This window comes from Cricetulus griseus, chromosome 2 (assembly GCF_003668045.3).
Source record: "Cricetulus griseus strain 17A/GY chromosome 2, alternate assembly CriGri-PICRH-1.0, whole genome shotgun sequence".
Classification (NCBI taxonomy): Eukaryota; Metazoa; Chordata; class Mammalia; order Rodentia; family Cricetidae; genus Cricetulus; species Cricetulus griseus.
This window is the reverse complement of record NC_048595.1, coordinates 66,230,675-66,519,032: the sequence shown is the minus strand read 5'-3', so window position 1 is coordinate 66,519,032 and position 288,358 is coordinate 66,230,675. Positions and strand designations below refer to the sequence as shown.

Genomic DNA, 288,358 nt, shown 5'->3' with positions numbered 1-288,358 from the left:
GATCACAAACTTGGTGTGTTATAAATAGAGTTCCTTTTCTTTCTCTCAAATAATAGTGTGAGCAGCCGGATGGTTGTCATTAAACCAGGAAGAGCTTAAGGCAGGTGATGCTCAATGATTGAGGAAGTAGCTCCAACCATGTGGAATTTGCCACTACATTTTACAAGCAATAGCATGTCAACTCTATTTGACTTCAGTTTTATTTCATTTCCCCTGCAAAGTCGGATTTGAGATGAAAAGACTCTTCCAGGGAAGATGATCTGAAGTCTGACATTGTCACAAGTATAGGGTGCTGTACTGTGGGTTGATCCACCAGAGAAGGTGGCCAGTCTGAAAGAGCACTATGGGCCTAGTAGATCCCTCCTACTTAACCTTGACACCCATGATGTGGTACAGCTGGATGGAAAAATGTATGTTCAAGTTACTTCTCTTATCTCCATGACCAAAATCCTAACAGCACAGTGTAAGGACAGGAACTTGCATTCCAGCTCAGGGTTTCAGGGTGTTGGGTCAGTAACAGGAGGGAAGCACTCAGCTTAGCAGGTAAGGGAGTTGAGAACAGGGGATGCTGGTCCAAAAACTGGCTTTCTCTTCTCTTGCTTTATATTCTGTCTGGGGTCCCAGCCCATGGAAAGGATGCTGCTGTCCACACCATTGTAGGTTTTCACCCTTAGTTAGTTCTGTAAACAAAAAGCCCCCACAGACAAACCCAATCTTCTAAGGGATTCTAAATCCAGTCAAGTTGACAATGAAGCTTAATGACCATCAAGTCTAAATGGACTTGGCAGTGAGAGATGACCTCAGCCTAGAAGCCAACCTGTAGGCTGAGCACACATGTAAACAAGAAGTGAATACACTAACAGGATAAGGCATAAATGATTAGTGAAGAGTCTCAGCCCCTTAAGGGCATAGCCATAAATTATGGTGACAGTTTGGTTTCCAGTAATTGTTAACAAATCTGTTGTGTTCATTAAGATCACATCTTCCAGCTTGTTACATGGCTCATCTAATTACCTGCATTTTCCCTGTTTGGGGTTGTTAGAGCAGTTGTCTCCTGCTCCAGCTCCAAAGTGCTGGGTGCAGGCACAGACAGTGACTTCCTGTGTGCATTTGGGAGCCGCCTTGTCATTTGTCCTCCTCCCCTGGCTGTGCTGCCAGGGGGAGCTGGGTGTGAGTGGGTGTCCTTTCAGCTTCCTGTTGTCGGCTATTTTGATTCTAAACTCCTCAGGGGTTGTCCCTATGATGGCCACAATCCTGCAGTGGCAGAGACACTGAGAGGGACAGTTAATCCCACAAATGAAAAGATGGTGGAGCCCCGTTAGGGTCTACTCAAGTATGACCCTCATGGCTTAATGGAACACAAGTGCCCCAGTGCACAGCAGGACATCGGGAACATTCCCAAATTCCTTGAAGAAGTCTTGTTTATGCCGTTTTCGAACAGTTGTTTAGACAGTAATAACTAGAGAATACATTAAGATGTGTGGATACGGGGAACGGAAAGCAACAACAGCAGGCAAGGTGCAGAGACTCAACTATGAATAACAGCGAACTCTAACACTTGTTTTTCCTTGACAGTTCTCTTTGGCACACAGAAGATACACTTAACAACAGAAAGGTTTTCCAGGCTGGGTTTGTGAACGCCTGCAGCAGCAGCAGAGAACAGACTTAGCCCGTTCCTGAGGTTCAATCCCTGTGAAAATCACGACGGGAGGGACGCAGTGGCATCTCTGTAAATGCTGACTGCTCCCTAAAGTCCCCTGACGTGCTTCCCCTGCTGCACTGGAGGCCTTGTCTTACTTTGATCATCTACTCCTTTCACCTGCCCCACCGGACCCCCGTGTGTGCGGCTCATCTGCTCACCACGTGTATGGAATAATATTTGGTGAATGAAGAAACAAATACCAAGTGCCTAGACAGGGAACATTCCAGATGGCTTACTAATTTAGCTGTCAGGAGTCTCTGACACATTTAGATGGAAAGGAGCTGGGGGATGCTCTTTCTCAAGGATTTCCCAGGCCTTTGGACAGTTTGTCTTCCTCAAATGTGTTGAGAATGTTTCTCCCGCTGACAAGCCACGAACAGCCACATGGTGGCGCTAGCGCTGCACCGTAGACGCCGAGCACAGGCTGAAGCTGAGGTTCCAGCCTCCCTCGCTGCTCTTCCGGCCCCCACCCTGTGCTTCCCCTCAGGACTTCCTTCCCATGCAGTCGGGCTTGATACCATGGCTCTTGCCAAGAAGCTGTCAGGCCTGAACTGGGAGCTGGGGTACTGCCCACCTGAAGCTGGAATTTTCTTTGTTCTCCAACAGACTCAATTCTCTGCTCCTAGCTTGGAAAAAAAGAGAAAAAAAAATCTCAACAATACTTTGAATGCTTTTAAAAACATGCTTTCCTAGTTTGAGATGCAGGTATTTTTTATTCTGCACTTGATTAGCCTCTGCAAGTGACCCCCTGCTGCCAAAATAAAATCGCCTACAAAGCAAATGTCCTGGTAAGTTCTTATGATCCTCACAGCTAGGGACGAGAAGGGACTAGTGCCCCAGTTTGAGGAATGAACTCTTACATGCTCTGGAGAATGGGAGAACAGAAATAAATCACTTGAAAATCAGGTCAACTCAGAAACTAACAGCAGCTTTCAGAAGTGAAAATGTGTTTAATAAATTAAATCTGCTGTTCTTTTCTCTGTGTGTGTGTGGTGTACACATCTGTGTGCACACGTGTGTGCAGGGTGTGTTGGTCTGTGTATAAGGGACTACCTTATTATCTTCACTCCCCAACTTAATTTTGAAAACATGGTCTCTTGTTTAATCTAGAGCGCACCGACTGACTAGACAAGCTGGCCAGGTCGCTGTCACAGCCCTCTACTGTGAAGTTAAGTGCCCCCCACCACGCCCAGCTTTACACAGATGCACAAGCTCGGGCCCTCTTACTTACACAGCACACACTTTCTCCACATGGCCAACTTCCCATCCCTCCTTTTCTGTCACTTGTTACTTAAGATGAAATAGCCCGAAGTTATGCTTCTGTGTGGTAATGTTATTAATAATTTACATGTAATAAATAAAACAAATGTCTCTCAATAAGCAGTCCATTGAATCATGACAGGTATACATGCACTGATGCAAGGTCCTTCACAACTAAGACAAAAGTTCCTGTTTGGGAACAGAAATAGTCTAGAGTTCTGTTTTCGTCACAGTTTCTAATAGTTTCCTATATGGAATGAGATAGCTTAGAGATGGAACCCAAGTTTAAACACAGAATTTTGCAACCTCAGCCAGTATGTATGAGTTTTTGAGTTGCTGCACGTCCTTACTAACGCTGGGGACAGTTACTGACCATTATTTATTCATTTTAACTTATCCACTATGCAGTATGTGTGTGCATGGGCGTGATGTTTGGGCATTAATTTTCAGTTCTCTGCTGTTGTCTGCTGTAAGAATTCTTTCATACACTCGCTTGGCTCTGGATCTTCCTCTTTAAACCACAGATGTGCACTGTCCTTTTAGAAACAGAACTTTCTACAAATTCATTTATAGCAAACTATTCATGTAACATGTGTATAAATTTTCTGTCATTTATGTGGGTTGCAGCAATTTTTTTCCCTCAGACTGGCTTCAGTTGGTGTTTCCTACAGTGTCTTTTGATAAGCAAAATTAAAATTAGAAGACAGCACCCTTTCTGGCTACCTTCATGTAAGAGTCAAACTACTTTCCCTGCACATGTCTAGTTGCTTTGGTCTGACTTGTTGAAGAGTCCCTTTCCCCAATAAGCAACCTCAACTCAACTTTTGTACAAGTCAATTGATGTGAGCATTTTGTCACCTCCTAGTCAACTCCTGGTCTATGTTGTTTTCATAACTGCATGTCTTCAGCCTTGCAGTAGATGTCGTGGGTGCTCCCATTCCGTTCTTTGTACAGATTGCTGTGACAATTTTCAGGAGTTGTGTTTTCCATACAAGTTTCAAAACTAGCTTCTCAGTTTGAGAGAGAGAGAGAGAGAGAGAGAGAGAGAGAGAGAGAGAGAGCAGAGAGAGCAGAGAGACAGAAACAGAAATACATGGTTGTATTTTTTGTAATTGAATGGACTCTGGTAGGCTTTTAAACAGTTAATGTGTAAGATCTATTTCTTGCTAAAAAAAGCTTCATTTTCTAACTTTTGAAAAATTTCTCAAAATGTTCTTGTCTTTGAAAAATATTTAAAACTGTCTTAAACCAGATCAAAACTCATTTTGAAAATCTTGGAAATCATCCAGTCTATTTTCAGCTACTCTGCCTGGAAAAAAGAAACTTCTTCCCAATGATACAAGTCTGGGAAAGGATTTTTCTGACATTAAAAAATGACTATATAATTATGATAAGCAAATCCATAACTTCAGAAATATTTTAGGTGCCATTAAATAAATACTAATATCAATGTTATTTAACTATTAACTCAAAAAATAACTTCTGTGTAAATTCGATCTGATAGAAAAATGCTCCCTAGTTTCATTAGTTATATTCAAATTATTAAAATTTAAAAACAAAATTAGAGGGCTGGAGAGATGGTGCAGCAGTTAGGAGCACTGGTTGCTTTTCCAGAGGACCTGGGTTCAATTCCCAGCACCTGCATGGCAGCTCACAACTGTCTGCAACTCCAGTTCCAGGGGACACTACACACATGGCAAAACACCAATGCACATAAAATAAAAAATGACTTTCATGCTTTTCACTGTCATATCAGTTACATATTCACAACATGTAAATACAGAATCCTGAAAAACTAGCCACACAGGAGCAAACAAGTAGTGCACATTGCTGTTTAAATTATTTTAGTTGAAGGCTTTCATTCTCCTTCGGTTTTCTTTCTGCATGGGCGACTTCAATGTTCAGAAGGCGAAATATGAAAAGTCTCAATATTTGTCTCATATTTTGCTTGTAGCTGCCAGCCTTTTCTGCTGTCACTACCTATGTGATCTACGTTCTCCCCTTGACAGTGATAGCAGCATGTGGAATGTACTTTACGATGCTTATCTTTCCAAACCCAAGCACTGGAGCTTCAGACTAAGGCACAGCTGCATACAGCATCACAGTGACTCAAAAGTACACACAGCATTCACTATGCTTCAGACTCCGTCATCTTTGAAGATGCTTGCTGTCAGGGTTGGCAAAGCCAACAACAACAACAACAAAACAAACAACATAAAATAAATCTTCATGTTCTGCAGCACAATTACCATATTCCTTCAATCATAATGTTTTTTTCCACCTTGCTACAATATTTCTGAAATTAGGATACATAAACAAATCTATACTACATTATAACATAAGTGGCTTTTCCTCAGATCAGAACAATTGATAACAGAAATGACCATAGTGAAACCAATAAAAGAAGGCTTGCTAGGCTAGATTTGTTTGGGGCATCAGGGACAGACTGAAAGAAAACAATTTACATTACTTACAAAAAATTCCACAAAAAGATAATTGAAGGTTATTAAATGTGTTTGTGAAAATGGTCAATGGCAAGTGGGGAGCAGGTCCACCAGCCCCTATTTGCAGATGAGGCTCCCAGTGTTGACACTGGCCAAGGCCTTTGCAAACACGCTAGGCCAGAAGGATTCAACACTGAAACCAGCTGCTTTGATGAGGGCATTGATCTTATCCTCCTTGACCATCACCTTGTGCTCCTGAAGGATGAGGGCAGAGTAGATGCAAACAAGCTCAGAGACAGAGGCCATGTTTCAGACTTCCCCGCATGGTGCTAGTAGCTGGATGATGTGAGGGCCTCACCCCAAGGCGGCCTTAGCTTCCTCAGAAGAACCAAGCAAGAACAGCTTGTGCAGATCCTCAGATGAGGCCGCCATCCTGCTTCTTCAGTAAGTGACTTCTCCCCGAAATAAATTATATTTCCCCTGTATTTGAGCCTGCTCCCTTAAATCATTATCAGTGTCTCTACAACTGGCTCCCATCCGAACAGGCTGTTAGCACATCTAACCCCAGTCAAGAGTAAAGACTTCTAAGGGGGAGCCTGACAGCTTGAGCTGGTAGGTTGTGTCGTAGAGACTACACAGGTTCTGGTCAGGGAAAATCTGGCAGTTACAAAGCTACAAATGCACAGATACCCCAGTCACCTTTCCTTCAACAAAATTCCTGGGGTGGATAAACTTCTACCCCCTTGGAACCTCAGAATCTGCAAGCCATCTCACACTCAGACCCTTCCACATCTAGAATGAGCTAGTTTGGGATTTTCTAGTTCTTTTTTTTAAGTTAAATTAGAAACAAGCTTGTTTTACATGCCAATCCCAGTTCCCTCTATCTCCCAGGGCCTCCCCTGCCCCTTACCAACCCTCTATCTCATTCCCTTTCTGCTCCCCAGGGAGTGTGAGGCCTTCCATGGGGATCTTCAAAGTCTGTCATAGCATTTGGAGCAGGGCCTAGGCCCTCTCCAGTGTGTCTAGGCTGAGAGAGTATCCCTCTATGTGGAGAGCACTCCCAAAGTCCATTCACGTACTAAGGATAAATACTGATCCACTTCCAGAGACCCCATAGATTGCCCAGGCCCCCTAACTGACACCCACATTCAGGGGGTCTGGGTCAGTTCTATGCTGGTTTCCCAGCTATCAGTCTGGGGTCCAGGAGCAACCCCTTGTTCAGGTCAGCTGTTTCTATGGGTTTCTCTAGCCTGGTCTTGACCCCTTTGCTCATCACTCCTCCCTCTCTGCAACTAGATTCCAGGAGTTCAGTTCAGTCTTTAGCTGTGGGTGTCTGCTTTTCCTTCCATAAGCTACTGGATGAAGGTTCTAGGATGGCATATAAGGTAGTCATCAATCTCATTATCAGGGAAGGGCATTTAAAGGTAGCCTCTCGATTATTGGTTACATTGTTAGTTGGTGTCATCCTTGTAGATCCCTGGACATTTCCTTAATGCCAGATTTCTCTTTAAACCTATAATGGCTCCCTCTATTATGGTATCTCATTTTTTGCTCTCCATTATTATTTCCTTGACTCAATCTCCCTGCTCCTCATGTCCTCCTCTCCCCTCCTGTTCTCCCCTTCTCTTTTCCTAACTTCCTCTCCCCTCCCCCATGTTCCCATTTTGCTCAGGAGATCTTGTTCCTTTCCCCTTCTCCAGGAGACCATGTATGTCTCTCTTAGGGTCCTCCTTGTTTCCTAGTTTCTCTGGCAATGTGGATTGTAGGCTCTATGTCTAAAATCCATATATGAATGAGTACATACCATGTTTGTCTTTTTGTGAGTGGTTACCTCACTCAGGATGGTTTCTTCTACTTCCATCCATTTGCCTTAGAATTTCAAAATCCCATTGTTTTTTTTTTCCCACTGAATAGTACTCCATTGTGTAAATGTATCACATTTTCTGTATCCATTCTTCAGTTCAGGGGCATCTAGATTGCTTCCAGGTTATGGATATTACAAATAATGCTGCTATAAAAATAGTTGAACTTATGTCCTTGTTGTATGAATGTGCATTCTTTGGGTATATGCCTAAGAGGGAATTGCTGGATCTTGTGGTAGACTGATTCCCATTTTCCTGAGGAACCGCCATCCTGATTTCCAAAGTAGCTGTACAAGCTCCCACCACCAGTGGAGGTGTGCTCCCCTTTCTCCACATCCTCTCCAGCATAGACTGTCATTGGAGTTTTTGATTTTAGCCATTCTGACATGATTAAGAAGGTACCTCATAGATGTTTTGATTTGCATTCCCCTGATGGCTAAGGATGTTGAGCACTTTAAGTATCTATCAGCCATTTTATTCCTCCATTGAGAATTCTCTATTTAGTTCTGTACCCCACTTTTTAAATGGATTGTTTGGTGTTTTGGTGACTAGCTTCTTGAGTTTTTGTATATTTTGGAAATCAGCCCTCTGTCAGATGTGGGGTTGGTGAATAACTTTTCCCAATTCTCTAGTTCTTTTATGTGATTTTGCCTTTATTTGGGGCCATCAAACACATTTTTTTGCTTTAGCTAGGGAAAGATAAACAAGATAAACAAAAATAATTCTTTCATATTTCTATAAATCTTGGCTTCCCACTGCCTGAATGTCATCTCACGTTTATATTGAAGAACAGACACAAAAATGTCTACTTTTTAGTTTTAAGTTATTTTAGTAAAATCAGTCCCCCCTCACTCAGAGACCACTCCACCCATCTCAGGCATCTAGAATAGTCTTGGGGACTTACAGAAAAGCAAAGCAGGGCAGAACATGGATCTTCCTATGTGTCACACTGTGTGTTTCATAATTATTTTTCTCTGACCTGTGCAAGGACAAAGTAATTCACACAGCAAAGCACACAATCAAAATTTGGGACCCAAAACTAAAGATTGCTTAAATCAAAAGGTTTTGCTTTTTTGTTTGTTTTCTTTTAGTTAAAATGATGCCATATCTTATTATTACTTATTATTACTGTTTTATTTTTGTGTGTGGGGGTGTGTGTGTGTGTGAGTGCAAGATGGGGGTGAGGTGCACCGCAGAGCACATTTGGGCATAGCGACTTTGTGGAGTCATTTCTTCCCCTCTACCTTTATGTAGGTTCTGGGGATTGAACTCAAGTCCCCAGGCTTGCACAGCAAGTGTCTTTATTCTGCTGGGCCATCTTGTTGACCCGTGACCCCATATCTACCCATGAATTGGAAAGGAAATATGGAGAAATTAATTCAACTCTACTTGTATGAAAATTCTAATCCTTCTATTTCCTTGTGGCATTAATAAAGAGAAGTGTTTAAGTAAATAAATGCAAATATTTGACAAAAATATTTTTTCAATAATTATGGGATCCTATTTTCAGTAATTTGTAAGAGCTTCAGAACCACAGTAACCACGAAGCATTAAATTGAGAGGAGTCTCTCTAAGTATTGGGCTCTGTGCAATGGCCAAGGCCACACTCTCTTGGAGCTGGCTGTGACACCTGCCTTGTTTCTCAGGTCCTTGTCACCTTGATTATTATCCAATAGCTTCATAAGTAAGTCATTTTTCTTAGATTTCTGTCCCTTCAGATTTATTTGGTCTCCCAACAGTTAAACTCCTTAAGGGTCATGTCCAAGTAAAAACATGAATATCAAGGTCATTCTTGATGTAACTTCTCCTTTTTCTTTTCCATCCCCTTCTCTTTCTATTGCCTGCCTCATATGCTTTGCTACCACTGAGTGATAAAATGTCATGCCATTTGTGTACTATAGATTCAATCCCCAAATAACTAGATGAAGACAGGAAGATGTGGCTGGATGGTGCTGTCCACATGTCCACCATGTTTTTTTATATGTTGATGATACTCTATCTTTTAGGAAGGACACAACATTAACCTATTAGAATAGCAACATTAAAATGTCAACTGTGGAAGGATGGATTAGTGTGGTTAAAGATTTTGGTCACTTTTAATGCCAGTATTTCTAACCCTAATGATTACAAATGTCCTGAAGCAGAGGGATTAGACATCCACGTGCATTCTCTGAACAGATCTTGATTGTACATGAGCACATGCCTGAAACTTTGACAGGTGCTGTAGCCAGAAAAATCAATGGGCCTTACATTCAAGCTAAAGTTTGTTTTGACATACACTCAGAAGACATATATGTTCACAAGGAAGTTTCAGTGTAATAGTCCATCATAAACATTGACTGAGTCAAGTACAATACTGGGTATATCATATATTCTAATGCTTATTTTTATTCAATGTGGACACTGGGTTCCCATTTGATGAGTGGAAAAACTGGGACTCCATGAGTATAAGGAACCCAGACAGGACTTAAGGTAAACTTTCTTTGTTTATAAAGCTCTGTTCCTCCACCACACTGTGGGACTCTGCCCTGAATATACTGATGGTATCAATGAGGTGTGCAGAGAGGCATCCACACAAATTTACCTGGGACTGACTACTAGACTGGAAGAAATTAAGAATGGGTTGCTTGGCGGGCTAGTAGTGTGAGACGAATTGTGGCCCCTGCCAGTGAATATCAGATAGTAGAAATTTCCAGTGTTATATAAGAACCGAATATGTAAGGCACTGTAATGTGTGGGACCAGAAATACAGACAAAAGACCATATCATGAGCCCTGTTGACCATTTGAAGACCTTGCACTTTGTTCAGTGAATCAATCATGTGGGGATCACTGATGAGAGTTAAAGGGGGAAATCAGAGATCAGGTCTGAATTGCAGAAAGATTTCTTTAGAGCCAGTGCGGAGAATCCATCACAGAAAAAAGAGACCAGAAGCAAGAAAGACATTGTAGGATAGGTTTAACAAATGAAAGCAGCACAGAAAAAAAAAAGTGTCATTCTACAAGTACAGAGTGCAAACAGGACTGTGGTCACTTAACTGACTGTGATTCTGTAGTAGATATTACACAATAAATCGCCTTGGGCACCTAAGAGATCCTGACTGCTCAGGCAGTGTGGTCAAAGCTACAAATCACTACAGCTACACAGAGGGAATCTTGCGAATTTTCTTCTGGTGTGACTTTCCATTTGTAAACCACCCTTATGCTTTTTTGTGCATTTTTCTTCATGAATGACATAAGCTTTGATTCCTCACTACTGAATGACTTTTTCAGTAGACTGCCTGGATGAGTTCAGTGATTTCTTGTGGATACGGATCCTTTCTTCTCTATTAAGAAGTTGGGTGCTGTCCCAGGTAACACAACCCAGGACCTACACACATGGGAAGCCTTTGTCTGGTTTAGCTCTCCTCAGATCATAAGCATTTCCATGAGTAGTTGATCCCCTTTGAAGCATGGAGACAGGAAAGAATAAAGTCCTGTTTTCAAGAGTATGATCATTATCTCAGAGAGTTTGTACTCCTGACACTCAACAGCTAGAGATAGAACCAAGACAGTAGGTTCCTGAAAGTGTGCTCACTGGGCTCCTACAACCTCCTCCTCTACCAGCCGTCTCATTTCACTCACCAGTCACAAAAAAACTGAGGTGTCTATAACACAGCACAAACAGTCACCTCTTTAAGAATTAAGGAATCAGCTGGGTAGTGGTGGCGCACACCTTTAACCCCAGCTCTTGTGAAGCAGCAGCAGGCAGATCTCTGTGTGTTCGAGGCTAACATGATCTACTGAGTGAGTTCTAGGACAGCTGGGTCTACACAAAGAAACCCTGTCTCAGAAAACAAATGAACAAAAATAAATGAATCAACAGTTTTTAGAAAAATGGTCCAAGCCAGTTTCTATTAGATGAAGATCCGTGTGGTCCTAGGACACCTCCTTTCTCTCTTATTCTTTTCATTATGTGTGATTGCACTCAGGCACCTTGCACAATGCAGTGGATCTGCTAATTGCTCCTTTGCCTACTATCAACACAATTGGCTACATTGGTTAGAAAACCAACCAAGGGAATAGGCTACAAAATTGGTACTGAAGCTTTGGCAGCAAACTCACTGATCAGACTACTGAAGGCAAAACTAAAACACAAAGCACAGCTTGTTTTATTTGGTTTTTTTCCACACAGTAATTTCTAATGGCAGAGACAGATGTTTCTTAAAGTGGCAAGAGATTTGCAAAGCAGGATATCTTACCACTTACAGTAATTGCTTTATTAATATTGCATGCGTTTATGGCTTCTATCTTCTGGCTGTGGCACATCGTACTTGAAATGACTTCAGGTTTCCTTGTGGCTAGCTCATCAGCTCAACTTCAGAGCCCCTTTGAGTCACAGATCCAGCTTTATGCCTACACAGAGAATTATTTCATAGGAAGCTGCACTTTACTCTCTTTTATTACATGTAGAAGCCCTTGGGGGCACTGGAACACTATTAGAGATAACATGTCGATACCTGCAAAGGAACTTCTAGCTTAGAAATAAGCACTGAATTACACAGACCTCCCTGCAGCACTAAAGACTCATCCTAGTATAAGCTCATAGGCATTGTAACCTGGTGTCTTGAAAAGACCGGGTCTATTTGCTGCCGTCATTTGCAATAGGCCTGCTCTAAAAATAATAATAGTAACCTTCTTCTTGGTGCTTGGCTGATTTTACTCTCAAAACTGTGAACCATCTTTTAATTATCTTCTAATATGTTAATAAAAATGTAAAACTAATAAGGAAATAATCCAAAAGAGAAAGCTGTCTTGAGGTTTTCAAAAGGCTTGTTAGTATCCTAAACGTGGGTCCTGGATTCTTGCCTCCCTTCCCAAGATTATCAAGGTAGTTTGCATTTTGCCAGATATTCTGCCTACAGGTTGTTCCTGTTATGTGCCTACTCACAGTCCACTCCAGGCTGAGAAATAGAAAGTTATTGCGTGACCACAATAGATGATCCGTAGTCTGTAAGGTCAAGATATCTTTATTGAGATAAATACCCACCAAATGCAAGCCAGAGCATGCCAGGGGCAGCCGAGACCAGAGAGAGAAGGGACTTCCCATGTGCTCGCCATTCTTTAAGAACCTATCCTGCATCATTCTGACCTCACCTTGACCACGACTTGACAGGCGTAGTCAGGCATACCTGTAGCCAGACTCTAACAGGTGTAGCATACTGTCCCCTACAATTCCCCTTTTAGTCTAAAAGAGGATTAAAATTTAACAGTGTAAAGTATCCAAAATTAACAATCATAAAGGTGAAATACAAGAAGATACAATAATCTGCTATTGCACTTCCTAACTATGTCTATTTCAGCTAAACCCTAAAGTCATATGAAAGAGGTGTCCAAACCTGAACACCTCCTTACAATCCCAACCCTAAAAAATAGGAAGGTCATTCCTTACTAGGCTTACACTACCCTAATAGACTATAATGGGGAATGGGGGCGCAGCATCCTCCAAGTTACTTCCTGCTGAAATGGGATGATGGTAGCTTTGTGGGGTCCTGTGGGAAGAAAATGTTAGTATAGTGAAAGTCTCTAATGGATTATATCCAGTCCATCTTAGATGGGATTTGCTTGATTGAAGATCTAGGTTGAAATCCTCAACTCGATTGAAGTCAGTACTCGAAGCTGTGGTCAGAGTTTCAGGTGAAATAGAGTAAGTTGGATCCAGTGCAGTCAAGGAGGTATGGCCCAATTTCTTTCTGGAACCTTCAAGGATTGCTGTTAGGCAGATCTTCATTGGCTGTGTGGGACTCAAACATAAGTATTAGTAGAGAAATGTTTGCTTGTATGTGTATGTATGGTGGAAAAGGCAATCATAGACAATAATGATTATGAGACGGTGTACACCTTGAAGGAAAGAGCCAAGAAAGACCAAGACAGTCCCCAAATTCTTCTCTTGTTCTATATTACATCAATTGGCTTCTTGATACAATACAGAAACTCTAAAGTTTAGTTAAACAACATCCTTGGATTTTGGGGGAGGAAAGCCAAGTCCAACTCCAAATCCAGCATTGATTTACTTGAATAGGGATTAGGAAATAAAGAGAAATAGAGTTATTTGAGGGACAGCTGTAAAGTTTATTGTATGACACATTCCTTTTGTTTGATGGTTATAGCTACCTTCTCTTCTTACACATATACCCATGTAGTGTTCTTGGACTTCTGGAGATGAGTTTTCCTGTGAAGATAGAAGCAAAACACTTCTCTTTCTTTTGGGGTCAAAGCAAAGCAGAGACCTTGGAATGCAGCGGTATCCTAGATCCTTGTGTCACACAGCTTCTGGGCTGTGCCCAGCAGGCTTGTTGGGAGCCATGGGAAGCCAAAGTGGGCATGGATTTCTGGACGCCACTTATTGCGTGACCACAATAGACGATCTGTAGTCCATAAGGTCAAGATATCTTTATTGAGATAAATACCCACCAAACGCAAGCCAGAGCATGCCAGCAGCAGCCGAGCAGCAAGGCCAGAGAGAGAAGGGACTTCCCACGTGCTCGAAGTTCCTTAAGAACCTATGCAGCATCATTCTGACCTTACCTTGACCACGCCTTGACAGGTGTGGTCAGGAACACCTGAAGCCAGCCTCTAACAGGCGTAGCTTACTGTCCCCTACAGAAAGTAGCTTTTCTGACAGTTTGTGGTCAGTATCATTATTGTCATTTGCTTCAAGAATGTCTCTGGAGTTAAGCGCAGGCCTTGCCCAGTCACAGGCCCTAAGTGGTATGTGGGAAATCCTGGAAACCTTGCACAATGTTGACTCATGTCTCGTCTGAACACCTGTGGGACTTCCTACTGAAGCCAGTGAGCAGCTGAGGGGTGAGCTGGGCATTATGTATTCAGTGTCCTGTGTCATGTTTGGACAGTCAAATTCCTTCATGCAAGCGTACTTCAGGTGGAAGCTCCCATACTTCACTGATATAAAAAGAAGCATCTTTCTTTAATCTGTGTTGCTAGGAGACAGCCTACTCAATATTTAATTTTAATCTGACATATCACATTTTTTCCACGCCAAGAAATAGCCTGGCAGTTATGCATAATTCAACATAGTGGACAAACTGATCTCAGTTCTGGAAGCCATGCTCTTAGGATCTGTGGGGCTACAGCTGTGCACTTGCCTTCCCAGAGTAGTTTTAGGTCAGTCAGTGAAAAAGGTTAGTGCATTTTAAAAGTTAGTTAGTGGGGAAGGGGAAAGCAGAAAGCAATGGAGTAAATATGTATAGATTTGGAAGGAATTCATTCACAAGGAGAGGACTAAGGGTCAGGGAGTCTTCCTGACTATCAGACTCTTCAACTGTGCCCTCCACTGGCCTTTCTGCATATGTGTGCAGTGATGCCTAGAGCAACCAAAGAGAAAGGATCGGGGGTCATAAATACATTTCCTAAACTCTATGTTCTTTCTCCATTTGGTTCACAAATGTGAAATTAATCCAATATTTATTTTCATTTCTTATGATATAAAAATATAAGATCATAAAAACACCCACTAGAATCCATGTAAATTATGATAAATCTACAGGTACCTTTTTTATATCCAGAATCAATATTCCATATTCCCACCCCTCCCTAAAATTGAATCTAATTCCTCTCCCTAAAAAAGACTTCAATTATATATATATATATATATATATATATATATATATATATATAGAGAGAGAGAGAGAGAGAGAGAGAGAGAGAGAGTTGTTTTCAAGACAGTGTTTCTCTGTGTTACAGCTCTGGCTGTCCTTTTAGGTTGGTAACATCTTTCAGGTAAGCAGGGACTGTTCACAAAGGCCAGGTTAGCACATAATATACTTGTAAGACTGCCATCCCCCTGAGCTGTTGAGCTGCACAGCCATGCTAACACAGGAACCTGCTGCATGGCTGAAAGACAGCACTGACTGTGTTTCTCCAGATTTTGTTTCATCTGAAATATTGTGTACAGAGGGAAGTTATGGTGGAGATTTTGCGTATTCACAACACCCTGAAGTGCTGTGACAGCTCTGGGACTCTTTAGTAACAGAGCCATGTCTACATTCATTTGTTCTCCCTACTGTTATTGTTGTTGTTTCAAACCAGCCTCAACATTTTATTTTACTTTTCCTTATGGTTCCTTGTGTGTCTTTTTCTTTGGGGTGAGCAATTTTCCAGGAACACACAGCTGAAGAAAAGCTTCCTTATCTTACCTCTGACACCTTCTTGGCCCACAGTGAAATCTGTTTCCTTTATGAGAACACAGAAATAAATGGAAAGGAACAGAAAAAGGGTAACATGGATATTTTCAATGTAATTTTTCATTTTCTTCAGTGCCATGATGTGCAATTCTCGAGAATATTATGTTTTTTGGCTGATCAGTATTCTCTTTCAATAAAACCCCAGGACATAGCAGCTGGGCACAGAAGCTAAATGTCACGAGTTCTGTGCCCTGCTACTTGGCAGAGAATTCTGGCTGCATGCTTTTTATGGAATTTTTTTCTACCTTCCCTCTTTTATTGTGCATTTCCAACAAAGTTAGGCAGTAATAACTACTACATTTACACACCACAGTTAATGATTGTAATAGTGTAAGGTAAGAGGATAAATGCTCACTAACACAAAAAAGTACAGTGTAACTCCTTATTGAAAAGAAAAAAATTATTTCAGCAGTTAATGAAAACATGGATACATTTGACAGAATTACATAGGGAAGAAAATGGCTTGCACGACTCCTGGGGACAAAATTAAATGGTTGTGTACATGTTTAATCCTTTCAAAACTTAGCCTAATAGTTAGAGACTGCCTCCTTCCTTGTCTCCTGCCCAAGTCTGAGGAGGCACCCCCCAGTTCTATCCTACCTTCCCATAGCTAATTTGAGTTTCTCTTCCCAAGATGCACCGCCATGTCTGCAGGAAAGATGGTTAATAATGCCTTCCCGGGAAATTCTAGATTCTGTCCCCCGGGGTTAATTGTTGACAGAATAATGGATAATCACAAGAGTAGCCATTTGGATGAATCGGAAGGAAGGCTTGTAGTTAAGGATAGAACACGGAAAATAGAACATGGGCCAATACTTCATATTTCATTACTAACACTTTAATTTTATGTCATATTAACTTGCTGACACAGCCTAAGTAAGTAAGCATCAGCATATGTACTATATATGCTATTTATATGCATATACATGCTCATATGTATTACATATGCTCATGTTTATTTATATCCTGTATGTATTCGGCTTTCTGTGATCACTTGTTTATTAAACTAGTCATTGACAAAAATTTTCCCAGAAATAGGTAGAGTATATTCCCTCAAGAGAATGGCTATCATCATATATACAGAATTAATCTATCCAACCTTAGATGAGTTAAATAATCTTAGTTAAATACATTAGGAAGCAATTTAGTAAGATTAGTAGAGGAGGAGTACACCTAGGCCCTGAGGCTTTCTGATGAAAAATGCCACTAAATAAAGAACCACCTTGAGACAATTAACATATGAAGGAAGTTAATTTTACAGCCCTCACAATTTGAAATGAGTCACTTAACCACTCTGGCCCTGAGCATCTATAAAGAACAGGGCTGGGTATGGTAGTTACAAATTGAATTATTTTATTTGGGTTGATACAGAAAGACAATGATCATCAGAATAGCTCAGCCCAAGCTAATGGTACAGAAAGACAGTAATCAGATAAGCTCATCCCAAGCTAGTGGTACAGAAAGACAATGAGGAGCATCAGATAAGCTCAGCCCAAGCCAGAGGTACAGTAAGACAGTGGGGAGCATCAGATAAATTCAGCCTACCTCCAGGAACTGCAGGCAGAAGACTGCTAATTGGACCGGCCCTGAAAACATGGGCAAGTCCTAGAGTTCCACCATACTCAGGTACTGGGTCACTAGGGTCTTCTCAGAGAGAAGGCAGCTTTGGCTCCGGAGCTAATGAGGAAGAACCCTGAATAGGCTAGGTAACCATCCTCCTTATAACTGAATGGCAATGGGTAGTGGTGTCATACCCCTTTAATCCCAGCACTTGGGAGGCCGAGGCAGGCTGTTCTCTGTGAGTTCGAGACCAGCCTGGTCTACAAGAGCTAGTTCCAAGATAGCCTCCAAAGCCACAGAGAAACCCTGTCTCAAAAAACCAAAAACAACAAACAATCAAACAAAAAACCCAAAACTGAATAGCTGGTACTTCATTTTCCTTCCTGCCAGACACTTCCTTGCATGCTCTTTGCATAGTCTACAAAAAACAGCTATGAATGCTCAGCTGTGAATGACTCATCTTTATCAATCTCCCACCATCCAAGGCTTGGAGAAGTTCATAGAAGATGGGTAGGAAAGAATGTGAAAACTGGTAGACTGGAAGGAAACTCAATTCTGGTTTCTGGATATGGCATGGATGTTACATGCAACAGCTTACAACAGCTAAGGTTACCTATATAAGATCTGCACAAAACCAGCCAGTCAAAAGTCCACCATGGGTGAGAGAGGAACTTCCAAGGTCCCACGCCTATTGTAGGAGTTAATTGTTGGTGGTAGCTACTGAGAGGGTAAATCACTCTCCTATGGGGAAGTGACTGACAGCAGGTTGCTCCTGGGGTGCAAGTAGGCAGAACTAATTATACTCATCTAGAGGTACTAATAACAATAGTTGGGAGGGGGATAGAGTGGAGACACTAGGGGGAGTTGGAGGGAGCTAGATATGATGGGATAATGTATAAATACATGGGACTTACAAAGAATAAAGATAGTACTTAAAAATGAATATAAAGTCATAAGGTAAACAAAGTAAGAATGTGCCAGTAGATGGGAAGGAACAGTTAGCAAAGGGCCATAGTGACTGGGCTAGAGACACAAGAGTGGAATCAAGAAAACTCAAACAAGGCTTGTAGAAAGTTCTCAATAGCAAGTAAAGGAAATGGTTACCGATGTTTTGTTCAAGAAAGCAAGCAAGCAAGCAGATGAGAAGCTTGGGTACTTCTAACACCAATGGTTTGTGAGTGAAGTCATTGGATGTTGTGATTTACAAATGTGTAAAGAGCCAAATGCATAAGAGTAGAAACTGGGTAGGGCAGAAGGAAGGGAAGCAGAAAGCACAGCAAAGGCCTGTAAGAGACTCAGTCCGCTGCTCCAAGTAGCTAGCACACCCGCAGCATCTGCCTGCCAGCTGCTGCTGTGCACATCCTTTCCAAAGAGTGGCCGACACAGGTAAAGGAGTATTTTAAAAGGAAAGGAAAGAAAGAAAGAATACCATTGTGCTCCGCCCAGAAAGAGAAGGGTAATGTATTTGACATGTCAGCACCATTTATGTAAATGGAAGACAGACACTAAATGATTAAAAACTTAAAGAGTACATTAGTAGAATTAGTTTTAATAATATATTTTAATCAATTCAGTATATGGAAAATACAACATGTAGTCAATATAAATAAATAATGCATTTCTTAAATGTCCCAAGTCTTCAAATTTTGATTTATATCTTATTACCAAATAACTCAATTTTGGACATTACATTTTCATTCTAAATATTTAATCTCCAGTTCTGATTCCTAAAATCTACACTAGCAAAAGAGGATTCATATACTCAAATTGTTCTTGATATAAACGTTTTTTAGGTGATTAAATATTTTTTAAAAATCTCTTATTTAGCATCCATCTTTATGCTGACAACACTAATTCGTCCTGTCTCTGTCTGTCTGTCTGTGTGGAGGGTATGAGTGTGTTTACATGTATGTACAGGTGAACTTGACAGCATATGACTAAGTGAAGCCAGAATTTGATATTGGGTGTCTTCCTCTGTCATTTCCCACCTTATTTTTTGAAAGGGGGGTCCCTCAATGAAACCTGGAAACACCAGTTTAGCTACACTGGCCAGCAAATCCCAGGATCTATCTGTTTCTACCTTCTCTGATTCAGCAGTGGGATGATAGATCTGTGCCACCACACCTAGCCTAGGGATCTGAATTCAGGTCTTCATGCTTACACAGCAATCACTTGAATATGCAGCAAAGCATATTCATTTCAGAGCCCTATCTGCTCAAGTTAAGACACACCTACTAATTGTTCCATCTAGATTATATGCCTCCAAATATTCATTCTGTCTGGCTGGGTCAAGATGCAGGTATCTTTTCGAATATTATTGGGACTGTTATCAGATTTCAAGGTACCAGGTATAATGCTGTCTTTTCTTTGATATGTGTTGTTAGGCTCTCTGTCAAAAATTAAGTGGCTATAGGAGTGTGGGCTAATATGTGGGCCTTGGTTGAAAGAAGGAATACAGGTAGGGATAAATGACACTAAAGACCTTTGATATTATGTGGAAACTCACTACTTTACATGCTTACACACACACACACACACACACACACACACACACACACACACACACACACACATATATGTGTATGTGTGTATTTAGGGTGTAGAATATATATATATCTGAATGCAATGTGGAGTCAGAACTAGATAGATAACAGATAGTTTATCAAGAAAGCACTCACACAACAGAGCCAGTGACCAGGTTTAGTCTTAAGTGGGAAAGGTACATCACACTATTCTTATTGAGGAGGGGGTTGGCAGAATGATTGGAAGAGCTGGGAGCTGTGGATGAGTTTGAAAAAACAGTGTTTTCTGGACACAGCAGGGAAGTTGCACATATGAACTCACAATACTTGGGAAGTGATGTAGATGACCTGTGTAAGTTCAAGTCAGACAAAAATGTCACCATGGAAAGGGGAACTTGGCTGGATAACTATTGTTAATTGATAGATTCCAAAGGAGAAATAATTTTCTTCAATTGTGGAGCCACTAGTAGGTCAACTGTGCTCTGCTAGAAGGCCACATGTCTAAGAGTACATGAGCAGTACAGGTTGGACCTGATATGTTTTTTAAAAAGAGGATGAAGGTTGGGTAGGTAGGAAAGGTAAGATGGATCAGGGAAAAGTGGAAAATGCAGTGAATATGATCAAAACACATTGTATGAAATTCTCAAAGAACCAATAGTAATTTTAAAAGTGGAGGACTTTGAATAAAGTAGTTTGACCTCCATCACAGAAGTGGTCACTATTTGACAGGTTGAAGGTCAGAATTAAACAAAAGATGGGTTTCTCCAAATAAAGAGGCAATTTTCCAGCCAGCATTCAGATACAAGCCAAAAATGTCAGCTCTTCCCTGGGCCAGCCTGGCCTCTCATCCTACAGGTGCTAGACTTGCAAACTCCCAGGGAAAGTTTTCTACCCATTGGCTTTATTTCTCTGGAGCATATAGCTACATGCTGCATCTCACAGTATCCCTTGGTGAACAAACCCATTGAACTGTTCATTATTCTGACATCCTATGTGATTAAAGTAAGGACTGTAACAACTTCCAGGCTTTGTAGTCCTTCCTGTGGATCCCTAATCACTCTAGAAACTGACATCCTCATCATCCACAGAAGACTGTGCATTCAGATCTCCGTGCAAAAGAGAGTTCAGATATACAAAGCACACAATACAATAGGTGTCTATGCCAAATTTCCAAAGATGCAATCACCACAACAGCAAAAGCACTCTGGAAAAATGAGACAAGTTGCAAAGATATAGCAATCATAAGAACAATATTGATAAAAGTAGATAAAATATTAAATGTATAAATGTAAACCTTGGGGTATTCAATTGTGAGGACCTATTCTTACAACTGTAGTCACCTGAAAAACTGGAATGGGTAGTGAAGCTGATACAAATCAAAAGCTATGATGGGCATCACCATGTCTCCAAAAATACCTAAATCCTCAGAAACTGCACCTTTCATGAATGCAAATGCACAAAGGACATCTCTTCACTTACTGAGGAAGTTTTAATATTTTCATATACACTGAATACTTAGAAATCTGTGATAGTAAACTTGCAAAATCAAAATTGAGTAAAAGGTGTTAGAACACTAGGTTGCTACTTTGTTTTGTTTTGAGATAAGGTCTCCTATAGGTCAGGATGGCTTCTAATTTGTTGTGTAGCTGAGGAACCTTAAAGTGGATGCTGATCTTCCTGCATCCACTTCAGAGAGCAAGGTTTTCAGGCATGCATCACTGGACCTGATTACTTTCTATGTCTTCATACAACTGAATGTCGGCAGCATTTTAAATAATTTTTTATTGCTGACATGGACAATTTATGGAAGAAAGGATTTATTTTGGGTCATGGTTCCAAAGGTTCTAGTTCATTTTTGGTTTGCATATATTAATTATATAAAATAATAAGATTTAGTATGAAACTCCTGTAAATGAATATAATGAATTTTGATCATACTCACCTTCTATTTTTATTTTTTATTATTTCCCTTACACTGTCCCGTTTCCATTCCATATCTTAATATGGCATCCAACTCAATGAATCTGGTTTTCTTTACATAGTACACTGTCTAGGACCTTCCATTTGCCTGATGTTGGTAAGATTTTGTTCTACTTTATGGTTGGAAAATTCTCTATTATGCTCACCTACTACATTTTCTTTACATGCTCCTAATACACCACATTTTCTTTATCTACCCATAGATTGATGGATGCCTGGGCTGGTTCTATAACTTGGCTATTTTGAGTAGTGCAGCAATGCTCATGGATGTATTGGCTACTCTTCTACTGCTGTGATAAAACCCTGTGACCAATGCAGCTTCTAGAATGAAAGGTTGATTTGGGATAACAGTTCCAGAGGGTTAAGAGTTTATCAAGCCAGGGAAGCATGAAGGATGCAGTAGATACGTGCTGAGCAAGAAGTTGATGGCTCACATATTTAATCACAAGCACAATGCAAAGAGAATGAAGTAGAAGTGACACAAGACTCAAAGCCAGCCTCCATGACACACTTCTTCCACTAAGTCCACATGTCCCAAGTTTTCCTAAATAGTGCTACCCAATGGGAAACAAGTACTCAATGCCCAGAACCAAGTGTTCAGATAACTGCAATAATAATGAATCATTTTACTCAAGCCACTATAATAGATATGTAGGTGTTGTAATAGTAATGTATTTAGATTCTTTAGACTAAATATGCAGGTATAATGTAGCTGTATCATATGGAGGCTCTATTTTAATTTTGAGAAATGTCCAAACTGATTTCCATAAGAACAACTCTAATTTATATCCCCATACACATCCTCATTAATATTTTCTGGGTTTTGTTTGTTTATCTGTTGATTATTTTTTGATGACTGCTGTTCTGTCTCAGGCAGAATAGACACTGAATTTTGCTTTGATTTGCATTTCTCAGTCTGATAAGGATACTGAAAGTTTTTCATGTGTTTATTGGCCGTTTGATTTCTTCATTTGATCTGTTCAGTTAATATGCCAATTTGCTGATTGGAGTTTTTACTGTTTGGACATTTGCTATTATTTATAATCTATTGGTGTTCTTTTCAGAAAGTTACACATATTGATTCTTTGTTTGGTCACTTCACATCCAATAAGGATGGGAGATCTATGAGGTAAAGACAAGAAAACACAGAGGTGTCTGCTCTCATAGATGAAAGATTCAATTGTAAATTACCTCCCTTTTTAAAAAAAACTATTTATTTAATTTTAAATTATAGATATACTACTCATACACAAGAATACACACGTATGTATATGGGGAGAGGAATATGTATGTATAAGTATACAGTGCCCACAAAAGATAAATGTAGAGAGCAAGTATAGACCCTAGTGAATGTGTGTTGTTTAACATGGGCAAACCATGTCAAAGACCAAGGCTTCAGTCCTATAGGAGTAACAAAGCCTTCTTGAGGTTACGCTTAGGGAAACAGTGAAGCCTTTCTTCATTGGCTATGTGAGGATATTGGTAGTATTTGCAGAAAATTTCCACCATAGCTTTCACACTCAGGGTGTCTGGGGACTGAAGACTGCTACCCTATGGAAAGTGGTCCCATGGAAATTAGCTAATACTGCCTCCTTGGTTCAAATACATGTTAACCCCATCTTGTTTATCTGTTTGAAACAATCAGATTTCCTGTTCAACTGTATATAATTAACATACTGACAATATGGGGGGGCACACTTTGGTTCTTCATCAGAGAGCCCAGACCACCTGATCTCAGCATTTCTGTGTGTCTGTCGTTTCTTTATCCCTTCACTGCCTTAATCATGTCAATCCCTGAGCCTTTCTATGGCACATATGAAAGAGAAGTTGGATTCATCTGGACTTCAGTTGTAAGTGGTTTTGAGCCACTTGACTTGGATTCTGGTCTTTAAGAACATCCTACACTCTTAATGTCAGAGCCATCTCTTAAGATGATCCTTACCACACTACCATGGGTAAGCTGGGATGTACTGGGGCCCTTTCCTGAGTCTGTTTGATGAACAGATACCAGATCACTCATCTTGATTCATATCTTTTTTTAGAGTACAATATTGTGAACCTGTGGAGCTCATCCCCAACACGCACCTTCTCCTTTACCTTGAATCCACTGTTGAGGCTGCTTTCTTTTACAGGGTCCAGTATTTCTGAATTTCACCCAGTGTCTGGTGTTTACTGCTCTCCTCCTCCACCTTTCCAAGCCACTCAGCTTTCCCCTTAGCTTTGGTTTAGAATGGAGAGATCTAAGAATGTGGTAGGGATATCTATTTTTCTTCTTCCCTCTATCAAATGCTGTATTTTGAAAGTGAAGTTTGCCCCTTTAGCTTATCTTTCGTCTAATACACTTACTGAACTTTCAGCTGGATGCATTAGGAGAAGTGGAAGAAGGAAACAAAATAAAACAAAACAACCCACAACCTTTGTTTGGTAAGATTTCACCAGTTTTAGATGACTGAACCAAAATACAAACTTGCTCTTGTTGTTTGGGTATTTGATTGAGATTCATTTTCAATTTTCAATTCCACTGAGTTTCATTCTTTGCAATTTTCAATCCATAAATGAAATATTTTAGGACTTTGAGATGCAACAGGTGCGTGAATTGTATATACAGACATAAACACCAGTGGAATCTGGACATGGTGTTGAGTAGCCCTACAATCCCAGCACTATGGAGGCTGAGGCAGGAGGGTTACTGCAAGTTTGAGGCCACCTGTAGCTGCATAGTGAATTCTAAGCCAGCCTGGGATACAAAATAAGATCTTGTTTCCAAACAAACAAAACAAAAATTTTACAATAAAAAATTTAAAAATCAGTGGAGAGAGCATGAAGGCACCATCCTCAAGCTGAAGTGAAGCCCATGCAATGAGATCTATTTCAGATCTACTGACAAATGGAAGTTCTTCTTCTCAATCAAATCTCAACATTAAGAGCTAGTTCCCCCATTAGTGTGTCTCCTAACACTGAAGGAACCCTGTATTAGCATATGTCTTTGATTTAGAAGTTGCTGGGGTACAGAATTCACTTCATTCTCTGACAAAGGGCACGTTTCAGAAGTCAAGTGTGCTTCTGTGTGAAGGGATGGAGGTAGAATGCAATGACATTTTGAGCATCTGCCCCATAACCACTCAAACTGCAATAATGGCTTCCTCAGAATTCAGCTCTGCATCCCTCTTGTGCAGCCATTCACTTATTTTCAATGGGGTTGCGGTTTTCAGGACTTCATCTTTCCAAATTTCAACATTTGGGGTCTTATTATATTGGAATTGGGATCATCATGATTTTGATCTTTAGAGATTTTATACTTTTAGGGATTTTGGTCTTTTAGGATTTCGACGTTTGAGATATGGCAAGGCTGTGTATCTTTCAGGGTTCTGATTGGCACTGGGTGAAATGGCACAGTGTGCTTGTTGATAGCCCGCCTTTGATCCTCTTCTTGGGTTCTCTGCATTGGTGCTGAAAGATGGGGAAAGGAGAAAAGCCTTAGGCTTGTATTCCCTTTTCTAGGTAAACTCAGAACCTTTGTTATTCATGAATAATATGCATCTCTAGGTTGCCCTAAAACAATTTTTATTTTCCAATCATTCTTATAAAGTGGATAAAACAATTTTTCAACATTTCCTCTTTTGTAAAACCCTGTTAGTATTCCCTTCATGGGGCCCTCACTGGTAGTCCCTCCTAAGGAAGGGAAAACTCTCAGATTTGTGGAGACATCTCTGTGTCATCCAATAAAGTACAAATGGAGCAGCATCTGAGCAAAGGGTGAACATTGCTCTTCATGTCAGCCTTAACATCTGCTGGACAATTGTCTAAGGACATCTAAGATTACTAAAAGCTGCCAGTGAACAGTGTGTAGGAAAGATTCTGTACACTGGGCTGGAAGCTCTTCATAAGCCAGTGTAGCACTCCCAATTAGCAAGAGCTGAGATCTACCTGGGAACCTCTCACACCCTAGGCCAGTGGTCTCTAGGGCCTAAATAGAAGCCCTATGCCCACCACAGCCTCTGTTCTGCCCAAGTTATTCTCTTGGAACAGTATTATTCCACTAGTTCTTGGCAGTTTTTATCTCAAATGTGTTTTTGAAAACCAGGATAAGAGAAAACTCAAAACTCCCCTTTTCTAGGAGCTGCACCCAAGGAGCTCTTACCTGGTCTGGATTAATTTTCCCCACAAAGCTGATAGAACAAGAGGAATTGTGACCTTAAGAGGATGTAGAACATAATGCCAGTATTCCAGGAAGATGATTTGAGCTTTTCCAAGGAACAAATGTAACCCAGAAGGAAATTGTCCATCACCTGAGACACACTGCACCAACAGACACTTGGGCACAGAGGTCATGCCCCAGTGAATTCCTGTAGGGCTGCAGAAAACATCTCTGAGCCTCCCAGAGGGCCAGGAGACAAGGCCAGAGATGTGAACCCATTGATGTGCAACTTTCCCTGGACTTGGCTGTTGTTCAGTGCATCCTTTAGCATATCTCATGTCTCATTTGTTGCAGATCTTGGCTTTGAATGTATTTACTCTTCAGGCATTACAATCTAAAGTTTACATTACAGCTTGTACCAATGGTCCAAGTTTTTAGTCTTGAACCCTTTGCCTCTCCTCTGGTCTAGCTTCTCCATTTAACAATTTCATCCTTTCATAAACCCAGCTCAGTCTCCTCTCCAAACATCCCCAAATACAACACTTTCATTAAAAGCATTAGCATAGCTTTTGCTAACTATCCTACACAAATGGTAAAGGGAGACAGGACACATACTCCATCTTCCTACAGCCTTCATCCTCCTCCATGTGGCTGTTCTCCATCCAAGTTCTTTCAGGCTCCTAGCTTTGTCCACTCTGCTCACACAGTGCACTGCCCTGTGGGTCCTCTTCTCACCACCACCAGATCACAGGTCCCCTTCACACCATCACAACACTGTTCCAAATTCTTGTTTCTCACAGAGCATGCCAGCTCTCCCAGCTTCCCATCCCACTTGGAAACCAAGGCACATCCTGATTTGGAGGCCCAGATTTTTAAAAGAACCATTGAAGCCATATAGAGCAGTATTTTGTATACATGGTTTGAAGCACATGTGTATGTTACCAAAAAAGGTATTTTCTCCTTTTTTCTGTACACTTGATAACATTTTAGCTATGGACTTCCCATAGGTATTAAGACAATTGATGGGGTAATTTACATAAAAATATATGTATCATATAAGTATATGCATAATATCTGTATGGATACCTTTTCTCAAAGACTGTGCCTTCTCACTGGGTTCTCACATAGAGAAAGGAATAGGACATCACTCTGCATTCTCAAGAGAACTCTAATCCAGACTGTGAGTGCCTTGCCTTCAAGGCAAAATGATTTTTTTAAAGACCCCCACTTCCTCTTAAAAATCACCACAGACATAAGGATTTCTGCATGTAGATTTGGGCAGAATACGAGCATTTAGACCACAGCAAGTATATACTCATGTCTTCCAATCAGCTACACTTGATTTAACATGAGACGTTTCTGCTCAGTAAAGCCTTTGTGAATCACTTACCTGACCAGAACACTACAATACAAGAAAATATCCTTCACATTGAGGTCTAGCCACTGCTTCCAGACAGGAAAACAGGACCATAAAATGGCTCATTGGCTGTTTTCTTCAAAAATGTCAGTCATCAAAGAAAAAGAAATCTATGGCTGAATTAGATAATAGACTTATGGAGGATTGTGAGCAAGTACAAACTGTGGCCACTGCTGGGTCCTGTGTGGCAGTAAATGCTCTCAGCACTTGGCATCCCAGAGTAAGTTCATTGTTCAAGGGATTTCACAGACTTCCCCAACCAACATCTCCAAAGGAGCTTTCTCATGCCTGGTACTGGGGTCTTTGTTAGTCTTTGTCTCTTGAGGAAACTATTATCATCCCAAGTGGTAAAGCTTCATTCAAACTATATATTTATATATATATACATACACATATAATATGTAATTTTAGGTAAACATAAAATAATATGATTCTCTGTGGACTTTTCAACTATCATGTGTTATTTATATCCCTCCCCTCAGCTAAAGCCTTCCTCCTTTTTCCTTTCATAGCACCTGCTTCCTGCCATTTTGCTCTCTAGAGATCCACCCTCGTCTCATGGTCCATTTTTACTTGGCTGTTTGTTACTTCAGGTTATATACTCCATCTAAAGATTTGGATCTAGGAACCACAAATAAGAAAGAGCATCTGGCTTTTGTCTTTGAATAGAATTCTATTTCAAATAGGTACCAATTTTCACTATCCATTCAACAGCTGAAGGACATTTAGGTTCTTTTTTTTCCTAGCTGTTGTGAATACAGTAATAACAAACACAGAGTTGTTCTGTGTTCATGCTAACCTTACATGGATTGAGAACTATACTATGATTTGTTGATACTAAAGTATCCAGAAAGAATACCTACAAAGTGTTCTGGTCAGTTTTATGTAAACTCAACACAAACTTAAGTCCCTTGAGAAGAGGGAAGCTCAATTGAGAAAATGCCGCTACCAAATTGGCCTGTGGGCAAGCCCATGGTGCATTCCATTGATAGATAGTTAATCACATGAGGAGTGGTGAAATGTCTGGGTGAATAGTCCTGGATGGTATAAGAAATCAGGCTGAGCAGCCATGAGGAGCAAGCCAGTAAGCAGCACTCCTCCACAGCTTCTGCATCAGTTCCTGCCTCCAGGTTCATGTTCTTGAGTTCCTGCCTTTGGTCATGGTGTTTAATTATAGCAATAGAAACCTCAAGACAGTATGCAACTGAATTCCAGAAGTTCAAGGAAGAATAGTGTTTATATACATAGCAAGTTGGAACACGTTAGAAACAGAGTGAATCTGAGTAAAGAATATTGGGTTATTTTGGTTTTTGTTTTGTTTTACAATTACATGTATATGCATGTGTCTCTGTGTGGGGACGTGTGTGTGTGTGTGTGTGTGTGTGTGTGTGTGTGTGTGTGTGTGTGTGTGTGTTAAGGGATATCCACAGAGGTCACAGAGGTTATGGGATCCTCTGGAGATGGAGTTACAAGTGATTGTGAGCTGCCAGATATGGGTGATATGAAATGAACTTGGCAACAAATGACCTTTGACTATTGTGCCATCTTTCCAACAATTGTTCATTTTTTAAAAAGAAATTGTAGGAAGTTTTGGGCTTCAAATCATTTCCTAATAAATGGTCCTGTACAATGACCAGACCCTGATAATCTTAGTGATCTTTGACATGAATAAACTTTGATACAGCTGTCATCCTCACACTAAGGTCCCTAGCTTTCGAACAGCCTGATTAGATTCTATCTCAGGCAAAAACTGGGGTCTTCCTATCCCTCTTATGTTTTTTATTTTATTAATGAAGCTTTTCAAAGTCATTAGATACAGCTTTTAAAAAGTCATATGAAATAGAAAAGTAGGCCATATATGAAAATGGAATCTTATTTTACCCCGTGACTCCAGCTCTTGTCTTTCTGAGTACTTGCTACTTGACTTGGAAGACATCATTTTATCACCTTTTCAAATTCTTTATACAGAAAATGGACTCTAAAGTATTTATTCATGTAATAAATGGTAGTGAAGATTAAGATGGAAGGCCGAGGAGACAGCTCAGTGAGTAAAAGTGATTGCTCCACAGTGAGGGGACCGGAATTCAGAGCCCCAGAACCCACATCCAGCATTCCAATAGGGAGAAAGGAGACAGAGATAGGAGAAATCTTGTAAGTATGCAGCCAGGTAGCATGGTATAGAGCAGTAGAAAAATAACGGAGACCCTGAACAAGTACTTGGAAGACAAGCACCAACAACAGAAGTTGTCCTGACTTCTACATGCATGCCTAAGCATGTCTGCACCTTCATTAGTGCATGCACACACAGGATATATGTTTTTCCATTGACTGGGGCAACATAAATCCCCAATGTGACCCAATGTGAAAACATCTTTCTCATTGCCAATGAAGCCTAAGCTTCTGCCACAGATTCTTGTGCTAGATTTTCCTGCACAATTCATGTTTTCAGTTTTCTTTCTGCTGAATACTTACCACATATTTCAATGAGCATCAGCAGCTGGAAGACATCTAGGGTTATTCCATTTCCTGCCCTCCCTGAATAGAGCAGCAGTGAGCTTCAGTGTGCAAGCAATTCTGTGGTTGGACATAGAATGAGGTCTATATGAAGGACTAGCATGGCTGGGTCTTATGATGGTTCAGGGTTATTTTAATATTATATTTTTAAAGTTTTATTCTGCCTGCCTGCCAGAAGAGGGAATCAGACCTCATTATAGATGGTTGTGAACCGCCATGTGGTTGCTGGGACTTGAACTCAGGACCTCTAGAAGAGCTGACAATGCTCTTAACTTCTGAGCCACCTCAGGTTTTTTGTTTGTTTGTATTTTTTTTGAGAGATGTCCAAACTAGTTCCTATAGTGACTGCATTAACTTGCCACCAACACTGGATGAAGACTCTTCTTTCCCACCTATTTGGCAGCATTGGCTATCTTTTGTTTTGTTTTGTTTTTGATGATAGTCATTCTAGGTGGGGTGAGAGGAAACCTTCACTTAGTTTTGTGAATCCCAGCTATTAAGGATATCGAAAACTTTTTAAAAAGCTTTCATCAGATATCTGGGTTTCTTATGAGAACTCTGTTTCAGTTTATTAATTTATGGGATTTTAATTCATTGGGCTTCTATTTCCTTGTTTTCATGGGTGCTTATTTTTGTATATTCTGGGTGTTAACCTTCTGTCAGATGTTTAGCCAGAGAAGATTCTATTATATTCTGTAACTGTCTCTTTGTTGTACAAAAGACTTTAATTTAATAAGGTCCCCCTTTTTTGTTTTTGTGGGGGTTTGGTACCCTCTCCACTACTGCCAGGAATCTTAGCTAGGGTAATTCTTGTAGATTCCTGGGAGTTTCCCTGGCACAAGGTTTCTCCCTAACTCTGAAATGCCCCCCATCAAGACATCTCTTTGTATTGTTTAGGTTTTGGGGGAGCAGGAGGGGACGGTGTGGCTTTTGAAAATGGGTCTTTTCTATTAGATTTTGTTGTTTTGGCTCATCTTACTCTTGTCTATTTCACAATTGTACTAATATTAGCATGTATTTTCTTCTGGGTATAGCTATCCCATACCCATTTCCCCATTCATCTATTCTTCCTTCTATCCATTTATCCATTCATTCATCTACCCATATTTTCTTCCCAACTTGCCCAATTTATTTGAGATGAGCATACATGTTTAGTTTTATCGCTACTTATAATTAGTTGTCTTTTTATCCACAGGGTAAATAATACTTTTGAGTTATATACGATGAATAGCTGCCAAATACTAGTTGTCATCCTTGTCCCTCCAGGATGATCATTTTGTTAAGCTACTTCCTCTGTCATTTCATAAAACTATAAAATGATATTTTAAAAAGTACCATATAATCAAATCTTCACAAAACACTGGAAAAGAATTAGTAAACCTCTTGAAACTTGAATCTTCATGTTCTCAATGGTTGCCCTCTTAATTAACAGCTTTGAATTCCCACCTGGTGTCAAAAATCATTGCTCCATTTTCTCACTTAATTTTTAGACAACCTCAAACCCTTCCAGGCTTTTCCTCCTTGGAGCTCTGTGTTGCTTTTCACCTTGCTTTTCTTATAATGTGTTTCAATTCAACTGAAAGAGAACTGAGAAGAAAAGCTGTTTTCTTTGTGAAAACACCAGAGTCTTCTTAACAGGGAGAGGCTAGAAAAGAAAAGGAGCAGGCTGTTAAAATGTGAGCTGTGCTTGAACACATCCTAAAACGATTAAATTGTCTGTTCCGGATATAAATTATAAGCTGAGTAATTTAAAGCCAATTCCCACTGACTATTAAAGTGGAAACTGTTGAGTTGGGCCAGATCATAGTTTTCTGTGAACTGCCTCTATGAATTGCAGAGCTAAATGTTCAACCCGAGTGACAGTAAACAAAAGTCAGATTTAAAATCTGCCTGGAGGAACCATGAGTCACAATAAATACATTCTCTAGTTCTGCCTCCAGATAAAGTCTACTAGTAAATTATGAGCATATTCAATGTAGCTTCTTATGCATTACTAAATATTGAAACAGAACAAAACTTGAAATGTCTCCTCCTTAGCCTGACTGCTCCTGCCAAGGCTGGCTAACACTTATCACTCAGCCTCAGCAAGAAGATATATCTATTTTTAGATGTAACAGCAACTACCGGCTCTGCAGTTATTGAATAATAACTCACCAGAGAGTCTCAATAAATTTGTAGAAGGATCAGGTCTTATAAGATGCTAAATTCTCCAAAATGTCAAATATCCTATACTTCTAAAAGAAACTATCAAAAAGGGGAGGGGACTCCTAATGTTTCACATTAATTAAAAAAAAATCAAGAAACATCTTGAAAAGTCTGATTCTGCCCGCCCCTTCCCAGCCAATTCAATGCTCTATCGCTGCTTGCTTTCCAGCATTAAGTACTTTGATTTTGAAAACCATGATGAAGAAACTCTTTGTGTTCTGCTTTGCTCATTGCCACATCTGGAAACCTTCAAAGTAGTATGCATTAAAGGAGTCTCCAGTGTGGAGACTGGACAACCTGTACTGACTTCAGCTCTTGACTCAAATTTTAGCTGTGAGGCCTTGAGAAAGTCACTAAGCATGCTTGTACTTCCTCATTTGTGCATATGAAGTGAGACTACCAAGCCAAGTGGTACACACAGTGCATCAACTAAATGCTTTAAAGATAGCCATAGAGGCACCAGCATGCACTGCTGTCTCTTAAAGGAAAGTGAGCTCAGTGCTGCTCTTTGGATTACTTTGACCAAGCCTGAACCCACCTTTCAATCCTTCACTTCTCTCCCTGTATTTTCCATTTGTCCTTAGTTTGTGTTGCTGGTTTGTCTGCTGCAGTCTGTCTGTTGTGTGTATCTTATCTGTCTCTATTGCCTGCATGTTCCAAACAATGGGCATGTCTCTGTATTTATTGGACAACCCAGAAAACATGGTGTGGGGAAGGAATAGGGGGTTCATTACAGACTCTTTAACAGAGTTTTAGAGAAGTTGTTAACTCCAACTGACCCAACTAATTCAGATAACACACAGCACTGCAAACACACTGTTGTCAAGTGTGTGTGTGTGTGTGTGTGTGTGTGTGTGTGTGTGTGTGTGTGTGTGTGTGTGTGTGAGTGTGTGTTCCTTAAAACATTTTCGGGGGATATTTGCTACATAAGATTGTTTCTGACCTTTTCTCTGGGTATGGTATGTGTCTACTGCAAGTATACACATATATTACTCTGAGTCAGTGCATGGAAGAGTACATGGTGAACTTGGCTGTGAGGTTCAGCAAATGTTTTAGTCTCTTTCGATGTTAAAGATATTTTCATTAAAGTTGTTTAATCACAGTACAGTTTGCAAAGGTACAGCTTCACAGTGGTGATATATGACCCCTTGGCTTGCACCTCTAAAAGCAGAGGAGTGTGGCCTGGAAAGATGGCTGAGTGGTTATGATCATTTTCTGTTTTCGTAGAAGACCTGGATTTGATTCCTAGCAACCAGGAAACAGCACGCAATCAGTTCCAGGATATCTGATGCCCTCATCTGACCTCCAAGAGCTCCTGCATGCATTTGGAACACTAAGCTACACTCAGGCACATGCATATACCCATTTTAAAAAAAATAAAAACTGAGAAGCTAGTTGACCTTTCTCATTTTCCATGTTTAACTTCCTTCTCTGCTTGCCCAGAGAAAACTAGAGTGTGGTGGCATGTGCCTTAGCAGACTAAACCAGGTCTTCATTTGCCCTTTCACACTGTCACCAATACAAAAGAGGGCCATTTACAGTCAGGGTTACAGTCTCCCTTCTCTTGTAAACTTGACTGGTGATAGGCCATTGTTCTTTGACAAAGGTTTTATGTTCTGTGTCCCACATTCACACATCTGCTCTTTCTTATCTCTTCACATCTAAGTCCTTTGCCCACAACTGTTGAAATCTTTCCTTATTCCTTGTTTCACTTGTGTTATTATACACTTCCTCTTCTTCACCCGTCTATCAGGTGTGACACTGACATGATATTTTCATTTACAAAGGCCATGTTTCATAATCCAATTATCAAACAAGTCTCAAAAGTTTTCACTTGTTTGCGTGCACAAATGTGTCTTGGAAGAAAGATTATGTGGAAGTCAGAGGTTGATACTGTCATCTTCAATCATGCTGCAAAGTCTATGTTTCAAAATCAAGTTGCCAAAGTCACATATTGTTTGTTTGTATACATATACACACAACTGGGGGGGGGTATGTGAAGGCCAGAGACTAACACTGAGTCATCCTCAGTCATGCTCCACATTACTTTTTGTTATAGAGTCTTTTACTGACCTTGAAGACTGTCAACTCAGATAAATGGTCTGGCCAGCAAGCTCCAAGAATCTTCCTGTCTCTACTGTCCCATCACTGGAATTACAGGCCCTCGCCATATTTGGGTTTTTATGTGGGTGTTCGGGATCAAGCTCAGGTCCTCATTATTGCATGGCAGATACTTTACTAGTTGATCCATCTTCCTAACCCTCTTGATGTTTTAAGTCATGTTTTCATTCTGTGTTGAACTGCATTCATATCTACCCTGGGGAACTTGCATCCCATGGGCCACGGTTAGGAAATAATTGGAACTACTATCGAAAGACAGTAGGGACTCAAACTCTGTGTAGTCTAATACCTTAATCATTAGTCGTATGTGACTGGTAAGTGCTTAAAATGTGATTGAGCACTTGATTTCAAATTTGATTTCATTATCACTCCTGTGGCCAGTGTGTTATCATCCCTAGGTCCCATCTAGCTCAACTATCACTTTCTACTGAGTAGGGGTTTTTAAATGACCCCAAAAACATGAAAGAGAGAGATTTTGAAAGCCTCATTCTTGGAGTTTCTAATTAATCAATATGGGCTTACATATGAACCTGAGTGTTTTTAAAAGGGTCTCCAACAGATTGTAATGATTGGCCAGGGTAGATAGCCATTTCTGTAGTCTCTGCCTCCACACCCCTATTCTCAATACTTGCTTGATAGCCCAGAAACGCCGTGAAACAGTCAGCGTCATCAAACATAGTGTTTCTCTCTATACCAACCCTCAGGTTTCGCCATTGCATGATGAAATATTTGTTTCATCCACTGAATTAACACTCTGGGTGTGTGTGGGGGGGGACAAGTGGAGTATAGTGTGTATTGCACCATTTTACTTACTACGTTTATATATTCGAGATAATCCATACTTTGTTTTATCAACCTTAAAGGATGCTATGCTTGTGTGAGCTTGTATGCTATGTCAAAACCATCAACTTTAATCAAAGTTGTCTATCAGTAAAAGACTTCCAGGCTAGACTGTTAAGTTCTGAGATGGCAAGGACCGGCACTATTCATTATGCTATCCATAGTGCTTCACACCTCGTATGTCACAGAGACATGGATTAATTATTCTTTAATGAATAATTTACCCCCAAGAAATTAACAGAAGAATAAGTACTTGAAAATGCATTTAACCAAAAATTTAAAACAAGAAAGAAAATTGCATTTAAAACCATATCCATCCATATGCATCTTCATGGAAAACACCTATATTCTCAAAATGGTGTGTCACATATGCATGCCGTGTGTACAAGTACCATAGGCACGGTTCCTCTGAGCATCTGTAAGATAATCCAGGAGTTGCTGCTTACTCTGAAGGATCCCCCAGCAGCTCCTGGCTGTGCACAGCTGGTCGCTTTGCTCTCCATCACTAACGTCCTGGGAAATATGGTATTAAGACGGAGAGAACAGATGGTGCAGGGTGTGTTACTGGAGACGGTTTTGCCAGGAGGTAAATTTATGCTTTATAAATGTACTTCAAAACTGTGCTATTTGATTTAATCACTTAATGCAAAGACAGCTGCATACTATATTTGCCTTAACTGCGGTTATATGGGTTATCTGCCAATCTGTTAATTATAGTATTTTGAAAGACTTTGGGAGAAAAAAAAACAGTAATTATACAGATTGGGGTGGGGGAAAGGAATATTTTTTGAAGCCTAAATTCAGACATTCGTTCCAGCTAACATAAACTTATTGACGCTTTGGAAAATCTGTTAAGAAAGTGGGAATCAATGCAATGCATAGCTTCTCTTTGGATTACCTGTGTGTTGTCACTGTCTGGGTTACCATGGCAACAGCAGTTGTGGGTGTGGAGCGATCCCTTGGCAGGACAGGGCTTCGGCTGCCCTCTAGGTCTTCTGGTGACTGTTCAACCCTTTCAAAGGAAGAGGAGGAGGTCCAAACTCCATTCTGCCCTTGACTCTCTCACACTTTCCCATCTCCTTGATCTCTCAGCCTTCCATATCTGTTTTCTCTGCCCATAGTTGCAGCAATGATTGAGAAGATTTAAAAAATACTGGACTGGAGAAGGGACTTATTTTAAGCTTAGCTGCAAAGCTTAGTCTTACTCCATTTAAGATATATAAAATAAAAGAGCCTTTCTTGCTGAACGCTAAAGGCCACATATTTGCAGAAAAGTCTGGCCCATTTCCCTTACCCACTGGGAAGTCCTGTTCAATGAATTTCATTGTCTTTTGAGATTTCCTGTCTGTAGGCAGCACTGGGATAGAAGGCTGAATCAAACTGTAGATCAAAGAATTGTGAGAAAACATTAACGCCTATCTGGTCAAAGCCTTTTCCTTAACAGGGGAGGAAACTAAGGACCCATTTTATTATTTTTTTGAGACTATAATTTAATTACAATATTTCTGCCTGACATTTTCTCCTCCCAAAACCTCCTGTACACTGCCTCCCTGCTCTCTTTTAAATGCATGGCTTTTTTAAAGCTTGATATATATATATATATATATATATATATATATATATATATATATCTTGATATATATATATATATATATATATATATATATATATATATATATTTGTATATACATATTCCTAAATATAAACTGCTGAGGAGATAAATTCGTATACACTTAGACATTCCTAAATATAACCTGTTGAATAGATAGATAGATAGCTTTGTATATACATAGACATTCCTAAATATAACCTGTTGAGTCCATATAATATTAGCTATATGTATGTTTCTTAGGACTGAACTTTTGGCACTGGACAACCAATTGTCTTCCCTAGGAAGGGTTACCTCTTCTACTCCCAGCTCTCCTCAGTTGCATGTAGTTCTTTGGGTAGGGTCAAGGCCTCATGAGCTTTCCCCTTCAAGTTTGGCATATTCATTAGTGCCATCCTTTTGTTCAGCTCACACTTCGGCAGTCATGTTGGTGAGACTTCATGGATACAGCTTCAGGGATACAGAGGACTCCCTGGTCCTCTGGCTCACTCTGCCCCTCTTCTGCAATGTTCCCTGAACCTTAGATACAGGAGTGAGTGTTTTATGGATGTATCCCTCTGGACTGGGCCTCACAACTCAGCATTTTTATTGGCCATGGTATTCTGCAATGGTTTGAGACTGTTACAAAAAGAAGTTTCCTCAATGAGGGGTAAAGACTGCACTTATCTGTGGTTATAAGGACAAATGTTTAAACACTAGTGTTAGGGATTATGCTGATTTAGCAAATAAGTGGTTTAGACTGGCTTTCTGTATTAGTTGAAGATAAATTAGTTGAAGACACAACTCTCAGTTATCCCCTTTCATGGTCTAATACATAACTGGCTGGAGCCATCTCTTTCCAAATCTTCCAGTATCACCCATACTGAGACTAGGAACCCTGGGACTGTGCATCACAACTGGAAGGACATAGACTGACTACTACGTGCTAGGCTTGGAGATAAATACTTCCCAAACACCATCTCAATGTAAACTTCCAACAGACTATGATGTGTCATTTCATGCATTCTACTAGGTAAGGAGCTCACTCACAAAGCAAAGATAATTTGCTTAAAGTCCCACTCTAAGTTTCTAATGGAGTTCCATTGTCAGATGTGGACTTGCAAATGGACTAAAGGTCTTGCCTCCCACAGAATGTATGATTTTTTTTATTGGAATCTTTCTTCCAAAATGAATCAAAATGCTTTTTGCCAACTCTTCAAGGCCCTGCTTTGAAAATGTTTAGTACTCTGTGACTTGTTACTCCTAGGCAATCCTCTGCCTCAGAATTCATCTAATGAATCTGTCACGGGCCTACTACACCAACATTCAACAAACCCGATCTGGTAAACTAGCCCAGGCTTAAACCAGGTCATCTGAAATTTCATACACTTCCATCTCCTTCCTCATAGAAGGTAGGTGCTACCTACATGTAAATCAAAACCACGGGGCCAATGCGTCCAAAGTGTGACTGACTCCAACTTTTTGCGTGAGCCAGATTAATTGGCAATAGGGTATTGGCAAGTAGAATTAGAGGGGCCCTTTTGGCTTCTGATGCTTCTCAAATCATCTTAATCATATTTAATCTATGTGATTTCTATCTTAATCTATACCTACTAGTCCTATGTCTTGTTAAGACTGTTAAGATCAAAGCAGGCCTGGCATAGAGGTACATGCCTTCAATCCCAACTCAAGAGGCAGAGGCAGAGGCGGATGAATCTTGGAGTTAGAAGCCAGCCTGCTCTACAAAGAGAGTCCCAGGACTACACAGAGAAACTCTTGAAAAAACAAACAAACAGAAAACCAAAACAAACAGAAGAAAAAGAAACATGGAAGCAGGGCTAGTGGCAATCTCCCTAGGCCTTTGCCTCTGCTTGAGACCTTTATTTACATAACAAAGACAAATGTTTTATTAAATTTTTAGCATGTACACATATGTTTAATGACAATTTTCTTGTTTTATGACTGTTTTTTTTATTAATTTTCTTTGGCTTCCATCCATTTGTGTTCCCATTCTGACATGTTTTAATACTGGTAAGTTAACATATTACAAAATGTCATAAAAGGAACAAAAGTAGAAGCCAGAAAACAGTAATAAAAAATTTGTTATATGTTGGAAAAGAGACATACCAAAATTCTTTTCATATTTCATGTCATCAGAGGAATTAAAATTTAAAATAATTAAGAGTTGATACTACATAAATATTAGAATGAAAAAAGTGAAAACTACTAGCAACATAAAAAGTAGAGAAACAGGGACTAGATTCTATTGCTAATGGGAGTATAAAATGGTGTTGCCACTTTGGTTGACAATTTTGTCATTTCTTACATATATATGTGCCAAATTATATATCACTCACTGAGTCCATTTATCTTTCCTCTAATGTACATGTGTCCAGGGATACTCACTTGGGATCAGACCATCTATGTGGGAGCTTACCCCAGGAAGAGATTGATTCTCATTGGATCACCTTAGCTGTTCATCTAGGGATGGGACCATTTGTAATTTCCCCTTTCCATGTTGGCATGTCAATGCGTGTTGTTATTATGTTGATCTTGTGCAGGCAACCTTACTGTAGGGAGTTCAAGGGTGTAGCTTCTCTGTTACTATCTCCAAGCAGACTTCCCAGTCATCTGGTTCTTACAATTTTTTTCCCCTTCTTCTGCAAATTTTCCTGAGCCTTGGTTATAAGGTTGCATTAGAGATGTATCAGTTGGGGTTGGACATGGCACAGTCACTTATCCTCTATATTTGACTAGTTGCAGACCTCTGTAATAGTCTCCATCTGCTAGAGAAAAGTGCTTCTCTGTTAAAGGGTAAGAGCTACACTCATCTCTGGACATAAGGATAAGGATTTAGAACACAGTAAGACTTTGCATTAGGAAAATAGCAGGAGAAGTTCTTCTCAGGTCTATGACATCTCCAGCCGCATGTATTTGGCTAAGTTTACCCAGCATGAATTCTTTCCTGCTGTGTGGGCTTCAAGTCCAATTAGGTGGCTATTAGATACCCCCAAGATAAAAGTGGCACTAATGTAACATGGTGGATATTTTCCCAGTCTATTCATTTTGTGGATTGTAGGCTTCTCATCTGACTAGAAATGTCAATTGCTTCTCTCTGTTGGCAGCTTGTAGAGCAACTTCCTGTACTATGAAAGCCTGTACTATTAAAAGGGAGGAGGCATCCAGGTGAGTTCCAACTTGACTCTTGAAAGTGCTGTATTTGAAGTATGTGGTGCCTTTTACAATAAACCATAGGGCCTTACCTTCTGGGATGCAATCAAGAGCAATGACAATATTGTTTTGGGAGTTTCTTAGATTCTACTGGCCAGCAAATCACAGGGAGTTTTCTTATACTTGGCACCAGCTTTGTTTTTTGTTAGCTAATCAATGACTCTTGCAGGGAGCCATCTTCCACATGGCATCATTTCACTTTATATATGCATATATGTATGTACATATGTACTAAATGTGTACTTAAGTAAACATAATATAATGATTCATGGCTTTTTTCAATCACCTTAAGTGGTCTTTATCCCCTCTATTTTCCCCGAATTTCTTCCTTCATATCACCCATGTCCTATTATCTCCCATCTACCCTTGAAGTGAAAGCAGTCAGCCTAGAAAGAGAACAAAGAGGTTCCAATAATTTGATATTTTGTGTTCAAAAACTCAAAGCTACATAAACAGTAAAAAGATCAATCATTACCAAAAGAGAGAAATAAGTCAATGAAGCATGAAGCAATCTTAGGGTAATGAAGCTATCACTTATAATGCTATAAAGTTGAAAAAATGGCATTATGCAGTCAAAACACATAGGCCTGTCCAACATAGAAATTGAACTTTAATGTAATCTGTGAAATTTGTTAATTGTGTTAGAGTTTTCTTCATTAAGAGTACTATTGAGGGGATAGAATGATTACGCAACAGGTAAGGGAACTTGCCACCAAATTTTATGACCCAGATTTGATACCCAGAACCCACATAGTTGCAGGAGAGAACTGACTTCCACAATTTGTTCTTTCACCTTCATGTGTGCACTGGAACATATGCAAACACAAGCATTAACACACACACTGTGCATACACTTTTTTAAATGTTAAAAAGTAAAATATCGAGGATCAGAGTTATAACTCTATCTTCTTTTTTTCCCCTGGAAATAGATGTTTTTCTTATTATTAGAAACAAGCTTCTTTTACATGTCAATACAAGTTCCCTCTCCCTCCCATTCTCCCCTGCCCCCCCCCACCGCCCATCCCAACTCCTTTCTGCTCCCCAGGGAGGGTGAGGCCTTCCATGGGGGCTCTTCAAAGTCTGTCATTTCATTTGGAGCATGGTCTAGACCCTCCCTAATGTGTCTAGGCTCAGAGAGTATCCCTCTGTGCAGAGGAGGCTCCCAAAGTCCATTTGTATACTAGGGATAAATACTGATCCACTACCAGAGGCCCCATAGATTGCCTAGACCTCCAAAGTGACATGCTCCCTTAGGGGGTCTGGAACAGTCCTATGCTGGTTTCCCAGATATCAGTCTGGGGTCCATGAGCAACCCCTTGTTCAGGCCAGCTGCCCCTGTGGGTTTCTCCAGTCTGGTCCTGACCCCTTTTCTCATGACTCCCTCTCTGCAACTGGATTCCAGAGGTCAGCTCAATGTTTAGCTGTGGGTGTCTGTTTATGCTTCCATCAGCTACTGGATAAAGGCTCTCCAAACTGATTTCCTCCTTCAGGAGGTCTGGAACAATCCTATACTGGTTTCTAAGCTATCAGTCTGGGGTCCATGAGCAACCCCTTGGTCAGGTCAGCTGTTTCTGTGGGTTTCTCCAGCCTGGTCCTAAGTCCTGCTTACACTGGACAAGGATCTACCCCTGTCCATCATCATACAATGAGTTCGTCATTTAAACCACAAGGCTCCATCCATACCTGTAAATAGTACCTTAAATTCAGCACCCTCCACATCCTGAGAAGTTCCACTCTTACCTACAAATCAGTACTGTATATGAGATAACTTCACACAGGTGCCCCCATGGACACTGCCTCAACTCTTGAAAAGACAGAAACATGGAATACAGGCTTTAATAAAGTTATTGATTTCTCCATTTAGTTTTTTATGAGTTGGTTTGTACATGAGTTTGTGTGTACGTGTGTGTGTGTGTGTGTGTGTGTGTGTGTGTGTGTGTGTGTGTGTGTAATAGTTGTTTGTTCAATTTTTGGTGGCATCTGCCTTTGGTTACCCTTTTCACCTAACATGGTAGTGTCTTAATTTCTCTAATATTTTATAACTACTTGCAATTTTGTACCTTGTACTTACTGTGTTTCTTTTTTTTCTCACCAAAATAGACCTCCATTACTGTCCTTTGTTGTTCTACACCTTGAAAAGTCATGACTTATGCATTGAAACTAGGTTAACTACTACACCATATTTCCAACCCATGTATCTTGCTTACCATACTGTACACTCTCTTTCCTCCTTTTCCTATCCCTTCTTCACTTTACTATTAAATATCACTTAAAAATATCTGTCAGCCAACCAACCATTAACCCAATGCTGCAGTGTCTCCAATACAAGGAGACACAAGTGCAGACCAAAGAGTACAATTTATTAGCATCAAATCTACACTTGTAGTCATGAGATCAGATAAGATTGGGGCCATTCCCTATAGTATAGTTCTAAACATTCATGTTTTAAAATTTGGAGTTACCCTATACAAAGAATAATACTTCTAGAAGTCATGGGTAGCTAAATAAAAGAAAGTCCATGGCAGATGTGGAATACCTCCCTCAGAGTTTTTGGTTGAAGATGTTCCCAAATAACTCCTAAACATCACAGGCTATTGCCATTGCTCTTGGCTGCATCCCAGAACATGAAGATATGATCCTATTGCTTAAGGCACCACCCAATTTGGTTACAAGACATGGAGAAATCGAATTGGTACTGACCAGAAGATATTCTCTCTGAACAGAAGGTGCAATTCAGGCTACTGGTGGTGGTGGTAATCAGCTCTTTTACTCAGCTGTACTCTCTTGCAGCTACAATAATGATCACCTTGGCAAGGTATGCCCATTTGTGCAATATTGTATAAATTTTCTCGGGTAACCAACTGCTTTCTGCTTAGATTTCAGGCCCATTCCACAGGAGGAAATTCATGCATTCTGTATAAATCAAACCAAGAACCTCACGCTGAAGAACTGATATGGTCCAGAGGTGAGGCTACTACTATCATTTTGCTAAATGGGTATAATATCTAACCTACCCACTAAATCTGTATCTCTATACTCATAGATTAGTGAGGCTCTCAGATAGTAGCAGAGAAGTTTCTTTGTGCAGAGAATGGTGGTCAATGCCAAAACTCACTACTGGTCAAAGTGCAGAGATTAAGTATCTGTGTTGTGCTCAGCAGTGAATGGGACATCTATACAGCCTTCGTCTCAAAGATCAGAAATCATTGTGGAAGAAGGGATTAGAATATTGTAAAAGCCAGAAATCAGGGAGGGCAGACCAAAAGAGAGCCTTCTGGGAATGAAAGAAGGGCTGCACTCACAGCAGCTTGGCTATATAAGACCTGCACCAGAACAAACCAGTCAGCATTCCAACATGGAGAGGATGGGCTAATGTAGCTCCATCCCCAACTGAGAAATTATTAACAGTTGATGCTGCTAGGGGAGGGTTGTCAATTTTCATTACTACTGTGGACTCTGTTAGTTTTACCATGTATGTACCCCATGAATATATGGACAGTATTGTCCATATATTCTGTATATAATCCATTGTACACAGTGGATTATAAGATATGGGGAACATGAAGTTGGGAGGGGGTTCTGGGAAGGGTGTTCTGGGGGAGTTAGCAAAGCTGTGGGGGATATGATTAAAATACAATGGTATGCTTATATAAACTCAAAAATTAAAAAACAATATTATATTTTAGAAATCACTAACTTCACAGAGGCTATAAACTACTCTGAGATGAAGAGTGGAGGACACCACAGGAAGTTAAGATAGGTGAAGTATATCTTTTATTTATAGGGCATTTTATATTATATTAAATTACAACAGTTCCAGTTTTAAATTACATTACAATGTTCAGACTGACATTATTTGTTATACAATACAAACTACTTTCTGCTAAATACAAAAAAATAACTTATACATATCAAATAACTTTGGAGCGACACTCCCTGATGAGCAGTATGTCCTGGAGGAGAGATTACATATCTTTGTTCAAAAAACATCCCCTTCTCATGCGTTCTGCTCACATAGAGCCACACCTTCTGTACTCTACACTGCCCTGGAATGCCTCTTACACCTTTATACAGAAAAGCTTCAGACAAAATGATTTAGAAACGGATTAAGAGAACAAAAGCTGTGACTGGGCGCATGCCTGTGACTGTGTGGAACGCATGCTAGGGCAGAGGTGAGGAAGTCTGAGTAAGCCTCTCTCTTCCCAGAAGCAGTAGAAAGAGTGTCAGCAGGAACATCATTCCCTTCTAAAGGGAAAATGGTGCCCAGCCTGGAGTTCAGAGAGCACATGTATGTGGCTTCATGTCTCAAGAAAGTACCTACACCCTAAGGAATTCATTGGATACTTGTGATGGAATGATGGCAGAAGTGCTGATCTTGTTACCTGCTCCAGACCAGGGTAAAGCACCAATGTGTACTCAATATCTGTCTCATTTTCCTGCTGTGTTTCCCTAACAAGGTATTTCTTAGCCAAGCTATAAGCATAAACACTTCACAAGCACCACATTGTTTTTGAATACTGTATATGCTGTAGAAATGCTCCATGATTTATATTTTAATTTCAATAGATTATATTTACATATATACCTTCCAAAGCACATGTTGCCTCTTTCCTTCTGGAATACATTACAGTATCTTAAATTCAACTCCAAAATCATGTATCAAATGAAACATCAGGTCCTTTCTCCTACATCTTCCAAAAAGAGTTACACATGTCACATGAATGGTACCTCTGGATACCACACACTTTTGGTACATACTCAAGAATATGTCAACATAGCTACTGAAATACGTGATCACATGGAGTGCTGGAATTTCCATATAGTCTGAGTGACACACAGTCTTTGTATAGTAGTCCTAGTCCATACTTGTCTTGGGTAAATTTGTGCCTCGAAGTAAAGCCTGAAATTTGACAAATAGGAAGACACTCCTCGTATAAAACCACTGGCCTGTTGCTGCTCTACTTCTGATTCATTAAAGCAACTGAACTTGCCTGCATCATGTTTAAGAGAAAGTGAACTTTAGGCTTCAGTGGGTAAGGCTGCAATGTCCATAATCTACTGTATCATAGTCCAACGGGAAAGCAATACTGAGTGGATCCCTACATTCTCCATGGTGACAAGAGTCTTGGGTTTTTGATTTGTTTTATTTTCTGGATAATTTTCAGGATAGCTAAAAACCAGAAGGACCCAAACAAAAACTCATAATTTAGGGAGGTTGAGACAGCCGGAGTTTGCAGGAAGATTTTAGGAGACAGAAACAATACTGAAAATACCTGTAGAATTCCAAGCAGGCATCCGCTGGAGTCTTTTCCTGAATCTGAAATTACACATGCCCAACATAAAAGTCCACTAACAAAGAGACAGTCAAGTTTCATAAGATGAATTTATTCAGCGTTGGTCTTAAACCTGTAGAGGAAAAGCTACTGTTAATCCCATCAATCGAAAATAAGACCACTTCCATGGTTGAAAGCCAAATTTGAAGCAAAATTTAACTAAATACTGGTCAAACTTTGGTTTGCCAGAAAAAAAAAATGGCCTCAAATCAAGTTTTGCAACAGCTTATGTATTTCACATCAGGTCCAATCAGGAGCAAGCATACATCCTGAATTGCCTCCAACCTATATCCAATCAGGGACAAGTATACATTCTGACATATTTCCTGTCTGTGAACTTCCTACATGTGATCAAGCATATCTGGTGCAGATGGGTTAAACAAAATATGTAGCTTGTTATCTCCCATAAACAATAGCATCCAGCATTTCAGGCACTATCTGTCCTTGGGCAAGAGGATTGCAGATTAGAAGCATTTTTGTTTCATGGAGCTCTAAGGCATAGTAGTTAAAACTTAAAATGTAACTTTGGGTGTTATATAAAAAGAAGGTTCAAAAAGGTCTAGATGATATGGAAGTTACTTTACTACTTCCCAGTACTAATTCCAATACTTATTAAGAAGAAATGACCCAATAAAAGCAATCGATATTGGACATGAGAAATTACTCGATAGTTAAGAGCACTGATTGCTCTTGTAGAGGACTTAGGTTTGATTCCAGTGCCCACATGGTAGTACACAACTGTCTGTAACTCCAATCCCAGGAAATCCACCACCCTCTTCTGGCCTTCTCAGGCACTAAGCAAGTGTGTGGTACACAGACATACATGCAGGTAAAACACCAGGACACATAAATAAATAATTTTAAAGCAAAATTGCCTTTGTGTGAAAATTACAGTTATCAAAATAAATATGCAATCAACTAGGAAAGTATGACATCATCTAAAAGGAATGATAAACCAGTTACTAAAATTAATCCAGAAATTAAAGATATGGTGACATTAACAAAGATTTTAAGTGAATTATGGTATTCATGAAAGCTATAAATGTCATTGTAATGTCATAAAGATAATGTTATGAAGTATAAGAATGTTAATCATAGAACTAAAATTTATAAGACTAAAATTTAAAATTCAATGGACATGGTGAGCAACTTTCACTGTCATCGAAAAGACATTAGAATTCAAGATGGCATAATGGAAACTCAGAAACGTGAAACCAATCAACAAGCAAAGCTAGAACAGAGATTAAGCTATCCAAGGCACAATATCAAGTGACAACCTGTGCTTATAATTAGAGTCCCAGGAAAAAAGGATATGTTATAAATGCTTCCTTAATAATGACCTTTTTTTTTCTTTCAAATTTGGTGAAATCTAAAAAAAAAAATAATAATAATAAATAAATCCTGCAGAATGAATTCTATGAAATCATCAAGGTAAACCATAAATCATCTGCAGCAAAATAGAAACAGTAATTCCTAAATGCCAGAAGGGAATACAGTGGACACAAAGCATTTTAGGCACTAAGGTGAGAATCGGGTCAGAGATTTTGGAAACTGCAAGCTGCATGCAGTTACCCGTTTAGCTACTAATTACTTGCTCTACAGAGTGGACTGCTACAATTACAGAAGTGTATTTCTTCATAGTTCTGCATGTTAGAAATATTCTCTGAGTTTTTTTCTGAAAATCTTTTTCTTGTTTGTTCCATGATCATTTTATTATTTAGGGTTTTCAAAGGAACAGAACAAATATTAAATATGTATAACATAGCATACATCATTTGTACCTAGCATGAGTGCACACTGCATGCCATGTTATGCATATATGTATGTATCTATGTCATACATGTCTGTACATGTGTATATGTTGCCACTTTTCCTCATTACCTACTTGGTTTATATGATATGAGGAAGAGGGTCTCATGACTATGGACCCTCCCATGGAGGCTGACACTCTGCTGTCCTCTTCTAGAGACCCAGGAAGCTCAGTTCTAGCACACTGGCCTAGAAAGAAGGGGAACTGATAATGTAAGTCCAAGCCCAAGGGTATAAGAAGCTAAGAAGTGGTGTGCTGATTCAAGACTTAAGGCAAGAAAAAAAGAATTCCTTTCCTTCCACACTTTGAATTAACAAGGTCCATGGCTTGACAGCTGTGCTCGGCATATTGAGGAGCACAATCTTCTTTACCACCTCCAGAGTTCAAATGTTAATTCAGCCCTGAAATAGTCCAAGATACATTGGTACACCTTCAAGTTTCAGCCTAATATACTCTATTTGACTTATAACACAAAAGTAATGAAACAGCATCTTCCAAATGAAGAGTTATGACCTTTAACCTATATTGCACAAAACTAACTAACAAAGGTGTCTTCTTGTAGAACCTTTGAATGTTTTTTTTTCCTCTGCATCCTCTTCTGTGTCTTCATGTTGGAATGAAGTCCATATAGACAACTTTATTTTACCTTAATTACTTTGTAAAAGACTCCATATCCAAACATAGCTGCATTCTTATTGCAGGAGTTAGGACTTCAGAATATGAATGAATATCAGGGGACACAATTCAGTCTATAACTTCAGACAATAAGAAGAGATCTTTGAAATGATGAATGGAAATAAAATACTTAAGTCTATATTTAAGTGAAGTTTTAGAGGTCCAGAGTGCAAGATTGGATGGCCAATTATTTTGGCCTTGTGTGAAAGCATTAAGCAACTATCATCAAGTCATGGAGAAACATAGGGGGAATGGCCACATCTCAAACAGGAATCCAGAGAGCTATGCATGAGATGAAGCTCAAAGCTTATCATAGGCCTGTTCTGAGAGCTGCCAAGAGGTCACATGGAAGTTGCCTTAATGATAAATATATACTATAAAGGTTAAGATTGACTGTTAATCTGGCAGGGTCTTGGGTCACTTAGGAGACAAGTCGCTAAGCAGTCCTGTGGGAGATCATCATGATTAGGTTAATTGAGGTTGGAAGATGTACACTAAGTGGCAAACTAAATAGCATAGAAAAATGAGGCTGAGCACTAGCCTTCATCACTCTGCTTCCTGACAGTGACCAGCTGTCTCAGGTTCCTGCTATCACACTTCCACACTGTGATGGGCTATACCATCAACTATGAGCATGCATAAACCTCCCTCCCTTAACTTTGTGAGAGCAACAAAGAAAATGATTTATACACATAGTTAAGTATATGAGATCTATTTCTAATAATTTAAATTATAACTGGCTGTTTAATAAATGGCTGACAACACCCTATGGGGTATGTAGCATACATAAAAACACAGGATCGTGCTAACACAAACATTAAGATGGGAACAATTGGCACATACCATTACACCGTATTAAAGTAAAAGTAAGGTGATACAGCTTGAAAATATATAGGATCAGTTAAAGAGATACACTATAAACAATCAAAATAGGGAGTTATACTGAGTAAATGCTATGTCTGAATGCTTGTAGCCTTCAAAATTAATGCTTCCAAATTTAATTTTTTAATTTTGTAGAAAATTACTAGGTAATGAGAGAGCTTGTGAATGGGGTTAGTGACCTTATAAAGATGAAGGAACACTTTCTTATGTGTCTTTCTGCCATTTTAGATTCTTCTATTGAGAATTGTCTATTTAGTTCTGTACCCCACATTTTAATTGGATTATTTGGTGTTTTGGAGACTAGCTTCTCGAGTTCTTTGGAAATTTTGGAGATCAGCCCTCTGTAGGATGTGGAATTGGTGAAATCTTTTCTCAATCTGTGGGCTGTCATTTTGTCTTGTTAACTGTTTCCTTTGCCTTTCAGAAGCTTCTCAGTTTCAGGAGGTCCCATCTATTAATTGTTGATCTCAATGTCTGTGCTGCTAGTGTAATGTTCAGGAAGCAGTCTCCTGTACCAATTTGTTCAAAGGTATTTCCTACTTTCTCTTCTAATAAGTTCAGTGTGGCTGGATTTATGTTGAGGTCTTTGATTCATTTGGACTTAAGTTTTATGCATGACAATAGACATGGATCTATCAGCAGTCTTCTACATGCCAGCATCCAGTTATGCCAGCACCATTTGTTGAAGATGCTTTCTTTATTCCATTGTATAGCTTTAGCTTCTTTGTCAAAAATCAGGTGTTCATAGGTGTGCAGGTTAATATCAGGGTTTTCAACATGATTCTATTGGTCTGACTGTCTATTTTTGTGCCAATACCAAGCTGTTTTCAGGACTATAGCTCTATAATACAGCTTGAAGTCAGGGATGGTGATACCTCTGGAAGTTTCTTTATTGTACAGGGTTGTTTTGAATATTCTGGGTCTTTTGTTTTTCCATATAAAGTTGAGAATTGTTTTTTCAAGGTCTGTGAAGAATTGTGCTGGGATTTTGATGGGGAATACATTGAATCTGTAGATTGCTTTTGTCAAGATTGCCATTTTTACTATGTTGATCCTAACTATCCAAGACCATGGGAGATCCTTCCATTTTCTGGTATCTTCTTTAATTTCATTCTTTAAAGACACAAAATTCTTATGATACAGGTCTTTCACTTTTTTGGTTAGCATTACCCCAAAGTATTTTATGTTGTTTGTGGCAATTGTAAAGGGTGTTGTTTCTCTGATTTCTTTCTCCCTTTATTCCCCTTCCACTGCTAATCTCAGTAACTCACTCCCAGAATACACAGTAATATCCTCATTTGTTTATCCTCTAATGTCTATTTATTGGAGGTAAAGAGATCATTATTTATTTTTAACTAGCTAGGAAAACATTTGGCCTGTGAGCCTATCCAGGAACCATGTTTTTTTTTTTTTTGCCATGAAAATTTTACTCTGAGATAAATGCAGGTGTCACAGTAGGCACCATTAGCAAGTGGACCAAGGGCTCACCTTCTGAACTACGCACTTTTACTCTTCTGTAATTTATCCCCACTGCAACATTACAAATACTTCAATTGAAAAATATAGGTGACCACACACACACACACACACACACACACACACACACACACACACACAAACAAGTACCATCAAAATACTAGTCTCAATAAAGTAATATAAAATACATGAAAAATCGAGGCAGCATAACTCATCTCCAATACCAGTTACACAATAATGGTAATTAGTGAGAATTTAATTGCATAAAGTCATATAAAAACAATGTAAAAGAATGGTTATAAGAGTGTTCAAAGAAATCAAAGAATATACAAGTAAATATTTGCATGAAATAAAAAGTCAGTATGGGATATGAATCATGAATTCATTAAAGAGATAAGAATACTGGGAAAAATCAAATAAAAATTTTGGAAGTGAAAAACTCAGTAAGGCAAAGAACATGTGAATTCTAACAACACCACTAAGGGACTAAATTCATATAACGTAAGGGTAGAAGAAGACAAACTTCAGACTACAGAAATAAACAATATATACAACAAAAATACAGCAGAAAATTCTCCACATTTAGATAAAGAGATGACCATTCAGACTCAGGAGGCATTTAGAAATTAAACAAGATGAGAAATAAAATTTTTCAATGCCATATTATAGACCAAGAAGGAACTATAGAAAACATATTCAAAAATACTAAAATATGCAAGAGAAACACATCAAATAACACATAGATACAAACCCATCAGAAATGCATCAGATTTCATGATACAGATCCCAATATCCAGGACAGGATGGAGTGATGGACAGGACAGGATGGAGTGATGGAATCCAAGTATTGAAAGATAATAGCTGACAACCTAGGTTCTTATATCCAGCAAAACTATCTGTCATAAGTGGAAGAGAAGAAGAATTTCCCATGATAAAAACTAAACAAAGGAATTTCTGACTGCAAAATCAACACTGTAGAAGATTATTGACGGGGCCCTTTGGACTGAAGAGCCACTAGGCTCCTGGAAGTAATAACTAACACAAAAAAAGTGGATACAGAATAGGAAGTCACAAAACACTACAAAATTAACAAGATGACAGCAATAAACACACTCCTCTTTGTAATAATGGTGAATATTAATGAAGTTAATTCCTCCATTAGTAGACCCATATTTAAAAATCATGACACATCTATTTATTGTGTCTATGAAGCACACCTTATTATCAAACACAAATGCAACTTTAGGGCGAAAGGATGGAATGATTTTCTAAGCAAATAAAATCAGAGAGAAAGCTGGGATCACTATTTTATATCTGACAAACAGATTTCAAGTCAAAATTAGTCAGATGAGATGAAAAGGGTCACTACATACTGACTAAATGAACAATTCATCAATAGGAAATTACAATTCTAAACATATGTGCAATGAACACTGGTGAATCTAATTAAAACATACTACTAGATATAAAGACAAAGATTAACTACAACACAATATTGCAAGTGATTTCAAATTCCCACTCTCAGTAGTATATAAGTAATTCTTAAAAATAAACAGAGAATCATCTGAACTCAGTGACTTCATAGATCAAAGCATTAAGAGATATCTACTGAACATTTCAAGCAAAGAATATTCATGCTTCTTGGCAGCCCAAAAACTTTCTCTAAAATAGGTGATATAATAGGATACAAAGTAAGTCTTAACAAATATAGGGAATCTAAAATATGTTTCTTATATTATACCTGATCATAATGAAGCACAGCTAAGAATCTATATAAAGAGAAACTACAGAATATACACAAACTCATGAAGACTGAACATCAGTGAATAATGAATAGATAATTAAGAAAACCAGGAAGGAAAATTTAAAATTCCTATAATTGAATGAAATGAAACAAAATATACCAACCTTATGGAATATAATGAAGACTATATTCAAAGGGAAGCTCATTGCTATGAATATTTACATTAGAAAACCAAAGATCTCTGAAACAGGCAACTCAGAGATGCACCTTAAGAACATGGGAAAAAAAGCACAAGAAAAACTCAGAATTGGTAGAACAAACAAATAAGGCAGTTCAGGGCAGAAATTCATGAAATAGAAATGAAAAATAAAATAATGAAATAAAGAAATGATTCTTTTCAAAGATACATAAAGGGCGACAAAACCTAAGCAAAACAAAATAAAAGAAATTTCAAATGCCCCAATTAACAACATTGGTGATTAAAAAGGGCATATTGCAACAGGTACCCATGGAATTTAGAAAGTCATTGGGACATGTTTTAAATCTTACATTCCACTAAACTGAAAAATCTAGAGAAACTAGGTGAATTTCTAGATCCAAGTGTTGTACCCAAATTAAACCAAGTAAAGGCAAAAACTTCCAAAGATCTATAATAAGCAGTAACATTTCAGCAGCAACTTAAAATTTCCACACTAAAATAAGTCCAGGCCCAGATAGATTCACTGCTGAATTCTCCCTGACTGTCAGCAAATGACCCTGATGTGCTTAGTGTCGTCCATGAAATGGGTAGGGAGAGAACATTGCCAGGCTCCTTCTACAAAGTCAGCAGTACCCTGATAGCAAACCATACAGAGACATGACAACTACGACAAAAAAATTATAATTCAATATTCCCAATGAACAGAGATACAAAACTCCTCAAAGAAATGCTTGCAAATTGAACTAAAAATATCACTCCCCATGAACTAGACAGATTCTTTCAATAGATACAATGATATTTCAAAATATACAAATCCATAACTGTAATATTTTATATTAAATAGATGAAGGACAAAATCACATGGTCATCATGATAGGTCCAAAAAGGATTTTAACAAATATCCATCATTTCTTTATGATAAAAGCCAGGAATAGACTTGGAATAAAAGGAGTGTATTTCAACATAATGGAGCTATATACAACAACTGAAATCATTAAAATTAAAGTCTGAAACAAGACACATGCTCACTCTTTACAGTTTTTGTTTTTACTCTTATTCAATATAACGTCTGAAGTCCCAGCTAGAAAAATCAACAATGAAAATGAAAATAAAAGAAAAGGAAGAAGACAAAATATCCTTATGTGAAGACCATATGACTCTCTATGTATAACTCCATAAAGACTCCAACAGAAAACTCTGAGAGTTAATAAATACTTTCTGTGACAGGTAGTACCCCAAATTAACATACAAAAAGGAATAACCTGCCTCTATACCAAGATCAAGAAACTCTAGAAAATATCCCATTAATAATTGCCAAAAGAAAAACAAAATAAAACTACATTAAAAGAAACCTAACCAAAGAAGTAAAACCTATCTATAATGAAAACCTTAAAACACCAAGGATAAAAATTTGAGGAAGACACTAGAAGGGAAGGACTCCCCAAGCCTATAGATCAAAAGAATTAATATTATGAAAATTACTATGGCACCCAAAGCAATTTCCGGAGTCAACATGATCTCCTTCAGTATTCCACTGCCAATCTTCAAGAGAATATACTTTAAAAGTCTCAAGATATACTTATATGCCATCCGATAGCCTTCATCCAGTAGCTGGTGGAAGTAGAAGCAGACACCCACAGCTAATCACTGAACTAGTCTGTATTCTAGTTGCAAAGAAGGAGAACTGATGAGCAAAGGGTTCCAGACCAGGCTGGTGAAACTCACAGAAACAGCTGATCCGAACAAGGGGGAGCTCTTGGTCCCCAGACTGATAGCTGGGAAAACAGCATGGGACTGATCCAGACGCCAGGAATATGGTTGTCAGTGAGGAGGCCTCAGAAATCATTGGTCCTCTTGTAATAGATCAGTACTTATCCCTAGCATAGGTGTGGACTTTGGCAGCCCAGTCCACATAGAGGGATACTCCCTGAGCCAAGACATATAGGGGTGGGCTTAGGCCCTATCACAAAGGAGGCCTATGGAAGGCCTCACCCTCCCTGGGTGAAAGGGTGTGTGATAGGCAGGGTTTTAGTTGGGGCAGGGTAGTAGGGAAGGACGGGAGGGAGAGGAAACTGAGATAGACATGTAAAACAATCTTGTTTCTAATTCAAATTTTAAAAAGTTTCAAAATGTACATGGAAGCACTGCCGAGCAAACACACCTATGTCAAAGGTTTCACTATACCCAATTTCAAGTTATACTACAGAGACACAGTAATAAAGGCACCATGATAGTAACACAAAAATAAATGGATCAGTGAAACAGAATAGATGACACCACCAAACAGCCATCCCAATTTTTATAAAGATGCAAAAATACACATTGGAGAAAAGATAGATTTTTTTTTTATCAGTGGTGCTGAGAAAACTGGACTCCCACGCATAGAAAATTAAAACTAGGTCCCTATCTCTCACCCTGCAGAAAAATCAACTCCAAGGAGATGAAAGTCCTTAGCATAAAACCTGGAACTCTGAAAATGAAAGAGGGGAAAGTAGGTAAAATACTTCAAGATAAGAGATAGATCAAGGGTTTTCTTAACATAACTGATGTTGCTAAAGAAATAGTACCAATAAGTGACAAATGGAACTTCATGACACTGAAAGGTTCACCCTGTTAAGATGTCTCTTTGCTCCAAGCTGATTCCCACATTTAACACAGTTCCATCCAAAATATTAAAAGTCTTATTTTGTAGACTTTCAAAAGCTTTTCCATTTCCAGCTGACTCTAAAACTTAAATGAAAACAAACAGGGCCTAAGGTAGTCAAAACACTTTGAACATTAAGAACAAAGATAGATTTATGTTGCATATTTTAAAGTGTAACAATAAAATAACTGAGATTGTGTATCAGCATATAAAGAGAAAAATGAATCAAAAGAAATGTTTTTGCAGCTATGTGGATAAATGAATGTTCACTAAGGAACAAAACAAAGCAAAAGAGAAAGGACAGCCTTCTTAACAAAGGGCACTAGGATGATTGACATCCACAAACAACCCATGAGCAATGAACACTTAGACACACACTTCACACCATACACAGAGGTTATAGGCCTAAATCGAAAACTTCTAACAATCTAGAAGAAAACATTTGTAACTTGGATGTAGGGAAAGATTTGTTTAGATGTTCTTCATGTTAATGATCCACAAAAGCACAAAGCAATAACCAGTTTTCAAAAGTCAGCCTCCACTCTGTAAGAAAAACTTATCAAGGAGCAGAGCTGTGGTATAGGCCTGTTGCTCTCACACAGGAGCAGAGGCAGAAGGATTAGGAGTTCCCTACTAGGTTGGACTATACAGTAAGACCCTGTCTCAAGAAAACTCTAAATTGTGCTGGAGAGACTGATAAAACCATAAAACACATGGAAATAAGACAAAGACACATGATCCTTCTCTTTTCCTCTCCTCCCTCTCCTCTCTCTCTCTCTCTCTCTCTCTCTCTCTCTCTATCTATCTATCTCTATCTCTATCTCTCTCTCCCTTCCTCCCCCTCTCTCTGTCTCTGACTCTGTCTCTGTCTGCCTATTTGCCCGTGTGTCTTTCTGTCTGTCTGTCTGTCTGTCTGTCTGTCTGTCTGTCTCTTTCTCTCTCTCTCTCTCTCTCTCTCTCTCTCTCTCTCTCTCTCTCTCTCTCTCTCACACACACACACACACACACACACACACACACACACAGCAATCAAGCCATTTTCTTTAAAGGGCGAAAGAGATGGGGAGAGCTTCACAAAGGTAATATACAGAGTGCAACAGGCACAGGGAAGGAGGCCCAAAGACATTGCTCATTATCAGATGTAATAAAAGCCATTATGCAGTTATTAGGACAATTGTACTCAGAAGATGGACCTCACGAAATGCTGATAGGACACTGAGGCCCTCAGACTTCACTGTGGGAATTTAAGACTGTTTAGATCCCATTCAAAGGGCTGAAAATTTCTTACAGAGTCAAAGATACACCTCCATTTCTACCTAGAAATTGAACTAGATTCTTCTGGAGTGAAGCATGGGCTACATCAATAAGGATACTCTCATGCTTTGTTAACATGTATATTCATCGTAACTGGGTACTTGAAACAGAGGGACATTGTAATTAAACTAATGAACAAACTTTGCATATTTTAACAAAGGAATGTTACTCAGGAGCAGATTAATGACATCATGTAGACCATCTCCAAAACGTGCTCAACAAAGGAAACCAATATAGAAAAACATGGTTTTGTGATTTAGTTACTATGAATTTCTATTAAGGAAAAATTACCCTATAGAGATAGAAAGCAACACAGCTTCTAGGTATGAGGGGAGTCTGTATGACTTAAAAAGGACATAGTCGGATGGAGATAGGGGTTTAGCTAATAGAATATAAATGAAGCCTATTCGAGTTGATGTTTAGGAAGTGTAGATTATGATTGGGGAGATGACTCCATGGATAAACCATTTGCCTGTGCTAGCATGAGGTCGAGATTTTTGGATCCCCATGGCCCACATTAAAGCTAAGCAGACTCAGTGTTTACCTGGAATCCCAGTACTCAGGGGGCAGAGACAGGGCATCCCCAGGGTAAGCTGGGTTCAGTGAGAGATTGTGCCTCGATAAAGTAAATGGAGAGGAATGGAGAAAGACATCGAGGCAAATCTCCAGCTTCTGCTCTCCCTATGAACACACATACATCCATAGGCCCCATCCCCACACATGTAGTATGCATACGACATATACACACATACAAAACATGTCTAAACTATAATTGGCTAGTATCACAAAACATCTCAGCAACCCAGGCAGCAAGAATATATACTCAATAATCTCCATCGTTTGATGTACTTACTTAATTTTCTCTATTCCTTGAGAGGGGCAGGGGGAGGACGGGAGGGAGGGCAGGAGGGAAAGAGAGGGATGTGAGAAGTTAGTTACTGGAAATCAAAGGAAGGGGAAAGACTAGAGATGTGCCAGTTTGCTTTCAAAACAAACATTTATATAACCGAGATTAAAATGTAACCAGCCCCTTACAGCAAAGCAGATAAAGATCTAGGTTGCCTGAACTTGTTTCCCTGCTCTGTGAAATAGAGGCAGTGTGCCTGACACTGGGGCGAGACCATGCAGCAGCCCTCCTGTGTACAGACAGGCCTCTGCAGAGCAACTGTCCTGTTGAAAGGAGGTCAGGGCAGTCTACAGGCTGAAGACCCCATTCCGGGGCCCCTCTCCTTGTTCCCACTTGGTAGCAATGACACCCTAATGTGACTTCGACTTCAAACTCCTTTTCCCACCCCACCTTCCCTGAATCTTCAACTGTAGTTTTGTCCAAAACAGAAATGTTTATCAACTTCAAAAGCCTTGATTGTTACCCTGTTCCTAATTACAGTGTGATTTTTGACGGGCTATTTAACTGGGTTATCATTACTTTTCCTCATTCTGTAAGATGGTTGGATGGAGGTGGTCGGAGAGACGATCAGGGCATGGTAAGTGCTGAAGAAATATGTTGGCTGACTTAAGAAACCACATACTGGAGGCTCCACCCAAATAAAGACTAGGAGTCTAAGGAGCAACAGTGCCACATAAAAAGGATTAATTGACTATTATTTTCCAGGTCAGGTTGGTCCTCATGTCCAATAGGGGAAATTTTGGCAGTGCACCCTGGAATGTTACCTGAAGGGATTAGCAATGGGTTAACTAAGGCCACTGCGTCTCAAGTTTAAGATTGCCAACAATCTTTTACATATAATCGTATCCAGTAGAAAAGAAATGGCTCCCTCAGAAGAGGGCTGCTCAGCCAAAGAAAGGGTTTCACAGTAAGGTTGCAGGGTGAAATCACTCTGTTCTTGGGGTGTCAATAGCAGGCTGAAAGCTGGGATGCATTTCCATTTCAGAAGAGCCCTGTTGTAAATGGTAGTTTTCAGTGACTGCTCCAGGGCTCACAAAGTTACCAGTTGGTCCAAGGAAATAAAGATACCCCCCCACCCCCAGGTTAACACAGATGGCCTGCCCAAGCAGATTCCAAGACAGTGGGTACCCGTGGCCGGTGGCGGCCTTCCAAGGACATTCCTTAAAGAACACCAGTTGCACTGCTTTGACCTAGGGACAGTATCTCCTTACTACCATACTGCAGTTCCCTAAAAGATCAGTGTAGACGGAACCTCAGCATGAGTAATAGTTGGATTAAACATTAAGGGGAAAAACTCAGCCCAGCCAGGAAATTTAAAAATGGGGCTTCCACAAAACCTTCCATGAAGTTGCCCTGGGCTACGTCCACACCCAGGGCAAAGGGCAAAGCACCAAGAGTGTGGGGCTACCAAAGGGGGGGGGGATTCGAGTAAATAGGCAAGGATTTTGTGGAAATGCATCTTTTTTTTTTTCTAGAAATTGCCAACACTCTTTTAAACACACTACAGTATTCACCATCATCTCTGTTTAAAAGTCCCAACCAGTTCTTTGTAAAATAAGTGTGAGGAAGCAATTCTGTGAGGAGGGGAGACTTTAACAAAAGCTAGGCAGGGACCAGGAGGATTGGTAATGTCAGATTTTATTAATCTAGTGAGCTTTGCCTCCAGCCAGTCAGGGGTAATATGCCTTAGTTTTCAGAATTAATCATGCTCAATGGATACAAATTTCCATTAAACAAAATGAAATCTACTTTGTGACCCACATTGTTTTGGGAACAGGATATATATCTCAAAAAACAGGCTGGAGTATAATCTTATGGGGTGTGTTTCCTAGAAGAAAAAAACAATGTTTCTCAGATCCTTCTGTTCTGCTGCAAGAAAAGTTGGTGTCCTTGTATGTTTTGAGAAAGGTAACTCTAAGTGTCTCAAACCAAAGATGCCAGATTACTTCCATATGTTCCAAAGATAGAAAATACCAACAAGATGCTGAAGGACACAAGAGAAGACTAGCCTTTGTGGGAGAAATGCTGCGTTAAATCCTTTCCATTGAGGAACCAGAGCAGCACACACAAAACCTACTTCATCTTAAGTCAAAGAGAAAAATCAAACCAATCTTCCATTCTACTGGAAAGAGGGCTTTACTGAGAGGGCAAGGAAAGCATCCTACAAACTGCATTTTAAAGTTCGGTCAAATAGCAGTAACATTAGTAAAAAGCCAGGATCCTGAGCATCAGCACTTAGTATGGATTTTGCTTTAGGTTTTTTTGTTTGTTTGTTTGTTTGTTTTTGTTTTTCGACACAGGGTTTCTCTGTGTAGCTTTGGAGCCTATCCTGGCACTCGTTCTGGAGACCAGGCTGGCCTCGAACTCACTGAGATCCGCCTGCCTCTGCCTCCCTAGTGCTGGGATTAAAGGCATGCACCACCAACGCCCGGCTCAGCTTTAGGTTTCTGATATGGAATATTTTGTTTGGGATACAGTGAGCTGCAATTTTTAAATTGTCCCATCTTAAAATTGGATTTTCATAAAGGAGGTGTTTCTTAAGAATTAGCTGATTTAGTATTTCATGCTATCTTTTTCTTCAACATATAAGCCTGTGGCTCCATCCTTTTTTTTTTTCTTTTTCCTACAAAGCTAAAAGCAATCAAACACCAACAACAACAAAAAAAAAACCAAAAAAAACCAAAAAACCAAAAAACTCCCAGTTTTCGGGAAACAGAAACAACGTGATCTGAGAAGGATGTATTCGCTTTATGCTTTTGTACACGACTCTGGGGGAACTGTAAAGTACTGGTACTTTTTGCAGAGACTATTTTCCAATCAGGGGGAGTAGACGGGGTAGGGGCCAGGGGTTCAGTGTGGAGGGTGCGGTGACAAAGCAGAAGTAGCATGGGCTCTCCTGCCCTCTAGTGGTTGGACGTCAGAAATACAACTTCATTAGTGGATTTGTTTTATTCTCCTGGGTTTACTCTAGATAATTTCAAGTAAATTTAATTAAAGACAATTTTATATCAAGGAGGGCAGAGATCTTGTCCCTCAGTCATTTATCTTAATGAGTAGAGCATGCCAAATAGCGCCATCCCTATAATGATATTGCTAAGGTATCACTCCCTACTTGACACACCCCAAATACCCATATTTTCCTAACTGCTTGCATCTCTTCCTTTTTTCCACCTTGAAAGGTAGAGAAGGAGGAGAAATAAGGTCGACTGGGGTCACTGTTGCACTGCATGTACCCAAACCAGTGCTGGCTGAAGCTGGCTGTCCACAGTGAGCCACATATTTTAATGCGGGTGCAAGACTTCCTCATCTATTGTTTTTATTTACTCTAGATAATTCTAACTTAACAGTTCCTAACTTTTCTTTTTGAAACCTACTTTATAAATGTATAAAAACACCCTGATGGTGTTCAGTACTAATCTTAAAGTCACCCACTTTTTGCTGTCCCTCCACTTAGTAGATTGCTTTTTAGTCCCACGTGCACTGTGTGTTGCCCAGACCTTAAATTTGTACAAAACCTGATATTGCAACCACTATTACATAAATAGAGATGTCGAATTAAGTAAACACAACAGTAATCAAAATGCCTCTTTGGCCTAGTCTTCATTCTAAGTGTCCCAATACTGTCAGGTGGCAGGATACTACGGGCATGTGCCTGACATCACTATGGGCACAGCCACAAGAGCAACTTTGAGTCACTGGCATGATTAAGAATCTCCGAGAAAACTGCTCACCTGAAGGGGCCTCCTCATTGAAGGTAGTAGAAGCTGGACCATCTCAGCTAGCCTCCTGGTGGAAACATATATGCTGATGGCTGGAAGCTGGGAGGGTATAATGTCTGGATCATGGAAAATTCAGCTAAGCAACTAATGACAACAGTCAGCTGCTGTCCACTTGTCCCTTTCACCCCAGCTGACAACGTGCGTGCTTAATGCTTAGCTAATTCCCTCAATGTAGAACATGGTGAGATAATATTCAATTATTTAATCCTCTAAAGAAACCCACTTCCAAATATTTCAGTGAAATTAACAATCACTTGCCAGAAAATCTGGTTTTCAATGGCAGTTTTTATAATAGATTGTTGACTATTTTAAAGATGACATGTACAAAATGAGGGGACTAGATTAAACCATTTGTTTTTTTTTTTTGGAAACAGTGTTTGTTGTGTAGTTCAAGCTGACCTCAAATTCATTATCCTCCTGACTCAGTCTTCTTAGCATTGGGATTTCTGGCACCTGCCACCACATTTAGCCCAAACTGTTTAATCTTATCGACTATAAAAAAAAATGTTCAGGCCTGACAATTATTTATTTTGGAATACTAGTTCATTTACCTTATAGTACATGACTGGGTAAAATTTGACAATAAAGATGGCAGATAATGGGAATACAAAAAAGACACACACACCAAATGTACAATGTTGAGACTAACCAGTTAGACACAGGGACCATCGAAGGACTGGTTTATACCCTCACTCCAAATTTTCAACATCAACTGAATTGCACATGATAACTTAGTGAGTAGCCAAATGCTGACCCATCATTTTCTGCTCAAAACTCGGTAATACCTCAAAAGTATGTCCTTCCTTGTTGTAAACTCTGCCCAGATTCTATAGAAACAAAATTCCCCATTCTTTAACAGAGGAGAAGAAAGCATGGAAGCACATGTTACAGCCTGCTCTCTGATTTAACTGCCCTGATTTACACAAATAGAGAGACACCCAGTTCTTTCTCGAAGAGGCTAAGGAGAGAGACCACAACATATGGGTGAATATCAGATGAAAGTGTGGTGCCACAGAGGTGGGTTTCCCAAAACATGGTGCTCAGAACTTTGATCCCTTCAGACATTTTATCAAAGAGATTTTGGAAATGATACTATTCACTCAATGAAGATTTTTATGATATATTGCTACCTTTGATGTTTTGATATTTTCCAAAAATACACATCTATGTTAAAGCGATGTTCAGGCATTTTAGTTTTGGACCATATAAGATCATATTTTTAATAAGTAAAACTACATAAGCCCGAGTGTTCATTACATTCTGGGCATTTTACATGGGACACACTTCCGTGCATATTATCTTATTAAGCAGGGGTCATATGAAAAGCAGGAAGATTGCAGGCAGAAGATTGAAGGAGAGACTGGTGAGGAAAAGGTCACCCTAGAAAAAGGCAGACTATGCCAATCATGCTTGGAAAATGGTCAAAAAACCTCAAAGATCTAGAGCCCCTTAGACAAAAATTGGGAATTAAACAGAAAAACTCAAAGCTGAGTGATAGTACCCCAATACTAAGGTAATATCATTTGTTTCTCATACAATCAGCAGCCTGAGGCAAGCTGCAATGAGAAGTGGCATGATTGAACAACTGATCCCCAAACACATGTTCGCAGACACAGGGAGATCACCAGAAAAGAAAGCCAAATGGGAAGGAAAGTTAGGGTTCTAAGGATGCCCTGCACTTCAAATCTAGAGTATTGAATGCCCAAGGTCTTTGTTCCAGAGCTGTACGTGCTCTGCCTTTCCTCCTTCTACAAGCCTGGCTTCCCTCACACACATCCAACACACCCCCAATTCTAGCTTCTCTAGGAGACAATTTCACCAGAATATGCAATAGCAGTGTTTGCTATTCAATCAATCATAAAAAATTTAACCCATCTTCTGAGCCAACTTTTGGGATGAGAGTCAATCTTGTAAGCAACCAGAAGGATTCAGTGAAAGAGTAGAAGGGTCCTTCCACTCGGGAAAGATGGGTGTTCCACTGCTGGCATCAGGCAGAGGGGGTCAAAGAATCTATGTTTCCAGCCCATATAAAGAGCAAAGAGGAGGAGGAGCCTGCATAGCTGTGGCCCTTCCAAAGCATGGGTAGATACTAGCAATAAATACAGACCACAATAAAATTGTTAAGTACATTGTTTGGGCACTGGGTGAGGAGTGCTTTGGACATGTGAGGGAGAGGATGTCTTTTCCTGGAGTCTGCACTGAGAGACAAATTAGCAACAGAGAAGCACACACGTGTACTTAGCACATTACATATGACACTGGGGTCTTCATTAGGAATGTCTGCCTTAGATATGATAAGCAGTGGAAAGTTATGGGGAAAGGTAGTAGGACAAAGAGAAGTGTGGTTTTTCAAATAGAAAGGCCACTGGGGAAAGTTACAAAGGTCTGTGCCAGATTTCCTATGATGCCCCTTTATTTGAACTAATAATTTCCAGTCAAGCTCAAGGGAGAAAAGTTAACTCCTTTTCAACTCAGTCTATACTTAGAACCATTAACCATGTCAGTGGCAAACTGAGTTCTAATTTCTGGCTTCAATGACCATGCCCATGTACCAGTCAATTTTCTGTTACTATAATGAAATATCCCTGAGTACATTACAGAGAAAAGTTTATCTAGATCACCATCGTGTAAGTCCAAGAGCATGACGTCATCTTAGCTGTGCATCAGGACAACATGGTGAAGAACACTGAAGACCACAAGACCACAGAGCAAGTGTCATCCCAGAGGCAGGGCCAGTGTATGTGCATAAAGGAGAGGGGAGAGAAGACACACACACACACACACACACACACACACACACACACACACACACACACACGAGAAGGGGTCAGAGTTACTTCTTTATAACAACCCATCATGAGAACCAAATAGAGTCCCATCAGAACTTCTTCAAGTCCTTCTGAAGGAAGAGTTCACAATGGTGTATTTATTTCCCTCTGTTTTATATATGAAGGGCTCCACCATCTTATAACATTGCTCCACTAGGGAGCAGGCTTCCAGCACATGAGTCTCTGTGGATCATATTCAGACCACATCCAAAACAGAGCACCTACCATCCCCAATTATTCTCAAATGAAAAGTTGAAACTTAAGGCCCTTAGGAGCTCAAGTCCTACTTTTCATGGGGACTTGAAATGGAAGGAAAAGCTCTACGGTCCTGGCTGCCAGGCTTAGAGAATATCACAACTGAAATGAAATGCTAGCCCCCTCCCAGCAGGCATTTTTAAGGTTTTTGTTGTTGTTGCTGCTGGTGGTGGTTCATTTGAGGTCCATGTTTCAGTTTCCAAGGCTGGTCTAGAACTGCTGGGCCCTAGTACTCTTCATCTCCAAATTGCCCAGGCAGGAGTTAAGAATTTTTTTCTCATGTAACTAAACTCATTTGATTCATTCACTCCAGAACACACAGTTCATCTGTGGAGTTTGTAGTGACTGCTCTGACGGATGGTGGGTTATACATGGACAATGAGGTAGAGAAAGGGCAGGGTTATAGTGTCTTAGGTCAATTGTGAATAGAATAGCAATTATCATTTATGAACAACTCCGGACAAGTCCCACTCCTCAGTACCTAAGTGCACAATTCCCTCTTTCTTTCTTTCCTTCCTCTCCTTCCCCTAGGAAGAGATCACTTGATTTGAAGACAGAGACAGACAGACAGACAGACAGACAGACAGACAGACAGACAGACACATACACACACACACACACACACACACACACACACACACACAAGAGTGAAAACGAGAGGGGGAAGGAGGGAGGGAGGGAGGGAGGGAGGGAGGACATGATTTTTCCTTGTAGCTACATGAGGCATGCTTACCCCATCCTCCCTAGCCATGGTTTTTCCAGTTTTTCTGTTTGTGATGGAATCTCACTATTCAGCTCAAGTTGGCCATGAACTTATGATCCTCCTGCCTTGGCAGATTTCATGGTGTAAACTGTGCCTTCCATTCATTTATATGCTTAACAAAGACGATCAGAGTAAAAAGTGGTCTGGATTGAAGATGAAGAGCATGTTGTATGTATTATAGGCAAAGAGTAATTGCATGCCTGACAGGCAGCAGTGGCCACTTCTGTGTGAAATGGAGGATGAGAAAGGGACAACAAGAGATGTAAGGGAAAGTACTGTGGGATGACCTGAGGGGGATAGAGTTTCACAACCCTTTTCTGACTGTGGCAGCCTAAGGATATAATAAGTGTGTAAAGGCTAAACAACTTTGATTTGATAAAAGAAATAGATGTTATATTCTTTTTCTTGCTAGTCTGTGTTTCTTTGAATACAAATTATGAATAAACCATTGATTATGCCGCAGTGGAAAGCCTTAGACCTCAGCTCCATGAGATAAAGTGTTTACAGAAGCATGGTTTATAACGAACCCAAAAGAAAGCAAACCTGAAAAAATGGATGAATAATGACAGGCAGCAATACACCATGGCCACTCCTCTGGAAACCATACTTTGTGGCATGGGACATTCTGAAGAAACTTCAGGTTTCACCAAAATCCTTAAGAAGTTATCTGATGGAAAGACTTTCCTTAGGTTCCTAGAACCCAGAGTGTAAATATGTAAGAGGTCTCCTCATTCTTTACTCCTGAGCTTTAGGAACATAAAGTGCATAGAAATGTTCTGATGTTTAACCTGCAGGTAACTTTGTCTACAGAATTACAGGACCCAGCCTTAGGAAGTCAAAGCAAATTACAATGTTCTTGTTAGGGGAAGAAGACACATTCCCCAAATGGTGAAGACAGCACTATGCAAGCCTGTACATACTGAGCTCCCTAAGGTCTTTGGGAGAAGAGGGAGGTAGTTCCACCTATTTTTCTCAGGACAGAGGTGCTTGAAATAAACTTGGCTTTATTCTAACTAACTCTTGTCTCCATGGTGTTCACTTTAGAAGAGTCAGAAATATATTTTACTACAGAAGATGGAAGGTTAAAGGGAAGATAGAAACTACTGTGGTTATGCAATCAGTTGTCGCCGATAGTGCTTGATTTCTCCATTTGTTAAGACGGGGTTACAGGCTTCAGCTGCAGAAGACTGTGGGACAATTCTGAGAATGCTGTGTATCCTTCAGCTTTTGTAGTTAAACAGTGGGCTGTAACTGTGGCCCTGCCCTACTGGCCTCCCATCCTCAGCTCAGCCACAGTCAGTGGGCTTTTCTTGCCTGTCATCTTAACTAACTATATTTCACTTCCAGGAGGAGGTGGTGGTACAAGTTGTTCTCCCCATGATCATAGCAAGAATAAAGACAATCACAGAGACAAAGGCCTGCTGGAATTACAAGGAACCTACAGCAATGCAATATGAAAGACCCTGTCTATGAACCAGCATAGTTTAGTTGATGAAAGAGCAAAGGAGGTAAGATAGTATCAGTGTTGTCTTTATAGTCACTAGTCTGTCATCTGTTTCTAGAAAACATTGTCAAAAATGTTCATGCAGGATACTGGCAAAAATGTTCCTCAACTCAGATATATAATTCATTGCCATACACAGTCATTACTTGTTTAAAGCTTTGATTATTCTTCCCCAAAAATCTACACAATAGAATTTTCAAATGATAAGCCAATGTGGTTGATAGTTCATTTCTGAAAGTATGATCTGGATTATCTAGATGTGGACTTTAATTCACTTCTCTTACACCACTTGCCATGAGCTTCCAAGAGCCTTTAAGTTTATAAACTAAAGGGTAGAGGGCCAATGTGGCCATGAGCCAGTCTTGGGACCACTCTCCTGACTGAATCACATCTGGTTGGCCCAAGGGAGCATGCATACAATATGGTATTTCCTTACTCTTTTGGTCTCGGATGAACTCAAATGATTAAGCACAAGGAATATTACCTGAGTCTCCATGCATTTTCTTCCAAAATCCCCATTTAAAAAGTCATTGGACAAAATCCCCATTAAAAAGTCATTGGACAGAACAATCTAGTTGTTTTCCTCACTGGGAGCCTCTTCCACTCCTGGGAATACCTTCTCATTTCCACTTAATCAGTCTGTTTACCCTAATAACTCAATGTCTGTGTTTTCTTATTCTTCTTGGGTATGGGATAACAACCTCAAAAGTTCAGGGTAGCTTTGGTGACCACTGATGATTTGGTACCCAATTGTCCCAAGGGAATCTCACCAAGAGTCAAGAAAGTCATCTGTTGCTCTCAAAAAAACAGCTAGTGTGGGATCAATGGGTAGGAACATGGTGATTATCACTAATATTGCCCATGGTTTAGATCAAGGAATAAATAACACCCAGATGATAATTTCTACAAAGATACTGTCAGTAGATGCTGCCCTTAGTTTGGAAAGTGGGTTTAAGTAAGGTACGCATCACATACTTCTTCGTTTTGTAATCAGCAGCATCTTAGAAGCAGATTTAATTCAGAACAATTGCTATTTTGAAAGGCTGGAATCATGCTGCCTGCATCTGCTTAGACACCGTGCGTTCACATGGAAACCAGCTGCTGGGCCCCGCTTCTGGAGTCTCTGCAAAAAACGAGCAGCAGTTGCTTTCTGAAACTCATATGCTGGAGACAAAGCACATTTTCCCATTTCTCTACTGTGTGAAAGATACCAATGACATACCATCATTCTCTCAGTTTGTTCATAAATTAAAAAAGTTGTTTAAAATGAATAGAAGAGACAGCAGATGAGAACTATTATTGATCCAATTTGCATTATTCTTGGATTCTTTTTCCTTTTTTCCATTTCCAAGACTGTCCCCAAATGCTTCTATCATATATTTATAACCTTTAATTCACATTCGTTGTTCAGCAACTGTATATAAAGTTAGTAATTGTATCCAAGATGTTAGAAGTTTTGCCTTTAATCCAAAAACATAACTAGAAAATGGGCTCACCCACTGACTGAAGAAAACTTTCACAGCTGGGGCAGAAATCCCACGAGTAGATTTCAAGCACATACCCTTGCCATCTTCTAAACTCCTTCCTCGCTGCTCCTCCTGTTTCCTTTTATCCATTTCTCACCTCCTGCCACCAGTTGTACTTCTGAGCAATACTATATTGTTTCTAATGTAGTAAACCGAGCTCATGATGTAGATTAAAAACAGTGAGACAGGTTCTAATGCACCTGTATCTACAGCAGAGGGTTGTTAAAGATGATGGACAGGTAGGCACAGGAGGACATGGGCTTTCTCTCCAATTGATCACTTGTGCCTTATTTAGAACCGTGTACTCATGATGAAATACTTTGTGATCCTAAATATAATCCTAAAGGCCAGAAGATGGCAAAGAGGCATGAGAGATGACACACCTCAATTAGCTAATGCCCATTAGGCATGAGACAATAATCTTCCTAGATGCAGGCTGAAACTTCAACATAAACTCCAGATGGGAGACTAGCAGGCCTTGGGCCATATCATTCTGCTTAGTCAACTTTCTAGGCTATTATAATCTCAAGGAATCTGGAAGCAGCAAGTGCCATTCCTAACGGACTGTCCTCTTACCCCTCCCTAAGCATTCCCTGATTCACTCCCCGCCACCTCTCTGATCTATAGCCATTTACAGATTCAATGCAAACAATGACATTCCTCCATGCAATTTTGATAAAAAGTATGCTTAGCTCCCATGCTGGTCAGATGTGCTTCCTATGTCTAGCTCTTCTGCTGGTAGCTACAGAAATTGTCCTGGGCCTGCTACTGTCCTGGATGATACCTGGAAAGGGCTCAACAAGCACAATCACAACAGAGACCACTGGTCTCCAGAGTTCTGGCTTAAATACTACAAAATATTATATTTCATTTCACATTTTTTGCAGAATTATGTGGTATGGTATTACTTAACATACCCATAGAAAGATTTCATTTCTAGAGCACATAGCAGGAAAATGGCAGATGTTATACACAGAGAGTACCTTATCAATGTAATGACTTTTAATCACACTAACTAAAAATACATTGTGAAAATACTACATATGTATGACCAATACCTACCTACATTGATTTAATGAGCCACAGAAATGATCCCAATAATAGAGTTTTATGTTGCTTTCAAAGTGCAAATTTGTTGGGGGCTGGAGAAATGGCTTCATGTTAAAAAAATTTGCTGCTCTTCAAGAGGAATTGAGTTCACTTCCTAGCACCCATATCAGGCAGCTCACAACTCTGTAACTACAGCTCCAGGGAATGGCACACCTGTCCTCCTTAGGCTCCTGTATTCAACACACTCACCTACACATAATTTAAACTAATACATCTTTTTAAAAAACACATTTGTTACATAGTTAGGGTTATAAAATCTCATGGGCATATATTATTCCCTGAAAGAAATATATTTAGAGAAGGCAAAATGATTTGTGGAGATAATCTCTTTTTCCTCCATTAAATCAATATGTTCTAAAATCTCATTAAATACCTTAGCAATTGACATTTCTCAAGTATTCTGAATCCTCACATTGAATGTTGTAGAGCTTCTAGTCACCTTTTACCTTTTAACTTGAAGGCTGAAAATAAATAAGCCTCCAAGGTAGCAGAATCATGGTAAGTATATCACACCTCCCCAAAATATAGCCAGAAAGGGAAACATTCCAAAGAATTTCACACTGAAGAAATCTGTGTTACAATTCTGATATGCAAGTACATCTAACCACACAGGGACACACCTATCTGCAGGGGACTGCTCCACATGGGTGGCCATGTGCACATCTTTAAGACAGCAAATTGATGTTTCAATGCCATTCTTTGTCTTTCACTGTCTTTCAGTATTGAACATGCATAGTTTCTTTTGCAAATATTCACAAAACACTTGCCTGCCATGTTAGGGCCAAGACTGATTTGTAATGTAGCTTGTGGACTATTTGTCTGCTTCCAGCTTGCAAAGATGAGGGTGTAACTCTTGCTTCCCTGCCCGGTATGCCATGGCTCTAGTTGTTAGAAGTAGATATTAATTGCACTTTACCTTTCTCTACTTTAATATTAACCTGCAGCATAAACTGCCTATCCCCAAATAACAGCAGCAGCAGCAGCAGCAACAACAAAACACCAAAAGGCAGCAGAATGGTAGTGACACACCCCTTCAATCCCAGCAGAGGAAGTGTATCTCAGTTCCAGGCCAATCTGGTCTATAAAGCAAGTACTAGGACAGCCAGGGATACACAGAGAAACCCTGTCTTGGAACAAATTATTAAAAAAACAAAAACAAAACAACAACAAAACGAAAGCATCTCAGTGCCATTTGAAAAGGTACCTAATGTAGAAGAAAGTAAACATGTGACAGACAGTTGGATCTCATACAGTATCTTCTAGAAGCTATTAAGTCCAGGAATCTGATCTCCCGTTTCCCTGCTTTTGCACTGACGGTATTTAAATAAGGCATGGGAATGGATCTATTTCTTCTAATTAATCTGACATAGAGGACTGGAAAAGTATAAAGCAAAGACAGAAATCACACAATTTCCTGGTTAGTTTGAAAACGAAGTATCTGGCCTATTATATAAGCACTGACACTTCAATTACTGGTAAAAACTCTTGCTGGGTTTAAGAAACTCCCATTGAAAGCAATTCTTGCTTGTAATACTAAGGCACATTCATGCAACCAAGGGAGGAGGCTGCACATCCCAGTCTGGGACTCTTTGTATTCAGCTTCCCCTTCTAAGCAGTAATTATGAAGAGATGGAATGAAAATGAGGCAAATGCTCTGTGAGTTTATTGTGAAGTCTGGGCTATAATGAATAATAGTGTGGCACACTGCCTCTGATGTCTCCTCCAATGCCACTGTACATACGGCAGCCCTTAATGCACATGGACATTTTAATATCAACATCTGCAGACATTTACTCTCATTTGATAGAAAACACAATGTGAGGATGCTGCCCATAGTCCCATTTCACAGACAGGCACAAACAGCCCAGCTAGTTGCCTTCTAGTAAGGAGACAAGCCAATGCTTGCAGTGCCAAAAGACCTGAATCTTCACTCTTCACTCTTGTGAATAATCTCTAGTTCCTTTAGCATAAGGCATTTAGTAGCTTTAGGAAGCATAAAGCGTTATGTTTCACAATAAATACAAACACAGAAGGCAAGGGGTACGGAGGACATTGATGACACATTACAGAAAATGCTGTAATGGATAGACAGGAGAAACTTTAGAAGAAAAATCTATTGACTAGAAAGAACAAAGGACCTGCAAACCTGCAAACAGATGTGGGTGACGGGGTGACTGTTATCCAAATGGCAAGAAGCATTTTGAATTATGTTTAAATGTATAATTTAGTAAAATTAAGACTAAGTAGTACATGCCCCTTGAGTCTCCAAGCAAACCATTTGTTCTTTTTAAAACAAAACAAAACAAAACCCATACTTCTTTTCTATAAATACCAGACACCCAATTTTTTTTTTTATTTTGGTGGAAAATCCTATAGGGTCATAGTTTACTGGTTGCTGTTGCTCTCACAAAAAAGCACTTGACTCACAAGGAAGGAAGCTTTATATTGAGTCAGGATTTCCAGGTCTATCTACAGTTACTTTGTCCATTGCTTCTGGGACTGTCCTGAGGAAGAATAACATGGTGGGAGCCCCAAGGAGAGGATGAGCTCAGATCTCAGTCCATGTTTCAGGGACATTCCTCCAACGCTTTAGTTCCCTTCTGTTAGGCAACCCTTGCCTTCCACAAGTTCTGTCACCTACAATGTCACACACTGGCAAGCAGGACTCCACACATAGCTTCTGAAAGACATCAAAGACACAAACCACGAAGTGTGCCCCCTCTTTACTGCCTTTAGTATATGTACATGCTTGTGGTTTGTGCCGAGTGCTCAGGCAGTTGTGCACGTGTCTTTGTGTGCACACAGGTCACACAGGTGTGGCGGCCAGAGAGCACAGCTGAGTGCCTTCCTCTGTCAGTCCACATGGTTCTTAAATAGGGCTGGATACTGAACCCAGAGCTCACTTGTTAGGTGGGAGGGCTGGCACATGATCAACAAGAATCCATCTATTTCTGCCCCCCACAGAGCTGGGGTTACATATGTGTACCATCACACCTGTCACTTACCTAGGTGCTGGGAATCTAATCTCAGGTCCTTTTGCTTTTGTGGCAGGCACTCTGTTGATGGACTCATCTCCCCAGCTTCTTGTCCTTTACTTGGAAACTATAAGTGACCCATATACCAAATTACAAGAAAAATAAGTATGCATACCAAATATTTTTATAAAAACTATTTAACCCATCATTCTGCAATAAAGGAAGTAGCTGGTGGTATGTGTGGCAAGTGCATATGTAGATTCAATGCTCAGGGGTTTTGCAAATTCTGCAGCAGATCATTGCCTATGCACTTAATCTAATTATTGCTATACATTTTCTAGAGAAGTTACTTGTTAAAGAATTAGGTTAACATGATAGCAATAACTGAGCAGTTTAACTTATAACTAGAAAATTGACTTCTTTAGAATTCTACTAACAAATTATTCCTTTTAGTAAGAACACGCTTGCATGTAAGTACTCCCTTACTGGCTCAAGGGAAATTATTTTCAAACACAACATCCACAGAAAAGATAATGCAATGGTTGTAATGATTTAAACACACACACACACACACACACACACACACACACACACACACACTATCTCACTTGAAGAATTGTGCTTTATCTTCTAATAGGTTCAGTGTAGCTGGATTTATGTTGAGATCTTTGATCCATTTTGACAAGTTTTGTGCAAGGCGATAGGCTTGGGTCTAACTGCAGTCTTCTACATGTCTGCAACCAGTTATGCAAGCACCATTTGTTGAAGATGTTCTCTTTGTTCCATCGTATAACTTTGGTTTGTCAAAAATCAGGTGTTCATAGGTCTGTGGGGTAATATCAGGGTTTTCAATTCTATTCCATTGGTCTACAAGTCTATTTTTGTGCCAATACCAACCTGTTTTCAGGACTATAGCTCTGTAATAGAGCTTAAAGTTAGGGATGGTGATGCCTCCAGAAGTTCCTTTATTGTGTAGGGATGTTTTGGCTATCCTGGGTCTGTTTCTTCATATAAAGTTGAGAATTATTCTTTCAAGGTCTGTGAAGAATTGTGTTGGGATTTTGATGGGGATTGCACTGAATCTGTAGATTGCTTTTGGCAAGATTGCCATTTTTACTATGTTGATCCTACCTATCCAAGAGCATGGGATATCTTTCCATTTTCTGGTATCTTCTTTAATTTATTTCTTTAGAGACTCAAAATTCTTATGGTACACAGGTCTTTCACATTTTTGGTTAGTGTTACCCCAAGGTATTTTCTGTTGTTTGTGGCAATTGTAAAGGATGATGTTTCTCTGATTTCTTTCTCCACCAATGTGTCATCGGTGTATAGCAGGGCTACGGATTTTTTTTTTTTTGAGTTAATCTTGTATCCTGCCACTTTGCTGAAGGTGTTTATCAGCTGTAGGAGTTCCCTGGTAGAGTTTTTCGGGTCACTAATGTAGACTATCATATTGTCTGCAAATAGTGAGAGTTTGACTTCTTCCTTTCTGATTTGTATTCCCTTGATCTCCTTTTGTTGTCTTATTGCTCTAGCTAGGATTTCAAGGACAATATTGAAGAGGTGATGAACTTATGGGACCAGAAAGCAGAATTGTGGCTATTAGGCTTCAATGTGGGTCTTTTAACAATGGGGAAACAATTGGTTTAAGGATATAAAACTGCAGTTGGACAAGGCATGGACTCTGTGAAGTCTTGAGGTCTACTGAGAGCATGATATGGTTGATAACAATATGCTATATTTTAAAAATTGTGAGATAGCATACTTTAAGTGTTCTCAAAACAAAATGATGAATATGTGTGATATAACATGTTAATTGGTTTAATTTAACCATGCCATTGTGAACATACTGTACTGTGTATCATAATTGTGCATGACTTTATTTATGAGCTCAATAAATGAATGGAAAAAAATTAAAAAAAGAAAGAATTGTGCTTTATCCTGAAAATAAGATCTGTACATTGGTTTCCTCCCTCAGCGTTTTCTAGAGCCAGAAAATGCCTACTTTACTCTCAGCTGAGACTCCTTATCAGCACACTTAAAAGCAGCAGGGTGCATCATTAGGAAAGCCAGCCACCTGCAGAGCCCTCCAGGTGCAAGAGACATTTGCTTTGGTTAATATTACCACAGTATTTTTACTTCATTAATTTATGTTATTCACCCTTTATTTCAAATTAGGACTGCCAAAACTAAATCCATAGATACCATGTCCCCGATTCATTTTTGTGAACACCTTATAGCGTGAACAGTGTTAAGTAACTTTTGTAGCTTGAAAATGACTGGTTAGCTTTTACAGCTGAAGAAAAAGAGTCCTATCAACAAAGTTTTCTTTAATTGGAATAATTGTTCAAAGGGGGAAACATGCCACTTTAGGTGGCCCAGGCTCTAGTAAGTACAGTATCAGAGAAATAAAAGTATTTTTAGCTTTTTAAGTACAGAGAAGTCTCCACTGAGTAGCTGTCAATGGCAATCCTCCATTGCTAACAAATAGCAGGTCTCAACTTAAGCTATTAGAACCTAGGTAGGACTTGTGCTTACATTTTTTTGTGTGTGTGTTTATGCTAAGTCATATTGACTTCTCAAACAAAGTAGTGAGATAAGCTTTCTCTCAAGATAATTTAAGTTGAATTACTGTCTTAGTCAAGGTTATTATTGCAGTGATGAAACACCATGACCAAAGCAACATGGGGAAGAAAGGATTCATTTGGTTTATACTTTCATCATGAAAGGAAGCCAGAACATGATCTCAAACAGGGCAGGAACCTGAAGGCAGGCACTGATGCAGAGGCCATAGAGGGTTACACTCAGCCTGCTTTCTAATAGAACAAAGGATCACCAGCCCAGATATAGCACAATTTACAATGGGCTGGGCCCTCCCCCTCCAATCACTAAGAAAGTGCCTCACAGCTAGATTTTATGAAGGCATTTCTTCAACTGAGGTTCCCTCCTTTCAGATAACTCTAACCTATGTCAAGCTGACATAAAACTAACCAGGACAAGAACTAATCTTTAAAAAAAGAAAAATAAATAAGTATATGAAGACATGGACGATATTAGAAAGATTGTAAACGGGAATTTTGAAAATTTTCTGTAAGTTGACTTGTAGCCAACTTTTATAAATAAAATTGAAATTGAATAAAATGAATAAAAAATGAAATTACATACTGAAGAAAACATTAAATGTTTTTGTTTTGTATTTTTCAGGAAAGCACAAACTACTCTAATTTTTTATTGCTTATTCTTGGCATGATGAAAATATTTTATATCATGATATCTCATTTAATCTTCCAAATTAAAGTAAACCTGCACATTTTACTGAATGGAATAAAGAATCTCTAAGTTAGGGACATTTAGGCGAATGGAAGTGTTAATGTGTAGTATTTCCTGCTAGACTTAGGCAAGAATCGTAATATCTAGAAAAGAAGAAAACCCGTATTTCCCAAACACAAGTAAATTTCTAAACATACATGGTAAGGAGAAAGAAAAAAAAAGGATCACAGGCTACTCAGTGACACACAAACAGTTGAATGAACTTACAGAGGATAGGAATAAACACCCATGTGATGTCCAAGGCTACACACACACACACACACACACACACACACACACACACACACACACACACACACACACACACGGGGGGGGGGATGATGATGAAGACAATTAGGGATTGGAAAACTGATCTCAGTAAAAGAATTATTAAAGAGAACTGAAGCTGAAATGACGATGGAATTGAAAAATTCATTAACTCAGAAAACTCAGGGGGAAAACCTTACAAACAGAACCGGACAAGTAGAAGATAGAGTATTGGAAAATACTTGAAGATAAAGTAGAGGAATTGGACCACACAAGCAAAGGATACAAGAAACTTACACCACCACCCCCCCACACATGTGCACAAGGAACATGAACTTGGAACACCAAGGTATAGGTATAGAAGGAGAAGAAGAATGGCATGCAATGGCATGGACTAGCTTTACCACAAGATTACAGACACAGTGTCCTGAGAAGTAATACTCAGTGTTAACACAACAACAACAAATTGCTCCACAAAGGTGCCTAAGGTAGTCTTCTAAGTGTCAGACTTTAAAATACAAATATTTTCAATGGGACAATTCTGACATTATTACCACACATTTACCTCTCTGATAGGATTTCATTTAGGGCCTACTGTTAAAGTTTCAGGCCCTGGCTTTCAGTCAAATGCCTACATAAATATTTTGTCTGTAGTTTACAATGAAATGGACAATTTGGAATGCTTATATGTTGAGGCAAGAGAAGCTGAAACGTAAAGCACACAGAAATCACTTTAAGACTACTTATTTTCTCTGGGTTTTGCACTCTGTTGTACAGACATTTTCTTGGCACCAACAGCTTTATTTTTTATCTCTTGAAGTAATGGAGGCCAATCTAGACTTACAAACAGCTCCCTTTCAAAGGGCAAAGTTTAACATTAATTCCTAGTAGACAAAGTCCAGGGACATCTTTGCACAAATCAAATGCATTCCAGATCTGTCATGAACTGGAAACAACACAGCAGGGCCTCGGGAAGCAAGTGATGAGAGTTCTGACATTCCCACACTGAAAGCACAAAGCCCACTCCTCCTGTCTCTCTGCAGGCAACCTTTCAACTCCCAGCTTCACTCAGAGATCTGAAGAGGGGTGTTGGCATTCAGACAACAAACTACCTGAGCAAATCTAAATGGGCTTAATGCCATCTACCTCAGACAAGCAAGAGCTCCATTCCTTTCTTCATGTCTGTCAACATCTGCTTTCTCAGGATTCTTAAGGTGATAAAAAAGAAAAAGAACTCTTTTTTGTCTTCTCCCTTCATGATTTACTCTTCTGATATAGGAATTCCATGGACTTATTATGCTCCTTAACCAACTCCTGATGCTACAAATGGGTCAGTGTGAAGTTAACACATTATTACTGCTATAATTATCCCTTGGCAGTAATGAGGAACAGCACCAGAAATCTGTGGTGGTCTCCAGTTTAACTGAATAGTAATACTGAATTTATAGGCAATCCATTGTCTTGTATCATACACAATACTAATACCATTAATTTTAAACTGTTTGCCTAAGGGTGTTCTTCTTTCATCACATAAAGCATATATTTATAGAAAAGAATACTCTGAGGAGCATACGCCTTTACTTAGTTACAAAGCTGGTGGAATCTACATTCTTTTCCTTTCCAATTTCATCTCCCATCTCTCTTCCTCATGTTTGTTAATTTGCAGCTCAGAATCTCTTTTGTTAGACAAATACATAGTAGTTCGAGATGTAAAACTACATTATTAATTATCCAGGAATTCCTTTATAAAGTCCTGCCAACTGGTGGCTTAAAGCAATGTTAAGTTTATTTTCTTACACTTCTGCAGGTAAGGAACTTGAAATCAAGATGTCCCCTTAAAGGGCTTCACTTCTATAGGTGGTGGTCCCAACTGTGCCTTGGCCGATGTCCTTGCTTCCTTCTTCATGTGGCCATCTTCTGCCATGTGGTTGAGTTGTCACATCACAGGACAGGACACATTCTAATATAGCTTGGCCTTAACCACAAAACGTTTAAATTTTGAGATTCAGGTAGATATGGATACTTAGGACAACATTAAGTGAGGACACATACCTGCCTGTTTCTTTTCTGGGGGTGGGGCTGGGGGACAGTACTTCTATATATTGTCTCAAACATCAGTTTGATTGACTTTTTCCCAGTACTGACACTACTATCCCCTATTAAAATCCTTTTGACTTCAAAGTTGTAGAAGTGGCTAACTTCAGCATCCAGAGTATACTATGCAAGAATTCAGCCATACCTTCATGACATAGGGTCATTAAAAGATGACCGAAAGCCTATAAGTTATCAGCATAAAAAAGATGGATTTTGCTAACCAACCACCTCAGTTTGACAAGAACTGGCTGAATATTTGTTGCAATCTGCACTTTGTTTCATTCATTTTGAGTTTTGAATGGACAACTAAACTCATAGGATGTTTTATAAAAATACTTTCTTATATTTGAAAAAATAACCCAAATCTTTTCAACAAGTTATCATTTTATATAAAAAACCAATAGGAAAGAATACACTCTCATTAGCCAACTTGAGACAGAATCCACAAACAAAGCTTTCTTGCTCTCTTCTCCATCCAGATTTTGCTTGTTCAGTAAGATAATTTCCATTCGATGCATTATAGCAGTTTACAATCTGTACAATAATTACTGCATACATAGCACCCATGAAAAATAATAGCAGAAAACTTCTCTAAGTCATCTTCCTCAGATCATGAGCAGCCTTTGAATCTCTGGGGTTAGAAAACACAGTGGAAACAAAACATTGAGGATGTTGTTCAGAGTTCTTCCAATTGCATCTACAGTGAGACTCAGTAATTTAAAACAGTAAATCTTGAATAATAAAGCTTTCCCCTAATATAAAGAACAAAGAAAGCATCTACTTTTTGTTGTGCACCACAGAAACTTATTTATTCACTTTACATTTACACAAGAATGCTATAATAAAATATCTGTACACTACTCCTGTTACAAATATAGATAATATTTAAAGTGACTTTATATATTCTAATGTAGGAGTTTCACGCTCTAAAATGGGATTGAACACATGATAATTCCTCACCAGTTGTCTCAGTAAACAGCTCCATCTGTTTCCTTTAGTCTTAAACTATTGTATTATAAGATGTTAATACACAGCAATGAAGTTATGTTAACCCCCTTAATTTTTCTGTCAATTTATTAATGGTGTACAACCAAAATAATTACTAACGCACTGCCTTTTTCTCTGTCATTAAGATTAATACTAATGGAAAAACAATAGCACAGTACACTAACATATTTTCAGTGTTGTGTCAGTATGTTAAATCAGCACTAGAAAGTTCGGGGCTCCTTCCTATGTCTTCCATGGCTGGATGGTTGTTTTCCTGAAGAACTGTAGCCAACACAGGGTAACAGCATTATTTTAGTTATAACAACGTGAAAACATAGCAGGTCAAAAACTGAAAATGAACACCAAGATATGCATTAAACACGATTTCTTTTTAAAGCTTAGTAAGACTGCTAAACCATGCTAGCAGAAAAATATATATTACAGGTAAGAAGATCCAGTATGCTACAGTGTTCACAATTTTAAAATAGACTGTTCAAGATTACTGTGTACATTTTTTGGGGGGTGGGAGACTGCCAGATTGGGACAATTTTCTAAAACTCAGGATTGTCTTCTTTTTGTAAATTTTTACTTTTTTTTTAAATCCTAATTTTCTGAAGCCATTTCTCTTGGCTAGCTTTAAGTTATTTTGTTTCCATATTACCAAGATGAGCCAATAATAATTTTGTCCACACAACTATAAATTGTTAGATGTCTTCAAAATAAAAATGAGGTTTACCTACTACGCCTATATTCCTTCTCTTTGAGTTTAGGACCATGAAATGCAAGGGGGAAGGAAAAATGTTGCTAAGTTGTCAGTAACAAATCACTAAATGTTTTTCTCCTGACCGCAGTTTCCCCCAATGAACACAGCATAGGGAGTCCACAGGGAGAGTTCCACTCTGTTACAGCAGGTGAGCAAGTGGCTGGGCTGGTTCAGCTCTGGCAACCTGTTCAGGAGAGAACCACAAGGGTGACAGTGCCTTTTGTCCGCTTAAGGATGGCAACAGCTTCTTCATGGGTTACTCCTTCTAGACTCTGCCCGTTGACAGCAATGATCTGATCGCCCCTTTTTAGACGCCCGTCTTCTGCGGCTGCTCCCTGCAATTATAAAGCAGGCTTGTTTACTTGTGAAAGAATTCAGCTTCACACAAAGAAAAGAGCTGAACAAGAATGCAAATTGCTCTGCATGTACACACATATTGCTCCAGGCACCCCATACCATTAAGAATGATGAACACACACAAAAGAGGCCTTTCTCCAAAATGGTTTTAACACTGAGATTCCAATCTGGGAGTGAATTTAGCAGTCAACAGAGTAGCTGGATGCTTTTTTGGCTGTTTAGCACAGCAGTTGGTAGCAACTAAAATTAATAAAGAATATTTGGGCATTTGCCTAGCAGGAGCGATTTCATAGAAATGAGGGTTTTCTATCCATAAAGAAGACCTACAGAATGACAAAAGATCAGTGAATAAGAAAAGCAGCTTTCAGAAAACAAAGCTAAAGACTCCAGAATCCGTAGAATTCCAGGAACAGAAAGCTCACATGGAGGCTGACCTGAGCAGGGTAAGGCAAAGTGATGATTTAAAAGTCATTCCAGGGCTGGGGAAGACACTGCTTGTGTAGTACTTGTCCAAGATGAATGAGGCCTCGAATTCCATCCTCAGAACAGACCCCAGACAGGAGCCCCCCAACCACTGCTACTTGTAATTTTTCCTAAGCTTTGGAAAGAAACAGTGCTCTAGCTGTCTTGGTTCTTACTGTTAGGGTAGAGACATCCTCCTATTTCTACAGGCCCTAAATAATTATGATTAAACACAGACATCCTATTTAAAAAAGAACCCCATCTTAAGGCATGCATATAGAAGATAATTATGCAATTAAATATAAGATTAAAAATATGGAAAAGTTAATGAGGAGTGTATAATGATGAAATTCTTAAAATATGTTCTAACTAGCATGCCTTAAATAAATCGTTCCTAGGCCGAGGAAAAGGATTGCATGGTGCTTCTATTCACTGGCAAATGCTGGCTGTATTTTTGGATATACCAATAACTTTTTAGAAATCTCACAAATTAAGCCTACAGCTAGCTTGTCACAAGAACAGCACTTTAAACTGGCTGAAAATAGTAGTATTTTTCTAAAATAATAGAACTAAACTTCCATAAACTAAAGGACCACAACACTTAAAGAGCCCAGATGAGATCTTTACAGGCCTGACATTCATTTTGTTCTTTTACACTGTAAAATGTGAGATTCCTGGTTTCCTTTTGCAGGAAACATTGTTCAATTTTGTAGTCTTTGAAAATGGGTCTTAACAACACAATATCAATCATTATGTGTTTCCATTATTTTAATGACTTCATCAAAATTATAGTCTCTTTATTGTTATTGTAAACAGTCTTAAGATAGTTTAGTAGATGACTACAAATATATACAGAGCTTTCTTTTCAAAAGTAATTGAATCCCTTGATTGCAAATCATGCTTTATCATTGATAACAGGTCTCCTTACCACTCCTTGAATTTAAAATACGTTTTTCTTTTCAATTAAACTTATATACACCCTAGTTATAATGTGGTATGCATTTTCTATATTTTTGTGTACCTAATTTATATTTCACAACTACAAAAGAACACAGAGGAAAACATGCCAGTCCTTGGCAGTAGGTATATTATGAAAGTCCATTTTCAAAAGATCATCATGTACAACTTGCTTTCAAATGAAAAGGATAGGCTTAATTATTTTATGTATATTGTTGAGTTTCCATGGAGTTTCAACTCGAGCTTATTTTTCTCTAAACATAACTAAACTTCAAATCGGACAAAAATATTTAATGACCTGTTTCTGTAGGGAATTTAGAAAGAAAATGTCAATGTTAACCATTTGGCATCACCTCAGGCCATAAACTAATAAGCCAGCTGCTGACCAGTATTAATTAATGTCTAGAAGGGAACAGAATGGTTAAAACTTGAAAGCTTACCTTTGCAAATACTGTTTTCACATAAATTGGTAAGTCTCCATGAGGGCTGCCATATCCTCCTACAATGCTGAAGCCTAAGCCATCTGGTCCTCGGTCTAGTGTTATAGTCTTACACTGTGGAGGTCTACAGAAAAGGGAAGGAGAAATGAGGCTCAAGACCAAACCCACACAGACACACAGACACACAGACACACATACACCCTTACTCTGTGCCTTGTGCATTACCTGACTCAAACTACAGCTAGCATGCTTCTTCTGTAATTGATGTTATTGACAAGAAAGATGGTATTTATTGCCTGTTCTCATGGAACAGAAATTCTCATTCTTTTTTCATTTATTGGGAGAGGAAAGGGTGAAAGTTTAGAGGGCCATATTGTAGAGTTAGAAACACTGGTCTCAACTTGAGAGAGGAAAATCAATTGTGAGCAATGCAAGGGCAGCAGCAAATAGTTTGAAAATTCAAATGTGCTTCTCTTTACTCTTCCTCTTTTCTAGCACTTTTACATTTAGTGTTGTTTTCCAATACATTAAACATTTTCAATCAATAGTTCAATCAATAAGAGTAAGATGTCCTCTCAAAAAAAATCAAAACTGAAAACTCAGGAAGTGTGGTAGGGTGAACTGCTGTCTATAATCTACCCATCTCTGACCAGGTAACTGTGTGTAATCTACCCATCTCTGACTAAATAACTGTTTGTAATCTACCCAGCTCTGACTAAATAACTGTTTGTAATCTACCTAGCTCTGACAAGGTAACTCTCTAATCTACCCATCTCTCACTAGGTAACTGTCTGTCATCTACTCATCTCTGACTAGGTAACTGTCATCTCTCCATCTCAGACCAGGCAGCTGTTTATAGTGTACTCATCTTTGACTAGCTGACAATTAAAGCATTGGCACCTTCTACTTCTCCCATTATGTTATCTCTGTGTGAGTGTTAGAACATGGGAAAGACACTGCATTTGTCTGGAGCATTTGATTTGAAAACAACAAATGATGTACCACTGATAACGTATGTGCTCACCCTAAGTCATCCGGAAATATACTGCTTGATGTTAGCCCAGTGAAAGCAAGACACGGGTTGGCAAGCTCTTGCTGATGACCTGTGACCACACTCACATCTCCCCCAGCAACCACCTGTGTGTTGTGAAAAGTGAAAAGAGAAGAACATATGTTCATGTAGCTTGAGAGACTCCAAAAGACTTCTCTCCAAAAAAACAAATGTGGTTTAAAATGAGTATTTTATTGCCTACTTAATCAAAGAAATGATTAAAATATTATTAAATAGAAAGGAATTTCACATTGCCCAGACACCTCTTTAACTGTCCAGATAGTAAAAATTTCCTAAATTAAATTCTCTAATTTTCTTTGATGTTTATAAATCATGACTTCATGTGCAATTATTTTTCAAAGATCTTTAGAAGACACGTCACTCACAGAGCACACAAAATTCTAACAATTAATCATTGGTTGCTAAGGCCCCTGTATTTTTCCCTTTAGACATAAAATGTAAAATAATGAAGGCACTGGGATGAAATGTTACAGAACATGTTTCATAATGCTTTCTTGGAGCTCTCATTTTAATCACTGACATTCAAGGGATATATTAAATAAAATCATTAGCAGGAGACTGAATCATTTTTACTTAGCACCAGAGCTCCTGTGTCCTCAGGCTACCTATATTCTGAACGGTGCTGGGGATAAAAGCCTTACCTGCATTTCAATGGAGCCAGGGGCATTTTTCATCAAGTTAACTGCTTGGGTATGAGTCATCCCTTCCGTGGATGTGCCACAGATGGTAACAATCCTATCCCCAACCTGCAAGACAAACAGTCACCATGCAGAGCAGGGCTGACAGGCTAGCACAGGCTTTCCTCTCTACCACTCACAGCACACCTAAGTTGCCACCCACCAGTGAAATATAACCAAGGAGAACACTAACTCAAGTCTAAGAATCAACTCTAAAAAGAGATGCAGGACAGATGAATTTGATAGTTCTAGAGGAGGGAGAGTGATGAGAAAAGAGTCACTCTTCCCTGGACCTACTTTTCCTGAGTAAGGTATTACTTCTTATTAAAACCATAAAGAATCAGTGTTATTTGGAAGCCAGATTTTTCTCTGGGCATCATCACCGTGAGTGTTAGATGAGACCGTAAGTCAAAGGCTGGCAAACTAAGGGCAGCAGAGCCAATCTGGCACACTGCCCACCTCAGTTAATAAGATTTGGTTGGAAGACAGCATGCTTACTTGGCTATTTCACAGGGCAGAGCTGGGCACTTACAAGAGTCCTATGGCCCAGTTTAAAGTGTTCACTTGCTGTGTTTATAGGATGTTCATTGACTCTATGGCACTAAGGTATAATTAGTTTCTCAGTGTCCATCATAAATTTAGAAGTGCTGACCTATTCACTCCCAAACTTGAAGTTATTTAACTATGAGAAGATTCTTCTGGAAACCCAGTGTACATCTCAGGCATAAGAGATTTTCCTTTAGAGACCATGCTGTCGAAGGAGGGTGTGCTGGCTCAGGAGAGGCTTCTGCACTGCTCTACACTGGGGCCATCTGTTAACCTTGAAGAAAATTTGTATGTTCTACAGTATTTTAAATCATATTAGCATTAAACTTTTTAATAAAATGAAATAAACAATATTTTCAATTTGGTATGGTCCAGTCAACATTTAAACAAAGAAGACATATAAAGGACGGTTCCCTCTGTACCTGTGCACTGAACACATTTTGTTTTCTTTTTAATGTTTTCCACAGTTGTAATTGCCTGACAGAAATTGCACCTGACAACATCATGTTCCCCTTTTGTTATTTTTTTTTTATCTTCCACTTACAGTAAGCTCAACCAAAGCTCCGCTAACAATTTGAAAGCAGATCTAAACCCTGGCCACAGGTGGCTGGATTGAAAACCTGGAAAAGGCTGCTAGATTTGCCAGGGCCATTATGGTGAGTAGGAAAACGTACTCGGAGTTTCTGGGTTTGAGCTGCAACACCGTTTGGATGCATCATTGCAATAAATATAGGAACATCACCAAGTGGGCTGCCCACTCCTCCAGCAATGCTGATTCCCAGCGAGTCCGAAGGTCCCTGCCATGGAACAGATAGAGTTTGGTCAAAGTAGTACTTTAAACTGACCTTTTGTTTGTTCTCTGGCACATAATATTCTATTGTCAGTTAGGATCTTCCAGGTATGAGTGTGGAAAATACTTCCTTTGACACAAGAGCTTTAGGAATGTGTCTGTCTGGAAAGTAAAGTAATCACCATATACTAAATCAAGTCAAGTTTGGTAAAAGGCAGGAAAACTCAGGAAGCAAGAAGACTACAGTGCGCAGGTCCCGATGTTGAACGTGGGCCTAACACTTTCTACTGCAAGGCCTGGAGCACATGCACTGTCCCCAAAGCTCTGGGTCGTGCACAGGCCTTCAGTGAACATGAAGCATATACTAGGGCGGCATCTGATTTTGAAGAGACTGCAATAAGCATCAGCAAATCATGACCTTAGATTCTCTCTTACATGTGGTTAGTGGGCCATATATCCTAATATATTCTAAATAAAAGCATATTCATCAGCACAAGAAGTGAGAGGCAAAGAATTATTTTGTGTAGGGGCAGAATGATAATATCTTTTGACAGTATAGAAAATATAAATAAGGACTTTTTATTATCATACATAAGAAATTTGGCAATGATTGAATTGTATTATTTCCACTACTTACAACACACACATTTTTCAGATGGGCACTGTAAAACATTCAACAAGAAAATACAAATTAATTGCCTTGGAAGACAGCACATTACCTTTTTTATTTCAACTGTTCTTAATCCCTGAATTTCAGATGCTACTGTAAAGGCAGAAGCAGACAAAAATATGATTGTTAAAACATTTTTCGGCTTCTTACCATTTTAGCCAACGCATGAAGTTGGATGGCACTGCATGGCTATCTTTTTTCAAAAGGGTGCAGTTGGTCATCAGCAGTACACACGATTAAATCCAGTTCATGTGGAACTCTATTTCCCCAGGTGGAAAAGTGTACTTGCCATTCTATCTCACCCCCTCCCCTTGTTTTGGCTTTGATTCTGTAACTGTACAGTCTACTCTGACTGAATCAAGCCCAGACTATACTTTGGATATAAAGTTACTCACACAGCTGAGAGGAAGAGTTATGGATGAGTTAAAAAAATCTATGCACTAAGTGTCTAAATTTCTAGAATATTAGTCACATTGCAAATAGAGACTGCCATATGGCGAGTTTCTTCAATTTGAAAAACTCTCAACCAATGCATCAAGCCAAAAATTCTCTGCGCCATGGTTTTATGTAATTAAAACACAGGAGGATTGTGTCAATTCTTTTCAAAATTTTTGTAATCTTAATGAAAAAAATAAGGCTTTGCTTAGTGGTATTTTCTGATTTACTGGAGTTACATTCAACACAGAAAAGGAACAAAATCAAATACACTACTCTGCATGGTAAGAAAAATTACAGAATCTTGATAATAATGCATCTATAATTTGTAAAGCAAACATAAGTGGGAAAAACTGCCACAGGGCATGCCTTCATTTGCTCAGGATTTTGGCCAGTGCATGTTTTAGATCTACATTAGGATATGAGATGGTTTGGGGAGGAAATGGGCTCAGTGGTAAACAACTAAAAAAAAAAAATCGGTATCAGTAGCCAAAATTCAGAGCAGTAGGCTTCATGCATAAAATGTTAAGCCAGTCTTACGTGCATTCTTCTTCGAGTTACTTTCCAGTGATTCAGATGCATTTATTCCAGAAAGTGGAAGAGTGAAGGATGACAGGCTACTGTCACTCACCTAAAATATACAGCAATTATTACAGACAGTTTTGGGAAATTGTAATTCCCCTAAGTACAAAATATTTCACAATTCCACTTGTTTATCTCATCTAATGAGAAACACTGTTAAACAACAGTTGTATTTGGTAATTTAAGGGCAATTTAAGCGTAGTTATTGGAGTCCTTTTTCTGTGGAAGGAATAATGATACAAATAGTTGAAGATGAAAGGATAGTTGGGAGTTGATTTCAACCTAAATTTCAACTAAAATTTTACTGGTCTTTCATAATCTATTTCAAGACTTAACTCTCTTTGAATTTAAACAACCACACAACAGCTAGGGCTTAAAACTATGTAACAAGGACCAGTGAGCTGGAACCTAATGGCAGTAATTAAGGAAGTTGGTAAATGCTCATCATGAACAGACTCATGAAAATGAGATTCTGTCATCAGAAGATAATACTGCAGAGAAAAGCTTGCCAAGAATCAAATTATTCATTTATTATATTTTTGTGTGTATGCATATTCGTGTGTGTGTGTGTGTGTGTGTGTGTGTGTGTGTGTGTGTGTGTGTGTGTATGTGTATGTGTGTTTGTGCACGCACTCTGGGGACCTACATGTGCATATAAGTGTGCCTGAGTAGAGGGCACAGGTCTGCCTTAGGTACCTTGCTTTCTGAGCCAGAGTTTCTCACTGGGACCTGGAGCTTGCCAGTGTGGTTAAGCTGGCAGGTTAGTAAACAAGCTGCATTTACCAACACAGAACTGGGATCAAAAGCACTACAAAAAACAAGTTCTGCAGATTTAACTTAAGTCCTCTTGCTAACTCAGCACACACTATCTCCCTAGTCCATGAATCAAGTTATATTAATATTATACTTCTATAAAAGATGGTTTACAATCACTTACCTGGAATTTTCCAGATGAATATTGATTGATATTTGTTCAACAGTATCTTCAAAAGTATGTCACCCTTGACTGGATCTGCCTACACTGATTAAGCAGCTAACTCTGAGATGCTGGAAGAGAAATGCTGGAAACAAATCCCTCTATATTGCTAAGAGCCCTCAAGATCCAGTAGCCCTACTGGCCATGTTTCTCTTACTCATCACTGTCAAACTCTACACCCAGTTCCACATTCCTGGAGGGCTGGACCTGTGTCTGTAAGGCTGGGCAGACTGTGGGGACATCTCTGAGTTCCTCTTCACACGTGGACTGGTTTTGTTCATAAACCCCACATCTACCCACCTGGCTACTTTGAGAAGGCCTCCTCTCTGAGTGGAAAGGACCAGCTTTGATTCTTCCAACTTCCAGGGTTACTGTGCCTAGGGAACACTAAGGGAGACAGGTTATGAAAATGTAAAAACAAACTTCTACAATCATCTTTGGAAAAACATGGTCTAAAACTAAAAGCATCTTCCTTTTGTGACTTCCATAGACAGGGTAAGCCAATTCTTTGCGAAAAACACTTTCTAAACATTTAAACTCATAATAATAATAATAATACAGTAGCTGTGTTGTCCATCTCAGTGTTCCACAATTTACATGGAGCTCATTCCTACCAAGACAAACACAAATTGAGAATTAAGTAATTTCTCATGAATACTAAGACCATAAAAAGGGCAAATGAACCAGGGAAACTCAGGATTTGAAATACAAACTAAAGCTCTCAAATCACTACCTGCACAATTTACATTTCCCTTAATAGAGAAGGTACTCAAATAATTGAGCCAAATTTCCCTGATGCATGGGAGTTGAGCAGACCTACTCTATAATACTTAGAAAAACACTTCTACAAATGTAATATTACAAGCTGACACTAGGTAAGAAATGCAATGTAGTCTAAAAATAATGCAAATGGCGCAAGGAGGTGTGCAAGATCTAGGGCTTTTAGAGTCAATTTTTTTAACATTGCAAAAATAGTTCAATAAAATTTATGTACATACATTATTTGTACATTTAAGATTGTCTCTTTTAAAATAAAGAATTAGACAAAACAGCAACAAGCTAGAGCAAGCCAAATATACAACATATAAATGTTTATGGCTCTCATTGTATATATTGCCTGACTGTTTTTAAAATGGCTAGCTTGAATGACTTAACTCATTTAAATGATCTCAATGTGACCTTCTCCTCCTCTCTCTTTCTGTAAGATCTGTCCATCTTATGGAGCTAACAAATGTTCCTAATTTATCTCCAAAAGGAAGCTATACTTCCTTAAATAATTCTGGTTACTAGCTAAGCATGAGTCCCAGACCAGGTTAAGCTACAGAGTAAGACCCTGTTTCAAATACCAATCCCTTGCATCCACAAAAAGAAACAATTCTGACAACTTTGTTTTGATGACTTTAATAAACAATAGGTGTAATGTGTGTTCCATTAATTAATGCAGTGCCAGTTCCTACCCAAACCACAGAGGTTAAAGGTGGAGGAGCTTCACCTGGAAAAGGCCTCTGGGAGTCCAGCCTGAGAGATTCCCATGACAGCACGTGCCCAGTTGCCCTAACAGCTACAGAGCTGACACACATACAGCATACAGGCTCATGTACACTCAGACCCAGATGTGTGGAATAAGCAATAATAGTGTTATCAAGTGAATGCTGAATTCAACTTCAGGAGAAAAATATAGCAGGCAAAGAAAAATGCAGTAAACAACAAGTCACTTAAAATACAATCTCCTCATGAAACTGGACTATTTACTAACAGGGAAATTCTACCTCACACAAGTTGTTTTTGAATGACTGTTCTGCACTTTACAGCTCATTTTCAGGATGACTCCACCTTCCAACAGAGAACCGTTCCCCAGGAAGAGCTTTCTTCTGAGGAAATCTGTTTCACAGTGTAAGATGCATTAAAGCTCTAAGTGCCATTGGGCCTTGTCACTGTCACAGTAATTCCTAGTGTTGGTGCATTGGGTCAGTCTGTATTAAACTCCCTTCAGAGAATGATGACATATTGGAGGAGAGTTTGACAATATCTTTAAAATAGAGCAACAGTATTGAGTCCTATGGGAACTGGGCTACATATTCCCTGTGTGAAACAGACTGAAATTCTTCTAACTGACATCACAAGACTAAATACCAATTCTGCTCTGCCTAGACAGGGTTCACGAAGAGGCTGAAAAAGAAAAGCCAGAAAACATGACCCCCTATGATGCTGTGGGAGGCCCTGGTGGTCTCTTAATACATCCTAAATTGTAAGAATAAATCTAGAAAGAAACATGGAAGAACAGATGTCAAAACTTTTGGCCAGGCATTGGTGGTGCACACCTTTAATCCCAGCACTTGGGAGGCAGAGGCAGGCAGATCTCTGTGAGTTCAAGGCCAGTCTGGTCTACAGAGCGAGTGCCAGGATAGGCTCTAAAGCTATACAGAGAAACCCTGTCTTGAAAAACCAAAAAAAAAAAAAAAAAAAAAAAAAAAACCAAAAAAACAAAAAAACCTTTTTCTGTCTGAATATTCTGTTTTAAATATGCACTTTAAAGTTTGCTATTTTTTTAAGGTATCTGTGTCATGAATTCTAACAAAGTTATTAGGCAAATACACAACAATATATTAAATGATAACAATTTTACTGTTTTATCTGAGATGACTAATAACACAGATAATTACTATACAAAATTATGTTTGTTACTTGATTTATACCTTTAATAGGGCAGCAACTGCTTCCTGGGTGGCATTCCGGACATCTTCTCCATTCACCATTAAAATCTGGTCCCCCTGCATCAATCTCCCATCAGCATCTGCAATGCCTCCTTTGACAATATCTGATACAAACACCCCAGTGTCATTTCTGCAAGCAACAGTGGATTTCAGCATTAAGACTGGTTTTCAGCTGTCATGCTTATTTAATCAAAAGTAGTTATTCTAAGTGAAAATTATGTCTATCTTTAAGATTGGGGTAGCTTTGCCAGCATATGAGCAATTACAGCAATTACAATCTCAAAAGGGTATTTCATAGATTGAAAGTATCTCTCGGGGCATATCTAGTCTTCATCAGTCATGTACTCTGAACAAGTAAGTACAATTCTTATTTTATGGGTCACACACCTAGAAGATGGTAAAACAACATTGAGGAAACAGTGGCTGGGTACTGAGTGCCTGCTTTTTCCACACCACACTGAAGTTTTATAAGAACACTGTTCTGTAGACATGTGAGCATGTTGAGATTATCATCAATGTCATTAACATTACTGAAAATAAAAAACAGATACATACTACAAACTGAAACTGTTTCTCAAAGTTTAACCACATTACTATGATGTATTTAGGTTATTACATATAATAGATTTAACTTTATATATAGATTTGCACAAACCTAACAAACATTAATCTTATTGATGCACACAACTGAAAACAAACCTTAGGGTTTTCCATTAAGATATAAAAGTAAACAGGATTGTACAATAAAAACTGAATTGCACAAGAAGACTTCAAATATACCATCTAATCATAAAATCATTCCATTCTAACCATGGATTTTCTCATTTTTAAATAGGATGTTAGGACTAGATAGTCTAGTTAGGTTTTATTGCCAGAACTTTGTATAGTGTTCTGCTTACCTAACAGACCACAGCAGCCTTGTAGCTGAAATGATTTTTCAAGAATGAGACTACTGGTGCTGTATCCCCCAAACAGCCCACTTTTCCCAGACATACTCCTATTGAGATTCAAGCAACACCATGCACTTTCTCTATGCATTAAAAAAGAAGTTAGGTATTCAATTTTCTCTGCAAAAACAAACTGGTAAACGTATCCTTTTAATTCTAATACAGAAGTGTGGCTGCAGACTAGATAAGCACAATTCATAGGTGGTGCCTCGCTAGAAGGCTGCTCTGATAAGGTGGTTTGTACGGACTAAGGACAGCTGGTGGAAACTCGGGGCTACTGCAGCCTACACAGAAGCTAATCCTGAGTCCTGATTTATCTGCTTAACTATTCAATAGATTCTCACCCTGATGGTCTTCTAATAAACAAGGAAGAAATGTTTATGAAATTCACTAGTGGTTAATATGACTTCTATAAACATTGGTTAATATAAATTACATACCAATAATCTTTTTAGTTATGTATGTATTTTAATAATAAAGAACTGAATTTAAGTGTACTCACTAATCTTTTCTGAAGTCCTGATTTATGCTTTCAGTCCTCTGCTGGTGGCACATGCCTTTCACGATGACCCTTGTCCCTAGACTATCTACCCTCTGTCTCCTTTAACATAACAGCTATCTTCTTTTCTTGAACCTTTTACCCAACCTCTCTCTTAAATCGGGAACTCCATTGGTCCCTTTCACATTTCCATTTCTAGCTCCCCCAATGTGCCTCTGGGACTCTTGATAAATTCACTTGCTACAAGAGTTTCATTCATCAGAGCATGATTTTTTAAGATTTTAATTCTTTAATTTGTATTATTGGTTTTACTGTGTATGTGCGCGCATGTGCACATGTGGATGTGTGCGTGCATGTGTGTGTGTGTGTGTGTGTGTGTGTGTGTGTGTGTGTGTGTGTGTTGTGTGTGTGTGTGTGTGTGTGTGTGTGTGTGTTGTGTGTGTGTGTGTGTGTGTGTGTGTGTGTGTTTGTGTGTGTGTGTGTGTGTGTGTGTGTGTGTGTGTGTGTGTGTGTGTGTGTGTGTGTGTTACTTGTGTGTGAGTACCAGGGGAGATGAGAAGAGGGTCTTATATCGCCTGGAGCTGTTATAGACAGCTGTGAGCCTCCCAGTATGGGTGCTGGGAAATGAACCCAGCAAATGAGTCACCTTTAGTGTTCCCAGGCACAGTAACCCTGGAGGAAGAAATTTTCTGAGGTCAAGAATTGTTTCTTGCTTAACTTCTCCTCAGCATGTAATATACCTTTTGGCACACAGCAGACATTTCATACCAAATGACCTTTGCTGAAGACTATATAACCCTCCAATACACTGACTTACAATGTCTACAGCAACAGAACATAAGTCATTGATAAATTTGTTTAAAGCTATAATCGGTTTCAAAAGGGCCCGGGTTTGTTCTCTTCAACACACCTCTTGCCAACAATACTCAAGCCAAGGCCTTTGCCTGGCCTCTTTTGCAGATCAATGGTGAAGGTATCACACACATCCTCTTCTTTGTATGGGGCCTCATCTCGATAGAGCGTCAGCCGTACTCTTTGTGGCGTCTGCCTCAGGACATTGATTGCTTCATCGTGTGTAGCCTTTCTCAAGTCAATACCATTCACCTGTATGAGGCAGGACAGTGGTGGTGAGGAGCTAGGTGAGGTGAGTGGAGGAAGGGAGGAAAGAGGAAGAAGAAAGAAGAGAGCCAAGAGGAAGAGGGGAGAGAAAGAAGGAAGGACAAGCCCATCACCCATGTCCTTTGCTTTTTACTCTAGGTTAAAAATAGCATTTGTACCTCTAAAATCTGGTCTCCAGCCCACAGTCTTCCATCTTTGCATGCTGCCCCCTCTTCATAAACTTCATGGATAATAATAGCACCCTAGAGGCCAAAACATAGCATACCCACGTGTTATCCATTCTCTCTAGGAATGCTGGAAATACAGGAATCCAAGGACACTGCACTTTGTATATAGCTAAAAGGGCAAGTACATGGGTCCATATGTGAGCCATGCAACATACTGTAAGAAAACATCTAATGACATAATTTTTGTTAAAAGGTTGGAAGAAGTATATACTTTTTTCTGATGATAAGAGAAATTTCAAGATAAAATTCATAAAATTTATAAAGCATATACTCATATAATGAGATATAACATCATTATGATCTACAGATGGAAAGCTTTTAAAGTATTTTGAAATGTACAAATTGTATATAAAATATTTCACATTCTTCTCAATATGGGGCTGAGATAACCTGAGTATAAGTAAAAAGGAAGTTAAACAATGCCAAGGACCAATGAAGTGATACAAACACTCTGAAATTTTATATGGAAGACAGTCTATTTAAGTCAGTGTTGGCTTCAGCAAAGTCATAATCCTAGTTTCTATTACCAGTGATAGATATTTTTTCCACCTGTACATCACATTTAACAGTAGTGACAAATCGCTGCCTTATGGTCTCATGGACCACCTGAGTGCCTCTGAACTGGGTAGAGTACTTACCAGCAGTGTGTCTGACCCGCCAACAATACTCAGGCCCAGTCCTGTTTGCCCTTTGGAAATCTCAATGGTTGTTTCACATCCAGGGATAATGGGACAGGTGGCAGGGTCAGAAGCAAAGACTGCTGGGGTTGATGACCTGCTTGTATCTAAAAATGAGTTTAGAATGGATTAGCCATACATACAAACTACTCAGCAAGAACTAATGTCAAATTCAGCACACGTTACCTATGAGGATGGAGAAAGGAAAGAGATTAGGGAAAAGGCAACTTCAAATCCATCTTGAACATTTTAACCATTTTGTATTTAAAATATCAAAGTAGTGTGACTAATTCATTATCACTAAACTGGGGGGTAGGCATAAAATTACTTGTAATTTTTAATGTTATTTTGTAATTTTTTAAGTTGCTGCAGGTAAAGAGGACAGAATATGAAAGAAAGCAAAGTGAGAGCTGGGTTGAGCCTCTCCTATACTTCACCAGAGACAAACTTCTTCTTGTGGAAGATGCATTCTTCACACTCAGAGCTGAGCTGGCCTGCACAGACTCACAAGCACACTCAGATGAATGAAGCTCACCATTAATTCTGGTCATGGTGCTGCACCATGGTTTGACAATGTTCTCTTTTTCTTGGTATCTAGAAGCATCTCTTCTGATGTAATCAGTTCTGAGCATACTTACACACACACACACACACACACACACACACACACACACACGCAAAATATTCACTTTATTCATTTCTCATCTTTCTTCTTGGGTCTCACGTATTTTTATGCTTTCTACATTAAATCCTGCTGCATAACTTTCTGAATTAGACAAGGACACAGTGTGAAAAACAAGGGGTACAATCACATGCCTTGTTTTCTGAGTGTGCACAAGACAAACTTTTTATCACACAGGAAAGAGTGGGGTTAGGAGAGCCACTCTTGTTGAGCAGTGTGTGATGTAGACAAGATGTTCTCTTTCCAGAAAATCAGAAGAAGACTATGTTCTTCCTCCCGAAATGGTACAAACATGTGTATGGTATCTTCATTTATGCTAAGTTTTCATTGAGTGTTTCATATTCTATATGCAATTCTATTTAGGATCTAACATTAAATGAGAAAATCTTCATTGAAGTATTAATGGTTATTTCAATGAATTTCCCAGCCCTTTTAACACAGGATTATTGCTATCAGAGTCTTTCATTAAGACGTTGAATAGGTGTATTACAAATGCTTCAGGTCTGTTTTGCTTAACAAACTTCTACATGAGTGGAATATTTCAGTTTGTATTATGGGTCAAGAATATGTCTCCCTTGCCCACCTTCCATAGAAATGTTAATGTTCAAATCATTTCTAGATGATGCTTTGGAGATTTTAGAGTTGTCTATTATTTTATTATCCATGAACATTCTCTTTTAAAAAAGCAAGTTTTGTTTTGTTTTGTTTTGAGACAAGGTTTCTCTGTACATCTCTGGCTGTCCTGGAACTGGATCTGTATACTAGGCTGAACTGGAACTCAGAAATCTGCCTACCTCTGCCTCCTGAGTGCCGGGACTGAAGGCACATGCCACCATTAAAAATTTGCTCCAAATACTAAATTGTGAGTTTAGTGATACAAGAAAGTCTCACCCCTCAGTATCTCATCTGACATGAGCTTTCTATTTCCCTGAGCTCCCAACCTGAATCTATCACGTACACAGCAACAGCCAGCACTTTAAGCTTTAGTGTAATAGTGGCCAGTATTAATCCTAGCTGTGAAACAGGATCATTATGTATGCACCTCATGTATCAGGAAACTGAGACATTTCACCAGGAGAAGTTACAAAATGACATGTATGATTCTCTACATGAATGCCTGTAATTGCATGTTCCCTTAGCAAAAACTTGAGTGTGAAGAAAGACAACTCTCTTGGTTTAGGGAGGATAGCAGGTACCACAGTGGCTTCCTTATGTAACCTATACACACAGGTCTACTGCCCAGTGGTCCACACTTTTTATCAGTTATTCCCTCTTTAAACCTTTCAGTCACTGAAGATGCTTTGACTTTAATGTCCTTCAAACTGCCCTGTGGGCAGGCCTGTTCATTTAAAGGAATACCCGCTATTGAGGTTGCCCTATGTGTAGGAATCTCATGAGCCATTTAAAGGAAGACCCTCTATTGAGGTTGCCCTATGGCCAGTCCTTACTTGGGATGGAGTCTGGGTCCAGAGTTGGGACTGCAGGAGACTGGGCACTCTCTTTCCTTTCTCCACTGGCTGAAGAAGCTGCTGAGGGCACAGCCTGGCAAGCTGGATTCTCAGCTCGAACAGTCAGTTTTACAGTTGCCTTTGCTGTCTTCAGAAGGCTGATAAACTGGTCAGATATTGATATGAAAGAGAACAAAGTTCAAGACAAATGAGTAAACGTATACAAATAAAGCACCAGAATTGCTGGAATCTCGTGTGTGTGTGTGTGTGTGTGTGTGTGTGTGTGTGTGTGTGTGTGTGTGTGTGTGTGTGTGTGTGTGTGTGTGTGTGTGTACACATTTATGGGCATGCATGTTTGTGTATGCATATGTACGTGTGGGCATGTCAAGGCCATAGGGTTTTACACTGGCTTGAGGCTCACTGATCAAGCTGGGCTGGGTGTCCAATGAGCCCCAGAGAATTTCTGTTTACTCCTTCCTCATCAGAGGATTATAAAAGCTCGCACATCATTATGTCAGCTTTTTATTTCACTTTCTCCTATTCTTCCTCTTCCTCCTCCTTTCAACATGGGTTCTGACTATGTGTCCCTTATTTGTAAAGATTTACTCATTTATTTATTATTTGGTATGTGTGGATGCATGTGTATATATATGTAGGTGCCAGAAGAGGGTGTCAGATCTCTTGGAGTGGAGTTGAAGGCAGCTGGGTGCTACCTGACATGGGTGCTGGGAACAGAACCCATGTTAGTTCTGCTTGAAGCACACTTTACCACTGAACCCTAACTCCAGTCCCACAGATTCAGATCCTTAGACACTCCATTGGCTGAACTAGCTCCCCAGATCCAGTGTTGTTGGGCTCTACCTCATCTGTTATCAAGAAAAGAGAGACAAATGATTTCCCCATGACTCCAAAAAGAAATCTTCCACCAGTCCTTCAACTGTCCAATGAGATTACAAATATGGCTAATTTCTACTCTCCTTCTAGAATAGCTTTGTCAAGATTCTTCTTTATGTTAGTATATTGGGGGACTGGCTCTCAACTTATTACATGTCTAGTCAAGTTTGTCCATTTCCCTAGATCGCTACAATGTTTATGTCACAGAAAGCATTTTGTCTTCTCTCTTGTTCTACAAGGGATCTGAAGCAGCTTCCACAAACTTCGACAAACACACTGATAAGCACACATTAAAGGCAGGGAGCAAACTAAGCAACAGTAAAGTCAAGGCAAATGCAAATCAAAATCAGACTTATAGGTTAAAGGACCGAAGTGAAGATTTAGTTATTACAACTGAAAGATTTTTAAACAGCTTTAAGTTTCTTGGTGGCCAATGTAGAAAGGGATTCTACCCCAGAAGAGGTAGTGAATCACATCCCAAGGAAACAAAGCTTTTTTTCCTGGAGCTTATATACAAATAGCATCATTCAGATTCTAGTTACAAAGATCTGTTAAACACCAACAAATATCAGGCATGTAATGGCTGCATCTTCAAATCTATTTAATAACAATACACATGACAGCTACCTAAGGCTAAACATTCATAAGGAAAATATACCCTTATTCTCATCATGAAGTAAGGAGACAACACTTAGCAAAAATAACAGGCAAAATCATAACATCATCTTGATTAGAAATTAGAAAACAAAAACTGGGAGGCCTGAGGAAAATTCTCTTTTTGGAAATAATAATCCATTTCATATATCTACCCAGGCTTAATACCTATGCCCCCAACTGAGCCAGGCCAAAGGATGGGTTAGCAGTGCCACTGCCTTTACTGCAAAAATACCTTCTCAACAGGACACCCAGCAACAACTTCATCATCTACAGCCAAGATCTGATCTCCAGCTTTAAGCCTTCCATCCTATGGTGAAAGTGGAAGATCTGTGTAAGCATTTCAGAGCAGTTCCCCCCTTCCACCACTTCTCAGCAGCAAGAAAGTTAACCAGTGTCACCTTGGCTGCCTCTCCATGCTCAGTTATACTCTTGATAACTAGTCCATTGAGTGTGTCTTCCTCACTGATAGCGATACCCAAACCTCCTTGATCCTAGAGGAATAAATGAAGACCAGTCAGGAAAGTTGAAGCTGATTTATTTTACTCAAATGTAAAGATATGGAGCCATGATGACCCAACACACCATCAACCCAAAGGCTACAAAAGCAATTAAATGCCTTTCTAATGATGGGGCAATTGGTGCCACAGGCTCTGTTCCTTCTGGGGCACAACCCTCAGGGTCATTGCTCAAGAAAAGATTCTTTATTTGCTGCAGAAGGAGCATGCTTGCATCTGTGAGTAAATCATGACCCCGAAATGGCCAAGGTTGCAGAGCCAACACATCACATCACATCACATGGATCTGTATTTTTTTCAACACTAAAAAAGTTTTAGTAACAGGGGTTTATACCTTCCTTTCTGATTACTTTAATAAAGTTAAAACAAAGTGTTGAGCTTTTGTTCTAGCCTGAGCTAGTCACTTTCTCATTATAGTTTTCATACAGAGGAATTTCACACAAAGTCAGAGGGATAAAAGGCAAACTTGCATGGTCTCTCAGAAGCACATATCTGGAGCCACACTTACTATCAGACAGTAGGCTACTGGCTTTGAATCCACCTTTTACCTAGGCATTTCATATGATATCTTAATGTTCCCACCTAATGGGGAAAAATCTAAGATTTCTTATCTAAAAATGTAAATGATGGTAGCACTTTCTACTTAGTCAGAAACTGACTTCACAAATATGTGGAGGGGGTGTTGTTTATCTCATATACATTCTCACCTTACCCTAGGTAATAATGAGTCATTTTGATTAATATACCTAAATCCTCCAGGGACCAACCCTACCAACTGCCTTCCACTGTTCTACCATCTTCCCCATCTTTAATCTTTCTCTCTTCCCTCCCTTGCTCCTTTCTTGTATTTTGGACGGTGATTTTAAAAGACACAGAAAATCTCAATAGTCCTTGATTCAATACAGCAAGCCTAGGTAGGAGGAGAGGCTACACATCCTAACTAAACAAATGACAGGATGGAACTTCACATCTGGGTTACAAAAGATGGCTTGCTGTTTTCTGGTTCTCTCGGATCAGTGGTTCTGTGGGAAGCCTGCTGCCATGGCAGGAGAACACTAGATTTGCCACAGAAAGAATGGGGATCTCTCAGATACATTCATTCAAGGAAATCACCTTGGAAGTAGAAGCAATTGCCACCCATGGCCCAAATTTGCAGTGAGTGACTGTGGCTGATCCTGGAAGCTTGTTAGGAACCATACAGAAGGTTCTAAGCCTGATCACCCGGAGGATATATTCCAAATTCCCCATTCACAGGAACTAAGATACAACAGATGCCTGTTTATGCCTGGGGTTTTGAAAATTTGTTATGTAAAGAAAGGTAAATAGTTTCAAAGATTGAGCGACTCTAATCAAGTCTATAATTGTTTACTATAGTAACAGTCCTTGGCTGGAGTATGCATGTGACCTGGGCTGGTAGTTACAATGGATCTCCTGACATTGAGAAAACAAGCACGCTTACCTCTCCCCCATCACATGTAAAAGAGGTGGCACAGGCCCTAACTATGGCTGGCAGCCATCCAGAATTATAATGAAGGTCATCTTTGGAATCAATAGGCACTGTGCATGATTGGGCAGAAAGACCTGCCCCTTGATGACACTAATGAGTCTTGGAATCAACATGCTTGAAGACTAACCTGAATCCAAAAACCTTTTATTAAGCCTGATGGAATTAATTTTCTCCTTTTTGTGACTTTTTTGCTTGTGGTTTTTGTTCTTGTTTGCAATAGGCATTCTAAAGGAATAGTAAGCCAAACATCTGCATGTATATTATGCCCTAACCCCACTGAGAACACTATAAAATACTGTAGATAAATGGTATCAGAGAAGCAGGATGAAGCATAAGAAAGGAGTAGGGATGTGAGTGTGTATTTTCCTACCTAACTGTAAACTTTCCCCGCTCACTTCTGCCACAGTCTATGCAGTCCTTCCTCAGCAGGAGAAGATAAAAGAAACAATGTCTTGAACTAGTGTTTCAAAATGCACCATGTATGATTCTGGAGAAGTCATTCAGTCACATAGTTAGAAAACTATCTGGAGAAGTCATTCAGTCACATAGTTAGAAAACTATCAGCAAGAATTACAGGTGAGACTGAACTGAACAAGCTACTGTCATTTTAAGAAAGTGAACCGTTTCCTAAAATTCAGAAGAAAACTCTGATTGTTTATTTGCGGATTTCTACTGTGTAAAATCATACGGATGTGAAGCCTATTTTTGGCAATCATAGTATCTGTTGCTTGCTATGATGTATAGTTAGTTTTCTAGGGTAAAGAGTACTAAAAATATATTTTGATCAGGTTTTCTGATTAACTGAATTAGCATCAAAAGCCAGGCTACTTATTTTGTATTTGTATAGCCCTCCCCTTTAAAAAAAAGTTTTAAAAGAAAAAAAAAGATAACTGAATGGCATTTCTGCAACAGAACTAGAATTGGCCTATTATTAGGCTCACAGTTAACTGCAAGTTCTGAACAGGGGATGGGCACAGTGGAACATACAGGAACACCAACGATCCGGTCTCAGCTAGGAAGAGAGCAGCAGTTAAAAGTGGAGCAGTAATGGCAATCTTCCATTGTTGCCAAGTAGTAAATGTCATAATGAACAAATGTTCTATCACTGTTAAATTATTTTTCCAAACAAACATAATTTGAAATTTCTGGAGGGTTAAGGGACAAAGGACTTGAGATAAGTTACCAATGTTAGAAAGCTCTTGTGTCTGTACCTCACTGCATTTCAGTTCCATGCCATCTAAGAACGAGGCATGCACAGACTTAATGGGATGTGCCACTTTATCATTTTTTAAATAAAGACCTCCACAAAGGAAGCATGCAAGGACACATTCTATAGGCCATTCAGAATCTCACAGGTTTAAAAGTTTAACAAAACAATTATGGGAACTTGGATTCTGACAAGTGCTTTATTGATTTCACTTAATCTTCAGAATAGTATCTCCACTATGAATGTGTAAATTCTCCCTTATAGATAAGGAAAGCAAAATGCCTTCAAATTTCATAATTGAAATCCTGGAAATCACGATTTCTTCTCTGTCTAGCTTATTTTAAAAGATTCTTAAATATTCTCTCTATTCCCTTTGGCAGTTGATAAAAGAATACATTTCAGTTCCCTGATATTTTAGTTTATAACAAAACTGAATTGTAAATGGAAGTTTTTGTGGACAAAGCATTGACATTCTCCAAGGTTTTGGATTTTCAACAGATAGCAACAACATCAAAAAGGGAAGTATATATAATAGTCATCTATGAATAAATCAGCAGAATGATAAAGGGCAAAGACAAAACTTATGTTACAGCATGAAGGAACATTGTTCCAGGTCTCAACCAACCCAAACATAACTGACTTGGGCAGCCTCAATTTCAGAAGACAGAAGAAAATGAGATTAAAGCGTCATCTGAGATCTTTCAGGGTGTGAGATGGCTTCCTGTGGACAAAGCAGGCTTCTGTCTACCTCACTACCAAGGGTCAGGCAAAAGAAATGTTAATTGATGTGCTTGACAATCAATGTTGTTAAAAGGTTCTCAGCAAGGGACGAAAGTAATGCAAACAAGTGTGGAATAACTCAGCAAGGCAGGAAGAGAAAACATCAGTGTCATCAATGAGATATCTTTTATTCTTTCCTAACAACTATAATAATACCCAATACTTGTTTATGTGTGTGTGTGTGTGTGTGCACGTGTACACCAGGTACTAAATACAGTGTGTGTGTGTGTGTGTGTGTGTGTGTGTGTGTGTGTGTGTGTGTGTGTGTGTGTGTGTGTATGTATACACACACACATATATATATATATCACTAAGTACACAATGAGTACTATTTTTTATCCTTATTTTGGAGAGTATTATAGTTAGCTTTTTTTGTTGCTGTGGTAAAATATTGATCAAAAGCAACACAGGGAGAAAAGGGTTATAGGCTAATAGAGGTGGCAATATCCACCTTAACTGTAGGTGGCACCATTTTACAGGCTGTTGTCCTAGACTGAGTGGAAAGGAGAAACTAAACTGAGAGTAAATTGACTACAATTGCAGTGTGGCCATCTGTTTCTTCAAACTCATGCTGCCATGATTCACCTGTGATGGCAGACGGTACCCTTGAACTGTGAGCCAACATAAACCAGTTTCTCCTTAAGTTGCTTTGGTCAGGGTAATTCATACAAGGAAGCCATGTGCCGAATCAGGAATCTGCCCTAGGTTAATGGTGCTGCCATCGCTATTAAGGGCTAAGTCTTGGGCTCTGCTCCAGGTGGTCTGGTTTTCAGTCTGTGTTCTCAACTGCTATACTGTTGTGTGCCTCATTCATCTATCATGATCATTTTCTAGCATTCTTCGGCACTTTTTATTCTAGCATACACTAAGCATTAGGAAATCAACTGGAACTGCCATAAACGTCATGTGAGGCATTTACATATTTCAACTTTTCTACAGATAAACACAGGCTGAAAAATTATTCATACCGCTGGGTGTTGGTTGTGCACGCCTTTAATCCCAGGACTTGGGAGGCAGAGGCAGGCGGATCTCTGTGAGTTCAAGACCAGCCTGGTCTACAAGAGCTAGTTCCAGGATAGCCTCCAAAGTCACAGAGAAACCTTGTCTCAAAAAACCAAAAAAAAAAAAAAAAAAAAAAAAAAAAATCATACCAAAATTTAAACATGCATTTAAGTGCTTCTTAATAAACTAATTAAACTGTAGGTACATAATTACACTATTAAACAGCGTCATTGGTATTTACAGACTTAAGATGAACTGAGCCCTGAAATCTGGACAGGAACACAGAGGACATAATCACTCTGACATGGCACTGGGAGGGGTTCTAATTAAAATGCATGAGCAAAAGCTTCTAATGACTTCTATTCTGTTCCATCTGTCTAGAGCAAAACAATTCATAATAGAAACATCTTTTTTATACCCATGATGAGACCTCACAGCAGCTGGGGCTGCTGTACATAACCAAGCATTCCTGCATTGGTGATGGTGATGGTGGGCTCACTACATCTGACAGCTGAGTGTGTGGCCCCAGTAGCTCAACTATGCTCCATCAAGATTGTCCCACACCCATGGGTATTTGAGCAGCACAAACTGGGTGAAGGGGAGACAGGACATGAAGTTGGGAGGGATGGGGGAAGCGCTTGGAGGTGGTGGAGGGAAGCGCTTTTATACATGGGTGCACATATGACATTCTCAAAAATTTAGTAAAAATATTATATTAAAAATTACTGCAGCAGCCCATCTTTGTACAGGTTTGTTTCTTTATTAAAAAGAAACAAAATCAATGTAGTCGTATATATTTTCCAATATTCTGGCTGTGTGCTAGGAATTATGCTCTTATATAAGTAATTCATTTAATCTTCATAAATGACTAAGACAAAAGTACTACTATTGTCTCCACACTATATAGAGGAACCTAATGAAACAAAGCTCATCTGTGATGAAACATGGACACTAACCTGATAGAACGATCCAGACTCAGAGTATCAGGCCTTGGTGCCTCATTGCTGGAGGAAATGGACCACTCCTGCTACTTATGTTTACAACATTTCCTGCACTCAACCTTCTGCCCTACTCTACTTCCTTCATCTCCTATGCCTGGGCCCCTCCTTACATACCCATGTCCACTTGCTTTTCAGTAGGAGCTGTAGTAGGTGAAAACATTTGTTTCTTTTCAGCAAACCATTTCTGCAAAGTAGTATTTGAACCTGAAAGTCAAACCTTCTCCAGGCAAACACTTCACTGAGTGCCAGCCTATCAGCTAAACTTCTAGTTATCCCAGTTTCATGAACTAGTTTCTTCACTGTTGTATCTACTAAGCAGCATCTCAGTAAACAAATCACGGAGAGACGGCAGATTTCATGCCTTCCAGTAACACTAAAACCAGGAAAAGCTGGTCCACAGTTCAGAACTGATTAGCACAGTGAACCCCAGGTTTGACTGTGCACTGCAATCACAGGGGGTCATTAAAGCAGATTTCCAGGTCCATCTCAGAGCTCCTCACTCACAGGAAGCTCTGGGTGTGTCCCATCGCCTGCATTTCTAACAAGACCCCAGATGTTGCAGATACCACTCTCTAGAGACAATCCTTCAGGGAGCCAGCGGACAGGATGAGTGTGTGAGAGTATTCAGTTAACTCCCACTCAAAGAGGATTTACCTTGGGAAGCTCCAGATGGTACACGTTTGTAAGTGAACTGAGGTCCAGAGCTGCAGAAGTAGTAACACTTGGTTCTACCTGACAAAGAAAGATGTCCAAAAGGTAACTGTTAAGTATATTTGTTTGCCTAAATGTAAGAACCACTTAAACAAAATTTATTATTTTGTTAGCTTAGACGTTTGCTTGGGTTTACTCCATAATGGAGTCCATCAGAAGCCTGCTCTCTGACAGAAAAGGCACCATGTATTATTCTTTCTCCACAAGTTATGATAGGTTTTCAGAAATTATTAAATCTTTCCATAAAAGTCATTAAGCTATAATATTGAAGGGGAACAGTTGGTGCAGTATAAAAATACATTTTGCCATCTATAACTATAACTTACCCAAATTAAGTCCCATGAGGAAGCAGCTTCAAGCAGACTATGATTTCTTTCTCTCCCTTATATGTAAATAAGCCCTCTACTCAAACATTCATTGAAGGGAGAATGAAGCCTGCCCTCACCTTCTGCCACTGAAAACCCCATGGCAGCTCTAATGGTAAGCTCTTCTGTGTCTGCTATCTTCTTTTACTGTTCTCAGACACAAATCCAAAGATTTCTCAATTCAAACAAAAACTACCAATTTGTGACCCTCTAGCTGTTGCTTTCTCTCTTTCTTTGTTGTCATTTGCCTTTCTGTCATCACCTGGCTGTAGATCCAAGGGGCCTCTCTCACTATCTTGTTCTTGGCCTTCTCTGCAATATCTCAGGCTATGGGATCCACTTTTCTCTCCTCTACTGCTATACAAGGGCCTACTGGTTCTTTTCCTCTTAGTGAGGGTTTCTGTTGTTGTTTGCACAGGCTGCCCTTTGCTCTCTTCTCTTCTAATGTTCTTTGTAAGCCAGTATTTTCAGCCCCCAGGGGCTAACAAATGCAATATACTCTGTGGGGAGTTGTCTCTAAACACCACATAACATATCTAAATGTATACTTTAGCAGGCTTCTCAACCTGCAGCCTTGTAATGGTGCAAGCAGAAAAAGCCACAGTCTTAGTAAGTGCACAGGTAGTCTACAAATGTCCCCCTACCGCACTCCCCAGTAGGCAGCCTGAGGTGGTCAGTGGGATGGTTATGAAGTATCAGCTCCTGCTGATACTTAGTGAAGTGTGAGATGTGAGGAAAGCCTTGCACTTCCTTCTGTTTTAATCACTGTTTCATTCTTTATCCAAACCATCAAATTAGTCAAGAAATGTTCACTGAATGAATACTTTCCAACGTTTTTTTCACAAGTACATCTGTGTGGGCAAGAATGTTACTAGACTGGGTCTAAAACCTCTGGTGTGAACTCTTCTTCTTCCCTTATTGTACAACGGGCCTTCATTGTATTTTCTCCTGTACTGCTTCTGTTTCTGTAATTCCTTGAACTTCATTTCTCTGCCAGGAAATGCCTGATAGTAGATTTTGAAAATTTAATTATCATTCATTTATGTAGAGGGCATAAGGTTCTCATGCTTACAAATAAGCACCAGAGAAAACAGGAATGTTGAACATGCAGACTTTTCTCTTCAACAGAAGGGAGCTGTAAGCCTGTTTTATGCCCAGAAAGCTTGGAGTGGATGTTGTTAATATCCTGGTAATCTGTACTATCCATAGGGCCTGGCCACACCTAAATCACTAGGACTATACAGTTTATCTCAAATTTTTCCTCCCTATACCTTTATCTTGAGAAGTGCTTCTCAGTCAATGAAACTCATCTTTAAGGGAGATGCCATGTGCACTTTACAGCCTAGTGACCTCTATTCTATCTTTGTCTGAGACTATATCAGATCCTAGGCCCTTAAATTAAGTTATAGAACCCACTTCATAGTAGAAGTCACATATACTTTGCAAAAGAGTTTTGATGCAGTCACACCCCAAGCTTTATTGTGCACATGGTGTTGAGATAACTATCACCAGGAAGCTTTTTTTCCAAAATTGTAATGTACTTAAATATGTCTAAATAAACCAGAAGTTAGAACCAGCCCAACTAACTAAGTTGTGTTAAATTCAGTTTCCTTCTTGCCTCACACAGTTCCTTTCTCTGCCAGCAGTAGAATTTTCAGGGAGACCAAGACCTTTGAAACACAATTTTCATGATGATGGAAGTTGAAATGGATGGCTTTCACAGTGTTCTCAAGATCTGACCATGTCTCCTTTCTCAATGACCCTCTCTTGCCTCTCCCATTACTTTCTCAATACCACTCCTTAATGCTGTTTGCAGTTTTCCAATTCAGGTAGTCTCTGGAGCATGGGTTCTTCCTTATCCTATGTATTCCTATGCATTCTTTATACAGCACTTGGGTCCCCTAATCCTCTACCATATTCTCCACATGTAACATCACCATGAAGTCTCTCTCCAGAACAGAACAGACCACTTTCTTCCTCTTACTGCTATATATATGGGCTTGTCTGGTGGCCTTTACATAAGTGGTGTGCTATTTGGTGGTAGTATCTTGAACATTAACCATTAACATTATAGCTATCTCTGAATCTGTGTAATGTTCTACAATGCTTAGCCAAATTAAAACGTTGTATCAATCAAATCTTTCTAGAGAAACAAATGCATTACAGATACCTCCTTATTTTGAGGACTTTCTGAAATAGAAGGCAGAGGGTCTGCTGCATTTCCAGGACATACAGCCATTTGGTTCACTGCATCTTCATTTCTAAAAGAACACAAGAATGTATCAGCTCATCATATCATCAGATTATTCCCATTTCTATCTTGAAGTGTCATAAAGATTATTAAGAACAAATTATCTAACCCCAAAGTCTTAGATCCCAGATATATATTGTGTGTATTTACATATGTAGTATATATCTACATATATACATATATGTTTTATTTCACTGAAAATAATTCAGAGGTGAAATGCTAGCCAAGTATTTAGTAAACCAAAGAAAGAAGAAAAATGCTCACCTGATAAAAATTATTTTTACTTTAGATGGAGCACATTTAATGATTGATGACGCATTCTGATGACTTCTGCCATACAATATCTGGCCATTGATCTATAAGAAATAAGTATCATTAACTGAACCTAAATCTCTTCATTTCTTTAGGTTTTATCATCTTGTCTAGCTAATAAAAAGTGAGTTGCTCTCTTTATCATATTAAATACATTTTTCCTCTCCAGAACCCAAACCAAAATTTTGATGATGAATATAGAAGAGCTCATGTTTATAGCTAACATTAAGGTGACATACATGATCTCTGATATCCCTGGGCACTTTGTAGACACATCATGTTGAACAAATATGGAGAGAAGACAGTCAATTTCCCAAAAGACAAGGGCTTTGTGGCCTGCAAAGACCACAGGGGTAAGCCCCCTGTCACATCTCTCAGTTGGTCTTAAGAAGCATGTCCTGGGAAGCAGGGTATCTAAATTCATGCAAGGAAGGCTCAAGGCACAGCATCAGACTGTAAGTAGCACAACATTCTACAGAGGTGAATGTGCCAGCCCAGGTGTCCAGTCATTAAGCCACTGTGAACAGAACTGGTCCAGACAGTAGAGATATACAAATACATGGAAGAGCTCTGAGACAGTGTGGAGTCATGCTTACTCTGAGTCAGTAAAAACAAAGTCTAAACACTATGAAGTATGGCCTGTAGATCTATTTTGTTTGGCAGGTTTAGTTACTGCTTGCATTAGCTTTGGCCTCATCTCACCTCAACCCCAATACTTACTTCATTAGTAATTCAACCTCCAGAATGTCTAGTGGGTCAGCAGCATTACTGGCATTTCAAAAACTCCCAATAAAAATAAAGCACAGGTACAAGCATGTTTTTGAAGTGTGATTTTTATTAATATCTTGGGGCAAAAACTGTTTTTGGTGCTGCAGAGTCATGACCTTTAGTGTGAGTTAATGGAACACAAACTATGTTGTAGAGATTTGTTGTGGAGCCAAATCTGCTGCACTACATCAATTTTATTAGACAGTGGACAATTTGGTTAGGTCAGTCACTACACAATGTCTGGGTGACATTCTGGAAACTGACGTTTCCACTGCATGATGAAGCCATGAGCAAATTCAAAACTAGCAGCACCTACCTCTAGAAGCTCGTCAGCAACCTGAAGTCGGCCATCTCTTCCTGCTGCTCCCGTGGGATCTATCCCCACTATAAACACACTCATCCTGGTACGGTCTTTGTTCCCAGCAAGACTTAGACCCAAACCACTGTGACCTTTCTCCAGCTCAATCATGTGGAGCTGGCCTGAGAGGGATCCATAACGCTCTTGGATATTTTCTACACGTAACAACAAATGCATTTACAGTTAATTCACAGCTAAACACTTTACTATAAAAGCTTTAGATTTATTTTCCTTAAGAGACATTATTTGCTTCAACATGATTTCTTGGCAGTTAAAAGTTAGACAGACTGGCTGCTTGGACATTAGGTTTGTTTTCCCAGAATAAGGGAGCTCAGAGAGATTTCGTTGTATTGAGGGTGTACACAGCATAATGTTAGATGAACCAGTTCATCTTGGGGGCCATATTGACCAGTTCACCTTGGTGGCATTGACTCCAATCACTTGGAGGGGAGAGAGGGGCTAAAGTACTTGGAATACTTTTGTCTACTGGTGAGTGGAGGCTTCTCCAACAGAGGAAAATCTGCACCATTCGTCACATCATGCTGGGTATCAAGTCAGAAGGAAGAGAGTGGAAGACAGAGCCCTTAGACCAGGACAAGTCAATATATCTGTCCGAGCTTTAAGAAATCTGCCCTGACTACATGATCTCTTGCTCAATAGTTTGTCTACCCACTTTAATCTGAGAGGGTATGGCCCCATGTAGGTGCCCAATGCACCAATGCAAAAGCCCACCTGATGAGCCCCATGTCAGCGAGTCATCTTAGGAGCCTGGCCCTGATGAGCAAAGTCAATCATCCCACATGAGTAGTCATAAGTTCTTATTTTAAGCCATTATGTTTTGTGGTAACTGATGTCAAAAACAATCAATCACCTGTAAGACTGGATAATTTGATTAAGTGATCACATTTGATAAGCCATCTCTTAGAAAAGGCCTAGAGGGCTAATGACCGGCAATTCTACGATTCTCCCCTATATCAGTTAAACATCTTCAGAACCCTTTCACAGTAGGGTAACATTCATATTTTGTGCTTTCTAGAATATGTGTACTGTAGACTGCTTAAATCAAATACTTAAGTTTTTAAAATAAAGCTTTTTGAGTGCTGAAGAGATGGCTCCATGTTAAGAGCATTTGTTGTTCTTGCGAAGAATCCATGTTCCATTCCCGGCACCCATATGGTGATTGACATCCACCCGTAATTCCAGTTCCAGATGGTCTGAGGCCCTCTTAGGATTATCCAGGGCTCCAGGCATACATGTGCTGCATACACATGTATTCAATAAAACAAATAAATCTAAAATAATTTTTAAAACAAAACTTTTAACTTGACACACTTACGTCTTTTGGCTCAAATTTTATATGGGGCACTGTGTCAGCATTCTTCAGATGCTACCTAAGATATATTAGTAACCTGAGCGACCTGCATTCAAAACCCGAGACCACTTCCCAGATGCAAAGAGTTGATCTTAATAATTATAAGGTCACCATTCTAGTGCCCCAAACACCATAAGCTCAGGATATAACACTAATAACAATCAGATCTTACAAGGAGGAATCTGAGGCCTGCTAATGGTAGTTCAAGAAAGGTGATCCAGTACTAGGTTCTGAGAGGTCCTCCTGACTGCTGTAATTCTCAAATGAGAAGCAAGAGGGCTTTATGAGAAATGCATATTTAAGTAAAGAAGGAATGTAAACTCATGCCTCAGGAATGCATGTTGTATTCAAGGAAAATAAACAGTAGTTTTCCCACGTACAACTGCAATACATATCGCTAATGCAGAAATATTTGTTCATACAAAACAAACCCAGAGCTATTTTAAGACTTCTTATAATTAAGATTGTAAACAGACAACTTACTCCAGCTGTACCCAAACTCATCCTCTTTGTCTGCATCTTCTGAGACTGTGATAGTAGATGGCTGTGCACAGTCACTACCCATTTCTGAGAACCCTGAAGGGGAGGAGGGAGGTACATCACACATTGGAGCCTTCTCTGAGTCTGATGCTGACTGGTTGGGGGCCTGTGGGAACAGGAAGAATTCAGTGGGCATGTACAATGTCATGAAAACTCACAGGAAAACAAGTAAGAATATAATTCCAAAACCAAAGGCCAGCTTGAAAATGGTCTCCAAATAACAGAAAGCTTACACGTGCATGACAGAAATGTCACCAGATTCAAGTATCAGAACACAATTCATTAAATTGTTATTTACTGATGTAAACAATGAATAATTCATTGCAAAGTCTTAAATGACCTAAGAGAGCAAATTGTTCAAATTACCCTGTTGGGGAAAAAATGTACAGTACGGATGTGTATATGTTATGGGTCATTCAAGTCTGCCAAGAAGTAAACAAATCAATACAAAGCAAATAAACAAGAAACACATCCCTCAAAATTTGTTAGTAAGAGCCATTGCGGTGGCTTAATGGGTAAAGGCACTTGGGAAAGCTCAAAGGCCTGAGTTCAATCCCTGGGCTCAAAAAGTGGAAGGAAAGAACTAATTGCCATAAATTTACTTATGACTTCCATATCCATGATGTAGCTCTTACACATGAACTTCTACATACCCCTACTCACAAAATAAATATAATAAGAGTAGCATCAAAACTTGTCAGTAAGACTACACATGAAGACTCTGTATCCCTCCCTCCCTCCCCCCCCCTCTCTCGGTGGATCTGAACCCAGGATCCTGCATATACTAGATAACTGTTCTACTGAGTCACAGCTTCAGCCCCACATGAACAACCCTTCGTTGCTACTTGAATCCAAGAAAGGACACATCCATTTTGTTCTCTCAGGATAGCCTGCTTGTTAATGAAGAGCACAGACTCAGATCTGTCTGGTTTGGATTTAAGGCCACCTCCAACTTTATATTGTCATATTAACTCACAAGGAAATCTTTATACAAAGCCAGATGTGACATGCCTGCTGTCACTTAGGACCACAGGTACAAATTTAAAGTATGATTTGGCATAGTCAAATTCTTATATGAGTTATTATGTGGCAGCAGGTTAGAATTTGAAAGGCCCATAAGCTCTTCAGGTCTCCACTTTGTTTCATTAAATTTGCAGATGAACATACTAAGGCCAACAAAAGGGAACCCTTGTTTAAACTCAGGTGTTAGACTTCTTTCTCTGTATTTCTTTTCTATTACATTTATTTATTTAGCATGATAGTGTGCATGAGTGCAGGAGTGCACATGCCTCAGGGTGAGTGTGGAATACAGAGAATAACTTACTAGAGCTGGTTCTCCCACCATGTGATTTCCAGGGATTGAAATCAGGCCATCGCTCTTGGTGGCAAGCACCCTCAGCTTCTAAGCCACCCTGGTAGCCATTTTTTCTGGTTAGTTTTTAACAATGCTGCATTTTATATTAAATCTTGCTGTCCTCTACAGTCTCCATAGTAAGACAGTAAGTCTATCTCAAGATCAGGTACATGAAGGATCAGGAATAATAATCTGGTGCTAGAAATGCCAAGAAATATATCAACACTAGAACTTCATGCACTAAATATGATCTTTTTGTTAGTTCAAAAGACATAGTTTACCAACAAAGCACAGTGCTAGCCAACAGATTTGGCGGCAGTTGATTTCCAGGCACAGAATTTCCTGTGCTAACAATGCTCAGTTTACATATCATTGGCCAAACAAAAAGTTACAAATGCCAATGAAATCTCTGCTGTCTTCTAGAATGCTGTGCTATAAATCTCTCAAATAATGTACAAATAAAAGTGTGTAAGGACACCAGAAACTTCCCTTGATCCAACCAAACTCAGACATCACACTAAAGACTAGATATATACTTACAAAGCACTCTGGTTAAAAAGAAAATCGCTTCTCTCTATCATCAAAATAATTATTTGGCTAACAGGAATTAATTCAGATTGATGGATGTATATTTTATAATTCTTTCTATATTTCTTATTATTTTACTTAATAATGAAGAAAAAATTATGATAATCTCAAAACTTCTTCAAGATTACAGGCACAACACTTCCATACTGTGATTACACACCAAAATTGTACCCCAATCTAACTGTGCAATCATAGAACTAATAGTGCCTTCTTCCTAGAGGTGCAGGAATATCATTGTATCCTGTACCAGTATCCTGTATCAAAATAATGTTTGTTATTGAAAAAAATAATGACTGTTACTGACACTTTTTGCAATCTGTTAACAAAAAATATATTTAACACAGGTCATTTAACCTTGTTGGCAAAAACAAAACTGCAATGGCAATCACCCCAAGCCCGTGTGTATAGTCAAGCAAAATGGACATGCATGTCACACAAAAACACATCCATATGGAGACAAACCTTAAATGGTGTGGGAGCAAAAGGATCAGTTGGGGAATAATGGGAGATGGCAATACTTGGCTGTGGTAGCTCCTACAGTGATAGAAAACAGATCCCTTCAGGTGTGGCTTCCTCTCCTATCCATGGCACGGTAACATGAAAATCCAATGAATATTCATGAAGTGCTTTGCAAAAGAAAATGTTGACCGTTTTCTCCCTTTCTGTTACCAAATTATGATATCAAAGAATTTCTATAAATTTTTGTCTCAAATTTGCTTTTAAAATTTCATTAGAACTAGAGAATATCCAAGTATGACTGACAAGCATGGAAACATTTACACCTCCTGATTTGGTATTCATATAGACTTAATTTATGAATATTCAGGAGCTTTGTCATGTACACACACACACACACACAATTATTTGCAGAGTGGTTAACTCATGGAAAAGCCTTTATGATTATTTTGTACAAGTCTGAAGATGTTTTGAGACAATACAAGGCTTAAGAATATATATATATATATATATATATATATATATATATATATAATGAAGTTTACACAAATGGCAACAAAAATTTAAACATTAAAACATTAAATCACACTAAAAAATACTGGGCTCCCATTTTAAATTTCAGGTAAGAAAACAATATTCTCTGGCTGGACAAAGTGCTTAGAAAGGACCTGAGCCCGTGCAGAAAACACAGTGGTTTGTTTTTGTAAACAGTGAACTAGGACAAAGGCATAGTAGCAACAACAAACATTTGCAAAGTCAACGACAAGACAATGGACATTATCCAACCTTGTCTGTGGCGAGCTGGAGAGAGTCAGCAAATGGGTTAGTGCTGCTGAAGCTGTACTTAGGGTAAAGGTTGTGCGGCAAGGAAGGCAAAGGGAATTTCTAAAAGGAAACAGAAGATGTACTGAAGGCACAAGAAACGCGTTTAAAACAACCCCCCTCTCAAGATCAAAGTACTTACTGGTTTAGAGAGCTGCCTAGTGGAAACCAAAGGCTGCCTGAGTAGGCAGTGTGCTCTTCTTAAACAGTTACTAACTGTTTGTTTCTAATGACCCAATCCTACACTGGAGTCTAATCTCTCCATAAAGGAAACTGGATTGCAAGCTGACTCAAACTTCTTCCATTTTCTCTGAAGGTTTTACTGCCATGGAAATGCATATGCTCTGCCCTTGTTAGAACTAGCTTCTGACTCCTGAGTACCAATACTCCTGTTTCCAAGGAAAGCCACAACATTTTTTTATTTACTTTTAGGAGGGAGTGACAGGACTTTCACTAGTATATGTAGAATGCACAGTAAGCACTTACCTGCCAGCCTGCTAGTAACCTTCCTTTCTTTACCCTGTCCCTCATTAATGAAATTGCACTCTGACTGCCAGAAGATGCTGATTTACAACAGTCACATTTTTTAAACTTTAAAAGGTGAAAAAAAAAAATGAACCACTATACAGTGCATTCTAGTTTTTGTGGAGATTCGACAAAAAAAAATAAGGAAAGAAAAACTTTGATAACATCTCCTACATTACTAAAGAATTTACAGCTTTGGATAATATTTAAAGTCTGTGTTTAGAGTGTTTCTCCTAGATTTTTTGCTTGCCTGTAGTAAGCCCCTAACCAGGACTGTAAAAGCTGAAGATACATATCAAAGGCAGGAAGTCAGCCAAATAGAATTTAGCACGTTCATATTTAAAAAGAAAAAAAGAAGTAATTTCCTTAGCACAATAAATTCTTCCTTTCACACTCACTATCTTTTCCTTCTATTGACTGTATCTTCCAATGAAAATTGCAGACATTTAAAAACTCATGCTGGCTCCAATTAAATGTTTGTGTTACTTGTCTCTGAAAAAGCCCCATTGCCGGGCATGGAGCGGAGGGACTGGTCACGTGACTTTGCCCTGTACAGGAGAGCATGCTGGAGACAACTGTCCTCCAGTGCCAGCATCCACGCTTATGCCACATTACCCTTTCAATATGCGCTTCCTGCAATGTTTTTCCCAAGAGGCAAGACAGGAAAAGATATGGGTACAATGACATTTCTGTTCCTCTCAACTTCCTCCCTGCTTTTCAGTTTAAAATGTCAACTCCTGCTTTACTTAAGAGGCATAGAAGTGCCAAGAAACATGACCACTTAGTAAGATGGAAGAGATGACTGGGCAGTGGAAATCACTGGAGGCCTTCTGGTGTGGACAGAGATTATTTCTATTCAGCATGCATGGCAGATCCAGGGCCCGAGTGTCCTTTGTAACTGTGTGGAGCAACAACAGAACCATAATGACAGGAGATGGTGAGAGACCCCAAGTTTTCATTTTTCTCCAGACCTCACAAGATTTCAATTTGGCACTGACAACATAGTATAAGGTCAAAGGAGGAGCTGGACGGGTAAGTCACTTCTGTCCATAGGGAAAGTTACAGAACTGATTGTTAAAATAAAGAAAAAAAAAAAAAAGAGGATGAAATGTCCTTAGGACCATGGAAGCAAAAAAAAATACATACATATATATATATTATATATATATATATATATATATATCTGAGAGGACACTAAAACATCCTCTGGCCCAATTAAGACTGTCACACTGATGGGGTTATATGGGGCATGCTGTATATTCGCATCTCTGAATAGTCAAAGCACACAGAGAGAGACAGACAGGCTTCTCAACTGTGTAAGATTTTCCAGAAGCTTTATCTTCTGCTCACAAAGAAAACTTCGTCATACAGGGACTCTTGGGTAAATGCATTTGTGGTGTTTTTCCTTTAGCTAACCACAGGCCTGATTACTTCCATTTGGAAGTAAATCACCACTAACAAAGAATATCTCATTTTAAATGCAAAATTAATTCTAGTTTCCCAAAGCAAAATGTGTCTAACTTGACTAAACATGTCATTTCTAAGCAAGATTTATCCTGGAATAATTGCTATAAAATTAGGTGTCATTATGCCTCAAATAAAAAAAAATAGGAATATTTTCCAGGTGTATGAGACAATATCTTTCCAGCTCATTAGAAAATGTGATTGGCATTGAAAGAAATGTTTGTAGTTTAAGTGTTCAAAGTAATATTAAGAATCACTATTCACCAGTTTATAATATTATCCTAAATTATGAGTTAGAAATTAAAATAAAACAAAAAAGGGAATAAACCCTCCCACATACAAAAATGGCTGTAACTCAACTTAAACAGCCATTTACAATATTACCATGCTGTGTCTATGTTTAACACAACAAATGTTAACAAATGTATGAAGATTTGTAGTTATTTAAACAAACTGAATAGCATTTGCAAAGAATGCAGCATGAGACAGCCCTATCATTTGGCAGATTTTCTATCTGAATGGATAATTATTACCTAACAATAAACAACTGAATGGTTAAAAAACGACAGATGTGAAGAGAACTGCTTAGATTAAGAACCACTCCATCCACTCCACACTGTGAACCCCAGGCCAGAGCCACACCTGTCTTGACAACAAGGCAATGGACTAGTAACATGAACCTCGGTTCTGTATTCAGTAGCCCAGAAGGCTCATCTCGCTCATCTTGCTGATCTCCCAGGGTGCCTGCTGCTTTCCTCTCATCATTTCAACATTAATATCTTAAATCTTAATTTCCCAGGTTGAAATTCAATATGGTTTACATATACAACACCACATATTTTAAGTTTCGCATGAAGCCTTTGGCTGCTCTCACTTGTACAAACATTTTTCTTTCAAAGCCAATCAACCCTAGACCTGCCAGCACACACAGGTCTGGGGAATGGGTGTACAACCAAAGCTTTTACACTCGAAAACCGGCATCTCCCAGAACTTCAGGAGCTCATGGAATCTTGGGAAATTAGTACTAAGAAAATTCTACTCTGGAGGCACATAGATGTCTCTGCATATAAAGAGACCTTTCAGTGAGGCATAAAGGATTCAAAAACAACAATAAACTACTATCGGCAAAATGTTCACCTTCGGCATCATTAGGACATATCAAGTATGCTAACCTGCAGTTTGTATCCTCTCTATCAGTAATAGTCAGTGATAAATAATCTTAAGTTTTATTTTTATTCAGAGTTTTGCTAGATACTATCAGTAGCATCGAATTTGAAATCCTCCTGGCTTGGCCTCTGACAGCTGGGATTGCAGGAACACCACATCATAACTGGTCTCTAAAATAAACTTTTCAACTACTTTAACAATGATGGCCGAAGGTTAAATGCACTAGTAGGTTTCTGTCCCCACAGATCTGTGATGACCTCCATTCTGACTATATCTGAGAAATAATTATGAAATGATAATGATTTGTATATAAGGAGAATGTACTTTATACAAATACATTAAAGATCTGACATGACTGCATAGGTAGAGTCTATCTAAAGAATAAATTTAGGGAAAAAGAGAAATCTTTATAGCTTCCAAAAGACTCAACTAAAAATGACTAGTATTTATTCTACACATCATATTCTATTTCTTTCATTAATTTATTTTTTAATCAAAATGAATACTAGCATGATATCAACTTGACATGGTGACAACTTAATTCTTCCTTCATGTATTTCAAAGTCTTCACATATACGGTAGAAGAGATTTGCAGGGGAGCTCAGTGTTTCCATAAAGCAATAGATACCGTTTATAAACACCTTCTGAGACTTCAAAGACTGGTAGGTGCACATGCAGACAACTTGGTCCTTGCTACATTAGACTCCAAGTTGAGCACTGTATCAGTAGGCCTACCTTGCCCTTTGTGTTTGCTTACCCTTGGTCTGTTTATAATGCTCTGTACCATAAATACTACAGGGTTGCCTGCTTTCCGAATGGCTTCCACAGCTTGTTCATGGCTTGCATCTCTGAGGTCCATTCCATCCACCTGCAATGGAAGGCCTCAGCTTAACATTTTAAGAAGCTAAGAGAACAGAAGAGTGATTTGGATCAGGAGTTCTGAGGCCCCTTTAGATCCTGGGAGATTGGTTTCAGTATCAAAAACAAAAGGAGCTGTTAGGCTGCACACTTCTCATCCCTCCATGGCTTTGTGGCACATTGCTTCGATACAGGGCTTCCAAAGTCCCCTGGAATCATAACCAGTTGGAATGAGGGCTCTGTTTCTGCATTCCTCATTGCACTAGCTGCTCTTCTATATTCCTGAATCACTTTATGGACAAGTAGAATTAAAGAAACAGTCTAGAGAGATGCATTCAACGTCCCTGTCATCAAAGTCTGTGTTGGGCTGCTAATTCTTCATAAAGTAATTTACTAAGGACATTGCAGGAGCAGGGAGATTGATTCTTCCTGGGTTTCTCCTAGAGAGATTTAAGGAATAAACAAAATAGTGATATTCAGAAATGTGAGACTACTGCTAAGTTAGTTTTGCAAAAGAATCTGTAGTAAATGTAACAGAAGCTGGAAGCCAAGAAATTGTGCTTGTTTGTTAGTTTCTTATATAAATAGTTTGAAAAATGAAAGTCATTTATTTGTACTCTTTTGTGGATGATGATCAGTTTAGCTTATGCACTAGATGGTCAGGAAGGAACATAGTGAAAGGGCCAAATACTAATCCTGTCAGGTATCTGTAGATTTTGTCATTCCCAATTACCAAGTAAAGCTCAGAGTGGACACAATTCTGTGGAAAAGAAGCAATCATTAAATACTGACATAGAATTATGCACATTTAGTTAAAAGCCTCTCGGGTTGATACTTTGGTAATATGACGGCATTTTTAAATTCATACTAAAATGACTTTTATTGTTTCTATCAAATCAATAATCCTGCCTACTGTAGATCAAACATTGTTCTTCAAGTCCAAAGCAAGCACATTAGTATAGAGCTGTTATAGAATCCCAGGACTACAAGGGCCTAGGCTTCTTATTTCCTAGGGAAACCCTGCACGTGATGTACTGAAGAAGTAACCACTAACCCAAGTGCAGGTATTTTGCAACACACATGAACATATCCTTTCGTTTCAATTGGAAAGGAATGTTAAATTTAATTAATATAGTTTACCTTTACTAATTTAATTATTATTTCATTGTTTTAAAGGACATTTTAGGGGCAAACTATGGACAATCATGTCTAAAGATGATTGTAAATAATTCTTGTTTTTCTCTTTAGGCAAAAAGTATTTAATAGTTAAACTACACAAAATAAACACCCTAGTAACAATTTAAAATTGCAACTTTTAGATGGAGTTCTAAATAAAGAAATAATTCCATTAAAGGGGCTAGTTTATCATTTAATGAGAGTAGGTCCATCTGTCCTGTCACTTGTTCTTACAGAGGGTCACAGGAAAAGGAAAGACACAAGATGCCAATTTCCTCTCAAACTTCAATTTCTCAGTTCCTCAGGCCCAGAGAATGAATGGAGAGTGAATGAGCTGGCCAATACTCAAACATTTTTTATTTTCAATTTACAATTCTGGGGAGCTAAACCCCAGGCCTTAAGTGTGTATGCAGTGACCACCCTGCCACAGAGCTAAATCCTAGCCAAGTATTCATTCTGAATTACAACTGCTATACAATATCCAACCCTCTGAACTAGGAAGGCATTTGAATGTGTAAGACTTATGGACTGAGAAAATGAGACAATCACTTATATAAGGAAACACAATGTCCATCACAGTCACAACCATCTTTACTTATCAGTAACTCCTTTCCTTTTACTCTATAGTCCAGAAAAACTGGAACCACTTCTCAACATTTTAAATCTAACTGTGCCTGGTCTGATTAAACATTTTCCTGTACTTCTTGATTCCTTCTGGCCAGGCAGGCACAGTGTCTAGTCTACTGTGGACACTAGCTCCTGGCTCAGCACTGGGAACATATTAGCTGCTTTGTAAATGTGTGTGTGTCTCTACAGCACATAAGAACTCTGTGTAAGATATTAAATTTTAATTAAGGATGGTATATTTGACTATGTGGTCCTCTCTTTCACACTGCAAAGTGTTTGCTATGCACGAGCACACACAGGGCTTTCTGTGAATGAGCACAGCACTGAGGAGAAGGCTCCTAGTTTTGTTGAAACTTTAATTTAAAAAGTAATCAAGTTTACAGCATTGAAAATTTGAGGAGACAAGACTCACCTGGAACAAAACATCACTGAGAAAGTTTATCTACATAGAAATGACTATGATAAAATATTCCTGGCAGTAATATCTTCCTGGAAAACTTAATTACGAGATGTATGGTTTCCTGTTATATACATGACATTAAATATTTTAGTTTTCCCAAAGGAAATTTTCAAAATTTATATTAATTAGGACCGATGCTTTTAAAATTGGTTGTCTGTATTTCTAAACATAAATGTGTACATGACACACATAATTTATCATCACACACACACTCACACAAAATAGATGAAAAGAAGAAAATGCAACAAACACTTGACTATAACACTGGGGCAAGGATGGAAACACCTTCGGTCAGAAAGTGAAAAAGAGAAAACGTTTTGAACAGAAAGCTCACTAAAGGTTACCTCAATTATTCTGTCTCCAGGCTTCAAGGTTCCGTTTTTGCCAGCCGGACTGTCTTCAAGAACATGTTTGATGAATATGCCCCTCATTACTTCACCATTGCTGAGGCGGCTCCCCATTCCTCGACCCCCAACAATGCTGATGCCCAAGGACTTGCTTGGTTCTCTCCAAAGTTCCACCCTATAAAAAAATAAAATAATAAACCCCCAAGAAAAAACAAAGGAAAAACTTTAGAATGTCCTGTACATGACTCAGTTATTGCTATGATGAAACACCATGACCTGACCAAAAGTAAGTTAGCGAAGAAAGGGTTTATTTCAGCTAACAGTTCCATGTCATTGTTCATCATCATTCAAGTTAAGAGCAGGAACTCAAACAGGGCAGAAACCTGGAGGTAGGAGCTGATACAGAGGCCATGGAAGAGAGCTTGCTTGATTCTCGTGACTTGCTCAGCCTGCTTTCTTACAGAACCCAGGACCACCAGCCAGGGATGGTACCACCTACAATATGCTGGACTCACCCCATTGTTCACTAATTAAGAAAACACCTCGAAGCTTGATGTTATGGGGGGCATTTTCTCAATTGAGGCTCCCTTGTCTCTGATGATTCTAGGTTATGTGAAGCTGATATAAACCTAGCCAGTACAGACACAAAGAACATAGGTAATAAAAAGACATAGACAAATTGGACCTCATTAAAATGATAGGAAAAAGAGACAACTCACAGAAGGAAAACAACATTTGGGAATCACACATCCGATAAGGAATTAATAGCCAGAACATCTGAATGAACTTTCTAAAATTCAGTTACCAACCCCCCCCCAAAAAAATAGATCTAATAAAAATTAGAATAAATAAAAATTTAGTTATAGGCTTATAAATGGTTTATAAACATGAAAAAATGATGACTAACATCCTTAGAGACACAATCAGTACCCAATAGTATAATACCTCATACCCATTAGGATGAAAATTATTAATAAAAACAGAAAATCACTAGTGTCTATAAGAATGGAGAGAAACTGGATCTCTGTGCATTGCTGACAAGGTACAGCCAAAATGGGTAACTACCATATGGGAACACAACCAAAAGAATAAAAATCAGGGTTGTGAAGAGATATTTAAACACATACATCAGAAAAACATCATCTGAAACAGTTAAAAGGTAGGTGCAACCCTAATGTCTATTAGACATTAATTAATAAGGGCCGATGAGGGGGTTTGGTGCATCAAAGTGCTATCTGCATAATCCTAACGTTCAAGTTTGATCCCTGGAGCCCATAAAAGCTAAACATGTTGGCTCAAATCTGTAATCTCAGTACTGTAAGGAGATGGGAGGCACAGACAAAAGGACTACCCAGAGGTTCCCAGGCAGCTAGCCTGGTGTACACTGAGAAGCAGAAACTGGAATTACCTTGCCTTGAATTATTGGTAGGAGATAAACCAACTTTCAGAAATTGTTCTCTGACCTCCACATGTACCCACACTCATGAACACACATACAATAATGGATGATTTTAAAATTTAAAAACAAACAAGAAAAATGATACATAGCTTATGGGGATTACTTTCTATCTTAAAAGGGAAGAAAATGCTGAAATAAGTTTTGACATCCACAAACTCTAAGTATACTATGCTATATAAAATTGGCCAGCTAAATGAAGTAAGAACAAATGCCTATGGCTGTACTCACAAGAAGTCCAGAGGAGGCATATTCAGGGACAGGACATAGATTGGAGTTTGCTCAGGTGGAAAGTAGATAGGGAGGTAATGTTTGTGGACACAGTCTTAATTTTACAAGATGAAAAGTCTTCTGTAGATGATGGTACTGTATTTATATAGTGAAGGTTCTCAAAGCCTCTGAATCACACACTTAGAATAATAAATGTATAATCTCAATGACACCCTAGTCATAAAAGATTAATTTAAATATTTCCAAAATTATGTGTTTTGTTGGTATTAATATTGGACTCACATTCTAGGCTAAAATACAGGCCAGTGAAGAAGTGCCATTTTGCAGGAGTGTTAATAATACAGACATTACAAGATCAGGAGACTCAGTTACCACTGAACAGATGGCAGCTTCTAGGTTTAGCAGCCAAATCCAGGGAAAGAACACTTTTGCACACACTAATCAGAAGCTTGCCTCTGTGGGAGTCTTTCTTGCCAGAGCAGACCTGGTCATTAACAGTCAGGGCATGAAGGGCAGCCGCCGACAATATTCTATATGAAATAATCCTTCCAGCACCTCCTGAGGTTCCCTGAACTGCTTTGCACCTTCCCTCCAGGAAGCACAGCAGCTCCTCACTGTTCTGTAAGTTGATTTCATATGCTACTACCTTGTAGCCTTAGCAGTTTATCTACTGTCCCTCCCTACCCACAGAATAAACACAGAACTCACACAGAATAGCCATAAACAGCTAGAGGTAAGGATGGAGGCTGAGGATCTAAGTGGTAACGTGACTGCTTGGTGTTTGATGTCAAGCACTACAAAAGAAAGAAGAGGTAAGGATGGACTGACAGGACCATCCTGTGAAAAGGGAGAGATGAAGCAAGAGGTGATTTCTAGTGAGGAAGAAGTTCAAGGTGTTGATAAGACCCTACATCTATTCCAGACTTAATGAAAGACAATGGTGTTGGACATCGACGGCAAGGAGACAGAACTGTCAATTTGTCCTCAACACTGACATTTGGGGTGTTTCAATGAGAGGAAAAATAGGGCTTTGGCAAAGTGAATGAACTGTCAGAAAGAAGGGGCTAGTGTAGGGTAGCAGGTATGTCAGACGAGATACACATACACAGCCTGATCCTCTTTGATCAGGCTAATTTATTTTTTTCTTAACTGAATATATATATAATCCTAGAAAGTTGATTTGTTTCGTTGGAAGAAATTGGAGCATGATCTTTGTGAATAAACAACCTAAAACATTATTCCACATTTTCTCTCTAGTCTATAAAACTCGAAGAACCAACATCCTTTTTTGTTTTTTTATATTTAACTTTTATAGTAATATTATTATATATTATTGCAGCTGTCTGTGTGCCTGTGTGTACATCCACAAATGTGTGTGTGTCCGTGTGAGGTATACTCACTGTACATACATGCATATGCAGCTGTGTGTGCCTGTATCTGCATATGTGTCTGTGTGAAGTGTACACATATGTATGTGCAGATGTGCGTGCCTGGGCATACAGAGGAAGAAAAGGCTCTTTAGCCCCTCTTCAATATTTCTTGAATCACTTGTAACAGTAAGTTGGTCAAATACAGAAATTTAGCCAATGTATGTATACACATTAGAAGCCAGGTAGGAATCTTGAGCTCTCAAAAAAAAAAAAAAAAAAAAAAAAAAAAAACCTTTAAAAAGGAAGACAGGAAATGTCCCCTAAGGCTTTCCATTGATATATGTCAGTTAAAATGATTTCTGGAGTGATATAATCAGCAAATTTTAGGAAGGCTTAGGGTGTCCCCACCTCACTCCTCAAGGGAACTAAAGTTGTTCTCACTTAATCATCATATCAAGCCTAGAAGGTACATACTCTTTAGACTCCAAAAGGAAGAATCACAGATTCAGGAACTCTGGCACTGGGTACTCTACTGTACCTCCAGTTTAAACATGCTATGATGTATGCTCTTTGAATCCTTAAACAATGCAGACAACAGTCAAATGATCACACAGGCATGGAGCTAGGCTGCCCAGTCATTAGACACAGCATGGTGAGTATCCCTGGGAAAGAAGGACACCTGTCAAGAAGCACTTTGCAGAGCACACTCTGGCTCTGGGACCAGACAGCTGGGTTGTGTGAGCAGAGTCCCTGGATTGCAGCCCTGCTCTTCTGCTACTTAATCACATGATACTAGGCAACCTACTGAGTTTCTTTGTCTTATTTATCTCAGCTGTGAAATGCAGCCAATAAAATTCTCCAATAAGATAGTCTTCTGCAGAATTAATTACTTAATATGTAATTGTAAAACAAAAGCTTTGGTATAGTGCATAGAGTAAGCAACAAATAAATCTATGATGATGATAGTAACAATCACCATGGTGGTGATTTTCACGGGGATTGCAGGAAGTATACTATTCTATGGGTATGACAATTGAGCATGTATGTACCCACCTCCACAAACCTGAAGTGTGTAAAGACAAGGTAACATTTTTTTTCAACTTAAATGGGTTTTATTTGCTTCCCACTAACAAATCTTTATTTCCATTCATGAGAGCTGTAAGTCAACCATATTCAGCTTCCTTGCCCAGTAATTCAAAGGAAAACTCCAAAAAGATTAGTAAAGAAAAATGTAGGAATTAACACCCCCTAAATTTTTAAAAATGTTTAAGGTTGAAAAATGTTTTAAATTTGTAATTCCTAATAGGAAAACATTATCTGAATGAAGATCCTAATGGCAAACCACTGTAAAATGCTTCAGCCTCATTCCATGCATAAAGGAAGGGATTATCTTCGAAGCACCCCAGCTCTCCGGATGAGGTCAGAGATACACTGGTTTGTATTATTGCAACATCCAGTAAATGAGCTAAGCTGCTCTTCATTCAGCATTGTTATGACATTATGCTTGACCTCCAAACTTGGCCAACAATTTACTGATAACCTTTGGGTTGCTCTGATATTTTGACATATTTGCTGGGTTCTGGGCCACATCCTGGAAAGCCACCATGACTTCTGGATCTTGCATGGCTGCAAGAAGCTCTGGGTCACTGAGAATTTCATTGAGTCCAGACATTCCTGCCATTCCAGGCATGCCTCCTCCCATGCCAGGCATTCCTCCAGGAAAACCACCTGGAAAAGAGCCATACTGAGCTCCAGGCTGTCTTCTGGCTGCTTCTTCTCTTTGTCATGCTCCTCTCAAGCCTTCTTCACCATTTCTGTTCTTTCTTGTGTCTCTTGCTCTTCACGTTTGCACTCATACTTTCTCCAATGTTCAGCAATTTTTTGTGCCCGAGGTTGAACTTCTTTCAGCATTGCACTGGCATCCTTATCATAATCCAGTTTACAGGCAAGGGCAAGATCATGAGCTGCTTCTTTCCAGTGACCCAGGAGTCTGTGTGCTTTCCCTCTCCACTTGTATGGCTGAGCTGAATCAGGTTTATTTCAATGACTCTGTCACAGTCTCGAATGGCAGCATTTGGCAGCAGTTGCTGTAATTTGACGAAGACACTGGCTCTCTTGCCATACAGAAAAGCCAATCGAGGGTTTAGCTCGATGGCATCAGTGAACAAGTCAATGGCTTTCTGCAGCTCATCATCATTTAGGGCTTCAATGGCAGCCCCCTTCTTTTCATTTGCTTGATCCATCATCTCCTCAGTTATCTCTGCATTTTCGTCTCCCATTTCTTGAGGGGCATCAGTGTCTGGCTCAATTACACCATCATTGCCAATTTCTAGATCACTCCCCTCACTTGATGGTTCATCCATCTTTATGTTTTCCTCTGTCCTATTATCTCTTTTTTTTTTCTTCCTTGACCTTGTCTTCTGACGTAGCTTTATGAGTAGCAGGTGGTACTTTACCCCCTCCATGCTCTCCACCCATTCCCTCAGGAAAATAATTTTCTCGATGTGCAGGACGCTCGGATCCTGCTTACACAGCTTCACGAAAGCCCGAAGCTCGCTCACTTTGCAGGGATACATGGTTGGGAGGCGGGAGGCCAGAGGCTGGAGGCTGGGGAGGGGGGCGGGAGAGGATGGCGGTGGAAGCCCAAGGCCAGGCCTTGGCTCAAAGTGATCGAGGAGAAAGGGGGGCGGCTGCCGACAGGCAGAACAGACTAGAACTCCCAGGCCGCTGGCTCCTCCCCGGCAACCGCCCAAGGTAACATTTTCTATCCATTGACAGAACACTTTAAAAAAAAACATTTTTTTAGAACATGTCATCTGGAGTACACTCATATATTGAAATAGAAGTGGAAGTTGTTATGACCACCATAAAAAAGAAACAAGATAAATTCAAATAAACTTTTAAAATGCATGTAAGTAATACATGTAAGTAATAAGTTAGTAATTCTACTTCTGGATACATAACATTCTAAATAAGATTCATACACACATAAAAAAATATACATTTGCTGCACAGAATTAGTGTAATAACATATTATAAGCCACTTGAGTATCAGCTATGGCCTGCTTAAGAATTAGATTTTAAGCAGTGAGTGTAACATAAATCTCCAAAACACAACACAAAACTGTAAACAAGCTGGAAAATCATATATGTGAAAATCACTAGCGAAACTCCAGTGTACTCATGCCTACTTTATATCTTGATGTTCTTAAAGTTATGATTCTGTGTGTATGATGTATGCTCAGAAGCACGTGTGCCATGATGTTCATGTGAAAGTCACAGGACAACTTTGTGAAGTTGGTTCTCCCTTGCTCTGCTATGTATGCTCTGGGGATTGAACTCAGGTCATTTGGCTTGTGCAGCAAGCACCTTACCACTGAGCCCTTTCATCAGTCCCTTTTAACATCCTTAACACTTAACTAACAAATACCTTCTATGTCTAAACAAACCTCTGGTGATTTTGTGTTTCCAATACTGGGAAGTAGGCCCTTATTTCCAGAATGCTCTGGCTCTGCTAGTCTGCCTCTTAACTGTCATATACAAACATTCCTCTGGAATTTAGTGCCTCTTTACACAGTAGTGTATAGAAGCAAAGTGTCTTACTGAAAAAGCCTCTGCAGAAGCTTTAGACATTTTTTTTTGTGTGTAAATGACCACCACAAACAGAATCCCTAGGCTGATGGGAAGACAAAACTGAGGAGCAAAGCATACAAACTGTTTAGTCCCAAGGATATGTGCTGCTTTTTCTGTAACACCTGCCTTTTGTTTAGCTACTTGGGATAGCTACACAGACTGGACCAGGTACCACCTGAGGACCTCCCACTGCCATGCTGGGGCTGTTTAGATGCAGAACTTACCAATTCTTCCTCCAAACTTAAAAGACTCCCTAACCCAATTATACATGTGAAAAGCTTTACAAATTAAGAAACTGTGCATAAGTAAATGGACTCGATTCAGTTCATATTGCCTTCAACCACCACCACCCTGCCTCATCTGTTTTTCCTATCAGTGTGTGATTTAAAGTAAGCCAACTTACCTTTCCTATGGTTATTACTTTTTCCAACAAAATTTACCTGTAGAATAGCTTTAATTTCTTCCTCCATTTATTTATTTATTTATTTATTTATTTATTTGGTTTTTCAAGACAGGGTTTCTCTTTGTAGCTTTGGAGCCTATCCTGGCACTCCCTCTGGAGACCAGGTTGACCTCGAACTCACAGAAATCGGCCTGCCTCTGCCTCCCGAGTGCTGGGATTAAAGGCATGTGCCACCAATGCCCCGCCTCCATTTATTAATATACACAAATAAGAGATGGAACAACTTAAAATAGATTATCTGTCAAAGATCTTTCACATATATCCTTTTCTTACTGTGGATAATGCTGTAAGAGAGCTAGCTAGCTAACTGGCTATTGCAGAAATTCAAACTGAAAATTTCCTTTAGATGTCTTGGCTGGCGATATTTAGTTTCTCTGAAAATGACATAAAAATAGTCTTTTCTGTATTTTGAAATGTATGGCCACATGTCCTTTGCGAATAGGCATCATCACAATGTAAGGCTATGTGGTATGAACCCTCAGGGCTGTTTGAAGGGGCTGAGTCATGATTACTGATAATAATCCCACCTTTTTCTATGTTTCATATATCTTTAGATCTTACCTAGGCAAGGACATCTGATCTTTCTCAGAGGCAAAATTTATGTCTCAGTCCTACTGCCTGGTTACTCTGGGTCCATACCCAAGACTCAGTGACTCCTCCTACTACACAGAAGCTGACTTGAATCAGCAAAAGGACGTTAGTGTGTCCTCAGGATGCAGTGACCTGTCTGAGCATGTTCAAGGTCAGTCTTCCTTGTTACAAAGGAACCAGTGCCAGCAAGAGCAAGGCTTTGACAAACTCAGATGGTGACAGCCAAGTTCCTTGCTCATATTTCTATGTCTCTTTCATATTTAATAGTTGCCACACACATTTATATATGTATGTAAAACATAAAACAATGTGTTTTACATATATATCACAGTTAAATATATATAATTTGTAATGTAAACATGTTAATCATGTAAACAAACATAATGTAAAAATGTAAATGAACATTTGGCACTAAACCTAAAACTATTGAAAATGTATTCATTTCAACTACTTGTCCATACTTTTCTCTAGGTAATTGTCTTTAATGTCTACTACACATCATTGAATATAAGTTGATTTTAACTCTGTGTATGAAACTTTATTTTCTCCAGTGTGTCTACAAAGAAATAAAGATTTAACTAACAGTGCTTAAAAGAAGTGTCTGATGTCATAAGTAGTAAGCCAGTAGGCCAGTCCTTTAGAGCACACATCCTTCTCTCTCTCTGTAAACATATACACTCACTGAATGGGCTGACCACAGAAGTAACCCTCACCTCCGGGGCTGACTCCAGCTGCTGTAGCCTGCATTCTGCAGTTCACTTTCTTCCCCTTCTCCTTCTTCCCGCTCTGGGAGTTCTGGAATGTCTCTGGTTTAAGGAAATAGACAGTGAGAATTCTGAGCAACACTGTTATGAATGTACTTAACTGTTAGTTTAAAAAGCAGAGCTGTCTGAAGTTTCACTATCCCTGACCTATAAATTTATAACATTTCCTAGCATAGGAAACAAAACAAAACACAAAACACAAGCAAACAAATAACAACCTTACAGTAATCAGCTGCACACAGTCTTCCCTGGTCCTTTGCTGATTAATTGTGGCAGAATAAAGGAGAGTAAAGGAATGGGGAATTTGCAACAAATCCTGGAATTCTAAAGGGAATTTATTCAGCAAAGGTTTCTCTGGCCTGAAGGAATTCATCACCAGTTGATTTTATAGAATTGAAAAACCTAAAGAAAACTTGTATTCAAATTATAGCCATTGCTTACTGATAGGAATCCTGAACTCATTCAAACCATGTGATCTTTAGACTTGAGAAGTTTGGTGACCCAGTGGATCTGCAATTGAACATGATTCACAGTGCTGACAAACCCAGGTCCAGACTCTCCATGACCATTCTTTCCTTTGACCTGAACGGTCCAACACTGTTTAAACATTGTTAAAATGAAATTTACCTGCCTCAGGCCTGACCAGTTGTTCTGCACTTGAAGTCCCCTTTTATGTAAACTAAAGAGGACAGATCTGGGAAAAGCTGTGCTTTCAGAGTCTAAACCTGACAATGGCCCAGGATAGTTAGCAACAGTTCCAAGAGGTGTATTCTAAAAGAGATGTCAAGGAGTTGAATGAGAAACAGGCCAAGTCCTCTGGTAAGGATCCAGAGAAATGTAAGCCAAAGAGATGAAAAGTAGATGAAGGAAAAGGTAGAGTTAGGAGACTGAATGAGAATATGAGCAGCTGCTGTAACAGCTACTGACAGCCATAGGATACGGGGAGGTTCTCTGCCCTAAGGCCTGGGCTGGGAGATCTACACATAAGCAATGCACAAGTGATCTTGGCCACACTGTACTGCAGACCTGTCATTTGAGCTGAGAGCAGACAGTCTTAATCATCTGATACATAGGCCCCAGCTTCTTCAAATCACCCTACAATGTTGAGTGCTTTCACTCATAAATGCTCTTCTAGATATGGCTAGTATTTGTTCTCTATCTTAGCATGTGGTTTCAGATACTACGATGTCATCTACTCCTTAGATCAAAATAGAACAGTTCTTTTCTTCCTCCACTCAGGCAGCCAATCAAGTATTTAATTGTTTTCTCCCTGTGACTTAGTGTTGCCAATCAAAGACATTTTTATAACCATATCCAATACCTGTATTAGTGCATCTAAATGCCACTAAAGTCACTGGGACAAAAATCACTCTCTAGACTCTGTGGCCTTACATAATTGCAGAGCAATAGCATAACAGTGTAATTCCTTCAGGGCCACTGGGAACCAGGGTGTTCTGACACCCTGTGTGGATGTAGGATTCATCTGAGAAGGCCTCCAAATGTTTGTGAAGCTCTATGCGCTACAGTATGCTTATGAGAAATCTGGTATCCAACTGTCAGTGTAACTGCTAAAAGCAACCCACAGAACATACTTCCAGAGAAAGCACTCTGACATTTCTCTCCTGCTGTGAACTCAATCAGTAGTACCAACAAGCCCCAATTCTGTCTTTTTGTAAGAGTGAAGAATACTCTGTTATTGAAAGGTTCTTAACATACTACCATCAGGCTTAAGAAAAAAACTAAGCATGATTTCTTAATAACCATATATATCAAGATTCTGAGCCTAAAGACTCTGAAAAGAATAAATATATTTGCTAAAAAGGTTTCTGATTGAAGTTATTTGAGATTTTTAGGAAAAGTGAAGACATTATATAAAACCACAGTAAATGTGCTATTTAGGAAAATAATGAAATAATAATGTAGGGAGAAATACCAAAACTTAATGTTAAAAGTGCTATGTTAGGTGGGTGAAATAAAAGATGGTTTTAATTTATTGATTTGAATATTCATCCATTTCCCAAGTTTTCAATTCCAACTGATAATTACTTGAGTAACTTACACAAAGGGAGACTTATTTTTTAAACCTTTCTGCATCATTGATTGTTTTGTAGTACACTTATTTACTCACCTGCCAGTGTATGAAGAAAAAATATCCAGTGCCATTATTCCTCCAGATTGTTGACCAAAACTTATTCTGAACTCTTCCAAATGTTCTGCAGGCACGTAAGTAATTCTGGAAATAAACATAGTCCGTGAAAGCAAAGGGAAAAGAGTTCTGCTTGTTATGAAAGCCGCTGAAACACAGAAAACAGTCATACTGCCCATTCACCGCTACACTCCATGACATGTGTGGAATGAACATACTCAATAGGCAATCCGAAATTCAAAAGACAAAATACACAACAACTGAAATAAAAGTTGTAAATGCTACTGATAAACTACTAACTTATTAACAACCACACAGCATAGAAAGTAGAATTATTATTCTCTCCACATGAGAAAACCAACGTAATTTTATTTTATTTTATTTTTTTTATTTGAGATTAGGAAGCTGTAAAATTCAGTAAGAGAGCTAGGGAGGCAGAATGCTTACAGTGAAAAGTTCTGGGTTTGCTCTCTTTACTATCATGATCATGATGAGTGAATGAATAAAAGGGAACATACTTATAGCTCAATTGTAGAATATTTGCTTACCATGCCCAGGGTCTAGGTTTATAACTAGTACTTGCAAAATAAATATGTACATAAATAAATATCCATATTAATATTATTTTATCATAAGATAGATTCCCTAGCAGAAATAAATTTGGTTTACTTTATTAAGCAGTATCTAGAACTTACTGTTGTTCATAATAAACAGTTAATTGTGGATATTAATTAGCATAATCTATGACTGAGTGAGCGCTATTAAATTACTTGAAGTTAACATACTTAAATTTATGGAAAGGTTCATTAACGTATAGAAACTCCTTTTTTCTTTTTTTTTTTTTCTCAATGAAATGTGGTTATACTTGGAAGCAAACAAGTAAATTCAACAAGTAGCCACTGAGTACCCATCATGTGGGGGACACAGCACTGGATTCAGAATACAGCAATGGTGTTAGGCACCAACGCGGCCAAGTTCAGTTTTACTGCTCTTCTGAAGGGCTAAGTACACTGCTGATAAAATCTGCAAGGAAGCTGGTCAAGACCCTCAAATTAATCACTACTTAGAGAAATATTGTACCTGATGTCAGTAGGGCAGACATGTTTGAGCAACTAGGAAAAGGGAGTACATATAAAACATGCTCAATAAAGAAATTACAAAGACTCTTAAACCAATAATACATCAATTAAGATGAGTTCAAAACATACTGGCCCTGGAGGATAAAGATATAACAACTGTCTTTCATGTTGTAAGAAAATCAAAGTCACACTGATTCACTGCTTTGGAGTGAGGAGGATATATTTCAAACTTATCAATAATACCATAAAGACATTCTCTCTTTCATGTCTCCAAAGGGTAGTCTCTTGGGTTTAAGGTGCTCAGAGATCAGACAACACTGCTGAACTTCCAAAACCTCAACCACAAGCATGTCATCTTTTTTTCCCATATCATTTTATTTAAATTAGAAACAATCTTATTTTATATATCAACCCCAGTTCCCTCTCCCTCCCATTCTCCCGCGCCCCCACCAATCCCCATCCCATCCCTCTTCTGGTCCATAGACAGGGTGAGGCCTTCTATGAGGGATCATCAAAGTCTGTCATGTCATCTTTTATGCAGTAGAAATAAGTTTAGTGCCACCACCGGCATTGAGGCAGGGTTCTCTCAGAATACAGCTTGCTACACCACCATCATCCCACAAAAAGAACACCCAAAACACCTGGAATCTCCTTGTGACATTTCTACCCCAAGGACTAAAGTACGAAGAGCAGAAAACACCAGTTAGGAAAATGTCCTTAGGCAGGGTGAAAGTTTGCCTTTTCACTGGCCCAGTTTAATTTATTCATCTCGTAAAAAAACAAAAACAACAACCAAAAAACTTCTTTAAGGTGTTATAAAAATACTGAATAGGAGGTTTGCTGTTTTCCCTCCAAATTCCATGAGTCAAAAACAAGCAATATTATGTATCAAGAAAACCCTATTATATTTTATATATAAAAATTAACATAAAATCTAAAAGGTTACAGGATTTTAAAGAAAATATATTAATTTTAAAATTTGAGACAGGTCATATTAATAATCTCTTAAAGTTAAAACCAAAAGTAAATGTGGACAAAGCAGGCCCATGATAGCACTGATACTAATAACAAGCATGGTCTATCTTGTTAGCCAGCTTTTTAAACTCCAAGCAACATTCATGAGTTGTCATCTATATTTGCTGATTTACTTCTATCAGAAAGTAATACATGAGGGTTTGGGAAATATTTGTTTGATATTTTGTTAACAAGGAGAAACAAAGAAAGTCGTTGTCATGGACATTCAGTCCAACATCAACAGAGACATGTATCCCACAATGCCACAGCACACACACATGCATTGCAGTTCCAGCACATGACCAATCACACAAGCCATAACCTCCATATGAGCCAGAAGATGGCAAAGCTGAATGACAAGCTGCAGAAACACATGGAAGCAGCTTATTTGGGAGCTGCGTTAAAACCTTTGATGTAACTTAACCTATGGTTACACATGGAGTGGAAGAAAAGAGGCTCACATTTAGTGATGCTGACATGTAATAAGAACCACTAATGCGGAGGCCACGCCTGCACATGCAGACAGGATCGGCCTCACAAAGGAGCCTGAGAGCTTAGTGGCTGGCAAAAAGGATTTCCGAGTGAGTTCACAACCATCACTGCAATGAGAAAATGTAGCAACTGCATAGCTTGCTGGAATTTATGTTCTAAATGAAGAAAAAGCCAAACTGTACACACTGAACATAATCTGGATCTATTCCTGCACTGGGATGTTACAAAAGCATGAAATGGTTTTCACAGACAAGTTGTAACACACAGCCATAATGAGCTTTTGAGTCACCAATACTCACACATAAAAGGGGGCTCGATCGTCAGCAGGTGCTGCAGAGAATCTAGAATGTGAAGCATACGCCGCGCCATCTTTTTACAATGGTGTTAACAAATGTCAATGTCTTGTGCTGAATGTGAGACGCATACATATGTAGTTAAAAGTGGGTGCTCCTGGATATTTTCCCCCTTTCCACCTCCCTCTCATCTACACCTCCCCCAGGAAAGCATCTGCTCTTTCCTGGTGTCTATAGCAGTGATTATTAACAAGCATGGAAAAATGTAACTGCAATCAATCTTTTATTCCTTGATCAGGAATTCATCCCACACATTGGGTTAAGGCAGGTGAATTCTGATTCAGCTCAGTAATTATCTGGCAGATGTTATAAACAGCTGCTGCTAAGCACAAAACCCTGGCTATTATTACAGAAATGTGTAAGAGCTCCTGGCAAGGTAGAGTGAAAAGAAACAGAGTGCATTCTGGTGAGGCTTCACATCTGGCTTTCCATGGGAAACAAGGAGGCCTGGAACTTAACTGGCTGTTCTTGAACTCCGGAAACTCGGATTATCTCTTAGGCATGTCTAAATGCACACAAACTTCATAGAGAAGTTTGAAGGGGAGAGAAGGGAGGGCATTCATTGTCTGGACAAGCAATCCGTTCCCTTTCCCTCAGTTGTGCAGCTGAGCCAGAATCTTTGATTTTCTTTTACAGTTTCCAGCACTCCCCATTAATAAGCAATATATGGAAATTGATTAGACTGAGCTTAGAGCCAGGCAATGACTACAAAGCTTAATTGGCCACAGGCAGTGATATTCCACTCAGAATAAAGGGAACAACTGGACTTCCCTTTGGGAGAATTGCCATAGTGACTCCAAGGTAGCTCTAAAGTCCTGTTTCATGAAATGGAAGTGATAGAAAAGGGATGGGGCCAAAAAGTCTTCAGAGAAAACCCAGAGAACACTGTTAAGCATCCCTGAGGATACTGGTGTGTGTGTGTGCAGATGAGTATGAGAATGAAGTGTGTGTGTAGGACCAATTAGCATGTGCATAAGAGAAAGTCTGTCTAGTATTTCTGTGTGAAAGACTGACGTGAATGTAACAAAGAAAGATTGACTAGCATGTGTGTAAGAAATACTGACATATGTGTGTTAAGAAAGAATGACTAGTGTATGAACACTGACATTCATCTAAGTGTGTGAAAACGACTGACTAGTGTGTGAGGAATAGTGTGTGTGTGTGTGTGTGTGTGTGTGTGTGTGTGTGTGTGTGTATGTGTGTGTAATACCAACTAGTTACCGATAATAGCCGATTTTTCTTCTTCTTCCAGGTTTACATGTAAATGCTGCAGCATGCTTAGACTTCTGAGATGTGATACCATGTTTAGAAGTTAGCCCTCTAGATATCTTTCAAAGTTTTAAAAGGGTTGGGGTTTCTGGCTGGATATGCAAGTGAAGGGGAAAAAGCAGAGACATAACACAAATCACAAGAAATGGGGGAAGAGCCATTTTGACTTTAAATATACTCAAAATTTCTCTGCAATTAACTAAATGCAGGATCTATGGCTTGAGATACTTCTGAATTTCAGCAATCATTTAGGGAGAAATCCAGTAGCGAGTATGGATTCTGATGCTGCAAGTACCCAACACAAGCATCACTGAACAAGAACTGAATGTCCAATCACCAGGCCATTTGCATTCCACGCCACAACCAACCAAGTAAGCTAAATATCCAGCAACAATCAATTTCCTTGTGCTCTATATCATTTGCCTGTAGGCAAAATGGAGGGCTGGCCACAAGCAATAAAGAATGAACTGAAAAGTTTCTCCATTTTTGTAGCCAAAGGACTGACTTTTAAAATGATGCTCCCCTGTACTCTTATCACTAAAAGATGATTAAGAAACAGCCACTTGATCTGAAGATCTGTTCTACTGTACAGTGAAGCAGATCCACTATCTAGTAAAGTCAAAAGGGCATGCAGAATATGAAAGCATGAATGAAGGTTCCACCTGAGCAGCACTAACAGCCCTTCTATGTAAGACAGCAGGAGCTTTAGCAATGGGATGTGCTCCTGCTTATGAATAGCAGAATAGAAACCACATGGTCAGTATATTCTATCAATGCACATTCTGCAATGGAATGCCACTGGCAAAACATAATAGAAAAGGGCCCCAACACGAGTAATCACTAACAATTTAAGGTAAGCAGCCTTCCCCTGAGCTGATTTATACTTTGATCCCTTGCACAATAAACATGAATATTCAATGATGAATGTTAGAAAGGAGAGTCACATTGGTGAGACACGGCAATAAAGCCTGAGCTGCATTTTATGTTGCCTCAAGGAACATCTAATGAGCTAAAAACTAAACCATATGATGTGTTTATAGAACATTATAGATGTGTAGGGAAATTCAAGCACTTCTTGTCAAAATAAGATACAGGGTCTATAAGCAGAACTTACCACACAGATCAGTGAATCTCCATGGGCACAAGGGAAAACAAGAAAGGTGCTGGTTGGCACTCCTTGTGCTCTTTAGCCTTCCTCATGCCTGGCACCTAGAGAACTAGCATGGTTCTAGGATTCATATGGGGTACTTCACTAGTACCTGCTTCTTTATACCGAGGGCTGTAGCCTCCATGAGACTGTGTGAGATTATGAGATGTATGAAATATGGGATATCTCTCAAAGCTAGGGTTCTTACAGAAACACCAGAAAAGCAAAATCCAACATAATGCTGCAGTTAGCAAAATTCAAGTGTCACAACCTTAGTTATACTTTATCCAGAACCAAGAACTAATCAGAAATAAAGCATGGGTTTACATGAAATGGACATTATAATTTTGTGCATTATATAGAAATATATACTTATCAATAAAAACATATTCTTATTAATGACATGCAATTCACAAATTTACCAAGATAAATGGGTCCAGACACTTACTTTATGTCAGGTCCAATTAGAGAATGTCTTCTCAACATGGCTCTTGCCTGGGCATTGGTTAAACTGATGGTTGATTCTTCATTAATAGACAAAATGCAGTCACCAACAGCAATCCGGCCATCCCGACTGATGGCACCTCCATGAATAATGCTTCGCACAATCACTCCAAGGCCATCTTTATTAGCACTTACTGTCATTCCTGTGGGGAGAAAAGATGTTGACAAGGACCATAGACATGATGTTCAAACTCATTGGAATTTAGCATTCACCTATGGCTTTGTAGATAAAGGATTACAAGTCATGTTCTTAGTTACTAAGAAGTTTTTCTAAAAATATTTTTTTAAATTTATTTTGTCAGTCATAGTTGTGGTTGTGGAGTATGTATGTGAGTGTACCAAGGTGTCAATGTAGACACCAGAAGACAACTTTTTGGTCACTTCTTTCTATCTGCCATTGTTTCTGGGAACTGACTTAGGTCATCAGGCTTGCATGGCAGTCATTTTTACTTGATGAATCATCTTGCTGACCCACAATAAAATATTCTCATGTGATTTAAGATGTTAGTGAAATTGTATAAAAATAAAATATTCCTTGTTTAATGTATAAGACCGTAAAACAATTTACACTTCAAAACTCACTGTAATTTACAGCATTTAATGTGGTCCACCTTTCAAGATATAAGCTCTTTTAGAGAAAATACCATATGGTATCAGACTAGTTTTCTAACAACAGTTCATATCTTTTACATGTAACATAATAAAGGCAAGACTCCAAATGGATAGCCTAAGAGGACAGTTGTTACTACCTTAGGTCTAGTTCACTCAACCATCTTTGTCTGTATAGCAGGTGGATGCTATGTAAAGAATCTGATACAGGTTTCTTAAGATACAAAACACAGAGAACAGATCTACCAACATCCTGCAGCCTAGGTTAAAGTCTTGACCTCAGAGTCTACCCTGTGTTTGAATGTTGTCTATTGATCCAAACCAAGAAAAATGGAATTCTCATCCATTCAATTTCTGTCTCTGAACTCTATTCAGGTCCCAGTGTTGGCATTAGATACTGTCTTCACATATTGCTTGGATTTCATATCAAGAAATTAATTAATTTTTTTGAATTTTTTATTTGAATTATAAACAAGATTGTTTTAAATGTCAATTCCAATTCCCTCTCCCACCCCTCCTCCCCTGCCCCCCCCCAACTAACACCCTACCTATCCTGTACCCTTTCTGCTCCCCAGGGAGGGTGAGGCCTTCCAGAGGGGGGTCTTCCGAGTCTGTCATATCCTTTGGGATTGGGCCTAGGCCCATCCCATGTATCTAGGTTCAGGGAGTATCCCTCTATGCGAGATGGGCTCCCAAAGTCCATTCCTATGCTAGGGATAAGTACTGACCTACTACAAGGGACCCCATAGATTTCTGAGGTCTCCTCACTGACACCCATGTTCGTGGGGTCTGGAGTAGTCCCATGCTGGTATCCCAACTATCAGTCTGGGGACCAAGAGCTCTCCCTTGTTCAGGTCAGCTGTTTCTGTGGGTTTCACCAGCCTGAACTGGACCCCTTTGCTCATCACTCCTCCTTTTCAGCAACTGGATTACAGATCAGTTCAGTGTTTAGCTTTGAGTGTCTGCTTCTACTTCCACCAGCTGCTGGATGAAGGCTATAGGATGGCATATAAGTCAGTCATCAATCTCATAATCAGGGGAGGGCATTTAAAGTAGCCTCTCCTCTGTTGCTTAGATCGTTATTTGGTGTCATCTTTGTAGATTTCCAGACATTTCCCTAATGCCAGATTTCTCTTTAAACCTATAATGTCTCCCTCTATTATGGTATCTCTTATCTTGCTCTCTTCTATTCATTATAATGCTGTATAACTTTTACTTTTTCACTTCCTCTCATTTCTGCCATCTTCCCCTTCTTGATAAAAGGCATTGCCATCTTATCATAGTATCCTCAGTTGTTCAAAAACAAACACAGGAGTCATTCTTTGTATGCATATTGGTGTGTGTATCGGTGGTGTGGGGGGGTATGTGTGTGTATGTACATGTGTGTGGGCCTGGGGTGCATGTATGTACAAGTATGTGTGGAGGTCAGAGGACAACCTTGTTTGATGTTCCTCAGGCATGTTCAATATTTTGATTGAGACAAAGTCCCTCATTGGTCTCGAACTTCACCAGGTACAGTAGGCTAGCTGGCTAGCAAGCTCCAGAAGCCTGCTCATTTCTGTCTCCCAGCTCATCATAGCTGAGATTACAACCAGGTAACCCCCAATCTGACCTTTAATGTGGGTTCTGATGATCTCAATTAAGGTCCTCATACTTGATTGATATGTGCTTCATCAATTGAACTATCTCTCCAGTCCTGGAGTTATTTTGGTTACTATCTGACATCTCTCCCCTAGGTTTAACATATCCATAAGACCTACCATTTCTACCTCCAAATAGTACCTTGAATCCATTTGCTCTTCTACACTTCTAAATAATACCTGCATCAAGCCATCACCACCTCTTGCTTATAATTTTGCAGCCCCTTAAGCAGTCATCTGCTTTCTGATACTGTCCCTTCCAATGCACTGTACTCACCTTAGAAAAACAATTCAAAAGAGAAAATCATAGCCTATGTATTTTCTGCATGAAGCCCTCCAACAGTTTCCTAAGATATAACATGTCTCTCAGGTACAGTTCAGAGAACACAGGAGATCTGCTCTCCTTGAAATTTGGGTCCTTCCTTTCTATCACACAGTCCTTGGCCCTTGAGTTCCAGCTACAGCATAGCTGCCTTCTCTCATACATACAATTAACCTCTTCCCTTTTTCTCTTTAGCTGGTACTCTATTTGCAGTATGCTCTAACACACATAATTCATTCTAATGCTTCTATATCACTTTCTCCAAGCATCCATTCCATATATGCTATTTGAATGACTATTACCTCAACAGCTTATCCATACCCTAGATACACATAGAACCTCTAAACTTACATTTAAAATATTCCAACTACAAGATAATTCACTTTAGCAAAGCGGAAATATTTTCTTTCAAACAAGATTGTATGGATAAACAAGAAAGGACATAGACATAAGGCTATCAAGTATTTTTCTTGTTCTTTTTCCCTCTTCTTGTTAGTTGAGAGGCTTTATTTTTGTTGTTATTGTTACTGTTATTTCAAGACATAGTTTCACTATATAGCTATGGTAGACCTGGGACTCACTATGTAGAATAAACCTGCTTCAGAGAGATCTTACTGCCTTCTGCCCCCTCCCAGTATTGGGATTATCATGCTGGTATTAAAGGCAAGAGCCACCACACCTGGAACTTTTTGTTGGTTTGTTGTCATTTTGTTTTGCTTTGAGGCAGGTTTTCACTCTATAATTCTGATTAGCCAGGAAATTGCCATGTAGACCAAGCTATCCTTGAAACTGCAAGCAATTCACCTGCCTCTGCCTCCCAAATGCTAAGACTACAGGTATAAATCATACCATAATGATTTTTTTAAAATAGAAACTTTGACAAAAGTGAAAAAGTGATTGTTAGGCTATCTTTATATTAAAAAAAACCTATTTTATTATCTATCTAAATATAAATACCAACCATATCAAATCATATATTTTTGAAGTATTTTTAATATGTTCCCTGTAATATTTATATTCCAATATCACAGGCCTGGATTGAGAAATTCACTGTCTTATAGTTAAAATGCAAAAAGAGACAAAAATAGTATTGAAAACTGCAAGAGAGAAGGGTCAAGTCACTTAAAAAGGCAAGCATATCAGGATAACACCAGGTTATTTGATTGAATGCCAGAAAGACCTGGAAATATGTATTTTAAGCTCTGAACGACCACAACTGCCAACAGACTATTATACTCAGGAAAACTACCTACTAAAACTGAAAGAGAAATAAAAAGCTTTCCATGACATATATAGACAAGGAATTTATGATCACTAGCCCAGCTCTACAGGGGATGTTGGAAGAAAAACTTCCACCTCAAGAAAAGAATAAACACTTCAAAGATGCCAAAAGAAATAAATAAACAATACTTGGACAGTTAATAAAAAGAGACATAAGAAAATGCAACAGAAAAGACAGGACTTGAACCCATCTTTCAATAACAACTCTAACTACTAACAGTCTCAACTCCCCCAGGAAAATATCTGAAAATGGAACAAAATTTGCTTTTTCTTCTGCCTTCAAGAATATAACTCACCTCTAAATATTTATATCACTTTTGAATAAAAGGATGGAAAGTTATTTCAAGGAAATATAACGAAGAAACAAACAGGTCTAACTACTTCAGTATCTAACAAAATAGACTTCAAAACAAAACTAGTCAGAATAGATAAAGTTTACCTCAGAGTCAGCACACAATTCATCAAGGGGACATTACAGTTCTAAATATATCCACACCAAGTGTCATAAAACAAGCACTACTAGATCTAAAGCTACAGAGCTGGCAGTGTGTGGATTAACCCAAACCACAGATAGGAGCAAGTCTGATGGGAGATCACTAGTTCAAAAGCTAATTTAAAAATATAATTAAAAATAAAGTTCTAAAACAATTGCTCTGCATGGGTGGACAATGCTGGTCTCAGAAGATATGAATTATTAAAGAAAAGTACAGTGCAAATCATAGGACACCTCCCTATCAGTTAGTGGTCAGGGATACCCCAGAGGTCTCCAAAACAAGACAGGATATTGCCATTGCCCTTGGTTATCCACCATAACTTGAAGTATAGCCATCATAACTTGAAGTGGGTATGTATACACACACACACACACACACACTCTCTCTCTCTCTCTCTCTCTCTCTCTCTCTCTCTCTCTCTCTCTCTCTCTCTCTCTCTCTCATATCTAAGTTTAATAAGGTTAAAGAATAACCCCTGGTGGCACATGCCTGAAATTCCAATCATGAATTTAAAGGGCTGCCTGAGACCCTCTCCCCAAATAACATTATCAAAAACTACAACTACAAAAATGTTTCATAAAATCAAAACAAATTGGTGGTGAGAACTTTTATAGAAACCTCTAATTTATTAATGATTTCTTTTCATTGTCACTAGGAATAGAGGCAAAGCATCCAGAGGAGAAAGGCTGCAAACCTCCCATGGGCTGAGCACAGACTAGAAACCTGAGCAAATGATGACTGCACACCTCCGAGAACACCCTCACCTGTTTAGATTTCCTAAGGTATTACTTACTAAACTTTATGTTACTTTAGGTTACAATGGAAAATCTTACCACATTAAATCTTAGCTATATACACTGAATTACTATAATATTTATGTTTACAGAATTTTAAAATGGGACTCTTTCAAGGTTACTTTGTCTGTTGGTACTTTAGATATCTAAACATTTGAATCTCCTGTCAAATGAAATTTAAGAGAAACATTCTTCACATGATAGGCTTTGAATTTTAACTCTGAAAAGATAGGCATATTCAAAATCTTGATATTGTGACATGATGTCATTTATAAAGTTCACACTCAAGAACTAAACCTTCAAGTTAAAAAGTTGCAGCAGACTATCACACAATGCTGAAGTAACTTTACAATTTTGTTTTGGGCTGCAATCATGGCTATACTCAGCTGCACAGAGACAAATGTGGCCCACAGATCTCAGCTTGGGCACATATGTAAGAGAAACCTTGCTGAGTACCAAGTTATTAAACAAACAGGGCCTAAACTTATAAAAATACCTCAGTATGTACCTAATTCTTGAGTGAAAAATGAAGTAATAATAATACAATTAAATAAATATCAGTACTTACATTCCAATATTGTGGTACAAGCTATAAGGCAATATATTGTGATTTCTTGCATCAACATTACCCTCATATTCACAATTGAGGGATACTTTACATTTTAATTAAATCTTAAGTTTAAATGAATTTCCAGATATGATAAAGGATACTTTTAACCCTTACTGTTTTTTTAACAAGATCTTAATGAACTCATAGTATTTTCCCATCAAAACCTAAAACCTAACAGGAAAGGAGTTCAAATGTCAATCATCAGATGAGTAAAAAAAAAAAAAAATGCAGTGTTTACTTAAAAATTCAATAGTATTTAGCCTAAAAAAGGATATTTCTGATGTATGACAATTGAGATTTAAAGATATTATGCCATGTGAAATAATTCCAAAAGGTTAAGTACTGTATGGCCTACTTACTTGTAACTAGAGCAGAAACATAAGTCTAAAACAGGAGGCCAGTCACCACATGACATTATAAAAGCATTGAAGCATTACATTTACTAGGCTACTCATGCATAGAGCATTGACTGCTTAACCAGGGGAGATTCATCCCTTCTCTGTGTGTGGAGGGGAAGAGTTACACTGTGGTATCTCTGTGGCGTGAGTCCCAAAAGAACAACCACTGTTTGGTGGTGGAGTAAATATATTTCCATAGCGTTTTCTAAATGAGGCTTCTCTATCGTGAGTTGTTTAATAATAAAAAGGCTTCTACATTTTTGTAAAAGTCGCTATGCTATATTCCATTATCATTTCTCAGAGACCCACAATACACAGCAGCATCCAAATCTGCTACAGGATGGGAAATCTTACATTTGCCACAACCCAAAATATGTAGTATAGAACTTGCTGAGAACTCTCACCAATGTCCTACAAAGTGAGCACACCACGTGGCCTCTGACACTCTGCTGGGCAGCAGTCAGAGCTGAACAGATGTCAGTAAAACTTATCTTAAGATGGTTGAGTTGAGGAAGATCCCAGAGCCAAAGCCAGTCAGTGAATTTAATATGCATGGTTTACTGCATATGTGATATGAATATTTATCTATTGATTATATTTATATGTCTTGTTTGATTTAAATTATATATCTTATTTAATAATCTTGTATCTTATGAAAAAGATAAACAGAATCATGTGACTCATGCAATTTTTTTTCAATTCCTTGTTTAAATCATTTTCTCATATGCAATTATATGTAGTACAGCAATACACATCCTAGCCTACAATTCTTCTATCAGCTGGTATTGGTAGATTATCCAGTTATCACAAAACAACAAAATCTAGGAGAGTCTGAGGGGTTCTAGGAAAGTCACTTCTGAGTCTCAAGTTTCAACAGAATGCAGGTCCAGTGGCGCAATACCTGTGTAAATGATGCTTGCTGGTTGGTCACTGCAGGAAGACAATCTTCGATGTGAGCAAACAATCAGGCTACATTTGGTCATTTGAGGTTCTGGTGGATGGCCCTTCATCAGTCCCAAAAGGAGAAAGGCTGCCTCTCTCACTGCAGGAACAGGTGCACTCTGTCCCAGCAGCTCTACCTACTGTCACCAGGGATTCAGCTCCTCAAGAAATTTGGGCCCATTTAGAAGGTTTTGTGGTTATGAAGCAGGCAAATCCTGTTCAGAGTGACAGAGGACTATCTCCACAGGAGGTTCTGTGTGTAGAGTTCTTCCAGGGACAAACAGAGACTATGAATAACCTGCATTTATATTTTGGTAGTGGCACACCTGGCAGTCGTTAAGTCTTTCTATCGGTGAATGAAAGAAATTAAATACAATCTGACTCTCACATAACTAGCAATATTCAAAGAAAGTAATAATTTACGTTCCCAAAGAACATAGAATTCCAATTGCTGACTTCTCATTTTCGAAGAGTTCCTTTTATGATTTTCTACTTCACACACTCACACAATTCATATAACTTTTACTTGAATGTAAATGAGATTTTTGAATACTTGGAAATAAGGGATGTAAGCTGGTATGAAACAAACAAACCCACCATTCCTTTTTCAGGAAAAATAATGAGCACATAAAAGGAAGCAAGAACATTTCTAGCATCCATTCTCTGCAGATAAAAATGATGTTGAAATCTACTGTCTTCTTGTGGGCTAAGGAACAGCACTATGTGGAAGATAAGGAACTTACCCAGACTGGAGCTGCCTTTTGCTATAGTGACCGTCCTCTCAAAAGTTTCTTGGGACATACTTTGCAGTGGGACAGACTCCGCATCAGAAGCCAGAGAGCTCTCTTCAGTTAAATACTCAGAACCCCAAAAGAAAGAAAAATGAAAGTCACATGGGAAGAAAATTAGACTTTGGAGTCTTCATTTCAACATTGCACATGTTTATCACGAGTGGTGCTTTAGCAAGAACCTACATCAATCAAGTTCACAGGTCACTTCAGAGTCACACAAGCAAGCTCTCATCCCAAACTAGAAGAGACTCAGGATGTAACTCTTCTCTCTCCCCTCCACCATCATCAACCTAGTCACAACACCAGGTGTTAGCTCTAAGATGGTACCTTTTGAGCTGCAGTAGGCAGTGCAGGGGCAAGCTCTGTGGCGCACAGGCCACTTGGTAACTGTGAGTGAGTCCATGCTACTGTGTTTGCACATTCATATTTTTGTTCAACAGCATTTGCAGGTGGATAGTCACCGATGGCAGAACCAGAAGTAGCTGCCATGCTCCTGTCTGGGAGAGGAGAGGCAGCCTGCTGTCTGGGCAGGAGATTCTGTGTGTAGAGTTCTTCCAAGGACAAATGAAGACCAAGCACTAGGTCAGAACTTCCAGTCACATCCTGATAATGAACAGACAAAGCCACTCATCAAAACTGAGACTTAAGAGTTATATCAATTTATTATAAGCCATTTTTTAGTGAATTACTATTTTGTGAAAAATGAAACACACTTATTCATTATTTTTAAAGCCTTATCAAGACGAATTCCTCACTGAGCATGTTTCCTGCATGAATTTTTAAATTCATAAATGTTTTCCATTACATTATTTTACAAATCTTAGATCTCATGTTCTACTGAATTATACTTGAATAGGTCAAATATAAGATAACTTTAGATACAATATTTAGTTCTAGCTATAAACAAAACAATTCCAAGTTAAAGCTACACAGAGAAGCAAAGAGCTGAGCTTATATTCCCAAATCATACTTGCTGGAAGCCACTGTACATTGAGAGCACCAAGTATGGCAGCTGGAATCCCAGGACTCTCCAGGAGCAAGTTATTTACAGATAATTATTGGTATTCAGGCAGAAGAATAGAAAGCCTTGAAATTCAGATTACTGTAGGGAAAACTGCATGTTCTACAAGATCGAACAAGTAATACTATATCAGAGAGTCCTAAAACCTATGTTCTAATCTAGTTTCCATTATCAGCAATCTATATATAAAAGAACATCTCTCGAAAGCTACATATTAGAACATTTCTAAAATTCCTTGAAAGTTTAAAATTCTACAGAACTATATGAACGCACATGTCTCCTCACAACAGACATATTTTAGCATTTACACCCTTGGGGCAAGCATCTGCTTTACAGACTGCTGTTAATAAGTATATGTTTCCCTTAGATTCTCCTATCAACATTTTTGTTTCCTTTCTTATGATACTGGGGGGGTCAAACTCAGGACTTTGTATAAACTATGCAAGAACTGTACCAGGAACAACATCCATAGCACTCTCAATTCCTTTAAAGTGCAAAGGTCTAAAGAATACATTCACACATAAAAGATTCATTTTGTACAAAAATATACTACTTATGAACAGAGAATGCTACAGAAGTCTATACTTGTGATGCCTTCATCCATTGACTTGCCCAGGACATATGTCTGGAATCAGACATTGATCCACCCATTTTTATGCACTTGCAAAATAATCATGCAAATATATATACATACTTGCACATGAACTTAGTATCTTAATATCTAAGCAGAACCATCATTAAGTGGCATTTAGACTTTTTCCACTCTCTTTAATCATAAGGTCAGTATTTAAAGTCCATTCCACTCTCCTCATGAGCATAATTGTAGCTGACAGGCAATAGTGGACTATCACTCTTGAAGCCTCAGTTGAGATACTGGTTCACAATTACTACAAGCTTTGGCAGAGTTCATACTTACCACTCTCCATTCTGTTACTCTGACCTATTTCAAGGGAGAAAATAATAGATTGGAGCACAGGACTTTCGAAGAGTTAAAACTAGTCTTGACTTAATGGGAATACACAATAGACCTTAGCTACTACAGTTTTTTATGTAACACACTGTTGTATAGCGAAACCAAGCTTGAATTAGTAGAGCAACTGCTCATATATCCCAGTGTTCTCTCATAGAAAGAGACAGTGGGGTGCCTATGAACTATTCTTATAAGCCTATATTTGCTTGGAAATGAGATCTGGAATGTGAATGATCTCTCCACATCCCTTGCACCTTTTGCCAGATGCAGTCACCTTTTCTTTTCAGGATGTGAAGTCTGGACTAAAAGTAGTTCACCAGCATTCTAAGTCTGCATATGTAGTATTTTATCATGAAAAAGTTCTTTACATAACCAAATTTGCATTTTTGGTGATTATGAGTTTTATGTATTACAATCCCACAAAAAAAAGAAGGGTGGCACATTCTAGTATTTTTCTTCTACTTTACAAAGAACTGATCTCTGTCAATCCAAGACCTCCCTGGGCTACACAAGAGTAAATCATTCTGAAAGAGAAACAGAGTTCATGCCTTTAATACCAGCCCTAGAGAAGTATAAAAGAAAGAAGCAAACAGTCTCATGTGAAATGCAGTTTCCAGGCACAGGAAAGATAGGATCTCCATTTCAGCCTTGGTAGTGGTAAGAATCACTGGCTGGCTGCTTTGCTTTCTGATCTTCAGCTTGAATCCCAATATCTGTCCCTGGGTTTTTTTGCACTACTCATTACTTTTCAAGAAAAATGACTTATATAGATTACCTAAACAATGAGGTTGCTGACAGCTGCGATAGCAACGCATCAGAGGATTCCCACTGCACATTACAATCGCAACTCCGCTACCTTACCACCATTCTCCCACTTTCTGAATTGCATTCCTCCTTACTAATTTCATGTGGTTCCCATGTTGTAAGGGTTAATAGCCAGCAATTCCTCCACTATCCTTTGCAGTTGTTTTCCACCTTCTGGCTCAAGCGCTTCATATAGTTTTCTATTGTATGCCCTTCTCCAAAACCATCCCAGAACAGATGCAACTATATACACAGTGGGGTCATATGCTAGAGAATGCCACAAAGCAGAGATGTGTAGGATGCCTGGCTGCTTTTTATTATGATGGAATCGATTAGTTGTGCTTGCTGTGTTAAGTGAACAGGAAGGTTTATCTTAACCAACACAACTTCACCCTGTACTAGAACACATAACACTTCCTGGAGAACTAATTGTCAGTTGTGACAGACAGTTTCATCCCTGCTGGCAGGCTGAGAATGTGCGTGAAACAGGAGAATACATCAAAGGGGACATAACATAGCTATAAAATCTTTACAGATTGTTTTCTTAGGTTTTTTTTTTTAAGCAAGAGTTTCTTCAGAAACTATGTTGAGCCTTTAAACAAGCTTCAGCTGACATTTAATTTTGGAAAACAATTATTATAGCATTTTTGTCATGTTTTTAGAAGCAATAAAGAAAATACAATAAATTATTTTTTTTCAAATTACCCTCCAAATCAAAACCTAAAACAACAAAAAAGGAGAAAAGTTCAATGGCTACAGCTAATTGATACTAAAATATACTTTTTATTTATTTTTATTTCCTGGGTCTCTTGAAACAGGAATTTGCTATGCTACTCTTTCCTGGTCTAGAACTCTAAATCCTCATGCTAAAGTCTTGACTGGCTGAATGTTGTGGCACAGGCCTTAACTCCAGCACTGAGGGTTGTGGTTGGGGCAATGGCAGGCAGAACTCTTCAAGGCCAGCCTGGTTTACATAGCAAGTTCCAGGCTACCCTGGGTTACATAGAATGACCCTGTTAAAAAGAAGAAAAAAGAAAAGCCTGCAAGTGATGAAGAGGCCACCATGCTCAAATGAGTATTTTAATAAACTGCCTGTAATTCAGATGATACACAGAGACATGGATAATTTAAATCTGTAAGTATTAATGAGTAAAACTGAAATATCATATGCACTCTTCCCCACCAAAATGGAGACTGCTGTGAACAGAAGTGGAAGCTCACAGCTGCTTAGCCTGCTGCACTAAAGTCTGCTCTGCAGTTCAAGGCCTCCCCCAAGGACAAGAACATGCTCCAAGGTCAGGGCTTAGAAATCCCATTGGTATACCTGACCAAGCTGTAAAGAAGTGTCTAACAGAGGTGAATTCCATTTCCAGTCTCAGCATAGTAAGGAGAAAAACTGTAGGAAACACTGAGGTCCTAGGGTTCTACTTCATCATTCTTACAAGTGTGTACCTGGGCATCTTTGTTTTTTCATAAATACCCATATGTATGATATGGTCATATAGTGTACACAACCACATATGCTTAAATAGTTGTAGATGCTAATGGTGTAGTTCTATTAATTGAAAAGTCTTGAGGCCATTTGACCAAAAGTTCGATTCTGAATTCCTTAACAAGCCCTTATGATGAACTTAATGCAAACAGGGAGGATAGATCATATAATTTACTCAGCTTTATAATTTTTCCTAGTAGAAATGTAGGTACCAAAATTCAGAGACAAAAACAAACAAAAGCAAAACACAAGAAAACACCAGAATTGCAGTATTTAACTAAGGAAACCAAAAGCCCACAGGAGGTTTAAACACCCTCATTAATGTTTTATTTGTTGCTTTTTAGTTTAAATATTTCAGTTGTCAGGCCAGCTTGCCAAACTTTGATTCAACAAAAGAGTAAACTGCTTAGGAAAAAAATGAGGCAAACAGACTTCAGCAAGTCAATATGTTGTGCTGCATATAGCCAGTGTTTGCCCTGTAAAGTATATGCTTCTCAGTATGCAGATTGTGTAATCCCTCTAAGTAATAATTACTACATTAAACAATGCAATCTGTCCCACTGGCAAGAAGTGTGTGATGCTACGGATTAGGAGATCCCACCAGGATATGAAACAAGCTTCCAGCCCCGAGGCCAGTCAAGGATGAACACAGTCCAGACAGCCTGCAGCCAGGGACCTCAGGTGTATAGGCGAGGAGTGGCAGCTCACTGAAGATGGTACTTTGCAAACCAATTCCAGGAGGATGCCCGGTGGCATGAGCAAGGGTAACAGGTGCGCTTCAGACATAATACAAAATGCTTTGCAAATGTCCTGACCAAAACCAGCTGTAAATCAGGAAAGGAAGGAAACAAAGCCAGACGGAAGGGATCCTGCTCCCCAACCTACTCCTGAACGGGGCCCTTTTACACTAAATTCAATGTAGTAGAGAACACATTATCACTTTAAGAATACTCTAGTCTTTGTATTTTCATGTTTATTTACTGTATATTTCCAATATAGAATTACATCCACACACGAACTGCCTAGATGCCCTGTTCGAGCCTCAGTCACTATTGTACACAACACATAAATCAGAGCAGGACCCCACACGTCCTTGTTTTCTTGGAAGTAACTTGTGACCTGAAGCTGGGAAGTACCACATCCACACATTTTAGGTTTTTCTCTTCCCAAAACTACAAAGATATTCATTATGTATGTATATATGTATAACTGATTGATAAATCAATTCTTGGACATTCTAACATATCAGCAGAATTAGCAGCCAATAGAAAATAAAAGTGAATGAAATAGATGAAGATATCAATGATAAGTGAAAAACAATGGCTAAAATATTGAGAAGCACACAGTCTCTAGGAATCAGAAAATCCAAATTAAAATATGTATCAACATGCCAGCTTGTATTTAAAAGTTTGCAGACGCTTTAAAATATTTCTTCTGAACAATATAGGGCATTTTACCAAGAAAATTAAGAGTATTAGCATTTACACTAATAACAATTTTAAAGACAGCAGATGTGTCACACAATGACTATGTCCTTCGTTCATATCCACTGACATCAACACATACTGCTTCCCATTATAATCGGCATGTACAGTATTCTTTGATACCACTTTACACTGATAACTATAACACTAGGTATAAATTAGCTAGCAATTGTTAAATTACAATAAACTTACTATATTCTTTTGCCTAAAAGTTAGTTTATAAAAAACAAAGTCATTCTAATGTTTAAAGCACAATTTGAGTAACATATTATGAAAATCTTAAAAAAAAAACATTTGAATCATTGTTTATATCAGTGTGTCTACCAAACATTGAACTAGTCACTAAGAATCTAAACAATCAACAACACAGTGAAATTACTCTGATCTGAAGTGAACCTGTGACTGGAGAGACGCGACATCAGTAATATGCTGTGTGGTGGTTTGAATGAGCATGGCCCCCATAGGCTTATATATTTTGCTCTCAATTGGTGCACTCTCTAGAAGGATTAGTAGGTGTGGCTTTTTTGGAGGAGGTGTGTAACTGGGGGTGAGTTCTGAGGTTTCAAAAGCTCACTCAAGGTCCAGTCTCATCATCTACCTGCCTCTTACTTGTGGATAAGCTATAGGCTCTTAGCTATCACTCCAGCATACTGCCTGTCTGCCTGTCACCATGCCCCCTGCCATAATAGACTTACCCTCTGAGGATGTAACTTAGCCCACAGTTAAATGCTTTCTTTTTTTTAAGTTATCTTGGTCATGGTGTCTCTTCACAGCAATAGAACAGTGACTAAGACCTGCTGCTTCTACAATTCCAAGAAACTCTGACCTCCAAAGGTTATACACAGACTTTTTTTTCTAAAATAAAGTGACATTTCTGTTGTACCTTGGGAGGAGATGATGGAAGGGAGGGGCCGTAGTTCATGCCATCACTGCAAGCACTATCTTGAAGAGATAAAACGGAGGCCTGGGTAGAGTACACACTGTCATTATCAGGAGAGAACGGAGAATCAAATCTTGACTCAGCTACTGACTCAGCATCAGGTGCATCTATCTAGGAATAAAATAAGACCAGCTGGTTACCGTACCCTATTAAGCATCATTGTCACTACCTAAGCTAAAAGGCACAGCTGTGCCTTCTTTGTCTGCCTTGTTTTCTGCATGTGCCTTCCCTGCTCTTAACCACTTGAAATATGCATTGATCCAGCAGCACAAAGACAAACTACCCACAACAGAGGCCGATATCTCTGGACACTATTATGTCATGTTGCATCAACTAACAAACTAAAGGTAACAAACTAAACTAACTAAGGAACTCATTTTAAGTTTAAACAGTTATATAATCAAGGAAAATACACAACATTTTATGATGCAAAGAATTGTGTTATCATACTTCATACTTGATAAACCATTATTCATAAAGGCAGCTATGTCTAGCTAAGATGCAGAAACCAAAGAGTAACTTTGTGTTTGAGCTAGAATCACACAAACACTGAAGGAGCCTGATCATGGATGGATTACCAGAAGCATTAAGTAATAAACATTTTAATATTGCAAGTCACATTAATGAAAAAAATGGTAAAATATCACTGGAACATTTCAAAGTGAGTCTCAAAATATAAATTCATAGGCTGATAACATATTTTCAATATTTATTGAAATTCACTAATAAGCTATAAGGTAGATGTTATTGTCTACACATGTATATTATGTAAAACAATCTGAGCGATAAATACTTACTGTGTGCTATCTAGTATTAACTGAGACTTATGCCAGATTATAATAGACAAATGTTTGCTTTAAAGTACTACTGAAATGAATACTCCAATAGAATTCACATATCTATCACTGCTTCCTTTCAATCTTAGGAATCCTAAAATCAATTAGCTCAGTTACTGTAGGGATGAAACATGAAGTCCCCTGGAAGTTGAGTGACCAGTTCAAGGAAACAGAGCTCATTAGAAATATTGAGGACTCCTGTGACTATTACAAAGCACTTAGCTTCCATTCAATCAACATTCATTTAAAGGGGTTCAAAAATGTCATCCAAACCCTGGAGAGGATACTGATTTATGGTGTATTTTAAAAATGATGAGCTGGGATGGCTGTTTATGCCCTTAATCCCAGCACTCAATAGGCAGAGGCAGGTGGATGGATAACTGGGAGCTGCAGACAAGCCACGGCAACATAGTGAGATCCTGTCTCAAAAAAGAAAAAAAGAATGAAGGAAGGAAGGAATGATATTTTTGTGTGCTACAATGTTTCAAAATGGATTTGCTATGACAAGGTATGACGTATTATAACACCTCACAAACTCCAAAACACTCTAAATTATAATGCCCCTGGAGGAGGGCCAAAGTCATCTCATATTTTAAGTATAATGGGAATGTATTATACTTATTAAAAATACATCAAAATATCCACAAAATAGCAATTCAAGAGTTTGTAATTTAAAAATACTAACAAAAAGAATTTTCTCTCTTCCAAGTTAGTATTGGCACAAAATATAATGTCAAAGACCTAATTCACACTCTCTAGCTTAAAGCAATGTGTACATATTGGGCATCTACATGCACTAATTTATTCCATAAAACTTCAGCAGAACATTTATTAAAAATCAATCAGTTGTGGCCACTAACCAGAGCCAAGTCAGCCCTGAAGAGGGCTTTGTCAGGCAGGCCTGGTTCCTTACAGGAGTGTGGTGGGCAGAGAAACATGTCCTCCTTGGCAGAAACATATCCTTCTTCTGGTGAAAGCTGCAGGACATTGGTGTGGAGAAGGGGTTTGTGGGACAGAAAGAACAAAGAGGATGAGAAAGAGGAAGGGGGAAAGAGATAGAAGAATGAAGGGAGGAAATGGAGTCTTCACATCATAACACATGACCTCAACACAGAAGGAAAGCTACAAAGTTAGACAAATACCCATCCTAACCATTTCATTTAAAGGTTGCAGAGGCCTTTTTTCCTAGCATAAGAACACACAATTAGATGAGAATCCCTTTCTACTAGTTTTATTCTTGCAAATTATAATCAAAATCAATGATTTTTATACTAATCATCTGGTCATTTTTATCTGCTAAATATTCTGGCTAAATAATGACAATTTTAAGTATTAAGACAACTGCAGAATAAAGTATTACAGAAAAACAATGTTTTGTTGTCTCTTTTTTGAGTATTATAAAGGATGCAGTTTACTTAGCTAGGAATGCTACTGAGGACATGATGAATTTATCCGACATCTCTAAAATAAGTAGAAAGCACTTCTTCCCAAGCAGCCATTAGAACTCTTGTAAGAAACTTTGGAAACACTTAAAACAATCACCTGTCCCCTAAAATTAAGAGGGGACAACTTGAGAGTTTAAATACAACACAGCTTATAGGACTAAATGAAACCAAACTGCACAGGGCTACCATCTGCCCGAATTCCCCTCGGACTCCTACTGCAATTCTGAGACACTGAGAACTCTACACTTGTATTCTACTTTATAATAAGAAGGGAAATTTTTATTGTCTTACCACATCATCTGGTACCAGTAACCTGTGTAGAACTTTTATAGGAAAAGAATTTTCTGATTTGTCTACAGATTTAAGTTTATTTTTATTCAGGCTCCACTTTAAGTGACAGAAATACTCACAGTATGTTGCAGTGCAAACAGAATGTGAAACACCAAAATACTGTCCTGCAACTAGCTACAAAATGATTTTGCTTCTGAATAACTATTGTCTTCTCCTTAGTGGCAGGAAAGTGTCTTTTCCCTTACAAATATATGAGAAAACAATAAAATCCAAGTTCTTACAGGCAAAGGCTTGGCCACACCTATCCGCACCATCCCTGAGGGCGCTCCCTTCAGTGCTTCCACGGCTTCTTCAAGACTGCTGTTTTCCAGGTTAATGTCATTGACAAACATGAGCCTGTCTCCTGGAACAAGCCGGCCATCCTTCTCAGCAATACCACCAGGCACCAGAGAACGAATGACTATCACCGTGCTTGTTGGGTCGATGGGGTCCTAACAGGCAGGAGGGTGAAAAGAAGTCAGCTCATTGTGACAGCTGAAGTGTATTTTACATGCTGTCCTCTCCAATTGTTGAGTGTCTCAAGGTTTTCATGGAGGTTCTAATGAATACCTAGGACAAGGTGATGTGTGTTTCATTTCAGGAAGGTCAGAAGAGTTTGACAGAAACAATGGAAACCTCATTTGCTAGTGTTGTTAAACAGACCCCTAGGTAATACTAGATAACATCAAAAGGAAATTTTAATTTTTGGTAGAGTGTTAAGTTTTCTGCTGTCACCTGAAGCTGGATGTCAAGGGCATTTGTAACCACAGTATTTGTATAGTGGATGGATGCATGCTGACACAGGTCTTGTCCTTTAAAAATGAAGAAATACAAAAAGAAGCCATGCAGCACTTGTGCTACAAGGATGTAGTCTGGAGTCTTTAGAGATACCCTGAATTGAAAAATATTAGGAGTAAAACCTGTGTTTTATCAGGCAGTGTTCAGCATTTCCACATTTGCCTAGCACAAAACAATTCAGGGAAGGATGCAAGCCACACTGAGGCAACTTACAAACAATCATAAATTTAGTGAAATAACTGGAATGTTTTAATTTGTGACATATCCAAGTATACACTTACCTCCATATTATACAAAATAGCAAATACTTTATGGATGACCACTAAAATATAAGCTGTCAATTAAGAGTATGGAAATAAAGAGCCCTCAAATGACACTCCTCAAAAGCAATCTGTGTTTCTCTAGCTGAAACATAAAACAGTTTAATAAGTATAATGCTAAAAGAAACCATTTATAATAAAAAGAAATCATTCAATTATATTATTATCCTGAGCAATTCATTTGAACAAGTAAAAATCATTACTAACTGTAAAACAGTATTTTTTTGCTATCTGTTAACAATAATTTTCTTTGCGAGCATGGCATCCTTTCAGCAATTAGGAAAACAGGATCAATTTACCTGGTAGTCTAAAATGCTGAAGCCAAGGCCCCTGCTCCCTTTCTCCAGCTCTATGGACTGAATGCCAGCCTCCCACATGGCCACTGGTGTTTGAATCTCCTCGGCATTCTGATCCACATCAGGTATCGCCAGCACAGGATCCTCTGTCTCCGATGACCCGATGAACTCACCAAGATCTATATGAGGCTGAATAACAAATCAGGCATCTCTTATTTCAGAGGGTATAGCATTTGACACATGCACCAACACTGCAAAACTGTTTCATTCTGATTCTGGTATCTGTATAGAACAAAACAGTTTCAAAAATCCAAGTCATAACAGGCATTAAAAACATAAGCTAGAATTTCCTATGAGCTTATTCAGTGGTTATGCATCTATAGTATGGTTTACAAAGTACTTTCATTTCTTGTATAAGTTTTTGAATCACCACTACAAGAAGAATAAAAAGAAGTGTGTTGCCACTAACTAAAAAGAATTCCCAATAAATAAGATAAATTCAAGAAAAGGTGGTTATGTGTAAAGTTTTGTATTATATACAAATAAGACCTCTAAAGTACATAGAAATAGTTGGATTAAGTAGGGATGATGTTTGCAAAACACTTGACACAAACTGGGCTTCAAATGTTAGCTTCTCTCAACATAAACAAATCAAAGTGAAAACAGGTTAATCCAACCTTTTTTACCTATGTGAACATATCAATTTTAACAAAGGTGTTTGACAGAATGAAATTCTAGTTTGTGTGCTGCCTTTGCTTTTGATATTCTATTGCACTGCGTAGAGCCATGGACACAATCACCTTCCCTCGCCTCCCTGGGACCATCCCATGGGCACCACGTGAACATGTGCATGCATACACATGGTTCAGCCTTTGAGTGGCACACAATTTAGAATAATGATTCTTGTTCCATTCCATTATGATCATCCATGTGAATAATAAGCCATGCACTTGATTCTTTTAAGTTGTAAAATTATTTCACTGTATTGATTCCTTAAGCATAATGTAAATGGGACTCCTTCCTCCCGAAATCTGATTAGGGTCCTATGCTAAATGTATACAGCACTTCCTCCAACAAGTGCTTGGCTCTGGTTTTGAACACTACAAACAGCTGAGAATAAGCAGATAGGAAAACGGGCATCACAGGAAATTATTTGATGTGAATTAGGACTTCAACTTTCTCATATTCTCACACTAAAATGCACAAATAAATTAAAACCAATATATTCACTGGAATGTATCCTTCCATATTTTAGCTATTCACTGAATGAGTAACTGCAAACCAGAAACAGCTGGGTAGGTATATAAAAGTATGGTTTTCCATCTGTGTACCACACATACACTATTTACATACTTCTGCCAGTTGGAACAATTCTGATTCCAGCCCAGGCCTGTTTGACTTGTAGATATATTTTATAAGCATAGACTATGTGAAAACAATGAAGTACTAATGAAAATAATACATTTTAACACTATTAAGTCCTGCTATGATACGTTCAAATCAGCCTAGTTTCTGCGAGTCTGATACCTTTTCTGTTAGTTCAAGGTCACTTATGTCCAGGCCATCCAGTTCTGATGAAGCGGTGGGTGGCACAGTTCGGCGGCAGCACACCATTGTCACATCTATAGGCAATTCTTTTAAAATATTGACCACATCTTGATGGTTTTCCCCAAGCAAATTTATACCATTCACCTACAGAAGAACACACATGTTCCACATAAGATAAAGTTTCAAAATACAAGGATTGTTTGAAACACCATTTTTCCATGAACGCAAATGTTACTATGGTGACAGCTGTGGTTCTGCCATGCCCAGAACTGTAATTAGACCTGTGTGAGTACCTAACAGGGTCTGCATGCACATTTAAAGTCTGGCTACAATTGGAACTTCTCAGGTACTCAGGGCAAAATCCTTAGCTTCTCCCTAGGTTTGATCTGCCAGTGTATTGTAGGAAGAGAAAATAACAATATTCCCAAAGGATGCAGGAGAAAAAAAAAAACTATAAAGAATTAGCATTTAATGAATTTACTTTAAAAAACTAGAAATGGCATAATGGTATGCAAAAATGGTTTTAAAACTGGGAACAAAACTTTTCAATTTGCAGAGAAACAAATACCAGTAGATAGCTAGTGAGTGATAAGAACTGAGCAAATGGGAACAGAAAGGACATGCTCACTGTTTATCATTATTCTCCATGGAAGCATATGAAAGTGCTGCCTATTCTAAGAACTGAATACACATTAAAAAACTGTCATAGAAAGTTTCATAGTCTTTGGAAGCTAAAACAGCATAAAACACAACACAACAAACACCACCAAAATGGAATATACTTTTGGACTGGATCTGTACTTTGGTGCACACACACAGCTTTGCTATTTCTGCTTTGAGCTGACTTTAGTTATTTGTCACCATTAATTCTCCAGCAGTCTTTTCCATCTGTAGAAAAAGGGGAAATCAGAGCTCCTCACTTCCAATAGCTCATCTCCACTGAAGAGCTTCCCACTGTGTCCCACAGGGCCTTCTGGTAGAACAGACCGGATGAAGTGGTGGCCCACTGTTGCTTCCAGACTTATCCCCAATCCACTGTTCTCACTAAATTTGCTCACATGAGCTACCTGAAATGAGAAAAACATTTGCAACTCTAGTATTTTTCTGTTTTTTTCTACTCATGTAAATATTATAAAGTTCACCCCCCCCTTCAAATAGCCAAATTTCTCACAAAAGCTTTGAAATCTTATTGTAAGATGCATGCCATGAGAGGTTTGCAGGGGAAAATACTTATGTCTAATAGTTTCACAGACCAACAAAGACATTGTGCCCTGCCACAAGCACCCAGGGACATTTTTGGTGCCTACTGAGAATGTAGCAGTAAATAGGTAGAAGGCAGGGTAGGTAATAGATGGAGGTAGGCAGAAACTACTGTAGACCTGAGCTCAGGTGACAGCCTGAAAGCTGCATCCTGCAGCTATGCGTTCTCTGGGGTACCATGTGTCACTCCCACAAATACATACATTTACCAAACAAGACCTTCCATATCTTAATGGTCTGGGGAGAGGTCAGTATCAGAGTGAAATCACTGACTGAACTGTGATGCTGCACAATATTCTTCTCAGCCCCGAAAACCTAATTTAGAGCTCATCCAACCTAAGAAACTGCCAGGTCCCCAATGATGTCACCAGCTATCTCTGATACATCACCTTCTTGATGATTGTTAATGCTTCCAAGTATGCAGCAGGCAAGGAGAAGGCAGAGCTGCTCCCAGTTACTTGAGCAAGGATCACAAATGACATGGTCCTGTCTTATTGCATAGGTCTGTCCACTCCTAACCGAGCACTGAGACTATCATCCAGACACCAAGTGCACAAGGAGCACTATAGATTCAGTCTTGGTTCTGATCCAGATGAAACAGCTTGTCAAGGCCCCCTTATCCAATTCCCACCTAAACAGCTCGAGTCTACAGGACACACCGACCATATTAATCTTACCCATAAAGTCAGTGCTAAACGAACCACTCTTCAGCTGGGTCCTATTGTATTCCTCCCCAGTTTAAGCGTTAAAATGCTCACAACTATACTTACTCATTTTCATTTAACTATAAATTACCTAGAGTTTTAAAAGTATGTATTTCCATGAAAAGTGCAAAATTGATATAACTGCTTAGCAATGAAGGTCAGTGCTACTTTTAATATATATTATGTCTCCCCTTTACCTCTTCTAACCCAGAGGTATATGGATATTGCAAATATGAAAACCTATACTAAATACAGTGTTTTACTTTGATTTTGAATTCCCTGATATTTTAATAATGTGTGTCAACTTTGTAACTTTTTAGAATAGCAAACCATGGCATATTTAGCTAGATACACACACTGTTAATAAACACCATATATTGCTATGACATAAACGACATGAAAAATAATCAGAATCCATCCATTATAGAAGCCAAACACCTAAGAATGATAAAGGGGTGAGGGGTAGAGTATGGTGCACTTCTGTATGCCCAGTACTAGGAAGTGGAGGCAGGGGGACTATGCAGAGAGTCTGAGGTCAGCCTGGCCACATGAAACCTTGCCTTAAGTGACTTTTTTAAGAAGGAAAGAAAAAAAGGAAGAGAGGAAAGCAAGCCTAAAATTCTGTCACAGGTCATTATAAAATTTAGCTTACCTGAAGTAAACTGTCATTCCATTCAGGTTTTCTCTATAAATCACATGCTTAAGAATCAGGAAAAGCCTTCTTGTGAACATATTACTTACATGACTCCCAGAAATAAGGGTATGATGGCACATGCATGCTTAAGGTTGCAAACCATGTATTTTGGTTTCTTGGCTACCATTACAGCATTTGAAGAGCTTTAGACATTTGATCTCTCTCCAGGGCTGATTCCAATGATTATCTCATTTTCACCAAGAATTCCATGCTCACACACAGGCACAAGTGAGGAAACATGAAGAGCAATCTAACCTACCACTATTTCATAGTTAATTCCCATAATCCTCTGCCACTTTGTCAGCAGGGCAGCCTCTTGCTGCACATCTTCGGCTTCTTCCAGCTGAGTTGACAGCAATGGATAGCCTAAAATAGTCAAAGTACTAAAGTTATTGCCAGGACCCAAAACCCACCTTCTACACCTTTTGGGAGGAAGGAAGACATAGCAAAACCTTTGTGGGAACCTTGTCAGACTCTTTAGTCAATGCACAGTTCCTCCTCATTCACTGAATTTGAATGATCTAATTTAGACTAATGTGTGCATATGCAACAGTGTTCTTTTCTAATTGACACCTTTTAAATATGCAACACTATTCTATTTTAATAGTTATCTTTTAAATATGCAACACTGTTCTTCTTAAATGGACACCTCTGAAACTTTAACTAGACTTTTCATTAAAGTCCCCATATATTATCTAATAGTCATTAAAAAGATAATGGCTCTGGGCTGTGCTCAGATCATCCACAAGCTTGTCTACTGGTGAATTACTGCAGTAAAAAGTGTGGTCAGGAGAAAAGGGAGATATCATATTATCTCACACACAAACAATATAAATTAATAACATACAACTCCATAGGACAATATAAATAAGAGCATGAAACAATGAAAAACTTAGAATATGTATTAAGATAAAAGTCTGTAATAAGAATTCCGCTAATTAGTCACAAAAGGCAAGTGACATAAATAATCCCAGAATTCCCAGGTGAAAGCTGAGTGACTAAGGAGCATCTCTGTGGGTCTCTGACACTACCAGAAGAGCTCTTTGAATGAGCTTCAGCTCCAGCCCTGCAACATGTCTACATTCACTCCTTGCTTGCTCATAACGGCTTTCTTTTAAAATCCTCTATTCTCCCACAGCCTCAAAAAATTAATTTAAGAAATATTCCAAAATTCAGATTTCTACCAGTTCCTTTCTCTCTCGTGGGAATTTCAGGCTATTCATGCTTTGGTTGGTTAATGATTCTGATTTTTGTCTGGAGAAAATGGACAAAGCTGATAACTAGTCTGAAAGATTTCGAGACAGCAAGCAGTTTGTTCATGTGCAAAGTCCTAGGTTCAATCTCTAGCTTAGACAACAAAGCAACACAGGAGTGGAAGCTATCTCCATGAATAAGTGTTTTCTCTTCAAAACTAAATTTAGTTGCATGATGGGTAACAATCTGTAGGGGGTGGGGCTCACAAGGAATTTTTTAAACCTAATTCTGGGAGCAGAGGTCATTTTGGAGTCCTCTAGGTCACCTGAAATCATTCCTTTGTATTCACACAGCTCAACAAAAATATAATGTGGGATTATAAATGGAATGTGGGCAATCAGATGACACCGTTGGGATTCATATTCACCCAGTCACCCAAGGCCATGCCGTTCTTACCTCCCACCTCCCCCCAGACTACATTTCAGAAATTTAAAAATACAAACAAAAAGCCACAGAGCCCTGTTTTCCAACCATGGTGAACAGTCAAGTAACTATCCTCCACAGAGAGTCACCTTTCTGCAGGAGGGTAGTGCCACCCCACCCTGTCAGGATGGACAGAGAAGGTACAATAGAACCATTTCCTGGTTTCTGCTTTATTATTTTTTTAAATAATTCAAGGACTCTCAATTATAAGGCTGGAGGTGCCGACCACTAACTATCCTCCCACGTGCATATGCAAATTTCTCATTAGCTGCCTTTTCCATAGCAAAACAGATGATTCTGAGTCTTTAACATAACCCCTCGTGCCCATCTTCACTTCCTATTTCAAGTCATTTTCTAAGTATTTTTATCTTTCCCCCTACTCTTGATATTCACTTTAGCCTAAATATTTTCTTTACTAATTAGTGTAAAAATGGCAGAATGTAATTAATATGTATGAATACTACACATTTTCCTTCCAGGATATCATTACATCCACAAGATCCCCTTAAATAATAAAAGTAAACTAAAACTTTGAGCAGCAGAAGAAATGCAATAATGAAGCCATGGACACAGTGAAGAGTCTTCTGTGTTCCTGCGGCACATCAAAATCCACACCCCCGGGGAGGAATGGTTTTCCATTTGCTCAGTGGCATAAGTTACAAAATACCCACCAACAGGACAGAGGAAAGAAGCAGGAGGCACATGGCATAAAAAGAGGGCAGATCAGGTATGAAACAGGTTAAAACACGGGATCCTGGTAAATCTACGGTGATAAGAATTCTTTGACAGGCTTAACTGATTTCAAACCAAGTCCCCAATATTAAAAGTTGTGACTCCTGAAAAGCTAAAATGTAAATATCAGCCTCCCTAAACAGACTGTTCCTTTTGAAAGTGGTAGAATGTGCCTGAAATCCAGCACTCAGGGGCCTGAGGCTGACAGGTCATGAGTTCAAGGACTGAAGCCAGCCTGGACTACATAGCAAGAGCCTGCCTTAGAAAACAACCATCACAACAAAAAGCAGCGATTTTTATTCCTAAAAATCTAAAAGAGTCTCCATGTTTGTTTTTAAATAATTTATATTTCACAGTTTGGTAGAGACATGTCAGCTATATATAAACACTAAGTTAAAACTACAGGTATTACCAAATGATGTCTCAAGAGTAGTTCTGGTGCTTGCTTGAGTGTGCATGTGCACACACATGCCAAAGAACAGACTAATTCAGCAAAACAAAATAACCAACTCTAATTATTTTAATCTAAAAAGGCAGTTAGTCCTATTGATAAGTATGGGTTAATCAACATCATTTTTTCCAAAAAGATTAGTAGCATATTTATAGTGGGTTAGTAACTCAGTCTGTCATAAAGACTAAGCTCTTTGCAAATATCCTCTCTAAAACACATCGGACACCAAAACCGGCTCTAAGTGTTACCTTCTTCTTCAATCGGCAATATGCTGATATTTCTCCTCAAAGATAAAGACTCTTCATCTTTTTCATAATTTTCTTAAAGATAAAAATATTTTAATAGTTATATCCATAATAAAAGCATTTGAATTTTTCTAAACCCACCTTATTTGTCTGAATCACTGATTAGGTTCAATTTTAAAGACACAAACTCCAGAGTAACCACATGCATTTATTCTCATCCTGTAAGTGGGCTAGGACTTTCCTGAAACCTGCCTGCCCATTTCCTAGGAATGCATTACATAGTACATGGCACAAACACCAACACTCAACTGTTAGAAATAACAACTTTTCAGCCAACAGTCTCACAATGGGGATTATTTCAGCTTATGAATGGCATTTGTGTTTGAATTTGTGAGTGTGGGTGTAGGTAAGCGTCTTCATGTATGTTCAGATGCATGTGTTCAGATGCAGGCCAGAGACCAACTTTACTCTTCAGGAGCTGGCCACCCTTGCTTTGGAGACAGGGTCTCTCACCAGGACCTGGAATGTTCCAAGTAGGCTAGAGTGGCTGGATAAAGATTCCCAGAGTCTCTTCCACTCCAGTGCTGGGATTACACAATGCTTTCACACCCAGCTTTTATTATGGGTACTGGGGTAGAACTAGGTCCTCATGCTTGAGTAGTAGGAACTCTACCAGCAGACACAGCTCTAAAACCCTGTGAGCAGTATTTCTAGAATTCAATTTGATAATATAAGGAAATTCTGGGGAGTTAGTTGTCAGTGTTTCAAATAAAAATCCAAGCATGGGGTGGATAAATTACTTAGTGGGTACAGCATGAGGACTTGAGTTTGAATCCCCAAAACCCATGTAAAACTGTGCACCATAAACTGGGTCTGTAATTTGAGTGTTCCTATGGTGAGATGGGAGGTCGAAAGAGGTGATTCCCCAGAAGCTTGTGGGCCAGCTAGCTCACCATACTCCAGTGAACAACAAATCTACCATCTCAAACAAGGTAGAAGGAAAAGACCGGTACCCGAGGCTGTCCTCTGACTTCTGTAGGTGTCATGCACACACACCCATGCCAACACCATATATGCCTACCCACACACTTTCTAAAAGCATCATAAAGACCTGCAGCCCCCTTAAGAGAAAGCAACTATGACACCAACTAAGGTATAGGAGCAGGAAGGAACCAGAGTCTCATCTCCAGCTGAGAAACAGTAATGGGATGGCAGGCACAGATGGATGTCTGCTTTAACGAAAATCCCATTCTAAGGCTAATGGACAAATCATGGCTCCAGCTAATGCCTTCTGCATAAATTACTGTAGAGTTAGAAACGCTAAAATAATGCAAAGGTCTAAGTGAGAGCCAGGCTCCTTTGGCATTACCTTTGCTTACAGTGGCATCACCAGGTGGCACGTCCACATCTTTTGCCGCGTCTTCTCTAGATGTCAGCTCTGCTTCCTGTCGTGCTCCCTTCCTCATTAGTGTCAGGCGCACTGTCTGTCCTGTGTGACGTAACACCTCTACTGCTTGTTGATTGGTGAAACCTTGAAGGTTGGTGCCATCGACCTGTGATAACAAGACACATTAAAAATCAAAAGTGATTTTGTATTGCTAGTTCACAAAATGTGTATTTGTGGCTTAGTACTGAGAAGGGGACAGCGAATGGATATTTCTCTAACTGGGAAATGGCCACAATGCCCCAGCACATACTCAGTGTCTAGGAGCAATATTGGTTTGCTCAGGACTTTTCTGAGGGTTTTGTTGGTTTCTGTGGATTCTGTGGTATAGTTTCAGGGTGTGACTTTTAAGATCATTTCTCTAACACCCTAGATGATCCTCATAGGGTGTCAAAGTTGGAAACCAGCACTGCAGGGGAATCAAGGTACAGTAGGCAGTAAGGAAAGCACTCCCCTGAAACACTAGGATACATCAACAATACTTCATATTGCCTGTGAACAAGAGAAGTGACAAATTTGGCATTCACATATTCATTAGTTTAATAAAAAGCTATGAGATCCAGACTAGCATCATCCACCAGAGTGTAACCTAACTACTTAAGTTTCTGAACAGATATATTAAAACCTCAAATTAAACACTTAAAACCCATTTGTTTTATTTATATGGACATAAGTATACTCATGCACAGACACATCTACTGTCTCCATGAAATATATATAACAGTATATGACATCTGTATATATAGAAGAGAAGAAAGCAACAGAAGATAAAATGAGTACTTAGTTATTTTTTCTAGTGGGAATATTCAGTCAATTATCTAGAGACCTGCCATGCAGAAGAGTCTCAAACTCTGGTTCCTTGACTCTTGTGCAATTCCTCTGAGTTACACAGGATCTTAGACACAGGCATCCAGCACTATCCTTCCCCATAACCAACTTTTCTGATTCCCTTTGCAAAGGTTAGCAAATTAGAATAACAGAAGAATCTGCAATAGAATCCATAACCAAGGAAGGAAAAAGTCCCTACACCAGTAACTGGAAGAACTTCTACTAAAATGGTCTGGGAATGCAGGCTCAAGGCAAGCCAGCTTACTCTTCATGGGCCTAATAGTGGCTCATCTGGTCAGAGAAGAAATGTTAGTAAAAATAAAACCAAATTCTCTCATTAAGAAGAGGTGGTTCCAGGTTGGGGACATGGCTCATTTGATAAGCGGTTAGCTATGCAACCATGAACACAAAACTCAATCCCCCAGAACCACCCCCCCCACCTACCCACACATACATACACACAATCTGGGAACAGAACTGAAGATGGATTAGCAGATGGTTTCTGTGAGTTCTGACATTTCAAGTTTGATCTTCAAGACTCACTTAAAGGAAGGAGAGAATGGAGTCCTGCAAGTTGTCCGCTGACCTCTGAATACCTCGGCACATGGAAAGTACAAAAAGGAGCATCCTTGGGGCTTGTTGACTAGCCAATGCAGCCAAATCAGCAAGCTCTCCAGGTTCAATAATAGACTGACTGTCTAATTGTGGAAGACACTTAACATCAACTTCTTCACATTTATGGTCACACATGTACACCTACACACAAATGTGCATATATATATATATATATATATATATATATATATATATATATATATATCACAGAGAGAATGAGAGACAAATGGCACATAAGATGCCAAATAGAACACACTAATATTTAAACATAGATACGTGGAAATTTTTTAATTTAAAAGATTTTAGTTTTAGGGGTGTGGATAAGCCAAGCCCTGAGGGCATGAAAAGTACATAGCTGGTTAGCTGGTACCACCTCCCTCGGTGGTGGGGATGAGGGAAAGATGCCCATCTCCTTGTCTCTACCACCTCCAGTTGGCTAGACAGCTGACCCCTTTACCAGTTGCAACACCCAGGAAAGGGGGCTCTGCACCTCCTCTAGGCAGCACAGCAGGGCTGACCCTGTTAACAGAACACGAATGAGACATCCTTGGGAATATAAGCATGGGAGACCTGGTCCTGCTCTCATCTGCCATATGGCTGCATGCGCTTGTGAGAGATGCCCCCCCAACACCTGAGACAGGTAGGAGAGCTAGATCTGAGATCATAGGAGAGGGAGAGCTGCCCCTGCCCTTGCCCCCCCCATCAGCTGCAACACTCATGAGAGCAGGCCCTACACCTCACCTGAGCAGCACAATAGAGCCAATCCCATTGGCAGAGGTGTGGGGGTGGACAAAATGGCCCAAATCTGAACACTGATGCCCCATGAAAATTCTTAAAATGCATAGAACTTTTCTTTTCAAGTTTTTTGTCTACAAGCAATTTTTATCACTCTTTGTAAAAGAAGTTTCATTAAGAAAAACCTTACAAAATGATTCTGTTCAAACAGAATCCTGACTTTATCTACTGACAAGATCAGCTAACATTTTGAGAGAAAACATCCCTTCATTGAGTAATTGTTATACAGAATGCCAACATGGAAGAGGGCTTGGGGAAAAATCACTTGCACTTTCCTGCCCCTGTATTGTACACAGCATAACGCTAGGGGTCCACAGAAGACAATCTGTAACAGAAGAGCAAAATAGTTTAAAATTGCAAAATAAATGCTTCCTCAAAATAGTAAATAATTTCTTAATCTTCTCAGCACCTCAATAAATACAAATTAAAAATAGACCGTAGCTCCAATATTTGCTGTCAAAACAAAGCCAGAACAAATAAAAGACTATAGTTATAAAAAACGTGACTAGGAAGAAAGGAACTATTACCAATTTATGGGAAGACCACAAGAGGGTGACACTTTGCACTAAATGAACACATGGTCAAGAGCGCTGCACAATGCTTCCCGGGGGTTAAGGCACTTCTAAATTTAAAATGAATGTTGATAAAGAGTAAAACTAGAATATGGATGACAGTGAAGACAATCTCGATAAAAGCAACAGAAGGCAGGGAACATACACTTCCCCTTATTGAGTACATTTCTTTATCACCTCCCTTGGCTAAGAAGGAGTCATCTTTAAGGGTCACTCACATAAGAACAGATACAGTGACAACCTGGAGGCAAGCTACTGTGAGACTTAAAAAATTGTAATAAATCTACTCTCTTAGTAAACATTTCCCTAATTTAAATACACTAATAGAGCAAGTCCTATACCAGTTACATTGAAGGTCTAATGTGGTTCTCTTAAGGGAAATTCAAGGGACATTATATTCTGTCCTAAGATAATGCAACTGAATCAAGAAGCTCACTAAAGGGTGTTACCAATGGAAATCCAAAGTGGACTGAGAAAAACCCACGAGCCTCTGTCCTACACAAAGTAATTACAGGCAAGTGAAGAAAGCTGGGTGTGGGAGAGATAGCCTTCCCTAGGGAAGAGAACACTGATTGGCTGCCCACTACCAAATGGCCAGCCCTGAAAACAGGAAACCCTGTATAGACTGAATAGTTTGTATTTAGAAGTATGTATGCATATACCCATGTGCATGCAATAGTGGCTAGTAAAAAAAAAAAAAGCATGAATATGAAGGAGATTAGAGAGGGGTATGTGGGAGTATTTAGGGAAAGGAAAGGAAAGGGAGAAATTATATAGTTAAATTACAATTCAAAATAATTTAAAGTTTGTTAAAAAGTTAAACATAGAACTATCTAAGATCTAATGGCTAAGATCTAGCAATTCCATTCCTTAATATATACAAAAGAAAAGGGAAAATGCATCCTCATAAAACCTTGTACAAGAATGTTCACAGCAGTATAAACTCTAACAGTCAACACATGTAAACATCTCTCATGGCTGAACTGACTAACAGGCAAATGCGGTAAACCTACCAGTGAAATATTATCTAACAATGAAAGAAAATGGAAACTGACTCTACAACACAGATGAACCTTGAAGACATTATACTAAATGAAGCAGTCAATCACAGAGTTCCAAATCCTATGTGATTGTACTTACAGTAAATGTCCCAGAAAGGCAAGTCTACAGAGACAGAAAGTAGACCTCAGACTTCATAGGCCTAAGAAGACAGGGGAAGCAGGCAGCAAAGAATACAGCAGTGGAATATTCTATAACCAATTGCGATGCTGAATGTCCAACTTTGGAAGCATATAAACAGACACTGAATTATACAATTTAAAGGTATACATTATAAAGTATATAAATTACTTATGATTTGCAACTCTGCCTAGTGAACTAATGTACATAGCTAAAGTAATAAAAAGTAAACTTTTAACTCAATTTATTTATTGTGCTGGATAGTTTTCTGTCAACTCACTAAAAATTATAGTCATCTGAGAGGAAGGAACCTCAATTAAGAAAATACATCATAAGATGAGCTGCATAGGCAGGCCTGTAGCGCATTTTCTAAATTGGTGACTAATGGGGAAGGGCCCGGCCTATCCCTGGGATGCTGGTTCAAGGTTCTATAAGAAAGCAGGATAAGCAAGGCACGAGGATCAAGCCAATAAGTTGCACCTGCCCATGGCCTCTGCATCAGCGCCTGCTTCCAGGTTCCTGCTGTTTGATGTCCTGACTTCCTTCAGTCAGGTTACAGCAAGTAAACCTTCCCTTCTCTGTTGGAACACCGTACAAGAATGGGATCATGTGAGGGGAATTCTGAGCACTTGTGAGGACTCTGCAAGAAAACAAGACAAGAGTCTTGTGACTTCAGTTTCTTCAAAACATGGAATTGTCCTTGGAATGTATTTTTGTGCCCCCCCAGGTGTAGCAGATAGGAATAAGTTTACTTCAGATACTAGTTGTTACAATAAATATTTCCGCCAAAAGCCGCTTGAGCCCCACCATCACGTGTGAACTTTACGCCAGCTGCCCGCCCGAGTTAGGCCCAAATGAATACACAGAAACTTGTATTAGGTACAATGCTGCTTGGCCAAGGACTAGTATTCTCATCTGTTAGCTCAGTCTTAACTATCATAATAAACCTATATATTTTATAAGACTTATCCTATTGGCTCCCTCCTTGCCGGTGGATCACATCCCGCCGCTGGTGGAGGAAGGGGAAAAGAGGGACCCTTCCTGTTTCTCCTTCTTTAAATATGAGTCTCCTTGCTATGTCACTCCCTGCCTGGATCACCACTTCTCTACTACATTTCCCAGAATCCTCTTTGACTCCTAGTCCTGTCTAACTTGCTGTCTCATTGGCCAAACAGTATTTTATTTAACAGTCAATATGATAAACATACACAGAAGTACTCCCCCATCAACTAGTAGTTGCTGCGCTTATTCAACTAAATGTTTAATTGTCCTTTATATGCCTCTATGAAAAAACATGATTTTGCCACCTGTGGCTTGTCCTTGTGACTATATACAGCCTGAACTCATGAGACCTATACTCATGTAACCTGTCTTAAGTCTTATAGTATAAGGTGTCTGATGTTCTGAGTCAAGTTGGCAATTGTGTGAGACTTTAATCCACCTCATTTATGGGTTTTGTTCTCCCAGGCCCCACTGCTTTTAGAGTGGCAAACATTCCCTAATTGCTTTTAGTCAAGGTGTTTCATCACTAGCAATAGTAATTCTAACTAGGGCAACTGTACATGGATTCACACTATTCATCTCTCCATTACTCTCTAAATAAAAAGTGGGCAGTGGCTCATTTCCAGTCTTGACAAGATAGAGACACATCAAGGAAGCTTTCCCAAGTAATACCCAAATGGGTAAGAAGCTCAACTTGATCTTTCAATCTTTCAATTGGACTTAAAGAGGTAAACAGATACAGTTAAGAATCCACAGTGCTGATGCCAGGAACACTCTAGGAGACATCCTGTAGAATTTACAAGGGCAGAAGTAATAGTCATTAATCATTTTTTCTACAATGTGATAGAAAAAATGTAACAAGAAAACCCTACCAATTTAGCATCTTCTAGCCATCCAGTACTTAGTGTTAAATATTTTCAAACTGGTTTGTAAAAGATCTCTAGGGTTGTTTTTTTTTTTTTTTTTTTTTTTTCAAGAGTGTCATCTTCTCATCACCCAATTCCACAAGCCCAGATGCCCCCCTTTCTGTTCTCTGACAAGCTTGGGTCATGTCAGTGAGAGCACACATTTATCTCTTTTCAACTTGCTTATTTCAGTTAGCATAATGTCTTCGAGATTGATCAATGTTGCAGTGTGTGACAGAATTTCCTTCTTTAGCAGGTCAAAAAATAAGCCACGGCATCTGTAGACTACATTTTGTTTACCCAGTTTTCTACCAAACATATCTGGGCTGCCCTTTGGCATGTGCTATATAAAAGACACTCCTGTGGGTAAGGAATCTTTACTCTTTAACTTTTTCTGATTATTAAGATTCCAAGAGATAACAAACTTAATTAATAATAAACTAATTAACTAATAATAAACTATAAACTAATAATAAACTATAAACTAATAAGTCAGCATTCTCCACCAATATCTTCAAAATGATATTAAAATAAACACTGGCAAAGAGAAAGAACCTATAGTTACAGAAGGTTAGGTCATATCACAGTATTCAGTTTTTCATTGTGGGCTCGAAATCCCTAAGAGACCATATCATCTACAGGGTTCCTTAGTGCATCTAACCCTAAATTAGTTTCTAGATCAAAGAGCAATTTGAAGAAGCCAGTATCCACTGAACAGAAGGTGAGATTTTTTTCTTAACTATGTGAAATAGCCACATACTTAAAACACAATGTTACAACAATAGCATAAGAATCAGATTAAGGATATCTTGATTCATTTCTTTCACTCCTATGCATTTACAGAACTGAAAGGAGATCTAGTTGACACTGTCATTCTTCAAGATTCTTAAAAATGCACAGATCTGAAATGTAGGTCCTGCTACAGTACTATCTAGTTTTCCTTCAGAATATCCAGAAGAAAATGTACTATGTAATGTTAGTGTAACAAATTCATTATGATCATAGTTCAAATACATCATAAAAATTATATAAGAAACAAATTTCCATTTTAGACTTAAGAAAAGCAAAGAGTCTATCAAATGTTCCATTTAATCTGAAAATAATGAAGTAGGCAATTATAATGGCAGTCTCAAACCACTAAAGCTAGATTAAATTAATGAATCTGTGGTTGGGGAGATGGCTCATCAGGAAAATGCTTGCTGTATAAGCATAAAGACCAGCATTGGGATCACAGTACCCACATGAAAAGATGAGTGTGGCGGTACAGGTCTATAATCCTAATGCTAGCAAATGGAGAGAGGATGATTGCTGGGGCTCAGTCAGTATAGCAACTTGGTGACCATATCTCAAAAATAAGGTACAGGTGGATAGAAAAAAACATCAGCCTCTGGCCCTCATATGTTCAAACACCAACAGACAGACAAAAGCATATATATATATATATATATATATATATTATATATGCGTGTGTGTGTGTGTGTGTGTGTGTGTGTGTGTGTGTGTGTGTGTGTGTGTGTGTGTGTGTCACAAATACAAACACACAAAAATTAATGTCAGTGAATATAGTTCGTTACAAAGTAAAATCAAAATGTTTCATACACAGTGCAGTGGGTAAATTTAGTTACAAACATGAGGACCTGAGTACAGGTCCCCAAGACCCATGTAAAACCCAGGCATGGCAGCATAATCTTTAACCTCAACAAGGAAGAGGCAAAGACAGGCAAATCCAGGGAACTCACTTGCAAGCTAGTCTAGCCAACTGATGAACTTCAGATTCAGTGAGAAACATTATCCCAATAAAGAAACAGGCACCAATGCTATAGAAAAAGACATCTAATATTGACCCCTGGCCTCTGGCACACATGGACAAATGAGTACACATGTACACAAACATACAATTGCATGCATACCACACACACAAGTACCTACATAGATACATAAGAAATTATTTCTTCATTTTAAGATTTTATTTTTATTTACATATATGTTTGCAGGTATGGTTCCAGTTATCCCAATACAAGTGCTACAAACCAACCTCAGGTTCTCTGGCAGAGCAATACATGTTCTTAACCACCAAACCATCTCTCCATTCCTAGAGAAAATAATTCTTAATCATGAAAATTACAAAAACTATTATTAAATGTATAACTTACTGCAATAATTTGGTCTCCAATTTGGATTCTTCCATCATGTTCCACAGCACTGCATTTTGTAATGCTCTTTACAAAGATTCCTGAAGGTTCTAAGATTAGAAATAAGTAATTTTCAATCTTGATAATGCACAAACAATGAATAGCCATCTTCTTCCTTCCAAATCAAATCCTAATTATGAATAAGTATTTAGTAACAAGCAACAAAGACATCTACTAGAAAGAACAGCATTTGTTCAGCCTGTCATATCAGAGTCACCTATACGAAATTATTTCTAAGAAAGCTGACAACTACTTTTTCCAACAAAAGAACCCATACAATGATTGAATATCTCATAAGACAGGTATTAGAGGCAACTGTGAGGTGTAGAAAATATGTAAGATTTAATATTTACCTAATTTTTTATCTCCAATATAACCAGCAATGGTAATTCCTAATCCTTGGACATTTTTTGTGAGTTCCACATCAAACATCTCACTTTCTTCACTTTTTTGAGTAGATGCATCAACCTAAAGTAGTATTAATAAATAAATCTTTAGATAAATTAATGTAAGAAAAAATAAGGTCAAATTTAAAAATTCAAACATACAATTCAGGATTAGTCTGGCCTAAGATATCACTAACTATGCTGTAGAACTGGTCCCTTACATCCTGACGATATAAACTGAGCATCACCATTTCACTCAGAAATATAGGAGAAAGCTGAACCTCCCCTTCTCAGACAAACTTACTGTATACACAAAATGTATGAATGAGTAACCTCTTGTTAAAGTATTTTCAAACATAGCACATCATCATTTCTGAGGGAATTGGGGTGTTTAAAGTTCAAAAAATTCCTGTTTTGAATTGATATCAAAACAGTTTAGTGTTTCCACTTAAACTTTCTGGACCACCACCTACCAAGAAAATAAAGACTAGCTACCGTTTACTGAGCAGTTTCATTAAAAGGCATTTAGCATGTCTTTTTTCTTACTCCTTTTAACAATTTACAATTGCCTACATCATTTGTAAACCAGTAAAATAGATACAATTGTATATGCCTAGGAAAGGAAGCATATAAGTAGTTCCTAGGACAAACAGCTAATATCTGGAGAGTTGGAACTCAAATCCCAACAGTGTGGTTCCAGAGCTCCTGTTTGCAGATGATGAACTGTACAACACAGAGCCACAGCCTCCACAGAGAACTCCTACACTTACCTACAATTTCTAGTTGAATCTAACACAGCCATGTTATAAATAGACTGGTGACTTATTTTTAAAAGAATGACACCAAGGAATTTTTTTTAACATCACCCCTTTGTTTGTTTTGTAAATTAAAGACATTCATAAAGAATATGTGTCTCTTTACATGCACATCCTCCCCGCTCTGAGATGATAGCCAAAAAGGGCTTTCTCAGTCTGAGCCTTCTCTAACATGTACTTAATACAGTTATTAATTGTATGTAGAACAAGAGGAAAAGACTGCCTAAATTAAGCATTAGTGAACTGGCACATGATGTTATCAATAAGCCATTGGTCCTAGACATTGGTGTGATGCCAGCTGACTCTCTAGTAAACCCTAGAAAAGTCAAGGCAATGGGCTTTAACAGGCATGAAGGCTGGGGCTGGCCTGTAACATTTTCTGATTTCCTATAAAGTAAACAGTTATCTCACTGATGGTCCACCTAAATGAAGTATAATTTTACAAGTGAAGTTGGATTCATTTTTTTTTCATTGCACATAATTATCTGTGCAAACTTAGCAAAAGTTTAAAGTTTAGATAATTACAAGAAAATGACAGGATGAAATCTGCTTCAATTGAAACAAATGTGTTTTCTATTTTTAATAAGTTATTCGCGTGCTATTTTAGAGGGTGGCAATTTGACTATCGAATAGTTTTAAACGGGGCACAAGCTTCAGAAATGATGGTATGCAGAGAATAGACACTGCCCTAAGCTTTCATTACATCAAGTAGTTTCTGGTATTGCATTCATTTATATATTGCTGAATAAAATGTTTTGTTTTCCACAAAAGAATGCCATTTAAACACTTTCATAAACAAGCTTGCTTTCTTCTTTCTCTCTGTAAAAAATAGCAACCAAATCTTGTCCTAAAAACAACAGAATCATGGAAAATTCAAGTGTTCTAATAAAGTTTTAAAGGACTCATGGAGGCTGTTAGATTATTTAAAACAAAGAATGTGTAACCAGTGGTTAGAGCCATTTCACAAAAAAAAAAAAAAAAAAAAAAAAAAAAAAAAAAAAACAGGAACATTTTACATCTATGGGAAATGGATATAGGACTGGTATGTGGTAGAAAAAGCTAGAATTTGTTTCTAAAATATGTAAGACACTTCTGGATGGACTCTTTAAAAAATTTATCCACTATAGTCTTACGGCTTGTAAACCAACTGAGATAACTTCTAACTTCCAAGCATTTTGAAATTTTCCAATGTTTTTCATATCAAATTTATGACAAAGTGGGACACAACAACAATGAATCATGTTCCTGTACCACACCAAAGCACAGCTGCTCTTGTTTCAAACAACTATTTGCAATGACAACCGCTCATAACAACTCCGGTAATAGTTCATAGCTCACATGTATTAAAACAAAGACACAAGGAGGTCCTTAAACCTCATTCACTCCTACAATCCGAGCTCCCAGACCCTACCTTACACAAATAAGAAACCTTCTAAAGAAAAACTGTTGAAAGGTCATGATTAGAATGGTGACCCAGTTCAAAAAGAGGCTTCTAATTATGACAAAGACAGACTCAGATATAGGCATTAGAAGAACAGAACCCTAAAGTTTCATATGTGCTTTATAATACTATCTTTATTTATCTTTATTTTTTAAAAAAGAGGCTGCTTAGAGGAAAATGAAATAATCATGTAGACTCTTTAAAGCAAGCCATTCTCAATGAATGAAACATAAATATCTTTTACGAGTTTTTTTGTTTCCTTCTTTTAATACTTACATACAGGCATCAGTAAGTCTAACTTCTGCATGCTATTTGCTTAGACCTTTGCATTCATTCTTTTTAGCTACTTACACGCATCTCTGATGTAGAAACTGGGGATGAGGAGAGGGTGATGCCCAAAGAGGAGGGTGCTGCAGTTTCTTCCACAGCTCCTCTGGCAATCACCAGCTTAACTCTATTTCCACACTGCCTGAGAACCTGTGCTACTTGTTCACTGCTCATTCCTGCCAGGTCCGTGTCCCCAATCTTTAGAATGTGGTCTCCACTGCATAATCGCCCATGCTGAATGAAAAACAGTTCAAATCATTAAAGTACTGTGATTATAACTGCACCAGAAAAATATGAAATGATCTAGAGACAATAATAAAAATGGCACTGATAAGGCACATGCCAGTCATATGGAATTAAGTGTGTAACTGTACTATGAATTGTCTTCTGAATCTCTCTAGCACCATTCAATGTTGTGACAGCAAATGAAACTCACAGATAGGTTGTTAAATCAATTGCTAGTATGATTTTTTAGTTTGATTTCTATTTAAGAATTCAGAAGGAAAAATATGACTTTGTGTGATTTTTTTTGTTTTGTTTTGAAGAACAAGAAGAAAATGTCATTAAGCATAGATGAAGTATGAAGTTGCTATGCAAACACAGATCATATTAATTGGGTTGTGATGAAAAACACAAAGTACTGGAATGTTCCTATGGATTCTATTTGACCATGTCAAATTATTTGGCCAATGCCAAGAATGCATCTGCAGATAATATCCTAGTGAGAGGAAAATTCAAATATATGAGAGATATGAGTAGATCTAAAAAACTCTGAAATGACAGGCTGCTCTGCACTGTCCAGTGCAAATAATTTATGACACATGGCTGAGGGACACCAGGCACATAGCCAGTCCAACTAAGGACATTTAATTTAACTTAATTTTAGTGGATTTAAAGCTGAATGTATTTCTATTTTGTGTGTCCTAAGAAAAATATATAAATGGTGTTCTCCCTTTTTCCTCAAGCATATGAAGTTCATTTGCTATTGCTAGATGTTGGCTAACACTTAAATGTTATGTTACTGTTAATATCACTATTTAAAGAGTTACTATTTAACTAGGGCTTTCATTCATGAATATGAGGGTGTCTGATGAACTCAGCTTCCCAATTTAAGTTCAAATCTATGAGAGAAAACAATAACTTTATAACCCTATACAGTAAAAATATTAAACACAGGAAATAAATGCATTGAACAATTTCCCACACGCAATAAATGGCACATTTCATAAATAGCAAAACCTAAACAAACTAAACAGAAAACGGACTGTGTGTCACATATAAAGAGGGAGCCAGGGAACCAGCACTAAAAGGACAGATGGGTTGGTTTTACCTAAACAATAATGTATTTTTTACATAATGTGATTTGTAAACAGATGCTAGGCTTGCAAATATATAATTATCAAACAAAGGGTAGCTGTTTCTACAGAGAATGGAATCATCAGTCCCTGGTTCTTCAGGGTGTTTAGTGCATTACCTATAAGTATATTTTAAGTAACATCCATATCCACTTTCAAGTATTCTCTTCCAAGTCTAAGACAATACTTGAAGGTCGGTTCAATAAAATGAAAGATTCTTAGTCGATCAAAATTTCCTTCTTTTAGCCGGGCGGTGGTAGCACACGTCTTTAATCCCAGCACTCGGGAGGCAGAGGCAGGTGGATCTCTGTGAGTTCGAGACCAGCCTAGTCTACAAGAGCTAGTTCCAGGACAGCCTCCAAAGCCATAGAGAAACCCTGTCTTGAAAAACCAAAAAAAAAAAAAAAAAAAAAAAAAAAAAAAAAACCCAGAAAATCTAAATGATGAAGCCACACTTCTGGGTGAACAGAAAAATACCTATTGCTGTAACTCACCTGATCAGCCACTCCTCCAGGCAGAATGGTCTTGACTATCACACCTGTTGCTTTTCCTCCTATGATGCCAAATCCCAGACCAGACCCATCATTTACCAGCTCTATAGTTTCCACATGCTGCCAGTGAATCTAAAGGGAAAACTTTTGATGAGTAGTTTGTTGGTGTTAAATACTGGCTTCATACAGAATCATGAGTGCTAAGCAAGTCCAGCTTTTCATTTGGTATACTTCCCTTTCAAAAGAGCACAATCACTAATGATATGATCCTTCCTATAGTTATCAATATATTATTTTAGTGACTACTTTTAACACAAAGAAACATGCACTAATATCTGTAAGATATTTGGAAAACTTCACTAAAAAGAAGTTCCAACACAACAGCTGTACTAGATTAGGAGAGTCCTCTGCCTAATGATGTCTTGAGGCAGAATGCTAATTTGTGTAAATCTACACCATCACTGACCATTAACTGTAATCACATGAGGTATGGTGCCACATACCTTCAAGCATGGGCACACACACACACACACACACACACACACACACACACACACACACGCAGAGAGAGAGACAGGGTAGGGAGGTAGAGAGGAAAAGGAAGGAAAGGAAAGGAAGCAAAGGAAGGAAAAGAAAAACAAAAAAAATCAAAAGAAAGGTTTTTATCTACTTACAAGTAAAGTAAATTTTACTAAGAGACTCCATTTTGTATGAATGGTGTTAAAGGATCATGCAAAGTAAAGGCTATTTTTAAAATTCAAAACTTAATCATAATTCAGAAGTAAATATCCCAAGTAGGAATATATTAAAAGAAAAACCCCAAGAACCAAAAGCAAGCAAGCCTCTGAGACATACGAGGAAATAGCAAGGCATTAGAGAGTGAGCACCGCTGAAAACGTAGTGCCTGCTGTCTACTCACTGGATTCGAGTGGGCTGAAACTGTGCTGGCTGCAGATGGAGACCGGGAAATTCGGGGGCTGGAGACCTGAGGCAAGGAGCCTCTAGCAACAACCAGCTGCACAGTGTCTTTGGCCTTCTGCAGGATGCTAATGGCCTGCTGGTGTGTGATGGTCTGGTCCAGGAACTGGCCATTGATGGCAAGGATCTGGTCCATCTCCTTCAGTCTGCCATCTCTATCAAGGAAGGAAATGAAGTAATGAAAGATGTGACCATTCTGAAGGAAATGACAGTTCCTGTGGCCTACATGTTCAGGTCATTTTAATCCTACTGTAGAATGTGAATATTTTTATAACTTCCACTTTCAAAAGCATGTGATTTAGCTCCAGTACTTGTAACAATTTCACTGTATCCTGAACCAATGTCAACGGCCACTTTTTCATCAATTGCTGACTAACCCAAGCACTCATTTACAGATGGCCCTTTATTTTAAAAGTAAACTTGTTGTGGAATGTTACTTTATTTAAGCAAAGATATGTTACATTTGTTTATGCTTCATTTGCTAAATGATGTAAAGATGTGTTGCTTTGCCTGCCTAAGACACCTGATTGATCTAGTAAAATGCTGAACAACCAATAGCTAGGCAATAGAGGGACAGTCATGGCTGACTGTCGAGCATCAGGAATAAGCAGGAGGAGGAATCCATCAGTCCAAAATGGGGCCTGTATTTCCATATAGGGCCTGAGAAAGCTGGAAAAAAATAAAGAAAAAAGAAAGGATATGGTTCCTTTAAGAGTCTCTGCAACACAGGGGACACCTGAGTAGCTGGCACTTTAAGTAGAAACCAAAAGCTAATTAAAAACACCTGCCACAGTACAGGCACCAAATTCCCAGAGATGGGGCGATTGAATACAGGTCCTGGTTAGAGGCAGCACCCAGTTGGATGCAGCTGTCAGTCAAGCTCAGGGGCCTAAAGCTCAGCTAGCTACCACAGACCTGAGCCGGGAGGAGCCAGCTGTCAGTGCAAAGCTATTCAGTGAATTTAAGGTTTGGCTCATATGGCCAGAAATAATAGAGAAATGCAATAAAGACAGGTACAGATTGGGGGAAAAAACCTCTAAACAAGTTACCGCATATTTAAAAATGTGTGTAAGCTTAAAAAAGAAAAGAAAATGGATATAGACAGTCACAGGTGAAAAGGATATAGTTTTAAAGTAACAGTGAAGTCTTCAGAGAGTAAAGTAATATTAAAAAGCCATAAAAAGATCTGGACCCTGACTTTGAGTTTTTTGAATGCTGATAAGTGAACAAGAGCTGAGAGACACTGAAATAAATCAGCCTAGATACTTTAGACATGTCTTAACTTTAAAATGAAATTCAGAAAATATATTGTGTTGGAGGAGAGGTTATGCTTTTGCTTCCACTGGAAACAAACTGCTGTGGATTCCTTAAAGGTTAGTAGAGATTAGGTTTGATTAGACCTCCTAAAAACTTTGGTGACAGAAAAAAAAAACAAAAACAAGGCAGGTGATGCATATACTGATCCCTCTGCATGGGAACAGTTCTGAAACAGGTCAATCAATGTTACAACTGGTTTTTCCAGGACTTGACCAATATCTCAATTTTCTCAGGGTCCCCTAAAGATGTCATTACCTCCACACCACAAGAATCAGTCTAGAGAAAACAATGCCCACATCTTCAAGATGTGGGGTGAATGATATTTAATTATTTGGTGAATTATGGATGCTTGCCATTGTTTAGCAGAATATAAGAATATAGGATAAAAGGAAAGCTATTAACCTCAAATATTTTATATTGGTATGGATTTTGGTATATTGGTACAAATGTAAAGTTATTTTTGTTGCTGTATGTATGTTTCTACTCTTGTTTAGGGTATTGTGCTTACACAGCACAGGTAAAAATGTAATATATTTCTGTGAGTTTGAGACCAGCCTGGTCTACAAGAGCTAGTTCCAGGACACCCTCCAAAGCCACAGGGAAACCCTGTCTCAAAAACCAAAAAAAAAAAAAAATGTAATATATAATCAAAAGGCAAGGTTAGTAGTTAGTCATCTATAATAATTAAACTTGTAATCATGTTGGGCATGTTTTCATGGTTAAACACAGATATATTTTAGGCAAGTCATCTTCAAATGCTTCAGAGAACTACAGTAGAGGACATTTAAGATATTTAATAACGTAAGTATCTCAAGACAGTGAGACATGCCTACTCCTAGAAGCACCAATCTCCTTCACAAAAGGATGATGGGCATTATAGAACCTCCATATGGAGTTTGTTTTCAATGTGGCAAAACTAGCTATTTTGGCAAGAAACTGTCTTTGCCTCAGCTGTTGACAATAAGTATACCAACCAAAGTGGACATGCAGGACACAAAGGAAAGTGACTGCCTTAACTTTGACAAGACAAGGCAGGACAGTCCTTCAAGCAAACTGAAGATGAATACCCCAACACTGAAGAGAAACCTTGGGTGACTATCAAGACAGCCAGATGTCTTTGTCATTTCTATAGTTTTGGAAGTAACTTGCACTGTACTTCCCACTTACTCGGGTAATATTATATCCATTTGGGGTCTTTGATGGAGTTGAAGACTAGATACAGTTTTCCTTAGTCATGAAAGGAGGAAAATTAGGTACAAAACTTTGGACTCACCAAGATAGGACAAATATGGAGTATTTTCTCTGAATTTGCCAAATACAAATGAACTGGATATTGTAAATGTAATTCTTATTTGATAAATATTCTTATTGTGCATAATTTTACAATTTTAAAATTAAAACCCTTACTTTTTATTTAGACAAAAATGGGGAAATGTTGTGCTATATCACTTTAACTAGGCAAAGCTGTGTTACATTTGTTTATGCTGCATTTGTTTAATGATGTAAAGATGTGTTGCTTTGCCTTCCTAAGGCACCTGATTGGGCTAATAAAAAGCTAAACAGTCAATGGCTAGGCTATAGAAGTATAGTCAGGGCTGTGGGGCAGAGAGAATAAGTAGGAGGAATCTAGGATTGAGAGAGAAGAGAGAATGGGGGAGAAAGAGAAGGAGATGTCTGAGGCCAGCCAGCCAGACAACTACCAGCCAGCCAGACATAGAGTAGGTCATACAGAATGAGAGAAAGGTTAAAAAGGCCTAAGGCAAAATGTAGATGAAGAGAAACATGTTAAATTAAGTTATAAGAGCTAGTAGGACAAGCATAAGGCAAAGCATTCATAACTAATAAGTCTCTGTGTCATAATTTGGGAACTGGTGGTCAAGAAAGTCTGCTAGATAAACATGTATTTCTTCCTGCTCTGAATATATTAATAAAAAATGTTTCAAATTTTAATGGGACAGATCTGGTGATTTCTAGTCAAAAGGAGTCCAAAATATAACAGTAAAAAGAAATATTATATTCAAAAGTTTGTTTCCTAACTAAAATTTAACTGCTCTTCATTTAATTTGTGTGTATATGTGTGATATATACAGATATGTGTGTGACTGCTTGTGCACCTATGTAGGAATGCCACAGGCTGACATCAAGTGTCTTCCTTTATCACTCTGCAACTCATTTTGGGGACATACTCTCTTAGAGAAACCCAAGTTCATCTTCTTGGCTATAGTGGCAGACCAGCAAACTGTGGCATTTGCCTATCTCTGCTACAACAGTGCTGGGTTAGAGATGCAGACCACCTCACCTGGCTTTTTTCTTCTTTTTCATGGGGATCCAAACCTAGGTTCTCACACTTGCCCAGAGATCATTTCCACCATCTTAACCACCCTGTGACTCATTTTAATGGACTTGCTTTATAACACCAAAATATTAGTGAGCCCCAAAATATTAATGACTTCTAAAAACTGGCTAATATCTGATTATTTTGGCTTTTGTTTATATTCATTTCCCCCCATATCAAAGCCTTCTGATTGTTACATCAAAACTAAATAATTTGTTGTGACAATCTCACCTGTAAGCCACACTGCCCTCTTGAATTTCCTGTACAAATATTCCCAACTCTCCCCTGTTTTCACTTCTGAGTCCAACAACACTAAACCCAAGGCCTCCACATGGAGGTTTAAGGAGCTCAAATATTTCCACATGGCGGCCCTGTTCAGGAAACAAAACAGGAAATAAAATTAAGAGCCAATTACAAGCTGGCAGCAATGGTGCATTTTTAAAATCTTAGCTCTTGAGACTGAGTTTTATGCAAACCTGGGTTACACAGGGAATGAAAGCCAGCATTACAACCCAAATTACATAGCAAAATCAAATCAAATTAAAATTTTCAAAATCAAAACAAGAAACATTATTATAGTTAACAGTCATCTTCCTGGGACTTTACTTTGTTTACCAAAAAGAAGGAACTAGAGAAAGATCAGTTTAGCAGTCCTCACCTAGAATAGAATGTTTCATTTTTCCAGAAGAGTATTTCTGGAATGTGGAATAAAATACCCAAATTAAAATGTGATCACTTTTCCAAATGATCAGCCTTGAAAACATAAATATGCAAGTAATATTACACAGACTGAACAGGTTGTATTTATGTATTAGGAAGTCTCTCTCTCTGTGTCTCTGTCTCTGTCTCTCTCTGTCTCTGTCTCTCTCTGTCTCTCTGTCTCTCTGTCTCTCTGTCTCTCTGTCTCTCTCTCTCTCTCACACACACACACACACACACACACACACACGGGGATGGGGGCGCTAAAGAGTGAAAGCTAACTGAAATCAGTGTAGATGGTCAATCCTAACTACATTTATTAGGAATGCAACTTTTAATAGATAATTCCATACTAGAAAGATTCATCAGTGTTTTTTCCAGATTATTCTGCCTTGTCATCTAGAATTCTGTCCCTCACTCCCTTAGCTCCAGCTATGCTGACCTCATTGCACCTCACACAGTCAAATTACCAGCCAGATAAAAATATCCAAATTTACTGCTTTATTTCATTGCTGTCATCTACTCAGTGTGTGTGTGTGTGTGTGTGTGTGTGTGTGTGTGTGTGTGTGTGTGTACCAACAACAAAAACAGAAGAGAGAAACCATGAATTTAAAAGTTTTTGGCAGGAGTAAAGGGGAAAATAATATATTATCGTCTTCAAAACTAAAATAAAATATAATAGAAAAATCTGAACTATACAAATCCCCCAAATTCTTTTTCATCTCAAGAGTGTTCAGGTATTATAAATGCTACTGCATTCCTCAAATTATTCAGGACACCTTCTTCAATACATCCAGTGCTAAGTCACAGGGAGAAATGCTCTTACCTGGGCCATATTTTTGATGAGCTGATCAAGTTCATCAAAGGCAGGCTTCCCAACCGTGACAGGTGGAGCACCAGATCCAGAAAGTGGTTCCAGGTTCCCATTATTTGGAGACAGTAGAAGTGATTCACTTTGCAGAGTGGGAATTGAGGAAGAGCTGAGCTGAGGTGTGTGGGCAGGATCAGCATTTGTAGTTGCCAAAGTAGCAATGTTTACCTAGGAGGGTGCAGCGATTAATAGCAACAATTCTAGTGTGTTTAAGTCAACTGTGGTAGTTCTGCACTTGTCTGAGACTCGAGAAATGAAGCCACATTTCTCTTTAATTTTGGGTTAATGTTTCTCAAAAGTATTAGACTGAACTGGCAACTACCTGGAATAACAACACCAGAAAACAAAAGATTATTTCATTTTGCAAAACAGAACATCACAATGTCTACTACATAGCTCCAAGAAAAGCTAACTGAACACAGTATAGAGAGTTGTCAGTCCCAACTGCAATGTAGATGGTCAATCCTAACTGTATAGTGTAGATTTCTAATCCTAACTGTGCAGGATAAGCAGTCAGTCCTAACTGAGTAGTGTATGCAGTCAACCCTAACTGTGCCATGTAGACAGCCACTCTTTCCTGCACAGTGCAGTCAATCCCAACTGGACGTTGCTGCAAAGTTTCAAGAATGCAACTTTTTGTCTATAATTGTGTAAGACAGATTCATTAGTGATATGTTCAGAACATCTCTGCCCTCCCTGTTCCTTAGCCCCTTAGCTTTAGCTGTGCTGACCTCCTCATTGTATCTCACACCACCAGCCAGGTAAAATTACTCACATTCATTTATTTCATTCACACCTACTCAACCTTACCATGGGGAAGCTCTCTCCCTGACAGCCTAAACTCTCCCTGAGGGCCTAACCCAGATAGAAACCACCACCTTGGTCTGTGGATGGGCCTTGTCCTGCTTCTCTTCAGAGCTCTTCCCACGGAGCTGCTGTGATAGATAAAACACTCTGAACAAACACACTTGGAGAGAAAAAAGTTAATGTGGCTTACACCCAGGCCATAGTCCATCACTGAAGGAAAGATGGCAGGAATTCAAGACAGGAATACCAATGCAGGAACCCTGAAGAGTGCAACATGCCAGCTTGTTCTCTGGCTCACTCTCTCACAGTCTTGCTTAGCTAGCTTTCTTCTAGAGCTCAGGACCACCAGCCCACAGAATGGTATTTCCTCAGGGGGCTGGGCCCTCCTACAACATCAATTGCCAATCAAAAAAAACTGACTCACAGGCATCCCCACAGGCAAACTTAATGAAAACTACTCAACAAAGACTCCTTTTTCAGTGGATTCCAGGCTGTGTCTGACTGAGTGACAGTTCATGCTAACTAGGACAGCACTTTCTTTTTTTTTCTTTCTCTCCATTTTTTAATTAAATTAGAAACAAGATTATTTTACATGACAATCCCAGTTTCCTCTGCCTCCCCCACCCCAACTAACACCCTATCTCTCCCATACCCTTTCTGCTCCCCAGGGAGGGTGAGGCATTCCATAGAGGGTCTTCAGAGTCTGTCATATCCTTTGGAAAAGGGCCTAGGGCCCCCCCTTGTGTCTAGGCTCAGGGAGTATCCCTCTATGTGGAATGGGCTCCCAAAGTCTATTCCTATGCTAGGGATAAATACTGTTCTGCTACGAGAGCCCCCATAGATATCCGAGGTCTCCTCACTGACACCCACATCCATGGGGTCTGGATCAGTCCCATGCTGGTTTCCCAGCTATCAAGGACAGCACTTTCAAGCCATTGATACACACCCACTGTCAAATCACCTCCATTCAGCCAGTGAAGGTAACCAGAATGTATAAATCTGCAGTGGAGGGATCCAGCCATTCTGTTTACTTCAGGTCTCTGTTCTGTAGAGGAATGCCTTGCACAGAGCTGGCCATCAATATGTTTTTACAGAATGAACACTTCTCCACACAACTCCTCCACTTGTATCGGCTCCAATTCACAGATGATTGGATAACACAAAATCATGACCCTACTAACAGTGTGTGTCAAAGACACTTTTTCATCATGTTGCTATCACTTTTTTGTGACACACAGAATACAGTCACTTGAAATACCATTCTTGGATAAAGTAAAGAGCATCCAATGATAAACTCTATGAAAATATTTCATGCTGTGCCCCCAAAAGAGTTTGTCACTCATTCTTAAAAATAAAACAGAAAACTTATTTAGTTACCAAAGTTACTGAAAATTTACCATTATATTAGCTACCTTTAGTCATCCATGAAAAAGAGGGAGGAAGCTTCTGGGAATTCTTTCAAATGCTTATTTTAAAATCTACAGCAGGCATGATCAATTATTATTTTTCAAAAGCAAGTTTCCTTTGCCAAGACTGATTTTTTTTATCCCGAGCCATGGCAACTTCAGCAAAGTCTGCCGGCAGAAGCACACTGCTCAGGTTGAAGCAGATGGCATAATAAAATTTGTGACAGGCTGAAGATCCCACACACTAGGACCTAATGCCTATGGTATGTTTGCATAGTGAAAAATATCTGGACTTCTGCTTCAGTGAGCCAGAGTGAACAAACTCTATTCCAATAATAGATGGTCTCTCTACAAGAAATTAACCGCTAAAGCACAAGCTCTGATGTTACGGAGAGCCAGGGCTGAAGGCACTGCAAGAGTAAAGCCACTGGAGAAAAAGTATCATTGCAATATAAAGATCTTCTGTTAAGAGTCAAAGGTCACTGACTTGCCTGGCTTCTTCCCTGATCTTAGGGTTTCATATAAATTGAGAGCCAGGCTTACCTACTGAAAACAGCCCACATATTTTGAAACTGTCATTTAATGACACCATCAAAAGACTTGTTTTAAAGTTTGGAAATTTATGCTCTTAGAAAAAAAAAAAGCACAAAGGCACATTTTGATTAATTCAACTACTTATTAAAATGGTTTCCAAATGCAGGCATGGGTACACAAATACAATTCCAGATCTAGGCAGACCAAGGCAAGATGATCTCAAGTTTTAGGCCAGCAAGGATGTCCAGGTCTAAACAGCAGTATAAAATATAGAGACATTCTCTTTCTCTGTTATGTAATTTCAGAAACAGGAATGAATCTTACTTACTAACTTCTGGCAGATTATTTGAGTCTCAAGGAGCTTTTATGTGCCCAATAAACAAACACATATTTACTTACAAACTTTGCTTAATGCTGTGACTTAAAATAGCCCTTAACTGAAGATTGGGACGTACTGGGCACGTTGTTTAACAGAAAAGTTCTCCAACTGTAAGTGCAAGGACAGGAACTAGCATGGTGCCAGTTGTTAGGAGTGTGAGAATCCCTCTGACAAGGCCTTCTAGACCATAACAAATTTTTCCTCAGTCTTAACGTGTGGTCCATAGAACTAACTCGCCATAACTAATTTATTCACCTATACAGTTTTCAACGTATTTTATGTTTCCATAGAAAAAATTGTATCAAACATATCATATAGCATCATATAAAATCATGAAATTAAACATAAATGGCAGATTGACTGAACATGGGCCAAGAGTGGAGTGGGATGAGTACAATTCTGAGTGCTTCTGAGAAAATGCCTGGAAAACAAGAGAGGAGTCTTGTGACCTCAGTTTTTTTCAAAACATGGAATTGTTCTTGGAATGTGATTTCTGTGCTTCTCCTCCCAAGAATAGCATAAAGGATCTGAGTTTTCTCCACATTATTCATTATAGCTGGTTAGTGTCATTTATTTACATGCCTCTATGGAAAATGCTTTTGTCATATGTTGCTTGTCTTTGAGATTATGCACATTACTCTGGAGATTGTTTTTAATCTTCAGAGTATAAAAACTGTCTGATGCTCTGAATAAAGTTGGTTATTGCATAAGATTTCAACCTCGGTTATCAGCTCCGATCTCCCAGGTCCCACTGCCTCTAGAGCAGTGAAAGCAGACATCTTTGAAATTATCTTCAAACAAATTTACATGTAGCTAGTAAGAGCTGAAGATATAAATAAGCCAATGCAACTGGGCAGTCGAAGTACAGTAGCTGCCATTGCCCAATGTGCTTTACAGGAGAAATGAGCAGCATCTCTAGTAACTCACTTACTCAGGGAGCCACTGTACAGCAGGATTCCAAGAAAACAAGAGCTCACTTTACTTCAAAATGAAATTAAGCTTAGCCTCTGGGAATGCTTACAGCAGAGAACCCCTTTATCAAAAACAAACTAGCAAGCAAAAAGTAGAGAGTATGGGAAAAGGCAAGAAAAAAATATATCAAGTGTGAAATAGAAACCAGGAATTCTGGAATATTCTACCAATGAGAGGCAGAGCAGTAGCTACAGCCCAGAATGAAGAAAAGGGGCATGTACAAAAGCCAAGACCACTGCCATCTACTTCAAAGATTCCTGCCTACCACATATCATAGTGATGCAGCAGACATCCAAGGCAAAGAAAATCTGAAAAGTCTCAACTTGTCGTCAAAAAAGAGAAATCTGGCCACAACTGAGCAGAGGGACCAAAAGCAAAGAGGAAGCCAAAGGTGACTGCACACATCTGTAATATCCAAGGAAAATAGATAGTAGGATGCTTTGTGCAAGACATTCTATCTCCAAATAAATAAATAAATAGTGAAAAATGAAAGCTAAGGAACTGGGCACAAATACCTTCCATTTTCATAATACATATGCAAATACAGCTGTTCCCTTAAGTTTGGAGAGAAAAAATACCAGAGTAAATTTGGGGGCAGAAAGTGAGTAATCTTAGACAGGAGGTCCAAATTAGACAATGTCCACAATTAAAGAATGCAGTAAAAAGGTTTAAAATGTGAATACCAAATGTGCTATCTGTCTTGGTACTCAGATGTTAAAGCAGTAACCGAGGGTCTGTACATCACTGGATGAATCAATTCTCAACTTGTTCCTACTACAGGTAGAATTTGGTAGCCAGTACCTTATAGGAACATACAAATACTAAGCCCCTAGCGTGTTTGTTGTAGTGTTATCTATAATAAAGGAGGACTGGGAAAGATTTTTAAACTGACAGAGGTTAAATATACTTCACTGTATTTCACAAAATGGAATATGAGCAGGAACTACATATTCATGAAACATCAGTGAACCTCACAGACACAAAATAGAGACAAACAGTACAGCCACAAAGCATATACAACAAAGACCTGCATTTCCATAAAACTGAAATTCTTCCCATGGCAAACATCACAGTGATTCCTCTGGAGGAAAGTGAGAAATGGTTCCAGAGGACATTAGGGATGCTGATAACTTCCTATAAATTAATTTGTCTTGATTATATAAACACACATTGCACTTTTAACACAACTGAAGATAAATATTCAATATGTAAAAAAGTGAAGCTTTCAAATTTTTCCATACCACTATTTATCATTTCTATTAAAGGTTACAATACGAGACATGTGATTAGTGCACAGAGCCCATGGCTTTCTAGTGCACGTCATGAAAGCACAGTTCTCTGAGCAAACACACATGTTAGGAGCAGCGCTTGTGTGCATCTGACAGGCATTGTGTTTCTGTCAAATGAATGTTAAAATATGTGATCTTCATATTGCTTTTACAGCACTAGCTTTGGTAGATTCCAGAAAAAAATGCTTATCAAGTATCACCATTTTCCTATTTGTTAGTGCTAACATAAGGGGGATTTGCCTGGGGACTCTGCCTCACCAGGTGCACGACTTAGAGAAGCAGGCTTTAAACCTGCACTGTGTCTTTTCTTCTAGAAGAGCAAAAACTGTGCTTATTTTCTCGAAGATTTACAAAAAAAATGTGTAAAACACTCTCTGGAACTGATCCAAATATGAAATGCAAAGGTGGAGAGAAGCTGAGACTTTTCAAGGAAATCTATCAGCTGAAATTACAACAAGCACAAGAAAAAATGGCTACATATCAGGACTCCATTTCAAGCCTGGATCTTGTGAGACCTCTCTTCCCACAGTGCTGATTAGAGCCAATCTCAATGTATTACTGAACAGACAGACTGAACAGAAATTGATGGAAGCACTCTGATTTAATAATCCTTGTTTTTAAAGCTAATGAGAGAAATTGAGTTGTGTTTTCAATCAGGAGGCAACTGTGGACAAAAAGAATTTATACTTCCTGAACTTTATGAAATCCAGACAGAAGAGAATGCAGTTCCATGGAAGGAAAACACTGTCACATATAAGCACAACTTTACATGTTGTCTCTGGCCTTCCTTTCATTCCTTTATGTATTTGTTAAGCATCAAGTTATGTGAGGCTGGGCAGTCTTGGGGGCAGTTAAGTGAAAAATTTCTTTCCCTAGTCATAATTCTAAATGTAAATAAAAATTTGTATTTAAAATTAACTGTAAAATTATTCCAAGCAACTTAGTTCCCCCAAGTACTGAGATGGATAACTTTCTTTCTCAGCTATGAATTCTTAAGAGCAGAGTAGACAGTGGTCTAGAACCTGTAATTTACAGATACTCCTAAAGTAAATTCTAATAGCCTTCGACTGGATAGATTTAACAAGTAAGAGGATTCAATTTAGAAAATAATTCCTTCTCCTAAGAATTCAAAGAGCCATTCTGAGTGGTGGGGACGTAAAGTCTCTGCACCTGCGCCCATTAGGTGAGAGGGCAGAGTTTCTGTGGCCTATTTGTCATAATATTCCCTGTGCTAGAAAGCATAAATTACCCACTATAAAACTCAAGATGGAAGGCAAAGAACACTTAAAGCCTAGAGAAGGAAATGAATTAAAGAGTATGTAAGGCTCTTGACTTTTCTTTCTGGTATTTAGTAAAGTATATACAGATAATCACTAATCTACCTAATGCAATGCTGATTAGTGAGTTAAATGATAGCATCAAGTGCAAAACTGTAGGCCCAGCTCTACACAATGTCAATTAATTTAAATGAACGGCCACTTCACAGGTTATGCTATTTCATAACATTTTAGTTTTCACTAAAAACTATACCTACAAAGATCTTACTCATTTCTGAAACTACAAGTAATTTATATATAAATATTACATGTAGCTTAATTTATATTACTTATAGTTTCAGAAATACATATATGTATATATACATATATATACATATACATATACATATACATATACATAAATTCTGCTACCACAAACACTAAAGCAGCATAATGGAATGTATTCCATATGACTATATAAATTAATGTTCTGAAGAAGGCCTGTGATGTTAAAATCTTTTTAAAGGATGCTCAAGTGAAAAGTCTGGGACTTGCCTCCCCCAAATTTCATAACACATGTATAAATAACTAATTAATCTTTGTGAAGAAGAAACTGAAGTTTGAAGAGTCCCAATTTTGTTTCAAACTCTTTTCATTGGTGTTTAAAGGAAAAATATAAGTTTACCTTTTAAAGCCATTAAGTTATGGGGTCTGTGAAATGCCTCCACAAGAAAAAAAGGGTAATGGTACTGGCCACCAAGCCTGATGCCCTGAGTTCAATCCCTGGGATCCACATGAAGGAGAAACTAAATACAACATGTTGTTCTCTGATCACCATATTCAAGTTATGGCCTGTGTATGTACATTTGAGAGCACACACACACACACACACACACATCAATATCAATATAATAAAATAATCAAGTTCTACAATTAAGGATTCTTAACCTACTCCCTTAGTTTCCACTGATATTCTAATTCCAATATTAATAGTTCTTGTAGTGGGATAGGCACCCCACCTGCACCTATAGCCAGTTTGGGCGTGGCCACAGGTGCAGACCTGAAGGGGAGTGAATTTAGGTGTAGATTCAGCACAGGTGGTGTTCTGTTGCTTCTGGTCAGGAGACATAGAACAGCTGGAACTTGCTGTGGTCACCTGCTTCTTGTGTAAGTGCATTCTCCCCAAAATAAATTTGCTTAACCTGTACTGAGTCTCGTGAATCTTGATTCCCATGCAATAAGTTCTGCCTTGGCAATCCTAGGGTTCACCTCTGGGCACAATGGGCACAAGGTGTGCAAGGCAAGAACTCCTACCACCATGTCCTGTGCCCAGAACAGCTCTCATGTGCTTTGATATCTTCCCTTTAATTGTGTTTGTATTGTGGTAGATTTAAAAGACAGATGGTCACAAATACTTCCAGCTCCTCCACCAAGAGGAAGAGTGTATCTCCCCGTGTTTTAAATCACCTTACTAAGGTTTTGACTGGGAATGGTGGAAGGAGGGGATATTCATTTCTTTGTGGGTTGGTTTTGGTCTGGCTTGTGGAATCAGAGTGTCACAATGGATCTTTGCTGTACAGATGCAGCTGGTTGCAAGCTCATGACACTAGTCCAGCCTCAGCCACTCAAATGCAGGTATTATACATGCAAACCATCATACCTGGCCCCAAATTTCCTGATGTAGTGGTAAAAAGCCCTTTTAAGGGTAGGAGACAGGGAGCTGGCAGAATGTGAGGAGGAGAAGAGGAAGGGAGAGGAGGAAGTGGAGGAGCAGAATGGTTGAGTTGGAGGAAGAATAGAGGAGAGCAGGATGAGAGATATCATAACAGAGGGAGCCATTATGATGGCTCAGAGGGAGAGATCTGGCACTAGGGAGATTTCCAGAGATCTACAAGGATGACACCAACTGACAATCTAGGCAATGGTGGAGAGGATAACCCTAAATGCCCTTCCCCTATAATGAGACTGATGACTACTTTATATGCCATGCTAGAGCATTCATCCAGTGGCTGATGGAAGCAGAAGCAGACACCCACAGCTATACACTGAACTCTGGAACCCAGTTACAGAGAGGGAGAAATGAAGATCAAGGGGATCGGGACCAGGCTGGTGAATCCCTCAGAAACAGCTGATCTGCACAAGGGGGAGCACATAGCCCCCAGTCTGCTGTCTGGGATGCCATCACGGAACTGATCTAGACCCCTGAAAGTGGATGCCAATGAGGAGGTCTCGGAACTGATCCTAACTCCTGAAAGTAAATGCCAGTGAGGAGGTCTCAGCAACCTATGGGGCCTCTGGGAGTAAATCAGTATTTTCCCTGGTGTAAGAAGGGACTGGACACATGGGGGAGGGCCTAGGCCCAGCCAAGGATGATGTTGTGGAATTTGGGGAGCCCCCCCCATGGAGGGCCCTACCCTCTATGGAGAGTGGAGGCGGAAGGGGGCAAGGGACTGGAGAAGGAGGGGGGAGATGGATTGATATGTGAAATTATAATTTTATAAAAATAAAAAATAATAGAAATAAAAAATTCTTACCTTGAGCTCATGTCTTTTTAATGGCAGTGTCATATAAAGGAAAAAAACTTAGTGGAGGGATCAAGGAAAACTACTACTTTTGAGTTGCAAGCTGAACCAGTCAAGTTTTTAATGTCAATATCTGAAAATATGATTCATATTCAAATTATGATAATGTACTCTTGAGTACGTAAAAAGACACTTCTTCAAAAATGAACAAAATATATTTGTCACACCAAGAGTCAACCTCAAGTAAAACATCTCACTATAGTTGTTACCAATGAATAAACTTGAGCTTTCAAGTGAAAATTATAATTTTAGAACAGATATCTGCCAACTGAGCTCTGACACCATACCATATCTAAGGTTTTGTTGATTGGTAAGATCTCAAATGTTATTATAAAATGAAATTTTATTATATAATTAAATATAAAATTTAGTTTTGTCAATATCCAAATTTTCAAATGGCCAAAGTAACATAAAATCAAGCTTGGGTAAAAGCCAAAGCTAAAAATGGCAAGAAAGACCAGTAGGATTTAACGCAATGGAACATGAATACTCCTTATTCTACCTAATCTTGAGGAAAATACCAAATATCAAAGAATGGCAGGGGCTGTAGTCAGAGCAGAGCAGTAAAAGCATTTGCTATTCTTGTAGAGGACCAGAGAGTTTGGTTCCAAACACCCACAGTTCTAGGTGTTCCAATGCCCTCTCCTCTCCTGCCCTCTGAGGGAACACATGCACATATAAATGCTCATTCTGCCACACAGACACAGGCAAAAAAATAAATAAATAAAAGCAATAAATCCTTAAAGTAATGAAGGGACCAGCTCCCCATTTAGGCAGCCATAACAGCCGAACACGTGCTTGTCTGACCTTGGCTTAGTCACTAAGGTCAGATGCCTGCCCCTGTCGGCAGCCATGGCAGTAATACGTGCTTTTCTGACCTTGCCTTGGTCACTAGAGGTTAGGTGCCTGCCTCGTGGCAAGGAACCAATCAGAAGTTAGCTGGTGGTGCTATGCTTTATGTCTCTGGGTGTGCTTTACGGACAAGTGCACAGCAATGACGTGCAGAGCATAGCAACCACCCTGGGAGGGCCTATGGGCCATAACAACCAGTTGGCCAATCAACACAGGGCAAGCCCTCCAAGCCTGGAGGCACACCAATCCTGAGCCTGTGTGTACCCCTAGACACTCCCCTTACGCTGCCCTACAAGATCTCTATGCAGCCCCTTCGAGCTGTCTTTGCTAGCAATCTGCATGGCGGGTGGGTGAAAGACCCGAGTTAACCTGGGGTTAGCTCGTTAAACAACAATAAAGCCTCATGCTGTTTGCATCAAGCTTTGCAATCTGCCTGGTGATTGGGGTGACCGAGGTCCTGGGCGAGACCCTGGAGGCCTGAGTTTTCTGGGGGTCTAACAGTAAAAGGAGAAGAATGGCTATAATTTTCTATAAAGCTATTTCCCTCCTTTTTTTTTTCAGTGCACACATCCATGTAAGGCCACATTTTTTCCATATATATTAGCTCCATATAAGTTCCATATAAACCAGAGATAAGTAATCAATCAATGCAAAAGCAGGTTAGAAAATCCAACTTTCTTCTATCAAGTATTAGACTAATGAGCAAAAAAATAAATAAATAAAGCAAAGTTACTCCTCTCATTACTTTTTAAATACAAAATGGGTTTCTGTGATTATTTCATATCAATTAATAAATATTTAAAACATCTCACATCTTTAATTTTTACTAGGGTCAATACTTGGGGGTAAAATCCATAAAGCTTTTTACAGCTCTTTTTCAATAGTATTACAGACTTATTTTATTTATGAGTGTGTGTCTGTGTGAGAGGATGTAGACCTGTGTGTACCAACCTGTACCATTGTAACAGAGCCCAGTCAGAGGCCATCAGATATCTGACAACTGGAACTGTAGGCATTTAAGGGAGCTGGGATCCATAAAGGGGTTCTCAGGACTACAAAGCACACTTAACTGCTGAGCTGATGGGAGAAGTCCTTCTGTGTATATGTCTCTCTTATTGGTTAATGAATAAAACACTGTTGGCCAATAGGGAAGCAAGATAGGTGGGACTAAGAGAGAAGGAGGATTCTGGGAAATGTAGTAAAGAGGAGTCACCATGTGAGCCAAGGAAGAGAAGATGCATGCCGCTGGCATCCTCGATAAGATACGTCTTTATAAAATATATAGATTAATGGTTATGGTTGACACTTAAGACAGAGCTAGCAAATACTAAATCCTAGTCATTGGCCAGCAACATTGTAACTAAGATAAGACTCTGTGTGTTATTTGGGGCCCTAAAATATTGACAGAACTCAGGTGGCTGGTAGAAAGAGTTATCCTTACACGGAGCTATCTCTCTAGCCACAGTTCTTCATAAATATCATGAAATCAGAATGTTTGAAAACTGTTGCCTTAGAATATTAAATTCAAGTAAGAAAGGTGAGCCCATTAAAAAAAGAAGGCTAATATCTACTAGTGCTACTAAAGTGCTGGCTTATTGTTTAGACCTTTCAGATTCATTGCATTTAGGTACCATTATTTGAGTAAAGAGAGAGAAAGGCTCAGTGAAGAAGTATGGCAGTTGTAGTAGTACTAATGGTGGTGGTGGTGGCACTGGTGGTGGTGGTGGTGGTGTGTGTGTGTGTACACATCCTATGATTGTAGTCTTAAACTCATTTACTAAAACCTATTAGTAACAGAATACAAATCTCATTCTGTCTATCTCTAAATAACCCAAAATCACACTACAACAATTTGAAAATAAATAATCCTAAAGAGCCCTCAAGTCATGAGGAAATCCTTAAATTATGCTCAATAATTTATGAAGTCAGTAAAATATAAACAACAGGAATCTCTACAGTTGAGAGTCAGGTCTTGGATTCAGCCTCCTGGGTTCAGACACCAACTCAGTCATGTAACCTCACTGTGATTCCATATCCTTCTAAGAGCACGAGGAACATCCTCTCTTCTACTGTCTAACATAGATGTCATGATGACACTGAACTATATCTAATGTAAGTCCTGGCACAGAATAAGATTAACAGTTCACTGAGATGACAATGATGATGAAACAACAATACATAGTTCTTAAGGAAGTTATCTACGCAGAGAGAGTACAGGATCTCCATAGGAACAAGGGGTACTCGTCACTTTATGTTAAAAGTTATCTCTTGGAAATAGAATGGTACATTTAATGCAGAAGTATTTTGAGTATTTCATGGTATTTAAATGTTAATTAGTTAAGTAATCACCTTTGAGCTCGACGGTGTATGAGATATAAAGTATTCAAACATAAACAAGGCACAGTGAACGGACTTCCAGCCAAGCTGTTGACTAACCACACAGCTCCTCTTGGTGTGTGCTGGCACCAACACAAGCATCACAGCACACAACACTTTGTGCTGTGCTCATGCATTTCTCAGGACAGCACTCATTCATCTAAATCTCAAGAAATGTGTTTTCTCGGCCAAATCTTCAAGGGAAAAATTCAAGGAATGTATCTTGACAAAAAATATTACCATCAAAGTATACTCAAATTTTTTACATCACAAAACTACCAAGATTAATTGAATTAATCCCCTGCATGCCAAGGCGAGCAGGAGTTCAGAAAAGACACGAAGGTTTAGCAGCATCTTTTTTCCATCATTTTCACATCTCTAGGAGATAAATGAAACTATTAAGTGCTCACAACTTGCTCAGAGAGAAAGGATGAAATAATCCTGCAGACAAATGTGGCTGGGAAGTCAGAGTCCCACAGAAACCGACACCATTCCCACGTTGCTGTCATTTTAACCTATGTCATTGAGTTGACCTTTAACATCTAAATTATAAATATAAATAAATTTAGGATGAAACATGTCATAATTAGAAGAATAATCAAATTTTGGAAGAGAATTTCATAGTAATTGCTAATCTTAATATGAATTTTAAAACATCAGGAATGGCATTTGTTTTACATTTTTTTAAATTCTCACTCATTCTTCTACAGAGAGAACCAAAGTCAGAAATAATGTAAACTTAGAGTAAAAAAGGCATTGTTTTCAGATAACACAGACCTGCTCTTTCCTCCTCAGTCTACTGTGAATATCTGCATGGTCTTGGGTAACACTCATAACTGCAGAAGCTCCAGCCTTGTCACTGGACAGGATGGGAATAAGGCAGACTGACACACAAGTTAAGGAAACCAAGGTCCAAGCATTCAAGGGCTTCTTAAAGCTAACGGGTGTTGCTATAGCTTCTAAAGTAAATATTTTTCTTAAATTCTTTTCTTAAAATTTATCTTTAATTACATGTATGCATGTGTGTCTCTGTGCACCATGTACAGACATCCGATTCCCTGGACCTGGAGTTACAGATGGCCTTTGAGCTCCCTGGAGTGGATGCTGAGAACTATATCCAGATTCTCTAAGAAAGCAGTAATCCCTCTTCAGTTTTTCTTTTTTAATTCTCTGAATTTTTATCTTTGACACAAAATACCATATAATTATCAGCATTTCCTGTTTCAGATACACAGGCATTTTCAATAGCAAAACATGCTTCATTTGAATCCAGCTCTGTGCCATGTGAACAGTGCCTTCTTGGTCAGGGAAAACAAGAATTCAGTCTATTCAGTGCCTCTGCATTTACTATTTAGTTAAGAAACAAACATTGAAAGCTGTTATTGCACTAAAACAAGGTATTTGGAAATTTTGGAATTTTGGAAACAAACTTTATGTAAAGTGAAAATATACTCATTTTCTTAATGTACATCAGAATTTCAAAAACTATCACAGATATTTTCTTTCTTTTTTAACTTTAATTGATTGTGTGTGGTGTGTGTGTGTGTGTGTGTGTGTGTGTGTGTGTGTGTGTGTGTGTGTGTGTGTGTGTGTGTGATGGTCAGAGGACCTTGTCTATCCATCTTTGTCTTCCACCTTAGACAATCTTGTATCCTTTGCCACTGTGTGTCCCAGGGTAGCTTGTTTCAGAGCTTCTGGGGCTCCCCTGTCATCATCTCCTCAGAAATGCAGAAACTGAAGACACATTTTACTGCATCTAGGCTGTATACAGGTTCTGGAGATACAAACTCAGGTCCTCACAGTTGAGAAGCAAGTGCTTTGTCCCCTAAGTCATCTCCCCAGGCCTTGTCTTCTCATCAATCTAAAGCATAAGAAATTACAGCTGATGATGCTGTGACTTAAAAACATTGTGTTTCCACATCTGGATACGAACTTGATTCTTCAGTTTTACAGGTATATATGCACAGACTCAACTCTTCAGGAATGACTATGTTCATGCCAGACAATCAAAAGTGACACTATAAAACGCACATGCAGCCTTACCCCATCTCTGCCATGTCACTTCAGGTACCCTTCATCAGAGAGGCCACTACTAAATTTTGGGCATAATGCTGTATTCTTATCATGAAGAATATGAAAAATAGCATTCCTTTGGAGCATAATTCATGTATTTTAAAATTATATTCAAAGTTGCTATTTATCAAAATGTTACTAAAATTCTTACCTTAATTTTGTTATGATTAATTCCACAAAATGTAGACATTTCTTTCTGTTGGAGCACTTAGGGTCTTATGTATAGAATCATACCTGCTAATACCGAAACTTGGATTGTCTTCAGTTCTTATTTGTATTCACCTATCTCCTTCACTCCTATTATTCTAGCTCAGACTTTAAGTACTATACTGAACAGGAGGGAGGAGAGTAGATATATTCCTGATATTGAGTTTTTCTCCTTTTGAGATGATGGTAACTGTGTGCTTGCTATAGATTGACTTTGTTGTGCTGAAATATACCTCCCATAACCCTATTCTCAAGATTTTTTACCATGAAGGAACAGTGGAAAATAATGGTGTTCATATGGCTCTTCTGTACAGGTGTTACAGACCACAGAATTATGCAGTGAGAACACAGCTGACAAATCATGGCGCTAATCCACCAGTATCATTTTCCAACGGAGGAGGCCCACACACAGGGTGGTGGGAGTATTTGCTTAATGAATAGTCACTGTGTCCTGTGAAGCCATGGCACTCCCTTTCTATAGTGGGAGTCAGCCCCCAAACTCCAGCAGTGTATTAATCATTTACTGGGCTTTTCCCCTATGCATTGGTACATTGGCTGACTCCCCAAGCAATGCATGATTCTGACAAGAAAGTAATCACAATCATTACCCCTACTCTCTCAACCAAGTGTTTGTATAATCTTAGAAGTCTTCCCACCTATAGTGATCTTCCTTTGCGGACAGCTGATCAGTGTTAATTTTCAGGCCAAGAGACTTCTATTGAGACATTCACAGATGCCCAAAGACAACAATTATGGCATGTCTAAAGTTGTTGAGACATAGCTCTCAAAGAGATAGAGAAGAAGAGGTAGGTGAATACAAATAAGAACTGGAGACAATCCAAGTTTCTGTGTTAGCAGATATGATTCCATACATAAGACCCTAAATGCTCCAACAGAAAGAAATGTCTACATTTTATGGAATTAACTATAACAAAATTAAGTTAAGAATTTTAGTAACATTTTGATAAATAGCAACTTTGAGATAGGGAGAATCCTGCTATATTATTCACTTGTTTTTCATTGATATTAGATGTTCCATAAAGATATTATAAATGCCTATTAGTACTTCATAAAACAGTTAATGTGGTAAAAACTCTCATTGCCATGGAAATTTTTAATTCAATGAATGTCTCACAAAAAGTTTATAATCCCCCAGTTCTAATATCATTTGGTTTGGTTTTTCCCGAACCCTCAGGAACTGAAATTAAATGACATGGATTTTATAAACCAATGTCCTTAGATATCCATAGATATCTGTGGTAATTTTAGTGTGTGTACATCTGTGTTCACTGTTGTTCATTGTTCCATTTGTTTGTCATCAGGAGTGCTTCTAAATGTAAACAGGTAAAACTTAGAAATACAGAAATATGTACAAAAAAACGTTACAGCATGCAGATGGTACTTCAAAAATAAAAGTGATTTTTAAAATGATCTAACTACTAACTTTTACGCCATGTCAAACCTAGCACCTCTTCAGATATTTCAAATAATGTTTTACATTTTCAAAGAGAAGTCTATCTTAGGTTATATACATATATATTACACATCTAAATAAAATGTGTACTCACCAAATGTTTTTGAAAGGGGTTGGTAGATAAACTAGGAACCTGGATATAGTAACCAAACCATGACATCAGCAGAATACCATATGCCAATGATGCTAACAAGATCCCTTGCAAATGGCCTTGCTGGCCCAAAGCTCATTTCCCCAGAGTGGCATCCCTGGTAATCTGAGCTAGCCACACCATTTCTCCAATCTTAGAATTACTCTCTGTTGCCATGGTTTAAAAATAATCTTGCCAATGCCAGTTTCTAAGTCCTGGTCCTAAATTTCTATTTTAAATTAATAATTTTAATTCACAGTGTTCCTACAAGTAACATAGGGGAGCTACTTGGTGCCCATGGCCATTCATAAAGTAAGGCAATTAATTAATCAGGAAAGCAGAATCCACATCTATACTGGACTGGAGTAACTTCACTGAATAAATATGCAAATCCGATATCCTCAAGGCTGACAAGTTTCTATTATTAAACTGCTAACGTGTTTATTTCTCCCACAATAGCTAGATTTTTTTCATGAATACGAATTAAACCCTGTAGTTAATAGCTGTGATGACTAGGTGACAGTGAGGACACTACTTGAGAACCTGCATTTGACAGATCATTGACACACAGTCACAGTTCCTTTTCACTTAAACAGGAATCATGCAATAGGAAATGAGCTGGAGCGATTAGAGATTATTCAGGTTTAATAGCATACATCCTTTTAGCTGGCGTTAGAACAATACACAATGTGGCGGAGTTAAACAGAGGCATCAATTATACTCTCAGACCTGCTAATATTTTTGACAATATTTAAATAGCACATCCCTTCAGGGCACGGCTTTTTTGCCCTCTCAGTTACACACCTGTCAAGTGTTTAATTTGCCAAAGGGAAACAGTTTGATTTCTAAGGGCAATCTTAGTACTGTAGAAGCAAATTGGAAAAATTAAACATCATTGAATGGAAGTAATGAGAAGGATTGGAGGGGAAAAAATTGCAGGTTTAATTCAACACGGCATGTCAGCATCTGTCATTAATGCAACAATATGATCATGCTCTTCAGCATGCCATATACACCTCGAGCTTTTCAATTATTCACTTCCTTTGCTTTTCTGAAAGACAGAGAATGATACTAGGCATGGGTAGGAGGGCTGGCTATAGTAAAAAAAAAAGAGATGAAAGCAATTAATTTCCACCTGCTGTGTATATAAAATTGTACGTTGAAAACATAATATAGGTATTGGGCAACAAATTAAAACTAGCAATGGGTAATTTGTATGGTCACTTGATTAAAAGCATGAGAAAATCTTATTCTTTATATTAATTGTTAAATTATAAACATTCACAATTTTTAAGTCTAACACAACAGTCTAGAAATGTAAAATTAAAATTTAAAATAGAAAATAATATAATTGTTGAAATGATACTAGATTTGTATAAAAAATAAAAACAAATCTGCTGAGTAAAAGGAACTGCCAAAGAAGCAGAGATCCACAGCTAAGCACTGATCCAAACTCCTAGAATCCAGTTGTAGAGAGGGAGGAGTGATGAACAAAGGGATCAAGACCATGGTGGGAAAACCCACAGAAACAGCTGACCTGAGCAAGTGGGAGCTCATGGACCCCAGTCTAACAGCTGGGGGGAACCAACATAGGACTGAACCAGGCCCCTGAATGTGGATGTCAGTTGGGAGGTCTGGACAGTCTATGGGGCATCTGGCAGTGGAACCAGGATGTATCCCTAGTGCACCAATGGACTTTGGATGCCCATTCCCCATGGAGGGATACTCTCTCAGCCTAGACACACAGAGGAGGGCCTAAGTCCTGTCCCAAATGATGTGAAAGACTTTGATGATCCTTCCTGGAAGGCCTCACCCTCTCTGTGGAGTTAATGGGGGATGTGACTGGGGGATCGGTCGGGGGATCGGAGGAAGGGAGGGAGAGGGAACTGGGATTGATAAGTAAAATAAGACTGTTTCTAATTTAAATAAAATTTATTTTAAAAAGGAACTGGTATAGAATGGCATCCACCTATACTAGACTGGAGAAACTTTACAGAATACATATGCAAATCAAGAATCTCAAAGTCCTGGGAAAAGTCACCAATCTTTGAGAAATGCATAAGCATCAAGTCTATCCTTGAAAGAAACAAGAAACAAAAAGTCTAAAACAGGCTGCAGATACCAAAGGCTGTAAAGAAACCAACAACTTATAGCTCTGCCTTATAAATGTATCACTTCCCTTCTTGGGCCTTTGTGACAAAGAGAGCACAGCTACATATTCCTCTCCTTTTCTACTTGTATATGACAAATGGCTAAGGAAACAAAAGTTCAAATACATCTAGGACATGGCAGCAGAATTCAAAGGCCTCACAACATAATCTTGAAATATATATTGTAAAAATGTAATATAGAGTCCAGTGGCTGCTCAGGACACAATATCCTGCAACAGCTCCTGCCTTTCACAGATGCCGACCTACTGAGACACTGTCTGTGAGTCCCTAATTAGTAGACTTCTTGGTGCCATGAGCTTCCCACCTAAGAAGTGTATTTATATCTAAGGAGGTATTGTTGGCCACACATCCTGATGCTATCCCCTACGCTGCCTCCTGCCTGGGAATTCAACAGTCTAATTGCAGACTTGTACTAGGAAACACCCCCCATGCTCATAATGTTTAGGAAGACCCATGTGTATCCCGACTTCCTCTATTTAGTGTCCTCATCATGCTATCTATGTCTGGTGCTGGGACCTAAACTCTTCTGGGAACTCTGGCCACAATGTTGTCTGTCGATCTGTCTTTATAGAGTTAAATAAATCTTACATCCTCACGGAACAATTTCTGTCTCAGTATCCTCTATAGTATCAGACTTTCCTATATAAGTAAGAAAAACCACAGCAGGCTATATATTTGGTCATAGAAAGTGAAATTCGCTAGAGTACTCAATAGATTACCCAGAAGGCTTCATGTGAATCATGAAGGCCCACATAGCCTTAGAGCTCCATCTTATGTCCACTTAGAAAAAGCAGAACCAGTGCAACCTGTAGGCAACTGGTGTCCTTTCATCAGACACAGTGGACCCAGCCCTCTTCCCTGCAGAAGACTGGCTAGAATGCAAAGATCCACCTACCTCACTTGACAACCTGTGTTATTTTAATACTCGATATATGACTGAACTTTCCGCTCATTAAAACTATGTGTTCACACAATACACTAAGAAGACCTCTGTTCAATGTCCTTACACTCTGGAAAAGAAAAAAATAAACCCAGATAATTTCCCAAGCCATGTTTATGCTTATATTCTAGATACTAATTTCTTCAAAAGCTTGCTAATCCATCAGTATTGAAAACCAATATTTTCCAATAACTTATCAAGAGGAAAAATGCATACATACAACAAAACTCCTTTTTACATTTATAACCATGACTTTTTAAATAATTACGCTGATACTTACAACAGAAAATAGATTGTGGGAGCTTATTGTGTCTCCATATTACCATGCACGTGCAGGTGTATATGGACTTGTAGGATCCTTTGTTTCTTTTTCCTCAGCACTGCACCACCCAGCTTGTCTGTTACTGTTTCCATCTGCTTGTTAATAGAGGGTTCTGGGGATGGGGGCACTCTGTTGATTAAGCTATCTCCTTGGCCCAATAGAAAATATTTCTGAAGATTCTTTTTATTTCTGTGGAGTTCCAGGAGCATAGCAGAATCTGGGTGAGTTTGGAGGCACTGAGCTTGCTCCTCTACTGTCCATCTGTTGGTATCTGGAACATCCATCCCATTAGAATTGTTCCTTCACTGAATTATGAAACTAGTTTTTTAAGTTTCATTTTTATCCTTTTAAGGCAGAATGTTTGCTAGCAAGACATCCATAACCATTAAATTAATACTAAAAACATGACACACAATTTAACTGACTTCAAACCCTAAGAGGATAAGATCTGTTTTAAAAATATTTTAAAACCTGTGAAATGGTGATTAAATTAAGTAGGTTCAAAGAACATCTGACTTTGGTTTTCATTCTGTCATGTGATATGCTTTCAGTTTTAATATAAATGTTCAAACTTTTTAATGTTCATAATTTTTACAGGGAATAAAACATGGTGTTACATTTAGAAATCCTAATGTTTATCACCATCTGATGCTGTCATGGAAGCAAGTGCTACTTGCACACTCTTAAGAAGTGAGAATTGCAGCTCCTTTAGCTGATGACAATGTAATTATCCTCTTACTGTCAAAATAGAGGTGACTTCCCTTTCTCACACACATGATTAAACATACAAATTCATGCTACTCTGAAATCCTGTAGCTGTACTGGATGTCTGAATGTGAATGAGCAAGATCACATGAACAACAGGGCTTGGTGATGATGAAAACCAAGTCTGCAGCCACCCAGCCCAAACATTTGCATCAGCCTTCCTCCTGTGGGAGCTCGTGTCTAAGCATCCACACGAGCTTTCAACATAATGTCACATCATCGGCAACAACGGGTACAAAAATAACTAGCAGGGAAAAGCCACAGTGAGTCTCAATGCCTGTTAGTGGTTTAAATGATTCCATTATTTATTAATACACACAAAAGCCAGCCTTTGGAAAAGCACAAGCCTTTTTTCACAAGATCTTTAGGACATCATGAGGACCACCTTGCGTGATGACATCCTACCTGGTCTTTCAGCTGCTGTAGAGAAGTCTGAAGGTTTAGAATCTGACTGAAGAGTGGGCTCTGCAGGACAGACTTCAGGAGGCTCAGTTTATCTTCATTTGCAACATCCCCACGCTCCTTTAGCTTGTTTTGCAAGCGCTCTGCTGCCTGCAAGGCTCTGTTTTTGTCTATTCCGAAGAGAAGCATCAGTCAATAATAAGATTGAAATAAGACTTGTCAAATCCATGAAGACGCTGCACCTTTAGAAATTCTAAAACAATTCTAAGTGCACAGCCTTGTCAATAGTTTAACTGAGTGCAAAGCTATACAAAAGCACTTTTTAAATCAGTACAAGGACACTCTTTAATGTTTAAATATTTTCCTCAACATTAAATAGTATATTTACATGTGCTTCAAAACAATCCAGCTGCTTCATTAGATTTAGTAACTATAGGTATACTACAACTTCTCACTGTAAATCTTTAAGTCTCTTATAATGAAATTCATTTTAAGAGCAGGAACAAGGTATAAGGCACACGTAGGAGACAGTTGTAAAGTCATAGACACTGATGCAAATAATGTATAACTGAACTCAGTGCCAGATGTTTCAGCTCTTTTGAAAATCACATAAAGTCTTCCATGACCTTAAAAATCTAATCTCTTCTTTTTAAAAAAGATACATGAAATTATATATATATATATATATATATATATATATATATATAAGAAAAATTAATAATTAGCCCATTAAGTGGATGTGGATGCCACTGATGAGTTACCTCCAAAATACAATAATTTCATATAGTAGAATTTAAAGTATTCTATGCTTGATAACTAAGGAATAATCAATACTAGATATTTCAAAAGTGCTGTTTCAACCCTTTTAATGCAATACCCTGAAATTAAATAGCACATTTACAAACACTCCCAACCAATATAATTCAAATCACCATTAAACATATTGCAAATCAGATATGCTATGGAAGTGAGCATTTTCAGTATGCCCTAATGGTCCTAGTACATGCTTCCACCAATGAATTTCAACACATTCCTGAATTACACAGACATAGGGTCTTTTCTAAGTCAAATTTGTTTCCTCAAGTGGAGATTATGCAAGTATGTCCTAAGCCAGTCATGACAGCAGCATGTGCACCTATTGCTAATCACAGTAACCAGAAAAGAGGGATCATCAGAGACAGTGCTTATAGCACCACATCTGGCATTCCTCAGATCCTGGGCAATTAAATACAAAATCTATCGCTAATGAGTATATACACACAAACAAGATGAAATAAACAACACTGTTCCTGCAGAAATTCTAAGCAAAGAATGATAAAGATACACGTGAAAATTTTGTTGATTGTATGTTCTATGTTCCATGGTAACTGGGAACAAAAATCTATTACTAATGTTTACATCAATTCTGAAAATGTGTGCTACTTAGTAACTAGTAAGTGCTGACAGAATGAAATCTAGAAAGCAGTGGTTTAATGGAAGCCAGACTTTTCCTTTCCTTCTCTTGTATTACAAGGAACTTGCCTATGTGCTCCAACAGTTTTTTTTTTTTTTTTTTTTTTTTTTTTTTTTGTTTTTTTTTTTTTTGGTTTTTCGAGACAGGGTTTCCCTGGGGCTTTGGAGGCTGTCCTGGAACTAGCTCTTGTAGACCAGGCTGGTCTCGAACTCACAGGTATCTGCCTGCCTCTGCCTCCCGAGTGCTGGGATTAAAGGCGTGCGCCACCAACGCCCAGCTGCTCCAACAGTTTTTATGGCCTATGATTTCAGTGCGGAACGGGGCATGGAAAATATATCCACACTGAATTTTATGATCAGAGTAGGAACAGAATCAAAAGTCCAATGTCACAAACAGCTCTTTTTTCCTTTATTGTCCCAGTCCATCAAAACTGGCAACTGTGGAGACATTGTCCTAGTGCCAGAGTGAACTGTGCATACCCTTCAGTACCCAGTCTCCCAGGAGTGACCTGGAGAAGTCACAGTGCTGACATGTCACAACCTGCAACGTGTGCCATACCTGGCACAGCTTTCTCTCATCAACTGTTTCTAAAACTACACTGCAGTGTGGGAAAGAAAGGAACACACAAGCAAAGGAGATCAAGATCTCTCAGCCTAAATCTTTCATGTAGACACTAACTTATTTGAAATGGAACTGGGAGATGACTGCCATCCTAGCGGGCAGAGCCACGCACTTAGCACCACCTTACTGGCACTAACAAGTGACTGCTGCAATGCTAACTTACTGTGAAGCTTTCCAGGGGGACCCAAACGCCAGGACTGTGTTTATAAAACAAAACAGAGTTTCTCTCTCTCTCTCTCTCTCTCTCTCTCTCTCTCTCTCTCTCTCTCTCTCTCTCTCTCTCTTTGGTTTTTTGAGACAGCGTTTCTCTGTGTAGCTTTGGAGCCTAGCCTGGCACTCGCTCTGGAGACCAGGCTGGCCTTGAACTCACAAAGATCCACCTGTCTCTGCCTCCCGAGTGCTGGGATTAAAGGCTTGTGCCACCAACGCCCGACCAGAGCTTCTCTTAAGCTTATTAAAACTCATAATGTATTGACTATATATTTACTTTTGATTATGATTTGATCTGCATAACCATGTGAATACATTTTTGCAAATACAGAAATCCATTACCCAGTTCAATGCTACTAGATAAAAAAAAAATTAAAACCATGTTCCTATAGCTATGTAGAACACAGCATACTAAAAAAGCAGTGGAAGCATGTTCAAGTCTGACAAAAACAGGGAGAAATGAGGAAGTCTTACCTATGGTCTCCAGCATCGTTTTCAGAGTTCAGTGTTCTCTATAATGATTCAAAACACCAACTAAAATGAAACTCTGAGGAGAAAGGAAATAAAATGGAGTCATTGTGTTTTAATAAAAAGACTAAAAAGTGTTCAGTACTTTTATAATTTCTTTATTAAAATTATAATGACTTAAGTTCAACAGTTTTCTTCATATGCAGCAAAAAAAAAAAAAAAAAAAGTCATTTTGACCTACCAACTGCAAAGCTGGGGAGAACTAACTGCAACACTCTGGAGAGTAGGCCCCGAACCTTACCAAGGCAACACAACAGATCCAACCCTGTTAGCTTAGATGTGGGTGAACCAGTCACAAATTTGTGAGCATGGGAGAGCTGCCCCCATGTGCCATCTGGTGGACCAACCCTGCAGCTGTCCAGGACCAGACCCAGGGTTATGACTTAGCCTGCCCCAACATCTATAATCTGCTGGAGCAAGTGAAGAAATCTGACCTGCAGAACTAAAGCTGCAGGATCTCCACAACACAGGGCAACAGTGGGACATACAGGAAGAGGACCCAACATTGACCTTGTAGTGGAGACCAGGGTACTCTAACCAGACCAATTACTCTTTGCAATGAACACTTGCAAGTAGAGATGTATGGACCAAGGAGTACGGTGACACTTGGGGGGCAGTGCAGCTTCCATGATGAGATTTTTAATTCCTTCCTTCCCTTTTAAAATTTTTTCTCATTTTATTTTCTTCATTTTTAAATCTTGAATTGTGGTTTTTTTTTTTTTTCTGGGGAGGGGGGCAGGGGTGGAGGGCAGATTCGAAGGAACCAGGAATGAATGGGACAAAGATACATTAGGTGAAAAACATAGAATAAATAAATTTTATTAATAAAAAGTCATTTTAAAACTTTTATAACTGTTGCAATAAGGCAAAAGTACTGTTCTAAACAAGATGTGAAAGTGTACAAAGCCTTTCCTTAGCAGCCTCTTAAGACAGACCACCAGCATCTGGAATTAACAGCAAGACTCTCATGCCACAGAACAGAAGGTTCACTTGTGTGCACAGAAGAAATTCTGTTAGCAACACCTTGAAAGCTGTTATCTTGTCTCAGATGCCCACAGCCCTAACTGGGAAGACAATACCACTGAAAATAGCCTTTGACACCACCACAGTCCATGAATCCCCTCAGGACAATGCATTAAACTGGGGATTATAAACTTAATTTAAAAAAAAAAGGAACAGTGTTACATCTTCAAAGGTTTTCAAAATATCTCCCTGAATAGAATGTTCTCCCCCCCCCAAAAAAAAAACAAATAAAAAGCCCAACCCCAAAGTTTGCCAATTGTTTCAACTCACACAAGTCTTTTGCTAACACTTCCTTCACTAAGCTCTTTGAAATAGTGGACACAGTGGACACAAATCTGCAAGGCCATTGTCAATGACCATCTCCAAGCCTTATTCCCTAGCTATTCTTTACAGCCACCTCCATAACTCAACCTCCTCACTGCCTCAGTGTCTCCAGGAGAGAGCCAAAAGAGTTTACATGATTCTTCCTCATTTTAAAAAGTAGAACAAGTTCTTACTGACCAAAAAAAAAAAAAAAAAAAAAAAAAAAAAAACAAATGTCATTGACCAAACAATATCACTTGGTATAATGGCATATGTAAGAAAATGCCACAATGAAGCAGATTACTTTACATGCTACTAAAAAATGTTAAACATCACAACATATATGAAAATGAAAAAAAAGTTCTTCTTCACTCTTGGTCTTGAAAAAAAAGCAGGCCATAACTCTAAGAATCAGCAAGTTGGCCCCAACCCACTCTTTACAGGAAACTACATTTGGAAAACTAGATGGTATGTGATGTGGTCAAACAACCGCATGGAACACCGAGGCCTGCCATGCCTGCCATGCCTGCCATGCCTGCCATGCCTGCCATTTGCTCTGGGCAATAATGAGGGCAGTGTTTACTTTCTGTTCCAGATTTGGAAGACACTGACAATACCAGCTCCATTGCACATAGAGAGATATCACAAAGAGTGGTGCTTCTTTGAAACAGTTCCCAAGTATCAGGAGAAGGCCCTGACTGAGAGCTAGAATTGAAATCAAAATAGCTACATGGCCTTAAACAACAGGTCTAGCATCTCAACCTCAACTGCCCAGAAAACAAAGTCATTTATTGTATACTCTAAGACAAAATGAAAAGGATAACATGGCAAGTTTTAGTTTACAAATGCTACAGGGGGATCTCATAAATAAACCACAAATATTTTAATTTTATAAAGAAATTTTAATTGTCCTCCATAAAATAGGCTATTACTAAATACCCTTTCAAAAAATTAACCCCTTGATTGATTGATTGATTTCTGTGCTGATGGAGATGAAATACAGAGATTTGTGATTCTGAACAGTCAGTCTTCAAAAACTACCTTCCGTTCCTCAGAAGACAGTAAATAATACAGAGACCCACAGCTGGACAGTATCCACAGAGTAGGAGACTTTGGAAGACTCAGTCTTAAATTGGATGTCTTCATCAAAGCTCTTTCTACTCAAGGCTCAAGGATCTATGCAGAAGAGGAGGCAGAAAGGCTGTGAGAGCCAGAGGGATTTGATGACTCCAAGGAGCCAGTATCCTGCAAGCACAACAGGTATGCAGGTAAGAACTTACAGAGACAGTACCAGCATGCACAATGCCTTCCCAGGTATATGCTGGATGGGGTCATAGAACTGAAAGAGGAAAGTGGACACAGGGTCCCATTCCTAACCAAGAAGCTACTTGTAACTGATGGCTTCTGGCAAAGAAAAAAAATCAGTTTTCTTCAATGGAGTTTCACTGAGCATGTCAAATTCACTTCAGGCCAGGCCACATACCCAGGAGTAGTTGGCCAGCACAAAATGAACTTCACTGGTATTGTGCACTTTTTGCTTCATTTTGCTTTGTATTGACTTTTTTGTCTTAATGGTCTTTGGTTTACTACTGTGATGTTTGTTTCATTGGTTTTGTGTGTGACTGAACTTTTTCAGTCACACACAAAGGACAAGAACTTTTTCTTTTTTAAGTTGTTCTTTTCTATGCCCTATACCCTATGCCAAAAATTCATTTCTAATTATAAACAAACTTGTAAGAGCAGCTCGATTGCAGAGCTGAAGGAGATAAAACACGATCAAAATATACTGTATAGAAACTTAAATAAAAGAATATGAATAAAATAAAATTACCTTCTCTTAATTTATTTATCTATTCTGAATCTGAGAATATTTAGAAATAAGTAACAAGAAAACAAGTTTTTGAAAGAAAAAATGTTATTAATATACTCAATAGAATCTTGAACAATACACATTCCCTGAAAATTCAGAAAGATGGGCAATGTTAAGGACTTGCTCGGAGACTAGCAGGCTTATGAAGAATCCACAGAGGAGATCCCAACTGAGAAAAACACTATTGCCCACATTCAGCTACAAGCCAGGGAGGGAGAAACAGAAGGACATGCTCCCTCTACAAACAGCACTTACCACAAGGGTTAAAATGGAAGACAGCTCAGCAAGTCACAGACAGCAGTTTCCAGATAAGATCATTACTCCTGCAGATTTCAGAGATTTAAAACGAAGTTAACAAAACAAACAGAGAGCAGTTCCACAGCTGGTCTACTCCTTTAGAGGTTTCCATGGGATTTCCATATCAACAACTGTGATAGGACAAGAACTTTTTCTTTTTTAAGTTGTTCGTTTCTATGCCCTATACCCTATGCCAAAAATTCATTTCTAATTATAAACAAACTTGTAAGAGCAGAACTTTGGGGACATAAAAGCATCAAATTTACTCCCTCCAAACTACTGACACTAATTCTCCTACTCACCTTTCAACAATCCTTCCCTTTTTACATCTCACCATCATTGTAACTGTTCGATTACATGGACAAATCAAAAGCCCCCAACCTGTGCACTGTTCACAGCATGTTACTCAATTATTCTCTTAATCTTCACAGTCCACTTGCTTACACAAGAGGAAGCAGGCACAGGGCAAGTCCCTTGTTGCAGGTGACATCACCACTATGAAGCCACAATTTGAACACACAGCCTGGCTCTAGAGTGTACAGTTCAACTACTTCAAAACACTGCCTCTTAACAGGAAAAAATTCACCATTCTTTTTCTCCTTTCCAGGGGTAAAATTACCATGCAAACCATTCCCTGATTTCCTACTTTGCTCTTTGATGCTGTGATAAAACACTGACCATAACCAACCTGGGGAGAGCAAGTTTCTTTGGTTTACATTTCCCCAACACAATCCATCATTGGAGGAAGTCAGAGCAGAAACTCAAGCAGGAACCTGGTGACAGAAACTGAAGTAGAGGCCGTGGAAGAATGCTGCTTACTCTCTTGCTCTTAAGGCTGGCTCAGCTTGCTTTCTTATGCAACCCAGAACTATCTGCATAGGAGTAGTACAGACCAATCACTAAACAAGACAATGTCCCTCCACTTCCTATTCAAGCATAGTTTATGTCAAGTTGATTAAAAAACAAAACAAAAACCTTACCTGCACTCCATACATGATTAAACCAATGAAAAAAACTAAGCTCAGTGTAAATAAAGTCTAAAATTAAATAGACTTTAATATACTGGTATATATACATTCAACATAGCCAGTTATCAGCACAATCTGAACAAGTCAGAACTATGTAATTTTAGAACCTATGGCTAAGTCCTGTCAGAGAAAGATAACATTCATCGTTCATCACTTACATGACACTCACATATTTTAAATAATCACCTTTAAAATGCAGTATTTTAGGAAAATTCCTCAAGAAAAAGTAAATCTATACTAATGTCCAAAACATGGCTGTTGCATTTCAAGTGCTAGGACTAAATCCCCCAACACAGGGAGAGCCACAGAAGTAGTGGCAACGATCCATGTATTCAACTTGTAGTCATATAACCATCCGGTTATAAATGAGCCTAAAATCTGTTTCAGTAGCCACACACTAGGAAGAACAGGACACATCCACTCAGTGGATTTGGTATTGGGAAGGATGCTGACTATCTTGCTGCCCACAGTAGTACCCTTTGGTGCCCCACATACTGTTCTCCTGTCTTCCAGACAAGAAAGATGTGATTGATGTTTTTGCAAAGTCACAGAGCTCTTACGTGGGGGAAGTTGTACTTGAAATCCCTGTCTGACTTCCAAGCCCACACTCTAGCATATTGCCCCTATTTGTTTAGAGAGGTTCTGGCCAAGTAGTATGGGCTGACCGAAATCTCATTATGTAGTCCTCAAGCTCTTAATCCTCTTCCCTCAGCCTACGGGTAAGTATGTGCTACTGAACTCAGCTTCTACTCTGTATTGTCCATATCGTCCTGAAACTAAAATTACACGGTAGAGGTACCAATTTTTTAAAAGAGAATGTATAAGATGGTGTTATTACTATCTACATAAAAAAGAATATAAAATGTATTATAGGTGGAAATTAATAGAGACATATTTGCAAGAAGCATAAAAGTGCGTATTTGTAAAAGCTATTTCAATGTTTTCCCACAAATGCTCACAGTGACACACAGTAAGCCAGAGGGGAGAAGAGAAACCACTGAGCACCACATTCTTTAACTGCATCTTACCTGAGCACTGTCAGGTTGAACAAATATAAACACAATGCCTACTTAAATTTGAATTATAGGAAAATGAATACTTTTTATGTGTATGTCTCTTGGAATACTTCAGAAATATTTATGCTACATTCCAATTAGGTGCATATCTAAAATTCAAATTAACTGAGCTTTTAATTGACAACCCTATTATTTTTGTGTTTGTTTAGGAATACTAAACCTAAAATATCATTTATAATTTTAGGCCTCTGTGCTTTCTGTAATTTTGTATGATAAAGACAGTTCCCAGATCCTTACTAAGTCTTTGAAGACATTGCCATAAGATTCCCCAACAATGGGTTGATAAGATGTTTTCTGCAAGGAGTGAAAAATAAACTGAATATTTGGTTTTACTGAGGAGCAAGTGCTAACTGGCTGTTTTGCTTTCTGACAAGCTATTCTGGAAGTATGCAGGCACAGACCGTCTACAATTTGAACCTGTGCTTCAAATAGCAAATTATCTGCATGACGCAGATCTCATGCAACTAGCAAGTGAAACTGTTCTGTTCTAGTATTTCAGTTTGCTTTCTATTTGCTGTGAAAACACCAGGACCAAAAGTAACCTGGAGAGTAGGTAGGTTTATTTCATCTTTGCAGGTTACAGTCCATCATGAAGGGAAGTAGTCAGGGTAGGAACTGAAACAGAGACCATAGAGGGATGCAGCTTACTGGCTGGCTTTCCATGGCCCACTCAGCCTGCTCTTATGCAATCCAAGACCACCTTTCCAGGTTCCAAGCACACACAGCAGGCTGGGCCCTCCTGTTGCTTGCTTCTGGATGTACATGCAACACAAACATTTAAAAGTCTCATTCTGGGAAGCGATGGGGAACCCAAACATAAATCTATTTCAATTAAAAGAAACTTGTTATCTTTCATATATATTCAAATGACAAAGCACTATAATAAAGCCATGACATATAATACCATAGGAAACTGTATTAACGTAATTACATAAACAAGTTCACAGACAGAAACCATTGCTTTAACTGAGAATGCACGTGCTTTAAAGAAGTATGAATAAAAATAACTTTATTTCATTCCATTTCCTAGAAATTTCCTAACATTATTGACCTCCTTCCTTTTCTTAAGAATTCCCCCCTTTTTAGAGAGATAAAGATTCCCACCTAGAAGAAAAAAATACATGGAAAATAAAAGTTTAAGCATTTTTTTTTTTTTGGTTTTTTGAGATAGGGTTTCTCTGTGTAGCTTTGGAGCCTATCCTGACATTTGCTCTGGAGACCAGGCTGGCCTCGAACTCACAGAGATCTGCCTGCCTCTGCCTCCCGAGTGCTGGGATTAAAAACATGCGCCACCATCGCCCAGCAAGTTTAAGCATTTTATTAGTTATGGATTATTATATAACAAATGCATTCAAACTAGCAAATATTCATTAATTTTGCTTTAATTTTCAAAACTTTTTAAAGTTACTTTTATTTTTTCCCCTTTATTTTTATTTTCAGTGTATGGGTGTTTGGTCTACATTCATTTTTTTAGATGGTTGCCTGGATATGAGGTATTCTCATCCTTTCAAAATGTATTTCCTTCCTAAATTACAGGTACAGCAAAACATAAAAATACTGTTTTTATAAAAAAAAAAACTTCTACTTCCTGAGTTATAAATTTAAATTAGAATTTGTAATGTTTTTTAGTTCAATTAGTTTATTCCCTGCTTTTACTCTACTATGATCTCAATTCTCAAGCTGGAAGAAGACACAAAACACATATAGATGACACACTATGTGCTCACTTGGGTTGATCCACACAAGTCAGTGGATTCTGAGTTTTATAGTTTAGAGCTGTTGCTAACTTTCAACTATCAAGCTGGCGGGGCATGTTTAAAGTATATTAGAATTCTGTTTAGTCATTGTATTATTTACGTCCTTCATCTCCACCTTCATTAAGTTTTTTTAAAGAATTCAAAATAAACATTAAAATAGGGTTTCCACCCACACCCCTGTATGACAGGACCCTGCTCTCAAGTCAACTGCCATCATCGTCCTGACTCAGAAAGTGATGCTTCTAAGCATGAAGATTTACTCTCTTCTGTTCTCTCACTCCCTAGTGAAAATCAAAGGAATTTGGGTTGTTGGGCAGTTTGCCCCTGTTCACTACCATATTTTCAGTGTTAAGGGCCAAAATACCAGATGCCAAACATATTTGTTGGACAGAACCAGGCACAGGGCTTCTTCCAAGGGTGGCTCAGGCAGATAAATGTGTCAATACAAGATTGCAGATGCAGCCTGGAGTCCACATAACACACACTCCCACCACTGTGTTTTTGTGAGTGGCCTCAAATACACAGAAGGATAAACTCTGTGGCACAGAATTCTCAGGTGTAATTACTATACTGGAAATGAATTCTCTAGAGAAGTTACTACTGGCTCCCGCTGTTTGCCCTTTTGCCTGCCTGGAATGAGGCAATTCCCCAGGGAGCATGGGCACACTGTGTCCTTGTTGCTTATAAAATGCATAGAGACTCACACATCCCCATGGACACTGAAGCATAGCTGGCAGTTGGTCTACAATAGTTTGATGCTACAGGAGAAGGGGCTGGTACTGAAGATGTCGATCATTCCTGAGCTGCCTACTCAGAGACAGAATTCAGTTGGTGAGATAGAATTGCCAATCCTGAGGTAGAACAATATGTGGCTTTGTCAGCTCTAACTGAGGAATTCCTCAGTGGAGTCCTAAAAAGTAGTGAATAGAGACAAACTTTCCTTCACTGAAAAACACTACGGAACTAGGAAACCGGGAATGGAGGGAGGAGGCAAGGATCTCTCTGTCCAACTACCTCAAATTTATAATATTCTAGGACATTTTCTAGGGTTTTCCTTCTAGCTCTTCATTGTAACTCGATTTCAAACACTGCCAGTTATCTTTCCAAAATGTTTCTCCAGTTTTTGAATATTTTCTACAGAAATCATCAAGGGTGTCGTCTATCATATCACCTACATAATTACCCTGAGCTATAAAACACTGCACGTAATTAGGTATTTTTATCCTTCCTCATCAATCAGTGCTTCTAAATTTAGTTTGTGGCTTTCATGATTTCCCTTTGCTGAATCTGGATAGGGGTAAAGAGAAAGTTTGCAAGTAACTCAAGAAAAGGCAGGCTCAAATTCCTGATCAAAGTTGTCTGGAAAAAAAAAAAAAAAAAGCACGTTAGAGCAATAGTTAATGTTACTGTTTTCTCTCCTGTAGTATGATTATGGTGACTAATGGCTTGTGAGCCCTGTTGGTTGAGTTCCAGGTCTGCTCAGAGCAAGGCCATGCAGGGACTGTGAAGGAGTGGAGGGCATGTCAGCAAGTACACCCTCACTTTCTAAGGCCATTCTTCACAATGGTTTCCAAGGAGCACTTCAAAACCCTCAAGCTCAGATGGTACACAGCAGCACTTTCTTTCACAATTTTAATTATTTCAGAATGGTAAAATCTCTCTGTGCCTGCTTAGACCAGATTTTAAAGCAAGGCACCAGAGATTTTACTGTCATAATGACAATATAGCTGTCATTATGAGCCTCTGGATGATAAAATATCACATATGAAGACTATAAAGACTATGTATGATGAAACCAAAAAACTATCTAAAATTGATTTGGCTACAAATCAATTTGGAAACAGAGAAGAGAGGAAGGAAGAAAGATTAAAGCCATGGCCATATTGCACATCATTTTCCTGATTGAGAAAAGTAACCATGCTCCTCAGACACAATCTACTGTCAAATATTCCCTTCAACATATTTACCACTGAAATATCTGAAATGCATTTTGGGATGTAATCTCCAAATGAAAGCAACAATCTGGCTATTTGGGGCTTATAAAATGTGCTGTTCACTAACAGCTGCTAATACAGTTGTTATCTTGCCAGGTATGGTGATGCACACCTTTAGTCCCAGTACTCAGGAGGTAGAGGAAGGCAGATCTCTTAGTTCCAAGCCATCTTGATCTACCTAGTGAGTTCCAGGATAGTCAAGGCTACAAAGAGAAACTCTGTCTTGAACAAAAATACAAAACTGTATCTATATTACTTGTTATTAAATCGACTAAAATAATGACTCTTCCTGAGAACAAAACACTCTGCACATTGTCTTTCCTGTATACAACAGAACTAGTTGTGAAGCATGGGTCATATGTCCCTTTTTACATAAGGTGAAAACATGTACTTTCCACAGATGCTTTCAGAACCTCCCATTTTCAGATAAGAATGAGCCTCAGGAAAACAATGTTTCCCCATGCAAACAACCTATACACAGAGCCAGCATATACATCTAAACTAGAAATCCACAGATCAAAGGCAAGGAATTCCCCTGCACCAAGTCTCTCCTCTAGGTTCTAATAATAATAATGCTGGACAGGCAATAGTTGTATGCTTTCCGATTAAGTAGCTGAGGCAGCTGTACTTCCCAAGTTTCATGGTTGCTTTTTAGATAATCCTCTTGAATAAACATTCTCACTTTCTTAATTATAAGATCTTAGGTTGAGCTTTGACCTCTTTGAGCTGTTTTAAATACCTAGAAAAGTCAGTTATAGTTAACATTTGTAAAATGCCTATGAGCAATAGACATACAAAACTACTTTGATTAAAATTTGTATTCTATTTAATGTCTGAACACTAATCTCTACATTCTTATATTTCCAACAGTGTGATGGTTCTAATAGGAATGGCACCAATAGCCTCATATGTTTAAATACTTGCTCCATAGAAAATGGCACTATTTGGAGGTGTGGCCTTTTTGGAGTAGGTGTGGCTTTGTTGGAGAAAGTATGTCACTATGGGATGGGCTTTGAAGTCTCAGAAGCTCAAGCCAGTTCTCTTCCTGCTGCCTGCTGATCCAGATGTAGAATTCTTAGCCATCCTTCCAGCACTATGTCTGCCTGCACACTGCCATGCTTCTTGCTATGATGATAAAGGAATAAGGTTGTAGAATATTAATTTAAAATGTGTTATATTTGTTTATGTTGTGGAACATTTGTTTAATGATGCAAAGATGTGTTGCATTCATATATGTTACATTTGTTTAACTCTGTGAAGGGGTATTACTTTGCCTGTCAAGATACCTGATTGGTCTAATAAAGAGTTGAAAAGCCAACAGCTAGGCTGGGATAGGCAGAGCTGGCAGGCAGAGAGAATAACTAGAAGGACAAATCTGGGAAGAGAAAATCAAGGCTAAAAAAAAAAAAGGAGAGGAGGACATCATGGGCCAGACACCCACCTGCACAGCAAGCCATGGAGTAAAAAGTATATAGAACAGAGAAAGATAAAAGCCCAGAGGCAAAACATGGACTGGATAATTTAAGAGAAGCTGGCTAGAAATAAGCCAAGCTAAGGCCAGGCATTTATAAGAAAGAATAAGCCTCTGTGTATTTATTTGGGAGCTGGGTGGTGGTCCCTCCAAAGAGCAAAAAGTAAAGAGTAAAATAAAAAAATACACTAACTACAAGACTAAACCCTGAATTGTAAACCAGTTCCAATTAAATGCTTTCATTTATAAGAGTTGCTGTGGTCATGTCTCTTCATAGCAACAGAAACTAAGACAAACAGCTATCAGAATAAGTGCTTAATTTAATCAAAGTTACTTTACTTGCTTCTGGAGTTAGATCTGAAAACTACCCTATTCTTACCTATGTAGTAAAGTACAAGGTTTTATGACACCTTTTCCATTTACTGAAAACTTTCTTGCATGTGTACTGATTGTGATATGTGCATATGTGTTTTCACATGTGTGTAAGAGTGCATGTGTACCCATATATTTGGAGGCCTGACTTTGACACTGGCTGTTATCCTTGACAGATCTCTGCTTTTTTTCCCCTCAATTGATGCAAGGTCTTTACCAGAACTCAGAGTTCATGGACCAGCAGCTGGGTCAGCCAAGCAACTATGCCTATACCTCCCAGTTCTCAGACTACAAAAGACTTGCAATGCTTCCTGGATTTTTCACATGGGTTCCAGGGACCCAAACTCGGGTCCTCATTCTTATATAGAAGGACTTTATCCACTAGTCATCTCCCCATCCATGAAAACTTTTTTATACTACTAAAGGTTCCAAAAAAAATTCATCCCCCATGAGTTAACCTGACGAACTGCAAATTCCAAAATTCAGTTCAGTCAAAGTACTGACACATAAAGTACTACTAACCAGAGAAGTCAATGGAGAAGGATAAGTTTTGATCCCTATAATAAGACATCCAAAAGCAAATATAGGTGAAAGGAAGATCATATAAATGAAGCAAAGACGCTGAAAGATACAGACAGATTGAGCTGCTGGGAGATGATGTAGGAAGCCCTACAAACTTCCTCATGATACACAAGCCAAGAGTAAGCACAATGAAGTGTTGCTAACTAAGGTGCCCCATGTTTAGGAAGAAACCAAATAATTTCCTCTGCCAAGTCAAAAGTCTTAAAGAGAAAAATGTAATTCTATTTTACTCTTCTCTAGTCTGAAAAAAATATGTGAATGCTTAGAAATACTATAGAGTTATCAGACATTATTATTATTATATTAACCTCAAAAATGAGTTGGTGTTATTGGTTGCTTTAGAAAAATCAACCACAAAAATAAAATCATACATATTAATATAGAAATGTGGACATTGACACATATTAATAAGTCCAAAATTAACAAATATATTACTTCAACTATTAACTAAACACTGAAATATTCCTAGATATGAGGCAGAAGGAGAATTAGCAACTGATAAAACAGCTCCGAGTCCAGCATTCTTCCACTCTCCTTCAAATGACTACTTTATCCCATCTCACCATCCCTTCCTCCTCTCTCCCTTCTTTTGGTATTCCAATATGACACAGAGAGTCTAACTTTTTTTTCCTATTGTTATGAGAAAATACCCTAAAAGGCAACTCAAGAAGAAGTTTCTTTCAGTTTGCATTTTAAGGGTCCACTCCATCATGTCAGAAATGTGAAAGAAATCAGAGCTTGAAGCAGATGGCCACATCATGCCCAAACCAAGCAAGGAACAATGGATATTTGTGCTCAGTTTCCTTTCTTATATAGAGTGGGATCCAAACCCAAGGAATGGTGACATCTACTTTTAGGAAGACTCTTCCCACTGCAATTAACCTAACAAGGAAGATGGCTCGCAGGAGTGCTGAGAAGCTTGCTTCATGAGTGATTCTACATCTTGTCAAGTTGACAGCCAAAAGTTACACTCACACAGGGCCTTGCACATGGTAGAAAAGCACTCTAACCACAATCCTCAGCCTCAAATAATGTAAGATACTGGTACTGTTCGGCATGGCCAAGCAAGTCTTTATTTCTAACAGTTTCACTCAGAGGATAATTCTCACACATCACAGTACATTTTTAAATACTCATGTTTCCAACTTTAAACCTCCTTCTTTTCCATCTGGACATTTTTATCTCCCTTATCTTCATGAACAACTTAGTGACCAGTGTTTACACATTTTCATAACTAACTTCAATCTTTTTAAATTTAAGACAAATACCCAAACTGTATTTAAAAAAAAAATCTTCATTTGCTTGTCACTGTCACTGACGGCACAAGAATGGCAAAAAATAAGGACACAAGCCTCCCCTCTGCCCACCACCGAATGGATATCCCACCCTGTATTGTGTGTGACATGCCAAGCACCTAACATCATCACTGGGAATCAACAGAATCTGGAGATGTGAAACAGGACCCTCACCCTGAGTGTGGACAGAGAAAGAAAGAATCCAGGAGAAGGAAGGATACTTGCTAAGGAAGGAAACCAGAAAGCATGCAAAAGGTCACAAGGCAGTATGGCTGTAGTTCTCAGTGAAGTAATGAGAGGAGCTGGGAAAGCAGCACTTCCATCACCTGCTGGAGACTGCCCTGCAGGCAAGGTAAAACACATAGAGACATAAGGAAGCAGGCTTTGAAATGGGAGACTGTAAAACTTCCCTTATGGGGAAAAAAATGGCAATAGAATAAACAATTCACCAGAGAAAGAGAAGAAACAGTGGTGCCACAACAGCAAAACAAAACAAAAACAAACAAACAAAAAAAAAAACTCCTGGGAATCCAGAATAGGGTAACAGCAAGAGTAAAATAAAAAAGAGACAAATTCATAAGGCAACTCGAAAGGACTCAATGGACTCCAGGAGCAGAGGGCAGAGTACAAAGGTAAATGACATCAAAGGAGGCTAACCATCTAGTTTTTAAGCTGAGACACTGGACATACTGTGAGATTGTTAGCTGAAAGAATAGCAGCAAGTAAGAGAAATGGCACAGCCTCCTAGAGGACTGGAAATACATTCCTTATAGATATACTCAATTTGAAATGGTCCTAGAAAAAATCAAATCATAGAATATAATTGTAGATGTATCAGCAGCAGTCAAAGCTTCACAAACGTGCTGAATGATGCACACAGAAGACACTGACCAAACATGTGCTGAATGCCAATCAGAGGAGACACTGCACAAACATGTGCAAATGGCCAATTACACAAGAAGAAAGCCTGGGGCTCGGGAGGTAGCTCCATGGTGAAGAGCAATGATTGGTTTTGGAGAGGACCATGCAGTTCCCAGCCCGGTGTTTTAAATCACGTGGAACTCAGTTCTGAAGATCCAACACCTTGACCTCCACAGGAACAAGACACAGAAATGGTGCACATACATACATGCAGGCAAAATAAACATACATGTAAATTAAACCTTCTAAGAAAACCTTTAAGGAAGCAAAATAACATGGGGATATCAAAGTAGATAATAAGTGGTCTCTAAACTATTGCTCATCATAAAGACCAATGAAGAAGGCAAAGATGGCCTTGGAACACACAGCTCTAAAGAGGATGTGTCCATCAAATCCTTCCCCTCAAGCTGGGGAAACCCATGGAAGAAGAGGTGGAAAGAGTGTGAGAGCCAGAGGGGATGGAGGGCACCAGGAGAACAAGGCCTCTGAGCCAGCTGAGCAGAGCTCACTTGAACTCACAGAGACTGAAACAGTTTGCATATAGCCTGCAATGGGTTTGAACCAGGTCTCGTGTGTGTGTGTGTGTGTGTGTGTGTGTGTGTGTGTGTGTGTGGTGTGTGTGTGTGTGTGTGTGTGTGTGTGTGTGTGTGTGTGTGTGTGTGTGTGTGTGTGTGTGTGTGTGTGTGTGTGTGTGTGTGTGTGTGTGTGTGTGTGTGTGTACTCACATGAGTGCGAGAGCCTGTGTATAAAACAGGCTTCGGTTTAGTATTTTTAAGGGACACCCGAGTATGTCTATGATGTTTTTGCCTTCTCTTGGTCTCTTTTCTTTCTGTTAGTTTGTCTTGTCCAACTCTGATGTGATGATCTTCATTTTATCATATTTTTTATGCTTGTTGTTACCTCTTAGAATTCTGCTTTTGTTCTAATGAGAGAAAGGGAGTGGATCCAGATGGAAGGAGGAACTAGGAGAAGTAGATGGAGGGGAAACTGTAATTAAGATAGATTGTATGAGAAAAGAATCTATTTTTAATTAAAGGTGGGGAAGAGAACTGAGGTTATGACCCCCCAAAATGTATATTTGAAAATATAATGCTACATTTAGGAATTATCCTACTGGTAAAACTGGGTTAGACTCTTTATGCTTGAGCATGCTGAACAGTCCTCATTTGTAAAACATTTATTACTGCCAAACAATTGGCAGGGTATAGTATTAGCATTCAGTTAAGCCAGGTCTGGTGGTAGGGATCAGTAATTTCCACTACTCATGATGATTGTAAGTTCAAAGACAGCCTGAACAATGTAGAGACCCTTTCTCAAACTCAAAGTAAAGGTGCGGAGGAGATGCAAGCATGTGGTTCATAGTAGGCAGTTTGCTGTTCAATTGCCAAGAAAGCAAAAACATGACTCATTTGATAACACTTCAGATACTCCACTAATTTAAAAAAATAATAAAAGGGGGACAATCTTAGTGAATAAAAGTCAAGTTAAAATTAGGGGGAAATCCAAGTACCCTAAATAAAATGTCAGTTATCTAAAGGGTAAGTTAACACTACTATCAGAATCAAAATTATTCCCATAAACCCCAAGATGGAATAAAGTTCACATATTAGTAAAACATATCCAAGAGAGAAAATCTTCCATAATCTCAGTCACTAAACCAAAGCAAACTTACTTTTGGATCTTGTTAATTATATAAGCACACATGAGGAAGATTAAGTAAGTACAAGAACAATTTTTCATGAGCTGTACTCAATAATTGCTGGAGAGATCCCTGTACTCCTCTGAGAGTGGAAATGTTCTGCCTAAGTCCGACAGCAGGCTCAGCCCTTGGTAGCCAGGGCTGCCAGTCAGCAAAGGGTGGCAATGCATGTCTTGCTGGCTTGGTTCCCAGTAGTTCAGACAGGGAAAACTTATTTAAAAATATATGGTAATATGACCCTGGACACAAACCCTAGGTATGTCAAGATAAGCTAGCATCAATTCAATGCACTAATTACTGATTCACTAACATGATAAACCACATTACTTAGCTACCAAATTGGATTCTCTAGGAATCTCCTGGTTCACTTGGGCAAGTGGTATTTTCTCTCTGAAAATGTCTTTAAAATTTTTTTATTCTTTCAATAAACATGTCTCTTTAAATAACTCATGTACTACTCAACTATACTCACTAACTGTATTTTACTAAGACTCAAAAGCACACTTAATTTTAAAATGATGTGTTGTATTTTCTCTAATACTTTCAACTAAGTGGTCAGAAAGTAGAAACAAACAAACAAACAAAAACAGTAAAAATGACCAAGCTGGAGACAGATGGCCTCTCCCTATTCCAAGCATGTCTAAGGCTGAGGCAGGAGGATCCCAGCCTGACACTGATACCCTTTCCCCAAATACTAAAGGCAAAGATGACCCAGAAAAGGCTCAATGGGTCCAGTCAGCAGAACACCTTTTCCAGGTGCAATGAAGCTACTTCTTTTTGACAGAATCCTTCCCCACAGCATAGAGCAGTGGTTCTCAATCTTCCTAATGCTGCAACCCTTTAATATAGTTCCCCATACTGTGGTGGTCCCCAACCATAAAATTATTTTCATTGCTACGTCATAACTGTAATTTTGCTACTTTCACAAGTTGCAATATAAATATCTGATATGAAAGAGATATGATATGGCAGCCCAATGGCTCACAACCCACAAGTTGAGAACAACTGGCTTAGATACATGTTATAAAGTGCTATGTTGACCAATATGTTAGCTAGGAGCCAACATATCTATATAGCAAATTCTAAATTTAGATACTCTGTATAAAATACAGAAATAACTTCAGAGACATTTTAATGAAAAAAAAAGACATGCTCCATCTGCAGTTCATACTTTATTGCATACTTTATTGCTTTTTGAAGAAAGTGACCTAAAAAAATACTGTCAGGTGGGTGGTGGTGGCGCACACCTTTAATCCCAGCACTCAAGAGACAGAGGCAGGCAGATCTCTGGGCGTTCAAGGCCAGCCTGGTCTACACAGCGAGTTCCAGGACAGCCTCCAAAGCTACAGAGAAACCCTGCCTCAAAAATAAATAAGTAATTAAATAAATTTCACTTGTTTCTACATTTTTCTTTATTATGGCTCCTATAAATTTAAAAATTTATATATTTGAGAGCTAAAGAAATAGTTTGGGGTTAAGAGCACTGTTGTTGTTGCATAGCACCAGATTTCTGTTCCCAGAACCCACAGCGGTTGGCTCACAAGCCCCAGTCACTCCAGTTCCAGAGGATAAGTTATCTTCTGGCCTCCTCATGAATCCACAGGTACCTGCATCTGCACATGCACCACACACACACACACACACACACACACACACACACCATTTTTGATTTATGTTTCCTTTCTGTTGGACAGAATAGGTTGAAATGTAATAGGTTTGCCGTTCATCTCATCTCTGATTCTTGCTATACTCAATGGTCTTAATTGGAACCTATACAGAATACCTATTATTTGCATAGTCCCAATACCAAATTATTCCTTATTGGTTAATGCCTTATATATGCTTGTTATATAAGTTTTTCATATGAAGTGACAGATAATGCTAACAAAAATGATTTTAAAAATACTAAAAATATGTGAGAACATGCAGAGAGTTTGGCATGAAGTCTGGAAATAAAGCACAGGTTTCATCATGCAATCTGCTATGCTCAGAACCTCACAGGGAAGGATTTGTTGAATTACTTGTTATTTATTTATTATGACTTATTAACCTTACATTATTAAAGATTAAGTTATCTTGGATATTTTTATATTTAAAGTCCCAGGAGTATTTTTAAACTATTGATTACATATCTTGAAACATCAAGTAACATCTAATGAAGACACTGAAATTCTATGAACACCCAAAAGAACCCTAACCTTAAGAAGGCTGAGAAACATGGGGCTGCTGTGGCTCTGTGGTGGAGCACTGGTTCAGCATGCCTAGGGTCTTAAGTTCAGTTCCAAGTACTGGATAAAGGAAGGAAGGACAGATATTGGACTTTCTCAGCTGAAGCATCTATTCTTATTGGCAGGCATTGGTGACGTTCACCTTTAATCCCAGTACTTAGGAGGCAGAGGCAGGTGGATCTCTGTGGGTCCAAGGCCAGCATGGTCTACATAGTGAGACACAGAAATATTCCTTGCCACCCTAAATGAATCAAAAATTGCCTGTTGTTAAAATAACATACATTTACTATTATAATATGCATACACTTTACTGTTACTAGTAAAGATGTTAGCCTTTCCATGCAAAAAGAACAATTTTTACTTCTCCCTCCCTCCCTCCCTTCCCCCCCCCCTCTCTCTCTCCACCCCCATTTGTCACCAGGTCTAACCACTTCAGGTGTTCAGTTTTATGTGTAACGTTTGTGCAAGTAAAATTACAAGCAAGTAAATTAAAACACATACACGTAAGTGTTGGGCTTTTTCACCAGGCAATCTGTCTTTTGTTGTTTTAATTCACACTTCTCAACTATAGAACTTAAAAGGGTAAAGTTTCTACTCATCCACAAAAGTAAGAATGAATATACTGTAATTGAAAGGTGAAAGTACAGACAAATTCTAAACCATTAAAATCTATTTAATGGTAAACCCATTCAATGAACTGGCACTGAACAATAAACAGAACTAAGCAATAACTATAAATAACATGGCTGAACTCTAAAATAATTACAAAGTGAAAATGCTGGAGCCGCCTGTAAAATCAATTCATTCAGTTTAGTCCAGCTCTGTGTGCCAGCTCATCTGCAGTGACAGAGAAATAGTTGGTGGTCCCTGAAGAAAGGACATGGATAGGTAAGGAAGATATAAAGGGTCATAATGAAATGTCTTAGACTAACAAATATGTTAAACAGCCCATGCTGCCTTAAGAAAACTTGAAGTCTGAAATCCCTTCATTGAAGAGATAGTCACCGACTTTAATGGATCTGCTAGGGAGCAATATCCAGCCCCAAAGGATCTATCTCTGTATCCTGTTGTCTCCTATCAACTACAAGACAGAATGACTTAGCCTGATCCAATCTATACTCAGCAAGCTACATTAAGAGGCATTGCAATGCTGTACATGTATCTACACATGTAAGATGCATGTTCATGTCTCTGTGTATGCATGCCTATGTGGGTAAGTTGCATGCCCCTCAAGTGTTTTCCTGTAACACGCTCTCTAAATTTGAGTCCCACCTTTCACTGAACTTAAGAGGTCATTGACTTGCCTAAGCTAGTTGGCCAATAATCTTCAAGAAGCCTCCTCTCTCCACACCCTATATCCTGGATGGGATGCATGGTGCTCCTCTTGTCTTTTACATGATTCTCATGCTTAAAGGGCAGGGAGTTCATCAGCTGAGCCATCTCTCAGTGCCCCGCCCCATGCTATATATACTTCTCTAACCTGGCACAGGATGACTATACTCAAAACTCCCAAGAAAACTGTGAACACAGTAGAGAAAGAGGGCCAGGCAACACTCTACTAAGCAACACACACACACACACACACACACACACACACACACACACACACACTCAAGTAAGCTACATTTTGCATTCATGTCTGTTACTCTTTAAAAAGGAGTTGTGAAAAGAAACAATTATTTATAGTCAACATAGCCTTAAAAGGTAATCAATAGAAGAACTGATCTATTCACTATATACTCAAAACTACAACAACCTAACTGGCTTTTTCCTTAAAATGAGGTGTGTGTGTGTAGGGGGTGGGGGGTGTTGACTTCATTGTGTGTGTTTTTTTCATCTTTCTTACAAATGTTGTTTACTTTTCCTTCACGCATTTATTTAGAATATCTTAAACCTGGAGGTAAAATAATTTTATAAGAGTAAGAACTATAAAGATAAATCCCTAAACCCAACAAGTCTAACTACCACAGGCAAAAAAGATAGAAAGGAAAGAAAACATACAAATGATAGTCTCTATTTTCTCTTTTGTTTAGTTGGGTTTTCTTCACCCAGATGGTCAGAACTGGAAGAATGGCTTTTCTATGTCTCTAAATCATCAAATGTAATTTCAACATCCAAATGAGAGCTTTTGTTATTTGATTACATATGATTACACTGCCTTTTTAATCTTCTATTTTTTTTCTGAAAAGGGGAAACTTTCAAAAGGGGGAAAGACTATGACAAAGATTAGGCTACAAAACACACATGGGACATAGTTTCTAAATCAATGCAATTGTGCTAGGTGTGGTAGTGTGCCCCCCCCCCATAATCTCAGCACCACAGAAGTGGAGAAAGGGAATCAGGAGTTCAAGGCCAACTTCAGCTACATGGTGAATCAAAGGCCAGCTGAGAGTACATTAGACCCTGTCTCCAGAAACACAAAGTTAATTAATTAAACAAATTGTGTTGTTTTAATCCTACACAAAAATCATAATGCTTACATTAATATTTTTCTTCTTTAATGAATGTTTTGCTATTTTTAAGGCTTAGAAAAAATAATTTTAAAAAAATTATGCTTTTTAAAACACTAAAAAGAACTAAAGGTATATCAAAAAAATTGCCCTAGACATATAGTACCCAGTAAACACTTAAGAAAACAATTGGCCTTGGGCCAGAGATAAAATAGCCTTTCCTCAAATAGCAGTTTCCCTTTCTTACCAAACATCATATTACATCAGTGATGCTCAGACTACCCAGCAGCCTCCTCGTGACCTCTGTCCTTCACCCTGAGCCAGAATATTTTTCTTGTTCTAATCAGCTTACAGGCTGGGTTTCTCCAAGAACTTTCTTATGGGCTAAGGAATACAGTGTCTCTTTCCCAAAAACTCATTTGAAATCCAAATCCTTAGTACCTGATAACATGACTCTATTTGAAGAGCTTCTTTAAAGAATTAAGTAAGGTTATATGTGTGGTAATGGGTTACTTTAATTTAATGAAACTGGGCATCCTCTTAAGAAGAAATTAGGGCAACACATACAAAGAGGGAAGACCATGACAATAATACAGAGAGAAGTCTTATAAGGCGAGGAAATAGGAACCAACCAAGCAAATGCCGCACTTGTTGGTGGCTGCACCCTGAGAACCAAGAATATCACTTCCTGTTGTCCCAGCCACATCCATTACAGTTCTCCAGCTTATGAGTAAACTACAGCCAACTGGGAATGGGGTGCCTTTTAATGAACACCCAAAACTATGTAGCTTTGGAAGCAAGCAATGGGTAGAAGCCAGAAGAGTTTTGAAGCACATGACAGGAGAGACTGGATTATCTTGAAGTAACTGCTGGTAAATAAATATAAGGACATTTGGATAACTTCCCTGAGGTCCCAGATGGAAATGAAAAGCACAGGGAACAACAAAACTTAGCCTATACCTGCATGCTTCCTAGCACTTTCACTTCATCATCCAAATGCTTCCCCTTGGCAAAAACTTCAATTCTGCACTAGAAAGATAAAAACTGACAATCTCTTTAGTCCCTGATGCCCACCTTCTTCCCAGACATGTCTCCTACAGGACTGTGCCCATTTCTCAATGAAAGACCACCAATTTACATCAACAGCAGCATCAACAACAAACTACATCACTTCACCATGTCCAGAGACATAAGACCTATCAGCTACTTTTTTCTGAATCTCAAGACCACCTGTAAGAGTTTTCTATCTCCCCTGTGATCAGTAAAGACATCAAGCTTTCAGAGCAATGTCTTGTATTTATTTTACATTCCCCCTTCCAGCACACCCTACAACCCTAATCCAATACAAGTCTCCTAAGCTACCTACTGTTATCTAACTTCTATCTACTAACTATCTTTGATATTGAAGGCAACTAGTTAATTAGCATTGATTTCTCCTGGGTGCCTTTCCTCCCATGGAGTCCCACTAAAATCATGTAATTATAATGGTTTTGTCATACTAAATAGGGTTTCTCAATTTTGTAAATACTCTTCAGTACACAATGCTTAAATTTACAAGAGAAAATACCTTTCTTATCAGCAAACTGATGCTTGATACAATGTGACTATGCCCAATGAAATTCTACCTAAAGGCAAATGTCTATTTTTACAAACCCATAAAAGTGGGAGATATATATATATATATATATATATATATATATATATATATATATATATATATCTTTCCCCATGCATCTAGAAATCCTGAATTCACTGAGAACTCATCTGTTTCTTCATTCTTGACTGTAGATCCTTCTCTAGCAGATGGGGTAAACACCATATTTGGAGGCATATCCAGTCCAGTATGTCAACTTTGCCTCAAAATATTTGATGAAATTCAGAGTATGTTGGCCATATTATGAATGTAGAAAGTGAAGCCAATCTGCAATTCAACTCCAGTCAAATCTCTGATGACAGACAGGGATGTAATATGCAGAAAAATCTGTCTCTAACTCAGGACAGTTACCTTCTCAGCAACTCACTGTTGTTCAGCAGCTCTAAATCCCCTAATCATACCTCCAAACCATTAAGTCCAAGCTTTCATTTGCAAACCAGTTTGCCCACCTTATTAGTCAAATGTTGAAAGTGCCAACCAGCACTGAATCAATGAAAGTTTGCATTTTTAAAATCATCTCTCTAGGAAACTCCAACCTGCAGAAAAGTACCTGGTATATACAGCCTTTACTCCCCCATGGTGTGCCTCATATAAAAAGCATTAAAAGGCAAAGACATATCTAAGGACTCAGTAGATTATCTATGTGAATGGAATTTGGAGCACCCTAAAAACAAACTTAGCTCTCTCCCCAAGCCTCCACCAGGGTTTCTGTGGCAAAAGAACATGGTAAAGGAAGAAAAAAAAAAACATTAAAACCTAGAAGTAACAGTAGAATCTACGGAAGAAAGGAACATTATGAAAGATAGCCCGCATATGAGCTATTATCTGTGTCGAGAAAATGTCCCATCAATTTTTGCTTATTTTTTTACAAATGAGGAAGAAAAGATAAGACAAGTTACAGGGCATCGCAAATTAACTTTACTCTATCAAGGGACAAAGTCCAAGTGCACTTATCCAAAACTTTGTATTAGAAGTTCAAATCAAAGACAATCAAATTTTATTAGGGTTTTAAATGCAATTGTTTACCTGGACTCTATCAGCCTCTAAAACTATAATATACTAAATTGGATAATTTGATCATTACACCATCTTTATAGTCTCTGAACAAATTATACACCTAAAAACCTCTCAAACTCCCAGAACCAATCCCCTCCATGTTCCCAGATTACTCATTTTAGAAAGGGTATCCTAAACAAAGGTCTAGGGACACACAAAGATGATGCTGCTGACACCGTCCTCCACCACAGGATGAAGTGGCTTGGGTTGAGTTCTCGCAAACATCCCCTCAGGTCACTGAAATAACACGGAGGGGTTTTCCCTCTGGCTGGTGAAGTCACCGCCCTCTTATCTGATGCTAGAAGGAAACCCCAGCCTCCTCTCGCAGGCCTGCAACCCCAGGGCGTCCTCCCCTTGCAGAGCAAACCCCTTGCGTCCGCTGAGGCCAGCGCCGCCCCCTCCTCCTCACCGCCGCCGGTGACCCGGGAAGGAACTGCCCAGCCCCCGCGCCCCTCCAGAATGCCAGCCCCAAAGCGCACCACCGTGCCCCGCTCAGCACCGCTCCAACACAAAGCGTCTCCCGCAGCCCCCTTCCCGCTGCCAGGCCCCGATCATCCCGCACTCCCCGCACTGCCCAGGCCCGCGTAGAGCAACAGGCGCGCAAGCCCGAGCGCAGGCCGCGGGGAGAGCCCGGCGGGGAGCGCGCAGCCGGGGAAACTTCCAGAGCCCCGGGGGCAGTGCTCGCCCGGGCGGGGCCGCTTACCCGGCTCGGCGGCCCGGCGGGTCTCCCAGAGTGGGCAGAGCGCTTGCGCCCCTCTCCGCTTCAGTCACGGCCCCGGCAGCTCGGGCTGGGCGCCCACGTTCACGCGTGGCCGGGGAACCGGAGCCCGCGGCCGGCTAGCCTCGCTGCGCGCCGACCAGGCTCCCGGAGGCCGCGGGGCTGCGGGAAGCCGTGACGCCGGCCCGGCGCGCTGGCCAATCAGGGGCGCGGCCCAGCCGCCGCCAGGATGGAACGACCGGCGCCCCGGCCTCCCGGCCCGCGTGGGTGACGGACAGCGCGAAGGAGGCGGCAGGGTGTGGGGCAGGCTCCTGCGTGGGACTTGGGAAATGGGTTTTGTTTGCTTGGTTTTTAGTAATTTCCAAATATTACGTGGCAAACACTTGCACTAAAACCTTGCTCATATTTTATCAAAAACTTGAATTGGGCTAAGAAGGCAGTTTTTGTGTTTTATACTCCTGGCCTCTTGGACTATTGCACTCTTGCACTGGTTACAGTTTTCCTACTTCTTTAGTGGCCAAGGGAAGCCCTTTCTTGAGAAGTTACTTAGCACATGAAGATGCATTCTTAGCCTAGTGAGCCAATAAGGGGGGGGCAGTAAATATGGGGAAGTGCTGGGAATGCCTTTTATGATTGTCTTTCTGTTGACATCTATTCTGTAGTCCCACCATCCATCCCCACCCCCATCCTCACCCATACCGCCACCCCCACCCCCGTGAAAGTAAGTGCTCTATGCTGTTTCTCTCTCTCTCTCTCTCTCTCTCTCTCTCTCTCTCTCTCTCTCTCTCTCTCTCTCTCTCTCTTTCTCTCGTCTAATATTAGTGTACAATGTAAAACTCTCAGAATTTAAAATATTTACAAGAATAACGTTTAACACTGAATAAAAGTATACTGTTTTTTCCTTTGGCAGATTTGTAATTTTGTTTTGTCTACTAAAAATCAATTTGCATTTCTCCAACATTTACTAAATATTTAAGGAGAAAGGCAGCACATAAAATACACAAAGCTCCAGAATAAAACTGATGTCTGATGGGAGTTGGTTAAACACCTAGCTTGGTTAAACACCTAGCTCAAGCCCTCAATTCCCTTGGTTCCCAAAACTAGAATCAACGTACATTTGTCCAGCAGGAAAATACAAATTTTAACTGGATGTCTTCAGAATTTGTGGATATGACTCAACTGTGGGATTTTGAAAATGAAAATGTAGTTCAGATAAGGGAAATTCATCTTAACTTTCTCCTCCAACTTTTATCTGTTCTTTAGGTCTCCCATCTTAGAAACAAAGACCAAGAAAAGAGTAGCAGGAACATCTTTGACCAGAGTTCTGTCTCCACCAGGCTTGTTCTTCATCAGAGACCCTGACTTCTAGGCCATCACTGCACTGGCAGATGTCTTAATGAGGTTACAGGCCTACTTCTACCTAAATCCCTGGGATTTTCATCTTGTAGCTCATGTTCTCTTATTTGTTCATAGATGCTGAACACTCTTCTTGGAGTCCCTCTTGCCCTTACTGTAGCCCACTTTTGATTTCATTCAGTCAAAACTGTTTTGGTTTTGTTCCTTCCTTTTAGGTGCAAATCTGTAGGCTTTGATAGTTCTTTTTAAGAAGAAAACAACAGAAATAGCCTTAGAAATTTTAAAACCTAAATGACCTCAGAGAGCCTGTGTTAGAAGCAAGAGCCAGAATGTGAAGTTTCTTTGTTTTCAGGTCAAACTGCCTGCCTTTAGGTTTCACCTCTGTCTTTGCCAGAGGTGAAATGCTGGAATTCCTCAAGATTCAGTTCTTTTTGTCTTACGTGTCCCTCTAAATACATTTTCACTTCCACCTTGTCATTAAATGGTCAAGAAATTATAAATTTGTATGTTCAACTCAAGTGTCTTATATATTAAAGCATTCATTGAACATCCTTGTTTGTCTCATACCTGACCTACCCAAAATAAAATTCCAATATGTATATACTCAAGTCTGGCCATCATCCATACTGCAATGTCCATTACTTCTACAACTTAGGATGGACCCATTGTGATAAATTCTATTTGGCTTCATACTACACGTCCTACCTTGTGGTTGTAGATTTACTTTTTATAAATACTTATGCACTGCTGAGTATCTCTCTTCACTCTGCTCTTAATCCATAAAATCCATGAGATCAGAGCCAAATCACCTTGTAATCTCAGAGACTAGCAAAATGCTGGGGTTTAAATGGCAAAGGATAAATAAATGATTGCAATGGTGAGCAGTCATCAATATAACTTTGAAGCTAGCCCATACCGAGTCAGTTTTCTGTCATTATAATCAGTACCTGCATTAGTCCACTTAACAAGAAGAGAGCTTTATTTGGACTTATACTTTGGAGGCTTGAGCCAATGCTCTGTTGGCTTTGTTGCTTTTGGTCTTTGGCGTGGAAGTACATCATAAGAAAAGTGTGGCAAACCAAAAATGCTTACTGATGGTAGGAATGAAGGAGAGGAAGAGACTGGTCCCACTGTGTCCTCCAAAGACCTGGAAACCTCCCATTACTGCTCACCTTTGGAAGGCAAATCTTCTAGCTGATACCATCAAGTATAACATATGGGCTGTAGGGCAGGGTGGACACTTAAGACTCAAAGGGCTGCAACCCACATTATTGCTCCTGTGTTAGCTTTTGCTTGGTTCCTAAATGGCAGGATGGCACATTACCTTTGCTTTTAAAAATAATTCAAGAATTTGAAGTAAAATCTAACAGAGAAACACAAAGCACAAAGGAGATGAGACAGCTGCCAAACTGTGAGATGTCTTGATTTGCCCAATATACACTATTAAGATTCTTTATATTTTATGTTCGATATAGACTCAGGGATCTGAAAGCAAACGAACATTGCAATGTCCTCATTCCAGTAATATCCCCAATGAGACATTCTCCACAGCTATCCACCTTTCTTAAATCTAAATAATGTTTAAGCCATTCTTATTATTAAAATGAATAATATTTAATTTTTTGAGAATGCATACAATGTATGTTGATCATATTCACCTGTGTTCTACCCCCTGAATCTTTCCAGATCCACTCCCATTCACACACACTCCCAACTTTGCATCCTCTTTGACAGGGGAGGTAATTCTATGTATATGTTTGTCCTATTTGTTGATTAAATAAAGCACTGTTGGCCAATAGGAAAGCAAGATAGGTAGGAGAACTAGGAGTTAAGGAGGATTCTGGGAAATGTAGTAGAGGGAGAGTTGTCATGTGAGCCCAGGATGATATGATGCTTGCTGCCAGCATCCTCGATAAGTTTTCAAAATATATAGATTAATAATTATGGTTGATACTTAAGACAGAGATAGCAGATAAGAAATCCTAGTCATTGGCCAGCAGCATTGTACCTAATATAAGTCTCTGTGTGTTATTTTGGGCAACCACGTGGTGACGGGGCTAGGGTGGCTTGGTGTAAAGATTTATCATTGCATTTCCTTTTAAAATTTTAATTGCCTCTAAATTCCAATTTATGCTATGCATATACTGTTGGGTGTGGGACCGTGCCAGGGAGCATGTTTGACTCACCTGGGGCCAGAGCTTTAAGTGAAACTGACTCTCCTTCCCCCAGAAACCATCAACTGTAAATAGTGCTTCAGCTTAGGGGTGAAGGTCCATAATTCTGTTTCCCTTCCATGGTGGACTATTGGCTGGCTTGGTCTTGTAAAGGCAATCACAACCACTGTGAGTTCATGAGTGTGGTTCAGTTGTGCTGAATAGTTTTATGAAAATGTGACAGTAGTTAGAGTCCTTTCAGAAAAAGGTACCTCAGTTAAGACAATGCCCTTACTCCATCACACCATGTGTGGTACTATCCCTAAACGGTGGTGCTGGGTTATATAAACATCAGCAGGATTAGGCTGAGCGAATCACAAGGAACGGTACAGAAAGCAGCACTGCTCCACAGCCTCTGCATCAGTTCTGGTCTCCGTATTCCTGCCCTGTTTGAGTTCCTGCCTTGGCTTCCCTCAGTTGACAATGACACAGGATGTGTAAGCCCAGTAAACCTCTCCAAGTTGCTTTTGGTCATAGTGTTTTATGACAGCGATAGAACCCTTAACTAAGGAATGTGTCATGTCAGGAAGACACTGCTTTGCTCTGGTTCTTACAATCTTTATGTGCCCACTTTTGTAATGGTTCCTCAGCCTTGGGAAAGTGAGTATGATATAGATGCCCTATTTGTGGATAAGTATACCACAGACACTTACTTGCTATCCTTTAAAAAATTGCAAGTTTCTAAATTAACCACCATATACTGTACAAAGAAACTTCTATGATAAGGTCTGACAGCTATACTGGTCTATGGTAAAGAAATGGATTTAGAGGTCAGTTTGATACTATGTCCACTTGGCAGAATACTAGTAGCAGGTTCCTCCCTTGGGCTTGTGAGTTTCCCCAAAATGGGTTCTTGGCAGATTTGCAGCACCAGGCATGAGGAGCAGGATTTAAAACCAATCAGAAAACAATTGGTTACCCATATAACATTCATGCCACTAGTACACACTTGACATACTTTACCATGCTGATGATTATTGTAGCTAGCAGGGTTCACAACTAGGTGGAACCATTGCTGACATTGTCCCCCACCAGCAACCTGCATAGCACCTGCAGTACTATGAAATCTGGTTAGTCATGAAGAGCTCCCTTATCAATATCAACCTGATGTCTCTATGCCCACAGCCAAAGCATGTGCTTTCTTTAAAATAGAACTTAGTTGCAAGTTCTGAAAAGCAATGACAATATCCCATTTTATTTTGGTGCTATCTAGAACACTTCTGACCAACAACTCCATGGGAAGTATCACATATGTGACTTTCTATTTGCCATCTTGGGGCTTCTGGAAGGAGCATTATCCCCTGTGTGGGGTAACTCCAACTAAACTCATGTATATATTGGGTGGTAGGAAATGATCTCAGGTTTATTTTTATGAATTTAATTTGGTAAACATAGTGTTAGTTATCCCATATCTCACCACTCCTTTCCCTACCCTGCCATCCCTCTCCTCACTTAAACCTCCATCCCTATTATTCCCCCTTTGCTGCATTTTGTTACCGTCCCTTAAGATATTTATTCTCTGCTTCACCAAAGACTCTGTAGAAGTTACTTTTCTGTTACTTAGGTAAAAGCACTATAACCAACGCAACTAAAAGAACGAAGAATTGATTTGACTTATAGCTCCAGAGGGATAGGAGTTCATCATCCTGGTAGGGAGGCATTGCAACAGGCAGACTTGACAGATAACACAGAAAGCTTATAGCTCATGTCTTCAAATACAAGCACAGGGGAGAGAGTTAATTGGAAGTAGAGCCAGGTAATAAAATGTCAAACCCACATCCAGTGACGTTATTTTCTACAGCAAGGCTATGCCTCTTAAGCCTCCTCATTAGTGCCACAATCTAGGGATCAAGTGGAACTAATACCCAAGCCTATGGTGGACATTTTCACATTCAAACCATCATAGTCCCTCTCCAGTTTCCTGTACTTTACAGATGCTTCAACTTAAACTCACAAATATTCAACGTTAGGATCTACATGTGAATGAGAACATGTGACATTTGTTTTTCTGGGCCTGGGTTACCTCATTCAATATAATGTTTTCTGATCTCATCCATTAACCTGTAAATCTCACAATTTCTTTTTTCTTCATGATTGAATAAAATTATAATTGTGTATAGGTACCAAAATTTTATTATCCATTCATTGGCTGATGGAAGTCTAAACTGTTCCCAATTTCTGGATATTATAAATAGAGCAGCAATGAACATGAATGAGCAAACATCTCTATAAAGAGCTCAGAACTGAACATCAAAAAAATAAGGCAATTTAAAAGTGGGGCATGAAACTAAACAGAGTTCTCAGAAGAAATACAAATAACTAAGAAATATATTTAAAACTGTTCACAGTCCTTAGCAGTTAGAAAAAAGCAATTAAAATTCCTTTGAAATTTCACTTTACCTTGTTCAGAAAGGCTAGGATTAAGAAAACAAAATACAGCAAATGCTGATGATGAAAACTCTTGGACCCTGTTGGTGAGAGTGGAAACCGGGGTGTCTACTATGGAAATCAGTATGGCAATTCTTCTAATAGCTGGAGAAGCTGGAGAGATTTCTCAGTAGTTAGGATCATTTTTGTTCTTGAAATAGACCCAGTTTGCAACTGCCTGTAACTCCAGCTCTAAGGATTTTGATGCCTTTGTCCTCCAAAGGCATCTACATTCATGTGCACATAACCACATGAGCACACACAAACAACACACACACACACACACACACACACACACACACACTTAAAGCATTTAATACAAATAATTTTTTTAAAATTAGCTCTTGGTGCACTGTGTGACCCAGGTACACAAATCTCATGCAGATTATTGAGAGGCTCTATTTTGTATCACTTTTATATGAAAATAGTTTTTGGTGACTTCTTTACTAGCTTAAATTATCTGATAGTATAGTTAATCAAGTCCCCTATATAATTTTATATTCCTGGCTACTCTATAATTCTAATACAAGTGAAATGTCTAATCCTGTCAACTGTTTGGGCATACCACAGAGCTTACACTTTTGATCCACTGAAAATCAGAGGTCTCTTTTAGGTGCTTCCCAAACGCAGCCTTTATTCTGCTTTCCTCACAGTTGGCCACATGCAGGTGGGTGTTTCTGTGGGACTCTGAGGTTAGTATAATCTAGGTACCAAAGGCTTTCCTTGGAGCCATGTTATTAAGGGGCTTACAGTGTAGAACACTGAGCTCTTCCCATTACCGCCCCCCTCCCTGCATAATTCCTACGAACAATACTTTGTTTAAATGGAAACTAGATGGCATGCTTGCAGCATCCTCTTCCTAAGGATAGCTAATGTCCAACACATGTGCAGTTCTAGTTTATTATAATTGGCAGGAATATTTTTAAACTTCATCATTTGGCTGGCTCATTTTATGGTTTCAATTGGTTTATAGTTTCTCAAGGAAAAGAAATAGGAAATAGCTTATTCATTTAATGATGAAACATCTTAGATGATCTCTTTTTTTCTTCATTTGAAATAAACAAGATTAGAAAAGGGGAGAATGGAGATAAAGGAGGATAGCGGATGTGCATGGGTCTAGGAGAAAAGCCATGGGAGAAAATGAGACAGGGAATCCCAAGTATGAGAAAAATGTAAAATTTATTTCTTTTGAGAAGGTGTAATCTGTCTTTCTTCATATAACAAAGTTTTTATAGCAGGATGGAGACTCTAAAAACCAACAGTGTGCCCGATTGTGTGTCAGTTCTCTGAGGAAACAAGAGGCATTAGGAGGCCATGACCTTCTGACCTTGAATTCAAATGCTTTAGGGCCCACGAGTCAGGAAATTCGAAAGCATTGGAATGAGGTTTGTTTTGAGGAGAAACATAAACACTATTCCAGAATCTCCATCTCAGTTTACACTAGAGACCATAACATCTTGGAATCTATCTACACAAAACATTTCTTCCCTACCGTTTGTGCTTTGAGGGCATAAGTTCTTTGTCCCCAATAAATATAAGCAGTAACACTAGCAGAAAAGGGCTGTTTTGCTGTATAGTATCTTTTAGGTAAAAGTCCTCCCTGGGCAAGCAGTCAGGGCTGGGGGATGGAGAGATGGATCAGTGGTTAACAGCTCTGGATGTTCTTCAGAGAACAGGTATTTGATTTCCAGGCACCCACATAGGTGATTCACAACCTTACCAATGCCACCTTCTGGCCTCCCCAGGTATTAGGCAGCAAGCAGTACACAGACATACATTCAGGCAAAACATCCACATACATAAAAGTAAGTAAAAAATAATAAGAGAGTGAAAATATTCTCAAAAAGTATGTTTTTTAAAAGTATACACCCTTGGATGCTTGGATGCTTATGTGTATGTAATCTCTCTCTCTCTCTCTCTCTCTCTCTCTCTCTCTCTCTCTCTCTCTGTGTGTGTGAGTGTGTGTGTGTGTGTGTGTTCTGTGTGTGTGTGTTGTAGTACAAATGTGCCTTTCTTATAAATTGGGACAGAGTTTCTCACTTCAACACAGAACTTACTGGTTTCATGTCTTTGCCTCTCAGATACTGAGATGACAGGTGGGCAATCCCACCCACACCTCTTTCATGGATGCAGGAGCTTTCTATTCCAATCTTCACATATGCCTGCAAGGGTTTTGCCCACTTGACCATCTCCTTTTGCCCACTTAGCCATCTTCCTGGCCCCTAAAACTGAGTTTTTGAGAACAGCATTGAGTCATTGGATCACACTGAGTCAGTACTTTTGGAGTAGAGGGGCCTTTCATGGGCCAGTTGTGCTTGATCGAAGGACACAGATGCCGGGTATCACAGACACCAAAGATAGACTGAGACAATGGGTCTCCAGTTTTTTCTCATGACAATGAGGGTCAATGATGTTGACATTTGTAGTAGGAATTGGGTCCAACTTAAGGGACACGATACTAGTTGGCCGTATAGAAGACCCCACATTCAAAGCATGAAATCCTGGTCCAACTGCCACTTCTCTCTCACCTGATCAGGGTGGCTGAAACGCTCATTGTCTGCAATGTTTTGGTTAGTGACCTTGATTGTTAGCATTATTAGCTGATGTTGATGACTTTGACCTTACAGACTCCTCAATCACTGTTTATTATATAAGCTCTATTTGTTTTCACAGCTATGGAAACACAACTTTGTTATTCTTAATGCTAGTTAACTACTCCTAGGATGGTAGTTAATGGAATGGTTTAGGGTCTCCTTTGGAAAACAAGTGGAGGCCTTCTTAGAAGCTTTTACTACTAGTTGCATTTGAAGTAAGAATATATAAAAGGGCAATAATGTCTAGCATGTGTTTTCCTGGGGATGTGGTCTCTTGGAATCCAAGCAGCTGTGCTACTGACACAAATCTTCTCAAAACCCATCTTCCTTTATGATATCTACTTTTCTGACTCACACCTAGCTGTGACTTTCTTTGCTTATCAGCCTAGTGTTCCTGGCTTTACTGCATTTACCCTGACAAATATTTAATTCCAAAGTCCCAAAGTCAGTTCTCATGGTAACACGTTAAGGTACCGAGTACTCAAAACTGGCCCTTTTCCTTAGTAGTTACAATAAGCTGGTTCCTATATTTGCATCAAATTTATGAGATTGACTCTCTTTCCATATATATAAATCTATAATTCTCCTTTCATTCCTAATCTAGTTTGTACTATGTATTTTGCTGTTTGAAAATAGAAATATTCACACTGAAGAAATATACATATTAAATTATCTATCCACAACAGGCTAACAGGACAAACCCTTTTAGATTTCAAAAAAAAAAAACACATGAGATTACTCAGTGCATGGAAGTTCTAAAAAGGAAGCTAGGAAAGGCAACAAAACAGGAATCTGTCAGTGAAGATCTTAGTCTCACCAAGAAATGTGGTACCTCTCAATTTCCACAGAAGCACAGAGCAAACCTGAAGGTCCTCTCAGAAGCCACAGAGCTAGAGACTAGTTTTTTCTCCCTGTTTCCCACAAGTCTGGTCAATCTGTGGTATACTCCTGTTTGTATCTGGACTTCCTTCTGTTTCTAAAGGTGTTTGATTAATTTGTTCCATGAAAATTGCTCTGTAATTGCTTCCTGGGAGTAGAAACATTTCCCAGAAGGAGGAGGGATGCTTGTTGCATACAGGAAGTAAAGGATACACACCAGACACAGGAAACTGAGGCAGTGACAAGACAAACAAAAGCCCAAGACTATAGAAACAATACCCATTTCTGTAAAGGTTCTGCCCAAATGAATGGCCTTCAAGCCATGCAGCTTCTCTGAGTTGTCGCACACAGAAGGTGAACTTTTTGTGATATCGATGTCTTTCAGTCACCCATGTCCCTGTAAGTAACACTAATAAACCCACTGTGTCACTTAGTTAGACTTAAACAGAATTCTTTCTTTGCTCTGTTGTCAGTCCCTTATCTTGGGTTAGTAAATGACTATTTGTGCTCCCCCTTCCAAAGTATCCTTGCTGGTCTGTTCATGTAGGAAGTAGCATCAATGGGCTTGAGGCTTTTGTGAGTGGTAAGACATGTTGATTCCCTTGATTCCTGTACTTCATCATGATGAAGGAAAGTCATACTCTTGTGCCTCAAAATTCCAGAATGAGGAAGTCTGCCCCACAGCTGAAGCTACAGTATGTCCTTGGGACGTTTTTATGTGGCATGTTTTAGGAAATGATTGATGGTTGTTGGATTTTATGTAGAAACTGTGTTGGACAGATGTCCTTGTATGAATGTGCTTCTTTTGGGTATATGCCTAAGAGTGGAATTGCTGGATCTTGTGGTAGACTGATTCCCATTTTCCTGAGGAACTGCCATACTGATTTCCAAAGTAGCTGTATGAATTTTCACTCCCACCAGCAGTGGAGGAGTGTTCCCCTTTCTCCAAATCCTCTCCAGCATAAACTGTCATTGGTGTTTTTGATTTAAGCCATTCTGACAGGAGTAAGATGGTATCTCAGAGTTGTTTTTGAAGGGACCAGCTTCCCTTTCGGCAGCCATAATAGCCGAACACGTGCTTGCCATAAACCTGCCTTGGTCACTTAGAGGTCAGATGCCTGTCTCGTGACAAGGAACCAATCAGAAGTTAGATGGTGGCACTATGGTTTACGACCCTGGGTGTGCTTTATGGACAAGCGCACAGCAATGACGTAGAGAGCATAGCAACCACCCTGGGAGGGGCTATGGGCCATAACAACCAGTTGACCAATCAACACAGGGCAAGGCCTCTAAGCCTGGAGGCACACCAATCCTGAGCCTGTGCGTACCCCTAGACACTCCCCTTACACTGCCCTATAAAGATCTGTGCGCAGCGGCTTCAAACTGTCTTTTCTAGCCATCTGCCATGGGGGGTGGGTGAAAGACCCGAGCTAACATGGGGTTAGCTCGTTAAATTACAATAAAGCCTCGTGCAGTTTGCAGCATGCTCTCGAATCTGCCTGGTGATTGGGGTGACTGCGAACGTGGCCTGGGACCCTGGATACTTGAGTTTTCGGGGCCTAACAGTTTTGATTTGCATTTCCCTGATGGCTAAGGATGTTGAACAGTTTCTTATGTGTCTTTCAGTCATTTTAGATTCCTCTATTGAGAATTTTTTGTTTAGTACTGTACCCCACTTATTAATTGGATTATTTGAGGTAGCCTCTCCTCTGTTGCTTAGATTGTTAGTTGGTGTCATCTTTGTAGATCTCCAGACATTACCCTAGTGTCTGATTTATCTTTAAACCTATAATGTCTCCCTCTATTATAGTATCTTGTTGGAACACAGCCCCCATGGGGTCTCTAAGAGTTGTTTTCCAGCATAACCACAGGTACCTCCTGTTTTCCTGACCTCACCCCACTGGGATCAATATCCTGTTGTGAACCCTTTGACCTGGGGTTTTTGTAAGTTTGTATATAAGCCTGCTCCACAATAAAGGTGAGAGACATTCTCTCAGAAAAGGACCAGGAGTCTTGTGGTTCATCCAAATCTCCAGGCTTTTGCCCAATACTCGGACTTAGTAGTGGCCAAGAGCAGCCACAAATGGCGGTTTCACTGAGATCAGCAAAGAAAGGGGACCATGAGAGTTCACCCTCAGAAGGCTGGAAAGCAAGTAAGAAGTTGTGAGCGTGGATTGCAAAAGGTACTAGAAAATACCTCAACTCCTGAGAGAGTTGGATTATAAAGGCACTGGAAAATAGATACCTCAACTCCAAAGAGAGTTGGACTGCAAAGGCACTGGAAAAGGGGTGCCCCAACTCCTAAGAGAGTTGGATTGGAATAGAGATCACAGCCAATCACACAGATAAAGTTTAAAAAGACAAGGTACTGGTAAGATTTAATTTTAACTTTGGCTTAAGCAATAATGCTAAGAAAATTATTAAAGAAATGCGGGAAATCTGCCACTGAGGAATCCCTCCTCCATGAGCTACCCACCAGCAGTCAGCTGACCCAGCAGCCAGTGCTTTTGTCCACTCGAGCCTGCTACGGGCTCCAGGCAGCAAGCAATGATATGGTGTGCACAGGATGGCTGGAGAAATTGCCTCCTGAGAAAAAGTTGGGGTGCTATGCTTGGAAGAAAAGCTGATTTACACTCTAGCCAGCTACCTGTGCCATGCCACATCCAGCCTGCCTTGTCCACCAGTGCACCTCAGGAGTATCAACACTTGCACCAATGCATAAAATGCAAGGAATGCCAGCTTCTCTCAGAGCACCGGACAGGAGAGTGATAGAGTCGTACAAAAACTTGCCCAGGGCAATAGACACTGTACAACACTGTCATCAATGAACTCCCTTTCAAGACTCCTGTCACCATCTCTTTGTCCAGCTCCTCCCAGTACTGCCGTTCCATCTCCAATACAGACTCCAGAGACAGTGAGGAGAGCTATGTCCCTATGCAGACCCCAATGTCTTTATCCCCTGTATCCAGTGACACTAACACCCAAGCTCCAAAAAAGAGTACTGACAATGTGAATTACATAGCCCTGGACTTTCAGCCAGTTTCCCAGAGCCCTCATCGCAAGCCATCCACATCATCTGTCTCATCGGATGAGAAAGAAGAATATGTCCAAGTGGGTAAAGAAAAGACCCAGGCCCTACAAAAGACCATACAGGAATGGACAAAGATGTGTGCCAAGCTATGGTAAGGATGGCCATCTCTGACACCTCCTCTCCTTTGTGACTTTTGTTCAAAAGATTTATGTATGTTCTGTATGTATGCTGTGGCCACACATGTGTGTATGAAGTGTGATTTTAAATGCGTGATTGATTGTTAATGAAAGAATGCTATTGTTTTGTCTTTGAATCGTTTAATTGCTGGGGAAGGAGCAACAGTTGTTAAAGTACAGGTTACTTGGGAGGGAAATTTCTGCTTTTTTTCCATGGAGGGTAAAGAGCTGTGGATTCCTTCCAGATTGGTATGGTTTCATGGGGCAGGACCCCCTGAAGAAGTGGCCCAGGTGATCTGAATATTTGTTTTCATTTAAATTTGGTCAGTTAGAAATGGTAGTGGTCACAGTCAATCACTTTTAAAAGGAAAAAGGAGGAATACTTTGTATTGGAATGGATTTTCATTTGTTGATACTAGTTAGGTTTTCTAGATATATAGATATGCTTCATACCATTCAAAGACCAATGGAATATATGGCATTTAAATTGTTTAGGGTTTTTCTTGACAGTGAGACACAACTGCTTCTGGCACACCAGTTATATCTGAGAGGAAGATGGGCATGGAAGAAACTCATTATAGAGTTTGACTTTGGGCAAGAAGCTACTCTTGTCTGAACTATTTAACTGTTGCTTTATAAACTGGACATGCAGGACCCACAGGAAAATGCCTAAAGGGTTCCTGCTTCATGGAGGAGTACAAACTGCCAATGCAGGACAGTTTAGAATTCCTGCTTCATGAAAGAGTCTGCCAGATATTCTACAGGACACAGAAAAAGATGACAGACAAACTGCCAATGCAGGTGGACAGTTTAGAATTTCCTGCTTTGCTGAGAAGTCTGCCAGACACATTGTGGCCTGTAGGCTAAAGATGGATGCCCCAAGGTTACCCAGAAACTTATGGTGACTGTCTAGGAAGCAAGGTGTCTCTGTCAGTTATAGAGTTTATATATTATCCTTCTATGGTCTTTGATGGAGTTGACGATAGATAGTTATAGTAACACACTAAGATAGGATGGTTAAAATCTTACAGTTCTTACTTGATAACTGTTTTGTTATATATAAAGAAGGGGGAGATGTTGGAACCCAGCCCCCATGGGGTCTCTAAGAGTTGTTTTCCAGCATAACCACAGGTACCTCCTGTTTTCCTGACCTCACCCCACTGGGATCAATATCCTGTTGTGAACCCTTTGACCTGGGGTTTTTGTAAATTTGTATATAAGCCTGCTCCACAATAAAGGTGAGAGACACTCTCTCAGAAAAGGACCAGGAGTCTTGTGGTTCATCCAAATCTCCAGGCTTTCACCCAATACTTGGACGTAGTGGTAGCTAAGAGTAGCCACAGTATCTCTTATCTTGCTCTCTTCTCTTCTTCCTCCAACTCAACCTCCCTGCCCCATCGTGTCCTCCTCACCCCCTCTTCTCCCCTTCTCATTCTCCTAGTTCCCTCTCCCCTCCCACCATGCTCCCAATTTGCTCAGGAGATCTTGTCCCTCTCCGTTTCTCCAGAGGACCATGTATGTCCCTCTTAGGGTCCTCCTTGTTTCCTAGCTTCTCTGGCAGTGTGGATTGCAGGCTGGTAATCCTTTACTCTATGTCTAAAATCCACATATGAGTGAGTATATACCATGTTTGTCTTTTTGTGACTGGGTTACCTCACTCAGAATGGTTTCTTCTAGTTCCATCCATTTGCCTGTGAATTTCAAGATTCCGGTTTTTGTTGTTGTTGTTGTTGTTTTTTGTTTTTGTTGTTTTGTTTTGTTTTGTTTCTGCTGAATAGTACTCCGTTGTGTAAGTGTACCACATTTTCTCTATCCATTCTTCAGTTGAGGGGCATCTAGGTTGCTTCCAGGTTCTGGCTATAACAAATAATGCTGCTATGACTAACTTATATGTCATCCTATAGCCTTCATCCAGCAGCTGGTGGAAGTAGAAGCAGACACCCACAGCTAAACGTTAAATGGAACTAGAATCCAGTTGCAGAGAAGGAGAACTGATGAGCAAAGGGGTCCATACCAGGCTGGTGAAACCCACAGAAACACCTGACCTGAGCAAGAGAGAACTCTCGGTTCCCAGACTGATACCTGGGAAACCAGCATGGGACTGATCCAGACCCCATGAATGTGGGTGTCAGTGAGGAGACCTCGGATATCCATGGGGTCCCTTGTAGTGGATCAGTACTTATCCCTAGCATAGGAATGAACTTTGGGAGCCCATCCCACATAAAGGGATACTCCCTGAGCCTAGACACAAAGGGGTGGGCATAGGCCCTATCCCAAAGGATATGACAGACTCTGGAGACCCCCTATGGAGGGCCTCACCCTCCCTGGGGAGCAGAAAGGGTATGTGATAGCTAGGGTGTTAGTTGGGGGGGGGGGATGGGCGGGAGAGAAACCTGGGATTGACATGTAAAATAATCTTCTTTCTAATCAAAATAAAACAATTAAAAAAAAGAAACTGTGTTGGGGGAGAATCAAGGAGAGAGGGGGGTAGGGGGAGAGTAAGAGGAAAAGGGAGGGAACAGAGAGATAGAGAAACAGAGAGACAGAGAAACATGACATTTTCATTCCTTTGTTGTACTTGGTCTTTAACAGTCCCCCATCTCTGCTGTGGTGGTGGCTAAATTAGCTTACCCTTTTACTGTAGCACTCAGCCTAGGGCAATGCTTCTCTAACTATTTGTGACTTTGGTTTTGTTGTTGTTGTTATTGTGTTTTGTTATTTCTAATGTTAAACTGTTACAGATACTTGTAAACGTTATATATCTTAATTTCTCTGTGGGCCAAGCTACAGACCCCACTTTGGAAGCAGTGATCCATATGTGGTCTGTAAATCAGAAAATGTCTGCATGGATCTGGATTTTGTTACTGATGCACAGTCAGTCAGGCTTGATGACACATATCTATAAGCCAGCAGTAGACTAAGGAAAAGAGCCATGAATTTAAAGCTACATAACATGCTGAAAGTCAGCCTAGGGAATGCACAGGACACAAGAAAAGAGGGAAAGCAAAAGCAAAGGGCAGTGAAGGGGAAGGGGGAGAAAAATACACCAGCTCAGGCACCACACCAGACCTACTACCAGCCAGCATCTTTCATTTTGACTATGTCCTAAGGTGATTTATTCTCATTTTAAAGCCCATAGAGAGTTTTCATTCCTTTATCTTCCTTTTGTTTTGGTTCTGCCTCCCAGGAACATACTGCTGTCTTTAGTAAAGCTTCTTCTTCATAGTGTCAGATGACTAGAATCTTCTCATCCAGGTCCAAGATCAAGTGTCGCCTCTGTAGAGAAGACATCTCCACTCTCCAGTGAAAGTAGCGGCCCCTTGAGTTTCGCATTACTCTACGCTATCTTTGTATCATTTTCCAGTATCTAGCATTACTGTTCTCTTGTCCCCCAGGAGAACAGAGATCTTTCTTTCCCGCCCGTATCCCACGCTAACACTGCATCTGAGGTGGTACTCCAGGCCACCTGTACTGTCCTGCCTTTCTGATGACTTCTGTCCACTGCTGGCTGGTACTGCTGCCCTGTCTCTGTTGCCTTCTTCATAGAGTGGAAAAACCCATTCAAACTGGTTTATAAAATCAAAAGGCTGTTAGCTGTGTACCTACCTCAGAACATCCGTGGTTAAGTGCCATTATCAGACACAATTCAGGGAGGGCTCTGGCTTCCATACCTGCATCTTCCAAGTTCTGTCCTCTGCTTCACACCCAGACTTGACTATGTAACCATGACACTTCCAACTATCACACCCACAATGAACAATGTCTAGAGACTGCACATGGCAAATGTCCTTTTAAGGGTAATGACACTACTCTTCAGTGGTCCCCTGAGGCATTTCTCTAGCATTTCTCAGGCTGAGATAGGTCCTGGGTTTGTTCTAAACGTTCAGGCACACTGTACAGTTACAGCAATCCAAAGTGCACAGAGCTGAAGCATGCCAGCAGGGAACTTTTGACAGCAACATAGACTCTGTGTCTGTCCCCAGCCGCCATCACTCTTATCTCCTTCTTGATTTGATTCACATACCCTCTCTGCAGAGTAACCTCAGATACCTCAGTTTTTCATGGCAGATGCAGGCCAGTAAATATTCTAAGCTAACCTGGCAAGCCTGCTGCATGTCTGGTCTGATCCAGCCTGCATCTACTCCTCAGGGACAGTCACAAAGGCTAGACAGGTATCAGGAGAGGTAGCGTAGACTCTGTCTCTAGGATTTGTTTTAAAAACATCAAAAATGCATACATGCTTTAAAATCACCATGAATCCTTTTATTTTGTAGATGTTTGTGGATGGCAGAGGATTGCTTTCAATTTAGAATGTTAAACATCTCTGCCTAAACTGAATTCTTACAGTTTGTTCTCTATCTCTCTCTCTCTCACTCTCTCTCTCTTTCTCTCTCTGTCTCTCTCTCCTTCTCCCCCCTTTGAGACTCACATAGCCCAGGAAGGCCTTGAACACTTGATATTCCTGACCCCAACTCCTAAATACTGAGATTACAAGTATGTACCACTATACCTCACCTCCAAGCTATTTTAAACAAGCATCACACATTCAGTTTAAAGCAAGCCTATTTGTCCCCATATACAGATGGGCCATAACTTTTCTATCTACTGCTGTTTCTGATTTCTCTGTTAGGGTATGGATCTGCAGATGATATGAAAAGGAGCCAAAGAGTCTTCTTACTCTACCGGATGACAAAATTTCCTCCAATGGCAGATATCCAAGGCTGGCTTTGTCTGTTACCCCATGATTTAGTGAGTTATTTGGAGACCTCCTCCACTTTCTCTCTCTCTCCTTGGATCTCTGCCCATTATGGGAATGATGTATGTTCTCACTGACCTCATAAAAATGCCCATGAACCCCAACTTTCCTGGTATACAGGCCACTATTCTTCCTGCCAGGGCCCATACATCTAGGAAAGCAGTTCTTTTTGTCAAAGTTATCTCAACATGGTATTAGTTCAGAGGGAATACTGCCAAGGACCACAGACAAACTCACCACATCCAAATCTGTGATGTAGGACCTGTGATCATGCAAACTTCCACAGTTCAGCTAGCCCACGAAGAGCCAGGCAGTAAACTCCTTACCCCCCAAATTCCTGGGGACCCCATCAAGTCTCCAAAAATTTTCTTACTGGGATCAGTTTTAATAGCTGCACCATGCAAGGCCTAAGGGGTTTTACAGTCCAGAAAGCATCTGGATCACAGATAAAATGCCTCCTGTTAGTAGAACTTCGAGACTCTCTAAATGATTTTTTGAAGATCCCTGAATTTTATCTAGGGAGAGAGTGAGGAAGCAAGACCCTGCCCACTTAGAAGGAATGACACTCCCTACCAAATATACAGTTTCTCTAAAGAACTTCCCACTCTGAAAACTTCCCTTTGCAAGGCTGTGTGCAGTGAAGCCTGGAAGTGGGAGGCCAGGGGTGGGGGTGGGGTGGGGTACCATGTGGCATCTCTGAGCGGCAATGGGGTTTTCTCCATCCCTCTGCTTAGCCCATGTGGTTCAAATATCCCTCCAGCCTCCAAGTTTGGCACTTTACCAAAGTTTTAACTGGTTTCTAATTGACATTGGAGATGCTTCTGTTATCCCCTGTGAGAACTGAATTGTATAGTGTCTATTATTGGGGCATTCTGTCACAGTAAAACCCACTGCTATTTGACTCAACTGTAGTTTATTGTGCATTATATTTCTCTGTGTGTGCATATTTTGTTTTCTTTTTTGAACTCCAGGTATGTAGTTAGGGCACTCAGAATTATGGAAGACAGCATAAGCACATTGTAACTGGACCCCTTATTGGCCAGAAGCTCCATATAACTGTTAACAGAAGCAGCCATCATTTGGTGTCCATTCCGATTCAGGGTTTGATCAGGCTTTCTGTATAAGTCAGTGCAAATTTTTAAAGACAGTCTCATGTAGTCCCAGCTTGCCTTGAACTTCGGATCCTCCTCTCAAGAGCTGGGTATACATACAGACTGCCACCACATGAGACCGACTTGATGCTGGAGCCCAGGGCTTCCCGGATGCTGACTAGTAGTAGCAAGCCAGCAGCTGAGCTGTATCTCTGCTGTGTAGGCATTTTTGCTGTTTAATTCTTTTTCTTTTAAAAAGTAACAGAGCTTCTGGGTGTTTTTGTTTCAGTTTGTTGCCAACTAAGAAAAAGGGGAGGGGGTGAAAGATATGTCACTTACAGAATCTCTGGCAAAATTTCCCATGGTATATTGGCTATTTAGGATAGCTCCCAGCTGGGATTTCTTGAGGAAGTGTTCACTTTGTTTGGGATTCTAACTGTGACTTCAGACTTTGTTATTCTTAGTAAGGAACTCATTCAGGATTAGTATTGTTTCCTTTCCATTTACCTCAATCTTTTTAAAAATCAGTCCCTTGTTATATTTTTACTCTTGAATACTAGCTAGCTTTTGAATTTGGAGTCTCCATTTTTAAATTGTAATTTTATCTACACTGAGAGAGAGAGTTAGGAGAATTTAGGCAGATAGAGAAATCAAAGGCTACCTCTTTAAGAGGGTAGCTGCTTGCCATTGGTAGAGGAGGTGGGGGAAGCCTCCCCTCCCCCATCTCTGAGGAAAGACAGAACCCTAGGGAGGATACCAAGGTGGCAACAGAAAGGAAGAAGGGGAGGGGAGTCAGGGAAAGGAAAGTTCCAGGGGTTCTATAAAACAGCCATTCTGCTTCCAGCCCTGGGGTCCTCCCATAATTATGGGAACTGTTGCTTGCTTGAATAAAATCTGTTGCTTGTGCTTTCTCTGTGTGAGTCTACTACATTGTCAATCAAGTAGGTTGACAATGATACCCCTTTATCATTATTAAGAAGAAAGTGAAGAGCAACTGAGGAAGAAATCTGCCTTAAACCTCTGGTATCCGTAAGCACATACAGATGAGCACTTACATGCACACACATGCACATGCAGATGAGCACATACACACACACACACAAACACACACACACACACACACACACAGAGGCATGTACACACACATGAATGCCCACACACCCTAGTTTAACAGAAGCAGAAAAGTGGGTTATTTGGACTGCCCCACTAGTCTACACTTATCCCTTTGAAAGGCTCTGCCTTCTAATTCATCACACATCAGTTTCTCCATTGTAGTATTACTTCTGAAATTGGAGAAAAATTAAAATAAAATGTTAGCAAACAAAAATGAATGGCATAACCTACAATATCTTTGTTGTCTAAAGACAAGGGACTGGGCTTTCTGAAAAAGGCTGAAAAATGAGTTCAATGTGATGTATTCTTAGAAATCCTAAGTTAGTGGGGACAAGCAAAGTGGTGAAGGAAATATAGGCACCTGCTGCTAAGCCTGAGGATCCAAGTTCAATCCCTAGGAACCACACAGTACAATGAGAGAACCAAATGCATCAAATTGTCCTCTGGCCTCTACACTCACACACCGTGACATGTATATGATTATATATACACAAAATAAATATTTATTCTAAAAGATAAATTTTAGTTTAGTAAGAAATGAGACTGAAAAATTGAAAGGAACTGGGTAAAAGTTTGAGAAACCTACCTAGTAAATCAGTAACATCATTATGAGGGAATATTTAAGTTTTTACTGTAGAGAGTTTGGCTGTTCCATAATCTCTGGATTCAGGCTCTTTGCATATGCACTTGTCACCATGTCTCTATGGAATATTCCAAATTGCTGGGATCGGATAACATGATAATGTATGTTTTAGTTAAATAGAGAGATTGGCTTGCCGTGTATAATAACATTTCTAGCTTTAAACTATAGGATAATTCTATGCATATGCAACACACAGATTTTCTGAATTATCAAAGGTTTTCAAACTTAAGTACATCTGATAAATTTGAGAGAAAATAAAAAGAAACTAGACTGTATAAAAACTGGTATATTTTCTCCAAAGACTATTGAGATTTGTATCCAGTAGTCAGTATCAAAGAGGTCAGAAAGAAGTGTGTAATACCTTATTTTAATAAGGGCAGCCATGACCTTCGAGTCTGTTGTCTCATTACTATTAAGTAATAGATATCCTTGGTCATGGCAGGGAAAAGGAGTAAGGTAACTGCTTACCTGTCATTATTTAATGACTGACAGTTGAGTACTTGCTAAGAACCAGGCACTAAAATAATCACGCGAATGAAAGCAAGGGTCTAGCTCCTACTCTAAGGTACCCACACTGGAAAGAAGAAAGCAGACCAGAGTAGGTGGTGGCATTACAGAAGACCTGGTGCATGGTGTCTGTAACAAGAGATCCTCTACCAAGCATTGCGATACGCCTCTGTACTTCTTCTATAAGAGGCTATGTGCGTTGGGGAATCATCCTGGGCTACATGGCAGGACCCTATCTTAAAAACAAACAAAAAGAACCGTTTATTGTTGCTTTTATTTTTAGAGAAAAATGTCTTCAAAGTTTTCAGAGAAAGAAAATTTCTGTATGAAAATACTTTTACCTTTAATTACTATACTCTAAGTGTAATTATGTTACATATTTCAATTCAAAGATTTTTTTTATTGCTCAGATTTCCTGGGGGATAACTCTGGGTCCATACAGGCACGATTGTTTAAAACATAGAATTGGGTAAAGGTGGGCACCAAATGCTATTGTATGTGACAAAGGATTAAGTGAATCTCACAGCATGACCTGAAATTGCAAGATCCTACCTTAAAGTAAGAAGCCTGACATCAATCAAAGTAAGTTGCATAACTTATCAGACTTTATTCCATAGTATCACCCTCATTTTTATCTTTATGGATTTTGTTGAAACAAATTCAGTATAGCTTCTAAAATTGTTTGAATTTCAAAAGTTCTAGCTACATTAAAATGCAGTTTTCTTACACTTTGATTACTGACTCAACTTCGTAGGTTAAATAATGCAATACCAAGTGCAGCAAGACTAAGGTCATCTAGTCAGTTCATTAAAGAGTTCTCAGGAGACAAAGGGACTCCAGGAGAGGAAAACCTGGCCAAGGACAAAGGCAAAAGCAGGGATGAAGGTTGAAAAAAAGGTTGAAGGCAGGGAAAGTCACCAAATATTAGGATCAGGCCAGATGTTAGAGTTGGGAAGAAACTAGGGCCGAGGAAGATGAGGCTAGCACAAAGCAGTTGCTGAGGAACACAGTTTGCCTATATTGGTCATTTATCATTGACTTTCTAGTGAATGGACTTCTCAGTTCATCTTAAAAGCATGCAACAGACAGGAAATAGTTTCAAACTCTGGATTATTTCATGAGTAAAAGCATAAGCCAAACAGAAAATAAAAGTGATATTCATCTTATGCAAAGCAAGCCATAGTGCCTGAGCTATGAAAGCTTGCCCTAGATTTGAAAGGGCTTAGTTAGAATACTACAGCCAGGTCTTAGTCCCTGAAGCGATTTATTTAACTTTCCTACATTTGTTTCCTAATCTGTGAAATGGATCTGACAATTATATTGTTCCACAGGAATGTTGAGTAAGATAACCAATCTCTTTGAACTATGTTTATAACTCTTAATGTGGTTTGAACAAGAAATGTCTCCCATAGGCTCATGTTTTTGAGCACTGGTTCCCAGTTGGCAGTGAGGTTTGGGGAGGTTATGGAACATTTAGGAGGTTAACCTTTGTTGGAGGAAGTATGTTAACGGGGTGTGATTCAGAGTTTTATAGCATGACCCACCTTCTATCTGCTTTTCCTTCTCTCTAGTTCTCTCTCTCCCTTCCTCTCACTCTTTCCCTCTCTCTCTCTTTCCCCCCTCTGTCTCTCTGTCTCTGTGTCTTTTCTTCCTGTGTTGTATGAAATGTTATCATTCTGTTTCCTGACTGCCAGGCTAGCCCCGTGCTCTGTGCTGTTGTGCCTTCTCTATTTCAATGGACTGAATCTCCTATGGAACTGTAGGCTAAATAAATCCCTTTCTCTTCTACATTACTTTTTGGTCACGTATTCTATCCTAGGACTTTATCATCTCAGATCTGCTCATCAGAAGATGCCACTCACTTAGAGGGTGGATCTTCCCTGCCATTCACTCAGAGGGTGGGTCTTCCCCATTTAGTGCGTTCTCTTTGGAAATACCCTAGGAGACAGAGGTGTCTCCCTCATGATTTCAGGTCCCATCAAGTTGGCAATCAAGATTAACCACCACACATGTAATAAATTGGAAACCTTATTTCCCACAAAACTTTAATCTGTTTCTTAATCTTTGGGGGACTAAATTGTTAAGTTAGAGGTGCCAAGTTGAAATTATGATCCCCCAATCTTATCCCTCCTGTTTTTCTAGCTAGTGTTTATTATAGAGAGGAGCTTTTCTTTTTTCACCTGTGCTCTTTCACATTTTTGAATGAATGAATGGATTGAAGCTTCCTTTTTGTTTCCCTATTATTTTGTGGAAAGGAATGAAAGAAAGAGAAAAGAAGGAAGGAATGGAGGGAGCGGGGAGGAAGGGGGGACAGAAAAGATACTACTACTGGCTAGTTCTCCTTCCGTGAGTCTGTTTCTCTGTCCAGTAAAGAATTACAAGACAAGATGTTTGCATTTCATCACATATAATATTTATTGCCACAGAGATAGTACCCAGAGCACATAAAGTCAGGACTCCATGCATAACATAGGAGGGGTGCTGCCCAGATAGGGAGCACTGCCTGCCCCACCATGCAGGGAGTCTGGGTGCACATACTTTCTCATAGGATGTGCATCAATACAAGGCTCCTTCTTCGTTGGACCTGATAGGATGCTTGCAACCAGTTTAGTCATTTCAAATGGCATCAAGGACCTGACTATGTAAGACAAGGGTGGCAAAGAAGAAAACCTGAGGAGGTCACTCAGCCTTGTTATGAGTGGTCCACAGCAAAGCTGGAATTGAGAGGGAGTGCCTGCTAGCTGGCCATTAGCCCAGGTGCAGTCAGAGTGGAAAAATGCCTCCCAAACCAGAGGCTTTCTTTTGTCCAAATATCAGGGAGTAAATCTTCTTGGATCTAAAGAATAACCACTCAGAGGTCAATTGATCCAATGCACAATCTCTCTCCCTAACTGTCTAACTATTTAAGAATAAACTATCTTCTGTCTTCCCTTCATCCCAACCCAACAATATTAGTTGAGGGGGAAAGAAAGGCAGCAAATAATAGACATTTCCTTATAGGATGTGTCCAGGCCAGCTAATATTGATGTTGAGCTGCTTGCCTAATTTTATACAGTCCTCTCTATCCTATCCAGAGTTATAAGTTCTTAGTGTACCTACAGCCATGATTGTCATGAATATGTGTGCTGTGGATGTGGACTGAGAAGGGACCATTTGTCCTGACATGCCATGACAATTGACAGTGACGAGCCTTTATAGTAAGCAGATGTCAGAAGATCAAATGCCAGACAGGCACTTGCACATATTAGCATGCAATTAAGTTAGCACTTGAACCAATATGGCGTAGAACATATGTTAAGAACAGTAAGCCCTAGGTGACCCTTTACTCTTTCGACAACTCTAATAGTAGTCCTTACAATACACATTCATGGCTAGGCAAGCGGTCACAAAGAAACAGTGTTGCTTATCTTAGTTCACACAGAAATAAAATCATTAATGAGTTTCAACTGAGTAATTGGTTTTCTTCCCTGTCTCCAGCATCACTGAATGGCCCTGGTTTGTACATAGCAAGAATAATCTAGATTGGTTTCTCAGAGAGCATTGTATACATTTCTGATCTTTGATACTAAATATTTCAGCTAATAGGTTGTTTGGTATGGATATCTTAATGGTTTTTATTTTGGAGTTTCTTCTTTGAGACATAGACTTATTTTTTTGAGTAGATGTTTATAGTGTTGACACCATAGATGGTAATGACACGGTTGTGTTTAGGAATGGAAGTACTTATATGTTTCTTTCAGTAATTGTTGCCAATGTTCTTGAGTACTCTTGCTGATTGCACTCTCTGTGGGGTCATTGCTTTGTTCCACACAGATGTTCTTTTCTGTGGCCAGCTGGCTTTAGAATACCTTGCGTGGCTGCCTTGGATGGAAGGGAAAATGTTTTTCGTCTTAAGTCTTCTTGCTATTTCTGCTCATGTACTTGTTCTAAGAAGGTATGTCACACATGATGACAGACCTCCACTAAGAAACTGACCTTCTGAAAACTTTGAGTGGCCGTGCAAGACCTGAAGGCAGGAAGAGTCTCTGAGGAGGTTTTCTGTGTCATGATCAGCATCATTTATTTCCCCCACCCCATTCCTATTCTGTTATTCTATTCTATTCTATTCTCTGTGGCAAGTATGCAAGGTAAACTGACTCTACTGGACAAAAGCAATTTTGAACATTTATCCTTAACATTATTCTAAACTGTCTTATGCAGCCACTAAACAATTAATGAGGGTGATAGGTGAAGCAATACTATCCCTAGTAGACCAGGATATTCAAGATTTTTTCTCGTTTTCAACATGTAACAAAATAATATTTTCCTACAAAATAAAGAAAAATAAGCACACACATTTCTTGTGACAAACCAAACTTTTCACGAATCAAAAGCACTTTAGGAAAATATGTCTTCTTGTATTTTCTTGTAGAATTGTAAATTAACATGTTCTCAGTGCAATCTAGCCAGAATATTAAGTATACTATTTTAATGCTATAGAATATCCATTTTTTCTACCTGTATTTGGTAATTTGTTGAGAGATTAAAATAATACCTTACTTAACTTTAGAGTTCTTGACTATTAAAGAAATTCTGTATATTAAATAAAACCTATGCAATGAGATCTTGTTGATGTAGTGTCTAGGGGTATTAGTAATTTCTCAGAAGCACTTTGTGATCCTGTCTGAAAACGTAGTTGGTGGAATTTGAGGTCAAGGGCCTGTTGCAGGGGCCTCTTGACTCTTCCTTTATCATCTTAAGTCAGGAAGCATTCACTTAAAAAATCGGTTGTTTATTAAGTGTTGTTCTGGTTAAGAATTATTCGAGGAAAAACTCCACATTTAGTGGAAATGGCTGTGCTGGAGAATGGTTCATGAAATACCACCCATGTTACATGTGCAATTGAAATTAGGAAACTTGATCTTAAGTTACTCCTTGGAATTCATTTGATACTTTTATAATTGCATGTGCAAGAAAAGAAAATTAGTTTTAGTTGTGATTAAATATGTTTTGGCATGCATTTCCACTTGTAAGTAATTTTAAAAGATTATATTTTTCCCCCAGCACACATTTCCACATACCTATTATTACTATCCTACTTTATGTATTAGTATCTTGGGAAGAATTTGCTCCTTAATGTAGAACTAGGGATTACAATGTTATCATCTTTGAGATTTTTTAAAACAACTATTAAGAGGATGCTACAATTACAGCACATTAAAATACATCTACTATTGTAAAAAATAATCGTAACAATTGTATCAGCTTTCACCAGAGTAAATACAGCAAAAACTTCTAATGAACTGCATAGAGGGCTAAATATACACAAAAGGTTTGTTTGTTTTTGTTTTGTTTTGTTTTCTGAGACAGGGTCTCTTTGCATAGCCCTGGATGTCCTGAAACTCATTGTGTGTACCAGGCTGGACTCCTGAACTTACAGAGATTTGTCTGCCTCTGCCTCCTGAGTGCTAAGATTGAAGACATGTGCCACCATGTCTGGCAAAAGATATTATCTGTAGCAAATTATGGATAGGTTCTATTTTGGTTTTAATAATCAAATCTTGATTTCTTTTTTCATATACACATGATGTAAAATAATGAGAGCTGTGGAATAGTGATATGCTACATAGTCCACATGCTATTCAGCAACAGGCTAGGTTTGAATTTAAAGTATGAAGATGCTTTTGAGTGACAGGTTTTTTTCAAAAGTATAATGATTTTTTAAAATTAGCTTTTAAAACTCCATCCATAGCAACACTACTATTCTTTATCTTGGTAGCTACAAGAATAAATGGTTCTATTTACCCCCAGTGAAGGAAGCTTATTAGCACAAAGACCCACACTTAGTCACTAAACGAGGCAGCAGTTTGAGGATAGGCTCATTAAGAACATTTAACAATGCCCTTCAATTATAATTCCCCTGTCTTATCCTCAGCTTTTTAGCAGACTACCTGCTTTGTCCTCTTCTTCCTTTCTGTCCCCATCCTCAGAGGACAAAGCAGATCTTCTTTATAGCCCCCTCAACCAATCCCTTTCTCTCAGTAGCTAACATGAAGTACTCTCTTCCTGGAAGCCTGATGGCCACATCCAGCCTGGGAATCAGGTAGGCACCTTCAGTCTCTTTTCTGTCCTCCATTTCCAGTTCCCAGCCTCATCCCATGTCCAGTAACTGAACAACTGCAGGGTCCTGTTTTCCATCTCCTACTCCATTCCTGGGGACTCCACCAATCGTCATGGCAGATCCATCTTCCCTCTCTGCTATAGACCCTATCTACTGCCACCACCACCACCACCACCCTTCTAGGCCATTTCCATTTCTTCATATCAGATCCCAATACCTAGAAACACTTTCTACCAGAACCCTCAGTAACCATACCTGGAGTGACTCAGAAGCACTTCCTAGCAGCCCAACCACAACTACTACATTCTCTTAAGATCCAAAGAAAGCAAGGAATGGAAAACCTACCCAACAAAGACAAGACCAGATACCAATTACAATCATCCCAAATGTCTAGACAACATCATATAAATACAGTAACAACAAGAACAATATATTCCCATTGGAGTTCAGCAATGCTGCTATAGTAGGCCCTGTGATATGTAACATAGCTGAAGCACATGGCAAAGACTTCAAAACAGCTATAATTAATATTTTCAAGGACTTTAAAGAAGGTGTGAATAAATCTATCATTGAAATCTATAAACACACAAGCAAAGAGTGGAATAGAATGAAGACAACAGTTCAAAACATAAAGTAAAAGTGGAACCACTAACTAAAACCTAGCCTGAGGTAAAACTGGAAATGAAAAACTTACAAAGTCAAACAAAAACTCAGAAGTAAGCCTCATCAACAGAGTACAAGGCGTAGAAGAAATAATCTCAGCCATCTAAGATAGGATAGAAGAAATGGAAATGCCAAACCTAAAATAAATAAATAAATAAATCCAGGCACAAAACATCTGGGAAATATGGAACACAGTGAAAAAAATCTTCTGGTGTCAAGCAATAATGGAGGTGGCGCCATTCAGCCTAGAACTCAACTGTAATTAAATATGGTGAGTTTTCTAACTTCAAAGTCTGATGATGCAATGGGTCAAAATAGGTGGAAACCAAGGAACATTGCCATGAAACTTCAATCAATTAGAAGAGACCAGTGCAACAAGACACTAAATGGAAAAGATGACTTAATTAAAAGTTGTTCAGAATTGCAACAGACTTAACAGTGGCCATCTTGGGAGTTGGAAAACAAAGCTGGTCTTCCCTCAGATTCTATCAGAGTAGGAATAAATGATCAGAGTTTGGCTTGAAAATTTAATTAAAATAAATTTAATAAAAAGAAGAAGAGAGAAAGAATTCATACAATTTGAAATTGTGAGATATACTTGTTAGAGTTTTTATTGCTGTGAGGAAACACCATGAAAAGCAACCTGGAGAGGAAAAGCTTTATTTGAGCTTTGAGAAAGTCAAGGCAGCAACCCAAACAGGGCAAGAACCTGAAGGCAGGAGCTGATGCAGAGGCCATAGAGGGGAGCTGCTTACTGGCTTGCTCACATGGTTTGCTCAGCCTATTTTCTTATAGAATGCAAGATCACCAGGTGAGGGGTGTTCCAACCACAATGGGCTGGGCCATCCCCCATGGATCACTGATTAAGAATGCCCCACAGCAATGGTTCTCAGCCTTTCTAGTGCTACCCCTTAATATAGCTTCTTATTTTGTGGTGACCTCCAACTATAAAATTATTTTCATTGGTACTTCATAACTGTAATTTTACTGCTGTTATGAATCAGTCTTAGGTGACCCTAAAACCTCATGCATGCAGTGCCCTCAGAGGCTAGAAGTAGGTATCAGATACCCTAGAACTGGAATTATAGTCTGTTGTAAACTGCTTGTGCTTGAAATCTAATCCAAGTCCTCTAGAAGAGTTGACAGTGCTGTTTACCTCTGAAGCCTTGAGTAGCTCTAGAAAATATTTAGTTTTTAAAATTAAATGAAACCGTACTAAAAGAAAATTTGTTGAAGCTAAAATCTAGTTGAATTATGTACTGATGATGTCCAAGGAGTATTCATTTTTGTATGTATTTGTGTGTGTGTGTGTTCACATGTGAGTATGTACATCAAGTGTGTTGAGTGTGGAGACCAGAGGTTGACTTCCTTTATTATCCTCAATCACTTGCTCTCCATATTGAGGCAGCTTTCCTCAATGGAACCTAGAACTCACCAGTTCTGCCAATATGACTAACCATCTTGCCCTGGGGATCCTCTCTTTCTTCCTCCTGAATGCTGGGATTTAAAAAACACCCACCTGATATTTATGTAGAGGATGGAGATCCAAACTCTAGTCTCCATAGTCACATGGCAAGTCTTTAACTTCTAACTTCTGGGTCGCTCCCTAGACCCAAGGCATATTCTTATTGAAAAATAATAATTGAGCCAACTTATGTTTTACTTCAGCATTATTCACAAGATATAAACATAACCTAAGTGTCCATGAATGGATGCGTGAATAAAGAAAATATGGTCTGTCTACACTTAGAGTAGTACTACAAGGGATTTTCTCTAAATATGGGGATGAGACAAGGGTGTCTACTCTCACTACTTTTATTCAAAAATTGTTTTAACTTTAGCTAAATCAATAGAGCCAGAAGGGAAAATGATACAAATAGGAGAGAAAGCAAATTGTCTCTATTTGCAGATGATATAATTCTATTTATCAGAAGTCTTATAGATGCCACTAAAAAAGCCCAGTGTATATATATCAATTATAAACTCACTCATCAGGAAAATGATTCCATTGGAAATAGGCTGTAACTAAATAAAATACTTACTAATGAATCTAAGCAAGGATGTAAAAGAACTCTACCATGCAATTCACAATGAAGAAACAAAGACACTAGAAAATGAAAAGACCTGTCATGGTCTGTCCTAGCAGAATTGAAACTACTGAAATGGCTCTGTTTCCCAAAGTAACCTATAGGTTCAATGCCATCCCAATTAAACTTCCAATGGCATTCTCAAAGAGAGAGAAAAATCAATCCAAAATTTTTTCTGGAAACACAAAGACCTTGAGGAATCCTGAGCAAAAAGAGCAATTTTAATTTTACTAAAGTGTCATTGTAACAAATATTACATAGTAATGGCGCAAAAGTAGACATGTAGCTCAATACAACAGAATAAAGGAATCATATACAAGCCAGTATAGTTCCTCTGCACCATTCTCAAACAGTGAGTCCATAATAGCAAGAACTGACAAGTGGGACTGCATCAGATTAGAAGGCTTCTTCCTGGAAAGGAGAACCGCAGGAGCCAGTGAGATGGCTTGTCAGGGAAAGCCACTTGCTGCCAAGCCTTAGGACCTGAGTTCCAGTCCAGGATCCACACAGTACAAGACAAAAACCTCCACAAGTTGTGCTCTAACCTTCACAAATTCTCCCATGGACACACACCCACGCACACACATTAAAAACAAACAAACAAAAAAAAAACCAAAAAACAGAAGACATCAGAATGACAAACCAGTTTACAAATTTTTGCTAGCTATTTTACAGGATATGTGTGTGTGTGTGTGTGTGTGTGTGTGTGTGTATTATGTATAATATGTTCAACACAAAATAAGAAGTAATAATAGCCCATTGGAACACAGACCTCCCCTTTTTATCTTCTTAAGAATGCCACCTGCAAGGTCATTTGATGCTGCTTTTCTGCCTGAGTCAGAAAACAGCCACTTTAGTTTCCTCCCCACTTAATAAAGGATCTCTCTGTGAAAACAAGTGGTGGGTGTGATTTGTGCCTGACCCAGAGTCTAGCAGGGAGACCCCTTCATGAGCTCTCAGTTGTCCCAGCTACCATATCTTCACTGGCTACATGGACTCTAATCCTCTGGAGCCATATTAAACACTTTCTTTTATAAGTTGCCTTAGGCACAGTGTTTTATCACAACAATAGAAAAGTGACTAAGACACCATTTGATCCAGCTCAAGGATAAGACTCTGAAGTCATCAAAGTCATCCGACATTGAAGACATCTGTGTGCCCATATTTATCACAACATAATGGACAAACTATGGTATCAGCTATGACCCCTGTTAGAATGGATTTAAAGATTGTGGCGTGTACAATGGAGTATTGGTCAGCTACATAGCAAAATGAGATAATGTCATTCACAGGAAAGTGGATGGAACTGGAAGCTCATCTTAAGTGAGACTCTGAAAAACAAATGTCACATGTAGAGCCTAGAAGGAAAAGATATGGAATGAAAGGCGAGCCAGCAAGATCAAGGGATAATAGAGCATCAATGTGATCAAAGTAAACTTTATATTCCTATGGAATTGTCACAATGAACCCTATACTTTTGAACAGTTATTACATACCAGTAGAAGAGATTAAAAGTTACTCTCTACATCTGATTTTAAGATAGTATATTTTATCATTGATTTTTTTAGATCATTTATTTTCTCAATTTAATGGGCAAGTAGTCCCTTAATAACCTCTCATACAAGTAATCATAGATTTCTCTTTTGTCAGTATCTTTAATTCTCATCTTAAAAGAAAATTCAATTAACGATACTACGAATAGGTTAACTGGGTTAGGTAAAGTCTAAAATTAACTTGGGAAGGAATGACATTTTATCTTTTCAATTACAGAGCATATGACGTCTTTAAAACCCTTGATGAAAGCTTTTTTTCTGAGGTCCCTGTACATTGTTAATGTTTATTCCTATGTGTTTTGTGATTTAAGTACAGCTATGTAGTGACACACATCTTCTTTTTTTGACACTGAGATTAAAATCAACCTTCCCTTTATAGCATCCTCATGGTAACTTCAGGGTTGGGGAGAAGTGGAATGAAGCAGGAGTTATAAGCCTGGTCTAGTAGCCAGGTCATCCCATTTGTCTGGATTGAACATGTTGCACTAATTGATTAGCAGAATATCTGCCTTTACCCAGTAGAGCTCCATTCCTGTTCTGAACCCCACCATGTCAGCCAGTGAGGGACCTGACCAGAAATCAGAGGGAAAGAAACCAAGAGGAGGGATTTCTTTTCAGGCCTCCTCTGCTTAGCTGGTCTGGGGACTGTGTCCATCCAGACTCTTGTACCTTTCAGAGCCCTTTGTATTCAGATGGTCTCTCTCTATTTTAGTGCAGCTGTCTGCTCTCCATGGTCTGGGTGCTGAAGGGCCACTTGGGGTTAATCTGGCCCACACCTGTGCCTGAGTAATGTCCCCATTACGTATCATACAACACGTCTCTTCCCTGTTTCCCACTAGGGTCTTGACTAAAGGCAAAGGTCAGACAGAGAATTATCTTTGCTATTTTTATCACATTCCTGAGAATGCTTGTTTACTTCTAGTACGATTTTGGTAGTTGATGTAACATATACTAAGTGTGGTAGTTCTTAATTCTCTTTGAGATATTCTGACATTTATTCAATTGTTACTAGAATTTATCACATATATATATATATATATATATATATATATATATATATACATAATATAGTTTGATTTCAGTTTCGAATTGCTGACCTGTTACTTCAGCTTCATAATTTTATCAATAAACTATCATTTTAAACCTAGAATAACCTAATAAATTTACCTTACCATTTCATGTTACATTTTTTAGAACATTTTTTGAAGTGAATGGTTGACCTGCAATATACCATTTGAAATAATAATAGACAAGAGTAGCACACTTGAACTGACATTGCTTAATAATCCAAGTTTTATTAGCCCATTTGTTTTTTATGCTGCTTTTTATAGTTTTGTTTTTATTTTTTAATCAGATGTTAACCATCCTCTTAGGTTTTCTTTTATCCTGAAAAATAAATACTATTTTCTTTTTACTGTGTTTCTTATATCAGTTTAATCACTATAAAGTTATAAACTTTATACAGACCCAATAATAGCTTAGAAGTCTACATAGGGTATACTTTCCCTAGGAGATTAACTGTATAGTCTATCTAAAATTCTGGGACACCAATTTAAAGTAAATGGCAATTTCAATAGACAATCCTTATTGTACTGTGCTATATATAATATCTAGCATGGATTTTCTTTTTCCCATAAGTTAGTTACATCATAGAAAAGTCTGGAGTAATGTAATTGAACATCCTTATGAGAGATTATGTATTCAGTGCCAAGAATTTGAAATTTTAGAGTTGTAACATAATTGTTGAGCTATTGACATAAGAAAATAAACACTGGCATTTAGGTCCAATGCGGAAGAGCTAGTCAGGTACTGAGGAAATAAGGCTTCAAAGGTTACACTCTTATTTTCAAAAGACAGTAAACTTGATTTGATTTGATTCAATTGGACAGAATCTGAAAATATGAAGCTTAATGTTTTCCATGGAAAATTGACAGAAACAACTAACAACAATAAAATGCCACTTGTGATCAGAGAGCTAAAGATATTCAAGGAGATGTAGACCTGGCTTGCAAGGAGTTGAGTCATTTAACTCAATGGTGCAGCATTTATTATTGACATGTTTTCTTGTCATCCTTCATCACTTCCCACCACTCCAGCTGAGCATGCCCCCTCACTCTAAAGCCACTGGCATGTGAGAATTCCGTTCCCACACAGTACACTTTCTTTACGTGCTGTGCCTTCCAGTATTCTTATGTGGTTTAGAGCTGAAAGAACAAGCGTGAGAATGCACAGCTTTCACTAAAAGCCAGAACTATTGGACAAGCTCATTAAAGTCAAGTGGGAATTGCAGACTCCAAAAATTAAAATATCCAAACATCTGTTAAAGCTCAATCTGTGTTTCTTTCTTCTTGTCTTTCTGAAAAAAAAAAATCTCTGATCAACTTTTGATACAGTATCTTAAAAGAATAAATCAAGAAGTTTGATAAGTAAAATTCATTTGGCTGAGAGTTCAATGAGTTTGAATCTGGAGTAGTTCTTGGAAAATGTCCTTAATGTCTTTTGGAAAACTAAATCAAGAAAATTTCCAAGCAACAATGTAGGAAAACTAGGGAATTACATTTACCAACCACATAAGAAGAGATAGAAAACAGCTAAAACAAATAACTTATTCCTGAAGACAAGAAAGAAAAGTCAACTGGCAGCTATTTTATCAGCAATATTTTAAGTTACCAGGAAGTTAAAATTCTTGTTTCTTCACTCCTGTTGAAGATTCAGCCTCATGAAATTAGTTATCTTCTCTTCTGTTCCCTACCTAATTGCAGTTGGCTTTTTTCTTATAATATCAAAGTGAAATGTTCAAAGGGTTTGTTCAAACCTCAGGTTTCTATAGCACATACAACACATGCGTGCAAAATATTCATGCACCCCAGGGTTGCTGTAAGCCGTGCAGTACAACACTTGCTGTCCAGGAACAGTAAATCCCTTGCTCCATCTGTTAAAATGATTCGTCATTGTTCACTATATAGTAGCCAAAGTAGGATTTCTTTGTCCTCATTCAAAAATATTTTTAATTTTTATGACAACAAATATTAGAATAATAAAAAAATAACTCATCAACTTTATGTTAAGGAATATGGTTTAATTATTGAAGCCATCACTTCCATAGTTTACACTGAGAGAATGTCAAACAATATTGAATGCATCTGCATGGCTGGCTGCCATGTGCTGGGATCCTGGAAGGTAACTCAGTTGCACACCCCCACAGCCCAATGGGTGTACTTTCATCTCTAGCAGAACACTCAAGGGAGGTGGATGTTCACAAGACCTTTCTTGACTCCCATTTTATTCTCTTTGATATAAAATATTACAAGTAAGGCTGTTTGGTTGTCCAGGTTTAAGGCATCTGGATTTTGAACTCCTAAGTATGGTTTTATCAAGTGTGTCTCCAAATTTTGTGGAAGTATCTGGAAAGCTCAATACAAATACTTTCCAGCTATGAGAAGCAACTTTCTTCATGAGGACTGGTACTTCTTCATCTTTATCCAAAGGCTGTTTCCATGCTGTCCCACTTTCCAGTTCCAAGATCCAAAACTGTCATCCACACTGGTGTGATCTAGACATCTTGATTCCGAGTGAGGGTTGGGATTGAGAATATGGAGAGTTTCACAGACCTCTCCACTCTTATCTTCCCTTCTACAAATTCCCATTTATATTTTGTCCTTGATCTTGTCCAAATGCTGACTTAGTTCCAGCTTCCCTTAACACCTTTCTTGTAACGTTTTTCCCAATCCTCTTTTTACTGTAAGACAGGAAATAATCAAGTAGACATGGGCATTGGATACAAGTAAAACTATTTGATAGGCATTTATGAATAATTACTGGTTTTATATGGTTTAATGTATTTACAGGGTAAAACATAAAGTGAAAATAGGAAGTACCAATTAAAATTCCATTTTTGTCTTCATTCTTGATTCTTATTTATGTATTTGTCACCTTAGAAATTCTTGCCTGTGTTTTCCTGTGCATCGTTTTAGAAACATAAGAAGACAGACATATACTCAGACAGACATATTTATGATTATTTTTCACAAAGGTTGGCATACTATCAATACTCATTTAAATCTTATCTAGAGGTTTGAGTAAGAATGGCCTCCCTAGTCTCATATGTTTGAATATTGGGTTCACAGTTGGTGGACTATCTAAGAAGGATTAGGAGATGTGGTCTTGTTGGAGAGGGTATGTCACTGGGGTCAGGTTTTGGACTTTCAAAAGCCCACACCAAACCCAGTCTTGCCCTCTCTCCGCCTCCTGCTTGTGGATAAGATATAAGTTCTCAGCTATTGCTCCAGAAATCCTCTAGATAGTCAGTCCTATTATGTGCATTTTAATGAAAATTTTGCATCTTTGGGAACACAAAAGATGAAAGCTGGTGTTTCATTGTTATGCTCCAAGATGATGGACAAACCAACTTTCCAAACAGTATTTAAGCTTGGAATGCTTCACTGTACCCTTATTCTTGATTTTCACCAGTTCTGTGATTCAGATAACAATTTTACTCCTGGAGCCTTACACCTTTATATCACATGTTACAGAAACTGGATGATGAGGTATATATAAGGAGTGTGATCCTAATCAGTGCACATTATTGTTGTTTTATTAAGACATGAGAAATGCTTCCATAATATGAATGTAAAAGAAAAGATCTTAAGATACATTGGGGAGATTGTAGAGATAGCTCACAAGTTAAAAGTATTCTTTGCTCTTTCAGAGGACTACAGTTTGGTTCTCAGCACCCATACTGGGCAACTCAAAAATGCCTGTAACTCCAGCTCCAAATGATACAATGGCCTCTTCTGGCCTCTATAGACACCCCCACACATGTGCATACACACAGGTACACAAATAAATCTTTAAAATATATATATTGGGAAATTTTACCTCCTTGTTCTGAGATTAACAAAAGATTTATGCAATATATAAGCCGATAAACTATAGTCCTGGTTTCTATAGTTACTTCTAGGTTTACTCACCAAATCTCACTGATTGTAAAACTGAAATTGTTCATTAATTGTAGCAGAGGCACATCTGCTGACAGTAAGCACGCTGTCTAATCTGGATAAACAGGATTCAAGGAAAAGCAACTACTGAACCTTGCCAAGACAGGGTAGGACAGTCTTTTAAATTTTCCTGCTTCTGAAAATGGTCTGTCAGATATTCTAGGCCTATAACCAAAGTTGGATGCCCAAACACTACAGGGAAACATTGGACGATTGTCCTGGCAGCCAGCTGTTTCTGTCATTTGTTGCATCTTTCAGAAGTGACTTACTTGCACTTCTGGCATACTTAGGTAATACTATTTTATTTCTCAGGTCTTGGGTGGGTTTATAACTAGTTAGTTATAGTTACAGACCTCTCATATCTTAGTTAAGGGTGTATTAGATACAAGACTTGGACTCTTCAGAATAAGACAGCTATTTGAATATTACCTATAATCTGGACATTTAGAATGTGTTTCTTACATGTTGTTCTTGTTAGTTGTAGTTTCATTTTTGTTTGCGTTATTACATTTTCTTTCTTCTGTACAATACTTGATAGTTGTCTTTATTGTAGATAGTTTTACGGTGGGAGTAGAACCTTCTTGTTTAAACAAAGGGGGAAATGTTATGGAATTTTGATATGTTTAGCTAATGACATTTAGGGCAACAAGCTCTAGGGTGTGGTCATGTCTTTTGTCTGAGTACATGAACTCTTAAGAGATGAAGGAGAGGAGTTGTTCTTTCCCTGCCTCCTGCCTCCTTACCTCCCTCCCAGCTTCCCTCTGTCCCTCCCTCCCTCCCACCACCATGTGGTGTGCATGGATCTTGTATTGCAGGAATGTTCACCTGAGCATGTGCCTGTGGACATCAGCATCTTCCATTGTTCCTCCCTGCATCTTTTTTCTTGACCCAGAATCTCCCTGTGAGCCTGTAGCTCACTGGTTATTTGGGCTATCTGTCCAGTAAATCCTCCTGTTGCTACCCACCCCTGCTCCCTAGTGCTGGAATAACTGGTGTTCATACTGCCAAACCTAGCTTTTTATACATTTGCTGGCAATCAGAATTCAGGTCCTTATGCTTTCATGGCAAAAAGTGCATGTTCAAAATCCCCTCTCAAGTCCTTTTTAGTTGATTCTTTATGCATACTTCAGCATCATTAAGATGGAATATTTTTTATCCCATTTGTGGCACCTTTCCTATCTCTTCCTTAAAACAACTCCGGAGATCACCTAAAAGATATCCATGCTTTATTTTTATATATCCATGTGCATTTTATTCTGCCATTTGTTTTCTATTTAAAAAAGGAATTTTGAGATCTGTGTTTACTCCTTTGAATTGTAACTAAATTTGTACTACTAGAGATTTGAGGAACTTCCAGATTTTACTATTATAAATGAAACAATGCTGCCAATAAACTTAGATAAGTTCTTTATTTTTGGAGAACACTTACCTGGAACAAAATTCCTAGTCATGGTGAATTTGTTAGTTGATCAGGCATCACTAGTTTAAAGTGGTAAGAACATTTAGATGTCCACACACAGACACGGATACACACACGCACACTTACCCTTCCTATTCTTCCCATATTTTCTCCAAAATTAAATATCAGAGCCCCTCAGTTTCTTCTGTGGTTTGATTGTGTTCATACTGGATGCTCTGTCTTCTTAATGTGACCCACTACCTGTGGCAGCACACAGCTGGCTTCTGATGTACCATGCTTCATCTGATATGTGCTTTAGTCTAATGTTATATAATGGGTATTTTTATTATGTAGCTGTTTAACATTTTTATATCAGTGTCTTTTGTGGTTTGGGATTTCTTTTTTTACTTTGCTTAGTAAATCATTTCTTAATCCAAAGTTTCAAGATTTATTTTTCTTATTACCTATGGTTCCTCTAACAACTCATTTCCCTTCTCTCCAGAAGGTCCAATGTGACAATTTCTTAAACAGATGTACTTACACTGGGACTATAATACACTCCCCAACAAGAGTTGCCAATATGGGTAAAGAAAAAGCTCCTGGCATAGGCAATTATGCCCAGGTTTAGGGATGTGAGGCTTGAGAATTTAGTGTGATGATTTGTACACAATAAATTTTAACCAAGGGGGGAAATGCATGCATATTTGTGTTCATTAAAAAATAATTTATGTGTATGTCTGTGTATCTGTGTTGGAAAGAGGCTGTGCATGGCACATGTGTGAGCCAGAAGTTGTCATCAGATCCCTGAAGTTGGAGTGTCAAGAAGTTATGAGATTCTCAATATTGGTCCTGGGAACCAAAATCAGTCTTCTGCAAGAACAACAATTGCTGAGCCAAACTCAAACACTATGTGCATATTACTGATAAAAATCTTTAATTCTATAGTAGATTCCATAGTAGGTAAAAGTATTAGTGCACATATAAATATTTATTTAAATGGACATATATAGCATTCACAAAATAAAACACATGTGTATTTTGAATTAGGTTTCTTTTTATTTTCTTAAATGTGAAAAATAAAATATAACTACATCATTTCTCCTTTCCTTCCCTCATTTCCAGCTCCCTCTTGAAATCACATTGGATTTTTCTAAATGTTACTTGATACATGTTTGTAAATATATAAATGCAACCTGCTCAATTTAGTGTTGCTTGTATGAATATAATTCCAGGGCTGACTGGTTGACATTAGACAACCAATTAAAGGGCTCTTCCCTGGGGAAAGACTATTTTTTCACTCTCAGCAATTCTTAGATGCCTCTGGTTGTCTATTCATGGAGCCCTACCTTCCATGTCTGCAAGTCTACTGGTGGTGCCCTGCTTCAGGTCTTGTCTAAGCAGCCATATTGTTAAGGGGTATCATGGGTGAAGCTCCCTTGTCATTTCTATGAGACACAATCTCACAATAGCTTTCCAGGTCCTCTGGCTCTCATAATATTTCCATCCTTCTCTTCTTTGTTGTTCTCTGAGCCACAGGTAAAGGAGTTGTGTAGTAGATGTATCAACTGAGGCTAGTTAGCTCATGATCACTTGTTCTTTGTATTTTGACTGGTTGTGATTTTTCTGTAATGGTCTCCTTCTGTTGCAAAGAGAAATTTCTTGGGAGAAGAGTGAGAGCTACACTTGCATTATCCAAAGAGGAAATAAAAGTGACTAACAAATAGATCACAAAATGTTCAACATTGAAACCCAGAGAAACAGCTGACCTCAACATGGGACGCTCTTGGTCCCCAGACTGATAGCTGGGAAATCAGCATGAGACTGATCCAGACCCCATGAATGTAGGTGCAGTGAGGAGACCTCGAAAATCTATGGGGCCCCTTGTAGTAGATCACTACTTATCCCTAGCATAGAAATGGACTTTGGGAGCCCATCCCACACAGAGGGATACTCCCTGAGCCTAGACACAAAGGGGTGGGCCTAGGCCCTATCCCAAAGGATATGACAGACTCTGGGGACCCCCTATGGAAGGCTCACCCTCCCTGGGGAGCTGTAATGGTATGGGTTAGGTAGGGTGTTAGTTGGGGGGAGGTGAGGAGGGGAGGGAAAGGGAACTGGGATTGACATGTAAAACAATCTTGTTTTTAATTCAAATAAAAAAACAGAGGAAAAAACTTTTTAAATTAAAAAAAAAAAAAGTTCACCATCCCTAGCAATCAGGAAAGTGCAAATCAGAAACCAAAACAAAGAAAAAAAACCTTTGAAATTTCATCCCACTCCTGTCAGAATGGCAAATATTAACAGTACATTTGACAACAAATGTTGGAGGAGATGTGGGGGAAGAAGAATCCTCATTCACTCTTGGTAGTACAGTCACTTTGGAAATCAGTGTAGAGAGCATTCAAAAAGCTAAAAGCAAATCTGCTATATGACCTAGCTCTACAATTGTTTGATACAAGCCCCAAGGACTCAACAGCCTCTTCTACAGATTCTTGTTTAGTCATGTTCATCCATTCCATTAACAATAGCCAGGAAGTAGAAACAATTTAAATGTCGTTCAACTCATGAATGGGCAGTATAAATGTGATTCATCTGCACTAGGAAATAATATTCAGCTCTAAAGAAAAAAGAAATAGTGAAATTTTCAGGTAAATGAAAGAAACTAGAAAATATTATATTGAGTGAAGTAACCCAAACCAAGAGAAAGAAATGTCTTGTGTTCTCTCTCTGGTTCCTAGCTCCAAATCTTCAGATGGGAGTATCCAACTTGGAGTAACTTGCCCTTGGTTTCTCTCCAGAAGCTGAAGCTAAATCCCTATTGCTGAAGACACCAAACGCTTCAGACACAATATCTGGAGATGTGAGCTGAATCTGACCGGAAAACCTCCTCCCTGAGCACAACGAAGAGCACCATGGTGTGCAATAGTGGCATGCATACCTTGGTGACAACCAAGAGCTGTGTAATTGGACTTTAGGCTTGCTTAATAGGAGGGAAGTCTTACCTGGTACCAGAAATGTAGCTAGCCGCCTAGGACTAGTGTAGTCATGTGTCTTAGAATGAAATTTCTTTTTTTAAGACTGTCTTTAAAAAAATTCATTACATTTATTTGTTTATTCATTTAATGTGTATGTGTGATGGGGCACATATGTACTAGCATACTTGTAGAAGTCAGAGAACATCCTGAGGGAGTTAGTTCTCTTATTCTACAACATGTGTCTCAGGAATTTGACTTGGAGCATTCATTAGACTTGGTGGTAGTTGCCTTTATCCTCTGAGCCCTCTCACTATCAATTTCTAATTGTGTGATCTTGGACAAGTCACCTAAAAGACCTTCTCCCCCGTCACCCAATGTGTATATTCCTCCCACAGTACACATGTGGAATGTCAAAGAACAATTTTGGGCGTTGGTCTTCATCTTCCACCTTGTTTCCATACTGTTTGCTGCTATGTATAATAGGCCAGCTGACTCCACAGCTTGTGGACTTTCCTGTGGAAATGCTGGGATAACAGACCTGATAACTGTGTCTAGCTTTACATGGTTTGCAGCAATCTAGACTCAGGTCATGATGCTTGTGTGACAAACACTTTGACTGCTGTGCAATCTCCCCAGTGCCATTTTAGCTTCATGACTGTATGGATTTACCATCTATGAAATGAGCAACTATTTCCTGTTATAATTTGACAACTAAATGAAGTCATGGTTTCTCATGAATGTTTTCACCTGAATCTTACGTGAAGGATAAGATTTCAATATGTACTATTGTCATTATCCTGCTAGGAGTAAGTAATAATAATTTTAAAACCATGGTGTTCATTCGGGAACTACTTATTGGTCAATTTGGACTCCACAGATAGATTGATTATAGATGAAAAAATGTTGATGTGATGTAGCTTTATCAGCCTTAGGCCAGAATCATATTGAATTAGTCTTTTGGATGCTACTAAGTTGAAATTTAAAACATAAGAGTGAAATATATTTTGTGTTCACTGTCTAGAAAAAATGAAAATAGAGCTATGTAAATGATAGACAGACAGTCTATGAATACTCCTCAGAAAAAAGCTCCTCAGAAAACAAGGGAATCACAGCCATGTTACCATGCCCAGCTTTATGTAACTTTCAGTTTCTCCTCAAATAGCCACTCAATGCAAGACCAGAGTTTTGAGTTATGTCTGCGGTGTGCAGAAGAAAACAGGGGTAGGTGGGGAAGACTGATCTGGGTAGGAGGTAGGCTGATTGCCAGATTCCCCAGGGTGATAGAGAAAGCTTTTTATTATAATTTAGTAGAAAATCTTATGCCAAAAATGTTTCCATAAATACATATGAATGTTGGTTCTTGTTGAAAAATGCAAATCAGATGGTTGTAATGTTTTAAGCCTCACTTGGAATACCTTAAATAGCAATCACAAACATTTATGTGTGTACATGTACACACTTCAGTGTATACCAAATTAGACACACAGAAAACGTATTTTAAATCGCATTAATAGACCCCCACCAGCGTCCTGACATCAGGCTGAAATGCAAACCCACTGCTGTGGCAACCCTGGAGGCATTGTGGGAACTTTCACCACCACAGCAAGTACTCATTAGACCTTCCTTTAGGTTGTATTTAAACAATCACAGCCCAAACACACTGAGCCAAACATCTGGCCTGTCTAGCTCTTGCATTCCTATCCCAAAATATTAATCTTCTACTTAGAGGCCATCAAAACAATATCAGACAATTAAATATGCTGGTGTTTGACCAGAAGCCTGGCTGTACTGTATCAAGTGGAGTTGATCATAGAGCTCTCTACTGCTTAGTTAAGTTTTAGAAATGTCTTGTCGATCTAGAGTGTTCCTGTAACTTCCTGAGACCAGGGACATTTGGATACTACTCGATTGATGTAGATAATAAAGAAATACAGGTTGCTTTAGTAACATTTTCCTGACATAACCAAGTTTCTGAGCTATGGTGGCCAGTTCAGTTCTAAATAATGTATTCTTAGGAATACAAGGAGCAACTCCAAGCTTATTGGTTGATCTAGCTAATTGCAATACTTTCTAAATACAGTATAAATTGATGAAAGATTCCTATTTGAATAGGAATTGCGAGGTAAATCCTCATGATTTAAGGAAAAGTAAAGAAAATATCTCTAGTACTAATGGTGATTATCATCATTGAATTCTTTGTGCCTGTCACACAATTCTTACTTCAAAAAATATAATAATAAAGCTCACTGTGCTCAGACACTGTGCTGTGGCAGAAAGCTTTGTAGCAGGGTCTGGGTTTTCCCTTAAGAAAAGAAGATCTTCCTATTGGGAGGCAATGTACCATTGTTCCCACATGAAATCCCCAATAAGACAACATCTCACAGCTCTCTGGTGCACCTTGCAGTTACTTAGAATGAGGAACAGATGCCTCCCAAAAGATACTGATTTATGTAGCCATCTCACGGTCTAAACTTTGACCAAGAGTCTTTCAGTGAAGCACTCAAATAAATGAACAAACACACTTTTTGTCACTGATGTGCATATTTAAATGGAGCAACAAATAGCATTAAATCTCTAGGTACACTTCAGAACCTCAGGAAGGTAGGTGGGAACTATTCAACTTACAGTGTTATCTACTGAGGCTGGTCAAGCACCATCTAGGTGGCAGAGATGAATAAGGCCTTCTAAGAGCTTGCCCTCTGATGTGAACTCTGATTGCACAGGCTCATCCACTCAGGGAATTGTCTGTAAATGCATGGAGGATGCACTTAGTGATTCCATGATGCCGTGGATATTGGGTGCTCTGGGACAAAGACTCAGAGATGAGGTGGCTAGTGGTTTGCCATGTTAGATACATATGTGATCTTTGAGATAGGAGTTTATTATATTGCTAGGAATGGTATAACAAAGATCATTGTAATGAGGAAGGTTGGGGTAACAATAGAGATGACCCCAGAATGCTTACAAAAACCTCAAATGGCTGACTTTCAATGACTTTTGAAATGGCCCTTTCTAGCTGGGCCTTTCCAGCCAGAGGACCAGAGCACTGCAAGTATCTAGGAGATATCAGCACAGCAGTTTTGAACCTGGACTGCACATGAAACTCACCTGGGAAAACAAACATCTACAAGGTCAAGTGCCTAACCCGAGATTCTAAAGTATGGACCAGCCATCACCAGTTTCTAAAAATTAATCAACTTTATTTTTAGATCAGCTTTATATTCATGATAAATTTGTGCAGGAATTGCAGAGCCCATTGCCACTGGTTCCACACATGTATAACTTCCCTTACCATCAACATCCAGAAGAAGAATGGTGAATTTGTTACAACGGAAGAGTTCTCCTTTTCTCAGCAACTGACACTGCCTGAATCTCTTCATTGTAGGGGTAAAACCTTGTAAGAATGTAATCCATCCATGCCAACTGGTGGTGCTATTTTTTAAGTCTTGCTTAGGCAATCAGATTGCTGCAATTTCGTGGTTGAAGCTTTCTTGCTATATACAGAAGAGACTATTTCACATCAGATGACCTATCTTGGTATTCTTACTTTCCAAATCTTTCTACCACATCTTCCTGTTTCCAGAGCATTGGGCTCAGGGTTTGTGTTGCTGATAGACCAGCCAAGGCCAGGAACCCCACAGACATCCATGATTTCTGTTTTAACCAGTTTTCTGTAGCGCTTTCTGTCTGCTCAAAAGAGAAACTTCTTTGGTGGGGAGTGAGGGTTACATTACACTTATCCCTGTGTATAAGAATATGCATCTAGATTACAGTTATAAATGATACTACTTTAGGAAAATGGAAATAGTTAAGTTCTCCAAGGCCCATGACCTCACTAACCATGGGTAGTTGTCTAGGTTTATAGCACCCAGTATGAATCCTCTTCTATTGAGAGGTCCTCAAGTTCAATTAGACAGCTGTTGGTTACATCCAGATATAAATGCCACTATCGCACCTTTCAGAGTATCTTGCCATTCACATCATATTTGTTCACATATATTACAGCTGAATAGGACTATTGGCTGTTTTTACCCCTTGGCAGCTTTCATAACTTGTTCTGGTACTATGAGAGTGAATCCCATAGAAGGATATTGCCACATCAGTTCCAGCTCAAGTCCTTTGTCCAACATGTATCTTCAGCAATACACAACATTATTGAGTTATTGGAATTAAGCAAGGGCAACAGCAATAGCCTATATTGTTTTGAGAGTCTTTTACATGTCCCTAATCAACAACTTGAAAAGATATTTTTCAAACCTGGTACTGGGGTTTTTGCTATATAGTCCATGACTCCTGGGGGGCATAATCACCTCAAGTGTCATAACTACATATGCATATAAATATTCATGTGTATTTAATTAAAACATAAAACAATATGTGGTGCCAAGTATTCATGTATGTTCAGAACAAGGTGTAGTGACGTCCTGAGATGCAACACAGGTTAGTGCTTCCAGAAACATCTTGGATTCATTCTGTGCTTGAGTTTGAATTAATTTTTGGTTGCTTTGTGTTCAGAAACCTTTTACTGTGTCATTTTTATTGCTACCCTCACATTAATTTGTGGGGATGTGGCACACAGTTTAAGGAGTCATAGTTTAAGGAACAGCTCCATTTTAGTATTATATGTTTTGCATATTTTGTCAGTTTGCTGTAAGATGCCCTTGTAATAGAGCTCCGCAAAGACATACATGGTATCCAGAAATGGCCACAACACATATGGTATCCAGGAATAGTCACATGATACAGTCTCCAAAATTACCTAAGGTCCCTTGTCTGACAGAAACCTTAATTTTTAGGCAAAGGAATACATGCAATCTCCTGTCTTGGACAAAAGGCTCCAGCCTTCTAGGAAGATGACATTACTGGAAAAGAGGAAGTGGAGTGTCTTGTGAAAGATGGAATGTTCCAACTGTCACTAGAGATGGAAATTGAGTGGAAAGAACTCAGAGGTAACAGTTATACATCAGATAGAAACAGAGGATGTTTGAAAGCAAGTACAAAAGATTCAGAATCTTAACTTTTTAAAGCTCTATTACTTGAACAGGGATTGTGGCTTCCCTAAATGTCCTCTTCTTCTCTTGAGAAATAGAGATGGTAGTATATAACTTGAGGGGGCATTATGAGAATTGCAGATGTTGCATACCGCTTAGCACCTTTTCAGAGTTTACTGGATGATACCTAAATATGAGAGAGAGACAGAGAGAGAGAGAGAGAGAGAGAGAGAGAGAGAGAGAGAGAGAGAGAGAAGGAGGAAGGAGAAGGAGGAGGAGGAGAAAGAGGAGGAGGAGAAGGAGAAGGACAGAAACAGTTTTTAAGTGGAGTAATATACAACAATGTACAATGAGAATTAAAAAGCAGGAAATGCACTGGTAATGGGAAGGTCGGGAAGGTATCTTGGGATTCTGCTCTAGGTGGTGTTTGGTGAGGGATGCTTATGCACATATGTGGAGGCCAAAGGGAAACTGAGTGTATTTATCAGGAACATCATCTACATTATTTTGTTGTGACATGCTCTCTTAGTGATCTTAGTGAAGCCTGAACTTCTTGGCCAGCAAGGCTCTGCCCGTCTGCCCCAGCAGCAGTGGTTATAAATGAGGGCTGTGAATGCCAACTTTAGATTTTGGAGATCACAACTCAGGTCTTCATGCTGTTTCTGTAAGTACGTTACCAAGTGAGCCACATCTCCAGTTTCCTTCTTAGAAATTTCTTATTTTTATTTGTTTTGTATTACTTTATTATTTATTGAGTGTGTGTGAGAGAATGTACAAATGTTTGTAGCCATGAGCCCACATGTCATGATACTCACGTGGAGATCAAAGGACAGCCTGTAGGAGTCAATATTCTTCTTCCATCAATTGGGTTGCAGAAATTGATTTTAGGTCATCAGCCCTGGTGACAAGCAATTATACGTGCTGAAGCATCTTACTGACCCCTCAGGATTTTGTTGTTGTTGTTGTTGTTGTTGTTTCTGCAAGACAAGGTTTCTCTTGTTATATCACTGACTGACTTGGAACTTGGGACCAGGATGACTGTGAACTCGGAGATCTGCCTGCCTCTGCCTCCTAGGTTCTGAGATTAAAGACAGGCACCACCATGCCCTCCTCCCTCAAAATTTTTAATAACTTGACTTTATATATAGGAGTGGGAACAAGGAATGCATGATTAGTATAAGAACTAATAGGAACACACGTATCGAATGCTGGTTGAAACATGGTCAGATAGAAGGCATAATCTAAGGATAAATCAATCGTTTGCACCAAGAACTGTACAGAAAGTCTGCATAGTTGAAGTGAAATGTATCAGAGATGATGGAGGCAGTGATCATCCTAACCTCTGCAATTTTAAAAAAATATTTCTTTTCCCTTCATTTTCTTCTCAGCTTATCAGAGCCACCATCTCTCAAGGGCATCTTGGCTAGGAGGAAGGCTTCTGCTTCAGCATGGGCATAAATAAGATGATTATTGGTAACCTGTTACCAGCCAGAAAGGCATTTCTTTATCATGCTTACTCAAGGTAAGACAAATGACTTACCTCATCCTCATCCACCCAAATAAAATGACATTTTCATGCATTTTATTATTAAAAGCCGTCTAAAGCTAATCACCTGAGAAGAAGAATTACGGTTGGTGGTGAATTCGTGTCTGGCAAATGAAAACATGAACCTGGCAGTCTACTGTTTTCAAGAACTAGGTGTGTTTCTTTACCAGTAGATGTCACTGCAGGCATTACACACAGCCTATTTCTAGGAAACTTTCTCCTATGAGTGTTGGTGTAATTTAATTGGTAGAACACAGTTATGATAGGCATAGGGGGTATTTATTCTGAAAAGCAATATATTTTATCATGGTCATGAACTTGTAAAAACATTGGCTTAAGGAAGCTAGCATATATGCTTTAAATGGGCTTAGTACAATATGCAGCACAAGTAACAGAAACTTAAGAGCTTTTAAATATATACAGTGGGCTTTCTGGATGTGATAATGTTTGCTTTGCAGCATTGTTCTATAGAATCAAACTCATAGGAACAATTTAACAAGAAATCACAGACAGGACTTCTACTTTTTAAATCTTTCTGAAATTGGCATTTAATTCCTTCAAATATCCTTGTGAGTTTTCTTAGAGAAAGAAAGAAAGATCTTTAGCTGATGCAATGCCAGCTGCCTTTCTCTGGCCTCTTAAGCATATAGTGTCCTATATCAGGAAGCTAAATCACTTAGTCTTTTAGAAAAGTACACTGTGGTGGTGTCTGGGGAACTTTTCCAGAGAAGCACTGGCCACAGTGAAACAGATCTCTGTTTCTTTTCTCTTGAGGTCTCAGAGCTGACTCTCTGGTGCAGTTCAGTTGGCAAGGTTGAGTTAAACTGTTGTGTGAAATGTTCTCACGAGAAATCCCTGCATTTGGAAATCCGTGTGCTCTTTGGAGATGGTTCTTATTCATGATGCACTTTAAGGGCAAGGTATGTGACATGAGACTATGAGACTGGGCCCCATTTGACAAGTCGAAGTTTAATGTAGTCATAGAGTTTTTTAAGGTGGCTAGAGGGCAGTCTAATTTACTTAAGATGTTCAGTGATGAACTATTTTATTTTAAAAATATTTATTTTAAAAAAATAAACTAAAATTTGGTTGCAGTTTTCTTTTTTCTATTTTTTCTTTTTTTTTTTGTTTTTTTTCTGTTTGTTTGTTTATTTTGTTTTTCGAGACAGGGTTTCCCTGTGGCTTTGGAGGCTGTCCTGGAACTAGCTCTAGTAGACCAGGCTGGTCTCAAACTCACTGAGATCCACCTCCTTCTGCCTCCTGAGTGCTGTGACTAAAGGCATGCACCACCGCTGCCCAGCTCTGGTTGAAGTTTTCAGACCAGAAATTGCATGTAACATACAGCTGATTCTCTGCGGATTGTTCTTATCAGGCCTACCTCCACTTAGTTCATTCAGAAAGAGGAGAAAACCCCAAACACTTGAGTTTATTATCTCCTTGATGCTGAATTAGCTTGGAAATATGTTACTTTCTATTCTCTTTCATACCAGTAAGCAGGGCTTTGTGAGCCCCTTCTCATGCCTTTGCTTGTAAAGCCCGAGGATTTTTTTTTAGATATAATTATTTTTTCATATATTTTGATCTTGATTTTCCCCCTCTCCCAACTCAGATAATCCCCACCTCCTGACTCACTCAACTTTGTTCTCTGTCTGTCTCTCTCTCAACAAAAACAAAAAGCAAAAACAAAGCCTACAAAAACATAGAAATAAAAATATAAACAAGCAAAATACCAATAAAAAATGCCAAAACAAATCAAAGTGAAAAGTCACACCCACAACAAAAACAATAACAACAAACTCCATAGAGTTAGTTTGCTTTACATTGCCTGCTACTCCTGCACATAGGGCCTAACTGGATGATGGTTCATAGACCCATTGACACTCCGTTGGAGAAAACTGATTTTCCCTTTTCCAGCGAATGTCAGTTGCTAGTAGCTGTTTATGGTTGGGACCTTAAGTACAGTCAGTAAAGAACTTTGTGCTTTCGAAGGTATGTAGTAACTATTTCTCAAGACATTCACCTTCTTCAGTACTAGGCCCCTGTGTGGTTTGAATCGGTGCAGAACTTGTGTAGACTGCTACATTTCTACATTTCATGACATGGCTAAGAACAGTTTCTCAAAAAGAAATCATATTCTTGTTTTTTCTTTTTTTATTGCTTTTTTTGAATTAGAAAGATTATTTTACATGTTAATCCCAGTTCCCTCTCCCTCTCCCTTCCTTCCTCCCCTGCCCACCCCAGCTAACACCCTATCTATCCCATACCCTTTCCCAGGGAGGGTGAGGTCTTCCATAGGGGTTCTTATGACTCTGTCATATCCTTTGGGATAGGGCCTAGGCCCACCCCTTTGTGTCTAGGCTCAGGGAGTATCCCTCCATGTGAGATGGACTCCCAAAGTCCATTCCTATTAGTATAAGTACTAATCCAGTATAAGGGGCCCCATAGATTTCCAAGGTCTCCTCACTGACACCCACATTCAGGGCGTCTGGGATCAGCCCCGTGCTGGTTTCCCAGCTATCAGTCTGCGGACCAAGAGCTCTCCCTTGTTCATGTCAGCTGTTTCTGTGGGTTTCACTAGCCTGGCCTGGACCCCTTTGCCCATCAGTCCTCCTTCTCTGCAACTGGATTCCAGTTAAGTTTAATGTTTAGCTGTGGGTGTCTGCTTCTACTTCCACCAGCTGCTGGATGAAGGCTATAGGATGGCATATAAGTTAGTCATCAATCTCATTATCAGGGGAGGGCATTTAAGGTAGCCTCTCCTCAGTTGCTTAGATCGTTAGTTGGTGTCATCTTTGTAGCTCTCCAGTCATTTCCCTAGTGCCTGGTTTCTCTTTAAACCTACAATCTCTCCCTCTATTATAGTATCTCTTATCTTGCTCTCTTCTGTTCTTCCCACAACTCAACCTCCCTGCCCCATCATGTCCTCCTCACCCCTCCTCTTCTCCCTTTCTCATTCTCCTAGTTCCCTCTGTTCCCAATTTGCTTAGAAGATCTTGTCCCTTTCCCCTTCTCCAGGGGACCATGTTCTTTACAAAAATGTCAATGTCTTGAGAAATAGTTACCAAGTACCTTCCTAAGCATGATGCAATATGTCTTCACTGACTGTACAAAGCAGATGCTATTCTTTATAGAGCCCACACTGCAGATCCCACAGTGGAGACACAACAATGACAAAGACTTGCAGCTGTCAACTGCATGGTGTGTCTTAAACTTTTTGAAGCATCATTTATACATGAAATCTGGTGCACACTAGTTGATGAAGGTTGGTTTAATAGATATTTCAAAATTTAGACTTGCATTAAAATAGGCCATCAACTGATATACTTCAATCACAGTGGCTAGAACCATTTCTTTTCTCAAAATGCCTTTTGTTCTTGTTGGAGACCAGTATCTGAAGGGGGTCATTGGACATTCACTAGAGAGTTCGGTTTTTTACTGAGCATGGTAGCTAGACTTCACAGTGCTCCAAACTTCAACCCTTGAAATAATTATGACCTACTTCCTTTCTTTTTTCTTCTTCATTTTTTAGATGTTTTTAGAGTTCTTTATTTTTGAGACAGGGAATCACTTCATAACCATTTTTCTTTCTCCTTCTACAGCGCTCCAACTTCAGCTCTATGAAGGCACAGAGCCAAATTGATGGTCTGAGAGTTATGGTTTTCATTTTTTTAAACAGCCTCACTATTAAATTCTGTTGGCTTGCTTTCATTCTCATATACTTCTGCTCTAATATTCTACATGCTTTGCATGGGACTTTTGGGGCCAGGTAGAGAGGCATATAAATAAATCAAAATATGTAAAAATAAATATGTTCCTAGAATAGAATCATACCCTGTCTAGAATCTATGTAGCTAACTATATTCTATATCTACTGCTTACAATAAGAAATGCCACTCTGCTCACTAAAATGGAGAACAAGCCATACTAATATCCTACTACCACACAATATTTTTTATGCTACATAGAGGCATAATGCTTAAAATTTGAGCTGTAGATGTACTGGAGTGGTGAAACTCGCCGAGTGATTATATTTATTTTCAGTTAGTCTAAAACTCACAATTCATTGCATAATTCACAGGAAGAATACAAGTTCAGCTACTAAGGAAGCTGTATGGCAGACAGTAATCCTTTGGCAACATGCAGGAAGCAGACCCAAATATTTTATATTAAGGCTCAAGTAAAGGAAGTAATGATTGGTTGGAACTGGAACTCAAGGCATCCTTGAGTTGTAAAAGCAAAGACTATTATTTTACCAGAAAGGATTCTCTTTCCTAAGGATAGAATATGGCTTGCTTGTGGAATGGGAGAACCATTTGAACAGGGGAGATGAAGGAAGGCCAGAGAGAGAAGAAGAAACAGACACTGAGTTAGGTGAGGGGAAAATGATTCATTCAAGTCCATTTCAGAATCATGGTTTTGCTATTTGATTTTGGACTCAGGATATTTTGGCAAAATACAGTAAAGCTGAGACAGGAAATTAGTCTCCATTTATAAAGTATTTGGATGATTTTGTAAATGGGAAAGATATCATTAAAATAAAAGGAAAATTCCTTTCATTTTAATAAAAAATGAGTAGTAAGTATGATGGCTAAGTAATGTCTTAAAATGCAATCTTCATTCCATATTTATGGCTCCATGGACACACTACATAATTGATTGATAGGAATTTTCATTCCAAAGTAGGATTTATATGTTGCTTCTAATCCCAATACTATTAGGCAATTGGTTTTATTTTTTCTCATTATTTTACAAATTCCCTGAAAAAAATTTTAAGCACATCTATACAGATTTCTTGAGAAAAGATAAAAGACTTAGAAAAAAACTATAAGCAGTCAAAATAATTTTTGTAACAAAGAGAAAAAGAATACTATTTGTGAAGATTTCAGAATTTCTTCTCAGTATGTCCTAACTTGTTTCCTGGAAGTGACACTGTCAAACACAGACAAAAGCACATATTTGCTACTTAGAGTTAGTTATCAAATGGATACTACAGAAACACATTATTTTAAATTTGGGTTTGGCTGGAAATATGCTTAGCCCTTTGACATCTGGATGGACTTAGTCATTACAATTTGTCATCTCAGAGACACAAACTCTCATTTGATTTGGAAGCTATACTGTTCCTAAATGACCAAGAGAAACTTTATGCTTTGTAAATGAGAAAGTGGAATTTGCTCTAATGAAGTGACTGAGACACAGTCACTCACTGAACCCATGACAGAGTTAAGTTAGAGTCCATCTGTCTCCCTCAGTCTTGCACTCTCATCTCAACTCTGGGGTAATTACATTTTTAAATGCTCATGTGTCCACAGCATGAAAATTAACCATGAAGTGGTTGTAATAGGACACTGGATCTGGGATTCAACTTTTCTCCTCCTAGTTATGCAACCTGGGGAAGAATCACTCTAGTTTTCTCCATTTCATCTCTTCTTAAAGTTTTTCTGAGAGCCACACAAGAAAACGTAAGGAAGATGTCTGCAAAAGTTCAATTTCAAACAAGCATTAGTTTCCTCTGTAGTCTCACCAGCTATAATCGCCACAGGTGAATGTTACATTTTTAATTCAGAGTCACCATTTTTGTGGCATGTTATTAACGGAAGTGAGGTGTCAGAAGTCAAGCCCTACAACGAGTTCATTTGGAATTCTGTGTTGTTAATTATGTGTAGGCTCACCAGGAACACATTTGCTCAAATGCTTTGCTTCCAATCTTAAAGTTTTCTGGAGTTTGAAACTTAGCATGTAGGAAGTAAGTATAAGACTTTTATTGTGTTCTAATTTTAATCTGGATTTTATTTCATGATCTGGACTGAAAGTCAGAGAAGTGGGAAAATTGAATAATTGTCTCACATACTTCACAGGGTACTCAAGTTGTATACTTCATGACTGGCTGTATAAAATATAATTTAAGCTACTAATACTGAAATAATACTCTTTAAGTGATAGTAGTTTGACCTATTTTTTAGATTGTTTAATTTCAGTGTATACTTTCAAAGAAATCAGTGTAATCTCCAGACATGTGGGTGCAGAACACAAAGCTTGTGCCTCAGTTTTGTAGTTCCACTATCTGAGGAATTTACAAAATCATCTGAAGAGATGAAATAGTGGATTCATAGCAGGATGTTGCATTTTTAAGAATCTGAAGGCATTATGAAGACCATGCCAAGGGAAAATGATATTTCTAGACCCATTAATCTTAACCCTCCCCTGTTAATTTCAAGTCCAAGAACTTTTGCTAATATATTTTGTATTGACAGACACTCAAAATTTTTTTCATATGCACACTACAGCCAGTGTTTCTCCTTGGGCAATGGGAGAATTTTAGAGGTAAGGGAAAAGAGGCTTCTATTTTTTTCGTGTTTTGGGGCTAAATGGTCACTCTGAGAATTAGAATTGTTTTCAGATTTCTGGGTATTTCTGGACTGTAGTTGTTTCTTTGTAGGACACCTCTAAGACTCAGCTACTCAAATTTTAAAAATCAAGAATCTTAACAGCCTGACAACAAACATGATGAGAATGAACAAACCCTCAGCCATGATTACTTCTTAGGGTGATCATCTTTTCCACCACATGGAACACTGGCTTTTCCAGCACTAGGCGTTGCTCTCTTCACTTGACCATCACATCTAGAATGGAGAAACTCGACAACCTTTGGCCCCTTCTGGGCCTGATGTTTTTGAGCTGGTTTACCTACACATAATTGTTCAAGCATTTCAACAAAAGCTTCTTGAATTAATATAAAATGAACACACAGGCACCATATGGCCAAACATCTGGGTAGGTGCACTAAAAATTTTCAGTTTCTGGAGACATTTGTTAAAGATACTGTGTCTGAACTTTTGAAAGGCTAATATCAACTATTATCTAAACAAAGGCTTTTTCCTGAGCCACATCAAATTAACATTTCAGAAAAGATGTCAGCTACCTTTCCATTCCTTTTAACAACAAACAACTAACACTGGGAATGAAGGATAAGTTTCATTACTTGCCGAACTTCTTAACATCTGCTCTTTCCCTGCTTCTTACCCATCATTGCCATAAGGTGACCATGGAAACAGCAACCTGGCTTTTATTAACAGAACCAGGAAAACCTGTACGGTAATAAGGGGGCAGCACATCTCTCACTTAGCAGTCGTTGTAAGGCTGAAATACCTTAAAGGCTTTTTCCTTTACACTGAAGTTCTTTTTTGGGTACACATAAACAGGCCTGCATACCAAAAACATGCAGTCACTGCCTACATTCACTAGATGAGAATTGGGCCTGCAGCCATACCACCAACAGACTAAGAATTTGCCAGTGCTCACAAAGAAGAGTCAGGCCAGATTTTCTCTGGAAAAATTAACTCTGAAATATCAAGTTGGGAGAGTAACAGGATGTCAGAACATATTCCAGAAGACTCCGAGATATAATCAATTCCAAGGGGTTCAGTCTGAAGCATAGTACTGTGGCCTTAATCCTTGCTAAACTAATATGTGGCGGATAGTGTAATTCCTGTAACCTTCAGTGGGGTGCATCCTTTTTTCTGGGTTTTTGTTATTCAGCTTGCAGGGTGATTTTTTTCCTTTATTTTCCCAAGACACTGTTTTAAATCTTAAAAAACAAACAAACAAACAGTTGCTTAACCAGTTAATTAATGCTCATCTCTCCATTCCACGATATTCATTTTATTTCTTACTCTAAATCAAACTCTTAAAGTCCTTCCCCCCACACATCTCTTTCCGATGCTTCCTGTTTGATTCATCACCCAACTCTGACTCTTTTCCTAGGACTCCTTGCCTGGATGGAGTCAGTGTGTTTCATTTTTTCCAAGCACTGAAACAGGATCTCAAGTCAAAATTATCTCAGAGCTATTAACATTATATTTAAGAAAACATTCTAGAGAACTTCCCTAAAATATTCCAGACAAAAATTACATTCAGACATTAGTTGTCAGTATAAATGCTGAGTTTCATACATGTAAATGTTTTAAACCTGAGGACCGTTATCTGTATGACTCCATCACCTGCTCCATTCCTTCCATTTTCATTACCATCTCCTCATGTCTGACTCTCCTTTCTAGGAAGCAATAGTCTTTAGATTGGTTTCCTTCCAGTATCTCCTTCTTGGTACCACTTCAACAGCTAGTTATGGTTCTCCATGAATAGTTCACACACATACATCTGTTAACATACTGCTAGAACTCTCTGTGTGGTACAATAGTGGCCCCCAAGTAATACGCACATCCTGATTTCCAGAATCTGTGAATTAACTGGGTTGGCTCAATCTAATTTGTATAGATTCTAAGAAGAGACTTTCCAGCCACTGGCAGAATAAGGTTCAGGAGTGGACGGCAGGTCAGAGAGATGCAAGTCTTCAGGCTTTACAGAGGGAGGCAGGCAGCCACGAGGAATGTGATCTCCCACAGATGATAAATTAGTGGGAGAAACTGCTGACCTTCTGATAAATCATTAACAGCAGCAATGAAAACAAATGTACCTAAGTTCAAATTTTAGCATTTACTAAAATGATTATAAACTTCGAACATCATAACACTGGGTTTTTAAAGCTCTGGTCCAATGGCAAGATTGCTCTCCCAGGCCAAGCTATCTTCCTGCAGAGGCCAAGATACTGCCTAATTACTGTAGCAAATGAATATAAACTAATGTGCTAATCAGTTTTATCCTACAAGCTTAGAACATTTTCAAGTATGAAAAAACTAAAAAACCCTTAGTGGATATTTTAGTTCACCACTGAAGTGAACTAATTGAATTGATGTGGAGAAACATGAAGTCAACGATTAGGTGCCTTGCACATATTAGCTGTTAAATGAAGATTTTTTTGGTCAAATCTCCATTTAACATATTTTAAAAATAAGGCTCAAAGATACTATCCACTTAGCACCAGTGCACAGCTCATTAATTCACTTGTGCATTTATTTATTCAATAGCTCTTAAGTACATACTATTGGCCATAAATAATTAAAAGTATGTGTAGAACCTTATACTATATCTGGCTCCAAAGACTTGCAAGAGAGAACAGAACTAATTCCCTGGACTCAGTAGTTCTGAGGAAGGAAAGGAAGGCGTGCAGCAATGGAAGCATAGGAGTTTTATAGAGAGAATCAAACTCTTTATAGGGGAAAGGAATGCAGAAGCTGCTGAAGACACCTTCACATAATCAATGGCCAAAGTTTGAGGTTGGCCTTTAGAGTGTAAGTAATCAATTAGAGTTATTAATTCAACACAAACCATGTGTCAGGTGTGGCACGGCTAACAGCACAGGTTATGACAGTTTTTGCTCTTGCTTCTGGAGCTTGCTAGTGCTCTGTTTCTCAAGGATCACTGACACTGAACAAGCAATTATGAAATAAATGAAGGCTAACAGGATGTACTGTATGTGAAAAAAAAGGGCCTCAATTAAGAATCAGAGATTGGAGGGACCAGTGAGAAAACTCCGGGGCTAAATGTTTTGCCACCAAACTTGACAACTTGAGTTCAACTTGGAAGAAGAGAACTGAGTCTTACAAGTTGTCCCTAGACTTCCACACTCACACTGTGACTCATGCACAATAAATATGTAGTTATAAAAAAAGGATGAAAGCATCAGAGATGTTTGGAAGAAGCCCTATCCATGAGGATGAAAGAAAGACAAAGAGGAAGCTGGTGCTCATTTTGTTTCACAGACTGTTTGCCCGAAAGCCTCCCTTTCTTCCCGAGGGCTGCTGTTCTTAATGTTAGTGAGCCAGCTGAAATACAAATTTCATAATAAACCCCACCAAATGCAGCTTTCACTGTTTTCTGAAACTGAGATAGAAGCGTGCAGGGCTGATGATTTTAGCAGTTTTATAACATGTCAGGAACCTTTCTCAGCCTGCCTCAGACGTTGGCATTTCTCTTCTGGTCAGAACAGCCATGACATTTCTGTTTGAACTTGGGACACATGGTCCTCTTCAAAAGCAGGGAGGGAAAGGAAGGCACAGTCACTCCACCCTTCTTTCTATTTTGGAAAAGTAATCTCTAGGAGCATCTCATTCTCCATCCCTCCCCTGAGAATATTTCCCCTCCTATGGATGACTTGTGGAGGATGCATTATATAAAATAAAACTTGAAGTCACAGAACGATATATTACAGCAGGGACCTACTTTGTGCCATAGTAGACATTTTAGGACCAGTGTGGTTTCTCTCCCAGGATAGCATAGGACAGATGAGATCTGCAGTTCCTTGGCTCTGGAGAAGATGGGCTTCTCACTGAGATGCAGTACTGAGTACTGACACTCAGACAGAGGCCCAAAAGCTGCACACTTACTCTCTGGCATGTTTATCTGGACCTATCACTTATACCATTTGTTTTCTAACTGAGTAGTAAATCAAAGTGAAAATCTGCTGCAGACTTTGAGTCTTTCCCAATGGTCCTTATGTGCAAGGCTTTCCCTTTAAGTTAGAACACAATGGGTAGTGGTGAAAACTTGAGACATTGGCCTGGTTCTACTAGAAGGACGGTAGGTTATTAGAGTGTGTATTTGAAAGGGATATTGGGACCTGGCTCCACCTCTTCTTTCTTCTTTGCTTCTGAGCTGTTGTGAGGTGAGCAGTCCCTCTACCCTGTACTGGAACCATCATGTGCTGTGCTATCACAGATTAAAGGCATGGTGCCAAGCAACACTGGACTGAAAAACTGTGAAACTGAGAGCCAGAACAGACCTTCCCCGCTTGTACGTTGATTTTGTCAGGTAGTTTGTTATCTTGGTGGAAGGCTAACATAAAGTCCAAATGTAATTTGCCCGGCTTATAATTCTTATAACCTGGGTTAGTCTTTAGTCATCTGGCCTTCTCTTGATTACTCAAGACTTGTAGGCTCCTTGAGAGACAAAAAGATTGGGAAAATGAGTATCTTACAGTAAAAAAAAAAAAATTAAATGAGAATCTGTTCTTATTTATTGGAGGTGGGGTGAGCCACATGTGCAATGGCATTAGTGCGGAGGTCAGAGGACATGGTAAGATAAGGTAAGCTGTATCTACAAATCAGTCTCTATTGTATCGCTTTCTGTTATTTATTAGGCAACTACCAGTGTGTGGGTGTAGGGAACACCCTAACCATGCCTCGTAGGGTGTGATCAGGGTGACATGGGGAACGTTTAAGAGTAAGGGGCATGCAGATGGGAGCCCCTTCTTCCCTTTCAGCATCGGCTTGCTCTACTTTGTTTCCTGTCAGCTAGCTAGGTTGCTCTGTAAGTAAGGTACCTCCCTAACAAATACCCTAAAACCTTTACCTGACTCCGTATTGGTAATTCACTCATTATTTGGTGTCAGAATCAGTGGGTATTACAAGCCTACGCCCCATTCAGGACTACACTGCTTGTCCACATTTTTCATGTATTGTAAGAGGACATTCCTCTCCATGGGTAAAGAACCCTAACCCTTGAATGTGAATCTTTTTTTTTTTTTTTTTTTTTGGTTTTTTCGAGACAGGGTTTCTCTGTGTAGCTTTGGAGCCTATCCTGGCACTCGCTCTGGAAACAAGGCTGGCCTGGAACTCACAGAGATGCGCCTGCCTCTTCGTCCCGAGTGCTGGGATTAAAGGCGTGTGCCACTAATGCCCGGCTTGAATGAGAATCTTATGATC

General features: G+C 39.0%; 1 protein-coding gene and 1 pseudogene across 9 annotated transcripts; both read right to left on the bottom strand.

The window, feature by feature from the left end:
- Window positions 1–77,801: 77,801 nt before the first annotated feature.
- Mpdz (multiple PDZ domain crumbs cell polarity complex component) lies at window positions 77,802–229,837 on the bottom strand. 9 transcript variants are annotated; one of them, XM_027400212.2, is made up of 48 exons: window positions 229,647–229,837; window positions 209,319–209,386; window positions 205,814–205,886; window positions 203,059–203,225; window positions 182,074–182,286; window positions 180,780–180,919; window positions 176,838–177,051; window positions 175,922–176,050; window positions 174,097–174,306; window positions 171,457–171,571; window positions 171,065–171,153; window positions 162,941–163,124; window positions 161,575–161,646; window positions 158,726–158,832; window positions 156,729–156,875; window positions 155,788–155,952; window positions 154,264–154,449; window positions 153,089–153,298; window positions 151,932–152,048; window positions 150,179–150,346; window positions 143,852–144,127; window positions 143,477–143,600; window positions 135,588–135,786; window positions 129,768–129,872; window positions 127,589–127,681; window positions 119,129–119,306; window positions 116,421–116,531; window positions 112,472–112,570; window positions 109,231–109,393; window positions 107,334–107,530; window positions 106,202–106,293; window positions 105,857–105,947; window positions 103,265–103,342; window positions 96,997–97,089; window positions 96,831–96,905; window positions 95,048–95,213; window positions 92,879–93,024; window positions 92,172–92,255; window positions 91,805–91,998; window positions 89,431–89,578; window positions 87,035–87,121; window positions 85,717–85,807; window positions 84,791–84,834; window positions 83,956–84,078; window positions 82,700–82,804; window positions 82,011–82,123; window positions 80,987–81,110; window positions 77,802–79,105 (listed from the first exon to the last, which is right to left on the bottom strand). In XM_027400212.2, the coding sequence occupies exons 3-48, from the start codon at window positions 205,827–205,829 to the stop codon at window positions 78,959–78,961; spliced, it is 6,195 nt and encodes a 2,064-aa protein (XP_027256013.1). In that variant the 5' UTR covers window positions 205,830–205,886; window positions 209,319–209,386; window positions 229,647–229,837; the 3' UTR covers window positions 77,802–78,958. The 9 variants fall into 9 exon arrangements, with proteins under 9 accessions (XP_027256013.1, XP_027256016.1, XP_027256014.1 ...); XM_027400215.2 differs by having other exon boundaries at window positions 143,477–143,591; XM_027400213.2 differs by lacking the exon at window positions 229,647–229,837 and adding an exon at window positions 210,049–210,194.
- On the bottom strand, window positions 123,290–124,944 carry LOC100752641 (annotated as a pseudogene).
- Window positions 229,838–288,358: the final 58,521 nt, after the last annotated feature.

Bases quoted from the DNA above. Each gene is read 5' to 3' on its own strand.
- Mpdz (XM_027400212.2), bottom strand. The intron at 152,049-153,088 runs GTAAGAACTTGG...AATGTCCTGCAG, and splicing joins GTGTGGCCAAGCCTTTGCCT to CTTTCACCAGAAGAAGGATA. The intron at 95,214-96,830 runs GTATTTTTGCAG...ATATCTGACCAG, and splicing joins CTGGGTGTCCTGTTGAGAAG to TTTATCAGCCTTCTGAAGAC.